The following is a 288358-nucleotide window of genomic DNA, read 5'->3' on the forward strand; positions in this document are numbered from 1 at the left end:
AGCTAGTTCACATAAACACCATGGCACAGGGGCACCTGGTTTTTGTTATTGTTATTTCTACTCCTCTTGCATTCGTCTAATGTTTCTAGCCTTCTGTACACTTTTTTCTTTTTAGTTCTTTCATTTTTTGAAACTTGGATGTTGCCACACTCGTAATCGCAATAAATTATGCACACAGACATTTAGCTTTGAGCTTAGGGCTGATCCATATGGTAGGATATAAGTATCCCTCTCTAAGAGAGTTATCAGTTTCCATCAACCAATAGAATATCTGAACCTTAAATCAGACAATATGTTTCTTGCTTTGTGTCACGAATTCCACTGACAAACACCGATCCTGAAGTAGACAAACTATATTTCTTATCGCACTAACGCCTCAAAATATCGATTGTAGGACAGACTATGTAACATGACGTGCGATACCGTCGAAATTAAAGATCCAATCCTTTAAACTTTCAAGTTTTGTCGCCCAGCTGCATTCTCAAAAGTATTGTTTTCAAACCATTGTGAGAACTACCCTGTACCTGGTACAATCTTACTTCAATTCTACAGCACCGCCACCAATGAAACTAGCACACATTTTTCTTCTGATTTTCATTTGCCTATACAGCCGGTGAAAGTTTCCGATTGAACTATAAAAATGAAAGGAAATAATACGGTTGAAATGAAAAATTATGTGGTTCATATCACAAAATTGCTTACTTACGAATGCCAGTGCTCTTACCGCCCAAAACTGCACCTTTGCACAGTCTTTGCAGTGCGGTGTCTTAGCTCTGACCCGCAAATCGAGCGGCATCTTGTTCGACAATCAGTACATTGAATGTGCTTGGCAAGGTGCTGTAAGGTTGTGCTTAAAATGTAGCAATTTTCCAAACACTTGCACGCTTCTAAGCGACTGATATCTGTCTTTTGTCATCCGTTTTACCGTTCGTTAGCATAAGAAGATTTGTAGAAGTTTTTTCTCGTTTCGATAGAAAACACAATTCTGAGGTGAATGTTAAACATGTGCTCCACGAACGTTATTGGTGCCGTTGTTTGGATTTTATCAAGTTGCATTCAATCGAGGTTAACATTATCTCATAAGCGAACGTCCTGATGTGCTAGGAGTACGGATATTTTATCATGTTCGTTTTGATTTCTGAATTATTTGTTGAGACCAGACAACCGATTGATGGTTAGCTTCGAATGTGGTAAGGGACTTCACCCTGATCCAGCCTTATGTGTATGCAAATTTACTTATGAGTGTGTACAATAACTCTTAAGTTAATCGAGCCTTATATCAATGATCCCGAACTCATTTAGCAAAATTCAGTGAACCTTTGGAACAACGGTTTTAAAAGTATCTAATGTTGAGCAAGCATATGCAAAAGGGTAATCGGTAGTACTTAGGAAAATATAATCCATTGCCAATATTAAATATATTCGACCAGTAGTTATGAAGAAGCTCTTGACTTGTAAAATTATTCGTTGTGCCCAATGAATCTCATCTTTCGAAGATAGTTAAAGACTATATATATTTGGCCTGTTTCTTTGATACTGCAGAGATATGTAAATAACAAGGTTGTTAAAATTTTAATACACTTGGAACTAAAGGTCGTGTGGAAAAGGTTCTCGCTCATAGCTTGATAGTGAGGAATTAAAGTGGCAGCATAATTGATAAGACGCTAACGATACGTGTAGTTAGCATTTCCTCATACAAACAATTCCTCATAGTTACAGATGCAATTCTTCTCACTTTTCACGCTTGACCAGCATTCGTTGCTTAAGTCTACAAAGGAGCTACGTATATCACCACTCTGATCGGCAAATGAGTTATTCCAGCAAGCACAGCAGAGTGCGAAATACCAAAAGAAGCATACATACCTAACTAGTACATATGGTGCCGAGTTTATAAGGAGACATTCTGAAAGCTAAAAGTGGGTAACAATTCTTTGCCAAGTTCGTAACCCTTTTTCCATATGATTCCAAACCACTTAGCATCAGTGGCCAGTACGTGTAGTCGTTAGTTGTGATTGAAACATTCGCGTATTCGTGTGCTGGCCGGTGCTGCTAAACTGCTTGTTTGCCGCTTACCTTTCTGCCTGTCTGAACGACCAACGCACTGTTTGTTTGTCAATACGCTACGAATGACAGCAAATAGCATCAATAGAGTTAACATTTCAGCCGCGCTCGTGGTGGTCTGCGAGTTCGGGATTGATTGTGAGAAGCTCTTGCATGCCCGCCGCATGTGGAACGGCCATCGCCGTCGCTGCCACTGCCATAGAAACTGCAGGCGCCTATTAGGGAATTTATCCACTACGTCGGTGCATGTCCAGGTACTTCGTATGACATGGCATAGAGTGGCTGCGACGGCAAAGTAAAGAAAAGGTATCACTGCTGTAGCATTTTGCACGCTTCGTGCAAACGTTGGCATTGATGGATAGATCACACGTAAGCGCTGTATGCGAACTCTACTTGGTCGTTGCTTGATGGGCAAATAGCAAGCTCACTGACTAGTTGACGGCGGCGACGGCGGCGAGGGCAGTGGTGGCGGTGCAACGCAAGCAAATGACGAACTGACTGATTTTCTGCCTGATTGGTTCTTTCGTGTGTAGCTATTAGATGCGGGTAGTCTTCGACTCGGGTTCGCCAGTGTCTTCTAACGTCTTTGCGCGTTTGACCATTTACGTCAGCGATACATCAAATTAATGAACATGTTTTGACTGTGTGAATGATGATGAACGGTAACGCTGTGAATGATGAGTATGTATGGTAGTTGCAGCGCGTGGTACATTGCATTGTTGACGCATATAAGAGGTGATAGGGAAGTGAAGTTGTGGACATCAACTATTTTTGGAGTGAATGTAGTATTGAGAAAACAATAAATTTTTAATTAACTGCCGTTGTTTTTCCACGCACGCTTTGGGGATATTATGTAGGCGCCAGTACTTTTTTAGTTCTTCAACTATGCCATATGGCATTTGTATCGTAATAATCAATTAGTTTTGGCGTTTACTTTTGCTGAGTATTAATTTTCAGTAAATTTTTATAGTGATTATAGCCAAATTGATCGATGTAAAGAAAAGTTTATAAAATGACGGTCTGAAATGCATATTCTAGATCTTAAGCTTAAGATGAAATTTTTGAAGAAACCATTAAAATTAATTTTTGTTATCCGAATAAAGCTGCATCTGGAATTTAAACTCATAGTTCAGATCTAAAAGAGCGTTCTAATGGAGTAGAACTTAATACAGTGAAAGCATCCGATTTCTTTGGAGTTTAATGAAAACATACCCTTATTGAATAAAGATAGCGAAAGGGTCTATAAAAATCGCAAAAGTTTCGAGTAAGTATTTTACATTTTGATTAACCAAAGAATGAACTCATAACCAATATTTGAGAACAGCTGCATAAGGGTGATAAGAATGGGTTTTGGGTTTAAATTTCGTGATGTAACAGAACAAGAAATTTTTTTTCTAATAATAGTTGAACCAAAATTATCTAAATTTACAGCACAAGTCCTAACTATCTGCCAATTTGGTTCGTTGAATGTAAAATTCAAGTTGAACTGATCCAAATAATCCATTTTCAGATTGGTATTGCCTTAAAATCTTTTGAACAGTACCTCATTGTAAATGTCCTTCCCTTCCTTGCAGTATCTTTGGACTGTATTGGAAGAGATGCGCTATAAGTTCTGTCTCGGAATTATATAATTCATAATATCTCCATAGTTGCGAGACCATCACTTAGCCCTCCTCACAAAAATGTAAGTTAAAACATTTCCTTTCACTCACCTTAGAAACCACCTTATAGTGATAATAGAGGTACAAAATTGGTCAGTGCTCTTCGACGTTTCGTCAACATATAAAATAAACGCATTGTCTTTAAAATCAAATTAACTCCGAGTTTCTTAAACTCCACCAAGTCAACTTTTTTTAATGGTGTCTTGTATGTCCTCATAATCACTATATTACTACTGCAAAAATACTAAGAGTTTGTTCATAATTTTGAAATTCTTAATTTAATCTTCTAAATCTACATAGTCCCCATCAAAGCAATCCCTTTTGACTCGAAACTGTTGTTAAAGACCATTTATGGAATATCCCTCAAAGCGCTTAGCAAAGCAAATTAATGTCTTTAATTGATTCAAATCGGTTGCCCCGGAGTGGTCATTTGAGTTTGCTGAATAGTCAAAAGTCGCACAGAGCTAAATCAAGCGAATACGGTAGTTGCTGCACGATATTGGCTGAAAATTTAGCGTAAAATTTACTATGAATCAATGCAGTATGCTATGGTGCATTACCCATAATTTCGGTCTCTTTTTACGATCTTTGCGAAAATGACACATAACACTCAAATAGTATTACTTGTTGACAGTTTGCCCAGTCGGAAGTAATTCGGAGTGCACCACACCACGGTAGTCGAAGTAATCTGTCAACTTGACGATGTTGACGTGTTTTTTTCGGAATCGACTCACCTTGCCACTATATTCGGCCGCTTGATCGTCTCTTTCCGGATAGTAAGCATAGATCCAAGGGGTCTTGGATTGCCTGGTACGTTTCATGACATCCTAGTAGTCGGAAAGTATTGTTTCACAGACCTTAACGCGACAATATATTTTTGAAAGAATTTTGTGATTTTGAAAGCAATGCTTTTCCAAATGATCTTTCAATATGGTTTTCACTGATCCTTCCGATATTCCAACGATTCCTTTATCAATTCCTCTATATTATTGACGTTTTTAGATGTTTGATTTGGCACAGATGTCACTGACAGTAATATGAAACTAGAAAAAAATGTTAACCAATTAATTTTTTTGCGAAATTTAAATTGAAAAGTCTGACTAGTTTTTGCCCAAAAAATTAATTCCCAGTTTCTTAATCTCCGTAAAGATAGCTTGAGCTTAAGTTTTTTTGTTCGTCTTCACTAATCGTTATTCAAAACCAAATTAATCAGCGGATTTCTTTAACTCGAAAAATAAAACTCCAGTTAAAGATTTTCATAAGTTTGAAACTTTAAATAAATTTAAATTATGTGGTTTCTGCTTACTATGAGGAAGTTTTCGTTATAAGTGTTTCGTGTGCTAGTTCCTGGTTACCTTAGATTTTACTAGATGCTTTAAGCGAAGAACAATTTTACCAAAAAAATAAAATAAATTCCTAACTGCATGCGCCTTTATTTACTCTTTCCCATAGCTCCTTGCGCGTGCTCTGGCGGATGTGACAATGGGTCAGAAGCAGGTCATCAGCGCTTTATCGCGCAGTGCACCCCTTGCCGGAGTTAATTATGCAACCTGCTAAGGGATTATGCCATCCAGCTAACACACTGGCAAAAGGAAATAAAAAGCAATGGAAAGAAGAAAAAGTAAGCAAAAAGCAAGAAGTAAATTGAACGGCACGTCTCATTAAGAACGTGAACGTGCAGTTGCTTAAAATCGCATCGCTAAGTGAGTGAGTGACTAACGACTATCAGCAGGTCGCTGAGTCGCCGCTATCGTCGTCAAAGTGACTTTGACTAGCAGCTGTGCACTATCCGTTACACTCTTGGCATGCATAAATACTGGATTGTGTGTTGTGACTCAGAGGGGTACTAGGTGTGGGTGCACCGTTAGGCCGTAGTCGTTGTGGTGATGTCCACAATAACTCGTTATCCTTGCCACATTATCAGCATCATCTGCGTCTTAGCGCAATATTTCCGCTGTCACTTTGGCGTGCTGATCGCCGTCATGCAATGCACAACAACTAATCCGCGCCACTGTCAACTGCCTCACGTCCTTATATAATATGTATGTATATATTTACTTATTTTCAAGTACTTGATTGTGGCATGCGGCATAATGTCCTATGCCGAACACAAAAGTACTTAACGCTTTGTAGAGCTAGTGGATGCACTTCGGCGGTGTAATGCACGCGCACACGATGTTTAAGTGCGCTTACCGGCTTATACTTCGGTGAACTACAAATATTTTTTAACCCTTTCGCAACATGTTGCACAGAGTATGATAATTTTGTTCAATTGCCCCAAACTACGGTGTGAAAACTAGGGAAATCGGGTGTAATGGCGATGACGTTTAAACTAACGGTATTCTTCAGAGAACATCACTAAAATGTGTCGATTCAAATTGGGTTTACGTGGAATTTGTACCACATTTATCCCATAATTTTTCCCTATAGAAAATAGGGAACAAGAACACCTTTCGTTTCTAAAAATTCTCAGGGTATATGTATATAAACGAAATTGAAAAGAAAATACTTATGTACATATGTATGTAAGAATAAAAATATTTTAATTGCTCAATTCAGTACAAGGATGTGTAGAACATTCGAAAAAACACCTGCCAACTTATATTCAAAATTTTCGGTAGGAGTTTGAACAATGTACAAATGGAGGCCCAGGTGAAAAAAATTCATAGAGCTTATTCGCTTTAACTTAGACACGATTAAAATTTATCTCATAAATTATGTTAAAAACCTGGGGCTATAGACAATCTTCCAGTTTTCCACTTTCCGCCTTAGCCTTATCCTTATGGTAGTGTAATATTAAATAACATCCGTATAGACAGTATGCTATTTACGCTATTTGACTTCCCTTATGTCATAATCACTTGCAAGTTACTATATATTTGTTGAAGAGGCAATTCATTTCATAAATTAAAAACAAAAGTATATACAGAATTTTATGAACATTATTATTTTTTTGTATTTTTGGTTTTCCTCTAATCCAAAACCCGAAAAAAAGTACTGTTATTATAGACAAATACAGATAATGCAAAAATATTAATCTTTAACAATCGCAGATTTCCTAAACAAAAGTCGTCTTTTATGAAAAAGTGTATACTTCAGAGTAAATTGAAATTATTATTAAAATCTTATTCCTTTGATGACTACCAAGCAATTATATTTACATATGTATATATCCAGTTCGTATGAAAATTTTAATCCGTTTTTGTATAATTATACTAACCGATTTTAAGAACATCGTTTGGAAAAAAAGCGTTTATAGTTTGGGAAGCCCACTACACTAACTTAAAAATCATAATAAATACGTACGTTCATATATCCGAAACTATTTCCCAGGTCAACTTAAAATTTTCGAAGAATATTCTCAAGCATATTTAAATTAGATATAGCTTCAACATTTAACAGAATATTTATTATTCGGTTGCAACAGAAATTACCCATATCTTACTTCTTTTATTTATACTTTTTCGTTTTGGAATTTCGTGGTGTGGCAGAAGATAGATTGTAAGAAAACCACTGCTACAGATTAAGCCAGCATAGCTACTACTTATGTATATTCTTCTTCTTCAATGGACATGCTTTGTTTCGTGCAACACACACATAAAAATAGAACATATCATAGAACTTGAAGTACTGTAAACGCCTTGAAAGCTCGTCTGTCCTCCTGCTTGGTTGTAGCCTCAGCAGTGCTTAACAGTCGGCCAGCCAGGCAATCTTTGTGGACTGGTTAAGGTCTTCTCGCGCGCAATTATTTTTTACCACGACTTTGTCATGTAACTAAGCAGTGCAACAGTGCAAGAAGTTGAAACGTTGGACTAGCAGCATGCCGGCTGAACTACGCTGTTCCGCCTCCGCGCCACCGCATCCCCTGCGACAACACAGGCAGCCCATGAGTTACTTTATGGCTGGATATGCACTTTTGTAAAGCCGCGTCGACTGAATGCAGACAATCTAACACCCGGCGTGCTGAAACGCTTTCTCGCAATTATTGTGGTTTTTATTTGCTGTTGTTGTTATTTTTGTTGTAGCGCATATTTTTCCATACGCTGTTGTGCTTGATTTTTGGTTCATTGTGTACGCGATTGTTGAAGTACAAGTATTTGTTATTGTAGTTGTATGCTTGGAAAATTCATGCCCCAAAATTGCTGCCACATCTGCCAGCCAATGTTGATCCAGTTCGCCTAGCCAAAAATGAGGCCAACTACAATGAGAACAGCAACAACAGTAAGAACAACAACAGCAAGCACGTGAAAGCCGCATTATTATGCCTCGCGGTCGCAGCGCCTAGCGGCTGTGGGTGCTAGCTATTGTTGTAGCAGTTGTTGTTGTTGTTGTGGTCGTTTTTGTAGTTGTACGATAAAGACAACACTCGCCGCTTGACTGCACTTGCTCCACTCTACTTGAATGCACCGCGTTCGCCGCCGCTGCCACCCCACTAGTTGTACCTAACAGCACCTTGCAACTATCATTGGGCTCACATGCCTCCAGCAGCGGATGGCAATGCATGGCGGCACAAAATTGCAGGTGTGTTTCTCACGCTTTGCCATTTGCATAGCATCAAGCGCTCCAGCTGCATACGTATGGACGGATGGACATTTCAGCACTTGCATGTTGCTCCAATAAGTGCGACCAGAGTTGCTCTCGTTCATTTAGCATGCGACCGAAGTTTGTAGAAGGTATGTGCGAGTATGTTGCAAAATGTAAATGTATCTGAGCATCTGTAACACTTGACAACTTCGTTGGAATGCGCTAAAAATGTATAATTGAGTTCTGGGAATATTTTATTTCAGCGAATATTTGTCGGCAGTTAAAAATTTCTTTTTCTATGAGCGACGAACAGAGTTGTATTTTAATCGCATTTTAAGAGCTTGTTATTTGTTTCCTAGCCATGGCGGATTATTGGTTTTATATACGTTGGAACCTGTACTAAGTCGCCTCCAAACTCCAAACTCCAAACAGCTACTGAATTAGAAAGGAAGCCTCTTCGGTATAAGAATACACATTGAGTTCAAAAGGAATATCTTCAATATTTACTCCCATTCCTTCGTATCTTCGATCAATGCGCTAACTCATATCCAAATAAGACCGTCATTGTTTACCATGTGTAGCTACTTCTAAGATTAATATAATAAAATTAGTGGTTTCCCATTCCTCAATTGAAGTTAAAATTTGGTCATTCTTAGACATCAACATGCTTCTTTCGCCAAAGCTATTGGAATTAAAATTATTAAAATAACCTTCGTTGCAAAGAACGATACCTCAAGCTAGCCGACAAGTATTTGGATACGATTCACGATTCAGCGATTGTGAGATGGTCAGTATATATTGGAAAACAATTTTGACTGGAAATAGGCAGGGTTCAGTTATTTTGGATTATGTTTCAACTGATCATTTTATAAGAGGGTTTGAGCAACTCAGTTTTGAAACGACTGAGTTTGTTTTGGGATTTGGAATACTTCCAGCGTTTCGAGACCAATGTGCCTTTAAAGATTAATTATTTAAAGTGGAGGCCTCAGTCGTCTTTTAAAGTAGGACATCAAAGGTCCTTATCATCTAAGGCAAATACTGCAGTGGGATTTAGCGGTTCAAGTCCAAATCATACGTGCTATACCTTATTAACGAAAGGCCATGAAAGTCAAGGATGCGGTTCTGATAATCCAGTAAATGCTGCTATATAAATGAAGTTGTGGCCGGTGAAAATATCATAGTAGCTGCAAAACTTTTCATGTGACAGATTAATTTTTTTCTGGTGACCGAATGCTCCGACAAATTTTTAAAACCAAAACTATTTTAAATTTTTAGGGAAGATTTTGGTTCCAAAACTTTACTTAAAAATAAGAAATTAAAACATATTCTTTAACCGTAGACTTTATCTTAAATATGTGCTTAGTCAACGAGAGAAAACGGATATTGACAATCTAACAATTCACTACAATCATATTCGCGACCCAGTTTTCTCTCTACTGACATGCTTGTATTGAACCTAGCAAACCACGATAGCTGAGGAATCTTAAAATAACTTCATTCGGATTTTAGCTGTCACTTAACTAGGATTAGACTTATGTAAGTGAAGAATGAGGGAAAATGAAATTGAACCGATGGTCTGCTCTTGCGGTATAAATAGAAAATCCTTAGAAAAAATTAACCCCAATTTAGCAATTCAATAAACTTATTACAAAGCAGAGAAACATGTGATCAGAGCAATGACAGTTCAATGCCCGAAAGCAAGTAATCTTACAAGAGTGCATGCCATAACAGACTCGTGCTTACAAACACAATGGGGAGTAACAACCTGTGACCTGCCGCGCCAAGTAGCTCTGATATTGGTTATCAACTTGCACCATATCGAATTTCAAAAACATCAGAAAATTACTGAACACTTGCAACGCGTTTAATTGTTTTTGTGAGCCTTTGATAAAGTGAGTTGGGAATGAGACGACGCAGCCGCGTGCGCCAACAATTGTGACGCGCTTTGCTTTCATGCCACGCGCAGGCCAATTGTCACGTACATAACTGCAATTACCCATGTCGGAAAGTATGAAAGCAAAACGAAAGGAAAAAATTAAAATCGAAATGAGAATAAACAATGAAAACAAAGCACCTAATTCAGCGAGCAATAAGCGGGAGTCCAATGCGCTCACATACACACACCTCAACCAGTTTGTTTTAGACTGGGCGCAACGCGCATGGCGCGTGTTGTATGTCAAGTAACTCTCTATGCACTTTTCAATAAACAATTAAGTGCATACCTTGCACGCGGATCCATGTGATTGGCGCACAAACAAACTTTGCTGCATTAGGTAGCATAAGCGCAACGTGCCACATATGCCGCCAGTGCGCTCAGAGTTTTGTCACTGCTGCTGTAACGAAAGTGAATTATTTGTTTGTTGTAATTCCTGGGTTAAAAAACCAGTACGCCTACTGAAGCGACGCGATAAATGTACACTGCTTGCCACTTCGCCTTCTTATACGTATAAACTCCAACATGCCACAACGCCACTTGATGCGACTAGTGACCTACAATGCCAAAGTCGTTGCCTACGCAACAAAGGAACGCGCCACACACTAAACAGTCAGTTGCAGCCTCCACTTTAGTCCAATACGAGTACTTACAACATTTAGCAACCAGCGGCAACTCAGTTTGCTAGAAGTCCACTCAGCCGTACTCTGCCATACACCTCAACTCATTCATTCGAATTTTCCTTCACTCTTTTCCCACTTTGATTTCGTTGAGTTCGCGCCAAATCGTGCATTCAGTGCGAGCGATTAGTGACCGTCGGCAACATATCGACTTTTGGTGGCAAGCTCACAACAATATATGAACGCGTGCTGCATTTTTAATACCACAAAACGTTGGAAGTAAAGAATTGCTTTGACTGCTGTGGCGCGTTGGCGTTGGCAAACACTTGTGAATGTTCGACTACAAATTTGGTTTGTCAACGAAGTGGAAATCAATTGAAGCTTGCGAGAAAGTGAAAAGCTGATACATGATTGACACTCGTCATGTGGCAGTCGCAAGGGATAAGCTCGTGGACACGAGTTGCCAATTAATATCAATTGAATAGCATTCTTTTTTCTAACGTGACTGCAAATTGACGTGGGTGTGTGGATTTCAAGAGTAGCAGTAAATTGTGTTACTGAAACCGCATGGATTTTGAATAGAAATAGAATAACTAATTTGAAGATAATACGAAATACCTCCTGTCATCAAACAAACAGTCGTAGCACTCCTGACTAGGCAATGTTGACAGTCATAACTTCGAAGTTGTAGATAATTTCGCCTGTCTTGGAACCAGCATAAGCAGCAACAACAATGTCACTCTCGAAATTCAACGCAGGATTACTCTTGCCAACAGGTGCTGCTTTGGCCTGAGTAGGCAATTGAGAAGTAAAATCCTCTCTCGACGAACGAAAACATAACTCTATTAGTCACTCATTATTCTCGTTCTGCTATATTTTGCAGAAGCATGGACGATACCAACGTGTGACGAGTCGGCCTTAGGAGTTTTCGAGAGAAAGGTTCTGTGAAAGATTTATGGTCATGTCATCCGAATGGACGAAAACTCCCCAGTTCTGAAAGTATTCGACGCAGTACCCGTCGGGTGAGGCAGAGGAAGAGGAGACCTCCACTCTGTTGGAAAGACAATGTGGAGAAGGACCTAGCTTCGTTTGGAATCTCGAACTGGCGCCACATTGCGAAAAAAAGAAACCACTAGCGCGCTGTTGTTAACTCGGCTGTAATCGCGTAAGCGGTGTCTACTGAGCCTAGATATCAGATGCGGGCTTGAATTCAATAAAATCATAGCTGCATCAACATTTACGATACGATATTGATTCACAAATTTATACAATTGTTTTTAAACATACCTAAAACATCAATTAGTTTTACGTATATAAGTTCCCAAGAGACCTCTTATTAACATTTCATTTAAGGAGCGCAAATTCGGTATGATATCCGTGAGGCTTGGGATTGACCCCGGTGGTTGTACGTCTAACCACAATGCGCATCAAAACGAAGTTCTTCAACATATCGTTGAATTGCGCCCACGCACCGACGGATGAAAAGGACGACGCGTCCAAAGATGCCATCTATAAGCACTTGGAGCACACCAATGAGACCGCGCCAACCACGATTTCAAAATCATACTTGGCGACTTTAACGCAAGGTTGAACAAAAAAGGTATCTTTGACACAACGATCGCTAAATTCAGCCTCCATGATGAAACTTCCCCAAATGGGTTGATGATCGTCTTCGCCGGGACCCGAAATATGATTATCTGTAGTACTAGATTCAATTATAAGAAACATGTATCAGGCTAACTGGCTGTCTCTGCATCGAAAAACCGCCAACCATATCGATCATGTTGTGAGAGGAAGACACGTCTTCAGTCTTTCAGATGTGCGTGCGCTCCGAGGGCCTAACATCGACTCGGACCACTATCTTGTTGCAGTCAAGATACGCAACCGTCTCTGTGCAACAGAAAGGCACATCATCAAACGAAAAGAAGTTTCGACGTCGAGAAGCTGTTTTCGAAAATTCTACGAAGAGATGCGGCGACTAACAGAAGGTGTCAAGACCGGAGCATACTGTTGTTGAATTCGCAGTGGGGAATGAATGGCAGGGAGGGTATAACCACAGGAGATGGTAAACTCTATTCTAGGAAGAAGTTCGAAAAGAAATTACTCGTCTGAATAACAGCAGAGCGGCGTGGGCCGATGGATTGCCGGCCGAGCTATTCAAATACGGAGGCGAAGAAATGATAAGAAGCATGCATCAGCTTCTATGTAGAATATGGTTGGACGAGAGCATGTCTGACGATAAGAATTTAAGTGTGCTCTTTCCAATCTATAAACATTGTGGGGTCTAATCTGCACCAACTACCGTTGGATAAGCCTTCTTAACATTGCGCATAAGGTTTTATCGAGCATATTGTGCGAAAGATTAAAGCTCACCGTAAACAAGCTGATTGTACCTTCCAAATCTTGGAATCTTCATCGGTTTTAAAGCTGCTTTTGACAGCGGCAAAAGGAGCTGCCTTTATGCCGCAGATGCTACTTCGGACTAATCGAGAAGTAAAGTCCTCTCTCGAGGGACAAAAACCAAATTCTATAAGTCACTCAGTAGTCACCGTACTGCTATATAGTTCAGAGATGGACGATGACAATGTCTGATTAGTCGTCGTTACGAGTTTTCGAGAGAAATGTTCTGCGGAAGATTTGTCGTCCTTTCCGCAATGACCACGGCGACTATCGCATTCGATGGAACGGTGAGCTGTATGAGATATATGAGGACATTGACATAATTCAGCGAATTAAAAGACGCAGTACCCGTCGGGAGAAGCAGAGGAAGATCTCCACTCCGTTGGTAAGACCAGGTGGAGAAACACCTGGCTTCGTAATGAATCTCCAATTGGCGTCAAACATCGGATTATCTATAGTTGAAATTTTAATGAAATGCAAATGTGTGAGATATGTAATTGAAAAGTGAAGAGAATCCTACTTTATAATAATATCTCTGTGTATTAAAAATTGTTTTGAATCGAGTTAACACTTAGATTTTCGAGCGTCCGGGTGACTTTATACCGCATATATCGGCCAATATTTGAGTTATCTTAATAACATTAAAAGAGCGTGTTTCTCTGATAACGGTGCATTTTTGTACTAAGGATGAATAAAATCGGGACAGTCCATTGAAATTATAATAATTAGTGGTCAATATTAGAAACGATTTAAATCAGGCATTTTATCGAAGCATCTCAATCCCACATGATCTATTAAAAAAACTATAAAGTATCTAAATACGAGTTGGGATGAGGGGGTTTGACCATTATGGAAAGACAGACTTTAGAGATATGGCATTAAACGTCACAATACTGTTAAAACAACCACTGGGCGCAGGAAAACATCAACCTTGATTGGGGCAATGTAATATTTACAGATTGTAATATTTACAACTTTTGTATTTTTCAAAACTGTGAGATATTTTTGGCTAAGAAGAGGACAAATATTCATTGAAAGGAGTTTTAAGCACCAACAAAAGGTGCAAGTAGAAATGTTTCTCCGCTCACGGGGTTTTGGAACACCAAAACTGATAGTAGATAGTGCTGCCAATAACTTCACACCATCTACGTCGGTATTATTTAGGTTATGTATAGAAATTTGTCGATTTTTTTTCAATCAGCGCTGCAAACGTTGTTGTCTAAGCTAATTTGCTGATGAGTTACCAAATCAATTTTTTTTTTTATTTACACATTTTATTTGAACTTCAGATTGGCCATTCAACCGCACACGTGCTACCAGATTGTGAACCGTGAACCCTCCTGCTATTAACCAAAATCCATTACCGCACTCGCACTGTCGGCTTGTCAGCGTCGATAATATTTGAGAAAAAGTCAAAAACATTGACAAAATCAGCCAGCTCAGATTACAAGCGGCTGCCGGTGCACCAATTGTTATTTTAATGCCAGGCAAATCCAGCAGGAGCTCGACCGCAAACACATACAATAGAAATAGCTGCTGTCGCCCAGTCAAAACGGCAGTCGGTCCGGCTTGTCACTACCGCAGTCGGTGGTAGTCTGAGGTAGCCAAAAAAAAACCTAGTGGAGTCGGCAGTGAGCCTGCACTTGATAGCAATAAAATCCTTGCATGGATCGAGCGACTGATTTACTTTGTGGGCTGATGAGTTGGCTGGCCACTAGCCAGCGTCACCAGCAAAGTCATCAACATTACCATCAGCCTCATCATCATCATCGTCAACAACAGCACAGTCAACTTTTCGTGCGCAAACGCACCACCAATGTGCCAAACGCACCAACGCACACTCACATATACCAGTAAGTCAAAGCTTCGCAGTATCCAACTGTTAGACTCTCTCTTTTTGTTGTTGCTGTTTTTATGCGCTGTCAGTAGCATTTTGATTGTATGAAATTCGATATGTTGCACAGTAAAGTGCCAACGGTCCGTTGAATAGTGGGTGCTGATGGTGGTGGTGATGAGCACAGATGAGTCTGCGACGTGTTGGGTTTGAGGTGGCTTGAAGACAAGTGCGATGTTGTTGTTGTTATACGGTTTACGGATTTTGTTGCATTTACGGTTGCGATAATGACAGCTTTTCAACATAAACTGTATGTCCTACACAGATATAGCAACAAAAGATACTGACGTACTCGTTCATATATACAACAACAACTCTCAAAATTTAAGCCAAAAGCATAGGGCGCGGGTGCGGTCTTAGTGATTATTGCTGGTGTTACTCCTTGTCGTTGTTGTTTGCAGTCTTGTCTGCAAATTCAACTTAGTTGTTTCAGAAAGCAACCAGGAGGACGAGAGGAGAGAGCTTGCTTCCAGGATTATGACAGCAGCTGTTGGTGTTGCCAAAGTGAAGTGTTTCAATTTTAAATCTTCATGTGCCCACATAAGTATTCACTTGCCCACACGTACATTGAAAAATATGCTAAAAACGGCATATGTTTCTTTGTTTGTGGCTGTCAAAGCAAAGCTGACAGTTGGTGATATTGATTGCGGATAACAGATGCGAACGCTTTAGGAGTAGACCAGTAGCTTGCTGTATAGAAAAAACGCTCGCATAGAATGAGCACTTTTATTCTGTTGTAGTTCACAAATTTAAAATTTTAATTTTGCAAGCATGAATTTCACTAGTATATAAATAATACTATAAGGTCTGTATTATTGCATAAATCCGATCAGATTACGCCAACGGAACAATTTTATATTAAAAATTGTCTCAATAGGTTTGTTGTTTGAACACAAGTCAAAGACGGACAACAGAGAAAAGAGTACCATATAGCTATATTTTACTGTGTTCTACGATATGGTCTTGAGCTTTGGTTACGACGATACTCTTCAAGGCAGTTTTGATAGAGATGCACCACGCTCTGGAAATCTAAAATATCGATAAAATATTGGAAGTATTCGAGTAGTCGTATAAGCGTTGCTTCGATTGCACAGACCGTACTGTACCGTCTAAATAGGGCCACATACAAAACTAGAATCGATGTTTGGTTGCCACACAGCTTTGGCTAATATCAGATGAATTGTGTTCCATAAGAATAACGCCACGCCACTTATCGATAATGACATGGTTTTAGTTTATTATTTCTGCGAAAAATAAAATCCTCATCACCTGTTCATGGTAATACGAGGTGTGTTCAAAAAGTATCGCGAATCGTAACTGACAGTTTTCTTCGATTGCAGGGGCGTGGTGCCTCATGAGTTCTTGCCACAGCTGTGCACAGGGAAGAACGGTCAATAAGGAATAATACCTGCAAGTTATGCGCAATTTGCGCGAAGCAATCCGCCAGAAACGCTCGGATTTGTGGAAGAACAAAAATTGGCTTTTGCATCACGATAACGCCCCTGCTCACACATCGTTGCTTGTGCACGACTTTTTGGCCAAAAACAACACACTAATGATGCCGCAGCCACCGTATTCCCCAGATCTGGACCCCTGTGACTTTTTCTTGTTCCCTAAACTGAAGAGGCCCATGAAAGGACGACGTTACGCTTCTCTTGACGAGATAAAGACGGCATCGAAGGAGGAGCTGAAGAAGATAAAAAAAAAATTATTTTTTGAAGTGCTTCGAAGATTGGAAAAACCGTTGGCACAAGTGTATAATATCTCATGGGGATTACTTTGAAGGGGACAAAATAGATATTCATGAATAAATAAATAATTTTTGAAAAAACACAACACAAGAACACACCTCGTATACTATTGCGGAGCACAGTCGCTTTTTCATTCGAGCTTGCTACAAAAGCAGTGAAATTCTCTACTAATTATTAAATTATAAATTCCGTTGGAACTTAGTTTATTTTGTCTAAAATCGCTAAAACTAAAATATTATATGTGAATGGTATATACATACGATACCACAAACTGCATTTTTCATTTTCACTTTCTATATACATACGAGTATATTAAAGCCCTTTCATATTAAAGTAGTTCTCTGTTTTTTTACGCTTTCACTACAATTTGCGAAGTATTTTCAAAACAAACTTTCAACGCCATTTATCACATACAAAAGTTAAATAAGGTCGATAACTAACGACAAGCAACTCCAATACAAACTGCGCTAAATCTCAACGCCAAAGAGACTCTGCTCCAGTTTACCTATATTTTCGCTAACCTACTATCAAGCGCGCAGTAAAATAGAGCTGCCAATACACTTAACGGTGTAAATAGCAAATACCTTCAGATATGCCCGTTCGTAGCCACTCATACGCACAAGCAAACAAACGCAATCAAATGTGGAGGTAGGAGTAGAGACCTGTAATCCAGCTCTGAGCTTCACCGCAACAACAAAGGCTCCACACATATAGTTTTATATTTCTGAGTGTGTATGTGTATTTGTGTGCATAAATAACAACAGACGGAGTTTTAATAGTGATGGAGCGACAAGCCGGTGCACAAAGGACTTTACGACGATGCATAACTGCACGCCCCGGGATATGTATGTGTATGCGAATTTTCAGGAATTTTTGTGCTCTTTAGGTTTTCGGTTGCTTTCTTTCACAACTTTTGCCATGAAATGTGTGTTAGTAGGTATGTATATGAATATGTGCATATGTATAAGTGTGTCTTTGAAGAAAGTAAATCAAGTTGAATGTGAGCGCACAGGCGTTGCAAATAGCTGAGTGCAACACAGGATAGTCGAGACACATAGCTAAATAAGTACGTAAGTACATAAGTGAATTGGTAGTTGTGCAACGGCATAACTGGGCCAAACTTTATAATAGTTTTCGAGTTAAACTGCTGGTCGACTGTATGCAGGTGGTAGCGCACATATTCATATATATTTATTTATGCCTGAATAACTGGCATTCAATGTAAGCTAACGCTTCAGTATACGAGGGTGCATTAAGGGTTTTCCAATTGCGGAAATTAAGCCTTTTATAAAGAGAAAATTTATAAATGAATATTTTTTAAATGTGAACTGATGCGGCGCCCCTCCAGATCTACATAATGATAGCTAGAATTCCAATTCTAACGGGACTGTTTTATTAAGCATCGTAAATACGTATATCCTTTGGTTCTGTTCTTAAGAAATCTTTCGCAATGGAAAAACGCTTACTTCAGTTACACCGAAGCTACAATGCCTTCACAGATGCATTTCTAATAGCATCTAAATGAGCACCTAAATCTGAAAATATAACCGTCCAACGGTTTGCATCCAAAGGAAAGCGTTTTACTGGTTCTGTTTGATATTTTTCGATGCAAATAATCTCCAAGTCAAATAAAGATTTCTTTTATAACGAAAAACATTTTTATAAGGATATTTATCTAGATTTGGATCATTCAATTTGAATTGCAGTTGTATGCTATAATAGTCCGATCTGAACAATGCGAAGATGTGGAGTAATAGAATGTGCCAAATTTCGTGAATATTCAATACATATGTATGTATACCGTCAAAATAAAAAGATTCCATATAAGAAATTCATTTCGAATAGTCAGTTGGTATGAGAGCTATATCCTATAGTGTACAAAATTTCAGATCGAACAGCATCCTTTGAACGGTATTTCGAAAAGAATATAGTCGCTGTAATCCAAAGAAAGTAGATTTATTCTTAAGATCGTCGGATCTACGTAAAATGAAATGCATCCAAATTATTACTACTTTCTACTTATATAAGCAATTATAGTATAAAATTTCTAGAAATGTGATATTGATACATTTCTCTGTTACTTTGCCCTTAAATAATATTTTTCCAGATGTTCATGGTCAGCAGAACATGTTCAAAGTTCAAAAAAAAAAATAGGCTATGTAGCTATTTGTATCCTCATCTATCTTTTTATGACTTACATTTATTATTATGTTTCATGACTTACTTACATTCCTACTATATTTTCACACAGTATTGAAATCAGCGCTGATCGACATTAAAAAATTCTTAAGTGATCGCATTTTAGCTTAATCTTGCTTTTCTGAAACACTTTCTTCGTCAAAAGCTTGCTGAAAACTTGAAAATTAAGCTTTGTTCTGTAATACTTTAGTAGTAGTGAGACCTTCTTCCTTCCGATCATTATTATTGGAATACCGCTTGTAGTCTGATAACCGTCTAATGTACCCTTGTAGTACGTAAGGAGTACAGTGGTTGTCCAGTAAAACGAACCTAAGAGATAACGAATTTTCGTTTTAAGGAACCATCAAATTATCTTATTGTTATATTTTCTTTATATTATAAGCCTTAAGAGTTATTATTATTCGATGTAGCGAACGCTGCCGTATTTTTGCAATAACAGAGGTATCGTTAAACCCACATTAGTTTAACAGTTGTACAACATTTGCATAAAATACAAAACAAAATTTTACAAGTTTCCATTGTCTTAACTAAATGAATTTAGTCAGTTTAAAATACTTTTTCCACATGGTTGGTTCTATTTTGTTAGATTTAAAAAGTGCTATGTCAAATAGAAGCTTTTATCATTGAAAAATAAATTAATGATTTGGATGATTCCGCCAGCGCGGATTTCCAAAGTCGTTGTTTTCTAAATTGAACTTCCTAGAATGGAGTAGGTCCTCTAGAAATGGTTTATAACTCAATGTCAAGACCAAATCCCTATTAGTGGTGCCGGTTTAAAGATATTCTACGTGCTACGAAGGAAATCTTTTTTATTCGAATTTACGAATTGCATAATAAGATTCGTATATTGGACGACCACTGTATTTTGCCAGTGGCTTTTAATAAACCTATACAAGCGCTGAAAATGAGACTACACACTTTTGTTGTTGAACTTTTAAATAGAATAACTCATGGTCTGCACAGGTAGAAAAAGTACAAACTCTAGACTGAGTTGGCATAAGAAACTTTTTTAGTTTACACAACATTCGGACACTTGACGCTGGACACGTTCTGGCCAAACACCAGCCGCTTGTAGGTGTGCGGCGCATGTGTAGACCACAGCTGTGCCTGGAAAGCGCCGTTATATATGCGCGGCTTAACATCTTGCAATACTTTTACCGAACTAAGCTACTTACGCTCTTACTTAGTAACGCTAACTTAAACGAGTTGAGGATTTTACGGTAATGAGGTTTTGAAATCCGCGAAGAAAAGAAAATCAACAAAAAACGAAGAAGATGTGAAAAGATTTAAAGTTTAAGTGGTCATTATGCAATTGAGTTGAATTTATGGCTGTGTGTATGTGAAGGAGTAGAAATAGAAAGGTGAGTAAACGGAATAGTTGCATATCCCAAGTAAGGTAAGTATTGTTGCAAAGTATAGTGTTTGTGAAACTATGTTGGCTATATACAGGAAGTAAAAGTGTTTTAGGCTCTCTTTTGGAAAACAATATAATAATATCATCAGCGGATTATTAACCAAGAAACTAGATTATATACTAAGCAGGCATTTCTATATATAGGGACACCTAAAGCGGAAGACTTACAGTATTTTTTGACGAAATACTCATATGTGGTGTCGGTGCGTCTAAATATGGGAAATCTAACAAAATTATGCGACAAAGGCGAATAACAGAAGTTTTGGACCATAAAAATTCCTAACAATTTCAACAACGGCAGGGCCGTGCCAATCAACTCAATTCGCCTTTAGTAATAGAGAGACTATTCGTTTCCGCTTGCTTGCAGAAATCGGAGTTGCACTTCGGTACTTTTTAAATTTTATGAAGGTCGTCTTAGTTCGGTTATGATGCTATAATAGTCAAAGGTTAGTTTTTAACTTGCACATAAGCCGCATCGGTATTTATTCTGGAAAGATACATTTTGAAACAATTTCTTGATAACTAGATAGGACAACTGAGAATATTCAATTGTGAAGAAAAGAAAAAACAATCAAATCAGCTGAATATTATCCCAACCCAGCATTGCAAGCACTGAAACTTCAGCTCAAAGCAAAATAATCTAATCGTTAGAAAGATTCAACGAATCGCTCTTTCACTTTATATTCTACGCTTAATATATTGATTATATTTCTAGTGTACGCCTTTAATTTCGTTTTCCGGAGCTTCAAGTTGAAACAAATATTGACTGCTTACGAGAAAATGTCAGCTTAATTTAGGGAACAAAGTTTGATTTACAACGCCATTTTAACACTCCAGTAGTCGCGCGTACTACAATAGTAGACCACTTGTGTATATACTTTTACGTTTTACGAATAACTATTCGCAAGAAGTCTGATTTTAAGTTCCTAATATGTTTAAAATGAATATTTTTTGGTTGATTTGGTTTTATAATAAACTGTTACTTATTATTATTAAAACAAATTTTTTATTTACAAATATTTCGTTTCAAACCCTTATGTCTAAAATGTTCTACACATGTAGTACGCGCGACTACTAACGGCACAAAACGGGGCGCGACCACTGGAGTGTTAAATCCTGTAGGCGCATACATGTATGTATATTGAAATTAGTCGAAAATATCAGTCCAAAACCATTCAATTTATTGATAATACGCTCAGGTTTGTGGTCGATGATCAAATTCACATTATATGTATGTTAAAGATTAATTGCGCAGAATAAGCACAATGTACTTTGTGACAAAAAATCACCCGGAAAATGTAAAGGAATATTTATTTATTTTTCATCTGAAGAAAATATTAAAAAAGTAAAGGATATGGGACTTGAAATCGACAGGCAAGAGTGAGAGAGATGGCAAGAGAGCTCGACATCTCCGCGAGTCTGTTCGAGTAATTTTGGTGATCTTTTAGATATGAAACGCGTTCTTGCTCGACATGTCCCGATAAAGCTGAACTTTTTTCAAAAAGAGCACCCTAAACAGGTCTCCTTGGACATGTTTGATAAATACCATCGATCAACCACCATATTCACTAGATTTAGATCCGTGTCATTTTTTCTTGTTCTCCACACTGAAATTGCCGCTACGTGGAACTCGTTTTTAGTCGATCGAAGAGATAAAAATTAGCTGAAGGCTGAAGTTTTCCAGGTTATGGTACTCTTGGGTTTAGGTGCCTCTGCTTCCATAAATTATTAATTTATTGCAGTTAAAAAATTGTCTGATTCCTTTGATAATTACAAAGGCTTAGCGCAATAAAACATTTTTATTATTAAAGATCTTCTCACAATTCAAAATGCCGCAAGAAATACGGTTGGTCCAAAAGTTTTTAAATACATTTATAAATATAAACACTATACATTTAAATTATTTTTATTTTTACGAGACAATTTGTAATAATGCCAACTGATGGTTTTACTAGCAGCAAAGTGTGAGAAATTCCACTTGTCTAACGGTAAAAACCAAAAAAGATGGATATAGCCTTTCAGATTATTATTTATGAGGTATAATTAAATTTTCAACACAAACATTGATCATAGCGCCAATGATAGGCGTGAGTAAGGGTGACAATTATAACGGCAATGCACCGAAGAAGCACATTGCCAAGCCAGGGAGCAAAGGATTATGTTCACAATGATAAATACATACTTGCTGCGGGGGATTACCTAAGAATGCCAATACTAAGGGTGACTGCAAGGAAACAACAAATTGCTTAGAAAATGTTGTGCGGCGAGCGCCGACGACTGAAGGCAACAAGCGGTGAGTTAGCGTTGATAGTGGTGCGCTCGAAACGCGTAAAGGTTATGCAGCTCCCCAAGTTGCAACACTATTGTGTATGCGCCTGGGGACAAGTGTAGGCAATATGCATTTTTTCACTTTCTTTGACTCGCTGTGTGTCACTTCGCTTTCATGGCGACACATCTGTCGTCTATTTAGTCACTTGCGTTAGGCGTATATTACAACAAACAAATTGGTACAAACTAATTTATAATTTATGACCAGCGCTGCGGCAACTTGCTCAGTTGGTGATTAATTTTAAATTATTTTGAGTATTTCTAAGAAAACGGCTTTAGAAAAATTTCGCTCCCCAAAGAGTTGAACAAAGCAATCAACTATGAACCATTAAACTGCAGAAATTGTGAAGATTTTCAAAATTTAGTCAGTAAATATTCCCACACTTGTGTTTTTGAACTTTTCAATATTTTTTAAATCTAAAAAGTTGTTGTTGCCAACAAAAATAATAGGAATTTTACGAAAGCTAAGAAAAATGCTAATTTCTGCAGCAGAAGAAGGTAGCTTGCCACGGCGGCCTCACTTGTAACAACAAAATAATTTTGTTTGTGTTTTTTCTTCTTGCTTTTCATTCTTATCCTGCGCGCATAAATAATTATCCAGCAATTGATTGTTGGCATTTTTGTGCGGATAACACAATGCCACAAATAATTATCAGCTTGCAACGACAATACAATTTATTATGAAACTCCGGCATCGCGTGGTGTGAACCAACCTTTGCAGGCAACTCGTTTGTATTAGTAATTTGGATGTGCGCTGTGCCCAGTCAACCGCGCCACTTGCTGCCAATATTTGCCACACAAAGAATGCACAAAATTGATTAATGATATCAAATTATATATAGTTGGACAATAATCTAGATAAAAGGTCACCAGCGCACGCCGTACAGCGGCGGTCCACTCGCTTAAGCGCAACAATGCAATCAAAGCATTGGCGCGCTGTTGAAGCATTTATGGCGGCGCATTTTTCATAAAACTTTAGGTGGTTATGGAAATTGACATTTTTCGCACTCGTTTGCCGTTGTTTTGTTTATTGTTGTTGCAAATGTTATTGTTTTATTATCATTGACAGAAATACTTTATATGTAAGACCTTTTGGCATTCACACGATTATAATCCATCGAACTCAACTGATTTGAAATATTAAATGCTGAGGTTTTTGCTCTTTAACAAAATTTTAAAAATAAGAGGTTACTAATTCTACTATGCCAGAATCTTATAACCTCAAATAAAAACCCAAGCCTCGAGAAGTTCACCTCAGTTAAATGGCCTGTAGTTTCCAGATAACAGCGAAGTCTGCGCTTTCATGCTTTTTACTTTCACTAAAATGCCAATATATTTACTTCAATGTTCTAGGGGTCACTTTAGGATTCAAAGCGAAGAAGATACGTCTTCAGTATTTCATCTAAAGTTTACTTTTATATATAGGGGTTTTACATAGTTATATATTATAACGATCCGAAAACATTGCGTTCAAAGCTGTATTTGCGTAAACTTATTTTAGTATGCAATACAACAACAAATTTTTTAAATTAGTATTAAAATTTAGGATTTTATGATTTTAAGATTTTTTATGACAAGTTGTGAATACCCCAATAATATAATGATTTTACTTAACATTCAAGCTGACGGCCTTCAGACAATATTAATGAAAGTAATAAAAGAACGGGCGTTCATTTGGTATATGCCGAACCCCAAGCCACTGAAAACTATAAGTAATATTCAATCTCACTAAGTTTGAAAACTTACTATATTGAATGCATAATTTTGAACTAGCTGAAACCAGGAATACTATTTATTATTAAGAACACCTATGCAGTTCGAATCAACAAAGCCCATTGTTTCCTAATATAGGATTGGTTGTGGTAAATGCCTTCTTTATCGCTTAACTTTTAAGAAAGCTTGGTCGCTTGGTCCTTACTTCTCCAGCCTCCTATAAGAACTTTCTGAAAACGAAATTCAACTACTTATATATTTATAATCGCCTATAAACGTTTCTTCAGGAACTATGAACTTCTGAATAAATATCAGTTACAAAATCTAAATTAGCCGCCCACAGTCCGAATTTAAAAAGTCTTGAAAAAAATGAATGAATACCTATCAAAAAAGTTTTTTTGTTGAAAACATTTTCCGGTACCACCATCAGACCGAAGATTCTCTACGCTTATTTTATTCCTTAATATATAAGATGACGTAAGACATTCTTGTTTTTGGAAAGCTAAGTAGACGATTTGCAAAATCAGTTAAAAGGTTACAGTGAAAACGGAAGAAGGTTCCTGAAATCCATGCTATGTTTCTAGAACGTTACAAGTTATAACTTTATGAGACTATGGGAAATACATAAATTTGATTTTTTCATAGTCCCCTACTTAAACAGTTTACCCAAATCAGTTTAGCAACAGAAACTTATACTAGATTCTACTTCTTGTTAATTTTAAAAAAGAGGTCGAAAGATGTTTTGAAACCAAAGAAAATGGTCTAATGGGATCACAGAATTTTCTCTTTTAAAGTAATATACCTTGTTACGACTTGTAAATCTTCTCTAAAATATTTAGGTTTAGGTAAAGTTATGTGTTATTCTCTCTGCTATCTAAGAGATCACATGGAATCTAACTTGCAAAGGCCAAAATGTTCTTTTATTTTGGAGCAGCGTCTTCAATGTAACTAACAGATAGGTTACTATCTATTCAAAGCCACCAGCTATTAACGATTTGTTAGTATGAAGTCCACCTTGACCGCAACCTCTCCACGCTTAAAATAATTTATGCGATTCTTCAATATTTGACTGCGTCCAGAAAAAGTTCTAACGCCGACGATGTGCTAAAAATATTTGTTGTACTAATACGTGTTTCTGATTCTTGGTTAGAAAAAAACTGGTTAACCTCTAAAATTGTATTAAGAATTAATATTTTGCGTCGTTGATTTAATTTATTTCACTTCCACAAATTCTCTCTATGTATATGTTTGTAATTCTGTTTTAATCGACCAATTCATAATTGCCTGTTTGTTTTTTTGTAATTTCAATTGCTGCGGTTTTCCGCAATAATTTTGCTTTTGTTTTTGCCCTCAGTTAAATATTTGTCCATTTACCTTTGTGAGATATCTGCATCCATGCGAACAACTCAATGCTCATAATTTGAACAATTTGTCACAAAAACTTTGTGAAAATGGCATTTGTAACCACTAAAAGCGATCCGGGAGTACTTACGGTATGGAACGTCAAGTGAGGAGGGTGGGTTCGGTTTTTTTGCACAATACGATTAATATCAAATAATTAATTTTAATAATGAATGAGTGTATAATTAATCGTTTGAGATGCGGCGTTTAGCAGGACAACAACAAAATAAACGTGAAATATGAGAGCAACGCAGCAGGGCAAGGATTACCGGCAGAGCAAGCGAAACTCTAATATAACCAGTTAGTCAGAGGACAGTAACACTGACAGCGGCACATTGCAAAATATTCAAGTGCCGTAATCCTTTCAAGCCTGTTACATTGATTCAGAAACCGGAGTACGAAAATAATAAAAAAGACAAAAACCACTGTAAAAATTTGGTTTTGCAAGTTCTTGTTGCTGGCAATGGACTCGAATGAATTCATGTTTTTCCATTAGTGTTTTGTTAATTTTAAATTGTTTGATATAAGAGTGTTATGATTCATGCATGTACCGGTGTCGGTGAGACGGGACTGACCCGGCTGGTAAATTTGTTTCATTATTTAATATAAATATCAGAACATTGTTTAAAACGAAAATGAGATCTTTTGCTGATACCATCTGCTTATTTTTGTGATACTTACTTTCATTGATCTTCCATAAAGCTTACAAATTTCAGACATTAAAGGAAATATTGAAAAAGAGCATTTATTCTTCGTGGTTCTCATGACAAGAATAATGAGTATATCATAAGCCTCTCCATTTCTTCGTTCAAGTACTTACTGTATTCTACCATATTTTTACACCTTGCATAGAATATATTAAATTTGCCACGAAGTTTGTAATACCCAAGGAAACGTCGGAGACCCTTTGAAGCATATACTCGTATATATATGGTATTTACTATACATGTATAAATAATCAGCGGGACGAGCTGGGTTGATTTAGCCATGTGAATTAGTCCGCCAGTTTTTAAGAAATAGCCCTGAAATTTCACACATGTCCTTTTCTACCGCCGATATCGGTCTACTATAGCATGTAGCTGTCATACAGCCTGAATAATCAAAATCTAATTTTTAAATGAAAAACTTTTTAATTTGACAAGATATCTTCCAAAAAACGCACTTGGCTTATTGTTGAAGTAAGCATTATAATATTTAAAGAAATTTTCCATATCGATCCATCATATCATATAGTTGTCATACAAAATTAACATTAACAATAACATTAAGTTTGGATGCAACCGAACATTTAATACTCTTGCAACGTGTAAGAATCAAAGCCAGGGAAATACTTTAAGGTGTAAAACCAATCATATAGAGCAAAGCCAGTCAGATGTTCGAAAATTCTTATTTTAGTTATTTAGGGGCTAGGCCAAATTTTCGCTCAAATTTATCTAATTTAGGCACAAAAATTCAATTTTATGAGTAAAACCCGCTCTCTTATTTGCATTGTGATAACTCTCATGTTGGCCGATATATACGATACAAACTCACCCCGAAGTTCGAAAAACTTTATATTAAGTATATGGGGTGTTAGGGACGTATTCAACACATTTTCGAAGTTTAGACATCATAATAATTGCTTCTTGACTTGTGTACTGGAAACTTAACGAATCAAGTGGGATGTGTGAACACTGTGGGTGGAAGTTCTTATAAGATTGTCTAGCCGAAGGCTCCAGCAGCCAGTGCTTGGCACTCGATACGAAACTAGTAGGAATTTTATGAAATAACTTTCCTGGTGTAGCTCTGAATGACATATTCGAATACATTGAAATACGAAACAAAAAAAAAGTATTTGAATTGATATTGAACGTAAATATTCATATACGTTTATATATAAATTTACTAAATTTAGTTTTTGCAATTAATAAAATGAACACTAACGTGTATTTTTATACAAGTTCATCTGATTCAGATGAAAAACATCACCGAATTGCCATAAGGTTCAGGATTCGTGATAAAAGTAAATACCTGAAGCAACGTAAGAAAAGTTTTAATTGTACCATTTAAGTTAGTATAGATCTTAATCTTATTTTAAATCATTTACAGATTCAGGAAGCGGTTTAGACTGACCTAAGACTATCGGAAATAAAACTTAACGGCCATTTATCAACCGCAGTACCACCAATTCTTCAATCAGCCGGTGGGCCGGTTTATTTCGAAATATGCAATTGAAATTAAGAAGAATAACCATGGGACTCCGCAATGTGAAGTCCTCTTCTCGTCACTATTTAATTACTACATTTCGAAATTCCTATAACTAATAGATGGAGTCTCTATTACCGCATACGCAGATGATTCTACGAAAATTACGGGAAATGGTATTGCTGGTATATGTTCAAAAGTGTATGGCTCTACCTGTGATACATACATACAACCTCTTCACTGTTAGGAACTTAAAACTTTCCCGTGCCAATTTCAAGGCCACCCTATTCACCATCAGGGCGAAGGAGTACATACTGGATATCAACATTTCGATGATGTTAATTTCCGACAGTATACACTTGTCACTTGCGACAGTCTACAGTCTTCTCTTCGCACTCAACCGCTATTGTTGCAAAAGTACAGAACCGAAACTATGATCGCCTGGATGGAAGAAAAAAATTCTGTCAGACCAGCGCACTCACTATAAAGAAGCAAAACACACCTATCTTCAAGAAATTTCTGCTCGGATATTTTCGCCGAAACCTTCTCTGCAGTCACCACAGGAGAACATTCTTTCAACACGTCGCCGAATTAGAACCACATATTAACCTTCTACATAATGCATCTTTGACATCAAAATTACCGTACGGGAATCAACGAAGTCAAAATTGCGAATGATTACAGTAACATGTTCATAAAAACTAGTTACATTTTCACTGCTAGGTTTGCGTTTTATGACGAAATTAATCTCTTTAGGCTCAAACAATGCTGAACCAACCAATCACAAATCTGTCAGATAAGTTCTTTATTTTCTTTTTTTATAGATTTCTAAATCCATATATTGAAAAAAGTATGGATTCGACATTGCGTATATCTTGAGCAGTGGCGTAGCTATAACTTCGGAAGCCCGGGGCCAAGGATGTTCTGCCGCCCCCCTTTACCTTCCTACCTACAAGTTTCATGAGGTGGTTCAAACAAAAGTGAATTTTTACAAAATATCTTCGATATTAAGTATACAAAATTTAGGAACTAGAAGCCACGCAAATTCTGAAGTTTCAAAATTCTCACAATACGGGTTTTGAGGAAATTGATAGTAAATTTACAAGACATCTTATTAAAAGCCATAGAAAAAACCCATTTTCGCCCTATATCTTGTACAATTTTGACACAATTTGCAAAATAAATTTTGTAAAAAAATTTGTTGAAGTTGTAAAAAATTGTTTCTGAATATTAAAAAACAGCGAAGATTGTTTTGCCGCCCCCAAGACGTTGCGCCTGGGGCGACGGCCCCCTATCGGTATCGGTAATCAATCTTAAGGTTTTTTTCCGTACATAAATATGTTTGATTTTCCTTATTAAAACCACAATGAAACGGTTAAATCAGACGCTTCATACAAGTATCCTTATATCTCCTCTCATATTTATCAGTGAAATATTTTCGGGTTATTAATACAAATACAAATAGTGAATAATATAGGAAGAAAAATTGTCGTACGCTAAAAAATTAAACGACCTTCCTTGTTTTTCAGAAAAGATTACCGCTCTCCTCACATAACAGGTTTTAAATGTTTGATATAAGTTAACAGGATGTCAAATATAATTGTAATCAAAGTTTTACCGAATATTGAATTTTGAACTTATTTGGCAATTACTTCAACATATTTCAGAGGTTTTGGAGCCGCAAAATGTGCGAAAATATACAAGTATTGGTTACACCCGAATAGCCCTTCCTCTTTTTGAAGTGCGCATATAGTTGTTGAGTTTAAAATTTCTGTAAGAAAGTATCATTTCCGAAAAACGTATCGCATAAAATTGCGATCCTTTGGTAGATTGGGAGAGGTCAACGAACGGGTTAAAGTTTTTGGGAAAGGTTGTTGATCATCTTAAAAGTAAACAGTATATTAATTTATCTCACCTGGGGTCGTTTAATATGAAACTACCTTCAGAAGTTTGATCCCTCAGTTCGATTTATGGCATAACTTCTTTTGATTTCAATATTTAATAGAGCAATGTAAAAAACATGTTGGTACAGAGTATAATGGTTCTGTTCACCTAACGGTTTTTTGTGTCGTCCAAAACAATCAAGGTATATAGACTTATAAAATGCAATAACGAAGCATTAAATCAAGATATAGAACAGTAATTTTAATAAAAAGATCGGAGTAACAAAGGAAGGGGCCATCCATAAATTACGTCACACTTTGAAGGGGGGGAGGGTATCATTCAGAAGTGACATTGTGTGACAAGGGGCAGGGGGGGTCAAAAGCTTTGTGACATCACATTTCAAAAGACAACGATGCTAAATTGTTCCATTATTACTATAGATATTATTAAATCTCCAAGCATCATCCCATCTGAACCAAGTTCCATATGACAGTTATAGCCCTAGTGTCAAGTCATACTTATTTAAAAGATCGTGTAGCATATGTGGCCTATATTTTTCTTCATATACAACAAAAACAATCACATAAAAAACAAGAGCTGTTGCCTATCGTGAAAATTCGTCCTCAAAGAATTGCGGCTAGACATGCCCCAGAGATTCTCTGTTTAATGAATGATGACGATGCTTTATGGATCGAAGAAGACGAAAATGAAGTGCCTGATTTACCAGTAATAAATGATATAAAGGAGTGGGTCAAAAGTCCATGGACACAAGACGATTAAGTTTTGTATTTTTAATTAGCATGATTAAGTATCTATTATTTCTTGTCTGGTAATTCGTTGTCTCTGTACTATAATAGTTATTTAACTAAATGCTGGTTTTATTAAAGATTATTCAATAAATATAAAAATAAATAGAATAACCTGTTTGTTTTTATTTTTTGATAAATCCATAAAATTGGAAAATATGTGACGTCCCGACATGGGGAGGGGGAATTCAAAATGTGAATTGAGACAAGGACGGGGGGAGGGGTTAAAAAGTCCTTAAATTCGTGTGACGTAATTTATGGATGGCCCCGAACATGTAAGCTAAAAATGAAATATGGGCATTTTCCCGTTCCCTAATGGTAACATACATGTCTCTCAAATCATTAAAGCTAAAATAACAAAATTCGCTTAAGACAAATCCTGTAAGAATCCCAACCGGTATCGTTAAAAACTACCAAAAGTGCGATATGTGCGATCAATAATTAAATGCGACAGAAATTTAAAATTTTATTCGCTTTATAGGAGGTCACGTATACAAGGTCAAAGTTGAACAATGGGCATGGCACCGCCCAATTTTTGCTGAAACATATATCTCGTTACCTACTCGACCGATTTCAAACAATATTAAGCATATGACAATTTTCTTTTCTCGAATACTGCTTCTAAATTATGTCATTTTATGACCAGGAATTATCCAAATTGGACCAAAACTGTTCAAGCTCCTAAGTACCGTATATGTGGACCGCACTACCTAAAGTTGACATTTTACCGCAAATATCATTCAATGTGTGAAATATATTATGTTGCCAAATATCATCGTTCCGCTTTTTTGCTCTTTATTCAATGTTTTACAAAAAGTGTTACAGTGATCGGATTTAGTTCAAATATGCGCCGTATCGATTATCTGTTTCCATCTAGACGGCAACTTCATAATACCTCCCTCGTAGAAGCCCCCTCTTTATTTGCGAAGAACTCGGACAGGAACAAGCCTCTTTTGAGTTCAACTTTACACCAACAAAGGCGTTCGCTATGGACAGGAACAAGTGGTAATCACTTGGTGGATGCGATAAAACCTCCCATCCGAGCTCTCGTAGCTTCTGACGACTCATCAACGATGTGTGTGGTCTGACGTTGTCCTGGTGATACACTTCACCCTTCGCGTTGGCCAATTCTGGACGCTTCTGGTCGATCGCCTGCTTCAAGCGGTCCAGTTGTTCGCAGTAGATGGTAGAATTAAGCGTCTGGCCATATGGGAGCAGCTGATAGTGGATGATTTTCTTCCAATACCACCAAATACGCAGCAAAACCTTCCTGACCGGCAATCCCGGCTTGGCCACTGTTTGGGACGATTCACCGGGCTTCAACCTCAACTGTTTTCGCTTGATATTGTCGTATGTGATGCATTTTTCGTCGCCAGATACCATCCGCTTCAAAAATGGGTCGAGTTCGTTCCGTTTCAGCAGCATATTTCAGGCGTTGATCCGGTCTGGTCAATCTTTTTTGTATATCCAGCCTTCTGTAGATGGTTTAAAATAGTTTGGTGACTAACTCCCATCTTCAGGGCGATGTCATGAGATGCCACATGCCGGTCTAACTCAATGTTTTTCATAATATGATCGGTATTCGTCGTCATAGGTCTTCTGCCGACTGGCTTATCCAGGGTGTTTTTCACCCGCTCTGAATCGTCGAAACCATTCGTCCGCAGTTCGAAGTGATAGAGTACCACATATATCGGCAAATATGTGAGTTATTTTAATGCGAGATAGCGTGTTTTACACATAAGAGTGTATATGTATTTGTGCCTAAAATGGATAATATTGGAAAAACTTGACCTAATCCCATATAACTAATATCAGGATTTTCGAACATTCGTCTGATTTACTCCATATGATTGTTGATTGTATGTGAGGTACCTTGATGAAAATCTGGAAATACTTGATTTGTCTTTTAATAAATCCCTTAAAGTCTTTAAAATAATTAAAAAATATACATTTATGAAATAAACCTTTGCTTGGTTTGAGTTACATACCTGTTAGGTATGAAATCTTTGTTTACTTATCCACAATGAATATAAATATCCACTAAGCAGAACATCCATCAAATCCGCATCACAATTATTTAATTTGCTAATAAATTTCTAGTAACACGAACATAAATGAGTGCAATCAAAATAATCAACAGAAGGATGGAAACATTATAATTTGACAGATGCAACAACAAATGTACAAGTATAACTCGGAAGATGCATTTGAGACACACTCGCCCACAAACATACATTAATTGGACTAAGCACGAGGACGAGAGGCGCGAGGCTTTTGCATTTAAAAAGTTATACATCTGTATATATATGGTATGATGGCCCCTTTACTTGTATTTGTATTATGTGTGTTGCCTGCAGCGTGAAAACAAGAAAAACACATTTTCGGCATTTCATCACCATTCTGCTCATACAATTATGACTTAATTCATGCCTAATGGGCGCCTTATGAGGGAATATTTTCGAAAGATTATCAAGCGACAATAAATGGGTGGGACAAAAGTGTATTATGCTTGCGCTAAAATGTCATAGGTATGGGCAACAGTGCAGTTGAGCTACACACCGTAAGAGAATTGTGGAATTAGGTTTGAAACATCATAAAGGCACATACTTCAGAGGTATACTTATTTTCGTTAGTACGTTGGAATTTCAACCAAAGTCGTAAGCTCACATTCAACCTGATTGATGATTGCAGGAGATGATCATAACCTCTTCATTAGGTTAGGTTAAGTTAATATAGTAGGCCAATAAGTCACGCATAGACCAGTTTTGTAAGTAACTTGTAAGGTCAAACCGAAATATTCAAATATTAACAACTATCTTGAAAAACTTTAGATAAGAACCAAAAACAACGTTGGTCTTGCGTATAGGTGTCGTTCCATTAAACCCTAAACTGTCCACGGAGAAAATTAGTAAGAAATCCAATTTTTACTACTCAGCTCAGGATCTTGCAGACAAAATTCACTGCTTAAAAATTCAAGGCTAGCCTACATAAGCGTATTGTACAAAATTTTCCAGAACTGTTCAATCAAAAGAGTAAGGACAATATTGTCTACGAAATAATTCGTCTCTGTTAAGATGTGAGTATTCAAAAATCTTTATACTATATATGGATAGTTAATACATAGCTATAAGCATAAGCTGATAGTCTTTCCGATATTTCTACTCAGATGATTAGAGGTGGTAATTGTTTTTTCTATAAAATCGCATATGCTGAAATTGTTCTTCGGATCACTCCTAAAACACTATGGCTCCAAAACCAGTTTCGAGCCAGTCACTCCAAGACGAAATTTAAATAAACTGAATAAAAGGATGTATGCGCTGTTTTTGGCTGTCTATAAATCCACGCGCTCTAATTTACAAATAACTCGAAATAATTTAATAGTTCGACTATGTCACCTGCCAGATAGATGATGATGGTCGAGAATCCGTAATTTGTCAAATCACATTGACTATTATAATTTAACTCTATTCTCGGTTTTACCACTTGTTTAATCGAAAAAATCCATTGGAAGTTTGATGGAGGATTATGTACGCTTACAAGGAGAAAATGCACCTTAAAATTAGTAGTAGTAATATTCAGGTTAAATGACTTTGCGAAATGTTTTGCACCTGCGTTTATGATGACGTTACCTACTTGAATACATCTTTGACGTTGACTGCTTAGTAAACGCAGAATTTCTTAAAAATAGAACCTGGGGCTGAAATATATTTCGAAGTGGTTTCCAGGTCCATGTCAGTGCCTGAGGATCAATGAACGATGTCAAATAGCGTTTTTACGTTGGGCGATTGAGACTATTGTCACACTGAGAGATCAATAGCAGTCGGTAATCTGCTGTTTCGGCTTGAAATGGTTCCTGGTGAACATATAGTATATTTCCATCCGAATAATTCTGTATGTCACTAAAATACCTCACTACTTCAGTGTAGCTAAACATTTCGAACTATTCTAGTGGAAAAATTGGGGATGAAAGTGTGCGGCTGCTACCAGCGCTAGAGGAACTGCTAATGGGGAAATTGTAAAGCAATGAAGGGAACACGGAATCACGCATATGTTGACAAAAAGAAATCATGGAAAGTAATGAGGGGATAGAATAAAAAATATGAAATGAATGCAATGCAAGTGGAAATATACTTTTGCATGCAAGCAGCATGCACATGAATTCATATGCGCGATATACATAGATGAATACTTATCTACGAGTATGTATACATATAACGGGTGATTTTTTTGAGGTTAGGATTTTCATGCATTAGTATTTGACAGATCACGTGGGATTTCAGACATGGTGTCAAAGAGAAAGATGCTCAGTATGCTTTGACATTTCATCATGAATAGACTTACTAACGAGCAACGCTTGCAAATCATTGAATTTTATTACCAAAATCAGTGTTCGGTTCGAAATGTGTTATTATCGACAAATTTTGTTCAGCGATGAGGCTCATTTCTGGTTGAATGGCTACGTAAATAAGCAAAATTGCCGCATTTGGGGTGAAGAGCAACCAGAAGCCGTTCAAGAACTGCCCATGCATCCCGAAAAATGCACTGTTTGGTGTGGTTTGTACGCTGGTGGAATCATTGGACCGTATTTTTTCAAAGATGCTGTTGGACGCAACGTTACGGTGAATGGCGATCGCTATCGTTCGATGCTAACAAACTTTTTGTTGCCAAAAATGGAAGAACTGAACTTGGTTGACATGTGGTTTCAACAAGATGGCGCTACATGCCACACAGCTCGCGATTCTATGGCCATTTTGAGGGAAAACTTCGGACAACAATTCATCTCAAGAAATGGACCCGTAAGTTGGCCACCAAGATCATGCGATTTAACGCCTTTAGACTATTTTTTGTGGGGCTACGTCAAGTCTAAAGTCTACAGAAATAGGCCAGCAACTATTCCAGCTTTGGAAGACAACATTTCCGAAGAAATTCGGGCTATTCCGGCCGAAATGCTCGAAAAAGTTGCCCAAAATTGGACTTTCCGAATGGACCACCTAAGACGCAGCCGCGGTCAACATTTAAATGAAATTATCTTCAAAAAGTAAATGTCATGAACCAATCTAACGTTTCAAATAAAGAACCGATGAGATTTTGCAAATTGTATGCGTTTTTTTTTTTAAAAAAAGTTATCAAGCTCTTAAAAAATCACCCTTTATATACTTGTATAAGTGACGCGTTTTCCTATAAAGTGCCGCGTTGCATTCGGAATTATGCGCAGGCAATTACACGCGAAAATCAACGTTCAGCGAGCAAAGAAAGATGTCAAAAGCGAATGTGAATTGAAAGGGAAAACATGCAGAGAAATATGAAAAACGCTTAGAGAATCACGAAAACAAAACGAAAATCTAGTATGTAGCGCCTACCGTAAGTAAAATTCAAAGCAGCAAAGTAAAGCCGACAATGAGGACCTCAAAGACGAAGTAAATATGTAAGTACATATGTATATGCAGTTGTGGGATTGTGGGAACCTGGTGACAATCAGCTGACTGCTTATGGTAACTAGAGGGCTTGTGCTGCCTTTCGAGTGACTACTGCGCTATAAATATTGAAGCAACAACACAATTATTATAAACACCATGCAGCAACACACTGGCAACCCAGCTCATCCAACAGTGGCGAATGAGTGACAAATCAAAGCTGCAGCTGTCCGCAGCAGTGGGTGAACGGCAGCAAGCAAGTTGCATCAGCAACTTAACAAAATTGTTTGAGAGCGCCCATACAGTGTTTGTAAACAAAAATATGCCACACACACACTCTCACGTTTTTTCTAACACAAGCGACATCTAACGGAAAAGCTGTGCAAGTCCAGAGAGCATGTAACGGGAAATGTAAGCAAGACGGTAAAGTTGCGAGAATGTGAGTTTAACGGGAGCAGAAATTGTGGAATTCGCGAAATGGGCGTGAAAAGCGAGCGCATTGGTGAGCAGGAGGGAAAATAGCAAAATAGAAGTTGTTTAGAGTTCTGTATGAGAGAGAAATACTGGCAAAATATAAAAAAATGCAAATGAAAGCAAGTAAACTGTGCTTGAGCCAAATTATTTCACATGCTCTTGAGTAATTAAGCAATTGAAGGTTTTTTTTAAGTTAGGAACCCATTATATATTTTTACTATTTGGATAAATTAATACATACATACATCAGCCTTAAGATATGTGCTTAACCTTAACACACTAACTTTTAAGATCCACAAAAACTTAGAATTCTGATAATTTGAATTGAAAATCAACGCTTCCGATATTGTTTCACTGCAGAATTCTGATAAATGTTGTTTGAACCAAGTTTGCTTTGCGTTACTAAACAAGAATTCTGGCACTATTTTAAAAATATGAGTGATAGTGTGCGTTCATTCTCCAAAGTTGTGAAAATTTTAAATTAATGATATGCCTTTAACTAATTTATATATGTGACCTGGTCTACGGAAAGGGGGCTTAGGTGTCAAAAAATCAATTTTCACTTTTTAGTTGATTCAGATGGAAGATGAGTATGTTTATTTTTAACAGCTGTTTCCCAGAAAACTAGTTTTCGCACGTTAGCTCCCTTTTCGTAGACCAGGTCACATACATATATAAAAAAGTACTCGCAATAGAAAGCTATATTTTTGTACTTATCAAAACTTAGAAATCAAATTAATTTTTTTCTGAATATCAATTTGAGATTTGAGAAATCCTCTGATATTCTTAAAAAATTATCCGAATTTTTATAAGCTGGAGAGCAATATGATATTTTTGATAAATATAAAATATAAATGCGAAAGCACGCAAAAATCGTCAAAATTGCTCGATGAAGGTGAAACGTCTTCAATCGAAAATCGATGCTCAGTAATTTCCACATTTGTACTTAACGGAAATACTCTACACTATGCTATCGATGACTTCATTTTCATTGCTGTCAGATCTTTGTAACAATTTTGCATATTCATCTAAACTATTAAAAAACGATTTATACCGTTACAACAAAGCGAATTTGTTCCATAAAATCAATGCAACATAAGGGACAACTCCGTGTCACGTTTGAGGAAGGTTGTGGTTGAATTGAATTTTTGGCCGAGATTATCACCTGAATAAATCTTTGAGACGCCTTTTTTAAAACCGGCATTAAAAATTTGTATTGAAATATAAACTGTATGAGTTAGGATTACTGAAAACTCTTGATGTCAGGATCTAATGATCAGTGAATTACAATTTTTAAGACAATGATATATTGGGAGCAGAGTTTTTACTTGGCAACAAATTATTTTCAAAAACCTTCACCTCTCTTTCTTTCTATTATTCATGTATTTCAAACCCAAACTTCAGTATGACCAAAACGAACTCTAAACCTATTAAAGTTTTTTAAGATTATCGTTTGCGAAGGATCTTTTTAATTAACGAAGTCCGAAACTCTTTAGGGATGATGGAGTTCCATGTGTCTTACATATTTGTTAAGTCCCGAATTTTATCTTAAGACTGATCTCTAATTAGATGATTCTATACTGGTACTCCGAATAAAAAGCTGAATGTATATACATATGTACAGCAAATTTTATTTCACCGTAACATGTATTGGTAAGAAAACGACCATTAACAACAGCTTTAATTAACCCATACCTAATTGACCAACTTCTAACGTGTCTTAATCGTCAGGCACTTAAATAAGAACCTCAAGCATCGATAACCGCTTGTTAATAGCTTTCGCCGCCCAGTCAATTCGCAATGCATTCTTTATCAATGCAATTGTAGCCAACGCTTACACACAAACATGCGCACCGATAAGCCTAAAACAGTTAGTTGCATCGCTGAGAGAGCGCATTAGCAACCCACTATTTAGCGAAGTTTCACACCAAAGCGCCGCAGCAGACACTCACATGCTCCCGAAGCGCCAAGTTTTCACTTCTCGCAGATGAGATAAAACTTTTCTCGCTCTCTGACGTACGCTCCCGTGTGAGTTGTCTCTCATTGTCAAGTTCAGCTCCCGCTGAGAAACTGCATTTCGTGGCGCAACAGCTCCTCTTGTCACACACACATATGCACGACCTATGTACGAGCCGCCAATTGGCAAAGTCTCGCTGGCAACCTTTGCGCTCGTGAAAATTTAGCTTTCGCTGTTGACTGCCGCCGTTGCTCGTGCTCTTGTTATCATCTCACGATTGTGCTGCTGTCACTATTGCTGCCGCCACGATGATTCTCCGCAATTTGCACCGATAGCGACGAGTATGCTATGCCATAGCCGCGGACGGACAGACACGCATTGGCAGCGCTGACGCTGGCAGTTGAGCGGTGTACGTGAACGTGAGTGGACGTTATTGCCACGCCGAATTGGAATCGTTTATTCGTGCATTCGTGCAGATACAAAACGTATCGGCGACCGTGTTTAGTTTCTCGTGCGTGTGACGACGCCAGCGACGAGTAGGCAGTAAGCGGCCGTCGTAACGTGTATATGAAGTGTATGGTGAATACAAACACACATACAGCGAAGTGAATTTGTGAGTGAGTGTGTGTAAATTGGTCGTTTTCGATCTCATAATTCGAGGGTGAAAAGCGAAAAACTTGTTTGAAATATAATTGCGGACGAACGGAAGAGGTAGTAAGAACGCTGCTACAAACACAGGCATTCATACATACGAACGCAAACATAATTATATGTGTGCGTCAAAACGGTACGCTAGTCAACATCAAAAAAACGCATGTGTTACTATAAAAATCATATAAAACAACAACAGGCAAGCTATCAACTATACGTAACATTACTTGTGTGTGTTTCTTTTTTTGTTTTTGCTCTTCTATTTTTCTATGCCGGGCCGGTTCCTCTGAACGCACGTTTTTATTCTGTTTTGCGGTAGCGCCGCTCGCCATTCGCTGCCGCTTCATAGCCACTTCACAGCTGTGCAGCCGTTGCTGCTGCAGCTTTTTGTTTATTTGTGTGTTTGTTGATCACTCCTTTGCGGGGCGTAGACCGGCAATGCAAAATATTTTGCATAACTATGGTATGAGATGCATGGCATTTCAAATTTTTATTGTTTGTATTTCAGAACTGCGTTTTCATGAAAATTTTCTATATCAAAACAGAAAAAACGAGTTAAAAAAAATATGCAATATATGTAAATAAAACGTTTCTCTCAAAAGAATATATTTTTAGAAATATTTCGAAAAATAACTTCTTTTAAGTTAAAAATATGTATGCATATTTAATTTTTTTTTTCTAGGAAATAATTTTGTTTTGCAAAAATACCAGAATTGCCCCAGCGTTTATTAAAATTTTTAAAAAAAGAGACATAAACCTAGATTCACAGAAAAACACTTTAAAACTAAAACGTGGAAATCATAAAAAATATATTTAAATAAATATTAAAAAAAATATAAATAAATTTTTTCAATGTAAAGACATTTACTTGCAGTTTGAAATTTTGTAAAGAATTAATAATTTGATATTTAGTTTTGAACTAAATACAAATTTTATAAAAATGTCAAAATAATTCAAAATTTATTTTATGTGAATAGTTTATATTATTTTACATAAATGGAATTAATAAAAAATGATTACAGTACCTTTGGAAAAATATTATTTCAAAAAAATATTTTTCTGCAAAATAATAAGAAACTATTCTCTCCCGAAATAGGCGTAAGCCACAAATAAAAAAATTATAAAAATGCTCTTAAAAATATATATGTATGTATGTATGTATGTATATTCTAAAAAGCCCACATTATGAAATTTAATTTTCAATATAAATAAATTATGTTTTATTTCCATTTTTTTGTTAAATTTGGGAACGACAAATTATTTCATTCAATCAAAGACAACATTAACAAAATTTAGAAGCAAAAAAAAATACTTTATGGCAAGAAAAAATATTTCTTTAAAAAATTTGACAATCTAAACTAAAACAAAAATAATTGTATGCTCATATGTAGACTAAAAATAGTTAAAGAAAAATATTTTTGGAACAAATTTAGAATAATTTAATTTTTGTCAAAATAAAAGTTTGAAAAATAAACTTATTTAGCCAAAATTGTTAAAAACAAAGTTCGTAATTTGTTTCCTTAAAAAAACTTAAAAAAATAATAAATTTGCCAGCCAAAGTAATTAAAATTTTTAAACAGAAAATTATCTAAAACGGCAGAAGTCGCACTCAAGAGAATACAAAAAGTATATAAATAAATTATTTATTGAATTAGAAGACTTTCATTATTTCACCGGAAATTTTCTCCAGGAAATTAAAATATTAAGAACAAACTGTAAATAAAATATTTGAAAAAGTAAATACAACTAATAGAAATTTGTTTATAATATTTTATTTTTATAATAAATTAAAGCAAAACAAATATAAGAAATATGTTATTAATTCAAGCCATCAGTCAAGTAATATTTTATATCAATCTATATAATCTTATATAAATATAAATAACTTCATTAGTGCACCAGCGCAGTCAATTAGCGTAGCTAGCGTACCGGTTCACATTGCCAAACAAGCACACACGTCAAGCAATGACGCGTGTTAGCCTATATGCCTTAACAAGCGCGCAATTAATGAAAACAAGTTTTCGCCTTTCATTCACAGAATTTTCTTTAATTTCACTAGTAAAAGCCGTCGTGGCAAACAAATTGCAACAAAAATCGACAAATTTGTTAACAGTTTTATGCCAACCGCGACTGTTGCACGTGGCAAGGCGGCAAGAAATCAAATTGTAAAACAAAGAAATAAAAAAAAAAAACAAAAACAGCACAGAAAAAATACCAACGAAAACAACTTGCATGCAAACTAACTTGCGCGCAAGAAATAGAAGAAATAAAAAAGACAAAAAATTGTGAAGTTTCTTAGCTGTGCCCGTTACACGAGGCAGCTATTTGTTTTAAAATTTTCTCTTCGGTGTGTGCGTTTTCTTCTCAACAACTCAAAGCGCGCTGCAGCAACATCATTAAAAAGTTTGCCATTCAAAAGCAGAAACAACAGCAAAACATTACAACAAAAACAACGGTAACAACAAAAACATGCTGTGCCTGTAGAACAAGCACCCTTCAATAGGCATCAAACAACACGCGCGCAACTTCGGGCATTGCGGCATAGCCAGCCGATAGAAAAAATTGTATGAACACACATGGACATACATATGTATAGAAGGTGCTATATTAATCTTACTTAGGGTTGCAAAAACCTGACCAACTCTGCTGCATTGTGTATTCATTTGGTGCGTCCGCACCCACTCGTGCGAAATCAACGACAAGCTGCTACCGACAGGCGTACTGCAACTCCATCTACACAACATCAGCTGTTGGGGTGTTGTGTTTTTGTACGTGCTATTATCCGACCAGCGCTGCCCTGCTGCATTTTGTGGATAATTAGTGTAAGTTTTAATGAGCTTTTTTCCATACTTTTACCCGTATTTCCAGCAAGTGTATCATTTTGCTTATCGCATGACCCCGTCCACAACGTAAAAGCCAACAACGACAACAACAACAACCTACTGATGTGATATCATGAATTTTTACGAGGCAACAACGTGAATTTAGCACTGTTTTGCTAGTTATCTCCTGACTGCTGACGTTTATTTATTATCAACGTCGCTACACTTTTACTTTGCACGCACACAGTCCCACTCCCGCCCAAACATATACACACTCACACAAGCGCACGTAAACACATTTGCAAGTTTGCATTCGCATCATTGCACTGCGTCGAAAATAATTTTGTATTTTTAATTAGCAAAGTTTCGAGATTTGCAGTTAAATGTTCTTCTTGTTTTCATTTAAATTTTTGTTTTTCATTTTCCACTTTCTGCTGTCATTCGTCTGCCTATTCTATTTGCTTGTATTTTTCTATTTTGCGCTGTTTACTTTTGTTATTTTCGAGCGTGGAGTGTGCGAGTAGCTCAAGGTTGGCGAGCGCTCTTTGCCGGCTGTCTGGCAAATACAACAGCAATTATAATAATAGCAGCAACAACAATAAAAGATACAAAAAGCAATAGAAGATTGCAAAGCAAAGTATTTTTGACGTGCAAAGGTGATGAACTTTTGCTCTTTATTATTGTTTTTGTAAATGCGAAATGAAAAAAGACGAAACAAAATTAATTTCGGATACACAGAAGCTAAAGCTAGTTCCGGCAATGCAGGCGTCCATCGAAAACGTTTTGCTAGTTCTTTCTAGCCTCGTTGTTTTAATTGGGAATATCTAAACTATTTGATCGGAGATTTAAGCATTTCCTTAAACAAAATTCTATACCGAATTTCGTGAAGATACGAGGTACGACAATTAAGTAATGAGACTGATTCCATAAAAACCTTATGTTTGAAAATTATTTTACAACTCTGTCATCCCTTTCAAAGTAGTCCCCTTGATGTCCATAATCGACTCAAAATGGGTTCCTTTGACCACCGATTTTGTTTTAGGGTCACAGGGTGACATGTCGGGCGAATAAGGCGGCTGTTGCAACACGGCCATCCCTTTAGAGACCAAATACTGGGACACGCTGAGGGCGCTGTGGCACGGCACGTTGTCGTGATGAAGGATCCAGTTACGAGCGATGTCTGGGCGCACCCTGTTGACTCGTTTTCGCAATTTTAGCGATTCCACGGCTATCAAAAAAGGCAATAATCATCGTTTTCGCCTTCGACTTGCTCATGCGAGCTTTTTCGTGCGGGGGGCGCGCGGACGCAACCCACGACTAAGAGCACTATCACCATACACTCTTACAATTTTAGCGTACGTTTTCGAAGCTGTTTCGCCCAATCTGGCGCAAAATTTTATCGCGACGCGTTTCTCTTGATTTCGTTCTTCCATTTTTGTGACGACCACTAAAAACACACGTCTACTTAACTTGACGCAGCAGGCGAACTAAACAAGCTAGAGCGATGGTAGATATACATATTAGGGGAGAGGGGAAGGATGCCGGAAAAACAGAAAGGGAATTTCAAGGTCACCGGTTTAGGCAATGAAATCAGTTCATTACTTAATTGTCAAACCTCGTATCTTGTCAAAAAGAAAAAATCATACAAGGATATGATTTTGATCGATAAATTTCTATGACTGCTATATCCTATAGTGGTTCCGACATATAAAGATGCTCTCTGGTGAAAAGAAAGTAGTAAACAGTATTACATGCAAGTAAACTCTATTTCAACTTCAGTTAAACTTTCAAAGGTCACGGTTTTTCACATGGAATTTAAAAGTTTGTTTAAGATTTAAGAGTCATAGTTATATGATGGTATAATATTCGCCACTTCTTTGTTCCTTACAGTGAGAGCAACAAACTAAGTTATCTATCTTTCAGTTTGCCTATACCACTTTATGCAATACCAGTTATACCAGTTGCTTGTTTGTTGAGAAGTAAATCGCTTTTACTCCAGTTATTATAGTTCAGAGAGATTGAATAATACCTTTCAGTAGTGGTTATAATCACAGTACATACGACACTAGCCTCTTACGTTTTATTGAGCTATCAATCTAAAGTCTCCGTTTCTTGTTACCAGAAAGTTCGATATCTATAAATAAATAAAAATTAAATATAAAAGTGCGCTAAGTTTAAAAGAACGTTGACTTAACAATTTCTACAGATATAAAGCTTGCATATGCATACATACACAAATATAAACTCCAAGCAAAACCAAATATGGCCATAAAATTGCAAAATCACCACTCCAACGCGCCGTAAAACCCATTGTAGTACACTCATTAGCCACATTGTTGACTTTGAGTTAATTTCTTTATTTTTACTTTATTTCTTGCACAAATATTTACTTAGTTTTGCAGTTTGAAAATAACCGCTTCAACAAACGTAATAAATCCAATCTATAGCTAACAGTCAGCTGCATTTATGAACTCATTTCACCTCAGAAACGCAATTAAGTGCGCATGGTTCTAAATAAAGCACAAAACACAACAACGAAGAGAGAAAAAAAATTAATTGTAAACAAACATTAATGTTGGGTATTAACAAAAGCCAAAGTGTTGCTCAATGCATTCGATTGTGCGGCCGCGTGTTGTGTGTATGAATGAATGTATAGCATGGTTGTGAGTATACTGAAAAAGAAGTGCGCTATCTTATCAACACTGTGCTCATTTTTCAACGGCTTTTATCAAGAAAATCAATTGAAAGATAAGCATAGTTCGCACACAAACACACGTATGTATATATATACAAATATGCATCAATACATATACTTAAATATTTTCATAAAAAAGTGTGTGGCGCAAAGGTATTGGATGAGTAAAATAATATTTCTTACGAAACCACAGTTGCGTAAAGACAATTTTTTGTTGTTGTAGTTATTGTTGGTTATTTACTCACCTATGATTATTACTAACGGTACTTGCCTGACCGATACACTACACACACATACATACGTGTGTTTCAGAATTATTTCAGTTTTATTTGTTTACTTAAGTGGGTAAATACTATAATTTTTTATTGGAAAAAATAGGGTATAATCTATGGAGCAAGCTTAGAAGAGTATTGAACTTTTACAGCCGATAATTATAGGGGAGAAGTTATAAAAGTGCGTGACAGCACTATATTTTATTAAATATGTTACTTGTATTTTATATACATACATATGTATGTACATATGTGTTTATTATTACTTTTAGGTGTTAAATACATATTAGGGTGGACGTAAAAAAGAATAACATTTCCTAAAGTTCAAATCGATTGTTACTGCAAAAGTTTAATTTATCCGACTGATATTTGAATTCGAACAGAAAATATTTAAAATGTATTGGACAGGAATTCAGGTTAAAACTATTTAAATTCTGATAACTTTTTTCACTTTTAATCCCGCTCAACATTATGTAGACTCCTATTTTTTCAGCATTAACTGAAAATATTAAAAAAACCTATGTCTTCATGGAAAAGTCGCGATTTGTCTGCTAAAAGGCGCACCCTAAACCTTTCCAATCGTGCCCTAAATTTATATAAAATCGTATAGTTTAAGCGTTTAAAAGGGTAAGACTTAAAAAAATAATTCGTTTTATTTTTAAGATTAGCCCTATGAAACAAGTCACAATAATTTCAACAGTAAACTATTCTAATATGAGATTAATTACTAAAATTGTATTTAAATTTTAAATATTCAAAAAAATAATTTCATTAAGTTATTTTTTGAAGCTTGTTCAAACATATTTTCCAGTCTCTATATTTAATAAAAATTATAGAACACACACCTTGAGAAAAATGTCCTTACTAATTTTTTGCCCTGTTGCCTTAATATCGCAAATCGAATCTCTATATTATTTTTGGGATATTATATATTTACAAATTACAAATATACATATGTACATACATATATATAGCATCGTAAAATATTTGCTATATTAGTCATCTCAGTTATAATTCTAGCATGCCTTACTCATTTCAGTAGTTTTATGGGGTTCGAATCATATTTCTAATACAGTATACTCTCGAAAAGTAAATTCTCAGAAAGTAAATAATCGCGGAAAAGTAAATCACTTTTAAGATTACACATGCACCTCGAAAAAGTAAATTTTTTAATTTACTTTTCAGAGAGTGTGATAAAAAATTCGAAACGAAGCAAGCAGCGTTTTTTATGATGTTGCAAAAACACTTACTCTCTTGTTTATCGCGTCTGTTTAGTAAATAAACTTTGAGATATGTACATATGTAAATGGTCAGAAAATATATTGCAAAAGAAAAAAAACAAAAGAATATTCAAAATTTTTTCTCTTCATAATAAATACATATGTTTTTCATATAAATCCATATGTTTTATTGAAGCAAATAAATTAATGAATTTTTTAAGTTTAAAAATGCATTTAATATTATAAAAACAGATAATTTATGTATATATTTGGAAAAGTAAATTATTCGAAAAAGTAAATTACCCAAAATACCAATCGATTTACTTTTCGAGAGTATACTGTAATTAAACAGGTGACATAATAGGCAAACAGATACGTTTCAAATATGAAGAGCAAAACAGAAATGGGTTATATACAACCGCAAAATAAATGGAGAAGTTAGGAGGAAAGTTATTTTTGGCCTACTTTTAATATTCAAAATTTTTGCCACAGAAGTATTTGTAGATCGCACACAACTATCACTGAATCTTTAGAATGTATGCTGTAGAGTTGATCTTCCAGCTTCAGTTTGAGGAGGACTCTACGGCATTAAGTATTGCCATAAAAATAAGCTTAAAACAATATTATGAAAAGAAGTCCTTAATACTGTCTTCGCTTACATAAACCTTGATTTTTGACGCGGTATATTCATAGCGACGCTGAGATAACCTAAAACGAATTTTTCGTAAAGTTCCATTCCTCTTAGGAAAAGTACGAAGTTACGCTTAAAAAATTCACAGATTTGCATGCAACATACATAAGTATGTATGTATGTATTTAGATCCATTACATGGACGAAGGAATGGTCAAAGAAAGTACATTTTCCTCAAAGGACTGAAATCAAGTGAACAGTATGCACTTATAAAGATAAATAGTGATATTATAATTCGCAACAATTTATATAAATTACACTGAGAAAACATTTTTATTTAGGAAATCGGTCGTACAAAATATGAATGAATTTAATTTCAAAAATATAATATCATATACATATATAATTTTAGAGAAAATAAAATGAAAAGACAAGATTAGAGAGAAATCAAAGGAGAATCGAAATGTTTTACTTATTTATTTATTACTTTTTACTTACTTATATATTTCTTTCTAATCTTAAAAAGTCTATTAAAATATCTGTTACCAATCACTGCCCTAATAAAAATCGCTTTTTGCCAAAATTCAATATTATTTTCCAATTAGGTCCATATTATATGATAAGCTTTTCGTTCCGAAATAATGTTTATACGACGACTAACAATTTTAACAATCTCCAAAAACAGATGGAGGGTTTTTTTAAACCTAACCTAAGTCTAAAAAAAAAGTAATGGTCATAGTACATTTTCAACACAACTACTCGGCGTCACCTACATATGTTCAGTTAAACTTTTTGAACGACATCAACAAATGCTTTTTTAAAAGACCTTCTGGCAAGCAGCAAACTGTTAAGTGAATTTTTGTCATGAACAAATATTCGCAAAATATGCATGCGTGTTGTTCGGGGACAAAGATCCTATATTTTTCAGGAAAGTACCAAGATGCAAATCTGATATTAAAAATAGCAGTCAACCAAGCCTGCAACAAGATGATAATCACCAATTATAAGAAGTAAAGTGTAAATATAATCAGAAGAAAAGTCCTTATCGGTTAATATTTGTGGAGTTTTTGCTTGTATACGTATTCTATTATATAATAGCCTTACACAGAGGGTAATAAACTAGATAAATTTTATTAATAATTTTACTCTCTGAAGTGTGTTATGTAACCATTTACATATCATTCGGTAAAAAGCTTTATCCTTTTAAATTTTAACATTTAAATTATAAGTTGTCAAAAAATTAGTTTTCAAGTTTATTTAAACAAACATTGTCGAAATTCGTGCATCACAGTGCATTTATTTCCTCTGATCGGAAAACACCAAAGATAGTTGCTCAACAGAACACTGAGTGAGTGTGAAATAATTTCATTGTGCGTATTATATAAACATAGTGTCTTATAAATATACATACATACGTATGTATGTATACATTTTTCCGGGCCGCTGCTATTTTTTATATTTTACTTTGTGTGTTACAAAACATTAAACATTTACGTCAAGTAACCTTGAAGAAGAAGTCATAAGCCTAAGCGCATGCAAAGTTATGTACTATATACATATTGTATATGTGTGTGTATATATGTTTGTATTTATGCTTATCTTGCTTACTTAGCATAATTATCAGCAGCATCAGTGCTATCATCAACTTTAAAGCATGACCACAAAAATTCCTGTATAAAAAACACCAGCAAAATGCGCACATAAAATAAACAAAAAAACACAACATTAACAAACCAGCACATTAGCAGCATTTTTACACTTCATCTCGAAGCAGCGTCAGCGCCTCCGCCTTCAGCTGGAAGTGCTCCGTGAAGGCTCGCCTTTCCGCGTTTCATATTCTCGTTAACTACTGTAAGTAGCATGAGCGCCGTCTACAACATCTCTTATGAAAAAACAACAACAACAACAACAATAAAGACGAAAAACAAAACAGTAACAACAACACAAAAAATAAAAACAACAACAACATACTATAACAACAAACACAACAATATAATAATAACAATAAGTACAACCAAGAGCAACAAAGTTTAGAGTGTATTTGGCATTTTTAATTGCCGCCACCACTTAGCTAATGTAATTTATGTTACATCTTTAGCTGTGCTCTAAAAGCTTTAAGTAGCTAGCATAACAAAACATTGTTTATATTTGCTTAACATTGTACTTGAAGTTGCACACTGATGTATATGTGTATATGTATGTGTGTTTATTTATGTAAATTTGTTTGTATGTGTGGCACTTGTATGCATAGTATGCGGTAAAAATAATATAGAAATTATATGTATAGCGGAAGAATTTACATAAATTTTTGTTTTATATATATATGTACATACTTAGGCGCTAAAGTGTGCATTTGTTATTGCCACAATATCGCTGCAACCGGCATTCATTCTCAGCTTGCTCATGGTTCTACCGTGCGGTCCTGACTTTTCACTAGCTGCTGCTGCCATTACAGTCTTCAATTTGGTATTTGTTTATTTCTCTAAGCGTTCAAAAATAAAAAAAATGTCGCTGATGATGACTCTAAATATATAAAATACATTTGTTCTGCTATACCTCAAATCAAGCAACAGTTAGAATGAAGGAATAGAACAATTGTTTAAGGCAATTCGCTGCCGTTTAAGTTTAATGTATGCATATGTACTCGTATATGCACATACATACTTATTCATTTATGTATGTAAAATTAGAAATGTGGATGTGTTTGCGTATATATGTATGTATGTATCATTTATTTATCTGTCATTAAACGTCTGTCGCATTTACCCACACCATACGCCCGGATGACTCGACATTGACTGAGCAACTTACATAAATACACACAAACAAACGCTCCCACAAAGAAAACTGTGCAAAGTTTTTCAGTTTAAAGCCATAAATTAATGCGGCCGTTTAAAATTTACACCCGCTACAGTGCAAATGTTTACATGAACGCACACATGCATACATACTTATGTATTTTTATGTAAGTCTGTCTGCTTTTATGATCTATGACAGTTGCGTAAATTTTCATGTAAACATGCTAGATTCGCAATGCTTTTCCGAATGTTAAAATATACAAAAATACATAGAAACACGTACATTTGCTTTATATAATATTTACATACATATGTACATATATAACAAACAACTTTTGGTCATAACCTACAATTGTTCGCATACACAAACTTATTTGTTTTATTGCATGGCGGCATAAAATATGCCCTTGCTGCCAAACTTTTGAGAGAATTTGGTAGGTATAAGTTATATACACATTCACAAATACATATAAATATAAAAGAAAATTTATGCTTCATTTCTGCCTTTGTGGTTTCTATTGTTAGAAGCTCATAAAATTGTCGCCAAAAAGCAATTTCTTTGTCGCTTGCAGTTTTTAAATACTAATTTTCGAAAATCAGTCTAGGAGCGCATATACATACATACATATATATTATCTATATATAAACACAATAAAAATGTTTTTACATGCGTTATACAAGCAACTACATATGTATACAGATACCTCTATAACGAAAAATAATATATTTTGTGCGTAGTTGCAAAAATTTGCCGAAAACAAATCACTAACAAATAATCAAAATGACAAAAATATTTTAGTTCGTTCCAAACGCATAAAAAATCATTATTCTCACTCTTTTTTAGTATTTTTAATCTCTAATTAAATAAGCTATTATACTAACAGCCGTCCACGATTCACTATCTCTTTGGTCGTTTTGTTTCTGCTCAGTTTTCTTGCCAGAAAATTTACATATGTACATATGAAATCAGCAACAAATACGTTATGTATACCTACATAAAATTATACAGTTTTATTGAATATAATAAAATATTTATGTTTATACCTGATGAACACGATAAAATTGCTTGCTATTCTCTCTCTCTGCTTACTTTATGCCAGTTTATACTATTTATACCAGTTGTTTGTTCGATTCATTTGTGTCCAAGACTTGGCAAACACATTATCATATTTACATACATATGTAAACTTTATGAAAAGTTATGGTTCATTATTTTATTTCAAGACTAAATGATAGCAAACGCTCAGTAACTCTAAAACCTGCTGACATTCTACTCACATTTTTGCTTTAATGACTTTTGCTACTCTCCAATTTGAGTCTATTCGTATCTCGCGACTTAAACTTTTTTACTCGTACCATCTGTATATCATCTTGTATACATATGTGTTCAAAGACTTCAGTTAAAATAATGGCCATAATTAATGCCAAAATACTTTCTTCCTCAAAATATTGCCTTAAGAAACGTCTTAAAATTTTTGGTTATTCTGATTCCATTCTCTACCAGATTCAATCCTTATATTTAGGTCTGTCATAACTAAATACAATTGAACTTCCATAACTCGAACTTCTATAACTCAAAGTTCTCCATAACTCAAACTCAAATTGGCAGTTGCAGTCAAATTTCATAAAATTTTCCTTCCCTAACTCGAAGTCTCTGTATCTCGAAGTTTTTTTTGTGGATTATGATGATTCGAGTTAGGGAAGTTCAACATTCAAAGTATTAAATATGAATAAAATATAAAAATTATAAAGCTTCCTTACTTCTTTCTAAGATAAAATTTCTCGAAAAGTACGTAAGCTAGACGAAAGTTATTTAGAAAATAAAACTTATAAAGACCATGTGAGTAGAGTGGAAATGTATGTGTCTGTCTGAACTCTTGCCTATATAAGTATATGGTAATCTCAAATAAATCTTGAGGAAATATTGATTTGGCGTAAAAATCATATATATCAATGTCGAATCTCGAAAAATGACTCGGCTCTCTATAATTGCTAGATAGAAACTACTTTTAACATCCGATGAATTCTTATTTGTTCACATTGACCTGCCATAGAAGGCAATGAAAATTCCACATTAATTTTCGATTATTAAAATTATAGTCGTACACATATCTGTACATACCATATTACATAAATAAGAACAACTAATTGTGATATAATTTATGAAGTTTTTCTACTAGTAATCTGTCGTCTAGTTATTTGCATACAACCTTCGCCTCTTTAAACGAATTTTTTCCCACAGCGTTATTGTTGTTGTTTACAAATCAATATAATTATAATGTAGTGTCTATATGTACAGACATGTGTGCACTTATTATAATCACATACAACTTGACTTCAAACGTGATTTTTTCAAGTTTTTCAAGTAATCTACCGAACACGCCCGTTAAAAACTAAAAAAAAGAACTGAAAAAGAGAATAAAAACAACAACACCTTGCAAGAAATTAAAAAATTATCAATTCGAATGACGCCAAGCCAAAGCTGAGCTAAATATATGCGCACACGTAGAGTACTTGACACTGTCACAAATAACCTACGAAAAGCATTAAGCGATTAGAAGGCGAATAATGTGGAATTTATGATGAGGTACTTAGCAATTTGTTGTATGGGTATCATTCATTTTGTTTCTTTCGTAAGTTGTTTTTTGCTATAAATGAGCATTTAAATAAGACATCGGCGGGAAGAATAAAAAAATACATATAACAATTACAAATAAATTACTTTTATAATAACTCGTTAATTTTAAATTAAAAGTGTGAGAAAAACTATGTATAAAAGTAAAAAAATATATATATGATTACAAAAGAAAATCTTAAGACGCAAAAAAAGTCTTGTAAACAAAAAACTAATGCGAAAATAAACTTTTATTTACTATTTAATTGTAAACTCAACTTTCAACGAAAAATGTTAAAAATTAAAAATATTATAAGAAAAAAGAAAAAATAAATAAGTAACATAGTAAATAAATTCCAAATAGCTATAATATATTTATATTTATAAACTTTACACTTACAAAATCGAAATGTACTTATAAATAAAGCAAAAAACGCATAACTTAGTAACAAAAAATAACTAATTATATTTCCGTTATTTAATGTGATTACATTTATTGTTAATAAAAAATATTCAGTACTCAAAAAACGCCATACTATAGGGTGGGCCATATAAAATTTTAAATTTAAAGATATTTTAATATTTAAAGATTTTAGATTTAAAGAAAGATGATGGTTGCGGCTGTTCCTTCTTCATTTTCGAAGAAAAATGGGCCGCTGATTCCACCAGACCAAAATCTCCACCACAAAGTGATTCGTGCTGGGTGCATTGGCTTCTCGACGATTACGTGCGGGTTTTCTGTTGGTTGTTGGTTTTTGACAACCCAATTTATACACATTGACCAACATTTACGGTCAAAAGTCTACTTTAGGTACCGGAGCCTCGGTACCGAGCGGCTTGAACATTATTCGTGTACAGTTTTATCCTTTTATATTAAACCCTTCTTTATTTGTGTACTGGAAACTGAAGGAACCCACATACAAAGTTTCATCGAGATACATACTTACATATCTCAATTTTTACTCAAATTTTCAAAATCAGCTTGCACGCACAGACGGACCAACAGACAGACGGCCAACCGGATTTAAACTTTTTTCGTCATCCTGATCATGTATGTATGTGGGATTTTATCATGTTTGATCTATAAAAAGGATTTAAATATTATTTAGTTTAATTTATCTTATCATCTATGTGGGATTTTATTATGCGTGATGAGGAGAGTTGATGCGCGTCGTCTTTTATGCCACGTCGTTTCGCGTCCGTCGTTTTATTCAAACTCTTCATGTTGCAAGCTCGTAGAATTCTTCTTCTTTCAAGGCGTCGGTGGATGGTGGATGTCGATGCTTCTTCTTATTTACTGTGTGCGACGGCTGTCGTTTAACCCTTTATCACCCACATTCGGCCATCCTGTTGTACATTCGACCCGAATGTTGCGTCGTTGTCTTTCGCCCATGGCTTCATATATTCAGCTGTAGTTGTTGTGTTGATGGGACCTTCTGCGTTTGTAAGTTTTCGTACGTCGTATGAGTTATTATTTTTGATTTTAGTTATTTGATAGGGTCCTAAAAATTTAGATTTTAGTTTAAGACCGCTACCAAATTGCGTGCGCTTGATTGCCACCAAGTCATTGATTTTATACTGCTGTGCTTGTTTGCGTCTCAGGTTGTACGTCTTCTTGTTCTCGCTCTGAATTTTAAGTATTTGTAATTTTGCTTGCTTACGTTGTTCACAGCGTTCGTTGTTGAATAATTCTGTAATCTCTTGCTGGATGAGATCGTGTATTTGAGGGTCATCTTTCGTTCGCATCTTCGTGCCGATTAATAATTCCAAAGGCGTAGTTTTTATACTCCTTGAATACGTTGAATTAACTGCTTGTTGAACTCTGTCCACGTATCTGTACCATTTCGAGGGGTCGTCTATGCTGAGTTTCGATAAGACTGAAATAATGATAGCGTTCAGCCTTTCGACTTGTCCGTTTACTCGAGGTAGTCCTGTTGTTATCTGGAACATCTTTATGTTTTCATTGTCACAATATTTTTGGAAGTCGTTTGAGGAAAAAGCTGGATTACCGAAAATCATGCTCTGATTTTGTAGTTTCGATATTACTTCGGACGTAGTAGTCGATTTAGAGGGATACAGCCAACAAAACTTAGTAAATGAGTCAACCACTGCCAAAATATGCTTGTAGTTTTTATTTGTTGACTCTAGCGGACCCAGAAAATCTATATGAAAAATATGTAGTGGTGTTTCCTCTTTGTTCAGCGGATGTAGTAAGCCTTCTTGTTTGCCATGTTTACGATTGCTTAGTATACAAGGTATGCAACAACTAATGTATTTCTTAATTTTATCGTCGACGTTTTGTATGAAATATTCTTGAATGATGAGATCTTTTGTCTTCTTAACGGCGAAATGGCCTCTGTCATGAGCACGTGCAATAATTTGATTTTGCATGCATTCCTGGACTACTATTAATTCATTACCATTATAGATTTTGTATAAAATATTCGATCTAAGAAAATAGTCATCATAGGAACTTTTATTACTGTTGAGTAATTCTCGGATTGCGATTAATTTTTCGTCTTGTTGTTGTGCTTGGCTTATTCTAATGGTTAAGTCATCGTAGTGTATCATCATAATTGCGTACCGGCTAAGAGCCTCGACATGTTTCATACGATTGCCACTTCTGTGTTCAACCACATAGTCGAATTCTTGTAACAATAGTATCCATCTTGCTACACGTGTACACAGGTTTTTCTTTTCTAGCGTCTTCGTGAATGCGTTACAGTCCGTAACTAATTTAAATTTTATACCCAATAAGTACACTCTAAACTTTGTTAGCGCTTCTACCACCGCAAGTATTTCAAGTTCATAACTTGTGAATTTTCTCTGATCACCAGTCGTTTTTCTACTCATGTAGTAAATTGGATGAAGTTGTCCGTCGTTTGGAGACTTCTGTAATAGCATAGCCCCGAAACCGTCTATAGAAGCGTCAGTATGAAGCTCCGTTTCGTACTTCTGATTATAAATACCAAGTACGGGATTTTCGACTAGAGCTTTCTTGAGTAAATCGAAAGCTGTTTCTTCTTCATGTCCGATTTTAAATGAACAATTTTGTTTAGTCATGTCTGTTAATGGTTTGGTAATAATAGAATAATTTGGTATGAACTTTCTAAAATGACCTGCCAATCCTAAAAAACTAAGAAGTTGTTTTGTCGTCTGTGGTGTTTTATAGTTTAAAACAGCTTCTATTTTCTCTGGTGATGCCCGTAGCGTCTGGTTTTCTATAACGTATCCGAGAAATGTGACTTTCTTTTTCAAGAACTGACATTTTTTAATGTTTAACTGCAACCCGTAGTCTCTGCATGTGTTGATTACTTTCTCTAGATTACTTACTGCGTGTTCTTCGTTTTTACCTGGGATTATGATGTCGTCGATGTATGGCAATGCAATACCTTGTCGTGTAAAATTTCTGAAGATTGCGTTTATGTGCCTTTGAAAAGCTCCCGGAGAATTCGATAATCCAAACGGTACTTTATTAAATTGGTATTGACCATTTTGTGTTACAAACGATGTGTATTTTTTACTGCATTCTGCTACCGGAACGTGGAAAAATCCATTTTTAAGGTCTATGGTACTAAAAATTGTTGCATCTTGTAATCGATCTAATTGGTCGTCTATAAGTGGAAGTGGGTATCGATCTTTAATAATTACTTTGTTAATTTGTCGATAATCAACGCAAAGTCTATGTGACCCGTCTCTTTTTTTAACTAACACAACTGGACTTGTAAAGTCAGAGTTTGATTCTTCGATTATACCGTCTTTAAGCCATTCATCGATTTGATTATTAACGATAGCTACTTGCGAGAAAGGTACCCGACGTGGTCTACAAAAAATTGGCGATTCATCACCAAGTACAATTCGCATTTCTACATCAGTTGTAGCAATCTTTTTGGGTTCATAATTGTATATTAATTCGCGTACTTTTTGTTTGGTGATTGCACTCGCGTCATTACCAATATCTAGTTCAAAATTGTCAGTCAACGCATCTATCTTCATAAATGGCACTTCTTCATTATTTTCGTTGTCCGCTTGGATCTTTTTAATTGTTAAACCTTCACGGCTAATTGTTATTTCTGCTTTTAAACATAAATCTTCGCCCAGGACCACATCGATATCCATACACTTGGTTGGAACAACGTAGAACGTTAAATGAAATATTTGACCGTCTATTTGTATATCGTGATCGAAGTAACCGTCTGGTTTGATTTTATTTTCTTTCATATTTCCACCAAACCCGATTAATGATATATTACATGCACGTAATTTTGTTTTGTGTAAATTGTTATACACCGCTTTTGTTACTATATTAAATTTGCTACCAGTGTCGAACAATGATATGTAGTATTTATCACCGATTTTGACGTTTTTATTAGTTAAATCACGACTTGATACGATTTGGCGAGTATTTGCATTTGTCTCTTTTCTCTTTTGTTCACAGTTAACCGAAATGTGTCCGAATTGATTACATTTGAAACACTTTCTGCCTCTTTCCTTACTCTTGCAGTTGTTAGACAAATGTCCTTTTTCACCGCAGTTAAAACAGTTGATTTCTTTTTTTACATTACTTTGTATACTCTTTTTTATTGTGGTTATACCTTGTTTATTCGTATTGCGTTTGCACATAATTTCATAGAATTTCAACTTTTCTTTAAAATCTTTTAAATTTTTGCCACCATATAACATCGCTTTGTTTACACTTAAGTCAGTAATGCCATCAATTATATATTGCATTAACGCATCATTTTCGATATTACCTTGCGAGGCAATTTCTTTCATAGTATAGAAATATTCTTGCACACTTTCGTTTTCTCGTATTTTACGTTCCCATAGTCGCTTGTGTAACACTGCACTATTTGTTGTTGATTTAAATTCACTTATCAGAACGTCTTTCAGTTTTTGCCACGAATTTAGGCCTCTTTCACTTAACACAAATTGTTTAGCTATACCGTGTATCGATTTTTTTGCGAATACCAGTTTTTGTAAATTGTCCCATTGCATCACGATTGCTTGTTCTTCGAATTCTTCTACCCATAGTTCTATTGGAATCTTATCAGAACCATCGAAAATTCTAATTGAGTCCTCTACGTCGCGCATTGATATTGCAAATTTTGGTATATGTTTTGAAACACTATTGCTCATGCGTATATCGTTGTTTCTCGCGTTTGTTTGGTTCGTGTCTTGTTCATCATCATCTCTTTCAGTTGCACTCTCTGCATTGTTATTACTCTCGTTGTCGTCAATTTCGGCGTCGTTGTTTTCGTCGTCTTCGTCCTCGTCTTCAATTACATCACCTTCGTCTCTGTTTCGATCGGCCAACAAGTGGTTACGTTTAAGTTTTTGAAAATGTGCAGCTTTATGTCAGCTACATTGTAGTCGATTTCTAACATGTTGCATATTGTTACTAGGTCGCTTTCGTTTAGATTCGTATTTATGTAATCTGCTTTCTGGTTGTATTCAGCGCTGCCTTCGTCGTATGTGAATCCAGAAAATTCTCTGAGGCGTCGGCGGTTACTTCTATCGCCTTCGCTTTCAAAGATGTATTTATGTAACGACGCAATTTTAGGCTTGCTGCTATTGCGCAGGCTGTACTGCATGAAATCATTGAGACATGCCATGCGGCTATGCTTTTTTTTTGTTTTTTTTTTTTTTTTGTACTTCACTTATTTTATGTGCAAGATTATTTGCCAACAAAATAGTTTAATGTTTTATTTTTTTTTTGTCACGTTAATTTACACTTTCAGTTTGCACTTTATTTTTTAGGTTGAGCCCCCATTTATGTGGGATTTTATTATGTTTGATCTATAAAAAGGACTTAAATATTATTTAGTTTAATTTATCTTATCATCTATGTGGGATTTTATTATGCGTGATGAGGAGAGTTGATGCGCGTCGTCTTTTATGCCACGTCGTTTCGCGTCCGTCGTTTTATTCAAACTCTTCATGTTGCAAGCTCGTAGAATTCTTCTTCTTTCAAGGCGTCGCGACGCGTCGGTGGATGGTGGATGTCGATGCTTCTTCTTATTTACTGTGTGCGACGGCTGTCGTTTAACCCTTTATCACCCACATGTATATATATTAGGGTGATTTAAAAAACAAAATGTTTGGTACTCTGAAAAATAGGTTCCTAGACACCTCTAAGAAGCCCCTCCAAATACCTATGAGTTTCATCATTCATAATGATTTTTTTCATTGAGTTATAAAATTCATAAGAAGTAAAAAATGTTCCCAAAAATAATCAAACTTTAACTGCTAATATCTTTTAAACGGTCGGGTTTACGAAAAAATTATGGGAAACCTTTTTTTAGAGCATTCAATTTCCTACAAAATCTAAGGAACGAGATAATTTTTCAAGTAGTTGGAAGCGTATATCTCGCTTTTATTTTTTCTCTCTGATAATAAGAAAAAATAGAAAACTGTAAGTAGGAGGATCTTCCTGTTACAATTAAGAACTGATGCTTGGAGGGGCTTTCTTAGAGGCTTTTTTTTTAATCACCCCATATCTATCCCGCTTAGTGTTAGGTGATACATACAACCGTTAGATGAACAAAACTATAATACTCTGTATCAACTAGTTGCAGAGTATAATTAGAGCAAATAAATATTTAACAAAAAAAAAAATAAAACAGTTAAATTTTAACAATTAAAATATATAAATATTTCTTCTTTTTAATCTCATTTTTATTCTCACCTCGTAATTACGTGTATTATTGCTTTTTGCTTATTTATCTTCCTCCAGCAATAATTGAGTTATTAAAGTAAACCTACATAAAAACTGATTTTAATATTTATTTATGAGCTGATAATTATGCAGTGAAGCAAGTGCGCTAAAGTGCTCATGAAATCGCTGCGTCATTTACAAGCAATATGATTTTTTTATTATTTTATGTTAGTATGTATATCAGTATATGAATATATACCTATATATACATATATGCCTATGTATGTAAGGATATTTGTATGTGTATAAATTGAATATTGTAGAGCATGTCTCAGGAATAAAAGCGATCGCTTACTCTACTAGAGCAGTATACAAACAAAAAAATATGCATACATACATACATATATGGTGCATTTATTCGTACACATATGTATGTACATAAGTATAGTGCATTCATAATAAAATCTTGGCATTGTTACAAAGTGTGAATATGCATAACTTAGCTCCCCCGTCATGAATTAAAAAATTCTTCGACACTTACGTACACACATGAACAACGACAATCATTCAATAAGCACACAGATACATACATATAAACATTACAGGTATTGTACAACCACCTGCGCACACGTATTAAGTGCATATTTCAATTACCACGTACAATTACTGCGGATCAACGCTGCATTTTAAGTAGCCGATATGCAAGGCCCAAAGCAAAGTGAGTAACAACAATAAAAAAACAACAATACAGGCACATAATAAAACCAGTAAGGAAGGGCTAAGTGCGGGTATAATCGAACATTTTATAAACTTGCCATGATCAAAGCCGGCTAAATACCTTAAGCTGTTCTTCTTCTTCTTTGTTGGCAAAGATACTTTACGGGCTTATAGCGGTTATAGTCGAGTTTACAACAGCGCGCCAGTCATTTCTTCTTTTCGCTGTTTGACGTCAATTGGAGACTCCAAGTGTAGCCAGGTCCTCCTCCACCTGGTCTTTCTAACGGAGTGGAAATCTTCATCTTCATCTGCATCTCCCGGCGGGTACTGCGCCGTCAGAGCTGGAGTGTTTTCGTTCATTCGGACGACATGATCTTGCCAGAGTAGCCGACTGAATTGATTAACTTTTGACATTGCTAAGGTACTCGTATACTTGAGAACTTATTTTCAAACAAGAAAAAACGTTAACTTCGGCTGCATATACCCTTCGCATGTGCATTTCTTTTAGTAACAATGTGTTCAGTTTGTATGGAAACTATATGCTACAGTAATCCGATCTGAACAATTTTTTCAGAGATTATATTATTACATTAAACAGTAATCAATGTAAAATTTTGTGAAGATGCAAGCATTTGATTCCGATTATTGTGTTTGTATGAAAGCTATATGCTATAGTAATCCGATCTTAACAATTCCTTCGGAGATTACATTGTTGCCTTGGAAAATAACCTGTGCCAACTTTTGTGAAGATACCACGTCAAATGTGAAAGTTTTATATACAAAAACTTGATTCCGATCGTTCAGTTTGTATGGTAGCTTTATGTTATAGTTGTATGATATTGGCAGTTCCGACAAATGAACAGCTCCTTGAAGAGAAAATGATGTTTGCAAAATTTCAAAACGATATCTTAAAAACTGAAGGACTAGTTTTTGCTCTATAGAAACTTTGGTGATATACCTTGAACGGTTATGGGGATACATACATACATGAGACCCCATAGGGAGGGCGCGTCCACTCATATAACTTAATTTAGTGTGGCATTTTATAGATGATGATGGGGATTTAATAGTGTGAATACGCCCATCTACGAACTTGTCCATACGTTTTTGGCAGGAAACAGGTGTAGAAATCTGTATCCAAGCTACAGCTTGCACCGACAGACGGTTGGACAAATTGACGGACAGACAGACATCCCGATTTCAACTCGTCTCGTGATCCTGATCATTTATACATATACATAGTACATATGTATTAGGGTGTCCGTTATTTACCAAATTGATTATTTTTGACGAGACGCCACCTAAACTTTTAGTTTTCCATCTAAAAAAAAAATATCAGATCATAAAAAGCCCTTAATTTTCATAATAAACCTTGCCCCAAACACGATACATTTCCCATGGAAATTACATGGGATTTTGCCATTTTTTACAAATATTTTTTTTTCTCTGGAACTTTCTCGTTTGTAGGAATAAAAAAGTCATATTCTTATACAGAATTGAATGCTCTACAAAAAACGTCCGGACAATTTTTCGATATACTCACCCCTTTAAAAGTTATTCAAGGTTAAACTTCTGGGTAATTTCTGGAATTTTCGAACTTTTACGGAAAATTGAAATTTTTTTTGTAAAATTCTATGGTGTTGTTCGACGTTTTTTGTAGAGCATTCAACTCTGTATAAGAATATAACTTTTTTATTCCTACAAACGAGAAAGTTCCAGAGAAAAAAAAAAAAAATTTGAAAAAAATGGCAAAATCCCATGTTATTTCCATGGGAAATGTATCGTGTTTGGGGCAAGGTTTATTATAAAAATTAAGGGCTTTTTATGAACTGATATTTTTTTTAGATGGAAAACTGAAAGTTTAGGAGGCGTCTCGTCAAAAATAATCAATTTGGTAAATAACAGACACCCTAATATGTATTATATAATAATTACATATCTCGATGGATTTTAGTGCAACCATAAGGCGAACAAAACCATCATACATCGTAGCAACATGTTGCAAGAGCATAAAAATCTAATATACAAGTACATACTTAATTCAGCAATGTTGTGTTTGCAGTAATTGTTGCTGGTAGTTCATATGCACTTATTTTCATATTTGAACTGACATAAACACACAAAGAAACATACGCGTTTAAGAAGTTTATTTAACATTAGTTTTGTATGGTACTATATGCCCGGGTATGTGCGTTCTTTTCGTTGCCGCTGTTGTTGTTCTTTTCACTTTATTTATTATTTTGTTTGATTCTACTGACACGCTCAGCAAATACATACATACATATCTTTGGTTCAATAGACAATGTGGCGACGCGCTGCTGCTCGACTTGATGTGTATTCGTGGTTGTTGTTGGTTGAATGTTTTGTAGCACTTCAGTTTGTGGGATGTTTTAGAATATACATATGTATGTACTTATACTGTAAATATAGCTTATTATTGTGCTTAAAATACGTCGTGACATAAGTTCGTTAAGAAAGAATGCAAAAAAAATAACGACTACCGTTATATATTAGACGTATTTAGGCATTTGAATCCATTTTTGACATACAGATACTTTCTCCTGCTGTTAATGCAATATGACCAGATTATTGCTGCCTTATAGTTTTTACATGTACATATAGTACTGTGAAACACCATTATAAGACAAAATTAACCATCCAGCGAACAAAACAAACTGTTAATTTCTTTAAATTATTATTTTTATTTTTGGATACAGACAATAATGCATGTTTCTAAGCATTTAATTGAATACTTATGTGTACATATGTTATATAATTACAGTTATTATCAATATATCGCATTGTTGGATTAAATTAGAAAAACTTGCATGCTTATCATTTGTAGGCTTATAATTTTCATAATTTCAATTGTTGAGTTTTGTAACAGTTATAGGGAATTGTAACAACAATCAGTCAGTTTTTATACCCTGAACAGGGTATATTAAGTTGCCACGAAGTTTGTAACACCCAGAAGGAAGCGTCGGAGACCCTATAAAGTATATATGTATATATGTATGTATATGATTAGTATATCGAACTGATTCGATTTAGCGATGTTCGTCTGTCTGTATATATACGAAATAGTCCCTCTGATTTTAAGATATCATTTTGAAATTTAGCAAATGTCATTTTCTCTTCAAGAAGCTGCTCATTTGTCGGAACTGCCGATATCGGACCACTATGACAGATAGCTGCCATACAAACTGAACGATCGAAATCAATGGCTTGTATGGAAAACTTTCACATTTAGCAATGTATCTTCACAAAAGTTGGCACAAGTTATTTTCAAGGGCAACAATGTAATCTCCGAAGAAAATGTTCAGATCGCTTAACTATAGCATATATCTGCCATACAAATCGGACGGTCGGAATCAAGGGCTTGTATGAAAACTTTCGCATTTGACGTGGTATCTTCACAAAATTAGACATAGATTACTGCTTACGGTAATAATATAATCTCCGAAGAAATTGTTCAGATAGGTTATCTATAGCATATAGCTTCCATACAACCTGAACACATATGTAGTTACCAAAAGAAATGCACCTGTCAAGGGTAAAGTTTTTTCTTGTTCTTTGAGTCATTAATCGGGCACAAAATAAATATACAGAGTATGTAGGTAGGCAAATGTCAAATGTTTGAGGTGCATATTTGTAAATCGTACATAATATTTAATATTGCACAATAACTGTAGGTACTTATATTTGATGACGTATTTTTCACTTACATATACATATGTACATATGTATGTGAGTTCAAATCCCCACAAACATATAAATATATGTTCACATGAGCTTCTCTGCAGCTCTCTATTCATTAAATATTCTAATTCCAACTCAAAATGTTTGTTGCTGTTTTTTTTTTATTTTTATTTAAGTTGCCGTCTTACAGGAATAGAAAAGTCAATTTCATCTCTCAATTCCCCGTACGTAAAATTGGGTTATCAGTTGACAAACGACCTTTACAAACAAAACCAAGTGCTGGCTTTATTCCGCTCCGAACTCTCACTCTCGCTTCCGAATCCATTCGACACAGAGTGGCGGCACTAAATAACTGTACTTTCCCCACTGAACGACAGCTCACTCCTTGAATCGTTCAGTTGTTAGTAACTGGTGCTTTGGATATATGTACAACTGCACCTGCTCCACTCTTCATTTTCCCGCTCTTCCACATCTCTCGTTGCAGGCAAAGTGACTAGGCCACTGCTATGACCCATAATAAAATATTTATAATATTTGTGTACTCCAATGTTGATAATAACAAAGACGTAGTCTCGTATCCTTGTATGGCTGTATTTGCTGTCCATTGTTTTCCATTGCCTACTTTCAGGCTTTTAGCATGCCGTTGCAGTGATATTTCTCTTTCCAACCGCCTAAATGTATCCCTCTACATGCCTGCCTTCAGTTTATTTAAATATTTTAAAAGAATTTAATTATAACGTTCTTGGGTGAGTTACCGTTAGAATACTTTGTAAGTAGTTTCTGTTGTTTTTTTTTTGTTTTGTGCTTCAGCTCAGCTCAACATCATACCTTTTACTTACGAATTCACTTCTTGTTTGCTTTGTGGTTTTGGTTGTTGGTTTAGGAAGTTATTCAAATTATCCACTATCAATTTGGCATTTCTCTTCAAACAATTTTTAATTAGTGGTCAGATTTGAGGACAACCCATCGTCGTTGTTCGGTTTGTTGACTAAGGGCGTTTGCATATTTGAAGTATGCTTTTCGGTTAGCAAATAGATAAGTACGATTCTTTGAGGTTTCAATTAGTATATATATAAGTATGTAAGATAACATGTTATGAGAAAAATAATTGGAATAATATGGTATTCAATGGTATTTTGTTCAGCGTAGATTCAACCAAATTTAAATTGTCACTAACTTGAATCAAAAACAATGAAATTTTTGTGGTAGAAGTTAATGAGTATATTAATATATTTAGGTTTCTTATTGAACTTTAATTATAACTTAAGAACATCATTACTTATTAGTTCTCAATTAATGCTTAGTTGTTAGTAAATTAAAAATTAATTAATGAAAGTGAATAAATTCCAGCCACAATAAATTAATTATCAATTAATAAGAAAGTTAATTAATAGATACGAAAACACAATCAAATAATTGATAGTTTATTATCTCTAAATAAGTTTTCAAACAATTAAAAAAAATTGGATATAATTTTGCCTTCAACTCTGTAAAATATGTTTATTGAAAGAATGCGTAAAAAAACATAAATTGTAAACAAAATATATCAAATAGGCAAACATTTAGAAAAAGGTTGCCTATTGGAAAATTAAATTATTTATTTCGAAAATATTGTCTAATGAGCCGGAATTAAGAAACTTTCTTGTTGAGTGAAATTGCTACAGATGCAGTTTCGTTTGTATCTTTCTAAGAATATCCCTTTGAGTATTTAATAATTATCTCCATCATTTGGAAGCAGTCAATAATTTATTATATTAGCCTTTGTATTAGCACTTAATATAAATGGAAAGTATTAATTCTGGCTAAATTGAGCGTGTGTGAACAGAAAGACAGTATACTTGCAAATATATGTTTGAGTAGTATAAACAAGTATGTATGCAAGTTTATTTCACTTGTACCAGTTATTTGTTCGATTCGCCACTCTCCAAACCTTCTCGAATCTGTGACCTTTTGAGAAAGGTGAGTGGTTAAATCGAAATAGTTTATGCCAACTTCAAAACAGTTCGTTTAAACTACATATTTGATTTCGATTTTAGTTCCCGGCATATTTTGTCCTCAATTAAAAATTCTTAGTAAATCACTAAGTTTAGCCGACTTCTTATCACTTGATTATTTGTGTACAGAATTGACACACAATCTAAATTCACATTCACTATTAATATTTTTATTGTTAAAATATTCGGTGCTGTTAGACTTTAGGTTTATTTTTATTGTTTCGTTTTTGTTTGGTATTCAACAAAGTTCGTAAACATTCGTAGAACCTATAGGATCCGCCGTCGTGCTGTCTGTTTAAGTGCTATCTTCCAAATTTGTAATTATGTGTACGTACGTGTGACCATCTGCTCGTAAAACCCCCATCAACTCCATTCTACAATTTGTCGTTCAACGTGTACTGTTTAATCACTTGCTTCGTGCATAATTTATTTTATGTTTATTATTAAGCATATATTTTAAACTGGTTTTCTTTGCGTTTTTCGATTTTATTCTGACAATTGAATTTGAATTTAAATCAGTTTTTTTATTATTATACTTCAGCATTATATTTATATTTATGCGTTTTGATTTATTTTTGGTATGTCTGGTTAAATATAAAAAAAATAAAGCGTATTTTTCATTTATCTGATATAATCTTGAAGTATTTGAAGGCATTAATGGGAGTTTTTAAATCAGAAAAAATATTAAAATATTGTTTTATTCTGAGCAAACAATTTCATTTAATTCTTTAAAACATAAAAGAACTATTTTTGTTGTTATCGCTCCAGAATATACCTTTAATTTTTAAATAAGTTTCATTAAAATTGTTGTGATTTTCAAGTTATATTCAAACTTTCATTAAATGCCCTAAAATGCCTACCATAATTACTAAAATTAACATATTTATGCGTTCAGATATCTCCAGCAAAGTAAAAGATTCCAAAAAATGTAAATTCCTTATCTAAATAGTTAAGACATATCTAATTTATAGGAACTTTTAATTTCAAAATTTTTTTGGTGCAGCTTTTCGAAAGCTTTTACGATTTGCTGATAAGCTACATACCACATATTATTAAAGATTTCTCTTCATTCAATATGAATTTTCTGATATTTCGGCCGAAATTGTGGCATAAATGTGTTATTTTTGTCAATGAATGAATATAATCGAAAGTGGGAAAAAATATGCTGATGAAAATTTATAGTGTAGGTACTTATTTACTTTCAGGAAGCATTCAGATCAAAGCTTTCAAAAAAGTTGTGTTGTTTTTTATATTCTTTTTCAAGTGTTTGAATATAAGTTACTTAGTTTACTTTCTTAAAAGGCTTGCGTATTTATGATCGCCTTAATAGATGGAAATTCCCTTCAGTGTTACATACTACACATTTGCAATTTTTCTTAGATGCACTACTACAACTCTTTTAATTTTTTAAATTTACAATAAATTGCTTAGATTGACTGAAATTACTTGTGCGCGTTACAGTAGGGTCGAATTGGGTACAGCATACTTCCATATTCTATCAATGACGCATGTAGTATCAACCAGAGATTTTTTCTAGTACTCAAAAATGGCTTCTCTAATTAGACCAAATCGACTTTTTTAAAATATAAGCTGAATACGGCACTTTGCATTTACAGTCGAATAAGAGCATTCTACTTGATTATGGATTATATGTACATCAGGGACTGAATTTCTCTAAGGCATACTTCATCTCCTTAATAGTTTATTTGATAAAAATATACAAATATCTTACGATACTATTATCGTCTCAGGAAATTAAAGTACAAACTAAAATCTTCCAACCCCGGAGCTATACCATAACCTAAAAAAGGTCACACTTTTAAGCAACATTACACACTTACCGCCAAGTATGATGTGCAGAATTTCGGATTAAAGCATTAAATTCCAGGCTGACAAGTGGAAAAGTTAGTTAAAGCAAAGTCGTGAGTCGGCTATTCTTCGCACAAATGTACTGCTGAAGTCATTCTATATACCAGAAAGCTTTTAGAACATTGGATGAGTTTGAATGTAAATATGAATATGTGTGTATGCCTTTGTGTGTTGACGCAGCAGAAAATGCCTGCTAATGTTGTAGCACAGACGGCTGCGCCACAAAAGTTCTCCTAAATAAGAAACTATTTTTACTTCTGCAGAAACCAATTAATTTTCCATGTGAAGGAAACATGAGAAAGGACATTGGGGATGTGTCAAGAAGAGATATACGTATGTATGTACATACTCGTATATACATTATATATATTTATAAATAGATATTTGTATGAAGTGTGTATGTGTTGGTCAAGAAATACCTTCACCCATACTTAAATAACTTAATATTACGACTTGAACATATAATATTTAATTACAGCTTTCCCTCATTTATATTTTTGACAAACATTTTCACACCTGCATACGTATATTAGCAAATATTATGCGTGTTCGTTGTAACTAAATATTTGTTATTAGGAAAAAAGCATGTAATAAAGGTACGAAATTATTCATATTGCAAATGAGTAAGGTAAATATTTAATTAACAACGATGTGACAGTCCATTCCACACACCTACATACACGCACACATTTATATACATACATATAAGAATATCATCTCCTTATGGCGTCCTGTGACTCCTCTCAGTATTGCTCTTTAGTGACTTTAAGGCGCTGTACGGCTTCGCAGCAATTTATTTATTTACTACACCAAAGTCTGCTAAGAACATATGTATACAGTGGTATTTACTTACATTCATACAAATCTACGTATTTACGATGTTGTTAATTTGTCTACAAACACATGACTTCACTTAACTTTTCTTCCTCGTACAGACTTTTGCTTGTAACGGAAAAGTCAGTGTGCGTTGAAATGTTTTGCTCTCTTCACACTTTATGTTTGTGTTGAAAGCCATACTCACACATTCATGCGAAAATATTATTTCATGTGTACTCATAACTGTAACAGGCTTTAATGAGCTGACTTCATATGAGGTTGACTAATCGAATTACGGACTAAGCTGCATAAATTCCAAGGTACTGAAGGTGACTAGAAGAAAAAAAGAAAAGCATGCAAAATTTATACAATAAAAAATGCTATATTGCTTAAAAATTAAATTTTCAAAAACCAAGCTCATTAAGGTTCCGTAGCCCATAGTTCTTGCGGCTCCCCACAATAAAGCTTACATGCGTTTAAAATTTGCATAGTGGATTTTCCAGCAACCAGAATCTAACACACACTACATCATTATCTTACCACACGTAAGTAATATTTTTCGAGACAAAGTATTACCACTTGGTCAATTGCATACGGAGAGGGAACTATACTAGTAACTCTTATTTTTCTTAAATTTGCAGATGTAGTTACTATTCTCAACCTCTTCATGTGACCCTAACTAATTTTTGCAGATCCTTCCAAACCCACTCATTGGAAACTTACCCTTGTTACTAAGATATGTGTATATGTATACTCATTTCCTATAAAAACTATTAAAGAAGGTCGATAGCAACACTTAAGTATATCTATGCCTAATTAGGGAGAATCCGCTATAAAAACTACAACCGCATCATCTGAACTTATATTGCAGAAAAAGTATTCGGCAGAGTTTTTAAGTGTCTGATGTAGGTATAACCAAGAAAGCGTTATGGAGTCGAATAGTATTTATATAGCAATATAACACACCTAGGAATTGTATTCGACTTCTTGGATAACGATCTACCAAATCTCTAAATCTTAACCTAGGCCATAAGATCAGAATTGGGAACAGAATTCAAATGATAATCAATTTCTTCTAAGTATATGTTGTTTTACTATGGGGTACATTAGCCAATCGATATCACCTTAATAAACTCCACATTTTTCATCTACATTGTTCACTTATCCTTAGGCAGCACGGATCAAACATGCCAAACCAGATTAATGTAGGAACTTTTCTGAATCAAAGCCTAAATTTACTCATCGGCGTAATCTCTAAATCTTGGTGTAGTCCATGGAATCGGAGTTTAAATGATTATCAATTTCTTCTACCTGTTTACCCCGGCCAATCAATATTGAACACCAGAACAACCCGACATTTTTCGCCTATGATACCTTAAATGAGATAGATATAGCGCTCATTTGCAAGGCGGATCGCATTTTCGGCCTTCTGTTTTCTGTAATAATACCTTCGGTAATAAAGCCTCAATGATCCTTAGAAGTTCAAAAATTTGGTTCTGATTAAACTACTTCAGTCGTATCGCTTACAAGCCTCATAAGTTCTAAATCAACTGCGGAAAAAGCAACTGAATACCATTTCAATGAGCTTTAAATTATGATCTCTTCGGATTAAAGCGCAACTTACTTTCTTATGCACTCTTACTGATATTCATAACACATACTTCTGACTACATTTAATTCAAAAGTAAATTTATTTAACTTGCATGCTTAAGCATTTGTAAGTTTACACTACAAATATTCATAAATATTTACATTCGTTGTCTGCACTTCCTTTCTCTATTACCTTTCCGACTGCAACTACAAGCCGCCCTTTGAAATTGTGTAAGTTTCTTTCTTTTCCCGTTTCGTATTTATTTTAAGAGGTGAAAGAAAAACACTCAAAACATGCTTTATTACCACACTGAAGTGCAAACGGGGTAAATACACACACATATATTTGTTATACAAATATTGTGAGAAAGGTGTGTGCGTAGGGTACACAAAAGGGTGCTCTTGTTAGAAGTTTGCGTAGGTGGCTGCTTAGGGTAGTGTAAAATACCATGTTACTAGCGGTACTAAAAAGTACAAATACAGATATAACCATGGACTATTTTTTTGCTTTAGATTGAATGCGGGATATCTACTGTGATCAAATTGAAAGGTGAATTTTGTCCATTTCATTTCCTTTAAAGTAATCCTCTCCAGCTGCAATACACTTATGCCAACGAATTTTCCAGTCATCATATCACTTAGAAAAATCCTTCGTCGTGATGGCCTTCTTCGATCCTTCTTTAATTGAGTCAAAGCGGTGTCTTCGGAGTGATCATGTGAATTTGCAGAATAGCCAGAAGTTAGACGAAGGTAAATCAGGCGAATGCGGTGGTTGCGACACGATATTAGTTGAAAATGTGGCGAAGTGATCACGAATAACCCATGCACCATCTCCATTATCGCACTTCTTTGTTCAATAAAATCAGACATAGTAAAAATCGAAAAATTTAGAGCCTTATAGAGTATACTTCTAAAGTGAAAAAATACGTGTTTTATTTAGAAACATAACTAATAACCTAGACAAAGGAAAAAAACTGAAAATTTGATTTTTGTGTTTTTGGTAGACGTTTTTACAAAAAAATTAATAATTCAGTGAAAATTTCGCGACATTTTTTTTCAAATAGTTGTAATGAAAAAAAATGCTTGGACCAAGTCCTTAAAAATTGCATTTCCAAGACCTGTGTTAAATTTCATGAAGATCGGTTGAGTAGTTCTCGAGAAATCTTGCCAACCGGTTTCAAAAACATAGTTTGAAGGAAAACGCGTTTAACGACGGCTAGTCTAGCACTTAGCCTAGCTAGCCTTGGCAGCACAAATTCTAGGGCTCTTTTTCGAAACTATTACTCGGATCAACTTGAAAATATAAGACAATATTCCAGAGGTGTTGTAGAATTTAATAAGCCATTAAAAATTTCGATTTTTTGAAACCCGTAAACCCTTATCAAACCCTATTCCTAATGTTTGATGTGAAGAAACGACTCTTTAAACTTTTTAAATGAGAGTATTCGGTTAAAAATAATTTACAAACCTCAGTCGACAACACTTGACAGTTACTCGTAGACAAAAAACATGTAACTCGCGTTTGTGACGCAATTCAACGTAAGTTTGCATGTAAAAAAATGCATATCTTCTGCTTTAAGCAACCCATTAATGTAACTTTTGACAGTTATTGTAAGAATCAAAGCATAATCGACTTAATGGCGTTAATGAATTGGTCAAAAGGTTTTAAAATATGAGTAGAACTGCGTGCAATGAGCTCTCGAAGTTAATTTATAAAATGTAACATGCTTTTAAAATGTGTGCACTTAAATTCGAGGAGTTCGCAAAATTGATATCAACCTTTTTATTTCAATATTTGTGACAACAGTTCATATCCCTTGGAACTATACGAGGGCTGTCCGATAAATAACCGACCTAACCATGATGCACGCGACTTTTTCAAAAATTTTTTTTTTATTTTTCTACATAGTCTCCTTGTAACTCCACACACTTCTCCCAGCGATGCTCCCATCTCTGCAACCCTTCCAAATAGTACTTGGCGTCTTTGTCTGCAAAATACGAGTTCACGAAAGAGATTGCCTCCTCATTTGACGAAAGTCTCTGGCCGCCGAGCGCAGTTTTAAGTTGAGGAAACAAAAAAAAGTCGCTTGGTGCTAGATCCGGTGAATAAGGTGGATGGTCAAGCAGTTCGAACCGCAATTCGTGGATTTTCGCCATGGCGACTGTTGAGGTGTGAGATGGTGCGTTGTCTTGGTGGAACAAGACTTTCTTTTTTTGCAAATGTGGTCGATTTTTCGAAATTTCTTCCTTTAGCTTGTCCAATAATGATGCGTAGTATGCTCCTGTTATAGTTTTTCCTTTTTCAAGATAGTCGATAAAAATAATTCCATGGCTGTCCCAAAAAACACTCGCCATCACTTTCCCAAACGAATACACAGCTTTAGGTTTTTTTGGGGCTGGTTCCCCCTTTTCAATCCACTGTTTAGATTGGATTTTTGTTTCGGGCGTATAATGATGAATCCAAGTTTCGTCTACAGTTATCAATCGGCGCCAAAACTCGGTCTTATTGCCTCTAAACTGAGCCAACAGAGCGCTGGAAATGTTCATGCGCGCACGTTTGTAGTCTAGCGTAAGCAAACGCGGCACCCAACGCGCGGACAGCTTTCTCATGCCCAAATCTTGGTTTAATATGTGACAAACAGTTTCTTTTGACATCTTCATAATCTCAGCTATTTCCCTAACTTTAATCCGGCGGTCGTCTAGTACCAATTGATGAACTTTAGCGATGTTAATCGTTAGTGGTTACAGTTTTTGGACGCCCAGAACGTTCATCATCTTCCAAGCTGAAGTAGAAACTTTCTTTTCAGATGTGCCGCTAGCTTCACGTTGAGGTCGGTTATTTATCGGACAGCCCTCGTAAACTAATCTAATTTAATTTGTCTTAAATATTTTTTAAATAAAATACTTGTTTCTTCCTCTATAACTCAGCTGTTCTCAATGAACGATAAAAGTAGGCGGCGTATAACGGTTATTTACTATGCTGCTAACTCACTTTATCGTTTTTGAAACTAATTATATACTATTTTCTTTTTCTTTTTTTTGTTTTGAATGTATGTAGATTTGTATGTGATTAATAAAGCAATTTCAGTTGGCCTTTTCCACTTACGCAAAACAATTAGTGAGAAAACGACGCGTCACCGCCTTCAGCACAATCACCTGACTTGACTATGCTAATATTGTTGCATTTTTGTGCTGCTTACAATTTATACCTTATTCTTCCCACCATTATTCGCCTTCCTTGCGCTTCGCTTAAAATTTTTAGACAAACATCTGCGAAGGCATTGCGTGTGGTGCTTCAATATGATTCCAAAGGCTAATATGTAACTGCCAAGGCAATTATATTCTTATATACATACATATGTGTGCATATATCGTACATATTTACCAAGTAGGTTACCATTAGGGTGGGTAAAAAAAATATATTTTATTGTAACCTCACCATTCAAAAGTTATTACAGTTTAATTATTTTAAAGCATATTTCTGTTTAATCATTAATTTGGTTGAAAAAATTAGTGTGATATCTCTCATAACTTTTGAACGGTGAGTTCTACGAAAAATGTCCCTTTTTGCAGCAAATTACAATTCCTTCCAATCAAATATACAAGGTTTATTTTTTTTAATACCAATATAAGAAAGAAACAGGAAACTTAAAAGCAGAGGAACTTCCTAATAATATTAAAAGCTCAACAGTTTTTTTGAGATGCTTGCCAATAAATTTTTCGGAATATTTAATGGAAAAATTGGTTTTTTGCTCAGCAGCCCTAGTATACATTTATGTATGTATTTTCGTATACAATCCGCATTAATTTTTCGCCATCGCTACATGTTCTGCTACTTCTGTTGTTGCTGTTGTTGCTGCCAGCTTACTCATAATCCCCCACAAATCCACCTCATTCATAGTTAAGCCTAGCGCTTTTTGAGCCTCAACAGCAACATGATTTCGGTCATTTTTTCACGCACACATTGCAATATTTCCATGCCACAACTTTTTTTGCGCTCTCTTAGCAAGCATGTGCGATTGTAAGCAGTACAAACACATATACAGTACAAACTTATATTCTTGATTTGCGTGCGGATGTATGCATATGTGTGCGTGCTTATGTCAGACGTGCAAACAATTATCGTTGTAGCGTTAATTAATGCTGCGTGTTTATGTGGCCAAATTAATTTCTCGCGTTCAAAGCTCATTGCTTATTTGCTAAGCTACGCTCACGCATATCGCTTAAGTTTACATACAAACCAACATAAATGTGTATATGCATTTGTATTTATATACATATTCATATGTACATATGTATGTATATATATTCATTTAATGCTCACAATATTTCACTGTGTATTTTTCGATTCTTTTTCGGGCTTTCGCACTCAACTGCTTTTTGGCGACTTTAGTAATGAGTTGTAAACCTTTTAACCTGCTTATTAACTAAATTGAGTTTTACTAAAACATATAATAAAGTTCTCAATTCATTTAGTGTGTTAAATTTGTTTTGATTTATGGGTATGGAGTGTTAAATTTTTGAGGTCAATATTTTCATTAAATGGACAACGGGTTAACCAGTGCGAAAGATAAATAAATAGTTGGTAGATACAGTGGTGGACATAGATATGAGACCTAATAATTTTTTTTGGTATAACCCAATGAATACCGTGGTCATTTAAAAATAATTATCTAGGCAAGTAATTCATTTCGATACAAAGTATATTATTGGCCCACATCTTTAAACGAATTCTTAGTGTAAATATAGAGCTCAAAGCCTAGCTTTATTCAACGTGATCTTTATCCAACTACATATGTATATATGTGGGATGAGAACAAAATTTCGAAAATTATATAAAACTTTGTGTTATGAAGTAGTCAAATTTGGAACTTCTTAATCTTGATAGACAAACTTGATAAGCTCCACGGAAGACGACAAGTGCCATTTTTCATTTTTTAAACAGTCTGTCTTAAAGCCGAGCTTTATCCTGAATGATGCTTATCCAAATATTTTGGATGAGAACACAATCTCGCAGAATTAATAAGACTTTATATTGTGAAGGGGTCCATTTCTTAATATGGACAGAAACCTCGATAAGATCTATGGAATAGGAAAAATTCTTTCCGTTTTTTGTGGGTTTTCACACAATCTGTCTCTTTTAGATTTACGAAAGCTTAATTTTGAGAAAAATTTCCGAGGTGTTAGTAGTTGATGGGATAATAAAAATCTGAGTCCAGTAAAGTCCTCTCTCGACGAACAAAAGCCAAACTCTATAAGTCTCTCATAATTCTCATCCTGCTATATGGTGCAGAGGTTTGGACGATGACAACAACTGATGAGTCGACATTGCGAGTGTTTGAGAGAAAGATTCTGCGAAAGATTTATGGTCCTTTGCGCATTGGCCACAGCGAATATCGGATTCGATGGAACGATGAGCTGTACGAGATATACGACGACATTGAAATATTTCAGCGAATTAAAAGACAGCGGCTACGCTGGCTAGGTCATGTTGTCCGAATGGACCAAAACACTCCAGCTCTGAAAGTATTCGACGCTGTACCCGCCGGGGGAAGTAGAGGAAGAGGAAGACCTCCACTCCGTTGGAAGGACCAGGTGGAGAAGGACCTGGCTTCGCTTAGAATATCCAATTGGCGCCACATAGCGAAAAGAAGAAACGACTGGCGCGCGGTTGTTAACTCGGCTATAATCGCGTAAGCGGTTTCTACGCCAGTCAAGAAGAAGAAAGAGTCAACTATGGTTTTGTAACTCCGTCTGTCGAGACAAAAAATTATTGGATACTGTTTACTGCCGCTACAATAGCAACAAGATTTTTAGAGATCAGAGAAGTGGAGTTCCAGCAACAAGTATATCATTTTTGAGAATGAATACCAAATTCCAATATACCGTTTATTACCAGATCTGTTAATTCAGATAAGTTACTTTAACTTAAAGTACTACTAAATCAGAGTATCATAGACACATGAGCCCCCTAGACTAAATTGCATTCGTTAAACATGAAAAACATATCTAAATACCTACAAATATTTGCTCAGATGCTTTTATGCACTTTCGTAAATATGTCCGTGAGTATATTTGCTGTGGCGCATATGTATGTTGACTTAACCCAAATAATTTTTCAGCCAAGCAAACATTAAATAAACAAACTAGCAAACAAATCAGCTCGACAGAAAATCAATATTCACACAAAACCATCGACATCGATACATCAGCTCAGAGCTGATATATATGTATATAGTAAATATGTGTTGCAAGCAGACGAAGCTTTGAGATTGTTGCAGACAGCAGTGTTGTGCTGGCGATGTGGCGTGTTGCAGGCAAATGCAAACACATTTCAGCTATTTTTTTAATGCAAGAGGTTTTTTGGAGTGAAATTTTGAACTTATAGGGGCAAACAATTGAGTTGTAATCGACGCATTACTTAAATCAATGATTAATATTCTGAAGGGAGAATTCAGTCGCTTAAAAAACTATGTATTATTAGTGTAAAAAACAACTTTTGGGCGTGTATATTGATAATTAGAAAACCTCGCTTTTCTATCTTTTATTCTATTACATAGTAGCTGTTATTTCAATAGTACGCTGAGATAAATCTGTGATCCTCTACCGGTATATGTACAGTGGGTAAATAAAGTTTACATACACCTAGTTTTATTAAATTACGACCCTTTGTTTCAAAATTAATAAATTTTGTATTTTTTTCTGTTCATTTTAAGATATGTACATTAAACAATAAATATAGCATATCAAAACATTTTTTTACACACATAAAAAAAATTAATGCTCGATTTCTATTATTTCCGGATATTTTGACCCACTAAGTCGATGATCCAGTTTTATGGCATTATTTAAAAAAAATCAATGTTTTCGAATACGGTTTTTCCAGATATTTTGAATAAGTTTAATGTCTAGTGATTCCGGGACCTATGGAGTTATTTTTATTTCCATAACAACCTTGCACGTACAAGATAGAATGTGTATTTTGGGTTGGTATCCTGTTGGAAATTGACTTTTCTGTTATTAACAACCGATTTAAGCACACTTTAATTTTAAATTATTTTGTTAAAATGCTATACATACATACTTTAAATATTTGTGTGTGCATACATTCATTAATAAGTATGTATGTATTTGTGTATATAGGCACATAAGCTATGCCATAATTTCTTTACCTTCTCTAAACTTTCCCATTGTGTCTAAATTGATAAATTCATATTTGTTATAGCGTATTTGGTACACATCAAAAGTAATACCAGCTGACGTATTTGCTCACCTTGTTTACCACCCCGTATCAGCGCCCGTCATCCAAACCACTGCAATACGCAATGCACGCACCGTAATTACGTCCGAAAAGTGGCTTGAGCAAATATTCACTTTGCTGACTGGCAGCAGACCACTCTGCGCATATGTCTAAATACATATGTGTGTGTGAATTTGTGTCCGCGCATCTGTCTAAATACTAATGCTATATGTGTAAGGCAGCCAGACTAATCAGCACCAGCTGACTAATGGCTATCTCGTTAAACTTTCGTACTGTAGCTAATGCTTAAGCCTCTGTGTGGCTATCACTCCGCAGATCATTACTAATGTGAGCCTCCTCCTTCTAATTTGCTTGTTTCACAATACTCTTTCATCCATTGATTACACGTTTTTCCAATTTCATATAAATTTGTTTGCTGATGTGTATATTTATGTAGGTACATACATACATACATATATGCTTTCATGCTGTTATCCGTCATGTATGCATCACTCTTTGTGTTATTTTCGTGTTGTTGTTGTTTTTGCTGATTGTAAAGGGTGATTTTTTAAGAGCTTGATAACTTTTTAAAAAAAAAAACGCATACAATTTGCAAAATCTCATCGGTTCTTTATTTGAAACGTTAGATTGGTTCATGACATTTACTTTTTGAAGATAATTTCATTTAAATGTTGACCGCGGCTGCGTCTTAGGTGGTCCATTCGGAAAGTCCAATTTTGGGCAACTTTTTCGAGCATTTCGGCCGGAATAGCCCGAATTTCTTCGGAAATGTTGTCTTCCAAAGCGGGAATAGTTGCTGGCTTATTTCTGTAGACTTTAGACTTGACGTAGCCCCACAAAAAATAGTCTAAAGGCGTTAAATCGCATGATCTTGGTGGCCAACTTACGGGTCCATTTCTTGAGATGAATTGTTGTCCGAAGTTTTCCCTCAAAATGGCCATAGAATCGCGAGCTGTGTGGCATGTAGCGCCATCTTGTTGAAACCACATGTCAACCAAGTTCAGTTCTTCCATTTTTGGCAACAAAAAGTTTGTTAGCATCGAACGATAGCGATCGCCATTCACCGTAACGTTGCGTCCAACAGCATCTTTGAAAAAATACGGTACAATGATTCCACCAGCGTACAAACCACACCAAACAGTGCATTTTTCGGGATGCATGGGCAGTTCTTGAACGGCTTCTGGTTGCTCTTCACCCCAAATGCGGCAATTTTGCTTATTTACGTAGCCATTCAACCAGAAATGAGCCTCATCGCTGAACAAAATTTGTCGCGAAACACATTTCGAACCGAACACTGATTTTGGTAATAAAATTCAATGATTTGCAAGCGTTGCTCGTTAGTAAGTCTATTCATGATGAAATGTCAAAGCATACTGAGCATCTTTCTCTTTGACACCATGTCTGAAATCCCACGTGATCTGTCAAATACTAATGCATGAAAATCCTAACCTCAAAAAAATCACCCGTTAATATTGTGTGTTTATGTTGTTCTGATATTTTTTGTTTTTGTTATTGTCGTTGTGATCTGTCGTCATTGTTGTTGCTTTACATGTTGTTGTAGTTGAGTTTGTTGTTGTCGCTACTCTTTGTCGTTGTTTTTGTTGCCTTTCCATGATTTATTTCCCAAACACATTTATCTAATGTGTACTTAACAGCTAACTAATTATACAACAACAATAACTACTCATACATATTTTAGAGCTTGTTAGCTTTTTCGGCGGCGAATTCAATGAGAACCGCTTCGGAAAATATGTTTGTATGCATACATGCATCGTTCACATCCAAAGGCATCACTTTGCACTTTGCTCCAGTAAAATATTTGCGCCGACCCTTTTTAATGAGCGCACATTTCTCACTAAACGCGGTCTAAGCGCCGCGCACACATTTCCACGGAGGCAGCGGGTGCCTCATCTAAACCAAACTCAATCATTTCGTTGACCGCAGACTTATTGGCGTTTGCACTAGGCAGTGTCGTTTTGCTGCTGTTATTGTTGCTGCAAGGAATTCGTGGGGATTTTCATGTATTACTTATGAGCCAATTTCACTTCATATTTAAATAATTAACTAATTCTAATGCGGAATTGCTCGGTATGTGAGTGAACAAGCGCCTCTTGTGCTATCCCTCTTCTCTTCGCTGGCAAAACAAAGCGCCCAGTCGTCCGCCACAGCTCGTCTGACCCCAATTTAAATGAAATTCTGTTTAATTTTGAGCCGGTATTTACAATTAAATGGCGTTTGTTTTCGTCTGTGAAAGCATATTGTAGATGGAAAATGGACCGCAGAAAGTGGCTTTCGCTGCGTTCGGTTCGGATGTCTAGCGGTGTGGTGGGGGAGAAATGCCGGTTTGTTTTAATTACATTGGTAAATATTTGCAATCTTGACTAACACGGCGATAATGCCTAGTTAAAATGCATTATGAGGGATAAATATAGAGAAAAATATGTATATTTGTTATGGTAATAATGGGATAGAACTTGGTTACTGTTTAGTCGGATGTTTAGGAAATTCGTCCATGTTATCGAAATTAATATGAAATTTATTCTTTTATAATAATCACATTTGATAATATAAAAGACCTATAGAAATTAATCGTGAGTATAAACGGGAGTTATTTTTGAAAACTTTAAATTTACAAAAGTAGAAGAATACGTTTGTAACCGATATTATGGTAAGGGTTCACACATCAATCTGTCTCTTATCTCTCAGTTCTAAAAATTCTGGAAATATATACACACTTACGTCAACCCAAGAATATTCTTAAGTTTTGATTTGGAATGTTTGTCTTGAACAAATGAAATACTTGAAAGTTGAATATTTTTATATGAACCAATTTGCGGTTGCAAAAATGTTTAACCTATGGCTATCCAAATAACAATTGTCAAATCTCCTGTCGAAACAGCGTCCTTCATTTTCGTCTCTCCACCCAAATAATAAAAAAATAAATTAATAAATATTTATTTAAGAAATTTAATGTTAAACGTTCGAGAATGGCAATGAATCGAACAAGCAACTGTATACTGGCGTAATTTATTCAAATGAGTATTTTTTATTTTTCATCAAACATACATACTTATGTACGAGCGAGAAGAGAAATGGTCAATCAAAGATGATACATTTTAGACAACTTGCGAAAGCATTGCTGTTTCCGTTGAAACCAAATATGGAAAAAGCAATAATACATATCGTCACCTGAAATGCAAAATAACGTAACAACATTTTCGGAAATTTACAGTGGCATGAATGAAACAAGAAATAAAATGGAAGATGAGTGAAAAAAAATTAACATTGGTTAAAGCTGGTTTATATCTGAGCGCAGAACCTGAAGTTGAACATATGTAATATTATGTATGTAATTTGAAGTAGTGATCAATAAGACACCCAATTTTTTAATTTTTTGATGAGACGTTATTTTGCATTTCATGTACATACATAATAATTCAGCCTATTATAATGTAGTAAGAAATATAAAACCAAAGAAATAATTTTTAAATAAAGATCACGGCAGTTTGTGGGGCTCTACAGGTATTAAATCTTCGTATAACGTTTTTGAATAACCATTTCTTTCATGGCTCAAGGCTTTTGTATTGTTATGAAAGCATGGGATATAGTCATCAACACTAGCCCCATCAAATGTCTTTTAGCACAGAATTTTATAGACTAGATAGTTATTCAAGCAAATAATTTTAAAATGTTTTATTTTATCACTATTTTCTTACACAATGTTCCCATCAAAAATTTTAAGTGATTAACTGACATTAATACCATGTTCAGATCGGAAATTTAAAGGGATTAGATTACATTTAATTACATTCACTAATCAGCCCGTTCTCACTGAAGATCAAAAAAAAGCTGTTATTGTCATTTAAGAATACACATCGCTTAATATTTATCAAAAGAAAAGATTGTCATATAGTGTTTTGAAATAAAGCCGCCTTTTTTTAATATTTTCCATATAATAGTAATAATGGATGAATTTTTTCATTTATTAAGTCGATTTTCAGGTGAAATTAGATTCATTGCTTTAAAAGCGAATTGTTTCTTTACATTTTTTTACCTTTGTAGTGTCTAAATCAGTTGTGATAATGTAACAGATTTCCAATGCTGACAAGTAGATGGTGCTAAATCAGAGTTGCACAAAGAGTTTCCGCGTAGATTAGATTCAAATAACCTTGGAGACGAGATTAAAAACTGTCATTTTTGTGTGGCAAAATCTTGTTAAATTTATAAGATTAGTGGGATAAACTACTCAACAGCCGAAATCTTATGATTAAGTGTCGGTCTGAACATGGTATTAAGTAAAAGTACATAAGGGTTTATTTCGAATGTTATTTTATAATTGTAAGTGAACGGATATTGATAGAAATTGAATGTGTTGTACGATATTAGTTACCTGATATGTAGACAAATAGCTTTCGTTGTTAGAAAATCTTATTTGAACTTGGGCTTTTATAATTGGATTTCGGTGGTAAGAGATCGTACTAAAGCTAACTCTTGTTTACAAGAGAGATTTTCATACCCCGAACAGAAAATACTTATTAATTTTGCTAAGAAGTTTGTAACACCCAGAAGTAACGTCGGAGACCCTGTCAAATATATACATACATATGTATTTATGCATGAATATAAATGATCAGTATGGTCAGTCCAAAATTCAATTAATTGCCAACTGCTTGCCATGACCTTCTTAATTGCAGATACTATACATATTGTAACTTTTACGCTTTTACATTTTTTTGTTGCATTCATTTGCCTTTCGCTAACATTGGTCGAATGTACATATTCCAAATTCGCCTAAAATTTGTCCAGCTAAGTATTATATAATAGTATATTTACGCTCGATGGCTAATTTAAATTGTAATACGCCACAAATTTTGTTTACCCGTGCAACATAAACAGCAGGACATGGGCTATAACAGATCAATCGATGCGTATAGGTATTGCACATACAAAGGTACATATTGTCAATTGAACAAATATTCCGTTAGTGGCATTGTTTACAGATGCAAATGGTCAAATAGGCGAGTAAATAAACAAACAAGCGTGAACTAAAAGCATTTAAAAACAGGTGAAAATGCAGTTAAAAAGCTTCAAAGATCTGCTAATGAAAATACAACAAAAGCAAACTCTCATGCTAACAAACTTAGAAGCGCATATGTTACTACAAAGGGTCTTCAAAAGCATATCGAAATGGATTACTACGCAATTTTAGATGTTATGTGGCGATATATATTTATATACATATGTGAGTTTGCCTAATTGAAACGCCTTTGAAATTGCATTTGTTCGGCACTAGTTTTAATATTATGCAATTTCACTTGAATAATTTAGCTTGAATTAGAGAATTAATGCATCTTTGAAATGCTCTCGTGTTAAATGAAGATTTTCTTCAATGCCCATAAGATTTGCGTTTATATTTCAAAGCGTTCAAATGATTATACATTTATGATGCCAGCTCTGCATTTGAAAATTGCTTGAAATTAAATTTTCTCTATATTTGTAAGTATATATGTATGTACATATATCCAAATATTATTTTTAATTTTACCTCAAAGCAAATCCCTTAATCACTGCGACTGGCATTTCGTTAAGCAGCAAAGCTATAAACCTGTCTTTAGCGCTTTCGCCGCTTCATTACCGCTCACACTTCATTAGCAGAGGACCATAAATTAGTAATGCTTTATTTGCGACTTTGTGGATTTAAATTATACAGAACTGGTTGTTTTAAACGCCTGTCAAAACCTGCAATCTTTGCAATTGTTTTCTATGCAAATTACGCTTAACGAGATCCATAAGCTGCTGGCTTAGATTTTCTTGAAAGCTTTAGTCAGGTATATTTATTTTGTTGCTTTAATTTGCATTGACAGTTAGCTGCTTACTACATATATTTTGCAAAATTAATTTGAGTTTTTAATCTTTGTGTTTTGTTTTCTTAGGTGCAGTGAAGTCATCGCAGTCGTAGCGACTGTTGATGAGCTCATTTCGAAGCGCAGGTGTAATAAAATTATGCCATTTTCGATTTTTGAATTTTAAGGCATATTATTTTTGTTAATAAAAAATTATAATTTTTTACATACTAATAGTATTATTCAAGGGCCTATCCAAAATGGAGTTTTTTACTCAATTGACAAATATACATTTTACGTAACACAATTTATTTCTTAATCATCATTATTAGTAATTTTTCAATGAAAACTTTTTGTAGAGATATTCTAATGGATGAAGCCCTTGTCATTTCTCGTGCAATACAATTTAAGCTTTGTCCAAAAGGGGATCGAAATTACCGATACATATTTTAAGAATTGGTAGAAAATTGTTTATGATTTTTTTCTTATTCCTTATTCTAAAGTTATATAGACGCTCTATTCTATTTACTCGTTCCATTTTTAAACAATTCCTTTTTTCATTACTCTGCGAAACTTAATCTCGTCTTTGGACATATAGCAAAAAATTACTATCATAAACTCGAAAAAATCTCTCCCTTTTGCGAAATTCGTCATGTATAGGTCTAAGCTTAAAGTTATTTCTTTAATTTTCCGATGAAGACGATGTTCAAAAGCTTATAACAAGTAAAGATATTTTGTTGCGTATTTAGCTATAAACGCTAATTGCTCAAAGATCTTTAAAATGAAATAGAGTTTAGATAAATTTGTCTTATTCGCTAAAGGTGTTAATCTGCTTACATTAAAAACCCTTTTTATAATGCCTATATTAGATTCACCTGTATGTTAGTAATAGTCAGTTTATATTAAGAAGTATTTTTCACTTTTTACTTTAAAAGCTTATTTTTATACCCTGAGCAACGTATAATAAGTTTGCCCCAAAGTTTGTAACACCTAAAAAGAAGCGTATGAGTCCTACAAATTTATTTAACCATTTATATCTGTAGTCCCTCCGTTTTTGAGATCTAGATCAAAAATTTTGCACACGTGTTTTTCCCACCAAGACGCTGCTCATTTGTCGGAACAGCCGAAATCGGACCAGGATCGGATCGGAATCACGTGCTTGGAAAGCTTTGTAATTTGACAAAGTATTGTCCAGAAATTGGCATAGATAGTTTGCCTGAGACAATACCAATACAGACCACTAAAGCGTACAGTTGTGATACGAACTTAACGATTGGAGTCAAGTGCTTGCATGGAAAACCTTTTTAATTTCACGAGGTGATATTGCAAGAAATTGTTTGGATAGAAAGATTTGTCATTTGACAAGATATCTTCATAAAATTTAGCATGGATTACTAGCTTAGGCAACTGAAGAATTTTGAAGAACAGATCGGACCATTATAGCATATAGTTGCCATACAAACTAATCCATTGACATGGATTATTACCCAAGGCCGCGCTATAAGCTCCGAAAAAATTGTTTAGACCGAATCACAATAGCAAATACAGGGTAGGCCATTTAAAGTTGACCCATCTGGCAACGCTGTAACTTTTAACAGCGCTGACAAATCGGCTAATGTCATACCGCGTTAGAAGCGTCATTCGAAGACAATTTATACCATGGAACAGTACACTCCAAAAGAACGCGCTGAAATTGTTCAGCTTTATATTCAAAATAACTTTTCAATTGTGTTAACTCAACGTGCGTTTCGCAAAAAAAATAAAGTGAAAAGTGCTCCAGTTAAGAACACAATTAAGTCTTTATACGCAAAATTTGTGAACACCGGTAATCTCAGTAATGCCAGTCATGCATCCAGACAACGCACAAGACGTACTGATGAATTTTCGAATATTTTTCCGAAGACGATGATGGAGCCACGACAACAGTCAATGGTGAGCGTTATCGAGCCATGATAACGGATTTTGTGATACCCATTATTCGCGAAAATGACATGGATAACTTCTGGTTTCAACAGGACGGGGCTACATGCCATACAGCTCGACCAACAATCAATTTATTGCGACCATTTTTCCCCGGGCGATTGATATCGAAAAATGGTGATGTTGACTGGCCACCGAGATCACCAGATTTGACGCCACCAGACTTTTATTTGTGGGGTTATTTGAAATTCAAGGTATACGCTAATAAGCCAAAGACCTTAGCTCAACTGAAAGCCAACATTCGACGTGAAACAGCCGCCATATCATCCGAAACATTGGCCAAAGTCATGGAAAATGTCGAAAAAAGAGTGCATTTAGCTGTCAAAGCTAAAGGTGCCCATTTACGCGATCTAATTTTTAAATATTAGCTGAAACAAATCCCCTTGGACCAAAATAAATTATTTTTGAAATGAACAAAAAACATTGTTTTCTTTTGTTCTTTTTTTTTTAGAAACAAATGGGTCAACTTTAAATGGCCTTCCCTGTAGTTAAAATACAAATTGAACGTTTGAAACCAAGATATATGAATTTTTACACCCATTCATGCTATAGAAAATGCACCTATGGGAGGTGACGTTACTCCTCTTTCTATAATATCATTGTTACATATTTATGTTTAATTTTACATACTTTTCATTCAAAAACTAATTAATTATTATATATTTTTTTTCTCTTACAGTTCTTCCGATATGCAGTAAAGTTCAAGAATTGGTGGTAAGTGTAAACTTATTAATTATTTAAAGTCACTTAACATACACATATGCTTCGTGTAATAATTGTGAAACACGTCCGCGTGGCAAGTTAACCCTCTCATGCCCGATGTTGCATATATGCAACATTCACATATATGCTTCTAAGTCCCGTTATATCAGTTTTTTTGACGCGTGGTTTTTTGCATTATGTAGTCTGGTTTATTGTGTAAGCTTACAGTGAATTGTTCTATCGTAAGCTATGCAAGGGTTCATTCAGTAGGCGTTTTTCGTGGAGTGAAACTGTCAAGATCGCGAATTGTCAAGATCGCGAAAAAAGGGGTTTACGCGAAAAGTGCTTAAAAAGATTAAAATAGCTGTTTTATTGTTAAACCAAGGGAAAAACATGAATAAATAAACATAATATAGTTATTGAAAATAAAAATAAATCATTGGAAAAGTATTAAGTTTGTTTAAAATAATTTTGTAAAAGTGCTGTTGTCTATAGGCAACATCCTGTAATTAACGAACCAGGACATTCAGGACTTTGAAATTTTAATCACTTCATACTTGAGTTAAGACTAACACATATCTGTCCTAAAAAATGTTTTAGCTTCGCCCATTCGGGCATGAAAGGGTTAAGTTAATCGTTGCATAAAAGAGCAATTCGCGACAAAACAAAATATGAAAAAGAATTAAAAACCTTCAGATGTCGAATCATATGTCAAAAAAACCATAGCATTTTACAACAAAACCTGAGTACCTTGTGCAACAATATGTACATACATATATGTATAATTTTGTCTTACGCTCACCTCACTTGCCACATGCCGCTACCAAACTGTCAATGTGACACGTATTTGATATGTGGTCACGCCGGAAATTTTGCTTATTGCTACAACCTACCAAAAGCGGCAGCGCCACATGCATAGTTCCGTTGCTTAGAGGCAAGAAACCCAAAGGCATATGCGAAAATTATGCACAAAGCAGAAACAAAATGAAATTTGCATGAAAAAGCGGTAGCACAATAGAGTTTGTTGTTGTTTTAAGATGTTTGCGGCTTTGTTGCACATGTTGCCCATTCTGGTAACAGGTTGCAAATCATTGCAAATGCATTTTTTCAAAGCAGAAAATTTGTTGCCTAGCAGCAGGTGAACGCTGACTGGAATTGGTCTGCTGTAGTTTCTATATACAAACAAAACTAAGCAAATTTTTTACATGGACAGTAAAAAACATAGGCGTAGCTTATTTCTTCCGAAAAGCCACCAACATGCTGAAACCAGAAAAAGTTTAATCCACTTTTCATTATATTTCCGCTGGACATAATGATCATATATCATCGAATATACCTAAAAAGTTTTGTTTAGATTCTCACACAAATTCAGTAATGTACATTTGACTTAAACGGTCTAGGATGTAGTTCGCGCTGTGTAAAGCTTAAAATCCAATCTGGATAACGAAGAAGCTTTTGTTAATCTTGAACTAAAACAACTTATATACTTTTTCTAACTTTGTAAGACGCTGTATACTACTACTTTCTTCCATAGTGAAGCAAACGATGAATAAACGAATCGTATTAAGGTTGGAATCCAAATAATCCCTCTCAATTCTGACGGAACTCAAGCTTAAGAGGATCTTAAGTTCATATGCTGCTAACACAATTCATTTCGCATATATTCTAGATATAGAGAGGGAAAGAAAAGATCTGTCATATGTATTTACAACAGTTTCTGTGTTGATATTTAAAGGAAAGAAAATAAAGAAGAATTAAACTGTGTAATTCTCCTCGCCCAATCCCAAAATCAAAACCAAGACTTCTGAAAATACTGCGTTCTTATTTTAATTATTCATGTTTACCCCTCTCTACCGCCGCATATGTATTTGTGGGCGACTTTGACTTATGCTTGCATGTGGCATTCAGCGCTGCACTTAGCTACCTTACCGACATGTGCAACGGCGATTTGCATGGCGCACAGGTGCCAAAAGGCCCGACGGAGTTGAAAGCCCAAACAAATACGCATACTCGTACATGTACATACGCTTTTGACGCTTGTACGGATATCGCTTTGAGTTTTACTCATTTCATTCTCTTGACGTTTTACACTGAATGGACATTAAGGCAACAAACTGCTGGCCAACTGACGGCCTGATTGTGCTAGTGCCATGCAATAAGTGGCAGCAACAACTAAATGAAATGAAAATAAAGTAAACACACGCATGCGATCAGCAAGTGGGCATGGCAGCTAATGACATTTGTGGCAGCACACATGACAGACCGATTACAAGTGGCTGAGCGCAGGTTTAACTGCAATTACATACATTTATATCTATATATAAGTATGTCTCTATAGGTATACATATGTGTGTTTCAAACTATGTGGCTTACTTTGCCACATTTATCGCGCAACTCTGGAACACCAATACTATACTTACTTATAAACATATCTAGCTTGGCAGCAAATATTTGCTGGACATTCCAAAGCGAAGCGAAAAATAAGCAGAAAAAATGCGCGCGTCTGACAATAAAATGCCAAAGATATGAGTTTCCGCGTGCGAGATATGTATCTCTCATTCCAAGCCAGCACATAGCTGACTTGTCGTAAAACAAAAACAACCTGAGCTTCCACCTGTAGGCCAAATGCCTCTACAGTGTCTGTCTGTATTGCAGCATGCGGCGGCCATAATGTCTGAGCGAAAAAAGAACACAAAAATGAAAAATGAAAATTAAAACTTGTAGAAATATCGACTTCATGAAATGCTGCCATTCACTTTGGAATTCATGGCTGCTGTAATGGTTTGCTGATTTTTTTATGGCCCACTACTGGCCTATCTGCTTAATCTGGCTTCCCTCGGCAGCCTTTGACTATTCAGTTTTATTATTTCACGTTTATGCACTCGCATCTGTTAGATATCAATTGAGTTTATACTCATGCGCGTGACATTTTAACAAGCAGTAGCAATGCTCAACAACGTCATCGGATTGTGATTGCTACAACACCCAGTGGGCCATGTACTAAGAACGGAGGTAATAGCGAGTTCAGGTGATTGAAATCTGAATTGAGAGAAGATACAATTTTCCGCACTAGAGGTTCGAATGATATTATTACAAAGAGCCTTAAATCTAACTCCAATTCTCCCAGTTCACTAGCAGAGAAACTTTGTTAAATACCTCTTAATAACATTTTCTCAACTTCAGCTTTTCTCAGGTTATCATAAAAAATATTTTTTCTCTAAATACACAGTACAACAGCTAATCTGGGGGGTGATAAATTCCAAGTCAGGGTGATGGTACTAGGTCAGTATAGTAAAACCCTCAAAGGGTTTGGCGTTCGTATGTGTCGGTTTTTTTATGACCTTTTAAATTTTTTCCTTATCTGGATGTTTTTTCGCGAACCACTTGTCCGATTTTGATGAAACAAATTTAGAAAAATTAAAAATTACAATTTCTATTTGTTTTTATTCAAAAAAGTGTCATTTATCGCCTTTTTTATAAAATTTTTTTTAGGCAATATTTATTAAAATAAATAAATAAAATAAAAATAAAAAATTATACAAATGTTTACTTTATTTTTTTAGTAGTTTATGGCCAGAAATCTGGAGTTATTGGGGAAAATTAATATATATTTCCACAGTGTAGTTTGACCCAAGCTCAAATTATAAGGTGAAACAATCTTCACAACAAGCTATTTTCGCGCTTTCCACTCCCTTTAATGTATGCATAATACGTGTATTTCTTCAACTATACCACATGTTCTAACTATTTTATGAACCCAATGCTTAAATTTATTTCATTCGATATTAAGCAAAATTCATACGAAGCTCCTTATGATCAATTCTTAACCAAATGAGACTGTTATATCTATGGATAATTAAAGTTGTGTTCGAGTTCTTTAATATGAAATATACAACCTCAGATTAATTAAGCTTTTTGTTGAATTCAGCACGCTTCAGTTAAAAAAATTTCAAATTTTTTGAGAACGAGACATAGGGAAATAAAGAAAGAGAGAGAAATAAAGATGGATGGTGAGAGCTGAATAGAGGTGTATAAAGAGAAATAATAATGAATAAAGATAAAATATACTAATGATAATATACCAAACCAAGTACAATAATCGGAAAACTGCTAGTATGCTATATATTTTCTATGATCTATGTACCTTTGAGCCTGTTGCAATTTTGCCTAATTTTATCTAGAGTACTTATAAAAGTGCTAAAAGTACCTAGTAAACCACTGCAGAGATTTCTTAAGACACCAAGAAGGAATGAGAGAATAAAACGAGTGAGCCTCCACAGACTTGTTATCTTTAGTCTAAAACCTCATCTTAATAAGTTCTGAGTTTAAAAATTCTGATAAAAACTGAGAGACACATAAACTCATCGGTTTTTGAATTCATATTATGGTAAAATCAGTTGTTTTTCTTAAATTTCATTGCTTTTCGAAATGATTTTTGAAGACGTCACGAGAAATTCTCTGTTTTTGTCCACGGGATCTCCAATTGCGCTAAACTACATACATACGCTGATATTAATCAAACTTGAGTTTCTATTCATAATACTTGGAATTTTGCAAGATGATGAACCAATATAAGTAATTATTGACAAACTCTATGAGTGTTATATTCTAGAATTGTTTACTGTCAATGAAGCTAAGTGCCGGTCAATCACTCTTATGCTTGGAACTTAAAGAGAGAGAGAGCAAATAGGTATAGGTAGAGAAAAAAATATTTATGGCGTGACTCTTCTATACTGCTACGGTTGCTTAGGCCGTCAAAATCGTGTCTCTCGAATATGAAATCAAAGATTTCAAAAGAAAATGCTGATATTCATCTCCTCGCATTTACCACCAAGTTGTATGCAGCGGTGCGCCACTTAAAGCGTTTATTAAATCGAATTTGGCGCTCGGGTGACAGACCGACAGCCATAGTCAACTACATCTGGGACCACTGAGCACATGCGTGTGTAACGATTGTGCATGCGTCGTTTCCGCTACTTCTGAGTGCCTTTTTCTACCGCTTCGGCACTTACGTTACTGTTAAAACGAATTTAAATTGTTACGTGACTGGAATTTCGACAACTTTTAATTGCAACGAGCGAACAAACGGTGTGAACTAATAAATTATTTATTTGTGGGCATAAAAACAAGTATTTCGCGAACGAAGACAAACAAAAAAGCGGAAAGAGTATTACAACAAAAATATGAAATGCTTTTTAACAGCGGCAGCAAGACGTGCGTAACGCAGAAATTGTGTGCAAAAAAAAATAATAAAAATTTTAAGCAAAAAAATTACAATAAATTGGGGAATAAAAAATAAAATGCACAATAAAAGACGATAGGCACCGGAGCGCAAGAGAAGGGGTGCAATGCGATGCCGTAAAAGACGGGCGCGACAGGTAGGCCACCAGCTTGCTTTGCGAGTGTGCGTATGGGCAACAATTTGTGGCGGCCTCCGCAGCGGCGCTACAAAACATTCGCGTGCCGCACCAGTGTGCCAGCGCCGCCGGTGGAGGGGTGCGCGTGCATGTTCATAACTTAATTGGAATTTATTTAATGCGAGACGTGCGCGCCAACAACGGTGTTACCATACAAAGGATGTTGTAGAAAAAAATTTACTGAAAAAGGCGTTTTGCGGCATTCAATGTTGCTGGTGGAAGAGTGCGCGTAGTGGCGCGTTGAAAATTGTTGAGCTATAGCGGTAGTGGCTATGCGTAGCGCCTGTCAAGTACTTGTAATTGCAAATGCCCACAATGAAGGAGAGCAAAATGTTGTTGACTACTTGGCATTTACAAGTTGGTTTGTTGTTTGTCAAGACGGTAATGTACAGTGGTAGGCGTTGTAATGTGGACGCATAAAAATCTATAAAAGTTTTTAAGTTGGATTGTTGTTGTATATTTGCATTTAAAAATGTAAAAAAATTACACAACATTTCGTTGACAACTCGAAAACATTTTTTGAAAAATTTTGTCTTCCATAAAAAAATATATACATAAGGGTGTGCCATTCTGAGGCAACCTTCTTTTTTCAACTGAAAAACAGGCTCAAAACTTTCGAAAATGTGTAAAAAAAAAGTCACTCAAAAGATGAGCTCCTAATATTAATATTAAGAGGCGCCTATATCAAATTTTCTGTTTTCCATATAAATAACACGAAAAAAAAAATAATTTTTTTTTGTGATGGTTATTGTGCGGAGGTTTTATATGTTCCCCGATGGCTGCCAGTAGGGATGGTAAACTCGATCCCGATTCTACTCGAAAATCGAGTTTTCTCGTAAAATAATCGATTTTTCGAATGTCAAGAACCGGTTCTTAATCCACTTCGACTACTGAAAATCGATTTTTAAAAATCGATTATTTAACGAGAAAACTCGATTCTCGAGTAGAAGCGGAATCGAGTTTGCCATCCCGCACAATAACCACCACAAAAAAAAATGATTTTTTTTCCATGTAATTTATATGGAAAACAGAAAATTTGAAATAGCTAAGAGCTCATATTTTTAGTGACTTTTTTTTACACATTTTCTAAAGTTTTGAGCCTGTTTTTCAGTTGAAAAAAAAGGTTGCCTCAGAATGACACACCCTAATATACATTTGTATAAATTTCGTTAGAAACTGAAAAAGGAAGTGAAAATACTATCTGTTTATTCCTCTGACAGTAAAAATGATTTAAGGGCACAGTTGGATCACATCTTCGCACAGTACCAAATTTCTCTGTACTTATGGTAGTTCTCATTAATTTACCAGCAATTTTGAAGCTATTGTGAGCAGTGCTATTCATTTCAGCTTATCTTCCTCTCCCGCTTTAATTTTGTTTACTTTTAATAGCTCTCAGGCCTATGCGCTCTTTCAATGGCCGTTTCAGTATTAATTAAAATTTAGGTTATATTACAAATTTCAGCTAGATAATTATGGGTTCTAGAGCTAAAAATTTCATTTTTAAGCCATCTAAAGTATTTCTGTCCACTTTTTTTTATCTTATTGGGCATTTTTTTAATTATAATATAAACTCTTGAAGCTACAGCCGCCTAGAGTCAACAACCGTTCCTACACTTCCCTAATCGTTTTGAAGAGCGATTGATCGTACGAGCTGCATATACTTGTATACCACATAAATGTTTAAAACTATGTAAAGGGTGATTTTTTAAGAGCTTGATAACTTTTTTAAAAAAAAAAACGCATAAAATTTGCAAAATCTCATCGGTTCTTTATTTGAAACGTTAGATTGGTTCATGACATTTACTTTTTGAAGATAATTTCATTTAAATGTTGACCGCGGCTGCGTCTTAGGTGGTCCATTCGGAAAGTCCAATTTTGGGCAACTTTTTCGAGCATTTCGGCCGGAATAGCCCGAATTTCTTCGGAAATGTTGTCTTCCAAAGCTGGAATAGTTGCTGGCTTATTTCTGTAGACTTTAGACTTGACGTAGCCCCACAAAAAATAGTCTAAAGGCGTTAAATCGCATGATCTTGGTGGCCAACTTACGGGTCCATTTCTTGAGATGAATTGTTGTCCGAAGTTTTCCCTCAAAATGGCCATAGAATCGCGAGCTGTGTGGCATGTAGCGCCATCTTGTTGAAACCACATGTCAACCAAGTTCAGTTCTTCCATTTTTGGCAACAAAAAGTTTGTTAGCATCGAACGATAGCGATCGCCATTCACCGTAACGTTGCGTCCAACAGCATCTTTGAAAAAATACGGTCCAATGATTCCACCAGCGTACAAACCACACCAAACAGTGCATTTTTCGGGATGCATGAGCAGTTCTTGAACGGCTTCTGGTTGCTCTTCACCCCAAATGCGGCAATTTTGCTTATTTACGTAGCCATTCAACCAGAAATGAGCCTCATCGCTGAACAAAATTTGTCGATAAACACATTTCGAACCGAACACTGATTTTGGTAATAAAATTCAATGATTTGCAAGCGTTGCTCGTTAGTAAGTCTATTCATGATGAAATGTCAAAGCATACTGAGCATCTTTCTCTTTGACACCATGTCTGAAATCCCACGTGATCTGTCAAATACTAATGCATGAAAATCCTAACCTCAAAAAAATCACCCGTTATAAGTATTAAGCAATTTAACTGCATATAACAAGCTTTGTTCGAATTTGAAGAACATATCCTCATTACATTGGCCCCAACTGTATATATATTATATATGCATTTTTAAGCAAGCTCCCCATCAAGTCGGGTGTTTCTCATTTTGCCCATTCTCCTTAAGTGTCACAGACACCGTGTATAAGTATTATTTTAAGAACTTTTTGTTGTTGCCGTTAATGTTGCCAATCGACAGCATGAATGGTCCCCGTGATCAGCGTGCGCGCCACACTTGTTTTGAAGCCACATACGCAAACACAAAGTATACTCGATAATTTAGGCGTAAGAATGTTGCATGCCACTTTTGTTCTTGTTGTTGCCGTTTAGATTTATATCTGGCGCTGCGTGCAAGTTTGTTAATGCGGCAATGCAAAATAATTTCGTTGATTTGTTGCCACAATTATGCACACAAACAACCAACAAAAATGTATATGTGGGCCCCAGCAATAAAGCTATTTGCCGCAAAATATGCCCGCGTCAAACGCCAGGCATTTTGGCAATTTTTCATTTATTTCGCTTTGCTGTCAACGTCATTGAGCTAGAGATATTTATTTCGTATACGTGGCAACGCTAATTGCATTTGCTGAGAAAAATTGTTGGAATTAGGAAAACCTCGCTGCAGAATCAGTGATATATAGTCCGAACGCTGATTGGTGTTTCGCACACTTTAGTCTTACTTCACATTATAAATATTACTTTATATTATATATAATTAAGATTTACCGTTAAGTATTCATAAACACTTATTAGGTTTATTATCTAATTATACGCTGTTCAAAGATGTTTCGTTTCCGTGTTGTTACCATATTATTAATGAGTAGTGATGAGCGACATTTCACTGTCGGTGATTTTTTCACTGTGGTTGAAAAATCTCATATCGCAACTGCGATCACGTTATTTAAACACTTCTATGAATTGCTATTGCGATAGCAGTATGATTCTGTGAAATTAAAAAATAAATATAGATTACACATTTTCTTATACATACATATTCACTCTTTTAATTGCAATTGTAATTGCAATATAAAGTCACAATGATTTAAAAACAGAAATCAGTGAAATCACAGATATCGAAAAATCGAAATATCGTTCAGCGCTAGTGATGAGAAGATGAGTGAATCTTTGTTTTGCTCTTGTTCGGTAGCTAGACTCCTTTGTAGATATAGTCCTTGCCAGATATAGTTACGAATATTATAGTTCTCTCTAGAACGGTGAGAAATTTCATCTTAAGTCTTCTTACTACTTTCTGCTCCTTTTATGTTCAATTGCCTTTTTATCAGGAACATTTTTTTGACTTCGTTTTATTATCTAAGGAAAGATTATACATATTTATACTTGCTGGTTGTGGACATTTTAAAGAAATTTTATAAACTTTTTGATTCTTAATAAAAACAAACAAACATATGTAAAGTCTAGATGAGGTTGAACTATATCTACCGACTGTTCAGTCCAAGAGAGGTGTGTTGCTATTTAGACTGTGTATTTCCTCTCAACTTTCTCAAAGGAGCTTTAGCCAACTTCATTTCAGAGAGGTCGATATTCTTAGCTTAGCCTTAGCCTTAGTACTATGTGTATAAACTTCAACTAATCTTATTGGAATAAACTATAATAGCGACACTAATCAAGTGGTTTACCAACGCCCAGTGGCGTAGCTACAACTTTGGGCGCCCTTGGCCAAGGATGTTCTGTCGCCCCCTTTATCTACCTACCTACTAGTTTCATAAGGTGGTTCGAACAAAAGTGAATTTTTACAAAATATCTTCGATATTAAGTATATAAAATTTGGGTACTAGAAGCCACGCAAGTTCTGAAGTTCCAAAATTCTCACAATACGGTTTTTTAAGACGTTAGCGACAGCTTTAAGAATAGTACTCACTGTAGAATACTACCTGTATCAGTTGCATCTTGTGTAAGATCTTTTAACAAACTTGAATTGATCAAATCTTACTTGAGATCGACCATGAGTCGGGCGACGGCCCTTGTTCATGGGTTCACAATTCGATTACAATATAGCTATACCGGACATTTAGTCACTGATCCTTAATTTAGAGCCCAAACCTATGAATTATATTATAAAATATTATACGAGTATATTATAGATTTATAATCTAATTTTAGCTCTTAAAATGTAGCTCTCCCCATATGCCTACTATTTATGTTTACAAATTCTTTAGAAACTTTATGTTTTCTAAATTAAACCATACAGATTTATATTTACGACACACACTTACATATGTATGTATGGGTTATTAGTATAATATACTATTTTCATTAAGCGTCGTCGCTTTATGGCTCTGTTGCTAACTAAAAATTGGGTCATCTCCAAAATGTGAATTGCCATAAAATTGCATTTTGCGGCGCTTTTGTTATAAAATACTAAAAAATTTATGTATATTAGTGCAATATTTCTAAAATATTAATTGCAATAAAAATTTTATGTGCGCGTGTGCAAATTCACTTAAATAATTTAAACACGCTTTTAATTTTCTCCCATAAATTATCAACGGTCAATCAAAATTTTGTGCATGCTCCACTTTTCTTTATTCTCATTCTCCATAGTTTATTTGCATTTGCTTAAAAAAGTGTTAAATAAATTGCTTTCGCACCGAAAGCAATACTTGCAAAATTTGATATGTGGCATATGCACAAAGGGAATGTCATAAATTGAAAATGAAATTCGTTTTCAGCGAGTTTATGGCGTCTATTAGAATTGATAGATGCTAAAATCAGTGGAGCCATCAAAATAAATATTTCAATGATAATTAATTTAACCTTCGTTCAAATAACATATCAAATAATTTGTGACAACTCAAAGGCGAAATGAATTTGAAGAAAAAAGCACAGTAAGTCAACAAAATAGTGGAAAGAGGATAAGTAGGGGATACCTTTGAGTTAGGTGTTACAAAGTGAGTTCGTATATTTCATTTATAAGTATATACAAATACGTTAGGGTGATTCAAAAAAAATATTTTTTTTTTGGTTGTTACTCGGAAAAATAGGTTCCTAGACTCCTCTAAGAAAGCCTCTATCCATATCCATGCGAATTTTTTCACATTAAAAAACCTAAACTGAAATTTAGTAACATTTTTTATACAGATCGGACATCGATAACTAAAATAAGCGTTCTTTCTCCACCGTAGTTTTTAAAAAGGTCCGAATTCGTATTTCTATTTTTCTTGCATTTTTTGGGGCTCGACTTTATTACAAAATTTGGCAAAATGGTTTGAAAACATAAAAGGTGTACGACTGGTGCACCAAAATGGCACAGCTAGTGCTAATTGAGCCCGAAATACAGCAGGCTGCAAAATTATATATGTAATTTTTTTTTCTGATTTCTATAAAATATACATACTTATATTTCTATTGAAAGATTGAATTTTGTATTACGTCGAGAACTGCAAGTTTAGACTACAAGACCGCTATAAATATGTGTGTATGTGTAATTGCATAATATATTTGCACGAATGTAACCCAGATTTAACATTTCTCATTTGTTGCTGTCGGCTGATTGTTTATTTGTTAAATACATATGTACATACGTTTGAATTGTCAAATGAAAAGTGTGTGTGCTGTGATTAGCGCCAAATTGTTGACAATCAAAAGTCAAATACGCTTTGACATAAACAATACCAATTCCACAAGCACACATTCGTATGTAATTGTTCATAAATGCGTTACAACTGTAAATTCACGTACAAAGCCGCAAAGTCCCACCGGCGTACAAGCATTCCTTGTATATTCACACACATGCTATGTATTTATTAAATGAATATTCGTGCCTTATTACAATATTGTACAGCCGTTTGTTGTTGCTTTTGTTGGCGCTGCCTCCGCTGAATGCAAATAAAACAGCAACAAAATGATTAATCAACACATATTTAATAATGATTGACAGGCAGAAGTTGTGTCATTGTGCCTTGTTAATAATGCATGAAATAGCTACAGCAGTAAAGACAAAAACAACACCAACTGTGGAACAAAACAAATAACGATGAAACAAGCGTCAAGCACTGACTGAAAATATGTTTACCCACGATTTATGAAATCATATAACGATAACGCACACATAGGTTTGTATGTATGTATGCATTTAAATGTAACAGTTTATTCACTCGCTTGCAGACAGCGGCTTTGCTTGCTGCTTTGAATATAATATGAATTTTTTTGAACTTGCGTAGTTGTTGTGCAAATTTGTGACATATTCTTATGATTGATAAGGTGAAGTCTATGATGTTGACGGTGAAAATAATACTTGGTTTTTCCAGGAAACTTCAATGGTGTAATAGAGAATATTTCAGAATCAATTAGGGTTCATGGAAAATATGCTTTAGCCCCCTTTATCGTATCTCGGCTCAAAACAACTAATTACTTCTCGCCAATCAGGGAGTACTAAAGCTACAAACAACAAATTCAATTTAAATTACTAAGTTTCTAGAATTCTAGAATAAATTTATCAACTTAGAGTTATGAAGGTAGCTGCCATTTGTTTTTCTTTGAAGTTTTGAAAGTTCTGATACGAAAACAAATAGTATTCGTGAACTTATCCGTTTATTTCTTAAAGCTTTTCTTTTATTTTCTCCATATGTTCGCAGACCCTTACTCTACTACCCATAAGAAAAAAGAATAGCTCTCAAGCGGACATTAAAATATTATGGACTGTATTGAAATTATTATATTAATCGGGGTTCATTTTGGAAAAAATTTTAATTCCTTTGATCCTGCAGTCGATCTTCGATCTTCCTTTGAAAAAAATTATTTGACGGTGAAAATATTTTTTTGCTTAAAATTCGAAGAACTGGTCAACATTGTAATTTGTGATATATGTCTATTGGCTTTCAAAAGCAATTAGCTTTTTGTGGAAAAGCCCCTTTGGAGTGCTTTAAAAAACAAAAGTATTATCAAACATTTTATTCCTTCAATTAATCTTTGACATATACATACATATGTACATATCAAGATCTTTTGAGAAAAATGCGTTTAAGAAGTTAGCAGCCAATTTCATCAGATTAAAAAACACGTACGATTTCGCTCATATAGTCGAAGCTATATACCAGATCAACTTCAAATTAAGCCTTTTATATGCGAAAAAGGTCCTTAATATGTATGTACTTAGACGAGTCAAAAATTAACTATAATACATAGAAGGGGGGACTTTCTAGTTTTGTCTCTATTTCCCTCCCGAAAAAAATCCAATACAAAAGAATATATACATATATGTATCTTAGGGGTTACTATGATCTGTAACTGCCACGAAAACAGCTGTGCTACAGCATTTTAAAAGGCTGTCGCGGAAATAACTTGAAGTGGGTTAAGTAGAAGCTCAAAAGTGTCTTTGAAAAAGCTCAGATTTCGCAATGCTACTTGCAAAACGTGTTTCTCTATTTACGCAACTCTGGGTGACATATGAAAAAACGGCTACAAATTTAACCTTCGAATATTAGTCACCAGCTTTGCAGTCTTCTAGGGTTTCTTCTCTCTGTGTTTTACTTTGTTTTTGCCTTACTACTTAAGTATATCAACATGATTTATCCATTTGTCAAAAGTGATAAGAGAATTCTAGAGAATTTTAAAGCGCTAAACAAACTGGAAATATACACACATACATGCGTACATACATAATAAAACTTACTACAAATTCCAACGAACAACTAAGACGCGACACACAAACCATGACTGGAGCAGACAAGGAGGTTTTGGGTGACAACCACTGTACTAGGGGGGTATAAGACAAACCGAGGTGGGGCCAAGTAAATGCAGCTTGCTACGGAATGCATTAGGACCATCACGTACGTATGAGTAATACTCAACCTTCCTCCCGACGTAATACTTGACGGTGGTACCGGGGGGTTCGGTACAGGACAGTAGGAGGTTTAGTTCGGATTAAAGTTCCACACTGACTTGGGTTCAGGCTTTCGATGCTTCCTCCTCGTAAAAAAAAAAAAAAAAAAAAAAAAAAAAAAAATACATAATAAAACTTGAAAAATTATTTTAGAAAAAATTGTCGTTAGTGACGGTAACCTTACCGCGGTGCATGTTTGGTGTGTCGGTCGAGCTGGTTAATGGGTTGTCAGGCTTGGTTAGTTAACAGAATATTATTGACACACACATACAAACCGACGAGTAAATGCAAATGAATGGGTTGTTTTGTCGATGATGTCAGCCTAAGCAGACTTCGCACTGCACCGCTCCGCAGCTCCACGAACGCATGGTATCCGCAGCTGGACTCTAGCAAACAGGTATGAATAATTTTTATGATTGCACACTTATTAACACACCACCACCAGCACACACATTGGCATAAGCACTTGCAAGTGTGCTTAGAAACGCTTGAATATGCTTATAAGGCGTTGAGAGGCGGTGTTGGTTCCATTTATGCCTCCAAATGTATGATTGTGTGTGTTGCTTGTTGACTGCAAGTTGCATGTTTTTACCACATCTCGACGACTCGCATGCAAATTAAAGTCTCCAGCGCAATAACACAGTCACTCATATACACCTTTAATAAAGAAACGGTGTTAGGTGCTTGAAAATTGCGCGCACAAAAACGTTTGACACGCGAAAAGGCCAACTAACGAGTAATACACTCGTTAAACTTGTTAGTAACGGGCGCAGTCGCATTAACATCGACGCGATGTGCTTGCGACACACAGTAGGCACTTAAATTTAGAAGACCTGTTTGCACTGAGTGTTGCAAATTTTTGCTAGAAAATTAAATAGTATATAGCCTTGTGTATGTTTTATGTAGAGAGCAAAGGTTTTAAGTTAAATCGCAAAATAGGGTGCTTGGAATAACTATCCCGTTTTTGCTGACTTGAATTGAGCTGCTGCAAAAACAAACTTGAAAAAGATTTTAAGTCAGTTAGTTTGGATTTTAAACTCCTATATATTATTGTGTAATATATTATCAGTTATATCTACATACATACATTCAAATACTTCGAATTAGGCTGAAACAAAAGTATGGCCAAAGCCTTAAATAAGTATAAATCCCGTAAATGCCTTGTCGTTAAGTCTCAGATATCTCAACAGTAACTACAAGCCCTGCATATTTATATCCGGTCAAGTATCGTCAAGACACCAGCATCCCTTAATTAAATATAGGGAATAATATAGCTACATATTGCAAGAGCATAAAAATGTTGCGAAAGAGTTCCCATTTATATTCGAGGAAATCATTAATGAATTACAACCAAATGTGGCATATTTTTAATTTATGTTGAAGGGTTTACACTCACTTAGCTTTATTAATATATATTAATGGCTTCAACGATAATTATATGAAAATCAACCTCTAATAAGACATGTCTGATATGAATTCAGCCCAAGGGGCTAAACGGTCAACCAGAACTCGGAATTGATCATAATAGGAATATGATATTAAGCCCAATGTCAAAACCAACTATAGTCATGCTCAGCGCTAAACCATTAATGCAATAAGTTTGGTTAAAATAATGGAAAATATTATATGTAGTAAAGGGTGATTTTTTAAGAGCTTGATAACTTTTTTAAAAAAAAAAACGCATAAAATTTGCAAAATCTCATCGGTTCTTTATTTGAAACGTTAGATTGGTTCATGACATTTACTTTTTGAAGATAATTTCATTTAAATGTTGACCGCGGCTGCGTCTTAGGTGGTCCATTCGGAAAGTCCAATTTTGGGCAACTTTTTCGAACATTTCGGCCGGAATAGCCCGAATTTCTTCGGAAATGTTGTCTTCCAAAGCTGGAATAGTTGCTGGCTTATTTCTGTAGACTTTAGACTTGACGTAGCCCCACAAAAAATAGTCTAAAGGCGTTAAATCGCATGATCTTGGTGGCCAACTTACGGGTCCATTTCTTGAGATGAATTGTTGTCCGAAGTTTTCCCTCAAAATGGCCATAGAATCGCGAGCTGTGTGGCATGTAGCGCCATCTTGTTGAAACCACATGTCAACCAAGTTCAGTTCTTCCATTTTTGGCAACAAAAAGTTTGTTAGCATCGAACGATAGCGATCGCCATTCACCGTAACGTTGCGTCCAACAGCATCTTTGAAAAAATACGGTCCAATGATTCCACCAGCGTACAAACCACACCAAACAGTGCATTTTTCGGGATGCATGGGCAGTTCTTGAACGGCTTCTGGTTGCTCTTCACCCCAAATGCGGCAATTTTGCTTATTTACGTAGCCATTCAACCAGAAATGAGCCTCATCACTGAACAAAATAAAGCGCGAAACACATTTCGAACCGAACACTGATTTTGGTAATAAAATTCAATGATTTGCAAGCGTTGCTCGTTAGTAAGTCTATTCATGATGAAATGTCAAAGCATACTGAGCATCTTTCTCTTTGACACCATGTCTGAAATCCCACGTGATCTGTCAAATACTAATGCATGAAAATCCTAACCTCAAAAAAATCACCCGTTATAAAGTACTATAAAGTCCGACGAAAATGTTCTGAAGCTTGAGAATTATGTATTGTGTATTGAGAGCTATCATTCACAGTAGTATAGCTTTTAAAACGAAGTTCGCAACTTTTCAAGTTCATAATTACTATCGAAGTTCTTTAAGTTGTTCCTAACCATTATTTGATGCATTTAATTATGATAAATGTGGTTAGAAATGTACGCAATAACTGGAATTTCAACTCTTTTTTGGTTGAAAATCGAAAATCTGGATCAACGTAACTCAGCAACAGCACATTTTACACCATATCTTCGACTTCAATTTATTATTTAAATCACAAATTGATTGCAATTAATTAACAGCTTCCTCATTTGTATCTAAAAATAATTCATAAAAATTCAATCAGCGAAGCAACAAACGCAGTCCTCTTACATAATCAATACTTCGCCCACGAAAATGCTTTTAAAAGCTAAGAAATGATAAGAAGAGAAAGTGAAGAGCAAATGTAAATAACTGTTGATTATTATCAAGAGAATAATAGAGTTACAAGTCACACTATCTCAAGTCACCTGTCCGCCCCTCCCCCCTCCTCTCCTTTAAACTTGAAATTGATCTGTTGAAGTATGGCAACAAATGATATGCCCCGAAGGCGTCTGGCTGCCAGAAACAATAAAACTGACACAATTTGCTTGGCATTTACAATGCGGAACCTTGACATGCTGGCCCCATGGCGCAAGCGTCACAATGTGCAGTGTGCCAGATCGCGCGGCGTCGTACAGCAAGGGCATAATATCCTTTGCAGCAGCATTTTTCGATTTATTTCGCTTTTCTATCTTATTTTTTCCCTTGCTTGCTGTGGTTTATTTTTGTTGTTTCTAGACTTTATTGTTGTTGCTTAGCTTTATTGTTGCTGTTGCCGTTGTCTATATAAGGCTATGAGCGCGCTTGTTGTGCGACAACGTCGAGTCTCATAAGCAATAAATGAAATTTGCCATAAGATATGCAAAGGAACGGAACTGGTGCATACAAATACACCCAAAGAAGCAAAGAATGTGAAAAAGTGGGTGTCGGAAGGAAGTGGGAGAAAACTGCTAACAATCACGCAATCGCGCTGCTGTGTTGCTGAAGCGCCAATGCTGTCAATGCTACTAAAAATCACACGCACACACTATGAAAACAACAACAACAACGCACACAATAGTGTAACATTTTGTACATTGTTGTTTTTCGATGCGCTTTAGATAACTCCTACGAGCATGCGCTCAAGTGCTGACTGTGCTGTGGCACTTAACCCTCGTATACGATACGTAAATACAAGTATATGTAAGTATATCTCGTGCAAGCATGTGACAAGTATTTTACTATACGTATCTTCGAGTGATTTTTTCTTCAAATTTTTCCTTTATCTCTTTTATTTGCACTTTCTTTCATTCATTCACGTAAATCATGAAGTGTTCTTGTTGCCGCTCATTGCCGGCAATTCCACCGGCGCTCTTCCGATGTCGGTCGATGGCGCTTTCAAAATCATCAGATTACCAAGTTCGCTCGCTTTATTGCTTCGACACCACTTCTGCTAAGCTCAACCGCCCACTTGGCGTGTTATGTTTTTCATTCTTTTTGTGCCTTTGCTCCCAAGCGATTGCCAAGTTTTCAACGCACTTACACTGTACGTATTTCTTTAGAAATTTAGCGTTTTCGCTTTTGAGATTCACCGTTTTTTTGCTTTATAGCAGATCTTTGATTTTTAGGTTAAGTATTAAATTTTTTTATGCCATTGAGTGCATATGATGTGCCATGCAAGAGAAATAATTTTTTACAACTAATTAGTTATAGACTTAATGAGTCATGATATGAGTTATATATTCTTCCGAAACTATGAAAATGTTCTCTCAAAATTGATGTCAAAATGTTCTCTAAGCCTAAGTTTTGAGCCTTAAACTACTTTCTTTCAAACTAAAACTATTTATGATTAAATACTTCATTATGTTTCAAGATCTTTAGGAGTAATTTAAAAATTAAAATTCTAATAGTCCTTTTACGGGAATTGGTATAAAAGGGATTCGAAATAAGTATAGCCATTTCGATGGTAAAAGAATAGTACACATTCCAGGGACCAAGAAAATTAGTGATACAAGAATTTAGTATAGCTCTAAAATAAAGGACCTATTAGGCTCGGTCAGGCGCTTTGACGATCAAAAAGTAGACTGTCTGTATTTAATTCTTCTCTGCTTGCTTAAGGAAAGATTTTATAGCTACATTTCAGGAGTTATATATGGTTACTAGTGGATCCGGCCACGCGTTGCTTTGGTATACATTTTATACTATTATTCATATAATAAACTACTCAATACAGTGAAAATTTTATTTACGAATAAAGGCGAAAACGTTATTGTCGGTATTAGAATCCAGGGGATTGTACTTGAGGTTCAATTTTGAATATGTTTATACAAATAATCATTGCAAAAAAGGCAAACTTAAGGCTACTTTCTCAATGTCTGATTACCAACTTTTCTGTCCCGTTAATAGAGTCATCCTTCTAACAGATTGTACTTAATAAACATCAAAAAATTTTGGGACCGGCCAATATGCATGGTTAATGGATATGTCCACTTAATAGACCGTCCATGTAATAGAGCTTTCACTGTATTTTTTATTTATGTATTGTTTTTACTATCCTATCTCCTAAGTTGGTTCGAACTGGACACAGTGTGCTAAATTTTATGAAAATCTATTTGGTAGTTTAAGAGTCCATCGCGGACAAACAACTTGACACGTACTGTTTATATATAAAGATATATAACTCGGATAAGAAAATAGAGGTAATCTAAGAAAAATCTCTTTTTTCAGGGTAAACAGATGCTCATAAAAACCATGAAATCTTTTTTATAATAACTGTGTATGTGTTCATGTAGGACAACTTCCTCACACTTAATTGAGTTTAAGTTAAATAAATTATGTAACTTATTTTAAGAAGTTCTCTCGCTTAAAATACCCACAGTGCGCTTCTGAAAATCAGGATCGCTGACAAGCGCTTACCGCATTACTGCCAAAGCAAATACAACCTTGTTGGGAAACGCTGATTTGTTTATCAGTGCCTTGGTGCTTCTTTTTCGACTGACTTGTGTTTAAATGTACACAAACACACACAATTTACAACGGTAGCATGTGGGCGGACGGGGAACGCTTTGTGAGGGTGAGTCTGTGTGCGAATAGTTCAAGTTGACTTGACTTGATCTGATGCTCCCAAAGCGGCTTTCTACAGTCTACTAACATTGTTGCTCTCATTGTTGTTATTGCTGTTGTTCACATTCATTTTGCCTGACCCCAATTTTTATTTGCTACTATTTGCGTTGATTTGAATCTCTTCAAATCGCTAAGTTTTTTGCGAAAATTGACTGTCATCTTGTAGGTATATTTCCATTTCAATTCCTCGTACATAAGTACGTGTGTGTATGTTCCACAGCAGCGCCTCGGTATGTAAGTCAAGTTAAATTGTCATTTGATTGCTTGGAAATGGGCTCAACTTATTGGAGGCATGGAAAAAAGTAGCAAAAACTGCTGGAAATTGCTTAAAAATAAAGCGTATGACAAGACAAAAGCTTTGCTGCGCTGTGAAAGGCAATAAAACGGGGCGCAAATCAAGTCAAATTATATACATATGTATAATATGAAATGAAATGAAAATTTGTTGTACATAAATAGAAACTCGACTAACAAAATGCTGGCATGCAAGGACTAATACATGCTTACCTAAACGAGCAGAAAGTGGAAAAAGCAAATATTTGCAACAAATGCATGCCACAATTGCAAGTTTATAACACACTGACACACGTAAATACCGTTACATTCTAATTTTATATAGTATGTATGCCGTTGGCCAGTTTTTCCTATGACCATTTAAATTGGGTCAATTTAATGCAGTTGTACAAGTATGTACCAGCTTCGCTGGTCTCATGCAACGAACCATTTGTAGCTGCAACACAACTGTTGCAACAAACAACAGAAAAAAGAAATGTGCAACAATGACAAACCTTTCTACTGGCCAAACCTACTCTTGGCGACTTTCTCTATTCGCCGACCACCTATATTGCTGCTGGCGCTGCTCTATTTTCTAAGCATTTTAGTAATTCAATTTCCCTGCACCTTCTACCTCCCTGCAAACTATTTGCAATGCCGTGATCTTTCAACGTTGCTCTCTACACACTGCTGGCTGCTGCGATCGATATCTTCTTTGTCAACATTTTTGAGCTTTTGTTTTCTGCTTTCACGTTTTATTTCGTTTGTTTGGTATATTGTATTGGCATTTGTTAGCATTTCGCTGATGTGACTATTTTGAAATAACAACAAAAACGTACTACATACAATAGTAAGATGTAGTAACCATTGCTTCTTGGTCCGGGCAGTAATGTATCTATTGCGCTCACACAAACAACGGTACAGTCATGTGTAAAAAAAAGATTTAATTGATATGCTTTAGTTAAATTTTCTATTGACAAACCATGATTTTTCTTAGTAAACGGACAATGTTGGTTAGCATGTCTGTATGTATGTATGTATGTAAGTATACAGCACTTTATAGCATTTATTTACATTATTATCTCACAGTGGCTTTACTTTTCATTATTATTGTTTAGTTGTTAGATGTTTTGAGCGTCCTTTCCTTAAAATAATTGCAGCTTTTTAAAATAAAAGACTATTTGTTAAGCCACAATCAAACATTAATGAAGCGTTTATTAGTGCAAATTCCTAAATTTAGAACTATTCATAGTGATTATATTACTTTTTAATAGCAAATAACCAAAATCCTAATACAATTATATCAGTTATTTTGAACTTTTAAAACGTATTAAATTTCATTTGAATATCTCAAAAGTGGAGGAAAGATTTTTAGGCTCCCTAAGAAGCTACGCCTAAAAAATAGATGATTCGAAATCAGTTTTAGACCCATAGTCTCTTAGACAAAGTCATGATTATTCGCTAACTTAATCACATACCATTACTATAAAGGTAGATGGAAGTCGTCGTTACCAAACTTATTAAAACTACTTATTTTCAATATTTTTGAAACGACAGCAAATAAAATCATTCTGTTTGGATTACTTTAGTTCACAATATTATTTTTGAAATAATTCTTCATTAATTTTGTAATTTCAGGATTTTATAGTGAAAAAATATTTTCGTATTTCTAATCAAACTTCAACTTATTTTTTTATATTTGTAATGAACCAAATGTGTGTAATTTTGCTCGATCGCTTGTTGCCATTTTTTTGGCTAGAAAGATTATTCCATCACTGTAAAACTTTTCTGGTTTATCAGCGCAAAACTGCGACAAGTAATTTTCATAGGCTTCTCTTGAGTCCAACTTTACTCCATTAAGAGAGTTCTGTATTGAACGAAACAAATGGTATTCCGATATCCGTTTTATCATCATCAAAACTTTCCAGCCAAGCTCTCTCAGTTTTTGCGAGTCATCAAAGATGTGTGTGGTCTGATGGAAGACCTTCCTGTTGATCACTTGTGGCAATTTTTTATCGATTCCTTGCTTCAATCTCATCAGTTCTTGACAATAAAAAAAGAATCAATCGTTCGACCAGGCTGAAAAAGCTCATAGTAGATGATTCAATTCCAATCTCACCAAACACTCAGCATAACCTTTCAAGGCGGTTTTGCGACCACGTATATTAAGTTCCTTAGCGATGTCATGGGTGCTTATGGGACAGTCTTGGTCAATGTTTTCCATAATTTCATTGATTTTTTTTAACGATAAGTCGACCAAATTGAGGTGCATCATTCACATCGAAATTTCCAAAACGGAAGCGAGCGAACCATTATTGCGCTACATGAACTAATACAGCATCCTCTCCGTAAATTTCACAAATTTCATTGGTAGCTTGCGTGGCAGTCTTTTCTTTTTTATAGAAATTTTTCAAAATATAGCAAATTTTTTCATAATTTTCCTCGGCTGTAACTTTTTTCAACTTCCCCGCTAAAATCTCACCTTTCCAACACTATATGGTATGACACAATGTCATTGGTAGCACTGGAGATATGTTAACGACTGCAACGACATCTATTGACAAAATGCGAAGAGATTTTTTCGACTACGCAATAATTACCACGATTTATCACTGATATGTAATCATAATTAGGAACAATTAGCAATTTTTGGATACTTTCGAGCAATGTGTATATATTTATCATTATTATATATTGCAGATAATTAATACTGAGAGTGATTTGAAACAAAGTATATTTGATGAGTTTTGTCATCTGTATTTGATTACCTGTGCATATAACGGGTGATTTTTTTGAGGTTAGGATTTTCATGCATTAGTATTTGACAGATCACGTGGGATTTCAGACATGGTGTCAAAGAGAAAGATGCTCAGTATGCTTTGACATTTCATCATGAATAGACTTACTAACGAGCAACGCTTGCAAATCATTGAATTTTATTACCAAAATCAGTGTTCGGTTCGAAATGTGTTTTATCGACAAATTTTGTTCAGCGATGAGGCTCATTTCTGGTTAAATGGCTACGTAAATAAGCAAAATTGCCGCATTTGGGGTGAAGAGCAACCAGAAGCCGTTCAAGAACTGCCCATGCATCCCGAAAAATGCACTGTTTGGTGTGGTTTGTACGCTGGTGGAATCATTGGACCGTATTTTTTCAAAGATGCTGTCGGACGCAACGTTACGGTGAATGGCGATCGCTATCGTTCGATGCTAACAAACTTTTTGTTGCCAAAAATGGAAGAACTGAACTTGGTTGACATGTGGTTTCAACAAGATGGCGCTACATGCCACACAGCTCGCGATTCTATGGCCATTTTGAGGGAAAACTTCGGACAACAATTCATCTCAAGAAATGGACCCGTAAGTTGGCCACCAAGATCATGCGATTTAACGCCTTTAGACTATTTTTTGTGGGGCTACGTCAAGTCTAAAGTCTACAGAAATAAGCCAGCAACTATTCCAGCTTTGGAAGACAACATTTCCGAAGAAATTCGGGCTATTCCGGCCGAAATGCTCGAAAAAGTTGCCCAAAATTGGACTTTCCGAATGGACCACCTAAGACGCAGCCGCGGTCAACATTTAAATAAAATTATCTTCAAAAAGTAAATGTCATGAACCAATCTAACGTTTCAAATAAAGAACCGATGAGATTTTGCAAATTTTATGCGTTTTTTTTTAAAAAAAAGTTATCAAGCTCTTAAAAAATCACCCTTTAGTTTCGCAAATTTTGAAGATAACATTACAAAATTTAATAAATTATATATATTATTATTATATTTATTATTACAACTATTTTATACGTATTGTTATACTATAATTTAAGAATATAAAGTATTTAAGTGGCGATCATTATCTAGCAACATCCTTTGATCTAATTTTTTCTTACTCACGAACATTAAAAGGACATTCACTACTTTTCAACAGTTGGTACTTTAAAGCAATTTCAGCTGCTTTCGACTTTGGCGGACGGCAACAAAACAATTTCACTTTCTTGATTCTACACACCGTCTCTCTAATATCTCGCCTTTCTATTCTGTCCATTGCATCGCATTCTTCGCAGTTGAATAGTTTGCACTTGCAAGGATGTGAGCTTTCAAAACTAACGCTTACTGGCGGCACAGCTGTTGCACGTATTCGTAACAGAGGGTTGAAGACGGAAGGAAGCAGAAAAATTATATTTTATTACTGAACATTTTAGCTTATAGTTGAGCAATTTCTTAAGGAAAGCGCACAAATGGCAAGTGATTGTAAAAGTGCAAAGCTAACAGAGCTTGCGGGTGGTTCTTTGTTCGTTAATTTATGTACGTATGTATATAGTTAGTCTCATTTTTAATTCTAGAAAATGTAGTCCTTGTTATATTTGTTTAAAAACAAATTAGATTTAAACTCCAATCTATATGATTATGTATTTTCCTTGTTTCTTGAAGCCATATAATTCCAGAAATGCTAACGATTTTCCAGATATCATCTCAAAAGTTTTGAATACCCCATATATACATATGTATGTTCCCATGCTAACTTCAGCTTTTTATAGTAAATTTTTGTTTTTTAAATGTTTGTCTCTCATACAAAGGACTTCTGTTGGTCGAAATTAAGGTATATCTTGCCGTCGAAAATTAGCATTACTTGTTTTCTTTTTGCCCTGCTTTCCATGATGCCAAATCTATCGAAAATATCTTTATTAGAGATAGTTCGTATTATTTCCTCTAAATTTTATTTATATTTATGTTTTCCTAAAAATCATCATTGAATGGATGAAATCAGTTTAACGTATTTCTTTGTATAATTGGTATTATAACATTGTTTCAAAATACATATGTAGATGGAAACGACATATTTCAAAAATTTTTTGGAATTTTGGAAAATATAGGTTCATTCATGGTAAATTAGGCCGTTGTATTAAGTATTTGTTTAGAGAATCTTAGAAGAAAACATTTGTTAAATTCCTCAAAAATAACAAATTAAATTAAAAATTATCATATATAAATTACATTAAAAATTATTTTCAGGCTATATTCTAACATTGGGTTATCAAAAAAGTCTTGGCGCTGAAAGCGCGTAGTTCTAGTTTTAGTTTCACGTGTTTTATTGATTGTCGTTTCTTTTAAGTCGTTCGTGAGTTATAGCGTCGCAAACTTGGAGCAAAATAAAGAGAAAATACGGCATATTTTACAGTACTACTACGATAAAGGCAAAAATGCATCTCAAGCCGCCAATAAAATTTGTGCAGTTTATTGACCCGATACAGTTTCCATTTCCACCGCACAACGATGGTTTCAACGTTTTCGTTCTGCTGTAGAGGTGGCCGAAGATGCACCACGCTTCGGAAGGCCTGTCGTCGAAAATTGCGATAAAATCGCTGAATTGGTCGAAAGAGACCGGCAGAGTAGTCGTCAAACCGTTATAAACCATTTGAAGAAGCTTGGAGTCGCTAAGAAGCTCGATGTGTGGGTGCCACACGAATTGATTCAATAAAAATACCGCAAGACTTTTTTGACAACCCAATATTTTAATAATATAGAGATTTCAGTGTCTTTTCCCCCAATATGAGCATAATAAATAGCTTTACAAGGCCCACACCCATTTTTATACTCTTGCTATATATAACGCTGCTGTTAAAAACTACTATAATCGCCATAAAATAGTAACTAAATACCCCAAATAAATACAATTTCTTCTTCTCACATTCCCATGTCGCATATTCCATTCGATTATTTTGCTTTCCAATGTACAACTCAAGAAGTAATTAATATAACGGGATAAAAGTGTGCACTAGCAATTTCTTTACAGTATGCCACCGTATGACCAAAAATTTTCCAAATCCAACCAAAACTGTTCAAGCTCCTAGCTGCCGAATATGGGGACCCAAGGAACATTTTTTAGTATGTGTATATCTTGAAAATAGTTAATAGATAAAATCATGTCGATACCACTCCAACTCCCATCCTCCTATATACTACATATTTTTTAAATTTTTCTAATAAACTTTATGCCGAATATGTCGGTCAGTGTATGAGTTATACTCGTATATAGTATTAGTTTATACAAAATTGCTTGGATTCCGATCCTTTGGTTGATGGTTTTACACCTTAAGGTAGTATTCTAAGCCGACCTAACTTCACCTCTACCCATTTTCTTTCAGTTTAAGTGTTAATTTTGAGTGTGTGCCAGCAATGACTTAATCTAAACTAAACCAACTCATTAACCTTCATCAAAGTTGTATACTCAACACATCGATGACACACATACTTATGAATTAGTTGCGATTTGACTTACATTTTACGCCTTTTCAACCCACTTCTTGCAAATATGTAGAATGTGATGTACTTAGAAGCGTATAAAAAAGTATACATTTTGGCTATTTATTTTCATAGCTTTCCATTACATTACATGCTTATTACTACTCATTTGCTATTGTTGTTGCTGCCACCGTATTTTTATTGTTTCACTGATTTGCTGCCAGAATTTGTTGGCTTTTATTGCTTTTATTTTATAACTTTCATTACGAGACTGCCAACTGCGTCGGAGCGCTAAGCGTCAGCTAGCATGTTGGATTGACTATTCAAAATGTATTGTTATGCTGATTATGATTATTGTACTGCCATCAAACCGCGATTTCGGCGGTGTAGCCTTCAGAGCAGACTCATCAGTAGACTCACTGGCAGACTTATCATTATGATCAGTTTTTTTGTATGCGGAAGATTTGAAGCTGTAAAGCAATAAAAATGATGACTAAAATATGTAAAAAATTTTATGAAAATATTAAGTTATAAAAAAGTATTCGAATTAATGTTTTTTGTTTTGTTTTCACCAAGTGGTATTTGCTTTAATGCCGTTATTATTGTTATGACTTTTTATTATTTTTTCAACGAAAAAATCTAAATATTTAAGTTGTTCGACACAGCTGGGTTTGCGAAATGTTCACATTTTTTTTATTAACTTCGTATGCGCGAAATAAAAAAGTGAAAATTCAATCCCAAATAATATGGGGCTTCATTGATGCCACAGCATAGCTACTCGAGGCTACTGCGCAGCTACTAGATTCGCGCTACGGGCAATTTGCCAGCGTGTTGTAATGCTGATTGATTTTAGTGTTGCGAAGATGTGCGCAAATTGCAAATTGATTTCAAAATAATTTTCTACGAATTTCGACATTTATTACTTACTTTTAGGTATATTTGGCGCAGTTGGGCAGCTGAAATAAATTGCAAATTAATGTGCTTCGACATGCACGTTTTTTGTAATACAGTAATAAAATAAATATTTCGTGTTGCTTTCTTCTAATAACCATGAGCTTTTAAGCACAATTTGACCTTAAAATATTTTTTTTTTTTACAAATTTTTAAGCCATCTAGGCCGTCCGTTTCTTTTGCTTTGTATCTATAGGGTTAATGTGTCAGCTTAGTTGTCATAATTAGCCCTTAAGCGCGGATTAAGGTAATTTTTCTTCGATTTGTTACTGCTTTCTAATGCGTTGTACCAACTAATCCATGTGCGTGTTACATGTAGATTGGTAAGAAATTTACATGAAAATTCCATTAGCAGCATTTAGTCAGGCCTTTGTTTACTTCAGGGTTAGTTAATGGATTTACTTCAAAAACAACTAAAAGTAAAGATAGTGGTATTAACTATTTTTTTTTCTATGTTGTATATTAAGAAACCGTTAGAAACATATTAAGTCATGTGAATATGAAAAGCATCAACACAAATTTAAAGTATGAACTTTTGTGTATTTTCAAAAATAAATTTAAATAATTACAAATAACAAGTAAGGAAGGGCTAAGATCGGGTGTAACCGAACATTTTATACTCCTGCAACTTGAAAGAATCAAATCAGGAGAAATACTTTATGGTGTAAAATCAATCATATAGAGTAATATTAGCCGGATCCTGATATTAGTATATAGAGGCTAGGCCAAGATTTCGTTCAAATTTACCAATTTTAGTCACAAAAATACACTGTTATGAATAAAACACGCTCTCTTATTTTCATTGGGATAACTCACATATTGGCCGATAAATGCGATACAAAGTCACCCGAAGTTCGAAAAACTTAATATTAAATATATGGGACCTAAGAGAAGTATTGGTTCGATTCAAACCATTTTTACATACAGACATACAGAGAAATACTTTATGGTGTAAAATTCTTATTATCCCTTAATTTCAATTATATATATCACATGTTGACCTATATTTTCGATCAAAATTCAACTAGAAGTACCGGGGTCTAAATATTCGGTACCTAGGGATCAAGGCGTGGTTGTTCTTCGATTTCGCCCAATTTCACAATGTGACATAAGAATGTTAAAGGAATGCCACGTACAAAATTTTGTTGAAATCGGTTCGTCAGGCCCTGAGATGTAGCATTTCACCAAAAAGTGGGCGGTGCCACGCCCATCGTCCAATTTTCTCACCAGCTTCCATAAAGCTCTCTAATACCATCTCGGTGGTAAAATTTAGTGTCTCGGGCGTATTTAGATATTGATTTATCGCGCTTTTAGTAGTTTTTAACAGTACCGCTGTATGGGCAGTGAGCAGGGCATCCTCCGATTTCATTCATTTTCACACTATCAGTAGAAGTTCTTATAGGCTTTCAACTAAGCAAATTTTTTTGTTGTAGCTTAAGTGGTTTTGGAGATATGTACACTAAACTTGATAGAGGACGGGATCGCGTCCACTTTTTCAAAAAATTTTGCCCACAAGTGCATCTTACTACTGAGGTCGTCTGTATAAAATTACAGCTTTATATCTTAATTTAGTGGTTAGTTTTCTCCATTTAAGTAGATATTTTGTGAAAACAGCCTTCAATTTTTATAAAAAAAATGATTCCACCTTTCTTAAACCGTAAGTATTGAATTCAAGCTATTAAATACGAGGTGAGGCATCACAATAATGTTGACTAAGCTAATTTAAGTTAATTTAGGTTATTATTGGGTAAGGATAAATGTATATTATCATAAACTGAAAATACATGATTTCAAAAGCAGATACAATCCGTTAGCTTCAGAACTTAAAAGTTGGTTTTCAAAAATGTTCACCGCCTCCGTATTTTCAGATGTGCAGGTGCTCCAAATTATTGGGATGACATTTCCATTGTTCATTCAAGAACAAGAACCGTGTATATTACCATCTCAACTGATTACACTTTTGTTGATTCGAACAGCTGATTCAAGTGATATAGATAACAGAAGCTTATGATATCAATAGTTATAATATTTATTAACTTCCCTAACTGATTACGTTTGTAGAAATATCTTATGGGTTATTGAAGAAAGTTTCTTAAGATTTATTTGAGAATGACTGACTTTAGAACATAGCTAAGCCTTGCTTTGCTTTATGTTCTTATATAAATATTGCTAAACATAATCTGCTGTGCTTTCCAAAGCTCAGGACTTTGCATATTTATACTCTTATTTGGGAAACATTGACTTTAGTATCAATTTTTCCAGAGACATGTATAATTGATTTCGTCGAATTGAACAAGCTTGTTAAATTTGAATATAGAGGGAAAACGAGAAAACTTAAGTTTATTATTATTATTATTATTTGCTTTAGTCTGCTTCCTGGTATTTTATGAATACTCGAACATTATTGCAGAAATACGACCTAAGAGCTTGTTTTCCCATGTCAATGGAAAAGAAATTATTAGAAAAACATTATTTGGGTATGATATTCTAAACGAAACCGATGACAGGTGCAACAGTGTAGTAGTGCTAATCTCTAAAGGCTATAATAAGAAGGTCACTCACTAGCAAACTAAAATAACCAACAGAAAAGAAACCCTAAATTATGTAGTTTTCCTAGCTGCCACTTCCCAACACAAAACATCCAAATAGCTTTTGGGACACGCCCAGTAAATGAAAATCCCAACTTATCAATCTGAGCTGTAAAAATGCCAGATTGAAAGGTTTACATTTTGCACACATTCTACAGTTGGGTCATAAATTCCACGCATGCCAAACACGAATTGTACCACGTACCAGACAAGAACAATGGACCGTAAAGCCGACAATGGAGCCACACAAAGGTATTACTACGTGTAGGCAATACAGGAATGCAATGTGAAGGTTTACAGAGCAAGGGGTGGTAACTATATACACCAAACAGTAGGCTAGCTCGAAACGACTTTTCCGCTTTTTGCCACACATTGAAAAAGTTGTTGTTTTATTTTCATTTTTATTTTTATTATTGTAAATTGTTTGCTGTTTTCATTAGAGTTGTTTTGTGTGTATTCTACTAAAGCAATTGTTTGTGAAGCTTGGCGGAAAGTTTCAAATACATACAAGTATATATGCAAGTTCATGGAAGGGCTTGAGAATATACATACTTATTTATTTATATAAGTATGTGTGTTTGTATATATGTATCAGACAGTATATATTTGTATATTTGCTTGCCAAATGCGCACCTTGCGCTTTACACCAGCTCGTTTGCTGACTTGCTTCTGCAAATAAACAAATAGAAACTCCACACTACATACATATTTATATGGATATAAAAAATATTGAAACATATACACACATTCATATACGTAAATTTATTTTTTGTTGCTCACAAAACTGCACTTATATGTATATTCCGTTTTCAAGTGCAACCCTTTTGGGCGTGTACTTTTCGTACACACTGTTGGTCATTGGTTCATTTGGCTGACGCGCTTAGCAGCTTGGGCGTTGCTGCGCCCACTGATAAATTGCCTTCGTTAACCGCAAGGTGCGTTCCAATAACAAAGCAGTCAAATAAACCTTTTTTGTTGTTGTTTTCAGCAGTTTTATTTGTTTTTTGCTGCAACACTTTTTTGTTGTCGGCATGCTTTGTTGTCACTTTTTATTAACTTTTTTATGTTTTCCTTCTTTAAATACATATATATTTATGGGAAATGTCGCTCTTGCTACTGCCGCACGTATCAATCAGTGGCAGTTAACTGTCATGCAAATGTCTTTCATAGTAAAAAAGTAAGCTAAACAAAGGGAAAAAATGGGGCAACTATAAAAATGCTTCAACTAAATATTTGGAGCACGAGTACAATGTTCGGAGCACAGCAGCTGTTCAACTGTGTCATACCTTTGCGGCACTTGCCATCTTGCCACCATCAGTGCGCTTGGTCAACAGATTTATTACAAATATAGATTTATTGTATACATAAAGCTTTATGTACATACGTATGTATGTTTGTATGTATTGGCTTGGCGGATGCCAACTTTCCATAATGAATTCCGCAAAAGTTTAACCTACATTTTTATTACATCGGTCAGCGTTATTTTATTATTGTTGTTTATATTTACGTTCTTTTTATTGCGCTTGACTTCCTCACTCTACTGTCATTACCGTTTGTGTAGCCGTTACTATTTGTGGCTGTTAAAGGTTGACCATAATGGCCAGCTAACAGCCGCATTGGGGGATAGCATTGAAGTATTCTATAACAAAAAGGAGTTCTATAATATATTTCGGTAAATCGTACATGTTTGATTTATGTTTTTTATACGAAGTATCTTAGATACTGTTGAATTAATATGTAAGTAGAGTGAATTCTAACTTGCTTCTCTCAGCATTACATGTGTATTTCTAGAAGCACTAGTAGGCCTTTCTGAAGTTTAGAACACTGTCATAGTAGCAAATAGAAGAAGGCTATTATGAAATCTAACTGCTAACTGTATCTAGCTTCTTGAGCTTTCAATTCCAGCCAATATTTGCATAAATAATCAACTCCTTCATTTAACCCAAACTTCAAGGCATTTTGTTCCTTGTTGGAAAGATTTTTTTATCGATCTCATGATCTTACATGGAGCTTATGCCCTGAAGCTGTTGTTTGCTGGCATAAGAGGAGATATTTTCGAGTGTTCCCAATTTATCTATTCTTGTAAGTCTGTCGTGCTGGCTTCTTCATGTTAATACCTTTCCAAGATGGACTAATAGAGAGATAAATAAATGAACTTGGAGAGGAGGAAAAGAAGGAAGCTAATAAATGATAGAGTTAGAGATAAATATAAGGTTATAGCAAATAAACGTAGCGCAAAAAATATAAAAATTGCCGGAGAGAGAATGACAGAATAAACAAGTGAGGAAGGCTTAAGTTCGGCTATAACATTTCCTATTATTGCAATTTGAAAGGATTAAAGCCAGTGAAATACCTTCAGTTACATAAGGCTTGCAACTTATATGGAGCCTATGGCAAGTTTTTATCCGATTTTAATCATCCCAAGCACAAACAAAATACGCTCTCTCAATTTTAATAAGATAACTCACATATTGGCCGACATATGCGGTATAAAGTCATCCGGAAATTCAAAAATTTTTATATTATATACATATATTAGATTTAAGTGAAGATTAACCCGGTTCAAACAATTTTTAACAAACAGACTGGACGGACAAAGAGACAGATAGTCACCCGCACTTCAACTCGTTTTGGTCATCCTGATCATTTATATATGTATATATATATCTCTCTATAACCTCGCTTACTTTTGGTTGATATATGCAACCGTTAGGTGAACAAAACAATTATACTGTGTAGCAATACATATTCAAGAGTAAGTTTGAAGCTACATATAGCATTAAATTTTTTTCCTGTAATACATCCGTAAATTAAATGACCCATTAGGCTTGTTGTAAATCAGAGATGAAGAAAACAAACTTCAAATAGATTCTAAGTTCATCAAAATCCTTCGTTTATTTTGAGAGAAAGTTTGTTATGATTTTAGATTTCAACAAATTGCTTCTAGATTAAAAACTAATCTATAAGCTTCTAGTAGAAACGGTTTTTTTGTAGACATAGCACGAAGTCTTACAATTTTAAGTTTTACTCGGTTATTGAACCTTGGTTCCCTGAGTAAAAACTTACACAGCACCACCTACCACATACAATAATATTGCATATATTGCAACATCAGGCAGCTGCAGCTGACTTACATGCATTTGAAACATTTTAATAGGCAATTTCGACGAAACTGAAAACTTTCACATTTTTGTTGTTGGTATTATTTGTGGCCAAAAGTGAAACAGTGTTTGGCGTCGGCATGACTGCATACGCCGAAACTCACTCCTGCTGTTAGTCAAACGAAATTGTCACCACATGCAACATATTTCATTGCCGCTACGCTGCGGCGTTACCATATTTTGCAACGATTGCTAGTAATTGTGACAACAACAGCAACAAAAAAATGGCACTAAAGTAGGTAAAAGGAAAACAACCATAAAATAGGAAAATGCATTGACAACACAAAAAATAAATATAGTATAGCGAACAATAGCAACAGCATCAACAACAACAGCAACACTCGTCATGCCAACTGACAATGAGCAGAAAAGTAGCACAAGCGACACTTGTAATAACAATGCTGTGGCAAGCGGAGCAGACACATGCTTAGCAAACTCGGAATACAAATACATACATATACGCATGGGTGTGTGCTTGCCACAAGTGTGTGCTTGACTGCATTTACAGCGCTTTGTATTTCATATGCACTTGTATGCAAATATGTGTGTTGGTTTTTTCGCGCAGAATTTCATGCATATTAAAATGATAATTAAAATTTCGCGATTTTGCACATTTTCTATGCCTTTATATCAACACATTTGCGCGTGTGACGCAGCTTTGCGGCTATTTTTTCACCATGCCTGCCTTTAGCTGCATGTGGCAAGCAATGTGGCAGCATTCGGCGTGTTTTGCTAATTTATTATGCAAATGCATTTAATTACGATGCATTATGTGTGTCGACAAACGCGCTTACATATGTCGTTGCCATAAAAACAACAACTTTTGCGAGCATTTTTGTATGTGTGCGTGTTTCTCTAACGCACACATGCGCCACGCATTACTGCAATGCGCTCTAATGAAATTAGTAATAATTCTGCAATTACTTGCGTACGTGTGCGGCATGCAATCAACATAACCAACGCAGCAGCCACTGGCAATACCGCCCTTTCGCCTTGCAACACTCTACTGCGCCACACCCCACTCAGTATTGCGCTAATTTGCTGTTGCAAATATTATTTATTTGTTTGCTTGCCGGTAAATTTTTGCTTGTTTATGAAATTAAAATCGACTTGTTATTGTTGTTGTTTATTTTGGTTTAGTTTTTGTTGTTGCTTCAATTCTTAAAATTACCTTGTTGTTGTTGTTTTTGCCAGCTTGGCAGCTATTTAATGAATTTATGCTGTTTGCGGTACTTTTGTTTGCACTTAATTGTCGCTCACTGACATGCACACACACGCATGCGCAGAATGCGTAATGTCATTAAGTATGCATGTGTCTGTATGTGCACACACTCATGCATAATGAAATAATTTTAAGTAAAATAACATAACAAAACAGCAATAAAGATAATTTTAAAGCAAATTTGTTACAATAAAAACAACAAAAATATTAATAACAACAACAATTTATTAACGCATAAATAGTGCATTCAAGCTTTTAATGGGAAATTCGCAGAACACACATGCTTACATATAAGCATTTATATATATACGAGTACATATGTAAAATACACATATGTATATCTCATTTATACATACACTTACTCAAATATATGTACATACATACATACATATATAGTATAAAATGCATCTGTTATCAAGTCAGCAGGTCACTAATGGTTGCTCTAGTGTATAAGGTTGCATTTTTTGTGTGCTTTTAATTAAATTTTGCTTGCTTATTATATGCAGCAGCACTCGATCAGCTATTTTGGTAGCTCGTAAATGTGAGTGTTATATTTTAATAAAAAATAATAATAATTAACTACAATATCGGTATAATTTGAATTATTAAAATAACAGTTCAATAAAATGTTAATATTTTCAATACAATTAATTTTTTCAATAAAAATGTACATTCTATATTTATTACAAAGCGTAAATGATATGCGCCAATAATTCGTTTTTCATCGTCTATGTTGTAGCGGGAAACTATTTGTAGAAATATTGCTTTCCTTGTCTGCTGATTAATTTTGTGGAATTTATGAAAATTATATTTAATTAATCAAAAATGACAACTTTTGCGTAACATATCTTTTTATATTTTAATTTAATTTGTGGTTAGTTTCACTGAATAGTTATTTATTTGTAAATTACCTCAACTTGAAAGATGTCAAAAAACCTTAAAAACATGTTATTAATTATAGTATATACATGTATTAATTTCTGTAAATTTACCTATCCAAATTTTGAAAATTTTCTTTAACTTACGATTTTATAATGCCAAAACCAATGATCTTCACTTGGAACGAATTTTAAATGACATCTCAGAGGTTGGTAAAAAATTGTGTTTGAAGAATATATAATAGCTGTTTTCTGCAATGTTACATTAGCTGAACAGGTTGCATAACACTTGTGGTGCACAGGTGCATTTCTTATAGCATCTATGTTATGTCTTCCTTCTTGGGGAAAAAGGGACTGTGTTAAAAAATTCAGATCCATCTCTAAAAAAATCAAATGACTAGTTCGCGTATATACACAACAACCAATTCTAGAAAAAAAAGAAACATATAATTTATTTCTTAATGGCAAAACCTTAGGTAACAAGTAAGGCTTAGTTCGGGTGTAACCAAATACTTCATATTCAGACAAAACAAAAATTGAAAAAATCAGAAAACATAGGATCGTTAAGATAATATTATGTACCGGATTTGGTTCAAATTGTTCGAGTAGGTATGAATTTGTCTGATTTCACTTAAAGATCGCGAAATTTGGACTCAGGCTCCCAAAAAGCACTCTTACATCATCAGGAGTAACATGTAGTGTCACTGATGCATTTAGTTATTGATTATTGAACTTTTAGTAGTTTTAAATAAAACCGTTATACGGGAGAAACCGGATTTATAATCCGATTTCAACCATTTTCACAGGGTGAGTAGGTAATTCAAAAAGGTATGCTTTCAATGATTTCGGTATATTAAACTATTCAGAGATTTCTAGCATTAATGCAATACAGCTTTGTACCTTTTTCTGGAGCTTAGTTAAAATATTCAATTCTATATAATTTTTAGTATAAGACTCCTGAAAATAAAACTTATCCTTAAGCATAACCTATTTTTTAATCATGTTGATACCATTTTCTACCAACGTCGATAATTGGGTTCAGCGTCTAGACTTCTGCAAGTGTGGTCGTGGTGGCCGTGCAAAAGAACGCTCCATACATAATGGCATCAAACGCAAGCACTTTCCCAAGAATGAAAAATTTCATTCATATCCCAAACCTTTTTTGTTTTATTTAAAACTTTTGTAGCGCTCTTATTGAAAACCTTCTAAATTCCAACAACTTTTGAAATGCTAATATATTCCTGACTTTTGTTACTGTTATCAAATACTCTCATAAGAAATTGGTTTGACACTGAAACTCTGTCATATTTTTATTTACTTCTCAATCATTCAATTTCTATAAGTCAGCACCTTTTTATGTATTTATGTATGTATAATTGTATTATATATTGCATGCAATTAAGTTTCCAATAGTCTCATATTATATTAAGTTGCCTCAGGTGAACATTTAAACCTTTCAAAACCTCGAAATCCGATACACTCAGGCATGTCAAAGAGGTATGTTAACTCAGCAGCATATGTGGGGTACACATATACATATATATATATACATACATACACATGTGAGAACAGATGAGCATTTACTTGACATTCCCCCACAAATCAAAACAAATAAACACACTCTGGGGCGCAGTGCCGTCAATATTTTGACATATGTTTTTACTTTAAGCTGACAACTAGAAATTTAACCGCAAACATAAATATGAAGAAGTGAAACTCAAATAATAAGCACTCGGACAATTTCTACAAACAAAGTGGAATGATGCGCAGCTGTGAAGTAAAGCATTCCAAGTAGAAGAAGAAAAAATTATAAATAGAAGAAGAGACACAAATTTTGAAATCTTTTGTGAACATCTTCTTTTAGAAATCAAGGAAAAAATGAGTTTCGAAAGTGAAATGTCGCGGTGTATACCAAATTGTTGCACGCATTAAAAGCTACTCCAGAATAGCTATCACATTTGTCAAAGGATGGCACTTAAACGCAATAAAGATGAAATATAGCTTCGTGGAAGTGCAACGAGAACAGCGGCAATGACAGCAGCAGTTGAGTGCTGCTGCCAAGTAAGGTCAGCGATATGTAGCGTCAGTCAGTGAAGAAAAAGAAACAAATTGCTGTAACGGTATGCAAAAAAAATGGAAAAATAAGATTATTTTAAGATACAATTCCTTTTTAACTATAGAACTTTAGTCGTTTGTATGGGTTTTATGTTTGGAATCCTCATTATTTTATTTTTTTTCTTTTATTACAAAGAAGCGAGACCTTCAGTCATCTCCCCCTTATTTAATACATTAGACTTACTCTAGAAATTCAGTAGCATTTTAGAAAATAGTCCTAACTATGATGAGATGATTATCCGAAAACCAAGGTCCAATATTTTTCAGTCGACCACAGCCGGTGAACTTATTTCACTAATCTTTTGATGGTGTTGACTGACGGCTGCTTGAAAGAAGCAAGAGTATGGATTGGGTTTGGTGTTCAACTGTTATACCGAATGTCTCAGTGGTTAATCAATAGACTTGATCGATCGCATTATTGGTTTTTATTGTAAACTTTGCTTTGTTTTTTTTTTTCAAACCAAAGCTTCGAATTTCGAACTCATAATTCAACGCGTGGGTGCCAATCACTCTACTTCAATACATCCGCAATAAGGAAATATTTAAATAGTAAATCTGGATTAAATTGTGAAATTATTGCTGCCATCCATAGCGCAACGAAAGTACAAATCTTTTCTATTTCTTTTTTCTTTACTACATTATTCTACGCTCTTCTTTTAATATATTTTTATCTCCTAATAACATTTAAAACTACATTCCCTTTCATTTTTGATATGCAAATAAATAACTTTGACTGCATTTTAAGCTGCCAGCGGGATACAATTATATTTCATTAATGAATTAAATTTTGAAGAGGCGTTTCCCGAGAAGAATATCATCTGTAGTGAAAGTGCTTAGTGTGGTATTATGATACTTCACTACTCACCACTGTGCTAGTTGTCGCATTTGATATTTTTTATTTTTTTTTGGATTCGCCGTCATATTTAGTGCTTTACTTGAGTGGAGATGGCACTGCTGCAAGACGCAGCCAACCAGCCGGAGACGCCGAAAAGCTGCTCGCTTACAAGCTTTTGTATGCACAACATGCTTTGGTCTGCCGCTTTCTGGGTATCTCTTCAGCGCTCAGCTGTCGCATGCGTCATGCAATACTTTGAATATTGTTTTTCCGCATTATTTATTTAAACTAATTTTATTTTCAGGTCTTACTTTTGTTTTGACGTTTTCTCCTCTCGCATTTCGTTTTGTTTTTCCTCTTTTTATTCGTTTTTTTTTTTTTTTGAACTTGTCAGCGAGTGAAAAATGCTGCGCGGAAAGTGAAACCGGCAACTGAAAAAATCTAAAGAAAAAAGTCGAATATCGAAATAAATACTGCCAACAGTGTTGCGCGTGCATACAAGAAGGCAGCTTCAAGTCTGGTGAAAGATAATATGAAGATGCAGTAGAGGCGTTGAAGTTGCATCAACGCTGCCGGCGAAATGGAGATTTTCAAATCGAATTTGTGAGCAAAGAAAACAATGTTAATAAAAGGTTTTAGTTACTCTACTTTTTAAAAGTGTGGGCAGTATGAGACCGGATACACTATAGAGTGGATATCAGAGATAAAGAGATGTCCAACTTTTGTCTCACTGGGAGTGGGAGAACAATTGATAAATTCAGTTATAACAGCTGCTATAATCTGCTTTCTCAGTGATGTTGTTGTTTTACTTAAGTGAACTTGTTTCTTAGTTTTTAGCACATTTTTGAAGCAAGATCATTTCCCATTTGTCATCAGCTAATCAAGCTGCTGAAATAAAAGTATCAAATCCGACAAATCCAGGCATGTTGACGGTAATCTATGTGGTTTCGTGATTTTGTAATCTGATCATGAACATGGTTTTTATGGGGTTTTGAAGATCTTCAGGATAAGCAGTTAAGATACTTTATTTTGAAATATCTTTTGCATAAAAACAACTAAATACTTACGTCCAACTGAAGAAACTAGCGAAATTTCTAAATATCCTGAAATTTGAATTGCCGTAGAATGAATTAATATGGAATGAAAATTGAGTAAATACAATAAATTGAGTAAAAGAATGTAGGAAGTTAAGTATATCATACAGTAGGCTGAATGTTTACACTTATTGATTTATTTTTTTCGAAAAGTAATAATCTTTGTAGTCGAAAGGAATTAATCGAAATAACCAAATTTGATTATCAACAAATAAAAACTTGAACTCGTTACGATAGTGGCAAGCATTTTTATGCTAACATCAGGAATCCCACTATTTTTAATGATTTTATATACATATGTTTTTGAAACTAGGGCTTCGTGTTGTTATCAGTGTGGCGGTATTTGCTGGTGCTGTTGTAATGATATATTACTTGTTGGCGGCGCAAAAACATTAATTTTTCAATACAAAACATAATTCTGCTCAGCAAATGCAAATATGTATGTATGTATATTTAATATTGTTGTAGCGTTGAAAGGGTTAGTTGCTTGATTATTTCTTGATTTTAATGTAATTATGCCTTTGTTGTATTATTTTGGTTTTTATTGTAGTTTTTATTTTAAGTTGCACATGGTTTAGCTTATTTTTTTAAATTTTGTTGTTGTTTTTATTTTTATAACACAATTTTGTTTCATTTTTGTATTGTTGTTCATTGTTTGTTGTACAGCACACGCGTTGCATGTAATAAATTTTATTAAGTGCCAACAATAATGTTGTTGTTGTTGATTTTTAGTATCTTCTTTCTATTTTTCTTCCTCAAATGCATTATCATTATGCTTTTCTTTCAATTTTCGTTTCATTTTAAAAGCATTTGCTTTCATTGCCCACACGCATCTCTAATATAATATATGTATGTACATACTTATGTTCAAGCGTTTGTATTAATAGCGTGTAGGCATTTGTTGCAGCAACACCCATCCAATCGGGCAACTTAAGACATTCATCTAATCAAATTGACTAAGCAATCTATTATTTATCATTTCAGAGTGGGCATATAAATAAGTATAACATTTAGTTCGAGTGACGTACATATATGTTTGTGTGTGTGTGTCTGGCTTGTGTACGCCCGAACGACATACCGTTATGCATTTTCGTGTGCAAGTGATTAAAGAAATAAGTTTCCATTTTTCACATTTGAAAGCAAAAGCGATCTTTACTGGCAATATATGCATATATACACATACATGCATACATATGTACTTATATACATATTTAGGTACCTTTATACCTACATACATATGTATGTACATAAATTTGTGTCAAATGCCTAAAGGTGGAAATTCATACTCAACGCCTTGCCTTGTGCAATCGTATTTGAATTAGATTTTATACAGATTTATGCACATACATACTTGCACTATAATTTCAGTTATCTCCACTTTTTGGATGTCTTGAGAATGCACTTCATAATTATGCCATTGGAATGTGTCAAATGCATGTTGGCCTGCCCGCATTCACGCGTCCATTAAGCACGCACATCACACAGACGTATGTATGTATGTACAAACAAAATATTCTTCAAAAAATCAGAGGATCAGTAATTAATCAGTTTACATTCCTACATACACGCATTTATTTATTTATTTTCGTTTTCGTTTCGCTATTATTCGTCTGCCGTTCGGCCCATTGGCTGCGCCGGCGACGTCGGCAGTGGCAATCCAGCGCTTGTGCTTTCAAGTTCAATAGTCGGCGCGCCGCCTTGGTTAGCTACACGTTAATCTTCGCAGCGAATGTGCATTAAATTATAAACGAAATAAATTTTTGTGAAACTCCTCATTGGAAAAATGAAGCAATTAAGTGTGTTAAAATGTCTGCCGGTGCAGTAGCAAAAAGAAAAGTGGCAATTAAACAGCCACAGTGTGAATCATTTAGTGGAAATGCCCAATCGTGTTGGGTTTGACCTAAATTCGTTTGTTATCTTGTGGAGTTATTTCGTTAGAAATTGTATTAAATATTACACGCCATGAAATTTATTGATTTCTTTTTTGTGCTGAAATGTGCTTTAAAAAGATTATAGTACCATGGAGAAAGAAAATATGGAAAGAGTTCAATTCAAAAAGTTTTAATTAGAAAATATTCATAATCAATATAATCAAAATATATATTTAGTAAGAGTTAAGAAAATATATTAAAACAAAAATTAAAAACTTTAACTATAAATTTTTTAAACAATTTATTCATAAAAAGTGTATACAAGTGAATTCAAATAATTGATACTAAAACATATAAACTGTTGCATATGGTGAGTGTAAATATGTATACATATGTACATATATATGAGAAATAAAAAACATTATTGCCTTGTCTAGTGCGAAAAGGCTCTAAAGCAATCTTCTCGCAATCATTTAGTTTGTTGTTTTACTATAAGAAATTGTAATACTGTTTTTGTGGCATGCTTCTGTTCATCTCACAAAAGTTGCCGATACGTGGTCGTAAAAATTGGTTTTTATTCCAGTTAGGAAATTCGAAATGCACAATATCAGTATTACATAATGCCAAAATATTTAAAAGATAACATAAAATTTAATGAAAGGTAAGTCTAAAGATTTTGCTCAGCGTCTTTGTGTTCTAATATAGCAAGTTGGCATAATAGCTGCATTTTTTAATACTAGACAGCCGATATTTAAGGGACCTGTGTGAAATACCTACATAGGTATTTTAAAAAATCTTTTGGTGTATCATGAACATGTCTCTACAATTTTGGTTTCTTATGATATTAATGTTTTAATATTAATTAATTGTTAGAAAAATAACATTGTGCCTCTTCCCGTCTTTGGTTTATAACATAGAATATCGTAATATGAAGAAATCTATAATTTTTGGGGATAAACCGAAGAGCATCGCCAGCAATTTCGAAAATAGGTTTTTGGAGCGCAGTTAAAACGAACTCAGACAAGAGCTAGCATTTAAAACCAATACTAAAATATATGTATATGTTATCATAGGTAACTACGAGTAATAAAAACTCAGAAGCTGTAAAGTCAGAAACCCCCAAGTAATTTTAAATTATGGTCAAGGTTAAGTCATTATTTCACAATACTGGTGGACTCTGGCGAGTCACACATTCACTTGATGCACGCTTCAATTTGGTTTTAAGAAACGACCTGTAATAAAATAAGACCACTATTGCAAATATCTTATTTAGATTTAAAATAAATTAGTTATAAATCTGTTTATATGCTATAAGCAAATTTCAGCAAAAAAAAAAAAAAGAAATTAAATATATAATATTAAAAGAATTTCCTATGTAATAATTCCACAAGATCTTCGTAGACACCGCTTACACAGTTAGAGCCGAGTCGTTCTTCCCTTTCACTTTTTGCCGCCACTTAGATATACCGAGTTTAGCCAGGTCTTTCCAACGGAGTGCAGGTCTTCCTCTTCCTCTGCTTCCCCTGCCGAGTACTGCATCAAATACGCTCAGAGCTGGAGTGTTTTCATCCATTCGGACGACATGACCAAGTCACCGTAGCCGCTTTCTTTTGACTCGCTGCACTATGTCAATGTCGCTCTCGTACTGCTCATTATTCTATATATATTCGGCGCTGCCAATGCTCAAAGGACCATAAATCTTCCGCAAAACCTTTCTCTCGAAAACTCGTAACCGACTTATCGTATGTTATCATCGTCCATGCCTTTTGCACCATATAGCAGCACGGGGATCGCATGGAAACGTAATATGAAGCTTCGTTTACAAAAAACTTTGTTTATGATAAAACAGAGCGCCAGATCACGGTAAAATTCGTCAGTATAACCGTAATAGAGACTATTAACTTATTTCGACTTATGACATTTTTACATACTACAAGTATTACTCAGAATTAAAATATTTCATTGTATATTTCGTTCTTCATAGGTGTATAACTGCTTTAGTCCTAAGGCCTTAAAACTTAATTTTGGTTAGATTTCATATTTTTTACTATATTCACAATTCCAAGGGGTTTTTCTCAAGTTTTTTATGGATTTGCATATTAATATTTCAGAATTTATTTCGACGTTTTTATTTCCACAAAACTTATCAAAATATACATGAACATGAAATTTATTTAATATACAAATTTACATGTATTCCAAAGAACTTATTTTATTTTTTCTTTACAGAGTAATAAACAGCGTTCAATGTCTATAAGCTTTTACAACAACAAGAGCATTTATATAAGAACAATTCTAAAGGTATGTTTCTCTCTATTTTTTTATTCGTTGGAATTTGCGACTCATTTATAATCCTGATTGAATGCGAAATAGAATATTTTTAATTTCAAATTCTTTACATTTTTATGAAGCGAACATAAATAATTTAGATATCGTTAAAGCAATATGCTGGAATTTTCACCGTAAAATGATGAATGCTCACAAAAAAATTTATGGTGCAAAATATGGCATATTTTTTAATAAAAAATTGCTTTTTAAATTCCTGTTCATTTATATCAATTACCATTTGCATACTTTGCCGTGAAATGCCACTTCCGCTTTTAGCTTGCACACACTCAGCAGGTTATATTTGTATGTGGTCATACAACTACTAAAAAGTCATCAAGTCTTGGGTAATTGCTTCTGCCAGATTTCACAGTGCTCACAAACAATTTGCAGCCTAATAGCTTAACTTCAAACGCTTCACGGTGGTGTGACTAAATAAATGATTTCATATTTTTTGCCATAGATTTTAACAACATATATACATAAATATATGTTTATATATTTATATTCAGATTTAGTAGCAAAACCAGAAATACAATTACGAAGAGCAAAAACGATTGTGAATTTGCCATAAAATTTCTTAAAATTCCTTTTCCGTAATATGAAGTTGCCAGCGAAACACATAAATATTTCAGCAGAAAAGAAAAAAACGTTAACTTTGGTGGCCCGAAGCTAAAATAACCTTCATAACTACAAAAGATTCCTAACAAGAACTTGATTTCGATATCGTTAAATGAGAAAGTTTTTCATACTTGATTCCGATCGCTCAGTTTTTTATGCTAGCTACCATAAAGGCTATGGTAATATGATCTAATAATTTCTTCGGAGATAGAACCATTAACACATACAATAACTCGTGTCAAATTTGGTGAAGAAGTTTTCCATACATTCACTTGGTTCCGATTATTCAGTTTGTATGACAGCTATGTGATATAATAGTCCGATCTCGGCCGTGCAGCATTTCAAATCGATATCTCGAAACTGATGGACTAGTTGGCGTATAAGTATACAGATAACGGATACGTCTAAATTGGCTCAGCTCGTCATGCTGATTATTTATATACATATATGTATGTATATTTTATAGGGTCTCCGAAGTTTCCTTTTCGGGTGTTACAAACTTCGTGGCAAACTTAATATACCCTGTTCAGGGTATAAACAAATTTTCAACAGCGAAATATATTACATGAAACATGTAAAAAGAAATGAAAGATCAAAAAATTAAGTTTAACTAAAGTTCCGCTTAATTATAAGCGATTTGCTGCGCTTGCTGCTAGTGGCTGCGCCAACAGCTTTGTTATAATTTAAGCGGGTTTCTATTGAAAAACACTGGATCTGCCTGCAGAGCGAATAATTTGCATTTGCTTTGAACTATGGGAAATGACAAAAAATCTGTTGAATAATTGCGTCAATACTTTTCTGCATTTTAAATATAATTTCTTAATTTTGACAAACGAATCTATTATTTATTATCACCATAACCAAGCTTATTTTTTGTCAGAGATTTTAACTAACCAAATTCCAAATTTGAGTATTAATATTTATTATAAAGTATCCAGGTCTAGAGTTTTTGTAAGAAGGCACCCATAGCACTCCGTTTCCAGGATGCTCGGCGAGTACGCAAGAGTGGGAATTAGGCGACTGTAACAGGTTACCCAGAAACATGACGCATAAGGTCTTACTTTTATTTGCCTATTAAACTGTAATTGAGGAACTTAATATTACAAAATTATTCTATTAGTATTAATTTTCTCGCAATAGTTGAGCACAATCTAGTTTTAACCGGAATTAAGGAGCTTAACTTAGGAACTGAAGTTCAATTAGGCAGCTATCTGTAAATCATAATTGATGCTTAATTCAGAAGTTCATATAATTTTAGTTGTTTAGTAATCAATGAATCTTGGATTCTGTAAACAAATATATATTTTCTTTATGGACTTTTACAGTAACTTCGTATCAGTTAAAAAAATACTGATCGATAGGTGACGCTGCGGTCATTAAGTTTCTTAATTTTGGTATTTAATTTTGGTATTTTTCCAAAGTTTACTACAGAAGCTGGGAACAAAAGTATATTTCTCAACATATCCGATATCTTTAATTTAAGAGACTAGTGCCGCTCACTGTCAAGAAAGGTATAACTTAATAAAGTGGAAAACCGTTTTTATGGCACTAAGTGCAGTCTATTTGGTCCATTCGACGTTAACAGTAGCATTCATTTGCTATCAAATTCGAAACCAATTGTTTTTTGTTTCTTTCCTTCAACATTTACCCTCATTTTTTGCACAAATAATTTGATTTCCATTTTCATGCGAGCGCATAACAATTCGTTTGCTTACACGTTGCCTATTTTTCTTTGTATTTACTTAATTTTAAGCTGCATTATTTGTAATGACTACAAAAATAGTAAACAAAAACTTATCTATATGCAATAACAACATCTTGCAACCGTAACTAAAAGTAACCAAAGACAGCAAGAGCAAGAGTCCACAGCGTACTGGCAAGATGCAATAAACGTAAACTGCGGTTTGCCCAACAATTTTAAGTAAATGCAATGGAAGCCAAGTAAAATAGGAGAGCGGCGGAGCGCATGGCAGACTCGCCTGAAAACCCCAAAACGTGTGCGCATTAAAATGTTGAGGTTTCGCTGGTTTGATGGTTTGCAAGCCGCCAAGTCTGCGCTGTTGTACATAAATATATACTATGTATATATGTATATATGTGTGTTGCAACAACACTTTCATATAACTCACGTTATTTTGTGCATTTTTATATGGATATATGAATGTATGTGCACATTTCGCAATACATATTTATAGGCGCCTGGGCTTTTTGCCGCATCGCTGTGGCAGCATTGTTTGTTGAGCCGCAGTATTATCCGCACAGATACCCATTCTGAGCACGCTGGCAAACAACGCGTAAGCAAACAATGAAAGCACCTCACTTCTGCATGTGTGTGTGTGCAATTGTATACACCCTTGCGCTGTTGCATTGTTTTAAGCGCATTACAAGTGTGCAAGGTATTTAAAATTTTATGACAGCCGCTTTCATACTTTTATTTTTGACTCCGTTTTTGGGTTTACACTGCTGTCCTTGTTGTTGAGTTTTTGTTCTGTTTTGGTCTTTCACTTTGCTCTTGACTTCTTTTATTTTGCGCTATTTAATTTTTGATTTTTTCACTAATTTATCTCATTTAACTTATGAAAAACTTAAAAAAGTTAAATAAAGTGCTCGTGCGTGAATTTACCGAGTGGATATGTGTTCGCTGTTTTCGACTTTTCTCACATATGTTTTAGTAATAATTTCGCACTTTTTGAACTTGCTACACCGTATTGCACAGATACACTCCGTTTGAAAAAAACTTGTTCTAGAGAATGTTTCTGCAACAAACCGTCATAAGTAAGAGATTTGTAAAAATTTGTGAAAACAGCCACACGATCTATCGAGCATTATTTTTTCGTTTCAAGGCTTTTCTTACATTTTATGTGTAAGTTCCTCACGCAGGGATTTATTCTTGACTGTAATGAAAGAAAACCTAACTGTTAAAAGAATATTAAACTCAGATTAGCTCCTTAATTTAGTCAACTAAAATTGTTAACAAATTAGTATTCAATTAAGAGTAAATTAAGGATCAAAATGTTATATTCTGTACTAGGCAAGAATTAGGCTCCTTAATATACTCAACATGAAAATTACTTTAAAACTACAAGTAGATTAAGACTGAATTAAGAAAATTACTTTTAATTTGTTCTTAACACTCTTAAAGAACTTCAAACCTCTTTACTTGGGTTAATTAGAAAATTGTTTTCGAAGAATTCGATGAGTAAATTTCGTTATATAGCTTAATATAAGTAATACTAATTTCGTATTTGTGAAACAAACCAAGACCCGCGTTGTTTAGTTTAGTCAACTAATTTTTTTTAATTATTAATATGCATTAAGACTTAGTCAAAATTAGCATTAATCAAACTCTCTTACTAATTAGAAGATTTTGTTTGATATTAACAATCACAAAAAAAAAACTAATTGTTTAAACTAGTGAGTTGTCTGTGGCGGTATAAGGAATTCATTATTTATTGGACCCCAAGTCAATTTCAACTCAACTTTCAATACTTACTAGTAAAACACTGCTTTTTACCACAAACCAAACCTTCTGCTCTGAGATTTTTAAGTAAAATAAATCCTCGAATTTCGTTTTAACTTAAGTCGACTTATGCTAGCTTTATAGTTGCCAACAAAGATTTTAAAATTTCTGATCCAATTGAGAAATTTTTCGTCGTAATTGGGCTATAATAACAGACGTATGTATATTTCCATTCAAAAACTTTGCTCTAAATTGCACTAATGTTTTACTTATACTAAAGCAAAACAAGGTAAGCTCAGCAAATAAATTCTCACCTGTCAATTCGAAGAACTTTGTACAAGTATGTGTAAAATTCGAAAAATGCTCAAATAAATTTTAATTTTCTGAACGATTTTAAAATTTTCGAAGGTCAGGTGTGGCTCAAAGCGGCTGCTGGCGCTACAGCGGCTAATGTTTCCTCATAAAATAAATACAAATTCGTAAAAATGCTTACATATGTATATTTATACAGCTACGCCTTATATTTATTCTGAAAACAATGAATATGTATTATTTTAGCTCAGAACAGCTGCTTACCTTCGCGCAAGCATAACCACATTCATACATGTTAACAAATGTTGAATTTAACACTTGTCAAAATATTTTACACAGGAGTAAGTGCATGTGGCAACTTAATAATTCAGAAATTTTCTGTTTATTTGTATAAATAATGAGGTAAAAATTACAATTTAATATGTGAATACTTGTATATGCGTATTCATGTTTTATAGCGTGGATCGAAATTATTGTGCAAAGATTTACGATTTATTTTTAAAATAGGTTTCACATTCATAGTTATACGTTAATAAGAACCGAAAATATAGCGTTGAAAGTTGTAATTGCGTAAGCATGAGAGATTTTCTTAAAAAAAAAAACACAAAAATTTAAAATTTAATGGATAAAGTTTATAATCATTCGAAAAAACACTCTTTATCATTTATTCTTTTGAAGATTCTTCTTCTTCTTAATTGGCGTAGACACCGCTTACGCGATTATAGCCGAGCTAAAAACAGCGCGCCAGTCGTTTCTTCTTTTGGCTACGTGGCGCCAATTAGATATTCCAAGCGTAGCCAGGTCCTTCTCCACCTAGTCCTTCCAACGGAGTGGAGGTTTTCCTCTTCCGTTTCTCCCGACGGGTACAGCGTCGAATGCTTTCAGAGCTGGAGTGTTTCTGGACCACATGACCTAGCCAACGTAGCCGCTGTCTTTTAATTCGCTGAACTATGTCAATGTCGTCATATATTTCATACAGCTCAACGTTCTATTGAATGCGATACTCGTATTCGCCGTGGACAACACGAAAATGGCCGTAAATCTTTCGCAGAACTTTTCTCTCGAAAACTCGCAACGTCAACTCATCAGTTGTTGTCATCGTCCAAGCCTCTGCACCATACAGCAGGACAGGCATTATGAGTGACTTATAGAGTTTGGTTTTCTTTCGTCGAGAGAGGACTTTACTTCTCAATTGCCTACTCAGCCCGAAGTAGTACCTGTTGGCAAGAGTTATCCTGCGTTGGATTTCTAGGCTGACATTGTTGGTGGGGCTTATGCTGGTTCCCAAATATACGAAACTATCTACAACTTCAAAGTTATGACTGTCAACAGTGACGTGAGAGCCAAGTCGCGAGTGCGAAGACAGTTTGTTTGATGATAGGAGATATTTTTAGCCCAATTTCCGATTACGCGTTCGAACATTTCGACTGGTAACTGGCGAATTACACGCTTGAAGTTTTGTTCCAGGCCTGAATCGAAGCGAGATTGTCCGCATAGACTTAAGACTTTACATATCTTGACACGACTGTCTCGTGATCTGTCAAAAAAGTACCTCTACTTAGATCACCCGTTATATGGTAAAATGACTAAACTAAAACTGTTCAAGACCCGAGTATGTATGTACCTCAGTACCTATAGTTGACTTTTGTTTGAAAATATCGGCCAACGTGTGAGATGTGCAATCGAAATTCAAACAGAATCCTTTTTCCTTCAGCAGTAATTCTGTGTATCCAAAATTAGGGAATCGGGTCAATACTTCTCAGAGCCTCCATTCACCTAATATAAAGATTTTAGAAGTTCCTGTTGACTTTATGCTGGATGTATGGATTATCTCAATGAAAGTTTCGGCGATTCCGGTTTTTCTAACAAATCTTATGCCGAATATATCTATATGTAGGTCAGGGTATAAGTTATATTTGGTGTATGCATATAAGATATTGCTTACATTCCGATCCTCTGGTTGACGTTTTACATCGTGAGGTATTTCCCTTCATTAATGCAAGTTGTAAGAGCATAAAATGTTCGGTTGTACTCGAATTTAGCCCTTTATTACTTTTTTTTATCTAATCTCTTCAGAATTTAATCCCACAATATTTGTGATTTGCAATTAAGTTTCGTCATTCTAATAATTCAAACGTCCGATCCACCTTAATGTTTGTGTTTTTTTTTACTCATGCATAAAATATTTATTTGCACTCATTTACAATATTTATTTAGCCTACATTCCAGGCGTGCATTTTCAAGTTAATTGCGGAGTGAGAAAATATTTTCCATAAATGTTAACATTTTTACACAAGCACACCGTTTGGCACATACTTACTTGTACATATGTATTGCGTGCGCAATTTCAAGTTAAAATGTCTACATTTTCCCTTTAGAATATTTTCTGAATGCGCGCATGAATAAACTGGGCCATAACAATCATGGAAGGCCGATTTATTATGATGGTAAATGTGTCAGTTATTTTAATATAAATTTTTCGCTTGGCTGTCTATCTAGTGTCTATCTGCAAATCTCTTTGTCTGTCTGTCTGCCTGTCACACTGTCTAGTCCCAAAGCTTTCTGTAGACATAAAATGATATCTCTTTATTCTCGTTATTTAGCACCATGTGTGCATAGTTCATTTGAAAGGCTTCGGCTTGTTTATTTAAAGCATTTAAACGATCACTCAAGAACTTGATATATGTTGATATATATTTATATAGATCTAAATATATAGATATGGGAATATCTAGCAGTTTTCATAGCCAGCTCACTGCGCTGTGAATGCGATTATAATACTTTGCTAAACGGGGCGTATAACAAATTTGAAAAACACGTGTTGTGAAATTGTTTTTGTTTTTCTCTGCGAAGTAAACAACAATCCGCTCCTTTGTATTCGCATGTGCCAACGCGTTCGCATGGTGTTGTACACCTTATAAACATAAAATCAGGCATTACTGCGGCGAAGATTGACATAGGAGGTGAGATATTTCACACCGTTATGCGTAAACGAGTTTTATAAACTTTATGGAGTAATGGTAGTGGTTTTGTTATTTAAAGACTAAAGACAATAAAATGTGGAAGTGATTGGCAGAGCAGAGTGGGTGAAGTGCATTGGAAATATACATACATGTATACATGTATACTCCAAAGAGCTTTTATAAAACTTGCGCGTTGTGTTTATCTACCTGACAATCATTATTGTTTTGTAGTTGATATAAAGCTTTTCCTTAACTGATTAAGAATTGACTCTGCTAAGAAATCTGAAATTTTTTGTACTCTTGCAACATGTTGCTACAGAGTATAATACTTTAGTTCACCAGGCTATTGTAAGTAGGTGAACAAATGTTTTATACCCTGTAGCAACATGTTGCAAGTGTATAAAAACAAACTTTACAGCAGAAAAATTAAAAACATATGGGCTTAACGCTTAGCTTTTTTAGCTCTGGCCATAAAAAAGTAATACTCTAAATTTTTACAATCGTCATTTTTGCACACTTGAATCATTTGTTATTTTTCCTTTAACCTTTTGTGTTTGGCTTTTATTATTTTTCTTTTTTTGTTCTGGGACACCTGTTACTGAGCTCACAAATCAAGTAGTTGTCGAGTTGGCGTTCTAATTTCGATGTTTATTGCAGAGTACCACTTAAGCCTGCCATGAGAAACAAACCTTGCCAAACTAAAAATTTACAATCATTTTTTATGCTCTAAGGTTTAATGCAATAGCTTTTCGGCGATACAAGAAAATTGCTAAGAATAGTGAACGGCATTAAATTCTGTATAAAGTTGTAACATATAACAACTACTATTATATATTACATATTAGCTGTATATATTGGGCTATAAATTTTTAATGTAGGTTACTGCTATATAATTTTAATGCGGAGCAGTTTCAAGTGTGTTTTTAGTTATTTAATAATAATAACAGTAACAAAACTACAAAGTTTTCTGGGAAGCTCTTAAATATAATAGCTTTGTTGTTATTATTTATTGTGCTAAGATTTCTGATTAGACTTATATTTTTTCAACAAAGTGAGCATTATTATTTAGTTCTTAAGGGATCGATCTCCAGAAAGACCTCCCAAAAAAAGAGTTACCCGACGAATATTTTTTATATATTTTTATTTACTCAAAAAAATTTATGGATAATTATTACTACAGATGAATACATACATGAAAATTTAGGTTGCAACTAGTTTTCATAATTTTATGAGGACACAAGTTTTAGTCGATATTACTTGAATTGCTCGTCATTTGGTGACTTTAAGACTCAACAAAAGTCCGTGCAAAGCTTCAATAAATTATGTTGAACTAATTCAGTAGAGATACCGGTTTAATTTTAAACTTTAGGTGCAAAGTCATACATGAATAAAATATTGCAGCTTCCGTATATACAATTTAAGTATTTTAGTAGTCAAAGTTCAATACTTTTAACTAGCCAAAAATGCTTCTGCCCCACATATCATCGAGTCACTTAGTTTTACGGATTTGAATTAAGTTGAAAGCTCTTAAGTGAAAGCTTCTTTCGTCCTTATATTTCAGCTTTCAGCTTATGCATCCAACTTATATGTAATCAAACTGTTGCAACCAAACAGCTTGTAGCCGCATATTAAGGCCAATAAAGCCTACACCTATCAAAACGATCACTAATATCGACAAGAACCAGTGGAAGCTCGCAACATTTTCAGATTAATTATACTGCAGTGAAAGCAAAATTAGGGTTATAACGCAAAAAATTGCTAAAAGAAGCCAAAGCAAGAAGCACATGACCTTAGTGCGCCCGCTTGAAAGCTGCTTTTCTATGCACAACTTCATTAACCAAAAATTAGTCAATTTCAGCTTTTGACTTTACCGCTACTCTAAGCGTAATTTGCGTAAAACTCACTGTGCACCAACATGCCCCATAGATAATTATAGTACATGTATGTGCGTGTGTATTTCCAGCAAAAGAGCATCCTTGGTATGCTGTGACAGCTTTAGGTGTGTAAGCTTTTTGCCACTTATCCCTGTAAACCGTCTAATATGCAAATTCCGTTTTCCTTATACAAATTAGACAACGAGAGTGGCACGTACATAGCTATATATGGTATGTGAGGGATTTGGTGGAGCACATTCGTGCGGATAACGGTATATGTTCTGCATTTAATACACACACACATATTCCGAAACAGGATTGCTCTCTGTGGGTCTTCGGCTAGGCTGCTTAAAACCTACTAAATATTCATGTAAACTTGAGTGGCAGGATCTATCAATAGGGATGTGTTCGGAGAATCAAGTGTGAGTATCTGCATCAGTGTATGCACATGTGTATGTTTAGTTGTGGTTTTGTATTTCATAACGCAGGCAGGCGGAGACCTTGTAAGTGAGTCTAGCTAGGCCACAGATGAAAAGCTAAGAATCACGCTTGCCACACTTGATTTACGGCCGAAATACACTATCATACAGAAACACATATACTATATATAAAAACTCACATACACATATGTACCTACGTAATATATACATACTTGTAGTTCAGTGTAGTTGGCAGTTTGTTTTGCTTTGGTGACCTGTTCGTATTTGTAGGCTAAACTCGCTAGACGTTGTACTTGCCACATACCCCGACATACATATATATAGGTACCGATATATACTTAAAAACACAATTATATACAGTAAACTTGTAAACATTTCTTCATGTATATAAATATGTATTGGTATATTGGTATTTGTGGCAAGGGAGTAGATTTGTTGACTCAGCACAATATTTGGCTGACTTTCTTTGGCAGCTTGCGCACTTAAACCATTTTCTAGTCTAAGCTTTTAGACGCTATTTACAGTTGGTACACATACTATGTGTACAAAATATTTCCAAGACGGACTGTTTGACAAAGATGTACATATCCATATGTATATTTTGATAGACAAAATAACAAACAACAATATAAATAGATATGTACATTGAGCATACGTAGAATCAGTTAGACTTGCATTCGGTATCGAATTGCCTGTTTGACTTGTCATTGGACGCTATTGTGATGGTTCATGTGACACATGAGGCTTGGCACTCAACCTCAGAGGATAACTTCAGAGGACGTGCTTGTTTTTACTATAGTATGTTCATATTAAAAAATATTAATTATATGTAATAAAAATCGTTCTGCTTCAATACAGCTTTTTGCACGGTCCAAAAGCATGTCGAACGAGTGCTTTAGCTCGTTGGACGGTATTGCCGCCAGTATGCCGGTGCAAGCCTTTTGAATGGCCTCTACGTCTGCATAACGCTTACCTTTCATGGGCAAATGCATTTTTTTCGAAAAGGAAGGAGTCGTACGGTGCCATGCCAGGTGAATACGGGGAGTGGTTAATGGTTAAAATGTGATTTTTGGTCAAATAATCAGCCACAAGCGTCGATCGATGAGACGGCACATTATTGTGCAACAAACGCCAACTTGGTTAAAGTGGGATTTTTGGACCTTTTGATCTCTTTAATGATGTCCTTCAACTGTTGGATTCTGAGCTATTTTTGGTCGTCAGTCAATTTGTGCGAGACAAACCAAGCACACACTTTTCGTAAGCCCAAATTATCGGCCAAAATGCGATAAACCGATGTTTTGGAGATGTTCAATTCCATTCCCATGAATTTCAATGATGATTTCGGTTGATTTTTGATGAATTCACACACAGTTTCGATGGAATTTCCGGTGATCACGGATTTTGATTGGCCCACATGTTGATCGTCATTTACATATGTCCTCACGATCACTTTAAAAACGTTGAATTCACTCGTGCGCTCTGCTACGGGATAGGCAATCATCGCTATAAACTTGTTTCATCAATTGAAACGTTTCGGTAAAAGTTTTACCAATTTTGAAACAAAATTTAATATTCGCTCCTTGTTCGAAGCTTATTTTCGCACCGATAACACAAACATACTGAGACTTAAAACGCAATAACTTCACTTCCAATAGATGAAATATCATGAAATTCTCACTGGACAATCAATAAAGATAGCAGATTCTAAAGCACCAGTCGACATATAGATGGCGCCACCAGGGGGCACCAGATTCAAAAAGCGCTGTTCACTTTGGAATACACCTTGCATACTGTTTAACGCATTTATATAATTTCTGCAGGTCCGATCATTCGACCTGCGTCATGTAACAAACTAAAAAAAAACATTTCCTGTAATTGAAATTTTAATTATGCAATACGGTTTTTAGAATGATATTTAATTTGATGCCCAAACCGACTATATTGATACTATACAATATTTTTACACAGAGCTCAAACTGAAATATGTTGCAACTTTATATTGGTTGAACTTCTAGTAATAGTAGTCGCGTGGAAAAGATGAATATATTCTATAGCTTGTACCGAAACAGCAGATCGAATTTATATTCGAATGTAATCGAATACGCTAAAATTTAAATTACTGATGAGTTTAGGACTAACATCTTGCCAACGCTGCGTTCGAAAGAAGTGAAATGAACTTGGAATATTTCCATTTCTCTATCATTTTATACACATTTCACATCCTCTGCTTGGCGTAGATCATATTTAAAGCTCAAGTTTTGTTGTTGTACACTCGCACTGTTGACTTATCGCCGGCTATACCGCAAATAAGCGGCGACTTTGGCAGTGGTTTCACTCTTCTACGCTTCCTTATAACACTTTAGCTTAAGCCAATGCAAAGCCCACTCGAAGTTGTTGTAAATATGTACATATTGTAGTATGTGTCATATTTATTTACGCTTTGTTTGTTAGCTTTTATACTTTGTTTACATGCTATTTTTGTCCAATTTTTTACACACACACAATTTTCGCTGGCGGCTTTCGAAAGCCAGTCTTCCGAACAAGCACCTACGTACATACCATGTGCATATGAGCAGTTGGCTTGTATGTGTTTGTTATTTTTGTTTGCTTATGTATGTGGATGAAGAGGCCTACTGACATTCTAATATTTCTACTTCGATACTTTGACTTAGCGACTCTGCACATCCGCAACTTTCTATGAAGCTTACTGGAGTGCTAAAGAACGCATATATTCAGAATTTCCGCTCTTTGCCCTCTATTGAATCCGTCTATTGCTTATTTCGTGTTCATGCCACATGCACCATTTAACCACTTCAGTGGCAGTAAACATTGGTAGTTCATAGGCAATGCTAACAAATTCGTTCCAGATTATATTCCACTCGTAGACTACATAACCGAACGTCTTATATGATAATACCCACACGCTCATATGTACATATATATTTACTTGTACAAGTACACTGTATAATGGTGTATATCGGAGCATGAGCGAATCGAATACTAACAACGTGACTAATACTTGACTCACTCATTCACTTCCTCTAATCTCTAAACATCGCCATACTTGAGAGAAGAGAGAGTATATATTCATTGACAAAATATTGGTTTTCTGAGCAAACGAGCATCAAATGATGTTGTCGATTTCCATGCCACTTACACGTGCCACATACATAAGTTTGAATGTGAATTGATTTTGTTGAATAGACGTGTGTTGCATGTTCCTTAGTATTCACCACAAAGTGTCCCACACAGTCAAGTTGCTACGTGTCGATTTTGCTTTGATGTTGTAGGCCACTTATGCTATTGTGTGTATAGATGTAGTGGTATAGGCCAGCAAAATAGGTGTAGCATAAATTTCTGGTTGCCGCAATTTCCTTTGCTTTCTTGTTGAACTTATTTGAAGTCTTTTGATTCGTAATTATAAATAATGTTTATTTTTAAATTTAAATCTTACATTAGAATGTTAAAAAGTCGATTTTTTGGGAAATAAAAAAAAACTTTTGTCAGCATTGTTTTCAAATTTAAAGAGTGTGTTTTATTATTGAAAATATTTGAAAGAGAAGCAATTAAATATTAAAATAATAGAGTTAGACGCGAACTACGATGGCGCCAAAATCAAAGTCTTAAACTATTACAGTGATTTCGGCATTCTCCGTGAATGAAACCTAAAAAGTCTTAATTAGAAGCCTTTCGCCCGTCCCACGCCCTAAAAAAACCAATAACTCGATATTTTGAAATCCATTAAAACTATAAAAAAAACTAAGCTCTTAGTAGTTTACATACTCCGAGAATATCGTAAGTCATCCCCCGATATCAGGTAATCTCAGGCATAATATAAAAATAAAAACGAGTTCTTTCAGAAATTGAAATTTGTCTCTCATCATCCCATGTGAACGAGCTATTTTAAAGAATCGAGATTTGTTTGTCATTAACCTTAACCATTTTCAAAAAGGTATTCTTGAAATCTGAAAGTTAGTGTGGCTCATTATACAAGAGATTACTCTTGAAATCTGACACATTGTTTAATCGATACATAATTTATAGTGACATAGGTTAGTGTTGATTAAGAACTTTTAGCAATTTAACTAGCATATTTTTCGGTGCCATTGTGAAATAATTACTCTTCAAAAAAAGAGTGTTGTAATGATTTTTGGAGAAGATTGAATCTACAAATATTTGCCAAGAAATATTAAAATGTTCCAGTATTAATTCCTTTCTCGGCCAAGATATGTTCGTAGAACTATTGGCGTTTATCTTCTGATGCTTCGAAGGAAAGTTGTTAGATGTACCCGAGGTAACAAGGATAGCAGGGATAGAGTTGCTTTCGTGCACGCCAGTCTTATTATGCTGAATGCTAAGCATAAATATCAGTTGCAACGAGCTACTGCATAATAAGATTTGTATGGATGCCTGGTTATAGCTAAATCGTAGATGATACTACAAAGCTAAAGAAGTACAACGAGACGCATTTCCTCAATATTAACGAAATGGGAGCGAGTGGGTGTTCTTGTTTTCTTGTGATTTACTATTGTACGGCTAGCTAGGCTTGTGCTCGGCAGAACTTTTGCGGTGTAATGGTTCTTCTAACGCTGGCTAAATCACAAGAAGTCCTACTTTTAAGAGTTTTAAACAACCTCTGCTTAGCTTTCATTCATGTATCGATGTCAATTGATTCTTGAATTTGGTTTAAGACTTCTCGATTATAAGTTTGAAACATCGTGGGTCTCATAACTTAAGCCCACTTAACAGGTCGTGTTGTCTCAAGGCTGAGGAGGAAGCTCCTTTTTGGTACTAATACGGTCCTGTTTCAATTACGTAAGCCAGACATGACTGACACCTACTAATAATAAAATGTTGATATCACTATAAGGAAAATCGTGTTTAATATTTCGTCTTCTTCGATATAGAAAAAACAGATGGAAGGCAAGTAATGTCATTCGGGTTATTCCTATTTTTTTTCTTCGGAGTTCGATCAGAGCTTTTATTTGTCTCAAACACTGGGATTCACTAGAAATACTATTATTTTCTGGACTACATTTCAAGTCTAGAGATATGCGCATATAGTATATACAAGTATATATGTACATAATAATTTCTTAATGCATCTCCAAATCTCACGGATTTCATCAATGCTGCGCCACCAAATCGAACACAAAGACGAGTCACTCGCATGAAAAACGGTTTGCTTTTGAACTATAGAGCCGAGCACAATCCAATTGAATGCCAACTTCTTGCACCACATAAGTAAGCCACAAATGAACAGGCACACCTACATAAGCTCATACACATCCTATAATACATATAATATATTTACATATATATATATATGTACAATCCATTACCGTTATATGCTTTGCAATTCTATGCCAAAGAGAAGCATGCACATCTGTATTCCTGCTTAACAAATGTGTATGTGTATGTATGAGTATTTATATGTATGTGGTTCATTGCTGCCAACACAATAATGGCGATGCTGCGGCGATTGCTTGTACGAAGCTGCTGCTTCCGCGTCGTTACCACACATCTTGGCCTTCCTCAAATACACATTCATATATACATAGCCATAGTGACTAACATACAAATCGATGCATTTAACTATTTGTATCGCCAATGCTCGGCAGCGTCTTCTTCCTCAATTTTCTTGCACAATTTCGCATGCCTTCGCCGCTTGCCGTTAAGCTGTTTTTAACATTTGCTGCTGCAATGTACTTATTTCGAATGGAGATTCCAAACGTAATATATACTGCCTTACAACCACTTTGACCAAGATATATATGCACCGCCATATGTAAAGATATAACGGGTGATTTTTTGAGGTTAGGATTTTCATGCATTAGTATTTGACAGATCACGTGGGATTTCAGACATGATGTCAAAGAGAAAGATGCTCAGTATGCTTTGACATTTCATCATGAATAGACTTACTAACGAGCAACGCTTGCAAATCATTGAATTTTATTACCAAAATCAGTGTTCGGTTCGAAATGTGTTTATCGACAAATTTTGTTCAGCGATGAGGCTCATTTCTGGTTGAATGGCTACGTAAATAAGCAAAATTGCCGCATTTGGGGTGAAGAGCAACCAGAAGCCGTTCAAGAACTGCCCATGCATCCCGAAAAATGCACTGTTTGGTGTGGTTTGTACGCTGGTGGAATCATTGGACCGTATTTTTTCAAAGATGCTGTTGGACGCAACGTTACGGTGAATGGCGATCGCTATCGTTCGATGCTAACAAACTTTTTGTTGCCAAAAATGGAAGAACTGAACTTGGTTGACATGTGGTTTCAACAAGATGGCGCTACATGCCACACAGCTCGCGATTCTATGGCCATTTTGAGGGAAAACTTCGGACAACAATTCATCTCAAGAAATGGACCCGTAAGTTGGCCACCAAGATCATGCGATTTAACGCCTTTAGACTATTTTTTGTGGGGCTACGTCAAGTCTAAAGTCTACAGAAATAAGCCAGCAACTATTCCAGCTTTGGAAGACAACATTTCCGAAGAAATTCGGGCTATTCCGGCCGAAATGCTCGAAAAAGTTGCCCAAAATTGGACTTTCCGAATGGACCACCTAAGACGCAGCCGCGGTCAACATTTAAATGAAATTATCTTCAAAAAGTAAATGTCATGAACCAATCTAACGTTTCAAATAAAGAACCGATGAGATTTTGCAAATTTTATGCGTTTTTTTTTTTTTAAAAGTTATCAAGCTCTTAAAAAATCACCCTTTATATAGCCAAGCTCGCTAGCATGTCGTCAGCTTGTGCCAGTACTGAATGGAACGTGCAACATGCAGCACATTGAGCCAACCATGTCAGTACTCCTTAACATGTCGATAGCCAGCGGCAACCATGGACGAGGGACGGCTTTACACCGCAGTAAACATAAAAGCACTATGAAAGATATAAGCTGTGTAGGAAAGCTTTTGAGTCGAATTTTCAGTATGAAGTAGTCATCAGCAACCGTTGACTCCTCGGAATCATATATAAAGTTCTGTAATTGTTTTAAACGCTTATCTTTGACGATTTTAGTTCGACTTGATTGTTAGGATTACTAAAGTAAGGAATAGATTTTCAGATTTAATATATGTATATTAGACTACTGCATCCATTGTTTTGAAAATTTCAAGATATATTTATACATGCTTCAAAAATACACAGTGACATTTTTATGAGTTTTCCAATAAATTAATAATAAAAAACTATCATTAAAGTAGAAGATATACTCCTGATTTCTAAAAAACAAAGTGGCAAAATAGCGGTGTTTTAAAAATAAAAAGGCATTTTCCCAAAAATTTTGGTAGTTTTCGGCCAAAGTTCGATTTTGATCAGATCGATTTTTTCTTAAAGGTAAAATTCAATTCTATATGTGCCCTAATTTCAATATTAGCACTGAACCTTATAAGAACATTACGAAGATGTTCCCTTTGAGTTCAAAAATATCTTTAAAACTTCTATTACCGGTTTTTAAAATTGAACATTTAATTAAAGGAATCAGAAAACTTAGTCACTGTTTCACATAATCCAAATATATCCAACCCTAGCCAATATCAGGGTATTTTTATTGGAGAGTTATGTTGTTTAGTTTAAAAACCCACCGTTGTGCTCATAGGTGATTAGTGGATGATATTTAAGAAATGGTAGTTATCTCAGTGTAACATTTCAGTTGCAATTGTGATTTCTGAGAAGGAACCACATATTCTGATTTTTAGAACTCTGGAAAATAACGGCATCATATTTTTACTCAAAGCTTATAGAGGAGAAGGTTGGCAAAATCAATGGTTTAAATAAGACTCAAATTATTAAGGTATTAGTTTTTCCTACAAGGTACGAAACACACTCATATGAAATCATGTACCACTCTTGCCCAGCGCTATCTCCAGCTATTCCGCTAACGCGCCACGTACAAGCAGATATTTAGATAGATGGATAGATATGTGGCAGATATACGATGAGTACAGCCGACAACGAGCATAGCCAGAAGGAAGTGAAACGTGTATCTGATGTATGGTATCTGGTATCTAGTATCTGACGGTAGCGACGCAGCTGTCAACGATGACAATAGCGCTGGAATGTAACAGACGCTTCGGGCTAAAGTTGGGCAAAGTGCAGCTGAACCGAACTGAACTGAGCTGTGATGTTCGTCAGTACTAATGGTGGTGGAGTTGCCGTCATTGCTGCCACAGCCGCTGCCTTGCCATATCTTATGGCGTCGCGCGTGATTTTCTTGCGGTTTTTCATACGTCACTTAGAAGTAGTGCACATTTTTCCTGTTCCACATACAAAAATATTTTTCGTTCTTGTAGTCATATATGTACATACATATATATTTCCTTTGTTCCTTTGCTAAGTCATCTTAAAGATCTCTTTGCTTGCTGCTTTCAATATTTTTTGTCGCTCGCCAAAATTGTATGACAATTGAAATGGGCGAAAGCCTGCAAAACTCGTGCTTTGCCAGCGAGCTATCGCTTTGAGAATTCGAACTCATAAAAAATGCAAGGAAATGGAATGATGCTTTGCGGCGAATCGAGATTTCAGATTTTATTTATTTACTTTCCATGTACTTGCCTGTAGAGATATTTTACAACGAATTTGTAAAACGAGTTGAATTTGTGTTGTGTGCAAAAAAAAAAAACAACAACAAAATTAAAAGAAAATGTAATGTATATAAATAATTTAATATGTGAAAATGTAATTGTGCAACAAGGTATCGGTAATGGAATTTAGTGTTGAATTTGCTAGTAAGCGCATAAATATTTAAGGCAAATATAATTTAAAGCCTACACGGCATTTCTAAGTGATTGAATAAATTTCTTTTGATTCATTAAAAATTTGTGGATAAAAAAGATTTTATGAATCAGAAGTAATTGGGAAATTGGAGATTTTATTTGTTAAAAAATTAAAGAAATAAATATGTTTAAGTAATAAAGAAATTTGAAAATATATAAAATATAATTCTTATATTTTAATTGTTGCTGTTAGAAACTGAAAATTATTGGCTGGTGCACTTTACTCAACTTTACAATAAAGCCTGCCTTATGATAAGGATAAAACATTTCTGAATCTTTATCACTTATTTTAGGATCTTCAAATGTACCGGTAACTTAATTAGACATTGACAGAAACAAAATTTATACGCTTCTCGCACGACTTTTTACTACTATAATCAAATGAAAACTAACCGTTACTTCTGGGATCAGATATTTATTTGGTCTGAGTATTTGATATCTGAAAATTTTAACAAAATAATTTAAATTTTAAGAGTGATTAAATCAGCTGTTAATTTTTTTTAATATTAAAATTTAGCATTATTTTTTTTTTATTTGTGTAAAAAAAATATTTTGCTATGCTATACGAGTATTTAATGATAAATATACATATTTTGAAATGGATAGAAAAAACCACAAAATTTATTCATTTTTAAACAAATAAACGTGTCGTAATTTAATAGGACTTGGTGTATGTAAACTTTATTGGTTCACTGTATATGCCGAGAAGTAAGTGGGTAGTTGCACTTGCCACTGTTGCGCGTAGTCGCCACTTAACGGCCTACCACAAATTACGCAAATGGCAGCACCAGCCAAGCCGCCAGATGGGAAGTGAGCTACAAAACCTCAAATCAGCACACCCGCGTGCTACTTTCTACCAATTTGAGGCAATTTCTTATTGTTTGAGTTTCTAGCCTCAACATACCCACCTCACATCTCTTCCACGCGGAAGTATAGTACACAGCTTTACTGCTGCTTTATGGCTTAAAATTATTAGTTATGATTTTTTATTATTATTTTGACATTATGTTGTTGTTGCTACGTTTTTACTGTTGCGGTTTTATCCAATGAAGTTTCTCTTGTCTTATTCATTCGCATCATTTCACAGCTGTACGGACAATCGGAAACAAGTTCGACAAAAAATATGAAAATAAAACTTGAAAAAAAAAAAACAAAAAAAAAAAAAAACCAAAAATAAATAAGTAAGAAAGCACTAAATTCCGGTGTAACCGAACATATCATACTTTTGCTAGTTGTAAGTATTAAAGCCAGAGAAATAACTTCAGGTACAATAAGCTTGTTAGTTATATGGGGTCTAGGGTGAGTTTTCAACCGAATGTTCGATAAAACTTTTATTAGGTATATGAGGTCTAAGAAAATATTGACCCGATTCAAAACATTTTTAACAAACAGCCATACTGAAAAGGTTTCTCTCCAAATTTTAGTCATATATCCCATACATTGATTAACTACAAACATTGGGTCCACATATTCTGTGCAGAGAGGCTTGAATAGTTTTGGTTAGAATTGGGCAGTTTTTAGTCATAAGGTGGCACACTTCAAAGGCACGTTTCGTGTAAAGATTTATCCCGACATATAAAGTAATTAAGTATTAGAAAGAGGTGTGGTTGTAGCCCGATTTCACTGATTTTCACACTGTAACATATAAAAGTCAAATATGGTCTATATCAGGCGCGTAGGTCTTGAGATATGGGTTTTCACAGAAATATGGGCGGTGCCACGCTCATCGTTCAATTTTGACTCCAGCTCCTTTAAAGCTCTCTCAAACCGTCTTGAGGGGCGAAATTTAATTTTAAGTTATTTATTTGTCGCGCTTTTACTAGTTTTTAACAGTACTTAATGGCGTTTAGTGGGCGTGGCATTGGTCCGATTACGCCCATCTGCGAACTTGTAATTCTTTTTTTGGCAAGGAACGCGAAGTCTCATGCATATCTCGATTTTTACTTAAGTTACAGCTTGCTCGTACGTACGGACGGGCGGACAGACAGTCACCCGGATTTCAACTTGTCTCGTCATACCTCCATTAGTTTTAGGTGATACCTACAACCGTTAGGTGAACAAAACTATTATACTCTGTAGCAACATGTAGCAAGTGCATAAAAATTGTTGGTTGCACGTTATGTGCCTCACCGCCTACTCTGCCGCACAGCGTGCAGTTTATTTTCTCGTTCAACTCTGCTGTGCACTTGTTGGATTTATGAAGCAAACCCGAAAGAAAGCCAAGCCCGAATCATATTAAAACCAAAAAAAAATTAAGATAAACTGCAGTTAAAAACAAAAGCAACAAATAATAACAAATAAGAAAAGAAAAAAATACACGAAATTACACTTTGCACTAGCGCTGAATGTGGCGGCAAAAATATCGAATGAATTACGCTGGAGCATAATTTTCGAGGCGTGAACTTGTTGAAATTCAAGTTCGGCATTCAATCGCCAACTTTGCGGTTTTATGTTACATTTTCTCATTTTCTTCGCATTTCTCATGTTATTAAGCATTTATTTTTTGGCTTTCTTTGTCGACACATTTTGTTCGAGCTGCTTCCACACTTCGTTTTTTTTCTGGTTATTTGCCTTAACTTTTATTTCTTGCCGACAAGCGTTTTTTTATTATTACAGCTTCGATTTTTTTTGTTCTCTTACTTATAATTGTTATTGTTTTGCAGGTACTCATTGAGCGCTTGAGCAGTGAAGCACTTATAATTTCATTGCTTCAGTGTGCCTTTTGTTCGGTAAACAATAACTCATCAATTCACTTTCATATTCAAATTTATTGCTCTAATGTTTCTTTGTTGGTTATGCTTAATTTGATTTTTATTAAAGTTAGAATCGTATTTTCGTTTTTTTTTTCCTTATATTGAAAAGAGTGAAAGCTTTTAGTTCCAATAATTTGGTTACAAATAAAACAACAAAAAAGCTTAGTATGTTTTGAAGAAAAATTAATATTTTCACTTATTATAAATATAATATTTCCTACAGGTATTCGTCGCAAAAGCTTTCACACTAATATGAAATACAGTTTTGAAGCTTTTTGCAATCCTAAGGATTTGAAGACTACAAAGCTGACAATTTTGAAGAAAACCTTATCACAGCTTCGAAATATTCTAAAATAATAAAATAATAGAAATACTGGTCTCGTGGGCTTTAAGATATTTTTAGAATTGGAAAGCTTTACGAAGCTTCCATCTAAAACTAATTTTAAACCAAAAAGTTTCAGAATCTGTTACTTCAGAGCTTTTAGTCAAAAGTAGCTTAATAACTGAAGGCCTCGAAAAATTAGATTAAAAACTAATATGGATTACAACCATATGAAAATTACAAAAAGTATTCTTTCGATAAACTTTAAAGCATACTCGTATTTAACATATGAAAGAATCAATCACAAATTTAGCTCACCAAAATCTGAGTTTTTGAAAATTCTTTTATGTATAGTATCGAGTGAAGGCTTCGAAACTTAAAAAAAAAAACAATAAACCTTTAAGAAGTATTTTGAAATAAATAAAACAAAAATTTTTTGAAGTTTTCACTCAAAGTTAGTTAACACTCAAAAATTAAGGAACGTCTGATATATTGTATATTTTATTCAGGAATTGTCCTAAATCAATTTATCATTTTAAAGTTTTTACTCTTACCAAAACTTTCAAATTTCTCACGGCTTGCTGAATACAAATAAGTATAAGTGCAAAAAAATAGCAAAAATTGTTATTTCAAATTTTTATATGTAATTTTTAAAATATTTTATATGTAAAACTTTAACGTAACGTTGCAAAAAATAAATAATTCAGTTGCAGAACTGTCCTGTCCTGTTGAGAAATTTACAATAATTTATTTCATTTTATTTATAAACTTAAGCTTTCATAAAGAAGGCAATCATAATTATTAATAAAATGCCTTAACAATTATAAATATAAGTTGAGATAAAAGTCCGCTTAATTTTTTTTTTTAATTTTCTTAATTTTGTTTTTTAATAATATTTTCTGAAAAGCGTTCCCTTAATTTATATAGAAGTATATGTTTGTTGGTTTTTGATTTGGTATAAAGTTTTAAATAACAAAGGCCAGTAATTGAGTCTTAAGGTAGTCGTATATGAAAGCTGTAGAAACAATGCATGTTATATAAATGGTAGTTTAGGAGAGGAAGCTTTCGAATTTTAAGTAAAACTTAATTATAGCCAAGTTTTAATACTTTTATAAAAAATTAATTATGAAAGCTTTCAAAGTAAAGTAAGAAGCTTCTAACCAAGTGTTTGTATTTCATCCAAATATGCAGAGATTTTGAATAACTATCTAAAAAAAACTACCAAAATCAGTTACTTGTTTAAGAGAGTCTTACCGGTGGCATTTTTAAGCTGCACAATCCAAGCTTTAAAGAATTCTTGATAACTATTAGCGCTGCTTGAAAAGCTCTAGTTTTATAAAGAGCACCACCACCAATCCCCATCCCCTAAATCCTTTTCGTCTTATATAAATTATATTAAATTTCCACTCTGCTTTAGAGTCGCTTTCATACTCGGAAGTGCATACTTCACTTAACTGGCTGCATCTCTTCAATTAATTGTCGCGTCTCATCAACATTATATTATGAAGTACAAAATTCCTATCAGCATCCGCCACTACAGTTAACCAATTACTTCTACACACATACATACATGTGCACATATTCATTTCAAGAAAGCACCGAGCGCGTTCTACCACAGATCATTGCTACTGTCACTCAGGCAATCAAGCGCGCCGGGAACACGAGCTCAAGTGCTGGTTTCATTGCAACTGTTTGAACTTCCTGCTCTCTGTTTTTTGCTGGCATTGCTCTGCTCATTTCATTGCCATGCAACAAAGAATAACTGTCACTGACCAGTGCAACTTCAAACGAAAAGCACTTAAACCACAATCTTTGTTTTGGCGCACGCACACAAGAATACTCTTTGTTAAGGTTAAACTCGCACACAAAACTGTGACGTTGCATGCCAAATGATGTTGCGCATACTAGTTAAATTTCAATAATTCTTGGCTGGTATTGAGTTGATAAACTCTCTAGAAATATTTATTCTAACCCTTAAAAGTAGAGGTCTGAGAACTGACTTGACGGGGCTTTGTATGATTCGTTAAGGAAACATAAATAAGCAATTTCAACCCGATGCAATTACATATTAGTTGGTATGATCAACCTGTTATTTTTGTGAAATTTGAAATTTTTTGTTCCAGTTAAAGTATTTCTCTCGAAAAGTATTTCTTTGTACGGAACCATTCAGTCAGAGAATCTCTAGAGCAAAGATTTTTGGGTGAAACTTCTAGGCCGCCCTAAATATCATAATGATATAAGAGGGCGCATGTTCTGTTGGTGAGCTTATGAAACGATACCATTTTTAAAAAGTACCAACTTTAGAGAACAATTTAAAATCTTTCATTATTTTTTTTTGTAATTTCATCTTCTGAACAGTTTGATTTCCAATTAGCCTACTGAAACCTGGTACATAAGAATATATGTACATACATACATACATACATATGTATGGTTGCAAGAGCTTAGCAGCCTAGGTTCTAAGTTTGAAGAAAGTTAGCTGTGAATGTTAGGGGCAGGCTTAAAAGATTGTAGCACTTTAAAGGAAAACTATTTTTTTTGGCAAATGTGATATATTTCTCAACTGGTCGCTATTTTTAACTTTTCAGAGATGCCCTGTGGGCCAGAGTTGGAGAAAATAGTCGAAACGAAAGCAAAAGGAGGCTCGTTGAACTGCGCCTAGAGTTGCCATACTTAAAAAATAAAAAATTTAAGTCTACAGTTTCAGCTTTCTGGTTACTATTTTGAATATACAAGCAAAAACGTGAGTGTTTCAGAAACTACAACTTTTCCTTTGAATGTGCTGTCGTCATCATATGTTTGTATGTCGAATTTCATTGTTTGCGCAATAAGTTAAATTATAATTTGTTTAACCAGGATTTTTATAATGTTTAACAGAGGCTTGTCTCTGTATGACTTATTTCTTCTGGTATAGTTTCTCTGCTTATCTCTGTTCTAATTTCATTTGAACTTTCTTATTTGCTTGCTTACCACGTCAGTAGTATACACACCATTACAGCTTGATAATATACATACTTATGTACATAGGATGTTTTCTTTCCTAAAAACACATACATATTAAAGGTGCAAAATAAATATATGTATGTATACTAAAAACTACATCCATACATATGTACATACAGTGGCGGACAAAAGTCTACATACACTCCCTATTTCCATTGATATGAGAGTACAAAAAGTTTTTAGAAAAATGTGTTGATACAGTTTTATTCTAATATCTATTATAATAACAATTAACTAAAAAAATTCATTATTTAACATAAAACAACAAATTTATGGAAGAAAAACTCAAAAATTGCTTTGACAAAAGTCTACATACAGTTCTAATCTCCTACTTTGTACATTGTTATATTAACAGTAAGGTATCGTTAGCCTTTTTCTTTTATTTCAATATGTTTATTGTTTGATATTTATTGAATTTAGTTGTGGTTTAAACATTTCAATAGCTATAATGGCTCCGCGAAATGAAATATCAATTGATGTAAGAAATTTGGTGATAAAAGAAAGAAAAGAAAAAAAATCATATGGTGAAATTTCTAAAATTTTTAACTTGAGTCGAGCAACAGTACAGACAATTCTAAAAAACTTTAAAAATAATGGTTCCAACGAAAATAAAGTGGACGCCCAAAAAAACAATCTCGTAGAGACGTCAGCCTGATTCCCAACGAAGTAGACCAAAATCCAAAAGTAAATGCTCCAAATATAGCCGAACGCGTAGTAAGTACATCACAAATGAGTATCCAACCAAAAACAATAAAAAAAAACTCTAAACGATAACGGATTCCACAGTAGAACACCACGGAAGAAACCTTTTATTTCTGAAAAAACCGGAAACTTCGTTTAAAGTTCGCCAAAAAACACAAAGAAAAGGAAATGGATTTTTGGAAAAAAGTTTCATTTACAGATGATTCTAAATTCACCCTAGTGATGAAAGGGCTAAAATTTGAAGGAAAACTAACGCCACGCTTGAACCGAAGAACGTAGTATAAATTGTGAAGCTCGGTGGCGGCAGCGTAATGGTTTGGGGAGCTGTTGCGGCCTCTGGAGTTAGAAATTCGGACTTTATCGAAGGTGAAATGGACGGTTATAAGAATAAGTCTCTGTTGGAACATAATTTGAAGCCTTTGGTGGATAATTTAGGGCTCGGTTCCAGTTGGATATTTCAACAAGATAACGATCCGATGCATGCGGCGCAAATTGTTAAGGACTGGTTGCTTTATTATACTCCAAGGCAATTAAATACACCACCTCAAAGTCCAAATATGAATATTATTGAACATGTCTGGGAGATTTTGGAGCGAAGAATTAGAAAGCACCAAATTTCTAGCTGTACTATACTCTAAGAGCGCATATTGGAACCTTGGAACAGCATTACATCTGCAGCGTTGACAAATTTAGCAGAATCAATGCCACGGCGTCTTCAAGCAGTTATAGATACCAATGGGGACCCAACTAAATACTAAAACGTCTTAATAACTAGCATTTTGTAAAGTTTTTCGCACTGAACTAAGATATTTTTGTACTGTATGTAGACTTTTGTCAACACAATATTTGAGTTTTTATTCCATAAATTTGTAGTTTTATGTCGGTATTCTGCGTGAGACGATTGTCTCATGTCTCTAATAGTGACTATAGTAATTTAGTGATTCTGTTAGTCAGGAGTCTCATATTGGTATTCTGGCAAATAGAGTATACTACTTTACAGCATACTACTATACTGTAACTGCCAGAATACCAAAATGAGACTCCTGACTAACAGAATCACTAAATTACTATAGTCACTATTAGAGACATGAGACAATCGTCTCACGCAGAATACCGATATTATATTAATTAACTGATTTTTTAAGTTTGTTGTTATTAGAAAGAAGATTAGAATAAAACTGTATCAACACATTTTTCTAAAAAGTTTTTGTACTCTCACATCGAAGAAAACAGGGGGTGTATGTAGACTTTTGTCCGCCACTGTACATACATATATTACTACAGTTGCCGTTGAGGGTATATAACAATTTCAGCGATCTTCTAAATGCTTTTGCATAGTGCCACTAACTTCCAGCATTACTTTTAGTTAAAATTCCGCACATACCAACTCCTCTAGTTTATTTTCTCAATCTAAGCTGTTCCAATGCCTGAATCGAAGCGATATTATCTACATACTATATGAACATACTTTAGACTTTAGATATCCCCAAGGAAAATAGTCTAACGGTGTGATATCACACGATCGTGGTAGCCAATTGACCTGCACGGTGAAATTATCTGCTCATTTAAACAAGTACTATCGGTCAGGCATAGTACTTTTCGCTTAGGATTTTGTGTGCATACATTTTTTCTCCACCGATTCAGTTAGTCGGCCGCTTGCCAAATGCCACCTCCACTATTGCAGGGTATGGTTACAACGCCTGGTTGTAATCTGATCATATGGTATGTTTGTTAACAGCATCCGCCCTTAGTTAAAATTAATTTTTCACAAAAAAATTTTTTCATAGTCTACTTTTAAGCTACATACGTATGTACATACATGTGTACATATGCAAGTATGTCTGTTGTAGAAATAACCCAGTGTATAAAGTCCTATTAAGGCCGTTAAAATGCTTTATTACCCAACTTTAAATTGCATTTTTGTGTCCATTGTGTAATGACTGCTACTAACAGCGTTACAAATATTCCACCACTTTGTTTACATTATCAAGCAAATTGAAATTGAAAAATCAAATGCCGAACACACACAAATTTCAAAACAGTAGCTTTTAATGCAAACAAATGCGTTTACAGGTAAACGACTGAGTCAATACGCACACCAATCCTCATGTAAATTTGATTTACCAACCAATAACGGTACTACTAAGTAGCCCAATAAGCACTGATATGTACTTACACACACACACAAGTAAATAACGGTATTTTTTCCTTTTCATTTCCCTAGAACTGGTATTGGTTTCCGCGCTTGTTGTTGCTTTCTTTTAAATTCCATTACATTTAAGTGTAAATAAACAACGGTACACAGCAGATCAGCGTTGATGGTGGCAGCAAGCTTTATGTTTTTCTTTTTAAGTGTGTGTGCGAGATACATACATATGTATGTGAAAAACCGCGAAATTGCACAAAGCAAAAACATTTCAGTGAAAGGAAGTTCTGTGTACATTAGAAGCTCATGGCAGAACTACAACAACACAGCTGCGTTGCTAGGCAAATAAATCAGCTATTGAAGTGTTCTCCAATACACACCCACACAACCATATATGAATGAAGGCGGACTAAAATTCGAGCTGGCGGTATTAACTATGTATACTTATACATACATATGTGTGTACATATCTACATGTATGCTTGTTTATGAATTTTTTTGCACGCAAATCATTTACTTTTTTGCTTCCATTTCGAACACTCACTTAATTGAAATACTCTCCGATTTCAATTTCAATATTTATTTATCGTATCTGCGCGCATAAACACATACATGCATTTATACATACATATAAACATATTTAATTTTGCTTATTCGTCATCAATCGCTATCGATAACTGCTGCTACGAGCTAGATATGTATATATGTAGGTATGTGGCATCGTCAGCTCCAATAGCTGCTTCTTCGTACAGACCAATGGGGGTTGTGGCCTGACACAGTGGCAGGGGGAGGTTGGGGCATTATTGTGCGCATCGTGTGGCGTTTGGCGGTTCATTGAACAGTAGGATACTTTACACCGCATGGGTTCACTGATGGATTTATTTACTTTTTATGCAATAAAATCACAATAATCGCTTTAAGCGGAACATTGCGACGAATGCCTCGCTGACTGTGTGCGGCAATAATAGGCAAGAAAGCAGAAACAATAATAAAAAAGAAACAAGTAAGGAAGCGCTAAATTCGGGTACAACCGAACATTTAATACTTTTGCAAGTATTAAAGCCATGGAAGTACCTTCAATTACATAATATCTGTTAGTCATATGGGGTCTCGTCGAGCTTACGCGCGATTTAAGCATTCTAAACGCAAATATGCACCGTTATAAGATACACATACTCCCCAAATTTTACTAAGATAACTCACTTATTGACCGATATTTGCGGTATAATGTCAGTCGGAAATCCAAACATATTTATATTAGGGTTATAGGAAGTTTGACCTCATTCCACTCACTTGTAGCATACAGACTTACTACTATCAGGAAATGATTATCTCGGAATTTCAATTATAAATATGACACATTGAACAATATTTTTGGTAAAAAGTCAACTACAGGTACTGGGTGTATTCGGTACCTAGGTACCTTTTTTTACATTTGGACGTTTTTTGGCCATAGGCTGGCATACTCTAAAGAAACTTTTCGAGCAAAGTTTTATCCCGTTATATTAATTGCTTATTGATTTGTAAACATGAAAGGAAAGAATCAGGGGAATACCACATACTAAATTTGGTTGATACCGGTCAAACGGGTCTTGAGATTTATGTTCTCACCTAAAAGTCACGCCTATCATCCAATTTTCACGCCGTTTTCGATTAATAGCGTTTTGTGGGCGTAGCATTGGTCCGATTACGCCCATCTACGAACTTCGCCGTATGTTTTTGCCAAGAAACATACATAAGTAACGGGTGATTTTTTTGAGGTTAGGATTTTCATGCATTAGTATTTGACAGATCACGTGGGATTTCAGACATGGTGTCAAAGAGAAAGATGCTCAGTATGCTTTGACATTTCATCATGAATAGACTTACTAACGAGCAACGCTTGCAAATCATTGAATTTTATTACCAAAATCAGTGTTCGGTTCGAAAATTTTTTATCGACAAATTTTGTTCAGCGATGAGGCTCATTTCTGGTTGAATGGCTACGTAAATAAGCAAAATTGCCGCATTTGGGGTGAAGAGCAACCAGAAGCCGTTCAAGAACTGCCCATGCATCCCGAAAAATGCACTGTTTGGTGTGGTTTGTACGCTGGTGGAATCATTGGACCGTATTTTTTCAAAGATGCTGTTGGACGCAACGTTACGGTGAATGGCGATCGCTATCGTTCGATGCTAACAAACTTTTTGTTGCCAAAAATGGAAGAACTGAACTTGGTTGACATGTGGTTTCAACAAGATGGCGCTACATGCCACACAGCTCGCGATTCTATGGCCATTTTGAGGGAAAACTTCGGACAACAATTCATCTCAAGAAATGGACCCGTAAGTTGGCCACCAAGATCATGCGATTTAACGCCTTTAGACTATTTTTTGTGGGGCTACGTCAAGTCTAAAGTCTACAGAAATAAGCCAGCAACTATTCCAGCTTTGGAAGACAACATTTCCGAAGAAATTCGGGCTATTCCGGCCGAAATGCTCGAAAAAGTTGCCCAAAATTGGACTTTCCGAATGGACCACCTAAGACGCAGCCGCGGTCAACATTTAAATGAAATTATCTTCAAAAAGTAAATGTCATGAACCAATCTAACGTTTCAAATAAAGAACCGATGAGATTTTGCAAATTTTATGCGTTTTTTTTTTAAAAAAAGTTATCAAGCTCTTAAAAAAACACCCTTTATATACAGACAGTCATCAGGACTTCGTCTCGTCATCTTGATCTTTTATATATGTATATTACTCTATATCTATCTCTCTTAGATTTACGTGATACGTATAAACGTTAGGTGAATAAAACTACAATATTACACTCTGCAGTAACGTGTTGCAGTAGTATTAAAATTATGGAAGCAACAAAGTGGCGTGCGGTTTCTTAGCGAAACAACACATGTAATTGAATAAGGAAGACCGAAGGAAAAAAATACGAAAATTTAATTTCGCGCGCAAAAAAAGAAAATATACAAACATATATCAATGTTTGCATGTATGTAAGTATATAGGCAGATATGTTTACATATTTATGTATGACTGTATAATGACAACATGAAAATCGATGAAGCAGTAAAGTCTGTTGTAGAGAAAGCAAAAATTTATTGCCTGCAGTTGATTGACTTTTGCATAAAAGCCATGGAATATACACTATACATAAGTATGTTTGTATGTACATAGTAATATATTTATGCGCACTAAACAAATTTGTAAATATGTATGTATACATATACACTACATACTTAAGTTTGCATAGGTAAGTAGTGTATATCGGCGGCATTTTTTGTTTGCAGCTTAGAGTTTATTTTCTGCGCTGCTTTGTAAAGCGATCATATTTCCACTAAAGCCTGTAAAATAAATATTAATTACTCCCACATGTATACACATATTAAAATACGTTATGTGGAAATTTACGTTCGTACATACATTGTACATATGTTCATATGTAAGTGGGAAAGAAACTGTGAGGAAAATAATGTCTTACTAAGTATGTAAGCATAAGAAAAACAAACATTCGATACAAAAAAAGTAATGAAGCTTTGAATACAAATTGAAATTTAACCTTTTTATTTAAAGTGTAATTTTTTGTGCAAAAAGTAAGTAAATATATCAACAACCGCGTCGTTAGTTCTGCTTTTTCCATAATGGATAAAGAAGCGAAGAAAATGGGTTTGGTGTTGAACGCGGGCAAGACGAAATATAGGAGATGTCATCAAGCAAATAGTCGTCGCACTCGCGACCTGGCTCCCACGTGTATCTTAGAACCAGCATCAACACCAACAACAAAGGCATCCTCGACATCCAACACAGAAAATCTCTTGCCAACAGGTGTTACTTTGAACTACCTTGGCAATTGAGAAGTAAAGTTCTCACTCGACGAACAGAAACCAAACTCTATAAGTCACTCATTACTCCCGCTATATGGGGGAAGCAAAGAAAGAGGAATACTTACACCTTATTTTTAAATTGGGGGCTATTTACGAAAAGAAGAAACGACTAGTGCGCTGTTGTTAACCTGGCTATAACCGCGTACGCGTTGTCTATGCCAGTAAAGAAAAAGAATAAGAAGAAACAAGCATCCCATATTGCGCTATAGCTCCTTGCTTATTTCATGTGTAGCGTTGTTAAGTCATACTAAATGGTTGTTTAAGCTGATTTTTTACGGATTATCTCAGCCACTCGGCGTTCCAACTGCCAAGTAAACAACAAATAAATAAACAGAAAATTTTGCAAACGCACCGACACGCCTCAAATAATGTGTGGGTGTCTAATTTGATACATACCGGAGACAAACAGGCACAGCGAACACTGTGAACTTGAAACCATCATATAACATAATTTATTTATTAAATATTAAATGGCTGTGTTTACGCTGATGTAAGCAAGTCACAGCAATCGATACGCCACGTCGCTATCGTTATCGCCAATGAAAACTCCTACACAGAAAGGAAAATAAAAATGAAAAATTTAAATGAGCTGGCAAAATATTATGAATATTATATGCCATAGCTTGCGAAATCATTTCAGTCTAAACGAGATTAAATTTCTATAGAGATGACAGGGCTAATACGGAGTTTAGATTTTTTAAGTGGCGGAAAACATTTTTTGGGAAATATTAAATTGCAGTATACAAAGAAGAAGTTAACATTGGAGGTGGTACTTGTATATAGTACCCATTATAGCGATTTGTCAATTACGTCGATATTATAGGTAAATTTCTTTCCTTAAGTCTTCTTCTGGAGGCTGAGAGCAAACAAATGTCAAACGAGTACAGAAATTAACCCTGACCGGCAAGAGTATTTTTAACTTATTTATATTAGACTTCAGTAACAACAAAATAAATTGAGGTTACCGCTATCGCCGCTTCGATTAAATTCTTCAATATATAGGCGAAAGCCTTTAACAAAGTTCTTGGGTCTCAGGATATTCTAAGTTTAACTTCCTAATAGATCTTTGGTCGTCCTTATTAAACCGAGCAACGTTTATGTGTTACAAAAAGGCTACTTGGACCCTTGCTCAAGCAAGGAGATCAGCTATTTGTTTTGCAGTTATGACTACAATGCCCGAAAATAACATTATTTTAACACATTTAAAATAGATCGAATTTGCCGACTTCGTGGAGTCTTCAGTATGTACTTAGGTAAACAGTACATAAATATGTACATATATCTTTTGTGAAATAAATCTATTGTGACTTTTCTTTGATGCCATATTTCTTTTCAGTAGCAAGAAAAATTATAAAGTTAAAGCTGTTATTCTGAATAACAATATTTAAATAAATATACTGAACTAAGAAATAATTTTAAAACTTAATTATCAATTCATAGTTATTGTTAATATTAAATTTAGCTTTATTAAGCATACCTTAAAAATCGCTCAATTAATATGCAGCGCTCTAGAACGAACATAAAATAAAAAATAATAATAAAAGTAAAATTTCCAAAACCAAACAAAAATTTACCGATTTTAAATAAATGCAGAAAATTTTTGAGCTTATCTTAATAGTTACAATAATCCGAATTCTTTGCATTTAAACTTTAATAACAATTTCAATATTATTTGGTTTTAAATTTTTCATATGTACATATGTACATACATATGTATTTTTCAAAATATTTTTGTTTGCACATTTTTGCCATGGGCTTTGTTGTGCCAATAACACTTTGTGCAACTGAAATAATAACTGCATAAATAAATATAGCTAGAAAAATAGAAATTAATAGATAAAAGTGAAAATTGAGGAAAATATAAAATTCATAAATTTCATTTTCACAGAAAAAAATCGAAAAAAGCGTATGCTTATGCAGTCGAAATGTAGTTTAAATTTATTTATATGCATATTTAAAACTGAAAATGCAATAAATAAATACATATGGATGTCTATACATATAAAATGATCGCATGCCTTAGATGTTTATCTGCTGCATGTGTACATACATATGTATATGCATTTGATATACATATATTTATGTATAGCATGAAAAACACATTTATATTTGTAGGTACATATGCTTGTATGTGTATGTATGCTTGCGTTTGTGTATGTGTTAGCCTTCAGCTGATTGCTGATACAAATTTTATTTATAGCGCAGCGGATTGGCATAAATAGAAATATCGACGACAGTGGCCGTGAGTTAGTGAGGGCATAATGAAACGCAGCCACAAGCAATAAAGTAAAACAACAACAATAATAAGAACAACTTTTGCGAATAATAGCAAAAATGATTGCAAATTGAATGTGGCACCACCGAACGTGCAACAGCAGCCAATAAAAACAACAACTATTACGCGTATTGCAGGTGGTTGAGGGCGCCAAAGCGATTGCGCGCGCAAATAATGAAAGTAAATAAATAGTAAATTCGAAATGTGGATGCAAATACAGGCACACACTCATACATACAAACATAAAAATCCACTGTCTGTTTGTTAGTCGCGAGCAGTGCTGCTGCGCTCTGATGCGGCGCTGATATTTTATTGAGCGGAAGGCAATTTCAATAAAAAATATTGCTTTTGAATTGAAAACGTTAATACAGATACACGCATACAAAGGCATACATACAAACATATATATAAACACATACATACATAAGTTCTAGAACTGAACTGGGTCAAATGTACATACAGTGTGAGAGCGGAAAAGCTATGGATGCTATGGCGCTTACAACAACAACCATTAGTATGACAGCAATAATGACAAGCGATGGAGTGACAGCACGCAATCTAAAAGTCAATGTAGTGCGAGTAAGCCACACGGGAGCGCACAGGCACACACTTTTGACAAACACACAAAGTTATATACATATGTATATGCATGCATAGGCAGCAACTATTCAAACTGAATGAACCATTAACTGGTAGCTAAGTGTTTGCAGTATGCAATTCAATGAGCTTGCTTCAACAGTATATGTAAGTATATAGTACATATGTATATGTATCTATACATACATATTTGTAAATATACTTGTTTGCGTGTGTGTGTTCGAATCTGCACATGCTGTTCTTGCTCCCTTACGCCGCCTCTGATTATTGCCATTGACATTGCAAATGCAGTGCACGCTTATCAATGCACGTGTTATTGTTGTGGTTGTTGGTATGGCGACCTCCTCTGCGGGCGTGTCTCTCTAATGGTTCTCGCTGCCCTTCGGTTCTATCATAAATTGCCAACGTCAATGACAGCTTCTGATAGGAGTCTACTTGCTTGCAAGCGCTTATATGCTCAATAAATATTATAAATTGAAGGCATAATTGGAGTGTGTGTGTTTGCAATCGCAGAGCCTTGAACTAGTCAATTGAGCATACACAAATGTTTGCGTTCAAATCAATAAATGTCTAATAGGGAAAGGAGAATTATGAACATACTTCGAATAAGTTTGTTGACAGTGACAAATTTTAGAACAGTGAAGAGTTTTTTCTGCCCCGGGGAATTCAAAACTTGAGAACTGTTCAGAATAATTTTTTTCTGTAACAAAATTTTACTATAACTTGTTATTTTTCGCCATTTAAAACGTTCGAAATATTCCAAAAAAATGTGAAATTGTGCAAAAATTTTGAATCAAACAAGTAAAGGAGACCCGAATTCGTTCGAAACTGAGTTTTGAGTACTCTTTCGACTTCATTACTTTAGGGCACGTTTGGAGGAAGCAATATTTCGAGTTACCTGTATACATATGTTATTGTAAAAAAGAACGAAAGTCAATTTTCGAGATTAGCAGTAGGGCAGAAAAAACATCGGCTGTACAGATCATTCAGTTAGTGTGAAAGCTTTGCGATATAGTGAAATCTGAACAATTTCTTCAGATATTAAAGCGCTGCATTAGATAACACTCCAAGCCATATTTCGTGCAGAAGTCTTGTCAAGTTGAAACGTTTTTCATTTTGTATGGCAGCCGTATGTATTAAAGGTCCAACATCGGCAGTTTCGGTGGAGCAGCTTCTTAGTGCGGACGTGTAAAAAATTTTACTTCAATATCTCAAAAGCTGGGGGAAAAGTTCGCATATACTTACATATGTATGTATGACAGTAACCAATATCAAAATTTTTTCTATACAAGCACTTGATACCGATTGTTCAGTTTGTATGACAGACATATGCTTAGTGGTCCGATATCGACCGAACTGACAAATGAGCTGCTGCTTGGCGAGAAAAGGACCTGAATGTAGAGTGGGCTTATTAATTGTATTTTCTTATACCTATTTAAGCAGTAATAGATTATCTGATATTTCAGTAACTTTTCACTCACAGGATCCAAAACAGCTAGAAAAAGATATGGTAAATGGAAACAATTTGAAGATTAGAAAACGCTTGGCTATACCAATAACTTCCTCAAACTCATATTATTACGCCATGCAACGCGCCGCACTTAAGGTGACAACATTGTCATTACCAGCTGACATTAAACTCTAAACATTGCTGCAAAAAGGTGTGGAATACTCTGTAGCTTCGTATCTATGAAGAATATTTATTCGTGTGGCCACGTAACGGAAGTGGTTTCGTAATAAAGGTGTGCTAGTAAAACTTAGGCTAGCCAATTCCGAAAGAACTGACCCATGCTAACCCGCACTAGCAAAAAAACATTAAGACAGGAAAGGTAGGAATGAGACAAAAAGGAAGCGTAAGGCCGCGTTAGTGCACTTATAATTCAAAGTGTGAGCAATAAACATTGTATGCACTTTTCAGAAGAAACAAAAGTGGAAGTGCGTGTGCTGCGCCTATTAACTACACGCATGCGTTATTTAGTACCTTCTTGCAACATGCGACTCGAGTAGTATACATACATATGTACATACATACATAGATGTTTTACTTCTTACTTTACATGCATGTGGCGTCATAGAAATTCTGGGGCAGCTTAGAACAACAACAAAGCCATAATAGCTTTTCTCCTATAGTAATTATGTAATCGGTTAATGTTCTGCCCGAATTTGGATGCGTGTGTTGAATAAAACTTACATATAGTCAGTATACAATGAAATGGAGTAGAATTTTAGGGACTACCTGAATTTAACAAAACCAGTGGTACGCATATGTATACAAATATATATGTATATGCGTCTAGCTCCACAGTTAATGAGCCAAGTGGTCATTAGTTTTTGCTGTAGAAAATGACGTACTAACTTACATGTTACTTTTTAACTGATTTTCGTTGTTGTTGTTATTATTATGTTGCAAGTTGCTGATACAAAGTATGCGAGCGCTATTGTCGCATGCCGCTTGAAGCACGTGTCGTTGTTACTTTGTAGATTTTACGATATGGAGTCGCTTATACACAATCGCCAGGGCGTATATATGCATATAATACATACACATATGTACATACATAAGTATATTAAATGCTCACTGGAATTACTTCCTTGTAAATTTGACACATAATTGTGGGTTTATAAAGGGTGATTTTTTAAGAGCTTGATAACTTTTTTTAAAAAAAAAACGCATAAAATTTGCAAAATCTCATCGGTTCTTTATTTGAAACGTTAGATTGGTTCATGACATTTACTTTTTGAAGATAATTTCATTTAAATGTTTACCGCGGCTGCGTCTTAGGTGGTCCATTCGGAAAGTCCAATTTTGGGCAACTTTTTCGAGCATTTCGGCCGGAATAGCCCGAATTTCTTCGGAAATGTTGTCTTCCAAAGCTGGAATAGTTGCTGGCTTATTTCTGTAGACTTTAGACTTGACGTAGCCCCACAAAAAATAGTCTAAAGGCGTTAAATCGCATGATCTTGGTGGCCAACTTACGGGTCCATTTCTTGAGATGAATTGTTGTCCGAAGTTTTCCCTCAAAATGGCCATAGAATCGCGAGCTGTGTGGCATGTAGCGCCATCTTGTTGAAACCACATGTCAACCAAGTTCAGTTCTTCCATTTTTGGCAACAAAAAGTTTGTTAGCATCGAACGATAGCGATCGCCATTCACCGTAACGTTGCGTCCAACAGCATCTTTGAAAAAATACGGTCCAATGATTCCACCAGCGTACAAACCACACCAAACAGTGCATTTTTCGGGATGCATGGGCAGTTCTTGAACGGCTTCTGGTTGCTCTTCACCCCAAATGCGGCAATTTTGCTTATTTACGTAGCCATTCAACCAGAAATGAGCCTCATCGCTGAACAAAACACGCCCGCGAAACACATTTCGAACCGAACACTGATTTTGGTAATAAAATTCAATGATTTGCAAGCGTTGCTCGTTAGTAAGTCTATTCATGATGAAATGTCAAAGCATACTGAGCATCTTTCTCTTTGACACCATGTCTGAAATCCCACGTGATCTGTCAAATACTAATGCATGAAAATCCTAACCTCAAAAAAATCACCCGTTATCATGGTTATGATCTCAAAATCTATAAAATTATATAATTACTTTTAAGTATTGTTAAACAGCAATTGAAGTCTGCAGTGAAAATAGAAAAAACACAAGTAAGGAAGCACTAAGTTCGGGTGCAACCGAACGTTTCTTACTCCTTCAACTTGCACGAATCAAAGCCAGAGAAATACTTTAAGATCTATAAGACATTAACCAGAGGATCGAAATCCAAGCTGTTTTATATATACATATTGTATATACTCTGACAGACATACAAGATTTGTTTGAAGAACGAAAATCATGATAATAAGTAAATGGGAGTTGGGGTAGTATCGACCCGATTTTATCTATTTTTCCTAATACCCCATGCTATTAACTTGTCACATGTTACGAGTATAACCATATAGAGTAAAGTCAGCTGGAAGTTCAAAATTTGATAAGAGATATATAGGTAAATTTTTCGCTCAAATTTATCAATTTTAGGCACAAAGATACACCGCTTTGAGTAAAACGGGCTCTTTCATTTTCATTGACATACGCATATTTGTCGATATACATATGTATGTATGCGGTACAAAGTCACGAAGTTCGAAAATCTTTATATTAGATATATGGAAATAAGGGCTGTATTAGACCGATTTTATCTATTTTTGACATACAGACATACCATTGTCAGAGAAGGATTATCCCTGAACTTCAATTATAAACCTCACACATAGACCCATATTTTCGATCAAAAGTCCAAATATTTGGTAGCTATGGGCTTGAACAGTTTTGTTTGGAGTTAAACAATTTTTGCTCATAGGGTGGTATACTTTAAGGGAATATGCAAAGTTGTAGCCCTTTATATCTATTGCTTCCTGATTTGCGTAAGTGTAAATGAGTAAGTGAAAGAATCAAATGGAATTTAAAATTGTGCTATATGGAACGTATGCGTGGTTGTAGCCCGATTTCGCACAATTTCTCACTGTGACATAAGAATAAGAGAGGAATGTCACGTTTGTCGAAATCGATCGGCCGGGTCCGAGATATGAGATTTCACCAAAAAGTGGGTGGGTCACGCCCATCGTCCAATTTTCACACCGGCTTTCATAAAGCCCCATCTCACCATATCGGACCTTTTAGTAGTTTTTAACAGTACCGTTATATAGAGAGTAAGCATGCTTATCTTCCGATTTCACCCTGTTCATAGAAATTCTTATAATATGTGTGCTGGGAGAATTTGGTTCTTATAATATCATTGGGTTAGGAGATATATACATTAAACTTATTAGAGGGCGGGGCCAATTTGGCGCCCCCGGTGGCGCCATCTATATGTCGACTGACGCGTTAGAATCTGCTATCTTTATCATTGTCCCGTGAGAATTTCATTGATTGGAAGTGAAGTTATTGCGCACAAATTGACTGACGACCAAAGTAAAGTTTCCTAAGTTCTTCTCTTGGTTTTAAGTTACCTCCTCACCAATTTTCAGCCAAATCTGTACAACCGTTCTTGAGTTATAAATAGTGTAACTAGCACGATTTTCTTTTATATATGTATATAGATTTAATGGTTAGTAACTTTTTTGTACTAAGGAACCTGCACACCAAGTTTCATCAAGGTATCTCAATGTTTACTCAATGTACAGCTAACAGCTACAGCTACAACTAATCTAATCTACAGCTAACACGGACGGAGGCACTGACAGGATTTCAACTTTTCTCGTCATCATTTAGTTTTAGACTATACATAGAACCGTTATGTAAACAATACTATTTTACTCAGTAGCAACATGCTGCGAGAGTATAAAAATATAATAATTTGAACTTTTTTTCTCTAAAATTTTTGGATGAATATAGTTTTGAGTTACCCTTTTTGTTATACGAGTAGTTAAAATATTTTTCAAATTTTCTCAATAGCAACTAAACTGCATTATCAAAATTAGTATATTTCAAGTTAAACTTTTTTATCTGTTCATAGTTATTTCTCAAATTTCGTTAGATAAGTTGTTAATTTGTAAAGAACGATCGGAAATACATACATATGTTAAATAAGAAACTGTTGAAAAAGTATAATTGATTAAGGTGTAAATCAAATTTTGGGGTCACTTGTGTTTTTAAAAATCGAAGAATGATTTGAAGAAATGGGATCATTGGATATCAACTTAAAAACAAAAAATGTTGCAATAGTTGAAAACGGCAATTTCGAAGTTTATCAACACGCTAGGTCTAGATTCTGCTCGCATATTTTATGGGTTAATCATAATAGAGTAGAAGGCTCAGTTTCATAGACTAGACAACTGTAGGGGCGAGCTGTCTATTAAAATGCCAGTTTTGTTTTCGTTACATATCGTGGGGAATAATATTGGTATTGCCTGTTTGGATTCTGGTAACTATTACAGCACTCTCTCGCCTTAAATATCAGCTGTTGGGTAGGCTTTTCAATCATCATAACTCCTCCTTAGTGCGAATTGCTTTACATTGTATCTGAGTCACTTTTTGTTAAATAGATAAATGAGAGAATTGTATTTATAAATTTCCAACTAATGAGGTAGTTTTTTTCAAAACAAAATCAATTTTTATTCGTCCATGGCAATGAAATTTAATTTTTTATTTACTAATTCACCGCCTGACAATTCTATTAAATATTTAATTAAGCGCGCATAAAAAAATAAACCGTAACTACATTTTGTTGTTGACAGAATAACATTATGTCATTTAAATTTTTATTGTTAAAAAAAAAAAATATTTAATTTAAATTCAAGTTCAATAAAACAAGTTCGCGGCCATGTCGCCCAAATCCAAATCGTGTATGTTTGTAGTATACTTGTTTTCCAATTAAGCGCATAATAAATACACACCTGGGACAGTATGGAGGTCAAAACGTCAAATGCCTGACCTGCGCACCTCTTTTGGTGCCCCTTTGAAGCCATTGTATGAAAATGCTTATTTGTGATGCAGTGGGGTTAAGCTAAGCAAAACAACTCATTAAGGTACATAAAGTTAATTAGTGAAACTGTCACAGCCATAAGTTTCACTATCAAGCATAAACATAAATATATTTATTACATAAAATACATACACATACATGTATAGTATACATTGTATACAAATATGTATATTTATGCTAACATGACGAAGATATTGAATGAAATTCCATTGAATAAGCGGCAAATTCTCAGAAGCAAGCATGTTTTGGAGTTTTAAACGAGATGCTGGAAAATATTCATAAACTCGAAATTAATTATTTTTGCTGTATATGTTTATAAATAACATTGCTTGTCATATTTGTATTTAATATATGCAAGTAGTTTACAGTTTAATGAATCGACTAATGGGTGAGGCTCTTTTGTCATAAAATAATGAAATATTTCTTAATTATTAAAGAAACTTTATTCATGAGTACTGTATGATGACTAATGAAAAATGGTAAAAAATTAAGGAAGCCCTTGGTAAAGAAGCTTGTGCAGTAAAAAGCCTTACTATAATATATAAACTCGACGAAAAGGGGAAAATATTAAATCTAATATAATGCACTCACGAACGAGGCTATAATTTGCGAGACTAAAGATGTGTATTATAACCACTTCTGCACTAAATTTCATTTGGACATCTTAAATAGTAATATGAAAAAGTTTCATTAATTCCTTAAAGCTAAACTTCACCTACAAAAGCGTTGGCTCGAAACAGGAGTCTATAAACTGTGTTGCCCTTCTAAACAGTTTTGCAATTATGTTGATTATATACATACATATGTATGTACATATGTATGCGAAAATAAACCTTTTAAGCTTTTATTATGACTAAAGGTTTCTTCTAATTACTATTAAATTTTTTTCAAAATGAGTATTTGATATTGGTTGCCAAACGCTGTTAGATTCTTTCCTCTTAGGTATTAAATGGTAACGTTCTTAAACAAAATTCAATTTTCTAAGCTCTAAACAATCAAAAATACATACATACATACATACTATGTAACTTTTGCTGAAACATCTCTTATTTCCTTGCTATTATTTATTCATAATCGTTTAATATGTATGATTTCATTCAAGTGTTGTGCGAATATCCCTTATCATATTAACCGACAATCTTCAGCACATCAAAGAATCACGACCCAACAGTCCCTATTTTGAGGTGAAGTAAGAAGGAAAGAAAAAGTAATTGACAGGCTAAATGCTCTCAATTGACTATGCTGGTGTCCTTACTATATGGCTATTATAGTGATTGTAGCCTAATGGGCAATCCACAACAAGTAAATAAATAAATAAATGCTAATATTTCAGATGGAATAAAATAAGATATGTGTCACAAACATATTTCCGAATTTTGTGCAATACCAAAAGCCATGGATAATATTGTTATTAATATTATTTATGTACTATTTTGTGAATAACACTTATGAGAATGCATTATTATCATATATTAGTACTATTTACAAATATATGTGTTCACATACATATGTAAATGAATTTGTGTCAATCGAAACAGGCGTTTGGATTAATTTTCATGTGTATATTAGGATATATACGATTGTGTGTATGCATATATGTATGTACATACTTGTAGATAATAATAACGTTTTAACATGCAAAAGTTCTGCCGACTTCTAAAACTACTAATGCAATTGAAGTTCTTTTCCTTAGTGGAGCCTATGATCCGACGAGAAGTATTGAGTATGGTTCGGAGCGGCAGAAACTGTGCAGGAGGCAAATATAGAGGCGAAGTTTAAGGAACTCACTAGCAGAACTGATCGCTTAACCACAAAAAAACCTTTGAAAAGCTTTACTAATAATTGAGAGCATAACCTCCTCCTGAGCTACCAATTAACCTTAATTCCCCGCTTACCTGAATATATGACTTCGATTATCCGCCTTATAAGAGATTTGTCCGTCTTACAAAATTTAGCGTGTTCGCTTAAAAATCTTAAACCAACTTAATACACTTGCGAAACGTAAAAAACACAGAATAAAACTACTTTAAGTAGAGAACATAAACAAAAACAGCAATAAGGAGCAACAAACGATCTTACCCACTTGTTTCAGCAGTGAAGCTTTCGCACGCGTGAAAGCTCTTCATACGCGACTAAATACCACTCACCTTACAATTGTGTTGAGCAACTGTGCTAAGTGCGAAAAATCCATTAACATTTCTAACAACAATTGCATGTACATATGTGTGTGCGTGTGTGAATTTACTGCCGCACATTTGTCGCAATGGAATGGAGCGGTCAATGCTTTTCTCGCTTTTCGTCACATGTACACGCTCGCATGCATGGGCATACTCACACGCGCGAGTGCTACGAAACCGCATACACGTAAGTAAACGTCAGTTGATGTGACGTGACAATGCAAACAGCGGTGTGTGTGTGCGTGCTTGAGCATCGTTAAACACCCGTCACTTGCCACAGCCGCAACCGCATGAGGCGTTGCGGTTTGCTACACTGCCGTTAGCTGTTACCCCTTGCGTCGGGCATAGCGACACGTCAACGGCGCGCTTGCCACGCCGTTGCGCCTAACGTTGCATGTTCATTTTCGACTAATGTTGCCACAAGGAGCGTTGGCATGCTGCCGCACTGTTTTTTCCATGCAAAAACGTTTCAAATTGCATAAGTATACGTGTGTATATATATATGTGCCTATGTTTGCTTGTATTTGTTGGTGCTTTTTATGGTTCCGCTATTTGCTCGCCATTTAAACGGCGACGGCTGCGCGCATGCATAAATGCGTATTTAAGCGCGACACTTGCAACATTAACTGTCTATTTGTATGTGTCTGTGTATATGCATTCAGACACTTGCGTCAAAGTGTTGCTTGTTTGCTTGGTTAAGCTTTCTGCCGCAACGTTATTGTTATTGTTGAACTTTGTTGCCTTTAAAGTGACTGCCGTTGTTGTTAGTTGTTGTTATTTTTGTTCTCGTTGTTGGTACATTTGGGTGACACTGCGTCCTGCACTACTGTTAGTGACACATTTGTTGTCTTGTCTTGTTATTTGATGCCGCTGTTACTGCTGTTCATGTAGCCTGCGCCACAACCGCAACGCAACAACGTCGTTTACAATGTTGCACATTCCCAAGCCACAGATATGCTTCCTCATCATACAAATGTACATACATTATATATACATACATATTTACATAACGCTTGTTGTTATTGCAAATGCGGTTACTTATTAATTGCACTCACACATACATACATACATACAACACTCAGCCTGTGTTGTGGATAAAAAATTAAGTTCAACACAGTTCACTACAGTGCCATCCAAGTGGAACGTTGGGTTGGGCCACGACGACCCGTCAAGCTTTCAATTGCTCCATTTGCATGTTTGTGCGTCGGGCTCCATCCACACCCAGTTGACTCGGTATATGGGTCAACGCAAAAATGTCAAATTCACTCGCTCAATCATTCACTTGCCTCTCCGCAGTATGCAACTCACTGACTTACTCTTTTTAACTTGCTGAGGCACTCACTTAGTCAGTCATTCACTCAAATTGTTGCTGTGTCAAAGGTCAAATGCGACTTTGCTCGATTATTTTCACCTCTTAGCATATTGGCGGCGGTCTGATAGCGCATATTGCAATTCCCAAGCCAACCGCAAGCCAGAACAAAGAGCAACAACAACACTGTATAAAAAAGTGCCAGTTAACCACCACCGCCACCACCCATCGCTGACCCAAATAATTATTGACTTTTTCTGTGTCAACACAACAATATGGTTGTGGTCGCTATGGGCCTTTAAATATGCTACAAAAGTAAACCGCAAAAGTTGGAATTGCTGCTGACGAGGGCGCAGTGTACTTTTCTTTGTCGATGCTGCCACAGCGTACGAAACAAAATGGAAAAACAAAAAGCCGTTAACCGGCAAAAATATGTCACCGATACAACAACAGCGCTATTACGACCTACAAATGCTTTTCATTTGACGTTTACTTTTAGGTACTTTAGCTAACTTTAATAACTTTTCAAAGGTTTACTAAAAGGCAACTAAATAATCGAAAGAGTAAGCTTAAAGCATTCAAAAGTTAAATTGCGCGGAATGGAATGCTATTCGGTATTGGCCAAACATACAAATGTATGTATGTATCCAACATTATACACTTGAAATGAAAGGTGAAAATTAAGTTAGGCTTGCGTCGTAGAGCAAGTAAAAATTCTTTACAAATTTTAGTGGGTTCCATTTAGTGCATGTTATATACATACATATACATAACAGCAAGGAATTGTGAGTCCGAGGATTTTTCATGAACTGCGAAATTGTAGACGAAATATAATACATATTTATGGAAAATTATTATAATTTTAAATAGATATGAAAAAGCCTTAGAAGCCACTTTACAAAGAATTTTGATTTTGATATATGAGGTAAACTAGACGAAATATCTCCTGTCATCAAACAAACAGTCGTCGCAATCGCGGCTACGCACACAACGTCACTGTTGCCAGTCATAACTTCAAAGTTGTAGATAATTTCGTCTATCTTGAAACCAGCATCAACACCAACAACAATCTCTTGCCAACAGGTGCTACTTTGGACAGAGAAGGCAATTGAGAAGTAAAGTTCTTCCTCTACGAACAAAAACAAAACTCTATAAATCACTATATGGTACCGAGGCATGGACGACGACAACATCTGATGAGTCCACGTTATGAGTTTTCGAGTTAAAAGTTCTGCGAAAGACTTATGATACTTTGCGCGTTGGCCACGGCGAATACCACATTCGATGGAACGATGAGCTTTATGAGAAATACGGCGACAATAACGACGTACATACATACAGCGGCTACGTTGGATAGGTCTTGTCGTCCGAATTGACGAAAACACTCCAGCTCTGAAAGTATTCGACGCAGTACCCGACGGAAGAAGCAGAGAAAGAGAAGACCCTCTACTCCGTTAGAAAAACCAGGTGGAGAAGGACCTGGCCGCGTAAGCGATTTTTACGCCAGTAAAGAAGATGAAGAAAATGGCTACCATAGTTAGAAATTTTTATTACAGCCTCAGGGACTAATCAAATAACATACATATTTTAAAAACTAGATTTCCTTTGCATTGTTATACATATGTACCGTAGGGTCGCTGGGGAGTTCAAGGGAAACTAATAAAACATATACTAGCGGTTGTCATTTTAGAATTTTTTAAAAATAAGATGTTGAAACCCATTGATGCGTTTAAATTCAGAGCTGTAGACTCTCTCAGTGTGCAAAGTGTTTAAGTTAAGAGAGTCAAATTACTGAAAATCGCCATGCTTTAATTAAGAACTTTTGAGACTTGAGTTTTGGACGGACTTTCTAATAGAAAATTTTAATAAAAGTAATTTCTATGTTTCGGTCGGTTACAACAGTTTAAATAAGAATTTTTCTAAAAATTTATGCTCTTGACGTATTTTGGCTGTTGCTCTCTTTTTAAGACGCTATAGAGGACTATTAAACTTCTGGTAATTTATTCGGAACTCCGTGTGAACTGGAAGCTAACACAGAACTTCGAATTCAGGCTGTTGGATCCCTTTTCTTGTCTTCATATTTTTCGATTTCTTTCTCTTTAACACGATAAAAACTTCATTAGTTTTAATTTCATTGGCATTTATAGCATTTAAACAAATTAAATTAAGATAGAATAAATTCAGTTTTTTATACATTCTTCAATTACTTCCTCTTTCTTTGCAGTTTAAATTCACACCAAGCTTTTCCAACAAAATAAAGCAGATTGCAAAAAAGATAATATGCGTGTTGAAAATTGTGGTCGCATATGTAAAACAAATAAGTGCAACGACAACAACAACAAAACCAATAATAATACAATAACAACAGTGAAATGCTGTAATAAGTTTTATAACAAAAGCAATAATAATAGTATCCATAACGGTCAAAATAGTAACAAAAACCCGTAACCACATCATAAGTGCAGCTGTGGCACGCCACTTGGTAGCAAACGACCGGCGACCATTAAACAAAGTGCCAATAAAAAGTTTAAACCTATCAAATTAACAATCGTTAAAACATACTTATGCACGCACGCATACAATTAATTGCGTAATTGGAGAGACCACAAATAAAAATACAGACAAATTAAGGCTTATGTAAAAAAGGTAAGTGGGAAATATAAAAACAAAAAAAGGAAAAAAATATGGGAAACAAAAATAAAAGGAAAATCATAAAGCTTTTACTGTTTATAATATTTTTATAACAATTGTTAAGTATAAAAATTTTATAAATCTGGTGTTGTGGTGCGTTTGTTGCGCATTGCATTATTAATTGGCTTTCAAAATTATTAATTATAGAATACGGTTATCTACATTTAGGGCAAATTATTGAAATTAAGCCATATACATACATATAAAATCGTATATTTTATGTGGTGGAAGGGGTTAAAGGTACTTTACATAAATATGTAATATTTTATCTCTAAATAAATATTTTATACATTAAAATGTTTGGAAAGTTGTTAAAACTCTTTTGCTCTGCATTGAAACTCCATTTAATGATGTTGTAATTTAGACAGTAATTTTATCAAAAGTGATGGACGAATAGAATTTATTTGATCACGTAAGACGAACTTAAAATTTTCCTCCACTTTTGGTTGAACAGGTTGAGGTTTCTATCTGTGGTGTCCAGCAATTATTTGAAATACATAGTTATAAGCTCTATTACAACTAAAATGTATCGTAAGCCGAACTAGTTATGCAATTGATTACTTTTCTTGAAAGCAACTGTTTGTTTTGCTCAATGAAAGATGTCAATCGCATGGTCAGAAAAAACTCTATAAAAAGGATAACTACTTATCACTTACAAAAACTGTCTTTAACTCAAATTATCTACTTATACATAGATTCCGAGAAATTAAGTTAGTAGCAGGATGGTTTTAAATCACACATTTTCTAACTGCAACTTCGATGCTCGGCATAAATATTTGTTTACATTTGAAGTTTAAGACATTATTTTATAACGTGGAATAAAAAAATATATTGCTCTTTAACCCAGAAAAGAAGTAGCTTAGTCTATAATAGTTTAGAAGAGGATTTAAATATGTTCTCTTTATCGTTTTGTTTTTGTTGCTTTTCTAGATCCTTAAAATTTCTGTCATAGCTGTGGTTTCCAAAATCCACGTGGAGAATACAAAGACTTAGGATGCAATCAGTGAGTTCCGTAGTGCCAACGTAACGTGTTGTTGTTCTCATTTGAGCATTTTTGCTGTTTCAATGTAAATTAAAACTCACCAGCGCTTCTACCGTTCCTATCGTGCATGTTTGCCCAAATTGAATTTTTTAAGTTGAAACGAGTTTGTTCTCTTAACGAGTTTGCTCTCTTAAACGTAGAGTTGCCAGTCTCGATATTTTGTAGTATTAAAAAAATAACTTTGAATATACATTTGTATTTGAAATATTCTTAAAGTAGTTCAAAATTACAGTGAATAAAATTATTTATAATTAGGCCGACCGTTTTTAATAATTGGATTCTAGTTTTGATGTTAAACAATATGAAAAATTATAACTGAAAAGCTGGATGTGATGTATACAAAGTGATTATTAGTAACACTGCTCACATGAGATCAAGGGAGAACAACAACAACTACGTAGTCAGTACGGAAGGGCGGAACGGAATTCACTAGTTGCAGCTCTATAATCACTTAAAGGATATCGAAGATAAAGTTGTACAATAATTGCAGTAAGAAAGTTCTGAATTGGAATTCACTTTTAGATTACTTAGTTTATTATAATAAAATTGACACTTTAGCCGTTTTTGTAAATTAAAATTTTTTTTAGGTATAAATTGAAAGAATTTTCATAAGATTTCATTAAAAAAAAAATTATTGAAAATATCTAATTAATGTTTCCCCTTTCCTCTAATTAGTAAATTATTATTTTTCTTTGAAAATTTTAATAACTCGCCCAAAGTTCCCTTGGCGCACTGTTCTTAATTTGTTATTCACTAAAAAATCCCGAAAGAATCAGAGAAAATATGCTTTTGCATAAGTATATCGAAAGTCGACGCAAAGGAAACTATAAAATAAAATTGTATCCACTTTAATGACTGCGCTCATTGAATTTATGAGCGCGTGAATATCCACTCAAAGCATAAAATTTTAATTTTAATTTATTGTTGCCGCGCAAATGCCGACCAATTATGAGATGCAGGCAACTTTAGACGTTGCTTATTGTCTTAACTAGTTGCAGGGCATGGAAAGGCACGATTTCGAACTGCTCCGCAGCTAACAATGTGACATGCAGCAACTGCGCACTCACATGCCCAACCAAAGAATTGTCTGCATACGCATTCATTGAGTAGCCGCACATAAAGTAGACGAATTAATATAGCAGGAGGCAAACGAGTAAGCTGCGCGCATCTGTTGCATCCACATGATTGCACATACTTACACACACTGGTATGTATGTATGTATGTGTAGTCGTTCCTCTTTTCATATTCAAGCGTAATTTGCGCTTGCAACAACAGCCAATATGTAGCAACAGCAGCTATAGCAGCAGCAGCTGCTTTGTGTGGCAAGCAACTGACGGCGTGTAAACGAGCTAAGCTTGACTGCCTGCCCGTCCGGCCGCCGGCGCATTCGCTTGACAATTGCGTGACAATTATAATTGCTCATCGTTGAGTCGCCGTTGCAAGCATGTACATTCCAACGTTATGTTGCCACTTGCTGCAACATATAAATGTATGTATATTTCGCGCGTGGGTTTGTGTATGCGTGCTGCGACGCTCTGTTGCGTCCGCTATAATTCACTTGCTTTTCATTCCGTCACGCGTTCGAAATGCTTACTGTTGCATGCACTTAACTATTAAATGAGCAAATCGTACGCGCTGAGTGGAAGCTTTGCTGCTGCCTCGCTAGTTTGTCCATAGTGCCTAACAGTATATGTATGTATGTATATAATTCTACAAGGTGCTTTCCGAAGTAAACAGGACATTCTGAATCTAGTGCCCCTTCTGGCGCCTTCGACATATGTCGACTGGTGCGGTATCTATATGACTCCGCTATTGATTGTCCAGTGAGAATTTCATGACATTTCATTGATTGCAAGTAAAGTTATGGGTGCGAAAATGAGCTTCGAACAAAGAGCCAGCATTAAATGTTGTTTAAAAATTGGTAAAACTTTTACCGAAACTTTTCAATTGATGAGACAAGTTTATGGCGATGACTGCCTATCCCGTAAGAGAGTGCACGAGTGGTTTTAACGTTTTCAAAGTGATGTGAGGACATAAATGACGATAAACATGTGGGCAAATCAAAATCCGTGATCACCGGAAATTCCATCGAAACTGTGCGTGAATTCACCTAAAATCAGCCGAAATCATCATTGAAATTCGTGAAAATGGAATTGAACATCTCCAAAACATCCATTTATCGTATTTTGACCGAACATTTGGTCTTACGAAAGGTATGTGCACGGTTTATTCCACACAAATTGACTGACGACCAAAAATTGCTCGGAATCCAACATTCGAAGGACATCATTAAAGAGGTCAAAAAGGACAAAAACTTCCTTAAAATTATTGTGACCAGTGACGAAACCAATATGATCCCGAAACGAAACGCCAGAGTGTTGAACGGTTGGACGGTTTGTTCCGCACAAATTGATTGATAGCCAATAATTGCTCAGAATCCAACATTCCAAGGACGCTTGTGACCGATTATTTGACCAACAAGTAAGGAAGGGCTAAGTTCGGGTGTCACCGAACATTTTATACTCTCGCATGATAAGGTGATAATCGAGATTTCATTATCCGTCATTTACATATTTTTTTTATTTTGGTTCCTAATGTATATACATACTCGTATTATACAGAGAAGGCATCAGATGGATTTCAAAATAACGTTATATTGGAAGAAGGCGTGGTTGTGAACCGATTTCGCCCATATTTCGTACATGTCATCAGGGTGTTAAAAAAATATTATAAACCGAGTTTCACTGAAATCGGTCGAGTAGTTCCTGAGATATGGTTTTTGGTCCATAAGTGGGCGACGCCACGCCCATTTTCAATTTTTAAAAAAAGCCTGGGTACAGCTTCCTTCTGCCATTTCTTCCGTAAAATTTAGTGTTTCTGACGTTTTTTGTTAGTCGGTTAACGCACTTTTAGTGATTTTCAACATAACCTTTGTTTGGGTGGTGGGCGTGGTTATTATCCTATTTCTACAATTTTTGAACTTTATTTGGAAATGCCTGAATAAAACGACTCTATAGAGTTTGGTTGACATAGCTATAGTAGTTTCCGAGATATGTACAAAAAACTTAATAGGGGGCGGGGCCACGCCCACTTTTCCAAAAAAATTACTTCCAAATATGCTCCTCCCTAATGTGATCCTTTGTGCCAAATTTCACTTTAATATCTTTATTTATGGCTTAGTTATGACACTTTATAGGTTTTCGGTTTCCGCCATTTTGTGGGCGTGGTAGTGGGCCGATTTTGCCCATCTTCGAACTTAACCTTCTTATGGAGCCAAGAAATACGTGTACCAAGTTTCATCATGATACCTCAATTTTTACTCAAGTTACAGCTTGCACGGACGGACGGACAGACAGACATCCGGATTTCAACTCTACTCGTCACCCTGATCACTTTGGTATATATAACCCTATATCTGACTCTTTTAGTTTTAGGACTTACAAACAACCGTTATGTGAACAAAACTATAATACTCTCTTTAGCAACTTTGTTGCGAGAGTATAAAAATCACGTTATAACCATTAACCACTCCCCATATTCACCTGTTATGGCACCGTGCGACTTCTTACTTTTCGGAAAAATGCATTTGCTCATGAAAGGAAAGCGTTATGCAGACATAGAGGCCATTCAAAAGGCTTGCACCGGCATACTGGCGGCCATACCGGCCAACGAGCTAAAACACTCGTTCGACATGCTTTTGGACCGTCCAGAAAGCTGTATTGAAGAAGGAGAATATTTTGAATTAAATAAATTGATTTTACCGAACAAAACATTTGTTCTGTTTTTTTAAGTCCTGTTTACTTTGGAACGCACCTTGTATATTCGGCCGCAATGAGGCTGTCAAGTGAGCGCCACCATTGCACTTAAATGCGGCATTTCCAGTTTTGAATTTTTGCAGTGCGGTACAATCAATTGAATGGCCAGCAGGCGAGGGCAAAGTGAAGCTGCTCTGAAGCCTGGAGGCTGTCTAGTCGCGATGAAAATTAAAATTTTAGGAAAGGCTATTTCATATCTCCTTAATTTTTTTGATAAATATGTCGAGACAGACAATCATTAGAAAGTAATTATAAATACTGAAAATAGTGCGAAGTTTATGAGAAACAGGTAGATAACTTAGGATATTATATAATACTTGGGCCTAGTTTATTTTTTAGTTCTTGAAAGTAAAAACACTTGTAGTTTTTTTTTATAGTTTTACTATAAAATCTTGCATTTGAACTAAAGGGTGATTTTTTAAGAGCTTGATAACTTTTATAAAAAAAAAAACGCATAAATGTTGACCGCGGCTGCGTCTTAGGTGGTCCATTCGGAAAGTCCAATTTTGGGCAACTTTTTCGAGCATTTCGGCCGGAATAGCCCGAATTTCTTCGGAAATGTTGTCTTCCAAAGCTGGAATAGTTGCTGGCTTATTTCTGTAGACTTTAGACTTGACGTAGCCCCACAAAAAATAGTCTAAAGGCGTTAAATCGCATGATCTTGGTGGCCAACTTACGGGTCCATTTCTTGAGATGAATTGTTGTCCGAAGTTTTCCCTCAAAATGGCCATAGAATCGCGAGCTGTGTGGCATGTAGCGCCATCTTGTTGAAACCACATGTCAACCAAGTTCAGTTCTTCCATTTTTGGCAACAAAAAGTTTGTTAGCATCGAACGATAGCGATCGCCATTCACCGTAACGTTGCGTCCAACAGCATCTTTGAAAAAATACGGTCCAATGATTCCACCAGCGTACAAACCACACCAAACAGTGCATTTTTCGGGATGCATGGGCAGTTCTTGAACGGCTTCTGGTTGCTCTTCACCCCAAATGCGGCAATTTTGCTTATTTACGTAGCCATTCAACCAGAAATGAGCCTCATCGCTGAACAAAACACGCGCGCGAAACACATTTCGAACCGAACACTGATTTTGGTAATAAAATTCAATGATTTGCAAGCGTTGCTCGTTAGTAAGTCTATTCATGATGAAATGTCAAAGCATACTGAGCATCTTTCTCTTTGACACCATGTCTGAAATCCCACGTGATCTGTCAAATACTAATGCATGAAAATCCTAACCTCAAAAAAATCACCCGTTATATAATTAATGCAAGATGACGCTAAAAGACGGTACTTGAAGAACCCACAAACTAAGAGTTCAAACAATGAAATATTTCGAAAACAATTTCTATGTTTTGAATTGAAATTGAATTCTTAATTCTTTACACTATTATCAAAAATTTTCACTGCTTTTATACCGTCTTTACACTATAAACGAGCTACACAGTCCTTGGAAGTGTTTTCGATTCAAAGCTTTTGACAAATTTCATTGGTAAATTAACAAATTCGGAATTAGAATTTAATACGAATGTACTGAGATTGGATGTGAAACATGATTTATATAATTTGCGTAATTTAGATTGGTAATAACTTCAAAATGTAATTTTAACTTGAATTAAAACATTCTCAATTCTGAATAGTTGCAAAAAAAATTACACACAGCTATTTTTTTCAAAATGATTAAGTCAGTCGCCGAAATATAATGTATTTTAATATTCTTAAAATATTTTAGGTGTTCGACATAATTATGCTAAGTTAGGTACTCATAGTCAATATTGTCATTATTTGTTCTAGTTGATTAACCACTCAAAAGTAGGCGTTTAAAAACACACCGTTGTATATTGTAATGAAAGTAGCAGAAAGGATTCGTTTATTCCCCGTTATAAAAATATATTCAAAAAATATATTTTATTACCACTATATTTTGAAGATGATTTCCTCGTTTTCCTTAAGATTTATTTTTTATATCTATTTTTAAACAAGAATTTGGATGCCAGTTAAGAAACCAACAGTAATGGAATAGTTAGAATGTCGAACTTGAACTTTTATATTTCTGCAAAAGATGGTAACTTGTCGAAGACACTAACCTCATTTATGGAAAACGATTAATCAGCCACCTACCACCACTTTTTCGCTCATCGGAACCATTTTTCGATTGGTCGATCTATCAAAAAAGTGTAGAATACAACAGAACATAAGCCATACTGCATAACTAACTTTCAATTCAATTTTACCATATGCTTTCATTCTTAAAATAGTGGGTAGTCGAAAAAGTCTTTTCGTATTTCTAATCAAAGTTTAATAAACCTTATATTTACCATTCTGATCGACCACTTTTTGTCATTTTTCTGCAAAAAACTGCGACTAGTAATTTTGACAGTCTTCTCTTGCAGTCAACTTTACTAAATTAAGAGAGTTTTGCATTGATCGAAACAAATGCTAGTCCGATGGTGCAAGGTCTGGGCTAAATGGTGGATGCATGAAAACTCACTAGTTTTTGCCGAGTCATCAAATGATGGATGACGAAACCTTTTCTGTTGATCAGTTCTGGCCGTTTTTTTCGATTTCTCGCTTCAATCTCATTAGTTGTCGACCAGGCTAGAGCAGATCATAGTGGATGATTGCTTTCCAATCCCACCAAACACTCAGCATAATTTTTCGAGCCGCCAATCCTGGCTTTGCGACCATTTGTTGAGCTCCAGCACGCTTGGACCATGATCTTTTTCGCACATTATTATCGTATTTGATCCCCTTTCGTCGGCTGTTACCACTCGCTTCAGAAATGATTCGATTTCATTTTGTTTCAGCAAAGAATCACAGATGTTACTTCAGTTCAATAAATTTATCACAGACAATTCATGATTAACCCATACATCGAGCTTCTTTTTTGGAGCTAGCCTTTTTTAAATGGTTCGAACCCGTTTAATGATGAATATTAAGTTCCTTGGCGATGTCATGGCTGCCTGCCATGACGGTCCTGGTCAATCTTTTCCATAATTTCATCGACTTTTTCAACGATAGGTCGACCAAAGCGAGGTGCATTATTCAAATCGAAATTTCCAGAACGGAAGGAGCGAACCATGGTTGTGCGACACGAACTGATACAGCATCATTTCCGTATATTGCCCGAATTTAATTGATGGCTTGCGCGGCATTTTTCCCTTTTTTATACAAAATTTTCAAAACATAGCAATTTCTTCATTATTTTAACTAATTTTTGAACAGCCGTAACTTGTTTTCAACTTCCCGGAATTTATTTCTTTTTTTTGTTAAATGAAGCTTAAACACGATGTAATTGGTAGCACTGGAGATATACGATTGCAACGACATCTATTGACAAAATACGAAAAGACTTCTTAGACTTCGCAATATATGGAGTATTTGTTCATATATCTCCAAATCAAGGGATCAGCATAATATACCCAGCGAATTATTACATAATTCACTACGGCATACATCCGTACAAGCTGCATGTAATTGCCTATACATACATATGTACATATATGGTTTACTACGCTGCATTAGTAGTTCACTTGCCAGTTGTCAGAAACAATTTAATGTGTCACAATTTGTTACGCGCTGATAGAATATAAACACTTGCATGCACACTTAATTGTCATTAAGGCAAACGAATTGGCAGCGTGGATGCAACGCAATGATTAGTTCTGCCACAAAGGCATTAGTGCACGCTTGCAACAGCACAATCCCTACAATATTTACCACATACTAACTACCATACAAGGCATTCGAAACTATACCAAATGCGCAGGAAGTGAATTGTGTATGTTTTTATAATTAGAGCAGTTTTCGTTGAGCCATAATGGCAATCGCAAAATTTCGGGACACATTCAATATTTTCGAGACTCCTGTCGGGATTAAATACTTGTTCGCAAAATATAATAATAATGTTGATAGAAAATCCATTCAGAATTTTGATACAATCCCGAAATTTCGTGTCTGCTCCCGAAATAGTATATTTTTCGTTTAAACTTTACAAAAACACCATTAATTTGTCAAGTAACTACCACACTCTTATCAAAGCTACAAGCCATTGGTACTGTCAGTTACATACATACATATTCATAAATACAGCAAATAGTACATCCATCCATTAAGTCATGCTCATAGAGTGGCATGCGAACGTGCAACAAGCAAATATGTTGCTACATGTTGCACATATGTATGTATATACTTATGAGCACGTTCTTCTAACAGTATAAACATTCAATGCATGCTGCAATGTTGCACTTGCACTCGCTTACGTGCTTATGCTTGCACATAAGCATGGGTTTGTGTGCGCCCCGCTTTGCTGCTGGCTCACGAACAATTGAATTAATGGCAATTTCAATTAAATACGAATTGAAATAATGAAGTAATGCATTTTTCGAGTATTTCCCAAAATTATACAATAACACCGAAATTGAAATAACGTTAATGAAAATTAAATGTGTTGAACGCTGTGCCTGCGTTGTTCGTATACCAAATATGTTCCAACGTTGGCATATTGGAAAACATAAATTTATCGCTAAGTGCTACATACGTGGGCAGACAGCATGCGCCATAAAATGTGGTCGCTGGTTAAATTTCTGCTTTTTTTTTGTGTGTTTCTAAAATATGAAAAGCTTTAAACAGCTGCAATTCATGTGCGCTCCTTTTGTTGTTGATTTCACTATTAATTAAATAGCAAATTCTCATATTTAACGATAAGCCGTGACCGCCTATTTGGTTTAGCCAAAGCGGATATTAATGTGAACGGTTTAGTTTAGCAGCTGCTCATTAATATTAAAGTGAAAATGCGAAATTTTGCTGGAGTTAAATTACGTAAGCCGATTTTTATTAAATCTTAAATTGTATTTATTTATTTTTTGTATATTTTTTGGCTTCTAAAATGGAAATAGCTTTGCATTATTAATTAGCTTTAATTGGAAATTAATTATTTTAATTTCACTAATAATTGTAAGCAATTATTTTAGAGAAAAAAGTAGAAAAGAAAAAAATGTACTAATGAGTCTAAAAATAAATTAAATAATTGCAAAATGAAAAATATATTTTGTATTGAATGAGGAATCGTACGAAATGAATAAGATTACCAATACTTGAGTTATATATGTTAGCAAAGTTTTCAGAATTTTTGGTTTCGGTTTTCGAACTTTGACTGGCACAGCGGTCAGTTGTCCTTTGCACACCAATAACGCGTCTAATAAGTTGTACCTTAGACCATTGACGCGCCTTCACAAAAGTATTCTAACGGTCTCAAATAACACCTCCTAAATATCTTAATGAAATATATGTTTCTGGATTTGATTCAGTCATAAAAACCTGGTGCCGAATGGTGTCAAGTGCTTATGAGTTATTTCCTCATGCTGTTGGAACCACTTTACGCTTTAACAGTTGGGATCGACATGGAAAACCGAAAAGTCTTTCAACACTCTTCGGTGAAGGTAACTTTGACTTCACCGCCAATTTGAAAAAAATATAGTTTTATCCATGTATTTTTCTATATTCATGAAAGGCAGTTATTGTAGGGTTCATTTAGTGCGTATTTATATTTATTATGCTAGCCACCCTTGGAGAAAATGGTTCACTAAAAGAAGTTTTAAGACAATATTAGAATTTTTTCACAATGAACTGTGTGTTTTGTGTCAGCTACAAAAAGTACTAATAAACTCGGCTTTGTGGCACATTATACTTACATTGTTATCATTGGTATTTTTATGGGAATAAAAATAGTTGCTGAAAAGACATTTTGGAAAGAAACATGAAATCTGGAGAACTTCGAAAACAATAGAAGTTACGCCTGGTAGCTTATTTTAATTAAAACAATTATAGTCATAACTCTTCGTTATTGATTTGAGTTAATATAAATATGCTGGTTGCATAATCGTATAGTTAATTTTGTATAACGATCCCTTTCCTTTTAGCTTCCATGACGCGAACATGTGATAAGAATGTAGATATTGCTTATAAATAATTGAAAATAATATATAATCATTTTTGATAAATAATTGAAAATATGTACGTAAAATTTCACGCTCAATTTAGAACTTACTTTTACAAAGGAACAATTCATTCACACAACTAGCAGAAAGGATTCCCATTTTCATGTTGCCACTTTATTTCATTAACAAAAAATTTCGCTCACAGCAATTTTTTAGCTCTCATTTTAAATATTTTTTTATGAAGTAGATAATTTTTCAACTGCTCAATGTTGGCATAAGGACACATATGCATATAAGTATGTATACTTACGTATATACATATACATAAATTCCTCTTTATGTAAGTATGTATATGTAAATATTACACATATATTCATAGTGTATGAATCACTGGCTAAGAAATGTAGCTCGGAATTCCAGCAAATGTACACACACAATGTAAAGTAATTAAATTCTTGCGCTTCAATTAAAATTTTATTATTAAAAAATTGTTTTATAAATTTTTAAATTCCATAAAATCTTAAACATGCCAACACGCTAAAGCAAAAGCGAGAGCAAACGAACCGTACTGAGTGCAAATGTAATGAAAGGGTAACTGTAATGGGTGTATATGCATAATATATGCAAAGCCTGTGTAAGTGTATGCTTGCCGGTGCACCACGTCAATGCTTCGAGCACCAAAACTAAATGTGCGCATACTTATCTATGTACGTATGTATATGAAAGAATGCTTGCCTGTAATTGTATGCGCTTATATGACGGCGTTTTCCTTTTCATTTTCTTCTTATTCCACACTTTGCAAAACTTTTCATTTGTGGCATAAAATCTTGCTGCCAGCAAAAAGGAGCAAATGGCAGTAAATATCAAATGAAATCAGCACGAAGGCGAAAAGTGCTCCAAAAAAAGGTAGCAAATTTAAAACATAAGCGACACAACCACAACGGCTGTCCACAGCCTGCCGCAAGCCAGCACCAACCAACAGCCACCAAGAAGCGAAGCTGCACAGCTGGCACCAACAGTAGTGTATGCTGCCACACGTTGCAAGTACGCGTAGACATATGTACATACTTATGTAGATGTTTGAGAGTAGCTTTTTGTGCCGCTGAGGTAATGCTCACTGCTCCACCATTGCTTTTTACCAGGCATCACCGATCGTACCAATACCATATACCAAGCTATAGCGTTGGTTGTTGTTTAAACGAATTGTTGTTGTTTTTATACAAATGCTTGTGGTTGTTGTTGTTGTCGTTCGCCACCAATGTTGTTGTTTCAATGTTGCATTCCGCGCATAAATTTCAGTTGCACTTAACTGATGTCTTGCAAAAATGGCCTCTTCTGTGTTGTAAGTTTGCTCTGTGAATGTGGAACCAACACTTGCGTATGTATATTTCTAGGCAGCCGAGTAGCAACTAAATGCTAGGTACGTATATACAGAAAAATGTATATACATACATAGTCATATAAGTATATATGTATGTCTAAGTCGCTTGCTTACATAAACTGCTTGTGCTCTGCCGCTTGACGTGCATTGGATCTGTTTATTTGCTTGTATGCTGATATGCAGTTTTTCTTGCATAAATAAACAGTCACTGCAATGTGCCAGTGTGTACACGTTTTTTTTGCACATTTCGCCCAGCAGCAGAGCAACAACACGGTGTCGGTGTTTAAAAGAGCATTTCTTTTCCTCTTAAATCCAACGCCAACTTCAGAAAAAACTCCTTTGTCTATCCTATAGACTGGGTGGCGTGTATGTAGTGCAAGTAGGTGCCGCAACGGTATGCATAAATTGTGCCAAAGCAGAATATAGTGTGACCAAATAGTATATGAAACGGGCAAAATACATTTCATGAAATCTTCAAAGTTCTTTACATATTCGAAGGTGACGACAATACATTAGGTTGTTAAGTATTTCGCTACTCATTATATCTGCTCTTATCACAACACATTTACATGAAAAACAACGACAAAATTATCCAATTTATTTATATGAATGAGAAATTGGTTATATGTATGTGTTTTGTATCAGTTTTTAATTGATTATCATTTCTTGTGTTTTCATACCAGTAAATTATTGTATTTATATCTTAATTTGACAATTTCTTAATTTTCTGGACTCCCAGCAATCTACAGGGCATTTAAAGTTGACCCATCTGGCAACGCTGTAACTTTTAACAGCGCTGACAAATCGGCTAATGTCATACCGCGTTAGAAGCGTCATTCGAAGACAATTTATACCATGGAACAGTACACTCCAAAAGAACGCGCTGAAATTGTTCAGCTTTATATTCAAAATAACTTTTCAATTGTGTTAACTCAACGTGCGTTTCGCAAAAAAAATAAAGTGAAAAGTGCTCCAGTTAAGAACACAATTAAGTCTTTATACGCAAAATTTGTGAACACCGGTAATCTCAGTAATGCCAGTCATGCATCCAGACAACGCATAAGACGTTCTGATGAAAATATCGAAGCTGTACGAGCCAGTATTGAGGAGACTCCATCGACATCGAGTTATCGCCGCTCTCAGGAATTAGACATCTCTCGCACCACTCTCCGACGCATAATTCATAAAGATTTGAAGATGTTTCCATATAAAATTCAAATGGCACAAAAACTAAACCCAACTGATTATCCGCGACGCCTTAATTTTGGCAAATGGGCAAATATCGAAAAATGGTGATGTTGACTGGCCACCGAGATCACCAGATTTGACGCCACCAGACTTTTATTTGTGGGGTTATTTGAAATCCAAGGTATACGCTAATAAGCCAAAGACCTTAGCTCAACTGAAAGCCAACATTCGACGTGAAACAGCCGCCATATCATCCGAAACATTGGCCAAAGTCATGGAAAATGTCGAAAAAAGAGTGCATTTAGCTGTCAAAGCTAAAGGTGCCCATTTACGCGATCTAATTTTTAAGTATTAGCTGAAACAAATCCCCTTGGACCAAAATAAATTATTTTTGAAATGAACAAAAAACATTGTTTTCTTTTGTTCTTTTTTTTTAATAACAAATGGGTCAACTTTAAATGGCCTACCCTGTATTTATTATATGTCCGAAAATATATGATACTATGTACTATATATGATTACTTGAAGTATGTTTCACCTTTTAAAGGTTTCTTTAAAACTCCACTATTTGAATAAATTCAATAATGCGATCTCAGCATTAGTCATGCTCGTGCTCCCCGCCAGAATAGATCTTGGCATCTTTCACTTACAGCTATTTCTACTCACTAGACCATAACTCTCGTGATTCAATATTAGTTATACTAACTCCGAGATGGACGTCACATTTTTTCTCCTCACAAATAAGCAGTATTAGAATTAAATAATACCCCAGAATTACTAATTCTTACATTTTCGATTTTCTATCATTTCTTTAAATAACTTGCGAAAAAACTATTACAGTTCTTCTCTCTAAATTATTCCTCAAGAAGTTAAAAAAATAAACTAGATTTCCGAGTTGAGTTGAGTTAAATCTTATTAGTAGCCGTCGTGGTAAAAATTTCAAAAGTGACAATTTTTAATCAAAATATTCAAAGTGATAGAGCAGACAGTTGTGAAGACGCAGATGTTTTAAACGCAGAACAACAGCGTCTTGTCAAACTGCCCGAACATACCGTTTTACGAGACTTTGAGACCCTTAACATCATCTTAAACCAAATTAAATATTTATTCTGTAAGCTGATTCATATTCACCCACTGTGCCACTTAGTGAGGAACTAAATTTTCTAGTGCACTAAATATAATGCACAATACAGCTTTGAAATCGCGATATTTCGCCGCAATCATGATGGAAAATCTTTTTTTTTCTTTTTTTGTTTTTGGAAACAATTCGCATTTTCACCTCCACACTTTCTGGTTTATATGCTTTCTACTACCTATGCTTGCAGTCTCTTGTTTTTTGATAGGATCACATTTTTTACTATTTTCCTTTTTATTCGGAAAATTTCGGCGCTGAAAGCATTCGCGAATGCATTTGCCTTGCTGCCTTCTTTATGAATGTTCATGGGTGTAGTTAGGCAGCAAGGCAGCATTGGGTTTTTACAAGAAAAAGTGTGCAGCTGCATTTAATAGAAATCAGCGTGTGAATGTGTTTGTGTGTGTGTTTGAAGGTGTAAAAACATTGAAGTGAGCTGAATATGCGATTTCGCTGTGGGCTTCATTGTCAAACAGGCTCTTTTTGGTAGCGCCAATGTGTCTGGTTTGAAATGAAATTTACACACACAGCATCTGATGTTTATTTGCAGTATATTATTAATTTTCTTGGCAGTTCTTTGACGTAAGTACTTCATAATGTGCGATTTTGTGCAGGTTGTTTAAGTAAGGTGTCACCACATATAATAAAATAACTAATAAAATGAACTAAATTTCCTATAGCCTAGGCCTTAGAACCTTCTGATGAGAACTATATCTTGGGTATGATTTTTATACTTTATTTTTACATTGTATAATTTCCTGCTATCCGAACTCATGACCAAATTTTAAGTCTTTTTATTTTCAGCTTAACAAACGCCCTTTACAAGTTGACAGTAGTCTTTCTCAGAAAAGTTGGATCTCATCAGAGGGGTTTCGATATTTTTCATTTTACTTTTTGAATTACAAGTTTCCGTAGCCATACACTTGCCCCAAAAAAGGCACCAAGGACTCTACATAATTGGACTTTAGACTGAGTAGGCTCTTGAACTAGATAAAGAATGATAGGAATACAACGTCAATAACGAAAGAAAATGTAAAATTTGCATAGTAATTGCAAGCAAATCGTGGACTATTCTTCCTTTATGACGTAACCGCAGTAAATTTTTACCAAAAGCATTTCAAAAAAGTAACGGTTTAAGGTTCTTAAAATCAGATGTATCGGAGGAGCTCTAGTGGAGGCCTTCTTTTCAAATTGCAGCCTAAGGTCCCAAAAACTATATATTTTCATTGCATCAGTCTTCTTGCTCAGATGGAGAGTAATAAAAAAATATTTTTTGAGAAGAATAGTTTCTCTTCGACCCCAAGTAGTAGTTTGCATTGGAGTTCTGTCAAGTTTTCTGTGGCAGGGCTACAACTTCTTATACCACTTTGCTTGAAAATATAGAACTTTTCGTTTATAAATACTTATATTCTTTTTCTTGAATTTCTTGTTAATTTCTCACAAATTCGCCCTCTTCCGAGGTGTCTTATTATGGTATTATGCATAGCCCCCGCGCCCATTTTCAAGGACTGCCAATTTTTGTCTTTTTTTGCCTTGCAAGCGCAATAACTTTTGTTGTCGGCGGTTTTCCCAGCACAGACCACAAATATGCGCGTGGCGTATGCAAACTTGTTGACAGTTGGAAACAAACACTTGTACTTGGGGTAACTAATACATTTGTATATGTATGTAATTGTGTGTGTATATGCAGCGCTTATTAGTGTGCACACAAAAATTTCTAAAGCTACCATAAATTTAAGTTGTCATCGGCGCAGACACTTTTCGCCAAGCTAAGCACATGCATACATTTGGCTTTGCCTCCGCTCTTGTTTACAGTTGTGGCATGCAACGAAAATCAGCTATTTTGAAAGCCGCCAGAGAATGGCGCGCATGTGCTCGCAAGGCAGACAAGGTCACTAGCATTTTTACACAGCACAGTCTAGTGAAATGAAATTTTAAGACAAAGTTCTCGAGAGGAGGAAAAATTCTAAGGAATTCGGCCGCTAGACAATCGACTACACACGCTCTTGTGTTGAAAATGTGTGTGAGTATTTGTGGCTTTGGTGACATTTTTTCGATTCAAGTGCGCGGTCTTAAGTTGAAAACACACACATGCTTACATATATACAAAATTAAAGATATATACATATATACATGCATTACATAAACATTTATATATGTTAGTGAGTGTGTGCCTTTATTATCACTTCAATAGCTCTTTTGGCCCCCACCTTTTTCATCCAGTTTTGGGTATTATGTACGCTCCCACTCTTTGGTTTTGCGGCAAGGCAGTTAACTTTATTGAGCACAAATTTTATGCTTCACATGTCGGACATTCCGAGCGCCTTGGGACAACATGGCGACGTCTAAGGCAAGCACTCAAGTAGCCAATGTTTACTCAAACTCGTAAATCTTTTGTGTTTTTGTTTTTTTTTTTGGAGGAAAATCGTTGGCTTCCATTGACTCCACTGAAGATTTTAACTGCTTAATTTGAGAAAAAGATGTAGTATATACCGTTATACAATTTACTTTCTCACCTCCGGTCTCCACTCAGTTGTTGAAAAAATTTCGGTGGAAAATTCATTCGTGGGCCGAAGTTCAAAAGCAGTTCAAGACTGCTAGATACAACGCCAACAATGCACATCAATTCTGTGTATTTTTTAACAATTTTTGATATTTTTCAAAACTTCAGATTTTGAACCTTAGATAGATTTCAGATAGACTTTTATTTCGTATATTGGTTAATTTTTCAAGTATTTGGAATTTGTTTATATAAAATCAACATTCCAGGTCTAGGAAGTTCCACTTTTCGATCGGAATAAATATGCATATCAACAGAAATTGAAAACAAGTTTGCTCGAAAATCACTGGAAACAATATTATGTTAGTATTCAAACCAATTTTGTTTTTATCTATCCTTCTTTTTCTCTCTGATTCTCTAATCTAATCGTTCTCTACTCTTTCAACATGAACTTTCTCCACAATTGAAACCTTTCGTTGCCTATGGATTCAAATTTATGTATCTATCCCAAATTTCTTCTTGAGTTTCCCTAAATTTCCACCATCCTCAAACTAACTCAAATAAACAAAATTGGTTCACCGCCTCTCTTCGAAAGCATACTTCACGGCGCTACTGCCCAAAATCGATAAATAAGATTTATGGTCTGTATGTAACCACTTCCCTTTTGCTCTCTCACTTTATACACAAAACTGAAATGTACAATAACAATACAAGTTACCACTTAAACTCAAGCATAAAACTATAAAATATTTGTGGTGTTATTGTTGTTGTTTTATTGCCCATGACTGGAATTTCTTAGCGCAAAATTCACTTTTCGCCAGCACCAACTGATGACCTTGAGCATGAAAGCAACTTATGAAGTGGTGTCATAACAACAAAAATAATAGCAATAACATTAAATAAAAATGGTATTTTGTAGAATATCAAAATGCTTGCTTCCTCTTAGTTACATTGTTCTCCTACACTTCAGTTGCCGTTAAGTTGCCACTACTTGCAGTGATGTTAGAATGCAAAAACAATAAAAAAGCACTTAGTATTCTAAGAAAAGTAATATTCAAGGTGCTGCGGTGGCCTTCGAAAGTTTTTGCCTGATAAGTTGTTACAATTTAGTGAGAATGCCAAGATCTGTTTACACAGTGTCGGCAGAGAAATAGTTTTTCCAGCATAATAATCTATTTTTAACAGCTTCCGAACTTTTGTTTTTCGACGGAAGATGGGGAATCACTTTGTATTTGTGGGATTATGATTATGCAATGAATAATTCAGGACTTTTTAAGTCAATGGAAAAAACAAAATTGGCCAGAGCTTAAGTAAAAAAAAGATGTAAGATGTAAAATAGGTCGAAGCTCGAATATTCGTGGAACTTCTGAATGAACAAAATCGAGTTCGCCGCTTGAGAAAGTTATTACAGATTTTCTAAATGTAGTGCAAAATATTTCGCTCAAACAAAATTGCTGATATCATATTATACAGTTGATTTTCCTACGAAGAAATTCTGCTTTTCTGTCTTTCTTTCACATCAAATTGTATTGTTATTGAGGGTTTAGCGTTCTAGTGGCGATAGTTCTCACAGAACTTGATTTAATTTTGATTATTCAATATAATATAAATATAGATGAACATCGAATAGAACCAAAATCAACTGAAATTGAATTGACCGTCACATGAAGAACATTTCTAGAAAACCTGTGTAATTTTTTGTTGCATCGTGATGGGCGGTTTATGATCCTAAAGAGTGTACTTGGACTTGAAACTTTCCTGGGTGAGTAAAAACGAGATGCTCTCTTTCACGATGAATTTCAGTTCCGAAAGCTACTCATGAAACAACCTATTATCCTAAATGGTTCATAAGCTTCATTAGAAAATATTTTTAAAAACATGTTGTCTTTGTTGCCTTTTTGGATTTATGTGCTTACTGGGGCTTAGAGGGTGATGAGAAACTTGTACAACAGTCTACAATGAACGTACCATTAGATGACTCGGTGACGACAGACTTACCTTTTCTCCAAGTAGAATTTGGGAGAATGGACCAAACAACAACAACAACTAAGCTCATCATTACAGAGTCTCTTTTTATACCCTGAACAGGGTATATTAAGTTTGTCACGAAGTTTGTAACACCCAGAAGGAAGCGTCGGAGACCCTAGTTGATTTAGCCATGTCCGTCTGTCTGTCCGTCCGTCCGTCTGTATATATACGTCTGTAATTTTACAAACGTCATTTTCTCTTCAAGAAGCTGCTCATTTGTTGGAATTGCCGATATCGGACCACTATAACATACAGCTGCCATACAAACTGAACGATCGGAATAAGTTCTTGTATGTAAAACTTTTGCATTTGACAATATATCTTCACATAAGTTGGCACAGATTATTTCCTAAGGCAATAATGTAATCTCCGAAGAAATTGTTCAGATCGGTTAACTATATCATATAGCTGCCATACAAACTGAACGATCGGAAAACAGTTCTTGTAAGGAAAACTTTTGCATTTGCTAAGATATATTCACGAAATTTGGTATAGATTATTTCCTATGAGAAAAATGTAACATCCGAAGAAATTGTTCAGATCGGCTTACTATAGCATATATCTGCATACAAACTGAACGATCGGAAAAAAGTTCTTGTATGGAAAACTTTTGCTTTTTGAAAAAGTTGTCAAGATATATTCACAAAATTCGGTATAGAATATTTTCTAAGGCAACAATGTAATCTCCGAAAAAAATTTTCAGATCGGATTACTATAGCATATAGCTTCCATATAAACTGAACACATAGTTACTAAAAGATATGCACCTGTGAAGGGTAAATTAGCTTCGGTGCAGCCGAAGTTAACGTTTTTTCTTGTTCTTTTCTAACTAAGTTATTAGTAGTTAAATTATTTATTATTATGTTATTTCATTTTAATGCTAATATACATATTTAGTTTTTATTATTCTTTCTCATTAAATATTAATATTTTATACGAACGATAATATCTAAGTAGCATTGCTATAAACTTTACGTCTCGCACATCACTATAATCTAGACTTTTCAAATGATCTATGCGACCAGCAGGTTTGCTCCAGCTACATTACTCTCGCGCTTACTAAGCGCAAATACCACCCTGTGTTGAAATTATAGCAAAACTGGCGGCAGACAGCTATTGCTATATTGCTAATACTAAAACCAAGAAGCACTGAAGACATTTAAATTTTCAGCAATTCCATAGCGGCATTAAACTGATTGCTCTGTGTCACTTTTATGACGCACAGGGACCAACGAGTTAGTTGAAAGAGAAACAAATATGGGTATTCAAGCGCATATATTGGCAAGTGAAGTAATATAAAGTAAAGTTCGTTGACTAGACCTTAACTTGACTTATGCTCATCCTTTGGGCAATACTTGAAACTTTTTTATGTTTTTCTTCATTCTTCCATTTTTTTACGATATTAAATAAAAACATTGCAATAAAGCAATAAAAGTAAAACGTAGTATAAACCACAGTAAATATTTGAGCAGCTCTAAATGGTTAGCGCTCACTTGGTAGGGTTTCCAGGCGAGCGCAGGTCGTAAAGTTGCTGGATTGTGAGTGGAAAGGATAGGAAAAGAAGAAGTTGGCTCTGCCACCAAGCATTTGAGGTACAATGAAGAGTGCAGCAGACTGTGAGGTTGCTTAGCTTTTCTCACATGATACCAAAAAAACAACCTGCAAAGTGGCTGAAGGAAGCGTGTGGAGAGTAACTAAAAGTTATTTGCGGCTGCCTGATGATTCAAATGGTCAGAATTGTCGGAATGTTGTTTTTTTATTTCCATGCTATTCTATTTTTTGATATATGGAAATGTTTGCCGTTAAGTGCGCGCATACCGTTAGTACGCATATAAAAGCACTCACAAGCGCACACATATGAAAACATTTGTGTTTAGCTACATTAAACGCGCATTTTTGGGAGCGTTTGTGTTAATATGCCTCTCGGCGCTTTACTGCCAACTAACTTTGGCCATATTGCCTGGCCATGCCAGTTGAGTGGTTTATGGACAACGTCATTGCCACTGAACTGCAGTTGGAGTTGGCTAACAAGCCGCTACTAGTCCCCAGCAGTGGCAGCTGTATTTGATATTATTGTTGCTGTTGTTTTTTGTGGCTGTTCTGTTAGTGGCACTCATTTGCCGGTTTTTGTGTCTACTGACTGCATATTGCGCATAAGTGTGAATGTGTGTCTGCATTTTATTAGTCATGTAGCCAGACAGTTTTTGGTATCATCAACTGAGCTTGGTGGCTGCAGTTCATTATTTTTTATTTGCTCTGCAGAGAAAATAAAAATATTCGCGGACTTCTCCATACAATTAACACTTCACTGAAATTTAGAATTATTGTGAAATAAAAAATATTTTCAAATATTTTATCTAAGTGCTATCAAAAAATAAGAAGGAATAGTCTAATTGCCTTGCAGCAATATCCAAAGTATTAATTTCCCTCCATTGTCCTCTTTGAGAGAGTTCTCTCAATATACTCGTATTGTATGAATGCAATGCAGAAATTGTATGATATATTACCGTTTTAAATTCTAGGGCTAGAGTATTAGCTATTTTTTCAACTTTACCTAATCCTTATTCCAGAAGCTTTAAATTGCCACACCGTTCTAACTCTGACTCCCATTTCGCTTGCTCATTTACTGCTTGAACTATTTTAGTTTGAAAAACTGCCAAAAACTTTTTTTGTATATTCGACGGAATACAGGAGCGTCCGTCAACTGCTTCCCACCTCTTCGTCGTTATTTTGTTTTCAGGAGTGTTCACTTCTTCTTTTTGTTCCCATTGGGTTTTTTGGCTTAGCGTTTTTGTTTGCTGCCTTTTGGCATCCAAATGAAATTGCAAAATAAATGATTGTTTCTGATTTTATGCATTTTCCAAACTTTTGCAGTTTATTCAAACAGCTAAAAATTGCTTTATCTACTACAAGTGCAGGCTTAAATATCAGTAGCCGCTTCAATATATAATTCTCTGCAAAGGGTATTCATGCGATAAACAAGAGTTTGGTGCAAAGTTCACTTTTGCGCATCTCTCTCTCTCCGCGTCACCATATTTAAACACATTTGGGCGCGGCACAAACTGCTGAAGTTACGAAAATTAAATGGAACTTGTAATGAGAAAAATTTGGGGTTGAACTGAATTGTGAGTAATGAAATGAATTCAAATTTATTTTGCAATTGCATTTGCCGGTGGCTGAGAGCTATCGGAGAAGGCCTTAGGGATTCATATATGACGGGTTTTTGAATAAAAAAATTTAATAGTGAGTTGTGTGAATTTCGAAGTGTATTGGGGAATTTTGCTGAATCTACGGAATGTAACATATTCTCTGCAGAAACAGCCGTCCTTCACATTCCACTCGGATACGGTTACAGAACACCTCGTATCTAATATCTAATATCGAACGATGCCAAGCTTCGATAATCTGATACTATGTACTTGACATAGTCTCCTATATTTCTCATACTTAACCTTTTGCTCCCTTTCTCTTCCCTCCCAATAATCACGTCGATGTTTGTCCTCAAAATATATAAAGACTCGGAACACAGGAGATAGCATTTATTGAAAAAATTTGCATTTAAATTGTTTTGTAATGGTGCTCGATTTAATACCCTAAGGGGCTTCGAGCCAATGGAAATTATCTTGACAAATAAACAAATAATACGAGTATAATAAGTAATAAAAAGGAAATATTTGCCCAAAGCAAACACACATTTTAAAATGTTATTTGAAGGTTTGATTTTGCTGTTTTATTTACCAAAGCGATAAAATAACTTTATATGCGCCTAGATGTAGGCAACGAAATTGTTGTTATGTTTTCGTGTGAGAAAAAGGCAATTTCGGCTTTTTTGTGGCAATTTGAGCTTGATAAATAATGAGTTATGCACCAAAAAATATTATATACGTTCATAGGTTTGGAAATTGGGCAGAAATTGATATTAAGGAGGGTGGTAAGGAGCTTGCTTTTAAGTGATAGAATTGTAAGTGAATTTGGGAAAGAATTGAAAAAAGTTAAAAAATATGAAGAAAACACAAAGAAATTCGCAATTTGTTTAAATTTCTAGCTGTAAAAAATTGTTGATGAATTGAAGCAGGCAACAACTTGCGGCTAAGCTTGCAGCAACAATTTTGAGAAATTGCAATGTGGCAGCAAGCAACATGTGCAGCAAACACATGGCATGCATTTCATCACACAGATGTTGAAAAACCCATATACTACAGTATGCTAACTTATACATATATTTTCGTACGTTTTTGTAATATAGACACACACCCACATACCTACAATACCAGCATTTGCCCAACTTTGCAATGCACCAACAATTCCAGGCCAAACTTTGCCAAAGCGTTATTTGAAATGAGTAAAGAAAATCGTAAAAAGGAACATGCGTACATATATAAATTCACGAAAATGCACGAGTTGTTGTTGCATCAACAGCCAGCTAGACAAATGTTGAACTTGAATAGCAAATCGTTTTTGCTGTAGCATTTGCTGGTATTCTCAACGCCTTCTCTTACAGAACAAAAACAAAACATATATGTGCATACATGCATGTATTCACAGCAACAATATCTATGTATTTACAACAACAAGCAGAGCTACTACAACTCTAATGCAACTCTAAAGTCTTGAAAATGGATTGCTTCGCTGCAAAAAGACAGATAAATTTCCTCAGTTGGAGCATTACACTTCTTGCTGTTGTTGCATAGCGCATTACAACTATTATTTTTAGTGTTTCGTTAGCAACTGTTGATGTTTTTTCGCAACGAAAGCGCAAAAATTATTGCTGGCAATCTATTATTGCGCTTAGATGGAATTGGCAGATAAATAAAATGCTCAGCAATGAAATTTCGTCAGTCGGGGAGGTGAGGGGAGTTTCAAAACGGGTTGTAATCAGTTGCAATTGTCGCAGAATTTTAAATGCTATAGGGAGCAAAGTGCATTAGGTTTGGGTACAGAAGGATATAAAATATTCAACAAGAAGTTTGAGCAACGATATTAAGAAGAGTTATTTAGACAGGTGTCTATATTTAAACTCAATTATAATGCGTTGGGGGATTTAAGTTATGGAGTTACGTCCTGAGAGCATATAAAAAATGTTTTCTCACAGATTTTCCAAGGCCATCATCCCCAGGCCATCTATAATATTCTGAAATACCAAACGAAAATTAGAATCAGGAGAGCAATTAAGTTCTCGCCGTTTTTTTTTTATGAAAAAGCAATTGTATTTGGAAAGAAAATTTGAAAAATTTATTATTCCAAATATTGCCCGAAAAACTGTCTTTCAAAACCACCCAAGAATCAAGTCACTTTTCTATGTCATCTTGTGAGTGGAACTGTAGATAATATAAATGATAAAACTAAAACAAAAATTAGAATATGAGCGTAGCGCCAATTTTCCTGCAGTTGTATGATGTTATGTCACACAAATCACTAGGTAGTTCTCAACCAATCATAATATATATTAGGAACAGCCACCGAGATCTGTTTTTAAAATAAAAAGAAGAGAAAGGAAAATGAAAAGTCATTTTTAAAGAGATTAGAATTTTTGAACTTGTAACAAATTTTGAGATAAAGAAAACCGAATTCAATATCCACAAAATTATTAAAAAATAATATATTTATAACAAGAAACCTTGAAATGGCATATACTCTTGGCCTGAAGAGGACTTTTAGGTTTTGGGATAAGTGCAGCGCCTAAGATCATGGATTTAAATGAAAAATTAAAACGACTAATGGAATAAAGCATGTTCAAAATGATTTATGAAATAAAGTTACATACTTTTACAATTATGTTTTTATATTATAGTACATCAATTTAAGATTAATAGTTAATCAATTTCTCAATCTAAATTTTCTGAAGACCTAATACGAAAAATATTAGATATTATTTTAGCATATCTTGTTTTATCACTTTATTTACTTTATACTCTATCACTTGTTTACGTGAGACATATACTCTTTTGTATGAATATACGCCTAATGGTTGTAGAGTTCACTGATTGGTAGAAAAATGTGACCTATGTTTGTTTTCTACAGGTCATATAGATGTATGTATTGTAAACACCAGAGTTTTTTACGCCTAGGGTAGATAGAGACAACATTTACGTATACATATGATAATATATAATATGAAATAAATTTAAACAGAAATTTAAATATTCACAAATAAAATAAAATAAGTCCAAAATGTCTGAAACACTGTATGAGAAGTTTATAGAAATCACCTTGTTATAATTTCAAAGTTAACATCTTTGAGTTCCTATGTAGTTCTAACTTTGTATTTATAGTTAATTACGTAAAAAATATGTAACCCCTCTCCAAAAAAGTACCACGACTTCTTAATTTAAATCTCCCGCTTTCCTAGTTTGGTACAACTCTCCTTAATTATGATGCCAAAAATTAGCGCGATCAGTCTACTTGTGTGGTTGCAGCACCTCAGCTCACGCGTCGAATTTGTTTTTTGTCTTCAAGAGGAGGAAATGAAGAATTCCCGACACTTTCTTGACAGGGTGTATATGTAAGAATATTACAAAAACATTTTAAATTACCAGGAATTACGCTTGCATTAATATATTTACTTATTGTACTTTACATTTCGAAGCAAAAACTACAGAAATTTTCAGAACTATTCAAAATAAATATATTTCTTTGTACGAAATATTGCGCTATAACAAATATGCAAGGAGGTATGGGGCGTATGAGTAACCTGCCGACATGCAATGGAAATTATTTTCACGCATTGTTGTTTACTTATATTGTATAATTGTGTGTGTATACCCTTATCAGCATTTGCCTGCGTGTATTTTTCATTATTTACGAATTGGACTGAAATTTTCACTTTGGTTTTTTGTTATTACTAGGGAGAGGTGAATCATATATGTATATCTTTCCATACTATTTGGGGCTATTAGTACGCATTTACTGGAAAGGTAACCATAAATTTACTAATTTTTTCACATTTTTTGTGGTGATTAGTTTCATTTCGTGTGCTGCTATGACTTGAACTTAGCATAAGACATTCTATAGATAAGAATATGTACATATATGTATATATAGGTATATATAGTTTTATCTATTTTCATATATCAGTAAAAACGCTATTTTGAGCTCAAACATGTTTGTGTTTCAATATCTTAAATGTTATCAACGGTCACATACACAGTTTTTCGAAAGCATAACTGACTATGTCATTCATTGATCATGCCCTACGTTATGTTGACTCCACTAAGTGGCATACTAACTTGATTTGCAATGCCTGTATATAAAAAATGCTTATCATGCGCCTGCTTAGGTGTATTCACGCTGCCATTTTCTTGACTATATTTTGTTTATGTACATATATACATGTGCCAACAAAACGACGAATCACTGTATTCACTTGCCGCTAACACGTTTGTAACGGCATTTGCTTGTACTCCGTCTATATTTGCTTTTGTGTCGTCTCATCGTCAACATGCTACACCAGGCAATAGCTCTTTCAGCAGGCGTTTGCTTATCCTTTACTTACTGCTTCTTTGCCATTTTTATGCCACACTCACACACACATGCATACACAAACACATACATTCGTACAATTACAAGCTCGGCAAATTCCCTTCCGTCACTTTAACCCGTGTATAACGTTTTGTTTGAACATTTGCTCCCACAGCAGCTTTTTAGAAATTTAAATTTGTTGTTGTTTGTTATCTAGACACATCTTCATTCATACAAATTTTACATAATAAATAACATCACAACAACGCACAAACATATACACATAGAGTAAAAAAACAGAGGTTGGAATATTGTCCGGAAAAGTTGCTTTCATATTTGCCTTTTTTACAGCAATTTCTTTTTTACACACTTCCTCCACTCACAGCCAAATACACGCAGAAGCAAGCATTTACAACAACAAGGCATGCATCTGAGGCGTTCGAAAATAAAATGCTGCCTGCGGAGGAGGGCCAAAAGTGCAAACGAACGTAGACGGGGCTAGCCGAGCAAAGTGTTGTGACAACACTATCAGCAACAACAATGCAAGGCTTTTTGTACATAAAAAGTGGACGGTTTCTTGCATATTAAGACAAAGCGACGATCGGTTGTGCGGGGGAACGCCGAAAGTGAAAAGGAATTTACTATATTTGCTGAAAATTGTAGTTCAAAATTTTTTAAATAAACTGGATGTTTGCGAATAATAGAAATGAAAGGAAAAATTACTACAAATGTTAAATTATAACAAATGGGTTTTTGAGAAAGCTCGTTCAATATCGAAAAAGTTCAATTTTTTTAAATTATATTTACATGGAATCGAACGATTAAAAAAGTGAAATCATCTGTTCACCGAAGTGTTCTCCTAATAAATCCATTGATTGATGCGATGTTTGAGAAGTGACCGTGAAAGTTGCCGAGATTACGAGCTTCAATTTCAGGCATCAAATACTCCTAGTTGTTTATCAAGGCGCGCTAATTCGCCATGTACGGTTACGTTCTCATCGGTATCATTTTTTAAGAAATATGGACCAATAATTCTACCGGCCCACAAAACACACCAAAGCATAGTTTTTTCTGAACGAAATGGCAGCTGTCGTTGCTCTTCATCCCAAAGGCGACAATTTTGCTTTACATACCCATTGAGCCAGAAATGGGCCTCATTGCTGAACAAAATTTAGCTTGAAAACGTTGAATCTTTTTGAAACTTTTCAAAGGCTCATAGAGCGAAGCGAACGGCATCGAATCAACTTTCCACGGTCATCGTTTACACTCGCAGCTAAGGCTGTGTGTAATGGTCTACTCGGTCGAATATTACCCAATAATAAATGTGGGTCTCAGGATGGATGATGGCGTTTGAATTGTTTAAATTTTCTTAAAAAAAGACTAAAAGACTTTGAGATTATATGATAAATTCCTGTATCTCATGGGTAAATTTATTTTTCTGCTAAATCAACCCACACTTAACGGTATTCTCACTCTTTTGTGAAATTTACAACATTCTAATCACCGGCTACCTCATTTTGATGAAGAAATTATGTCATATCATGTATGAATATATATATACCATCGTTTATATAAACCCTTTAAAGCCTTGAGGTCGAGTAAAATTATATTTGCCGCCACTCATCTCTTAACACAAAACTTTTCTCTGTTATCTATTGTCGGTTTGTCTGTCATTATTTGTTTACTTTTTTAAAATACTGTGCTCTTATTTTATCGTTCACTTGTTGTGACAGACGCCCATCCGCGAAACCCCCAAGCGGTGTAAGTGTGAGTAAAAGTGGTAAAAGCGGTTGTAAAGTTATTTTGCAAAGTAATTTTCAAGCAAAACACCGCAATTGCTCATATCTACGCCTACACTTATATTTGTATGCATGTGTCTGCATTTAACACACCCTTTGATATGCGTCACAAAATGCCGCAGTAAAAAGCCACACATCATTCGGCTTGTTGGTTATGGAGTGCCATAAAAACTGTTTGCTGCTATCACGGCAATTGGCTCAGTTGAGGAGAAATAGGGAAAGAGAGCATAAACAATGGAATTGAACGCATGAACGAATGCACGAAGGCGGCGAACTGACATGAAGAAGTAGTAAGTAAGCGCTGAGAAGATAGGCAGTTGACTGACTGCTTGGCAACCTAAAGGAAAACCAGCAGAAAGAGACTGAATTGGGTAGGTGAAAGAAAGGAGGAAAGGTTGTCGTCATTTTAAAATGTAAACTGATATGAGGAAAATTTCTTCCTTCCGGTAAACGGTCTCATAAATTTACTCGATAGGCGTATGTGCGTGCGTGTAAATATATTTGTGTGTGTGTGTTCGTATCCTTTATACCACTCTTTATGCGGCGAAATTTTAACCTACAAATGGCTGCCAAATGCTCGATGTATGCACGTCCAACAAGTTGGTTATGGCAAAAGTATGATAATGACGGTTTTATTTTTTGTGGTCAGACCGCAGAGACTTATCGCACACACCTACAAACATATAAGCAGAAAAGTGAATATGCCTTTTCTTTTGTTAAGAAAACTCTCTCTCAGACTTTTTTTGTCCATATCCTCCATTATGCAGGCGAACAACGCTCCTGGGTGTTTCTCCCGCATTTACATAATAAAAAGAAAAGTTAAAAGATATCCGCATAAAAGCATGCAAAAATGATTGAGCTGGGACAGCAGCATAGCATCTATGTACATACATCAACGTATATGTATATAGGAACGCCTTAAGGCGAGGCGTACGTTGCCACACAAGCCACCTACGCGACCGCAGGCATACAGTGCGGAAGGTGCCATCAGTTTAAAACATCCATTTACGCACATGCTTACGCATAAAAAATTAATATTTGCTCAAGGCTTAAGGGTCGTGAGTATGGTAGCCACTAAAGGCCTTTTGTAAAATTTTAACATGACCTTTGACCTTTTTCTGAATTTCTTTACAATCTTCTTTAAGAAACTGTTTGACATAAGGTAGGCTTTTAACGTGGGAACCGTTTAGGAGCTGAACGGAAGCAAAACAGAAGAAACTGCCAGAGACTCCAATTACATATCCGACTTGGTGGTTTCAATTAGTTGAAATTAGTTATAGTCAGGTGTGGGGTTGCCATACTTATTCCAATTTTAAGTTTAAACAACTTTAAAAATACAATACGGATACAAAGTCAATTAATCAAAATACATACGAGGTGTGTTCAAAAAGTATCGCGAATTTTGTATTTTTTCAAAAATTATTTATTTATTCATGAATATCTATTTTATCTCCTTCAAAGTAATCCCCATGAGATATTATACACTTGTGCCAACGGTTTTTCCAATCTTCGAAGAACTTCAAAAAATCATTTTTTTTTTTATCTTCTTCAGCTCCTCCTTCGATGCCGTCTTTATCTCGTCAAGAGAAGCGTAACGTCGTCCTTTCATGGGCCTCTTCAGTTTAGGGAACAAGAAAAAGTCACAGGGGGCCAGATCTGAGGAATACAGTGGCTGCGGCATCATTAGTGTGTTGTTTTTGGCCAAAGAGTCGCGCACAAGCAAGCCAATTTTTGTTCTTCCACAAATCCGGGCGTTTCTGGCGGATTGCTTCGCGCATAACTTGCCTTATTGACCGTTCTTCCCTGTGGCAAGAACTCATGATGCACCACGCCCCTGCAATCGAAGAAAACTGTCAGTTACGATTCACGTTTTTGAACACACCTCGTATGTAACATACTTCTATGGACTTGCCACTAAACTTTGGTAATGTTTATAAAACGAAAAAATTATTTAGAAAAACATTTAAAGGGATGATATTGCAAAATTTAAGTGGTTTTAAGGTTGCCAATATTACGAGAAAGGTTTCCTCACTAATATTTTTGTAATTTAAAAACTTATGACATACAACACGGAGATATTATATAAAGTTGCCACCTCTTTTTATTAACAAAAAAATAAGGAAGGGCTAAGTTCGAGTGCAACTAAACATATTATGCTCTTGCAACTTGTAAGAATCAAAGCCAGAGATATACTTTAAGGTGTAAAATCAATCATATAGAGTAAAGTCAGCCGGACGTTCGAAAAACCTGATATTAGTTATATAGGGGCTAGACTTAATTTTAATTTCAGTTATCAAACGTCAGCTATAAGTACCGTGGTCTAAATATTGGGTACCTAGAGGTTTGAGCAGTTTTTATTGGATTTAAAAAAATTTTGGCGCAAAGTTTTATCCCGTTATATTATTAGCTTCTTGATTTGTGTACTGCAAACTGAACGATTCGAATGGAATTTAAAATTGTGCTATATGGAAAATAGGCGTGGTTGTTGTCCGATTTCGTCCATTTTCAAAATGTGACATAAGAATGAAAGAAAAATCCTATTTACCAAATTTCGTCGAAATCGGTTTGGTAAAGTCCCGAGATATGGGATATGGTGCCACGTTCAATTTTCACAACGGCACCCATAAAGCTCTCTCACATACCATCTCGGTGGCAAAGTTTAACATCTCTGTCGTATTTAGTTATTGATTTATCGCGCTTTTATTAGTTTTTATCCTCCGATTTAATCCATTTTCACCATGTCGGTAGAAGGCTTTATAGCAGTTGCACTCAGAAAGTTTCATTGAGATATCTCTATTTTTTACTCAAGTTACAGATTGCATCGATGAATGGACGGATCTTAACTTTTCTCGTCATCTTCATCCTTTATATATATAAAATCCTACATCTATCTCGCTTAGTTTTAGGTGATACGTACAACCGTTAGGTAAACAAAACTATAATACTTTGTAGGAACTGTAGGTTGCAAGAGTTTAAAAAGGAAATCGCCAGAAATTAACTTAGGCAAAATTGAAAGCAATGGTCTAAGAAAATTTTCATTATTCGCAAAGCGTTTGGTGTAGTTATAACTACAAAAGATATTGCCACACTTTTTAGTTTTAATTTTATTATGATATAATTTTTTAAAATACTATATGAATATAAAAATTAACGCAATGAAACAAACTTAATTTTTTAAATGTTTGTTTTTGCTTCACAAATTGATTGAAAGAAAATGAAGTTAAATATTTCTTTAAGTATTTGAACGCTTACCCAGTTATAAATAACGGGTGATTTTTTTGAGGTTAGGATTTTCATGCATTAGTATTTGACAGATCACGTGGGATTTCAGACATGGTGTCAAAGAGAAAGATGCTCAGTATGCTTTGACATTTCATCATGAATAGACTTACTAACGAGCAACGCTTGCAAATCATTGAATTTTATTACCAAAATCAGTGTTCGGTTCGAAATGTGTTTATCGACAAATTTTGTTCAGCGATGAGGCTCATTTCTGGTTGAATGGCTACGTAAATAAGCAAAATTGCCGCATTTGGGGTGAAGAGCAACCAGAAGCCGTTCAAGAACTGCCCATGCATCCCGAAAAATGCACTGTTTGGTGTGGTTTGTACGCTGGTGGAATCATTGGACCGTATTTTTTCAAAGATGCTGTTGGACGCAACGTTACGGTGAATGGCGATCGCTATCGTTCGATGCTAACAAACTTTTTGTTGCCAAAAATGGAAGAACTGAACTTGGTTGACATGTGGTTTCAACAAGATGGCGCTACATGCCACACAGCTCGCGATTCTATGGCCATTTTGAGGGAAAACTTCGGACAACAATTCATCTCAAGAAATGGACCCGTAAGTTGGCCACCAAGATCATGCGATTTAACGCCTTTAGACTATTTTTTGTGGGGCTACGTCAAGTCTAAAGTCTACAGAAATAAGCCAGCAACTATTCCAGCTTTGGAAGACAACATTTCCGAAGAAATTCGGGCTATTCCGGCCGAAATGCTCGAAAAAGTTGCCCAAAATTGGACTTTCCGAATGGACCACCTAAGACGCAGCCGCGGTCAACATTTAAATGAAATTATCTTCAAAAAGTAAATGTCATGAACCAATCTAACGTTTCAAATAAAGAACCGATGAGATTTTGCAAATTTTATGCGTTTTTTTTTTTTTAAAGTTATCAAGCTCTTAAAAAATCACCCTATATAACTAAAAGGTGAAGAGTGGTTGCCATTTGTTGATATTCATTCATTACAAGTTACAATAGAATACTGACATAAGTAAAAGCTGTTTCAAAAATGTTTATCTGTTGAGCAGAGTTAAGTAGACGCAGCTTCAATATACGATGGCGACTGACTTTATTGAATTTGAATATACATAAGAACAGTGTAAAAAGAAAATCAAATTTAGTGTCAGTTTTATATTATCTCATTTCATTCCCATTATAGTTTATATATAAAACTTTATATATAAAATATTCTTGAAAATAACATCTTACACACATTAGAAAATAAAAATATATACATATATGAAACATGGAAAAAAAAGTATTCCACTAACCACTGCTCATCTTCTTCTCATTGTAGTTGTAAACCGGGCCAACTCTTCGAATGAAGTTTCATAAAAAACGAAATACGAGTCGAAGCGCTTGACGTAAGCCAACTATAACGCACAACAATAGAACGTATGTTAGCTAATAACCGATACAAACTAAATAAATCTCAAAGAACGAATTCGAAAATGTCGATGACAAAATCACAAATCCGGTTTAGTGCTGCAACAGCTTCTTACCAACAGCGAGTGCATATACTCAGTACACTTCTGAGTTGCCTGTGCGCACTCACCATATTAGTGTCGCCCACAAATGCGTTGGCGAATTGCCCCAGCAGCTGTCAGTGTGACGATGACACTTTGGTCGTGAAGTGCGGTGAAGGCGCACTCGATGTGCTGCCAATAACACTGAATCCCTTCATACAACGCTTGGTGATACAAAGCAATAAAATCAAGACCATAGACTCATCGCTGCAATTCTATGCGGAGCTTTTGTTCCTGGACCTCTCCTACAATGACTTGGTCACTCTGCCGATGCGCACATTCCAATTTCAACGCAAGCTTCAAGAGCTGCATTTGAATCACAATAAAATCGGTCAGATCAGCAATATGACATTTGTGGGCTTGGCCACATTAACGGTGCTCAATTTGCGTGGTAATCTGCTGGCCGAGCTCGAACAGGGAACCTTTGCGAAAATGTCCAAACTGGCGGAATTAAATTTGGGACAAAATCGTATTAATCGCATCGATCCGCACGCATTTGATGGTTTGGTGAATCTACGTACACTCTATCTCGATGATAATACGTTGACAACAGTACCGGCGCCTAGCATATTCCAAGCAATGCCCAATTTAGCTGAGCTTTATTTGGGCACCAACTCATTTACGTCTATACAATCGAAAGCTTTTATAGATCTCAAGGGGTTAACACGCTTGGACTTACGGGGTGCTGGTCTGCATAACATCTCCGCCGAAGCATTGAAAGGTCTGGAGGGCTTGCGGTACTTAGATCTGGCTGACAATCGCCTACACGTGGTACCGACAAATGCACTGAGCCACTTGGAGAGACTAGAGGAACTTTTGTTGGGACAGAATGATTTTGAAGTGATTGGCAGCGGCGCGTTCGGTGGACTGACACAGTTACGTAAACTGGAAATCACAGGCGCCCAGCGGTTGCGTAGCGTGCAAAATGGTGCTTTTAGCGCCAACACCAATCTGGAACATTTGAATCTGTCATCCAACAAGATGTTGCAGGAAGTGCAAGAGAACGCTCTGGGAGGCCTGCCACACCTGCGTCACGTCATACTCAAAGAAAATGACTTGCACACGATTGCCGAGGGACTCGTACCATGGACCGATCTACAAACACTCGATCTCTCCGACAATCCGATCGTCTGCGATTGTCAAGTGTTGTGGCTGCGTAATTTGCTCGTATCGAAGAACTCTACCACCGACAGGCTCATCGACGTGATGTGCGTTTATCCGGAACCCATGCGTAAAGAACCACTAGCGCAACTATCGCCGGCCATGCTAGGCTGCTCACATAGTGACACAAAGCAACAGGCCATGATCATAGGGGTTGTTGTTGTTACAACAGCCATCATAACCGGTTTGTCGTTGCTGATTTATGGCTGTCGGCGACGCATACGCGAAACATTGAAAGGCGGTTGGGGCAATTCGGCATTGGGACGTAAGGAGCGCGAGTACCAGAAGACTTGCTCAGATGAAGAGTACATGACGCGGCAGCAACACCCTTGCAGCCTCAGCATACAGCCAACAATGCAGTTCACCAACAGCGTCGGCTACAATATGCAACAGACGCAGCCGTATATGGGCTCCCGGCCAATACCAGTTACCGAACTATAGCTAGAAGCACCACCCCCACCTCCACATCGAGGTTGGGGTACCTCGACAGCGACGGTGAATACCAATAATGCAACAACAACAACAGCGACTGCCACAAATACCCTACAACAATTGCAAGTACCGAATGGTGTGCATGCTAATGGCACACTGCCCGCCGAACTGCAGTCGCCCTTTGTACAACTCAGTCAGATACACATGATGACAAACAACAACACTACCAGCAATAGCAATACCGTTAATAAAATACCTAACGGTAAGCCGCCGCCACCACCACCACACGCACATACTCTGTCTTCGTTACCACGCTACGGCAGCGCACGCCGTGAGCCGAAAATTAACGAACGCGCTGAAAGTTCGCTCTCACACGAGCCACCCTACAGCCAGCATCTTGCCAATCAGAATGGACAACGCACAACCACAGCCGATCGTTATTTACGCCTCACGCAGGACCATTTCAATCACAATCACGGTCCCTACGGCAGTATTGGTAGCAACAAACATCCTAATACGCTGAGTGGCGAGCGTTCACCGCGTGAGAGCGAGTGTAATTACATACACAATAACTCTCATTATTCGCTGCCCTTGGATCATGCATTGAATGTCGTTACCCCTACACCGACGCCTCCAGCGTTGCCTTTACGCAACGGACAGCTGATGCCCCTTAACAGCAATAATACGGGCATGCAGCGTATGCCAGCTTATAATAATAACAATTGTAGTAATGGTTATGCTACGATAGGCGGCGGAGGCAATCATTTTAGTGGTGGCGTTGCCATTGGCGTCGGTGGCAACAACAATAATGGTAGTTTAAGACGTTATCACTGATATACGCTTAAGGGCGGTTGGTGCGGCACAAGCCGCAGCGCCTACTATGAGAAATACGAATGCGCCTATGAACATCCAACAACGGCAAATCGAAATAGCTTCGAGATGTGTACATTTGTGAGGCCGTAAGATGATTAAATAGAACTAGCTTAGGGCTAAGGACAAGAAGGGAAAGTAATAGAAAATGTAAGGAACCTAATAGAGCAAAGATCTACAAGAAATAGAACATAGTCACTATAAGGATCAATCATATATTTTTAACATAAATTTCGCGAAGTTTACAGAAATATGCTGCGGAAAACAGTTCTGAAGGAACAAACACTGCCGTAGAACAAATAAATTTGAAAGTCCACAAAATTTTGTATTGAAGCTACGCAAATTACTAGATTTGATACATTACTTTATAGATGCCATAAATCAGATGTAGTAGCGTTACAAAAATAAAAACCCAGAAACCAAATAAAGTCCGTGAGGAGTTGTAAAAAAATATGAGTTAATGATTATGCCAATGTGAAGTTCTAACTCATCGAAAGTATCTCGAGAGCTCAAAAAAATATCTTTCGGCTGATCGCAATTTTAGTGCATCTGGTTCAAATCAGGACTGTCCGAAAAATTGATCTTAACAATGTTCTAGGAGAAGGTATTGCTGGAAGGTACAATATTCAGTTGCTTTAAAGCGTGTTTTTTTAAAGGAAGGCCTCCTGGAGATCTGTACGAAATCAGGCACATATTGATCCATACTTTATAAAAATTTTTGAATTTAGGTTTCCCCATTTAGTCCAGTTTATTTACGTTGCTTATAAGAGCAGAATCCGAAATTACATACTTATTATGGTGCTAAATCTAGATAAGTACGAGTACTTACATACTTTTTGATCAGCTACCAATAAGTTATACTTTTCTTTCGTCTTTTCCTGCTAAAAAGTTAAGGTTATTCAATCTTTTAAAATCTTGACGTTAATCAATAAAAGGAGAGCCGTTTCACAATTTTCAAGTCCTTTTCCTTACAATGATCTATTAGTCAGTGTTGGCATAATAATAACTTTTATAATAATATTTCCATGAGTTCCCATATGTCTTTACAAATCCACGCTGTACACAAAAAACTAAAGCCGTTGTTCATAGCGCGTTATTGATCGTTGCCATCATCGATATCGCATTATTGTATTCACTAGTGATTTCTTCAATCATACAAAGTAGGCAGCAATTTTCGTGATTTGGTTTTCGTATTAAAAACCGTTAACTTGTAGGTTTTCCACAAGCAGCTTTAGTTTATTATTGATTGTAAATTTATCGGATATTTTTATGTATAAGTAAATTAGCTTTAAAGCACAATTAAATCGACTTGTCAACATAATTAGTTAACGCAATGATTGGCAAGGCAATGTGTCTCCAATAGATATTGGTTAGCATATTTATGCATACATACTATAAATGTGCAGTTATGTATGATAACGCTGTAAATTTACTTGCAAACTCGGAAAAATACGTGTATTCAGGCAAAAGCATTTTTTTGTAATATAACGACTAGCATACATAAATTGTAAACTTTTTTCTTGCAACATGTATTAAATAATTATAATTTAATTGGTTTTTATTTGTAAATAAATATAATTATGATTTTAGTCAAAGCGGTTAATTGAAAAGCACAAACACCAAAATATGCATACAAGTATGGTAGTGTGTGTATGTACTAAAAAAATTTTGATGAATCCGAAAAAAATAGAAAACGGTAAAAAATTAAAAAAATAAATAAAATTAATTGCCATAAAAAAATAATTATCGCATAATATGCTACTAAGCTACGGTAGGAGACGATAAAGTAATTAAAAAAATAAAAAATGTTAAATAAATAAAATATTTCTCATTTATTGCGCGCAACTGTGGCGTAAATTATATAATTCGTGCATAAACGCATGCACACACATGCGTATATTTATTGGCGCGTGAAAAAAGACAGAAAAATGTATGAATTGCGACAATTGATTTTCAGTGATCTAAATATTAAGTTTAAAATTAATTATTTGTAAATATTAAAAAATAAATTTTACATATGAATATTGATAATTATATATACATCTATATGTACAGATAAGTTAAAAACTATATAAAAAATCAAATTATATTGAGAGTACTATAAAAAATAAATGCAAGCAATCATATATGAAATAAAATGATAATTATTTAAAAAAACACAAATAAAACAAATATATATATATAAAATATTAATTAAATGAAAAAAAAAATTATGCAGCTAGCAAAGATATTGAACACCTATATTTGTAAATATTCAAAAACAAGCAATAATTGTACGAAATATTACACAAATCAAACTAGAGTACGAGAGAAAAATTAAAGCAAAAAAAACTTTATATTTGCAATTAATTACGAAACTTAATAAGCAAATATATAATTGTATTATATTGTACACTTCTCAATAATATTGTCTTACACAAAAAAAAAAAAAATAAAAAACGACTTAAAACTATTACGAATTAAATTATTATTGGCAACAACTTATGTGTTAGTCACTACAGTCAGCAATAAAAATCTGCAAACACAAAACCATATATTGAAATTATAAATTTTATTTATTTTTAGTTTAGTATTCTACTTAATCCTAATTATGATTTGCCCCATTTGATGATATGCTGTATGTATTTATTACAACTTTTACTCTGAAATAAAACACACAAACACGTATACTTATTACAAGAACCAATATAATTTTTGGTAGTTATTATATTTTTCGATTGATTTTGATTTGCGTTTACGGAATGGTAAGTTAAGTTAATTAATGAAAAAAGTGCTTTCTAATAGGTTAACATTTTTTTTTTGCATTTTGCACATATAGAGGACATAACCTCAGCAGAAAAGAACACACGCAATTAATATGAATTTTTTATACTCTTGCAGCCAGTTGCTATAGAGTATTATAGTTTTGTTCACCTAACGGTTGTACGTATCACCTAAAACTAATCGAGATAGATATAGGGTTATATATACATATGTATAAATGATCAGGATTACGAGAAAATTTGAAATCCGATTGACTGTCTGTCTGTCCGTCCGTCCGTCCTTCCGTGCAAGCTGTAACTTGAGTAAAATTTTAGATATCTGGATGAAACTTGGTACGTGGTTGCCTTAGTACAAAAAAAGTTCGTAGATGGGCGTAATCGGACTGCCACTCCCACAAACCGCCATTAACCGAAAATACATAAAGTTCCACAACTAAGTATTAATTAAGATATAAAGTTGTAATTTGGTACAGAGGATAGCAATGGCAAGGGGCACACGCGGACATTTTTTTTTAAGTGGGCGTGGCCCCGCCCTCTAACAAGTTTAATGTACATGTCTCCTAAACCACTTGAGCTACAATAAGCAAATTTGGTGAGCACAAATCATGTAAGAACTTCTACCGACATTGTGAAAATTGATGAAATCGGAGGATGAGACCGCTCACTCAACATATACAGCAGTAACTGTTAAAAACTACAAAAAGCCGATAAATTAATAACTATATCTATATCTAACTAATCACTTCATTTATTCAGTTTCCAGTACACAAATCAAGAAGCAATTAATATAACAGGATAAAACTTTGCGCGACTAATTCTTTAATGTGTGCCACCTTATGACCAAAAATTGTTTAAATCCAATAAAAACTGCTCAAGCCCCTAGACACTGCATGTGTGGACCAAATGCTTATAGTTGACCTTAGATCGAAAATGCCGGTCAATATGTGATATAGATAGCAGAAATTAAGGGATAATCCTTCTTTATAATGGTATGTCTGTATGTCAAAAATAGTAAGAAAAAGTAAAACCCAACAGATGAAATATACAAGATACTTGCTCATTTTTCTCATATTATCATATATGTATGTATGTACGCATATGAACCTTTTTAACAAGAATAACTACAAAATTAATTTTCGCAGATTTTTATAATGTTCATTGTGGCTCATTTACAAATTTCAACGTTGCATTTATTTTTAGTCAATTAATGCAATTCAGTAATTAAACTCTGTTAGACCCGCTTTATTCCATAATCAGAGCCGCCGCTAGAAAAACTAGGCCCAGTGGTAAAAGAAGTGACCCCCTCCCCCCCTTATTGGAATATTTCTAATACTTTAATTATTTTCCCACTTACTGCGTCAATGATTTTGAAGAAATCAGACTTCTTGGCTAGATCTGCCTCTAGGCTCAGTGTAGCTTGACATCCAGCCCTGTGACGAGCAAGATCGCTGAAAATTGTTGATCTTTGCTAAAGCACAAAACGAACGTTTACCAGTTCAAACAGAAACGGGTAAAGTAAAGTCCTTCACGGCATTCAATAAGTTGAATGGAGTAGGACAGGTTTCAACCTTTGCATTGTAAACGTGTCTGAGGTGAATAGCTTCATTGAAAACTGTTTAAAGGATCGCGTTCATATTTGGCATATTAATTAAGGACAGTCCTACCAACTTAGCAAAATACAGTTTTTTGTATGGTAATTTACCCGGGGAATTTATTTACAATTTTCTGGTGCTCTTTTGTCACAATATACATAATACATGATTTAAAAGGAATGATTAAAAAGCGATTAAAAAGCGGTTTGGAAGTTACGCATATTAAGCCATTAAGGGGGACGTGTACGAATACTTTTTTTTAATTTTCTTTACAAGATGCTCGTCACTTCTGCGATGACCTGTACCACGTTTTACATTTTAGTATGGAACTTAGTTATAGCACTTTATAGTTTTTAGATATATGTAAATATTTAACCCTTCATCTATTTATACTAGTTTTAATTGACACAAACAGCCAACTGAACAAAACTACTATACACTGCTGCAACGTTTGGGGAGAATGTAAAGATCAAATCCACCTTAGATCAGACTAGAATCTGACATCACCGTCTTCAAGGCAAGAAATATTTACAAAAATTAAAATTTTTAGTGAAATTTGTTAGTAGAAAAAATATTCACTATAATTTGTCTAAAATGTTACATCCAAATAATATAAAGATATCTTTGGAAAAGGTGGATTCACAATAGTTGAAAGATAAATTGTTTCAAATTCTTTCATCAGCTTCCAGGAATGTTTCTTTAATTTGTATGAATAGTAAATTTAGATACCCATTTTACAACGTAGTTGACTCAACTAAATGACTGCTGTGAATTTAAAAGAGAGAAAATTTAGAGAGCTTTCTCATTTCCGTGAAATGATCGCCTCTGCAAGAAATATGTATGAGTGCAAGCGATCTCAAAAAGTTCTGCTCCAACGTCTGCTACCAAAAGTAAATTGATTAATTTTGAACTGCTTACTGAAGACCTCATATGGGATAAAAATAAATTGGAAGGCTTTTATGCCATGTTTATCTCCAGCAGATCCAAGTATTTATATACATATTTATTTTTTTATTTATGAACTTAATGTCTAGTATTAATATAATAAAATTCTTAGAGATTGTTTAGCTTTTCACCCCATAATCTGACTTTATCGCACAAGTTGCGAACATATATGCATATAACTGTCTTTATATATTATTATTATATTTTTAGTATAATCAAGTGTTGATGCTGCGCTTTCTGAGAATCACTAAAACGTTTTAAATATCATAAATCATCTAAATGGTAGCCCATGCATACATAAATATAATATTTTCCAGCGTTTACATTTTTGGATAATGAAAAAGGCTTCGGGGAAAACAAAGATATTCGCAAAATTTTCCAGCAAGTTAATTAAAACAATTTCTCGACGCAGATAATCATGTTTAATGCATGAAATGGAAATTTTTATTCGAGAGCAAATAAATTACTAATATGAAAATTAGTGCTCGCACATACATACATATATAGAAACACATGCGACTAGTGGAAGTTTGACAAAATGTTGTGTGATCTAATATTATGCTTTTGAAATCACAATAAAAGTGCGAATATTATTTTCGATAAAACCTCAAAATTTTACTAAAAATCATTATTCGCATACCATTATTTATAAGCTTGCATATATGTACTTATGTATTTTTATGCATTTCTAATTCATCAGCGCATTAAAATGCAAATTAAAATTAAAATATTTTTGCATTTTGGGCACAAATATTAGCAAAAAATCATAACATATAATTTAAATTATTTTTTGCTTTGTTTTGAGCCAGCTTTCGTTTTCAGATTGTCATACTTTTATAATCTAAATATGTGTATGAATAGGCAGTGCTGTTAGTGGTTATTATAAATATTTGCAAAATTATCTAAAATGCTGCATAAATTTATGTTTATTATATGCGTGCGTTATACGAAATCCATTAAAAGAAAGTATAGAATTTCGCTCTAAATTATGGCGGCAAAATGCACAAATATAATTCATCAGCGAATAATTTGGATTTAGATTTATTCATTCATATATCGGAAAATGTTGATTACCATGAAATAATAACTCAATGGTCGTTCAAAAAATATATACAGCTATTAAGTAATCAATTTACTGGAAAACAATTTTATTTACTATTTGGTTTTATTTATATATTTGATATTTGTACTAAAATTGAAATTCTATTTTATAATATTTATTGCAATAAATTGTATATGTGTGAAAATTGTAGTTTCCTAAAAAAATTTAGATTAAACGTTTTCTTAGGACTACATTCTCTATTTACTAAAATTTATAACTTTCTAAAAATTTATTTATTTTACATATGATTTTCTACAATTTCCAAATATTGCTGTTTGTAAAAATTATAGTTTTATACGAAATTTTAGTTAATTTTTTTTTAACCAAATTTTCTAAAAGTTTCATACTCTTTTTGAAATTTAGAATTTTCTAAAAATTTCGAGTTAAAAATTTAATTCAATTTGTTTTTTGTATAATTTTCTACAATTTAAAACTATTGCTATTAATAATAAACAATTTCAATTGTTAGACACAATAAGCTAGAGTTGTTGGAAATCTTAAGCTAGATTGCTAGACTTAACCAGTTTTCCAAGTCATAGCGTAAGCTTTAATTTTAATTTATTTCTTTAAATTTTTCATGAACCATAGTTTTAATATATATTTAATTAATATTGAGCCTGTTCATATGCATTTTGAACAAGTTACTAATACTTCAAACTTTATTCTTTAAAATTATACTTTTATGATTTTCAAAACCACTTATATTAAACAAAAAAATGTATGCCTTTCTTCATTCGAAACTCTTCAACACAAACTTAGAATACACATATGCTCGAAAATAATTCCAAAATATTTCTTCATATGACTAAGAAATTGTAAATGTTTACTCAATTAACTTAAAAATACTTAAAATTTTCAAATAATTATTTGAAATATAAGAAGAGACAACAAAAACAACAAATGATAACAAATAAAAACCAATACAAGGGAGTTTATATACTAAATAAAAGTAAATATTACAAATTATTGAAGAACTAAACCGAAATTAAGTAATTATGCATTTAAGCTATTAAGCGATTAAGCATTTAAGGATACATAACATACATTAATAAGTAGTTAAGCGTAAATCTTTAAAAATTATACAATAACTGTAAGCAAATTACAACAGACAAGGGAGTTATCAAACAAAAATACATAGGCATAAACATTAAAATAAAAATTATAACGTCAAAGCAGCACAAGGGAATATTGAGAACAAAAACATGTAAGAAATATTGTAGTTATAATAGTAAGCAAGAGAATATTAAATAAGAAAGTTATTTCAATATGAATTAAAACAACAATAGAAATACAAATAAAGGAAGAGACAGAAACCAAATGTCATACAGCACAGTTATCGAAAAAAAGAATCAATAACTTAACACATAAATAAATAATTGAACAAAGGACAGTTGAGCAAATTGCTAAACATATTACGTGCAATGAAATACACAATACCATTAGATGACAAATAAACGAGTAAGTGTATAATTGCCGAGTAAAGACAAAACTTTTCGAATTTGAAATAATACTTATGCTGAAGAAAAACCTATAAAATAACAATAAGACGCCCAGAAAACTCTTTGATTTTAGTTTTGAAAGTAACGCCCAAAAGTAGGCTAAGCTAATACCAAGAGAGATGCATATAACGGACACTAACCTTGCGCTTAGCCTACATTTGTGCGCAGAGCATACTATTGCTGGATTGCCGGATAATACCAAAAAAAAAGATAAAAATAATTAATTTTTTTGTTGTAGTGGTGTGAAAAACTGAAGCGAAAAGTGAAATACGCGCAATAAACTATTTTACAACAGAATAGTAAAGAGAACATCATCAAACCAACCAGTACTAACCGAAACTTATTTACACAAAAAAATAAATACTAAAAACACAATTATCGCTCAACCGATTTGCAACTTACTACAACTACAAGCAAACCACATTTCCAAAAAATTCCGAACGTGAAGAGTAAGCGAGAACAACTTTTGTTTGTCAAATATCTTATTTTTCTAAACGCTAAAAAAATTTGAATTTTTCGTGTTTTATTCCCGAAGAGTTATGGCACTTCTTTGGCCACCTTTTGCAATTATTATCATATATGTATGCAACTTTCAAGTCCTCACTTCGACAGATTGAGCACTTTTATACATGACACACACCTTAATGTAGTCGTTTAGGTAATAATTTGCAAGTTTATATAAATTAAGTATAAAATAAAATACAAATGGAGTACAGTTAACCAAAACTTACGATAAACAAGGAAATAGTGTAGTAATTTAGTAAAATATTTTAAATAAAGAACATTTAAATGATCCGAAATATTAATATAAAATGTGTTTTTATTCTACCAACAAATACATTACATAAATGATATGGTAAATTCGAACTTACAAGTAGGATGAGACCATAGTGTAGTTATTAGCAACTTAACAGATGAAGGCCCTTCTGGGCAGCATAATATGCCTAAGTGTTTGTAAAAATAAGCATTATATAATTATTATGTATAGAATATATCCACAAAAAACGTATCTCTTTATGAAGTGTGATTTTGAGGTTTCCAAATTTTTTAAAGAAATAACTTATAAACTCCAAACTCATCGAGGAATGTTCATTATCATTCGAAGGAACATTCTCTGGCATTTATTCTTTAAGATTATCTCTTTCAAATGTTGGCCGCATCTACGTCTCGGCTGTCAATTTTCGATGACTCGTTCGAGCATTTCGTCATATCCCCACAGGAAAAGGTCTATAAAGTAAATACGATATGTGGGAAGTGGCGCATTCTAGTTGAAATCAAATATCCCCGAGTTCACGAGCTTCAATTTTAGGTATCAAATAGTCAGTTATCATGGCGCAATAACGGTTAATCTTGACGGTTACGTTCTCAGCGCCAACATTTTTGAAGAAATATCGACCGATGATTCCACCGGCCCACAAACCACCAAATCGTCGTTTATTGGAGATAAAATGGCAGCGCTTGAAACTCTTCAGGTTGTTCTTCGTCCCAAAATCCGGCAATTTGGCTTGTGTACATAGTCATTGAGCCTAAAATGAGCCTCATCGTTGAACAAAATTTGGCTCAAAAGCGTCAGATAAGAGACTAAATCCGATCACTGTAACACTTTTCATAAAGCATTGAATAAAGAGCAAAAAAGCGATAGGGAGATATTTGCCAAACTAATATATAACCGATCAGGATGACAATAAAAGTTGAAATCCGGGTGACTGTTTGTCTGTCCGTCCATCTGTCCTTCAATGCAAGCTGTAAATTGAGTAAAAATTAAAATATATTGATAAAACTTGGTACACATATTCTTTGGCAAAAGAAAATTACGAGTTCTTAGATGGACGTAATCGGACGACTACCACACCCACAAAACGCTATCAAAGGAAAAAATATAAAGTGCCATAACTGAGCACTAAAACAAGATATAGAACTGCAATTTGGCAAAAGGTATCGAAGTAGCAGGGACACCTGTGGGCTGAAAATTTTCAAAAGTGGGTGTGGCCCTGTCAACTGATAGGTTTAATATACACATTTTGCAGTCGAGTACAGCTGCAATAGTCAAATTCGCTAGGACAATTCTCATAAAAGGTGTTAGCAACAGTGTTAAAATGGATGAAATTGGATAATACTCCTCCTCATACAACGGTAGTTGTAAAACTACCTGAAGCACAATAAATAAATACAGAAGATACATTAAAATTCGACGAGGGGCGTGACACCACTCACTTTTAGGTGAAAACGCATATCTCGAGACCAGCCAAAGCGTTTTCAACTAACTTTAGTGTGTGGCATTTCTTTGAAATTTTTATGTTACGGTGTGAAAATGGGCGAAATCGGACTACAGCCACGCCTACTTCCATGTAACACAATTTTAAATACCTCTGTTTTTTCCTTTCGAATGTACAAATCAAGAATCAATAAATATAACGGGATAAAACTTTGCACGAATAATACGTATAGAGTACCGCCCTATGACCAAAAATTGTCCAAATTCAACAAAAGCTGTTCAAGCCCTTAGATACCGTATATTTGGACCACAGACCTAAACCTTTTTACAAAAAATACAGTTAAATGTGTCAGATGTATAATTGAATCCTTTCCTGATAGTACTATGTATGTGTGCTACATATGGATTCAATGGAGTCAAGGCTTCCCTTAACATCCGTCTACCTAATGCAAATATTTTCAAACTTGGGGTAGCTTTGTTCTTCATCTATCGGCCAATATTTGAGTTAACTTAATAAAATTGAGACAGCGTGTTTTTCTTATAACGGTGTATATTTGTGCTTAGAGTTAATATAACCGGATGAAAACTCGCCCTACACCCCATATTACTGACAGGCCTATACCCGAACTTAGCACTTACTTTCCTTGTTCAAATTTTTTGCTGCAATTTATCGAGACACTAAATATACTTTTTTGCCGACCAGCGTCAGTTTTAATCATAAATTAATTGCATTGGGTGAAACAATGAAGAGCGCTATAAAGTTGTTGTAATCATAATAATTTTTAAGCGTCATTATTTAAGCTATATTTTTCGTGTTAAAACTCTAAACATGTTGAGTCAATTAGTACCTAATAGCTACAGCCAATTAACCTTTTAAAACTTGGGTAAAGATCAAGGCGAGTTGTTGTGAAATAATTATTTATTATGAACGGACATCGTAGCAAGGTACTTAATAATCTTAAGTAAACACCAATAAATAGATCATCCTATGCATCAAAATAGTCGGCATATTTATTACACTTTCTTTTCAATTCCCAACAACCGTTCCAAGCATATTAAATGCAAGTTTTTCGCTATACTAAACAATTTTACACACTTCATAGTACCTCAATATTTTTCCATCTACACAACGTAAATTTCTAAATAGCTGATTTGATTGTTTTTACTGTCATTGTTGTTGTCACCAGGCAAAATAAAGCTGACGCTGTTAATGAAAATTGTCTTCTTTTGCATTATTGAAAAATTAAAATTTAACGCAACCGCATCAGAAAATTAACATATAAATTAATTGAAATGATGAATGGATAACGAGTTACGAATACTAGTAAACAACAGCGAATGTAATAACAAACAAGCAGCTAGTAAGGACAAAAATTAATAAAGAGAACAAGCGTTGCAACAAATTCCAAACAACAAACACATAGAGCACATACATATAGAAGAAATAGGGACAAGGACTAGAAACGTCACAATTGACTTTGAAACAAAATTTTGTATAAATTTCTACCCCTAAAGTTAATGACATAAAAGGGACAATGTTAATAAGGGTCTGTTTCGCGTTTTGTTGTTATATTGCTGGCAGTTGCTTGAGTAGGTGCTATGTAAGCGATATTTTCAGCGCCGCACAGTAGGACGGATTAATAGGTAAATATTTAAGGAGATTCGAGAATCCAGCTCAATTATAGAAAAAAAAATAAAGAAGAAAAGACTTTTACGACTGAAAGCAACTTCTCACACAAATCTTATCTCAAAAACCTTTTAAAAATGTTATACAGAGGATTTGTATACTATAATGGCAACTATCTATTAATGTATCTCGTACATTTTAAGCTATCGTAATCTGAAAACTGCTTGACAAAATTATATTTTTTTTTACGCAAGAAAACTCATATCAAATTTGCTCATATCAGATTTTCTTGTGACATCAAAATATATATATTTTTAAAAAGTACAATTATCAGCTAATTTTAGAGAAATTATTACTTAATGAAGGAAACAAACTTATGTTTTTCATGGATATTGGCCTCTGAAAGGTTTTTTTCCCTCGCTCCGTTTCCCTTGATAACGCTTATTTTTTTAAAGAATGTCTTGATGGAATCCCCCGCCTTGTTCGTCACCAACGCACCCAGATTTGTCAGGAATAAATGCAGATGAGATCCAGAATAAGTATTACTATTATTTTACACCCCAAAGCTTTTAATGACCTTATAAATTAATTTAATAAATCTTTTTAGTATTCCTAATTATGGTAACTAACGGGCAACGCCAACAAAGTATTCCCTGGGGAGTTTTTCCTGAATATTCAGTATTTCTTTACCAATTTCCGTATTTATGAATCTAGAAATATTCCCTTTTTAATTTTTTCTTGACTGAGTTTATGGAATTTTGCTTTCAGATTTGGGTCAAACCACGTCAAGTGGTCCATGAAAATTTCGCAAAATCACCGATTTTGAAAATGAGCACTTCATTAGGAAGGGGACCACATGCATACGCCGTAATATAAATATTTTGTAAAAATTCTTTTTTTTGTTAAAGTTGTTGAAGGTTGAAATTTAAAGCACGATAAAAATGTAAAACTATTTTCCCATAAACTACTGGAGCAAATTGCTATGCCTTTAAAATCGCTTATATTTTCGTAACTTTCTTCCATGAGCAACCGACACTGAAGGAAGTTTATTTCCATTATGCACTCTGCTTTAAAACCAGTTTTTGAGAAGTCAATCGTATTAAAGATGTACAAATACAACACGAACGTTATTACAATAGATTAAAACACCAGCTTTAGAAAAGTAAAATATTATTTCATTGTCACGATGTAGAAAATAAAAAAAAAAATAATATAAGGAGAAAGTAAATTCCAGTCGTTCAATCTAGACCTCAAACCTCAAAACTAACTTTGTTGTTTAGAAAGATTCAAATGACGTACTAAATCACTTAAATAAACTATCCACTACCACTATCTTCAAATACTTCACATAGAAGAAGTTTCAAAGCAAAATAATTATTTTCTGATCGATTTGGAGGCTTTGACAAAAGGAGTTCGGCCCTATAAAAGATGGGTATATTGGCCGAAGATCCACGGTAGTGTGTGGGGATTCGTTGTAATGCATTTTGTTTGAGTTAAATACTTACTTACATGATCCTATGGTATGTAAATGATATATGTATGTTTGGGTTCTTGCTCAACTCAATTGTAAAACATCCTCACAAGCGTCCCGCAACATTTATATGGAACACAGCATTTTTCCTCACAGGAAATCAAAAATAGTAAAGATGGCAGTGTTCAATTAATGATGTGAAATTACGACGCTGATACTTAAAAGTCAATTACCCACATGGATAACAAAAGGTATGAAGTTCATTAGTACACTTTCGTGGCATGTTCACGATATAGCAAACGTGTGTATGATATGTGTTGGTCGAATAAAATATTTGTACAATCGTATAAATAAAGTTATTTAAAAAGAAGTAAGGGAGGGATAAGTGCGGGTGCTACCGAGCATTTTATGCTCTTGAACTTACAAGAATCAAAGCCATCAAAGCTTTTTATTAAGTATATGGGGGCTAAGGGAAGTATTGGTCCGACTCAACCCATTTTTGACATACAGACACACCATTATAAGAGAGGGATTAACCCTTAATTTCAGTAATATCAATGTGTGATAACCGAAATTTAAAAAAGTTTTAATGGGATTTAAAATTCTTTGTCATAAGGTGGCACACACTAAAGTCATTATTCGTGCAAAGTTGTATCCCGTTATATTAATTGCTTCTTGCTTTGTGTACTGCAAACTGAACGATTCGAATGGAATTTAAAATTGTGTTATCTGGAAAGTAGACGTGATTGCTGTCCGATTGCGTTCATTTCCATAATGTGACATAAGAATATAAAAAGAATGCCACGTACTAAATTTTGTCCACATTGGTTGGACGTATCCCGAGATATGGAATTTTACCAATTATTTATTATACTTTTACAGATATTTATTCAAAAAATAAGGTCTATCGCTATATTTTAGCTGGGAGGTACCCATATAACCTCAAAAATATCGTAAAAGTTGCAAAAAGAAAAAGTTCTTTTGAAGAATGTACACTATTCAAATTAAAATTATTTCATATTTTAGGTCGAGATTAATTTACAGTTAGAAAAACAAATAACTTTTATTTTTAGAAATCAATTAAGTTATGGCAATCGACTTTATATCTTTCAAATAAAGATATATAACTTTCATTAAAATGTTTTAGCATAGCAATCCAAAAAACCCATAGTGCAGCGTTTGTCTTTGTCAATGGTATTTTTTTCATCGCATCCCCTCTTCTCAGTATAAATTAAGCAATTAGCTGTGTTGTATAGCGTTCGTCAACTTTCTAATCCTTTTAAATTCTGCGCGAGTTTGTCAATTTATTAAGGACGAACAAGTGAATTTCTTAAAATACATATGAATTACAAAGTGTTATATCATGGCCAGTGTACCCAAGAAGATTTAATTATTAAAGCCCCGAATAAAATATGCCATAAAAGAGTTAAATAATTAATATTTAATTGTTTGCTTCTAAAACCGTTGCTGGGACAATGTTTACTCATCGCCGTAAAATATTTTAAATTACACTACTCAACAAATCTTAAGGAAAGGTTTTAGACTGATGCACCAAGAGGTTTTTGTATTTGAGGTGTCTTGATTACGAATTTGAGTTCAAAATTGTTCCATCAGGAATAGCTATTTTTGTCATTTTAATAAATCGTGGCGGACAACCATTGACTACAATACAAAAAAACATACATATGTATGTGTTAAGAAATTTTTAGCAAGAAACAGTCTCTAATATCACAATCTTAAAATGGTTGTAGACTAGTGTTATTAATAGCAATTAATTAGCTTTGATTAGTTGTCTTCATTTGACTTTTGAAATAATTTGTTTCCTTAACTGAGGTGACAATTTTCATTTTAATTAATTTGATTTATATGGCCACTTTTTATCATTTGGTCGCTGAAAGCCTTAGAAAATTATAAATTGAAGGGGCGTTCTAAAATAAACAGGACTGTTTGAATTTAGCGCCCCCTGGTGGCGCCATCTACGTTAGAATCTGCTATCTTTATCGATTGTCCAGTGAGAATTTCATGACATTTCATTGATTGGAAGTGAAGTTATTGCGTTTTAAGTGTCAGTATGTTTGTGTTATCTTTGCGAAAAAGAGCTTCGAACAAAGAGCCAACATTAAATTTTGTTTTAAAATTGGTAAAACTTTTATCGAAACGTTTCAATTGATGAAACAAGTTTATAGCGATGATTGCCTATCCCGTAGCAGAGTGCACGAGTGGTTTCAACGTTTTCAAACTGGTCGAAAGGACATAATTGACGATCAATATGTGGGCCAATTAAAATCCGTGTGAATTCATCAAAAATCAGCCGAAATCATCATTGAAATTCATGGAAATGGAATTGAACATTTCCAAAACATCGATTTATCGCATTTTGGCCGAACACGCATTTGGGCTTACGAAAGGTGTGTGCAGGGTTTCTTCCGCATAAATTGACTGACGACCAAAAATTTCTCAGAATCCAACATTCGAAGGACATCATTAAATAGGGCAAAAAGGTGTTTCCAATGTGATCCCGAAACAAAACGTCAGAGTGCTGAATGGAAGGCACCGGAGGAGATGAAACCCAAAAATTGCGCATGGAGAAGTGAAGTGAAGACAATGTTGATTTGTTTTTATGATTCCAAGAGTATTGTCCACAAAGAATTTTTTCCACCCGGCCAAAACGTTAAAGCGGTATTCTACCTTGGAGTTTTGAAGCGGCCCGAATATCACGGAGAGGAAAGTTGGCGTTTTTTGAACGATAATGCGACGTCTCATCGATCAACGTTTGTGAGCGATTATTTGACCAAAAATCACATTTTAACCATTAATCACTCGCCATATTCATCTGATATGGCACCGCGCGACTTCTTCCTTTTCGGAAAAGTGCATTGGCCCATGAAATGCAGACGTAGAGGCTATTCAAAAGGCTTGCACCGGTATACTGGCGGCCATACGGACCAACGAGCTAAAACACTAGTTCAACTTTTGGTCAGTGAAAAAATCTGTTTTGAAGCAGAAGGAGACTATTTGGAATAAAATAAATTGATTTTGCCGAAAAAACCATTTGTTCCGTTTTTTTTTTTAAGTCCAGTTTACCTTGTAAAACTCTTGTATATACATTTTCGCAGGAAGAAGGGAAGAAATATAAATTTCGTGAAAATGTCTTATAAAGCTACAGCTACAATTTGCTAGAGGCTTTGAATGCATAAACTTTAATTTAGGAATCTAGTCAGTGTAGTTACTTCATTTTGCTTACAACATTCTTAAGACTTACTAAATAAAGGGTGTTTTTTAAGCACATGGTTTTCAAAAAAATCCAAATAATTTGATTAAGCTTCGTTAAAAACTTTATGTTTTAAAAATGATTTCGGGCAAGTGACCACCACGGCTGACTCGCATTAATTCCAGCCGAGAGGCCCAATTTTCGATCACTTCCTGCAGTAATTCTCTTCCAAGGTGTAATAGCCTCAGCTTTATCTGCGTAGACAAGCGACTTCACATAGCTCCACAAAAAATAATCCAGTGGCGTTAAATCGCAAGATCTTGAAGGCCCCACTTCGGCCTATGAAGCGCCATAATTCGCTCATAAAAAGTTTCCACCAACAAATTGGAATTGTTGGAAAAAAAAACTACGAAAAACTCGTTAATCATGGCTGTGTATCGTTTCCCATTGAATATGACATTATGGCCGGATTAATTTTTAAAGAAATATGAATCAATGATTCCCTCAGGCTATAGAGCACACCAAACTGTGACATTTTGAGGATTTAAAGACGACTCAACAATGGATTGAGGATAATCATTGCTCCAAATGCAAAAACTTTGATTAATATTTTGCCGGTTCAGCGAAAAGTGAGCTTCATCGTTGAATTAGTTCTGGTTAAAGTCGTGATCGGTCGCCATCTCGTTTTAGGATCATTCACGAACATGCGACGCGCTTGTTGTCCGTTCGGCTTCAATTCTCGCACCAGTTGGTTTTTGTAAGCTCGCACACCAAGATCATTCCGCAAAATGTTCGGCAAAGTCGTTGCGCGCGATGACGGATGGACTGATTTGAGTATTCTGCGATACTCTCCGGCTTAACAGCCATAGCGTATTATAAATTAATGCTTAAGCTTGGATATAAAGAAAATAATACAAAACATTTAAGGAAGGGCTAAGTTCGGGTACAACCCAATATTTCATACTCTTTAAACTTACCATAACCAAAGCCAGGGAAATATCTTAAGGCACAAAGCCAGAAGAACGGAATCCAAACAATTATATATCATAGATTGACCGCCATTTTTGGCATAAGTTTTGCTAGAGTAACGAAAATAATTATTATATATTATATGTAATACTATGTGGAAATTTGGGTATTTCGTAGGCCCATTTCACGTATTTTTAGCATTAAACTATAGTAAGTATATCCAAGATTTTACGTCTAGTTAATTTTGAGTTTGAAAATTTTATATTAGGCACATAGGATTAGTATTGACTCGATTTTCTATATATTTTGCAAACAATTAAAATGATAGAGGTTCCTGACACTCAATCACCAATCGTAGTAACGCAGCCGGGTGTTCGAAAATCCTAATTTTAGTTATATCATCCATTATCCAAGGGATTTATCTTGAACGAATTTGATTATTTTGACTTCAACGATTTGCGAAATATATACATTAAATATATTAGAAAACAGGGCCACGCCCACTTCATTTTTAATTTTTAGCCCACGGGTGCTTCTTGCTGCTACGATCTTCTGTGCCAAATTACAGTTATACTCGTAATTCTTAATTTAGTGCTTATTATGACACTCTATACATTTCCTTTTAACGATGTAAATAACAACTACTATCAACTTGCTGTCATCACAGGTACGCTAGCAAGTGTTACATTCCCATGTAATTTTAGCTAAATCGGATTTATATATACATATCTATTTTAACCGCTTGCTAACTTTCAAACAGAGCATTAAGTAGATTGGAGTATGATGTTAGAGTGAGATATTTGAGTTGCAGGGTAACACAAGTCAAATTCATCCAAGTTGAACACCTTGAGTGCAGTGCTGATGACTCAACGATAGATTTTTTTTTTTCAGTTCAGAATCGATTTTGAAGATTTCAAACTATCTACAGAGGTAACTGGTGTAAACGTTTTACTGGTTTAAGATTATTTAAGATTATCCTCGGACACGAGGAGAACCGTCGACTTACTGAACTTTCAATTTTTTCGGTTAACTCTTTCTACAAAAAATTACAAAATTATCAAGACGTTGTAGTGAGAGTAGCATTGAGGATTCAAATCCTTAATTTAATGTACAATTTTGTTACGACAGATATTCTCAAACTCTTGATCTTAAAATTTCAGCCAAATAGTTACCAAAAATTTTCTTCAATGTTTCTATTAATCTCCTATTTTATTTCTATAGAAAACATACTCACATTTTATATAACATTTTTGACTCAGACAAACCCACATAGACTCGTATATAAGAGAGTATTTTTCATATCCTTGTTACACTCGGGTGCACACATTCAAAATATTCAAGTTATTCTTTAATTTTCTCTATGTTTATTACCGAAATGAGAGTATGAGCTGCTACGCTTTATACGCGGCAACATTTCAAGCATAAAAAAGAATTTGCATAATTTCCCAAAGCGTGAAACCGAAAGAATGTCGCATATAATTATTTCGTTGGTTTTGTAGTACGCAGGACTTTTCGCTTTCGCATGCTTTTTTTTTGGAGTTATGGAGAAATAATGCAAAACAAAAAACCAGAAACAAAATGCAATAATAACAACAACAATAGACCGCAAAATGGATATGTTAACGCGTATGACCGAAAAATGTCCAAGAAAAGGCGAGACAAACATGAATTTTTGGGAACATACATACTTAAGCCATAATTTTGTTGTTGCTTATTTTTATATCTCACACTTTATGTCATAATCTTGCTGAATTTGGTTTTCTTGATTGTTATTGTTGTTGTTGTAGTGCTTTAGAATACTTTATTCGGTGTCTTTATGAGCATTACGCGCGCCGTTGTCCCTTTATTATCGCACCATGGCACCCATACAAATACGCACCGATCCAAAGTACCCCACAGTCGCTTTTGATGGATGACAACATCGCTTTTATGGTCACTGATATTAACATATTACGGCATGTGGCAGCGTGTGGCAGTTAGTGGACAAATGGCGGTCGCTCGGCTGGCTCTTCGTGCTCTAGGCTGTTTTAGCCGCTAAATAAATATAAAAAGTTTTTTAATTGTAGGTACAAATTATGCAGACATAATAGACGGTGTGGTTACAGCAAATACCGTTATGGTCATACAAAAGGGATTTGCGACATAACTGAAGGGTTTACGTAATATACTCTCGGACAATGAACAATGACTAAAGTATGAAAAAGCGGAAATAATTACAAAGCCATAAAATATGAGTGAAAGATATAGGAATTTATATGTTTGTATATTAGGGCGGCACTTGAAAAAACAAAATATTTGTTTTTGAATCTAATCTCATACTTTGGTACAAAGTTGAAAACAAAGTGCCAGAGATGTCTCTATGGAGTTTGGTGCACATTTTATAGAACATCTTTTTATGGATGTGTCAATAACTCTGTCTATCGTAGTGCCACAACCATTGTGTTGAGATTAGAAATCTTTACGACAACTCTGTGAGTTCACGGTTTTCGGTCAATCTAAAGCACAAGAGGTTATCTGCATTTATCAGAACCACTTCAGGGTTTGGCAAAACTTTATATCAAACTCAGGAAAGTTTCGCCATGATTCATTCATTAAATTTCTACATTACATTAAGATTTCTTACTTATTGAACCATAGATGCGTTATTAAGACAACTGGAGGTTCGAAAATATTTTTATTATGCACATACATAGGTATATTGTGCAAAGTTTTACTCCGATAACTTTATATATACTTGGTTTGTATTGCGTAAAATTAAAGATTCAGACGGAAATGGAGTAGATAAAATAATTTCCTCTCAGTCAGTTTGATTGCTGTAACTTTAAGCGGTTTGGAAGATATGTGCATTAAATGATTAACCCAATGAAATCTTCAAAGGTTTCATTCTCTAAACCTTCCTAAACAGTACAATCTCTATCCATGGAGAGTAGACAAGAAACGAGTGACTGTACAGAATCTCCTAAGAAACTTATTACACTCGACGACTGCGACCAAGGCAATATTTTGATATAAAAGTTTCATTTTTGTTGACACCCTAATCTATACAATGAAGTTATATAAGCAATAATTAAAGAGCATGAAATGGTAACTTTTCATGTGCAAGGACACATACTAGACTTAAAGAGTTGCAATTACGCGCTGAAACTATATTAAAGCTTTGAACAAAATAGAATAAACGTTGAAAAATCAAGTGCTCATCTTAAATTGGGCTTAAAGTAGATATAACAGAATATTTAGTAACGAAGAATTGGAGTTTTGCTACGAATAAAACTCTGAAACGATAGAGTAGATGACTTTAAAAATCGATGACACCGAAATTATAGACAAAAGTAGACGTGGATACTTCACTATTGTGATCCATTCCATTGAATTTGTCCAAGTAAAGTGAAGCCAATCCTTAGAAAGGTAAAGCATAATACATACAGCTATTTTAAGCCTAAGAAAACAAATGTATCTCATGTTTAATATATGTTACGATTTATGCACACCGCCTAGGTTCGTAATATGAGATGACACATAGCCTGTTAAATTGTTATTTATAAAGTATATTTGAGATAACCAATAAAAACCTCCGCCAACCTTCATTTAATTTAAACACCATCTTCCTCAATGCTTGTCCGCAATAGTGTATAAAATTGGTATGATGTGGTACAGAGCTGTAAAAATATAATATAAAGTATCTGTGAAATCTTATCGTAATCTATGACATATGTCCTACCGACTTAAAACTATCCATTGATATCTCGAAAAATTTAAAAGCCGTCAAGCGCGCATAACGCTGAGCACGTGCTATGGGTAGAACTAGCATGCGCATGTACTTGTAATTTGCATCGTACCAGGGATGATTGTAGAACGCATCACTTATACCAGTACTCTTTGTTTCAAAAGAAATACGATAAGTTTTGAATATAAATTTCCAAACTAAATTTTTTTTGGATTATTTTTTTTTTCAAATTACCAAATCTTTAAGATTATTGCCGAAATAGGAGACGAAAAAGACCTGCACTATGGTTGAGACAAGAAAACCGATAAACTTAATGACGATCACAGCCTCCGAGCCCATCGCTATTTGAAGACCAATAAGGCAAAGTACCAAACATGAGCCGACATAGTTGAGAAGTGTGGCCAAGCCGAAAGTGTTATCGATTCGCTCAGCATAACTGAAAGAATATGCAAGAAAATAACTATAACTAGTGGAAAAAAGCAGAGCTTTCAAAATACTAGATATCAAATGGAGGAACCGTATCCTAAAACTTGTTCGTAAAATTTTAATTTTTTCGATGGACACTAGTTCACTGATTAATTGACAGTCCCGTTTATTCTAATATTATTATTACTCTAATATTTATAATCGCTTGTTAAATAGTAATTTTTATTTAAATATAGCTAAAATTGTTCGGGCTAAAGCTGCGAATTGACCAAGTCGCATATATATGTATATGTAAACTATAGTGTCCTTAGATCATCTGTCCGTGTGACTTTTGTAAATTTTTGAATATTTTCAAAGAAAAATCTTATTCACAGCTCTTAGTTAGATCTTGTGGCAATTTTGTCGTGTAAATACTGTTATCTAAAATCGTTAATATTTCAAGAAACGGCCTCTTGAGCATCAGCCAATTTAATAAAATTTCGTTTATGAATGTACTTACTTCAACATCTCATTGTGATATACCATCAAAGGTCCGAGCACTTTCATGTCAGCATCCGTACCGGTAGGTTGAAAACTCTCTATTTTATAAATCAAATATCCGAAATGCATGTTAACCAAATGCACCATGGAGATGAGCAATAAATCACCACTCAAAAATAATAGTGACACATGGAATGCCCCACAGCATTGTAGGAAATATGAAACCGCATAAGCTAACGGTTGATTTATATCATAGAAATAGGTCATCATGAAGGGTAACGTGAAGTCAAAACTTTCATTTTTATCCTCACGGCTTATATAACCATGTATCGATGCTATCAATGGATGAACAACAAATATTGATGTTATACTTAAATGCCATATTGACAAATATTTATTGGATATATTAATTGTTCTGAAGTATGGCACTAATTGGTAAGCCGCACGCTCTTCCGCCGTTTTTGGATGTTTGGCAATTAAACCCTTAAGTATAGATTCGATTTCGCGTCGAAAACAGACCATCGAAATGCCCTTCATCAGAGCATTCAGCGTGAATCCCCAAAATAAAACAAACTCAGTTATATCCAGTAAGGTCTCCAAATCTTCGTAGACGACGTAGAGCAGCATGCTTGTAAAATTGAAAATCGAAAAAACCGTGAATAATCCCAGTATTGTTATTTGTTGTTTCGTTATTGGCTCATCCGGTGTCCATTTGAAAAGTTTTACACCCAAAAATTTTATTAGAAAAAATGGTATATGGACAAAATCCGGTACAGTTGGTACGAATTCACTGCTTTTGAATATCGGTGTCATTGTGATTAAAACTATGAGACACTTGAGAATTGTTGTAAGTAAACGGTAGAAAAGGCTTTTATACAATGTAGATAGAAAGTACGCAACAAAAGGCGCCGTTTGAAGGAATTTTAGTTCTTTCAGCTACACTTTTCAGCATATAATGTTGTATATAATTATATATGTATATATTATTCGAATGCTCTTTTAAGACAAAATAAGACATTATAAAGAATTATTTTGTAATGGCGATATTAATATTAAATATCCGTTATCTATAGAGTTTTTGATATCCATTTGCAGCTGTTCAAAAATTAGTGAAAAGATTGAAGAAATTCGCTATATTTTGAAATGTTTTTATAAAAAAGGGAAGAATGCAAAAAGTGGTCGACTAAAGTGGTACATATTTATTTATTAGTATAAATATAAAAAAAGTTGAAGTTTTATAAGAAATACGAAAATGCTTTTTCGACCACCCAATCTTATAAAAAAAAGTTTTTTATTAAGAGTTTGAAGCTGTTCACGTAGGAAAACTTCTGTTAAAGGGTTAGAATAGCTTAAATCAATCAACTAATAATGAATGCATAGGTTCTACCTTATCCACTCCGCTTTGATGTCAAAGAGTTTGGGTCAGTCGGCTTTAGCATGTTTTTCTCGAAACTGCATTCTTTAAATCTGTTGACTACGGTAGTTGTACTTCACCATAATGGGTTTTCTAGCCCCCTATCTCTTTTTGTCTACGCATCTGCAAAGTAATTATGAAGCGAAATAATTTGAGCGTTTTTATAAAATATAATGTGTTTAATCGAAGTTCATTTCCAGAGACATGGAAATCACATCAGCTGTTTGTTTTTAAATAATTATCTCAAAATTGTGAAACAAATTAAATCATTATATAATTATTGAGGGACGGTAAAATGATAGTATTTACGTAATGTAATTTGTAATGAGATAATTTTAATATAATTTGCAATACTGTTATTAAAAAAATTAGAAAGAGGTATCAAATGGTAAGTAAAGAAAGTAAGAAAATATTGTTATCGAAGTAGGAAGTGTTCTTCGGTTTCTTAATTGAACCATGTGATTCAAAATCGCCTCATTGCGAATTAGGTGTAATTCAAGTTATTAATACGTAGCTCAATTTTGGAAGCTGAAAATATGAGAATATCATAAGAATTTTGTGTTCCAAAGCGTAACTGGAACTTATACGTATGAAAGATTAATCACTACTCCTACTAGTCCAGTTGCTACAGAGTATTACAGTTTTCTTCACCTAATGGTTGTACGTATCACATTAAACTAAACGAGATAGATATAGGATTATACTCGTATATATATACATAAATGATCATGGTGACGAGTAGTTGAAATCCGGTTGACTGTCTGTCTGTCCGTTCGTCCGTCGCTGTAAGCTGTAACTTGAGCAAAAATTGAGTTATCTTAACGAAACTTGGTATGCAGGTTTCATAGTACAAAAAAAATCAAATTAGTAGATGGACTTAATCGGACGACTGCCATGCCCACAAATCGCAATTAATCGAAAACCTATAAAGTGCCACAACTGAGCACTAAATTAAGATATGAAACTGTAAATTGGCACAAGAGATCGCAGTAGCAAGGGGCATCAATGGGTAAAAAATTTTGAAAAAGTGGGCGTGGCAGCGCCCTCTAATATGTTTAATGTGCCTATTCTCCAAAACTACTAAATCTAATTCGATTTCGATAAAATTTGGAATGTGGCATTTTTTCATATTCTTAAGCCACAGTGTGAAAATGAGCGAAATAACAATAACCACGCCTACTTCTCATATAGCACAATTTTAAATTCCACTAAATTCGTTCAGTTTCCAGTACACAAATCAAGAAGTATAAATATAACGGGATAAAACGAATTATGTATTTAGTGTGTACCACTTTATAACAGAAAACTGTTCAAGACCCTAGGTGCCGAGTATGTGGACCCCAGTATCTATAGTTGACTTTTGATCGAAAATATCGGTCAATGTGTGGGATTTGCAACAAAAATTCAAACAGAATCCTTTCCCTGCAGTAGTAATTCTGTGTATTCAAATTGAGGAGAATCGGGTCAATACTTCCCAGAGCCCGCAAATACCTAATATAAAGGCTTTAGAACTTCCTGTTGACTTTATGCTGGATATATCGGTCAATATTTGAGTTATCTCAATGAGAATTTCAGAACGTATTTGACTCATAACCATATATCATTTTGCCTAAAATGGATATAATTGGGCGAAAACTTGACCTAGCCCCCATTTAATCATTACCCGGATTTTCAAACATCCATTTTGTATAGTGACTATGTATAATGATTTTAGTTTTTCTAACAAATCCTATGCCGAATATAAGTGTATAAGTTATATATGGTGTATGCATATATAAAATTTATTAGATTCCGATCCTCGTGACGTTGTACATCGTGAGGTATTTCCCTTGATTAATGCAAGTTGCAAGAGAATAAAATGTTCGGTTGTACCCGAACTCAGTCCTTTCTTACTTGCAAATTATTATTTATTTTATTTTAGGACTAATAACACTGGTCTACAATGATTCTGTTGTCTTAGATATAAAAACGGTTTTGGATATGCTCTCCTCTCGTTTACTTTAATGTCTTTATTTTCATTTTATATAACAAAAATCAGAAAACATGAAACAAAATAGCATGGAGCAACAAAGTAAATAGAGAAATATGTCATATCGTAATTAAACTTATTTTATGAGTTCTTCCTTTACAATTTTCTAGTTAACAATATCTTTTTAAGGATCAGCAGTAACGTGCCATAATGGAACGATCCTATCAACCTTGATCCAATTCTTCTATCATTTTTTATTCAAGAGGTGCAGCACCCTCTGTTTCTAACTATAATTGTCTAAATTAACCGTAAATATATCCAAATGATTGCGAATATAAACTAACTTGATACAACAATATATTTTGGACAAATTTTTCACCATTTGGTACTTTATGTTTACCTAGAAAATTTTCGACTCTCAACACAAAACTTTTCCGAGCTGCAATTAACGGAACATACATAACTTTGTTAAAATCTGTATCTTTCATGTATTGGCGTAATTTAGGACCAAAAAGAATTCCCCATTCAGTTTGAAATTACATGGAATTGGACTACAACAAGGTCAACATTGCATGTAACACATTACTAAATTGCGTCAATCTCCAGTGAAAATATCCGAATAAAACTATAAGACAAGGTATGGCGGTTCTCATGTAAAGAAATTATCGAAAACGGACCATAACTTTTAAAAGCTCTGAGCTATCGAATATAAGAAGCTGCCGGTTCAACGACTTAATACTGAAATTTCCGTGAGTCGGTAAGATACCCTAATTGAATTAAGGACGAACATTTTTCTCATATAAATGAAACAAATCGAATCAATATTTCCTCTAAAGTAGACCCCATATACCTTATTGTAATTTTAGGACACCCAGTATCTACACTTGTCAATATGAAAGATAGCTTAACAAACTTAAGTGAAAATACTTTCCTAGATATACAGATGTATTTATGACTAATGAGTAATACCTCTGTATACTTCTATGCCAAATATATCAGTCAATGTGTGAAATTGTGTTGAAACATATTCTCAAAAGTATATTATATCAGACCAGTCCAATATATTTCAAAAATGAATTTTATACTTTCCGGTTGGCTCTTATTGCCTATACCAAAAATATAACCTTCCGAACGAATTGCTATAATTGCTTTTTATTCTGTCTGGTCTGCAATTTAAACAGAATATTTTAAAAATATAAATAAATCCTGTATTAATCTAATAAAAGACAGCTATACATCAACTTATCATAATAAATATTAAGGAATAATTCCGGTTTCTATAATTTTCCAGGCTCTCTTATAAAAGGAATGCAGCAAAACTTTTTCAACATTAAAGATATTAATTATTTTCTTTCCTAACATTCATTTCAGTATTTGCCCGAGACCTTACAACTTTCAGAACTAATAGATACATATATTTTTTGAAATTACTATTTTAAAAATATCTCTGCCATTACCCAGAATAAACTCCGCTTAACTTCTACGAGTATGCATCTAACTATCCTCTTCTTCCATGCTTGTCCGCAAAAGTGTAAAAAATTGATAAGAAGTGGTACAGAGCTATGGAAATAGGGAATATATAAGTAAAGTAGCTTATTTCAGTGTATAATATATTTATGTCTTACCGACTTAAAACTATCCATTGAGATTTCGAAGAATTTAAAAGCCGTCAAGTGAGCATAACGCTGAGAACGTGCTATGGGCAGAACTAGCATGCGCATGTACTTGTAATTTGCATCGTACCAGGGATGATTGTAGAACGCATCACTTATACCAGTGCTCTTTAGTTTAGATGAAATGTGATATGTTTTAAATATGTGTTTCAAAGATAAAGGTATTTTAATTTTTTTTAATTACCAAATCTTTCAGGTTATTGCCGAAATAGGAGACGAAAAAGACCTGCACTATGGTTGAAACAAGAAAACCGATGAATTTAATAACGCTCAGAGCCTCTGAACCCAAAACTATTTGAAGACCAATGAGACATAGTACCAAACATGAGCCGACATAGTTGAGAAATGTGGCCAAGCTGAAAGTGCTATCGATTCGCTCGGCATAACTGAAAGAATATAGAAGAATTTAGTACTAACTCATCCAGTAGAGAGGTCTTTCGGCATTTTGTAAGAACATAGTTGCGCCTTAAAGTACTTTGGATCAGAGTTTTCCAATTTTTCGGCGGAGTCCGAACTTTCATAAGAGACGAAAACATCGATTTGAGTATTGCAAGACATTTCCCTAATGTCGAATGTTAAAAGGGTATCTTGAAGATTATTTTTGCGTTTGCCTTTCGAAACTTACTCCAATATCTCATTGTGATATTCCAGCAACGGACCCAGCGTTCTCATATCAGCATCTGTACCGGTTGGTTGAAAACTCTCTATTTTATAGATCAAATATCCGAAATGCATATTGACTAGTTGTACCATGGAGATGAGCAATAAATCGCCACTCAAAAACAGCAGTGACATATAAAATGCGCCACAGCATTGTATGAAATATGAAACGGCATAAGTTAACGGTTGATTTGTGTCATAGTAATACGCCATCATGAAGGGAAACGTGAAGTCGTAACTTTCATTTGTATCGTCACGCCATATATATCGAAGTAACGATGACACCATTGGATGAAGAGCAAATATTGATGTTATACTTAAATGCCATATTGACAAATATTTATTGGATGCATTTATTGTTCGAAAGTATGGCACCAATTGAAAAGCCTCGCGTTCTTCCTCCGTTTTTGGATGTCTGGCAACTAAACCTTTTAGTACAAATTCGATGTCACGTCGAAAACAGACCATTGTACCGCCCTTCATCATTGCATTGAGCGCAAAACCCCAAAACAGTATAAACTCAGTTATATCTAGAGATGTCGCTAACTCGTCGTTGATGACGAAGAGCAACATGCTTGTGAAATTGAAGGTGGCAAAAACGCAAAATGTTCCTAGTAAGGTTATTTGCAGTTTGCTTCTCGGTTCATCCGGTGTCCATTTGAAAAGTTTTGCGCCCATAAATTTTATTTGAAATAATGGTATATCTACAAAATCCGGTACAGTCGGTGCGGGTTCACTGCTCTTAAATGACGGCATCATCGTGAGTAAAACTAAGTGAAACGGTTTACGGATAACTGTTGAAAGGAATTGCTGTTATTGGCCTTTATACCATAGTTGAAGCAAGTATTAAACAAAGGGCGTCAGTTGAAATGGGTGCGCACTATAAAACTATGGTTGCAGAAATGACAAGACTTTGAAGCCAATGAAACATTCAAGTAATAAAAGGCGTATCTTTAATACAAATGTTAAACTTCCATCTTTTGCAGAGATCTAAAAGTCATATTTTGCATTTAAATTTGAAAGGGAACTATAACATATAGTGTTGTGAAATAACTTGTATACAAAGCCTTATTTCCCTCCTGTCTCCTTGCCCTGCAATGGTTTCTAAAACTTCGATATCTCTTCACCACTTCATCTTTACAAGTGAAAACTTGCAACATGTTGCTATAGAGTATGATAGTTTTGTGCACCCAATGATTGCACCTAAACCTAATCGGGGTGACTGTCGGAAATGAGATATCTTTATGAAACTGTGTATCAACATTCCTTAGTACGAAAGAAATTACGACTTCGTAGATGAGCGCAATCGGACCAGTGCCACGTTCATAAAACACCATTAACAAAAAACGTATAAAGTGCCAAAAGTAAGCATAGACTATCGCAGTAGCAAGGAAACGTAGCAAGTAGACGTGTCCCGCCCCCTGAATAAGTTTAACCCTGATTCGTCCGTGCAAAAATTAGACGATCGTGGCACCGCTCATTTTTTTGGTGAAATCACATAGCTCGGGACCGGACCGACTGATTTTGACCAACTTTTGTACATGGCATTCTTCTCATATTCCTATGTCACTTTCCCGGACTAAAATCACGCCCACCTACCATACAGTACAATTTTAAACGCCATTATTTCATTCACTTTCCATTACACAAATCGAGAAGTAGTTATTGTAACGAGATTGAAGTTTGCACTAAGAATTTCTTTAAAGTATGCCACCTTACTTGCTTAGATTCCGATCCTCTGGTTGAGGTTTTACATCTTAAGATATTTTCCTGGCTTTGATTCTTGTAAGTTGCAAGAGTATAAAATGTTCGGTTGCACCCGAACTCCTTGCTTGTGTTTGTTTAAAAACTAAAACTGCAGAGCATTGCCGTTTGGATGTTTCCTAGCCCACGCCAAATTCCGATGTCTACACCTCTGCAAAATAATCATGGAGCTAATTGAATTTACTGCTTTTATAAAAAAGAATAACAATAATCGAAGTGAAGTTCGAGATACATGGAAACCACATCAGCTGTCTGTTTACAGATAATTATGTGAAAACAACGAGACAAATTAAATCATTATATTATAATTGCGGAAGGGTAGTGCAATTCATATACCATCAGCAACGCAGGATTTAAATTATATATCATATGCTATATACTCGTAGTACTACTTATATGTAGTTACAGAGAGAAAATATACTGCATATCTCTTTCTGTGTGTTTACCGCGGAGCGAGAAGAATTGTCCGCAGGGCCTCAGTAAACAAATGATAGTTCAGTTAATCTAATGCTATGAACTTGATTTCTCTTGATTTAATTTGCCTTAATTAATACAGAAGGTTTTACGCTAAGTCAAAAGAACCAATCGTTCCCAACCCAATGGTTTCATATGATAAATTTGATTTAGTTCAACTGTTTTCTCACCATGATGTGAAAGTATCATAAGCCTATTGGTCTATTTTTGGAACTGAAAGAGCGCCAGTCGTTTCCTCTTCCTCTGTTTCCCCCGGCGGGTACTGCGTCGAATACTTTCAGAGCTGCAGTGTTTCCGTCCATTCGGAAGACATGACCTAGCTAGCGTAACCGCTGTCTTTTAATTCTCTGAACTATGTCAATGTCGTCGTATTTCTCATACAGCTAATCGTTCCATCGAGAGTGATATTCGCCTTAGCCAAGGCGCCAATATTCATAAATATTTCGCAGAAATTTTCTCTCAAAAACTCGTAACGTCGACTCATGAGTCTTTGTTATCGTTCATGCCTCTGCACCATATAGCAGGACGGGAAAAATGAGTGACTTATAGAGTTTTGTTTTTGTTCGTCTCGAGAGAACTTTACTTCTCAATTGCCTCTTCAGTCCGATGTAACATCCGTTGGCAAGAGTTAGTCAGCGTTGGATTTGGAGGCTGACATTGTTGTTGCTGTTATTGCTGATTCCAAGATATACGAAATTATCTACAACTTCGAAGTTATGACTATCAGCAGTGACGTGGGTACCTAGTCGCGCGTGCGATAACTGTTTGTTTGATGGCAGGAGATATTTCGTCTTGCTCTCGTTCACCACCAGGCCCATCTGCTTTACTTCTTGGTCCAGTCTGGAAAAAGCAGAACTAACGGTGCGGCTGTTAAGGCCAATGATATAAATTTTATCACCATACGCCAGCTGTTGTACAATCTTGTAGAAGATGGTACCTTCTCTGCTTAGTTCTACAGCCGGATTATTTTCTCCAGAAGTAGGTTGAAGAAGTCTCTCGAAAGAGAGTCGTCTTGTCTGAAAGCTTGTTTGGTATCGAACGGTGTGGAGAGTTCCTTCCTGATTCTGACGGAGCTTTTGGTGTTGCTCAATGTCTGCTTACAAAGCCTTTTTATTTTTGCGGGGATACCAAATTCAGGCATTTTCAAAGGCGGATTTAAAATCGACGAGGAGGTGGTTTGTGTTGATATTCCTTTCACGGGTCTTTTCCAAAATTTGACGTATGGTGAATATCTGGTCAGTTGTTGATTTTCCAACAACGATAAGGTCGAATCAGTTTGTTGATGGAGATGTGATCTTTCACACAATACGCTCAATAGAACCTAATAATTATACGTGATGTTGAGGAGGCTTATCCCACGGTATTTAGCGCAAATTTTGGGTCTCCCTTTTTGTGGATTGGGCACACTTAAACTAATCGTTGGGCATGCTTTGGTCCGACCATATTTTATCCAAAAGCTGATGCATGCTCCTTTACAGTTCTTCCCCGCCGTCTTTGAATAGCTCGGCCGGCAATCCATCGGCTTCCACCGCTTTGCTGTTCTTCAGGTATGTAATTGCTATTCGAACTTCTTTATGTCGGGCAATGGAACGTTTACTCCATCGTCATCTATTGGAGAGTCGAGTTAGACATTTCCTGATGTTCAGCCTCCATAATTCAAGTATGCTCTGCCCATCGGTTACTAGATAACCTCTGAGGGTTTTGCAAGAGTATGTTTCGGTCTTGAATCTTTTTGTTCGTCGCCGAATTTTTTCGTAGAATTTTCGAGCATTACTCCTGTCGGCCAGCTTGTCAAGCTCTTCATACTCACGCATTTCGGCCTCTCTCCTTTTCTGTCTACAAATGCGTCTCTCTTCCTTCTTTAACTCTCAGTATCTATCCCATCCGGCACTCGTTGTGATCGATCGAAACGTTGAGAGGTAGGCCGTCTGTTTTCTCTCCACTGACACGACACGGCTCTTCCCGTCGTACCAACGGTTACTTTGCATTTTAAGAAAACCAATGGTTTCGGTTGCAGTTGTACGTAAGGAGCTTGAAATGCCGTCCCATAGTTCCCTTATACCGAGTTGTTGACGAGTGCTCTCAGTGAGCAGGAGTGCAAACCGAGTAGAAAATCGTTCAGCTCTCTGTTCTGGTTGCAACTTCTCGATGTCGAAAATTCCGTGCGTTTGTGGACGTCCTTTTTTGCTGCACAGAGACGGGTGCGAATCTTGGCTGCAACGAGATAGTGGTCTGAGTCTATGTTAGGACCTCGGAGCGTACACAGGTCTAAAAAACTGGAAACGTATCTACCGTCTTGGTGGCTTTTCGATCCGGAGACAGCCAGGTAGCTTGATATATTTTTTTATGCTGGAATCTAGTACTACAGACAACCATATTTCGGGCCCCGGCGAATTAAGGAAGCGAACATTCCAGGTGCATGCTTTCAAATCCTTATTTCCTTTGCCATGGTCGTCATCAAAAGGAGGGTCTCTCATCCGAGGCAGTTGGTAATCTTTCATTGAAGGTGTTTTTTTATACGGCGGGTTCCAAACCCAACGCACAACCCCATGTAGGGGGTGTTTCGCCTTCTCACTTTAGCTCGCCTTTAAACGGATGTTCTTTGGCTACCCAGAGGATACTTGGTCAAAGACCGGAAGTCGTAAGCTGCTTGAGCTACATATATGTAAAAGAATCATTTCTGGCCACTCCACTTTCCTCACTTGCGTGTACTTCTAAACATGACTCCATTCTCCGAAACCGAATTCACCTTTAGCAATAATGACAAGAGATATCGCACAAAACAGAATACTGCTATATTGAAAGCAAAATTATCACCAATGAAGGATCAGCTGAAAACATTTCCACCGCATGGATAAAGCGCATTGCTCAGTTAAACATCGTCTGATGCTCTAAATCTATCTGAGTCAGCACTAAACTTATTATTAATTTAAAAAAATCGATATTGCAACCGCAGTCGTTTACAAATTTGTGTTTGCGAAAAATCTTACGGAAATACCTATATAGCTTTTTTTACACTGATGGAATAATGTCTCTAGCGAAAAAATGGCAAAATGTGGTCGACCAAAATGCTACTTATTTCTTTATTTATTTATTAGTAAAAAAAATGTTGAAGTTTGATTAGAAATGCGAAAAGACTTTTTCGATTACCAAATATAACTGAATGACAGTTGAGGTTTCATTGTTGCTAATAAACGTTTTAGAGATTTGTGAAGTACTCATACTTGTGGCACTGCATTCTCCTATGCAAAAGATCTACCTATAACTGGGGTTGTTTATTTAAGTATTACACTAACAACTCTGTCGGTTATTACTTACTAAATTTATCACTATTTTTAACAGTCGCAGACTACTTTAAAATTTATTGTCTATTTTTATTTTTAGTATATTATAGGCAAAATAACAAACTGCAATCATCACTGGATTTCCGATATTCTATAAATGTCTTTCTTTCTTTCTAGTTTTAATTGTAACCCTATACAAAGTATAGTTTACTTTTAACTACTAAAATTCATTCGTGGGCGTCAACGATATTTTCAAGTAAGACATTAAGCAATTTAAGATCGAAATAACTTACAAGTAAATACTGGTTTTCTAGATTCCTCATCATCTTTGATCACAATAACTTCTAGTCTCAAAATAGCCAACAACCGCGTGAAGTTAGTAAAAGGCGAAAGTAAATTTATTCACACTATCTATCTTTATGTGTTGGCATTATGCGATTATTGTTGATTACTGCAATACTCGTAAATAATTGATTGTTTCGACCAAGCACACGCACACATATCAAAGCACACAATATTTCTGCTCTGCAGAAGCTAGAGAGAAGAGCGGCACATTGATATGCTGACAGGCAAGCGTTCAAGTTGTAAAATAAAATTATTGACCATTTGCCAAACAATAACTCAAAACATTAACAGTTAAACGGCAAGCGAGCAAATAAACACTTGTACACGCATATGTAATATGTAAGTACCATACTTGTATATGTATATTATGTTCATGACACACCTACATAAGAAAGTGGTGGCCGCAGTCATTGAAGCGGGCGAGGTCAAATGGATGCAGGCAACCACCAGCTCGACAGCATTCAACTTTTACAGAATTCGCAAAATGCAGCGAAGCGTGTACGTGTGTGTGTGTGCAGCTCCCCATAACACTGCGGCGGAGCCATAAACTCAATTTCATGCAAAACGCGAAGTGAAAATCAACAATTTGCGCTTGCCGCCCACGCTGAGCATATGCTAACATACACACAAATATATTTATACATACAAAAATACGCACGCAAGTGTGAAGTGCTGGAAAAATCGCTAAATTTACGAGCGCATTCATGTTGTGACTGCAATTGCAACAACAACAGTGTTGCATTTCCAAAATATTCACTCAATGATTGCAACAATGTTCCTGTATTATTGGTGGAAAAGTTGTTATTTGTTGTTGTTACTTTAATTGTTGTTGTTGTTGCTATGATTTTCTTCCTACTGTTGTTTTTTTTTGGTTTCCGTGGTTGTTGTTTCTTTTTATTGTGGTTGTTGTCATCATATTTTCTTGTTGTCATGTTTTTATTGCTGTTTTTGTTGTATCTTCTTATGACAGTGCGTTTCTTCCTACTACTGCTTTTTGTTGCTGTTTTTTATTGTTGTTGTTGTTAATTTTTTCATGTTGTTCTTATCTTTTTGTTTCTGTTATTATTGTTGGTGGTGTTGTTGTTATTTTTTATTTTGTGGTTGTTATTGTTGGTGCTGTTAGCACGCATTGCCGGTGTAACTCATCGAATCGGGCAATATTGTTAAATCGACTCGAATGCAAAGCACATACATCAACACGCCCGCGCACACTTATGTAAATATCGTCGTTATGTAATAATTTGCTAAATATATAAGTATATATGAGTTAAAACATTAAAAACAGTAAATAAATGAAAATGTTTTTCAACAAATTTGCAATTAATTTTATTACAAAAACAACTGTGCTTACTGTTGGTCCCTCATAGAGGTTAAAGCCGGTCAAGTTTCATTGAAACGAACAAAGTTTTATTCGATTTCCCTTTTTCGTGCCTCCTTTCGCCTTTAGCTTTACTGTATTTATCAAGTTTTCAAATAGTTTTATTTGGATATGAGCGCTTCATATTCGATTGGGTTGCCGTTATATTTTATTGGTAAATTTATGTTGTAGTGGTGGTGAAAAAACCGTTAATAACTATGCTAAATTTTGCGGCCATTGAAGTGGAAAGCACTTGTAAAATTCATCGAAATAAATATTTTTAAATTGGCAGTAATTTACTTTTGGTTTCCCCAAAGTGGAAATACTCGCAGTTTATTATAAAGGCGAGTGCAGGCATGACGAGTCGGGAAATATTTCAACTTTTTCAGGTAATTTTTTGTCGATCAGGAATGTTTAAAAACTACAAATATTATTGATTGTATATACACAAATTATGCAAAAAACACATTTTTTAAGTTCCAGCGTGTAGAATTGACAATAGTTGAACTTTGGATTTTAACATAACCGCAAAACAAAGCTACAACTCAGTTAAATCTCGTTATTAGTTATTTCAGCACTCTTTCTATAGCTAACAGCAGTAGCAGAATGTAAATTAGAACTTTAAGTCAACAAGTATTTAGAAATCGTTAATCAATATACGAGTTAATTTTATACGAGTATATGAACTCAGCATTCACTTCTAATGGAAATTTTGAATCAATTACACAATCTGTGCCCGTTGTTTTAGTCAAGCTAACTAACAGAAATCACTATACGTGTATTAATCATAATAGTAATGGGGAAAGGTAGAAACCACATTTAATTACTTTTTAATACCCTATCTGTGTCAACCATAATGACGGAAGTCAATATATTAGGCAAGATCGGGTTCAAGTTCATTCATACTATCACCAATGGATTTCGCGGAGACTTACGGGTTTGTACAATTTAGGATGTTCTAAAAGTTAATTACTTATAGCTTATATTATACTTAAGGATCCTGATAACATTATTCGTCCGGTAAAATATGTTATGGATTTGATTGTACTCGGATTGCAACTATTCAGGCAAAATTGTCCAAGTTAGGATTTCTTAGGGCCCGGACAGTCCTAACCCTTAAAATAGGATTTACAATATGTTTGAAGTCATTTGGGACAGAACAAAAGCTAATTAAGGTACTTTTCATAACCAAATCTGTAAAATGTTTTGGAGAAGATCCAGGAGGTCATGGTTTTATTCCTATTGTGATTTACGATGTGTATACATTAAACATATCAGAGAGCGGGTCTAAGCTAATTTTTTCAAAATTTGTAACCCACAGTTGCGCATTGCTACTTCAGTCACCTGTACCAAGTGACAGTTTTATATTTGAATTAAGTGCTTTGTTATGACATTTCAGTGATATAAAGATTTTGGAACGTCCGGGTGATATTAAACCGCATCAGCCAATGTGGGAATTATTTCAATAAAAATCAGAAAGCGTGATTTACTCATAACAAAGTACTTTAACGAACCTTAGGGAACATTTTTTAATATGGGGCCTACAAAAATTGATAAATTCGGGTCGATACTACTCCAACCCATATACAATATGTCGGTCAGTTTATGAATTATATATACACTATTATTATACATGTATGTAAATATAAAATTGCTTGGATTCCGATCCTCTGGTTAACTTTTTACATCTTAAGATACTTCCCTGGTTTTGATTCCTGCAAGTTGCAAGAGCATGAAATGTTCGGTTGCACCGATCTTAGCCCTTTCTTAATTCTTCCCTTAATGTTTGTTAATTTATCTTTCGTTTCCGACGAGTTTCATTCTACTATGAATTTCCTCCTTTTTTATCGCATTCTAGTCTTATGGCTACAAAAGCGAGTGCGAGACAATGTCAAAAAATATTGAATGAATGACAGTTATCCCGTTAGTTTCGAGCGATCTACCACAACCCATAGTACAACCTAAACGACACTAGCGCAAGACAACTTTCTAAATGAGATCATTTTGCGTATTTTTAGAAACACTGTTTTTCTCGGTGTTATTGGTTTGAAATCTAGTCTAAAAACTAAATTTATAAGCGAAGATGGAATCACCTAACTATCTTTAAATTGTTTACGAATAAGGTTTGGTTTTTCGGTATTCACTCTAAAAGACTTTCTAATCTTCTAACGTAGAAATGTTCCGTGGAACGAGCATGTCTGTCTTTGCTTTAGTGCATAGTTAGCCGAAAAATTTATTTATGTTACCTATGTATATTGAATATTGACTAATATACATTAAACACCTCTTAACTTCTTGAACTTATAGCATAAATCATATTTATCAGCTACTATAGAGCAGGCAAGCTATGAGTAAAAAAACAATAACAACAACTGTTAATTTCATTTAAAGTGCATTGCAGTAAAGACCATTGAGTTGACGTGAAAGCTCTGAAAACTCTCGCAACGCCAATGAAAGCAGTGAATTTTACAACAGTCCAGTATCTCCACCGTAGTCGCTCCGTTATATTGCACAATCATTGAGTTGGCTGCTCTAAATTTTGTGGCCACATGGCGATAGACTCTTTAACGTCGATGCTGATGTCGTACTACGGCTGTTGATAGTGACCGTGTTGGTGATGCCACTGAAAGGCGATTACTGTAAACGTCAAAGTGCAGTAATTGGAATTGAACAATGAAAGCGCCGTTGGAATGTTGGCAAAATTGTCAAGAAGTGGCAGTGTGGTCATGTGCAACGGGTGTACGTGCAACATTAGGCGTCATAATTTCAACTTACTAGTATGTTTAACTTAGTGATGAAAAATTAATTCTTAATTTAATTGCATGGTATGGGTTGATATATAGAGTGGGCCATATAAAATTTTAAATTTCGAAGATAGGGCGTAAAAGATTGAGTGTAGCGTTTGCTGTTGGAACCAAATGTTGTCCAAGTCTTCCTCTTAAATTTGCTTGAAGAAAAATGCTGTTAAAATTGCGCGATATCGCTCACCATTGATGGTTACGGCGGTCCTTCTTCATTTTCGAAGAAAAATGGGCCGATGATTCCACCAGACCAAAATCCGCACCATACAGTGATTCGTGCTGGATGCATTGGCTTCTCGACGATTACGTGCGGGTTTTCTGTGCCCCAAATGCGACAATTCTGCTTGTTAACGTAACCATCGAGGTGGAAATGACCCTCGTCCGAACTGTAGAATAGTGAATAGCGACCCATTTCGTAAATTTTAGACTTTTTACTGAATATCTATCACTTTCCGAATGGTATTTGACGTTTTCAATGTCGAAATATAAATAATTCAAATTTAAAACGTTAGATGGTCCACCCGTTATATAGAACCAGTGAAAACTGTCCGCCCTCCGCAACTTATTAGAATATTAGATGATTTTGTAAAAATATTCTGCATTTTGCTAAATCTTCCCCAAAATAAGGAACTAAGGATGCGAAATGTATTCCGGGAAAACTTGGGTCAGCACCTACCCTCTGCTACTTTTATCTTTTCGTACCGTAGACCTATAAATGATCAGGATTTCGAGAAAAGTTGAAAGTGAGTGCCTGTCCGTCTATGCAACATATAATTTGAGGAAAAATTTAGATATATTAATGAATTTTGGTATAGTCTTTTCTAGAAAAAACAGGATGGGTGCTCACCTGGGCGCGATCGGACCACTGACACGCCCACAGAACGTTTGCTGAAAATTTTTAAAATATAGACGTGGTCCAGGCAGCTAGCCGTTAACGCCATAATATCCAAATTCGCTCAAAACAAATCACTTATGTAATCCAACCGACGCTGTAAAATTTGATGAAATCGGATGATAACCTCGCCCACTCCTCATATAACGATTACGTAAAAACTATTACAAGTGCGATGAATCAATAAGTAAATATTCCAGAGACATTAAATTTTACACTTGATTGTTTCGAGCACTAAAACAAGAGGTATTTAAAACCTTGCAAATTTTGTTGTCTAACGTTGAACCGAAAGGGTACAAAGAGTGACGTGTGATAGCTAATTTTGATCCATTTAATGAAATTTTTAGTTTATACTTCCGAAGAAAATTTCTAGACCTGTAAATATTTAATCGAAGTAAGAATTCTACAATCCAGGAATATCAATATACCAATTCCTTAATAATATAGAGATAATCTAAGTACGTGCAGAATCTAGTAAACTTTTCTTCAAACTAACTCTTACAATCAATTTATTTACCGTCTCATTATTTAAAATGACTTAGCACATCCGAATTGTTAGCTGTCTCTATAAAAAATAGTCACGGTTACCACAGTCATAGACACAATTCAAGCAACCATTCTACATGTTTCTTCTCATTTTATCTTTTCACGCATTCATTACCTATTAATGCAAATATATGTATGTTGAAATCATTAATCAAAATTAAATAGCAATTATTGTATTCCAATATTCAAAGTAAAAGGGAAAGAATACTGAACGGAGATAAAAATCAGCGAAGAACAAGGTTAGAAAAAAGAATCGCTTAACACGCACGCTCATTGTGGGAGTTAAAATAGCAATTAAAAGTGACTGTGTGGCTAACTGTTCAGCGGGCCACTGACTGGTCTTGACTGCGGGGGTCGAATGGACGTGAATACAACGTTCTAAGCCGCTGTGTACAGAAGAAGCTGTGACGGCATAATTAAGATTTTATGATCTATAAATAAGTCTCTCGGTAAGTATTAGACACTACAGGCAGCCAGGCTGGTGTGAATAATTATTGTACATATGTATAATACATTTAATCTTCAATTGATTCAAAATGGTTTCCACGAAGCGGTCGTTTGAGTTTGCGGAATAGCCAGAAGTCACACGGTGCTAAACCAGACGAATACAATATGGTAGTTGTGACATAATATTGGTTGAAAATTTGGCGAAAAACTGACGACTGTCAATTCAGTATGCGATGGCCCACTATCGAGGTGCAAAAGAACAAGAGTTGTATTTCGGGCTCTTTTTCCGTATAGCTTCGTGCAAATAAGCCATAATATTCAAATAGTATACCTTGTTGACAGTTTTGCCACTCGGAAGGAATTCGTGGAGCACCACACTTCGAGAATTGAAGAAAACTGTCAATACACCCTTGATTTTTGACCTGTTTAGCGTGTTTTTTGGCTTCTGCTCACCTTTGCCAAGATATTCAGCCGTTTGATCGTTTGTTTTCGGATCTCACGCATAGATCGAAAAAATTCACTGATTTGGGAACCAATAGTGCTTCACTTTTCTTATGTCCAAATGATCTTTTAAAATGGTTTTACTGATTTTTCCGAAATTTCAACGATAACAGTAAGCTCTCAAGCAGCTATTCCTTTTTTTATTGATGTGTTAATCATCAGTTGAAATTGAGGGCCGTCCTAGAGGTGTCGTCAACGCGTTCTTGATCCTATTTGAATAATTTGTACTAATTAAAAACACCTGCTTGCGACAAAAAATTATCACCAACATTCTGAACGTTTCGGTACTTGACATTTTTTCCGCATATAAAATTTAAGAAACTTTTTCCTTGACAAATTTCACTCATCACTAAAATCACCGAATACCCTTTATGTATTTCAGAAACAAATTTCAACGGGACATTTAGCACAGATGTCACTCATAGTCATATCAACATAGAAAAAAAATTTCCACGAACGGATTTTCGCGCGAAGTTTAAATTAAAAAGCTTTAAGGGGGTATTCTAGTCTAGAAATGCTATTTAACGACATTTTTTAAAGTCCAATAAAAAAAAACTAAGAACATTTTTACTATCCAATTTTTTATCAGATATTTATTGATATTTTAAGAATATAAAAAAAAAATGAAAATAAAAATGTTGTGATAATTTGATTAATTGCGGCGTGGTGGCGTGGCGGGGGTTCAAAATTAGGGGTGCGCCCTTCCTGACACGATTCCAACACATTGGGTGATCAGAGAAAAAAGAAAAAAAAAATTTTAATCAGTACAAATGCCGCTATCGTCTGAACTAGGATAAATAAAAAAAAATTTCAGTAATGGCGACTGTTTAAATTTTTTGCCAATTTTTTGGCAAAGATCAAAATTTTTTAATAATCCTAGTTCCAACCATAGAGAGATATATAAAGAAGGTCCACACCAAATTTCAAGTTAATCGGTTCGTTAGAACTAGAGAAATCATGTCAGAAGTGTTGAAAATAGTAGTTTCGAGAAAAACGCGATTAAAGTTTTACGTTATACGATATTCGCTCAACCGTTGTACGATATTCGCTCACTAAAATGGCTATAACTAAGAAAATAATTTGAATTTTGAAAAATCCTTTTAGGGAGATATTTTTGAATATCAAAACTATCGAAATATAAAAAAAAAATTTCGATTTTATCAAATTTCTAGACTAGAATACCCCCTTAAAATATTAATCCGTATACCTTAATCTAGATTCGTTTTCGATGCTATTACTAATTTGTTATTTGTTTGTATTTATATTGTGAAACTTCATTTTTATCGGCTAAAATTTTACTATTCACAGAAATATTGATTTAATCTTTCGTCAACGCGTTGCATACGAGTATTACATTAAAATTAAAACTCTTTATGTGGGAGAGGAAGACTTTGCCAAACTTCGAACTTGGGATAACTGGGACATGGTCAAACATTCATCAGAAGCTATAAATTAAAGTCAGATTTCTGCACTAAATGGTTGTTCGAGATAGATAGATATAAGATATTGGGTAAGAAAATGTTTTCGATTGGATTTTAAGTAACAAAATTAATGAGAGTCAAGGTTTCACTATTGAAAGCAGAGAAAAAAATCGAAGCTGTACTGCGGTAACTTCGAAAAACATTCTTCGGCTAATAATGAAGCATACAAGTATGTGAAATTAAAATAAGTCAAATGCGCACACTTCTGCTAATAAAACAGCAAATAAGACAAATGTATTCTCTCAACCCGCGCTATAAAATTTTATAGGAAGGAAAAAAGGAGTATTGTAAGTAAACCATTCAAAGGCCCATTTAAATTATTTTAGTGACAAGGGTGTCAACTGTCAGAAGTGAAGGCACTAAAATAAAGTTATGTGCTTAGTGTTTGTACATATGTATGCGCTTGCAAATGTCTGTATGTATGTAGACGAGAGAGCGAAGGCACACATGAATTTTCAATACGTATAATTGAATAGAATCTATATACTATATGTATTATAGATTGACTTGGTTCATGAAAATACATTCAAAAACATGCTTAAACATATGTATATATAGTATATACTAAGTATATACATTTGCATACATATTTCTTTAAAGGAACACCCGCTACTTCAAATCTCGCGGTTCATAGTTCGTGCGACACATTGGCGTAGTCCCTTGACATTGAAATGTACAACACTTGGGGATTACTAGTGAGCTACTAGAAAGAAATAATTTACATATATGTGTACGTGTATATGTTTGCTTGTTACAGAAATGTCATTTAAAAACAGTTCGTTGACGTTCGCGTTGCCATCAAATGCACTAACATCAATGACAACATAATTAATTACACATGAAAACCTAAACTGCAGACTCTAATGTACTTACAACATACATATTCACACAGATGTAAAGGGTGATTTTTTAAGAGCTTGCTAACTTTTTTTTAAAAAAAAACGCATAAAATTTGCAAAATCTCATCGGTTCTTTATTTGAAACGTTAGATTGGTTCATGACATTTACTTTTTGAAGATAATTTCATTTAAATGTTGACCGCGGCTGCGTCTTAGGTGGTCCATTCGGAAAGTCCAATTTTGGGCAACTTTTTCGAGCATTTCGGCCGGAATAGCCCGAATTTCTTCGGAAATGTTGTCTTCCAAAGCTGGAATAGTTGCTGGCTTATTTCTGTAGACTTTAGACTTGACGTAGCCCCACAAAAAATAGTCTAAAGGCGTTAAATCGCATGATCTTGGTGGCCAACTTACGGGTCCATTTCTTGAGATGAATTGTTGTCCGAAGTTTTCCCTCAAAATGGCCATAGAATCGCGAGCTGTGTGGCATGTAGCGCCATCTTGTTGAAACCACATGTCAACCAAGTTCAGTTCTTCCATTTTTGGCAACAAAAAGTTTGTTAGCATCGAACGATAGCGATCGCCATTCACCGTAACGTTGCGTCCAACAGCATCTTTGAAAAAATACGGTCCAATGATTCCACCAGCGTACAAACCACACCAAACAGTGCATTTTTCGGGATGCATGGGCAGTTCTTGAACGGCTTCTGGTTGCTCTTCACCCCAAATGCGGCAATTTTGCTTATTTACGTAGCCATTCAACCAGAAATGAGCCTCATCGCTGAACAAAATTTGTCGATAAAAAAGAAAAGAACCGAACACTGATTTTGGTAATAAAATTCAATGATTTGCAAGCGTTGCTCGTTAGTAAGTCTATTCATGATGAAATGTCAAAGCATACTGAGCATCTTTCTCTTTGACACCATGTCTGAAATCCCACGTGATCTGTCAAATACTAATGCATGAAAATCCTAACCTCAAAAAAATCACCCGTTAGTAGTAGTTAATGAATAACATGCAACATGCAACTAATCCATGTATTTATTAAAAGATCAGAAATAGACGTAGCGACAAGAACATGCCGCACTGATACATATTTATGTGTGTATCGCTACGGATTGCCTCGTTTATGTAATTTATAGCCATACAAATCTCCACGAAATCGTAGGAAAATCTATTTTTAGTCTCATTTAGTCTTAATAGTGAAGTCTGCGGCACTTTACATCCGTATTTATAAACAATTAAGATTCAACAACAATTCTTCTTTGAGGCACATACATTATTCCGTTAATCCTTTGGATTGAAATTTTTGATTTTTTCAGGCATTCGTAATGCTTCGTGATCTGTGGCATGTTGCTCTGCGGAACTTGTGCTCAATACACATCTCCCAAAATAAATTGAATTTTGAATTCATAAATACATACATATTTACATACGTATTCAACCTTTAAGTATACAATGGCTTAATCATACCTTGAACGTGGCTCTAAAAACTTGGTCTTAACAGACAATAACATAATACATGTTTTTCCAATCCACCTGTATAGTTTTGCTTTTAAGGATACTGAAAAGTGGACGGTGATAATAAGTCATCTCAATCCAAGCAAAGTAGGAACTCTATTTTTAGTTTAAACACTACAGCTTTCAGGTTTTGAATGATATGGACAATATTAAACCCTTGAATAACTTTTGCCTGGTGGTCTTACAGCATATGTTGTAGCTCTTGGGCAGTCGATGTCGAATCCCCAAATATGGCTATCAGTAGAAAACCCCGTTTTGGTGCTGATTGCAAAAGTTGAGTGATTCTTGGCCATTCTCTGTTACAGAAAGCCGGTCATGTTACCGAGAGTATATATAGATCTCAAATCTTCTAATTGTAGATTTCAAAACTTCCACTGAACACATTTATCTCTCAATACAACTTTGTTGAAGAATAATACAATATACTAGAGGACCCACTTACGTTTTACTGTGACTCATACATAGATAGTACTACTAATACCATATATATGATTTCAATTAATTAGATTATAAGTATTAGTTAAGGAATAATCGCATTTTTGATGAAGCAAAAAAAATGAATCAAAAAGCATTTCGTGCGTTAAGAAGAAATTGGTTTTTGGGGTAAAAATACTATTGAATTTGGGCTGTGCATCAGTGAAATCAATCGAGTCCAATCGATTGTCAGCCTGGTGGACTGCATATTAAGAAATGGTTCTCAAGTGTGGAAAGACAAAAAAATCGGCTGGCAAGGTTATGGCATCAGTCTTTTGGGATGCCCGTGGTATATTATTCATCGAATGATAAATGAGCCAGTTTTAATTCATTGCATTGTGTATTTGATTGCAGTTCTATTCTACCATTCCCAATATTTAGCAATTTTATTATTTTTCAGGAAGGATCAGTTTGAAATTGTACGCATATATGTACATATGTATTCATCGTTCCCATTTAAATATTGCATTGCTCTGTGCAATGCTTTGAAAAGATTTCTGTATGTCTCAAATTGTTTATCAACACTTCAGTTATGCCGCTATTTTTTTATGGCAGACCTTTTGCAATTTTAAATTGCCTGTCAATATATCCCCTCCAATAGTTAGCAGGTATGAAAAACATGTTATAGCTACCCATAGATGTATTGAATCACCCAATTTATTACTTAAGAACGAACAACTCTGTCCACAATATAAAAACTTGATCCACAGATGTCGCCTTTTACTTTGGCATCGTTTTCTTTAATGCACGTTTACGCCAATTTAAGGTTTGAATATTGAATACTGCGATGGTAGCGCCATCTATCGGTCAAACATTTAAAATTAGCAATTAATTAAAAATTAAAAAATAATTAAAAAAAAATTTTCCAGTGGACCAAATTATAAATCTAAACCATTCTCGAATCTCCTTGAAGATACACACAAAATTTCATCAAAATCGGTCCATCCGTTTAGGAGCAGTTCAAATGCAAACACACGGTCAGAAGATTTATATATATAAAGATATGCATTACGGCTAAATCTCAAAATTATATTTAAGGGTTCTAAAAAGTTGGGTAGGATACTGACCAAAGTTCACTGGTACTGTGCGAGTCCAATCGAAAGCCGGATTTACATTATTTTCTTCAATGAAATTTCTATGATATATGTATGCGCTGCAATATCACTCAAGTTCTCAGAAGACACGGGCAGCTATGGAGAACCATATGGTATTTAGGAATTCTGAATTACAGCTCTCCGTGGGATCGGGATTACAGAGCCTACTTATTTTCACAGGTATTTAAATATACTGCGCGAATTGTTTGTTGTAGGCTAGATTAGATTAGATTAGATCTACTCTGGAGACTGCTGAAACTACAAACATTTATTAAAACCGAAAATTCTTTAATGTAATAAGCAATGTGATCTTACCTTCTATTTTGAAAAGTAAAGAGCTGAACTAAATTTTAGGCACGTTTAATAAGTTATGCTGCTTTCTAGTGTAATTTGATGCTGAAAAGGCGAGAATTGTTTCAGCAACCAAAATTAGCGATCTGACTGTACTAAGATAGGTGACTGATGATTAAAAGTGAGAGGGAAGACGAGAACGTATAGTAATTAGCCTTTCTGAATTTCCGATAACTAGCAGCGCAGAAAAACGAATTTCGGATAACTAGAGAATCAACATAAAATGCTTAGGCTACAACTCAGTACCAGGTCTTGAAGCACTTTGATATTTGGTGTTTTATTCAGCTATCATTCTTCTCTTGATTCTTCCAACAGCCTACATATAAAAATTCTATCTTAAAAGCTATAACTCTAAGAAGTTATTTTTAATTTTTCACCATTAAATCTATAAAAATTACACCAGCTCAACCCCTTTCAGCTTCGGTTTCACCGAATCCTTCCAGTATCCAGTATAACCTGTCAAATCGCGTGCATTGTTTACATTTCACCCGCTGACATAATAAATTTCATTAATTTATTTGTTTTTGATAAAACTGTGAAAAAAGTGGCTGCGAATTGCAGATGTATTGAAGGGCACGCCGATTGCCACAAATAGCTTTTAGAGGTAAGCAACGTTATTGCATAACAATATCGATGATGTCTGCACTAGAATTCTAAGTTTAAGTGGCGGCAATAAATTATAATAGTTGTGCCATTTATTATAAGGAGAAATATCATTGAACACATTTTTTTCGTTGAATTATTAGACGCCGCCAGTGGTGCTTATGTAAGTGAGCGAGCAACTGGCTGCCGCTTTGCGAAATAGACGCTTGGAAAAATAATAAAAGAAGTGCAATGGCAAATATTTTTGGGAAATAGAAAATGCTACGGCTAAACAATAGCACTCTCTTCTATTGAAGCGCCCGCTGCAGCCACCAACCAAATACGCCAGTGATTTCTGTCTCCTTATTGCCCGGCTGAGGTTGCATTAGCAAAGAAAGCTGAGAAGCGAAAAAGAAGAGGATGGCATAGTGCTCATCGCACTTACGATGCCGTCAAAGCATTGTGCTGTCCGTCTGTCAGCTTGCTGCGCGAGCAATAACTTTTTGGGGCCAAATTATGAAATTCGTGAAACTCGTTGCTATTTTGTTCCTCTACTCTTTAGTTTGGATTGTCTATGCGAATTGCGCGTTCTGCTGCAGTGGAGAGTCATAATGGCACATTTTACGTAACATTTGCATTTAATAAATTATAATTTGCAATTTGTCGATTTCGGTCCGTTCCCGCCTGCGATTCGTGCTACAAATTATAGAATCGCAAGCGATCCGAATCTGATTGTGGCACCAAACAAAGAATCTAGCTAAACGTAGAGCCTGCGCGAATCCATTTACAGTGAGACCATAGACACCAAACAAAAAGTGAACAGGGATAGTAACATCTGAATATCTCCCACTAAAGGCTAATATGAAATTTAGGATAAGAACTTGAATATATACTACTTTAAAGTCGATCATAATTAGCCCATCCCTGAAACTCTAGGATGATGACCTAAGAAAAGGTTAACAACTACTATAATATAAAAATTAGCGCTCAATTGATCATTTGAAGTATACATTGAAAAGCGTAACGCGATGTCCAGATAAAACCAAGTTTTTTCAAATAATAGAGGAATCCAATAGGGCACCTTTCTCTATGGAAGACGATTAAATTTTAGACAATTGGAAATCAAAAATCCACAAATATTTGAAATGTAAATGGATTCATTTTCTTCTCTGAATGTATTGCTAAAGCAACTCCCTGAAGATAGCCACCATTAAACCAACAAATGATCAACAATTTCTTATACGGACCACCCTATACAGTCAGCATTATCAGTGCAATGCTTACCGCGGCAGATGCACTGCAAGCGTTTGTGGCATCGTGAGCTCCAGTTTTTCAGTTTAATCATTCCTCTTCGTCAGCCTCCTAAGAAAACCCGTTCTTCCTAAAGCTTTTATACATTTTCACAGAAACGTGCAACACGCTCTATGCTGCAACAAAGCGTAAACTTGCAACACACACAAAGCGATTGCTGGCATCTCAAGCGGCAGTTCATGACCCCCACGCTGCATTGTAAGCGAGCATTGAAAATGGTACATCAACAAGTAGATATAGTAAAAAGCGAAGCAGACGAAGACATGCCTTGCAGTGATTTCTTACATCACCGCAACAAATCTGGCTGATTGCAATCGGACTTTTTGTTGTCTTCGATTTTCTGCTTAATTTATACCATTCGTTGACGGAAATGACAATAAATATAATTGCGCCGTAAAATGCTGTGCAACAACAAATTTCGCTAACCGTTAAGTTCTCGAGAGGTGGTATATGTGCACATAGACACATTTTCCTACGAACACATCTGCTTACGAGCCTGGGAAAAAATTGTTATACTAAGGTATTCTTTTAAGTAGATTAAACAAAAAAATAAATGTGGTTGATTTTTATCTAAATGACAATACAAACCGTTATCGGATGTCATGCAAATCGCAATGTGATGTTTCCGTGCTGAAAGCGATAAGCTGTTGAACTAAAGGCAATAAAATTAAAGCCGAAGTTCATTTTGATGAATAGAAGATCGGACATTCATTTATGATCCAGTAAGTTCTTTATGAAATTGTTTACCTCTAAAAAAAACTAATAGGAACTCAAGGTTTAAAAGAACTGCGGTTGAGGAGGGGAAAATGTACCAAACTATTCTCTACTTTTTCTTTTCCTGTTTGAAAATTGAGGTCACAGCTGAAGTAGGAGAAAACTATGGTGAGAACTATTTAAAATAGGAACTATCAATGTGATATTGCTCAAATAAAAACAAAGAAACTGCTGAATAAATCCAGGATAAGGAAATTGCTAGAAAAGTATGTGTATTGCTTACTCTGATATAAATTTATAATAAAGTAGAGACTGCACTATAAGCTGGAAGGGACATTTAACAAAAGTGTCAAAAGAACTCGAAGAATTTTATGAGTTTTGAAAGTTAGACTATATTACGATTTCATTTAACAGCCGGAAATTTGTTTCTTTATCCTCGTCTCTATGATAAGGCTATGTCGGTTCTGACTACCCTTACTCGGTTTTTACGAAACTGACCGTGTTATCACGCGCAATGAATTAAGAAATATTCAGTAACTGAATACAACACTTTTAAAAAATTGTTCTATGATGAAAATGGTATGTCTAACCCATATCTATGAAGATAAAGATATAATTAAATTCCCTCTATAAGGTTATAAAGAACTCCACAAATCATTTTTCTTACGATTTTTTTTTATTTTGCGGAAGTCTGGGTAAGGCTACCAGCCAAAGAAGATTTTTCTACTACCGTAACTTCTGGAAAGTTCTTAAATTATTGCACATTCAATGCAGATTTTTAAAAGATACCGAAAATCTAAAGTAATTCCTAATATCTTTTGTATAGTTTTCAACCGATTTTTTGTCTTCTTAAAACAGTTTGCAAGCTTAAAGCATAAGTTTTCAAAGTGAAACATAATATACCGTGGGTAAATATAATTGTAGAAATTATATTTTTTAAAACAAAATAATTTTTATACTTTGAACAGAGTCTACTAAGTTTGACACGAAGTCTTAAAGAAGGGAATTCGGACTAATTAGCCGCTGACTTTTGGGGATGGCGTTCTCTTTCAAAGTATTAAATAAACTGCATCAATAACACACAATATTGATGAGACAGATGAGCATCTAGAAACCATTAAGTCCTTTCCACCGAATTAACTATTTTATGACAATTATTTTTGGGTGAGCGCTAAACATAAATCGTTCAATGGGTTTATCGAAATCTAATCATCAACTCATCAGTTTCATGGAAATATCTATACTAGGTTGTCAGAAAGATGTTATTACTGTCGATGAGTCTTGGATCTATGCTTACGACACGGAAACTGAGGATTAATCAAAGTAGCAAAGGTGACGTGAAACCGATAAAAACACGTCAAAGCAGTTCAAAAATCAAGGCGTTTTTCTGACCGGCCAAACTATCATGAAGGAATACTATTTGAGTCTTATGTGAAGCTATTCGTAAAAAGAGGATGACATTATGGGCTTGGTTTTTGCACCATTATAATGTACCGTAGCATACTTTGCGACAAATTTTCAAACAGTATCGTGCTGCAAACCATCGTATTCGTCTGATTTAGCTCCATGTCGTTTCTGGCTATTACAAACTCAAACGACCGCTCCGGGAAAAACATGGAATTTTAGTTCAATTTTCATCAAACTTGAATAGCTACGCTCATTCAAATCTACTCGGGAAATTGACTTTAACAACTGTTTCGAGTATTGGATAAAATGTAGCCACAATTGTATTGGGATTACTTTGAGGGGGATGACATATATTTTAAAAAATAAATTAAGACTTTTAAAATTATGAATAAAGCCTTACTATTTTTGCTCATACTAGTATATATAAGTATGTACATTTGTTTTAATAACTAGTGTACTGATGCTTTTAAGACATAATGGATCTAAAATGAAAAGTTGGCGCTATCAAAAAGAATTTGAACTGAACTATGTTGAAGTTGAAATTTCCCGATTAATAAATATCCAAATCTTAGAAGTTTTAAGCAAAGCAAGATTAAAAGCATTAGGCAATATTGATTTCATTGTTGACATTATTCGGTGACTACATACATTTTTACAGATTTTAGATCTCGCTGCGAAGCTAAATTTAACAAACGCGTTTGTGAATTCTGCCGAAATTTTGTCGGCATGAACTTCACCAAATTTCGTGATATCCAACATGCCGTACACATACCTATATAATTACGTATACTGCTCTCTTCTAGTGTGTTCCAATTTTGTTTCCTCCAAACTGGCTTAAGTAGTAGCCGCGTCTGTTGGCATACTTTAGTTTTCGCTTTGGCATAACAAATTGAACTAGTTTCTGCAGTTTCCAACTGTTGAGGCTGCGCTTTTGCGCCATTTTTGTGGCATGTTCTTGTGTATATTCCGCTTTTGTTCTTATTTGATTTCTTTGACGTTTGCAATTTGCAATAGTTCGAAATACAGGGTGGTTGAAAGACTGAATTTTAATTCACATAATATGTTATAGTGATGTTACATCCTCCTGGACAACTTGTAGAAAGGTTATGCTTGGACCACATAGTAAGCTAATAAACTGAAGTTGTTTAGCTGAAAGGGAGAATTGTGATCGAATGAAGAGTTCGTGAGGCCCGTAAGGTTGGTTCGCACTGGAGAGAGCATCTGCTATTGGTAAGAGCATGTGACTTAGTCTGAGAACAACCACGCTTTTTATTGTCTATCGGTATCCTTGGTTTGCGATATCTTGATGCAAACTATAAGTAATTTAAGTCATCGCTCTTGATTTTAACGGATTAGTGCGCCATGAAAGGCAAGTTCGGTAATCGTTTCGTCCATCGGTCTGAGAGAAGATCACTACAGACCTCTGACTTAATGCTAATAGACTTTTGGTGGCTTGTCGGAGAAATCCCGTGTTGTTACGTGAGCAAATCATTGACGTATTCAAGCTGTTCGATAATAAATGCCATTTGTTCAACTCTAGCTATGAAAGGCATATTGTAGGTGTCTGTTTGGCAACAATGTTTAGCACGACAACAAGATTTAGTAAAACGAATGCTTGCAAAGTATTTTTTACCAAGGCCACCCTATATCTATACCAAGAACTTGCTTTTGTTATTGCTGATTTTAGTTTTTAGCTGTTTTGTGGTCGCTATTTATTTTTATCGACCTTAAATTGCATGCATTCGACTTTCTATTCGTGCATTTGCAAATGCTTTTCTTTTAACGCGCCGTCAACAAATTGAAAATTTGTTCAGCTACAACAAGAGTCCACCCAATAACAACAAAAACAAGCAAAGAACAGCAAATAAAATAATCCAAAAAAGTGCATTGAAGTTTTAATTTTTAGCCGTCAACTAAGTGCACCCGCTGAATCACAGCAAGAGTGAAAGGCGCGGTTTAACAGCAACGTCAAAAACAATAACACCAAAATTACAAGGAAATGAAATGAAAGTCAGCTGACCAACTTCATGTTAACACTTATCCACTTACCTTGCCACATCAGCTCCTAATCTTAAATCGTTAGTCTTTGGTTTGGTGTTGCAGTAAAAGGCAATTGAAATTGTACTGGTTGTGTCTTTTGTTGTATTGCTTTTCTGGTATTTTCCGCTAATTGCTGCATTTCGTTATGCTGAAAGTGCATTAAAAGCATAGAATATGGTACTTAGAAGTGAGTTTTTGTTAATTGCATATTTACTACTTAGAAAAATTAGTTGCACAACTTAATAATTGCCGAAAAAGAGAATGAATTATTAAAATTTACTAATAAAAATAACGGGACTTCCACAAAAATGTCGAAATTTGTTACATACAATATTTGCACTAAGTACCTTTCTTCGCGATATATGTTTTTAAAGAATAACTGATTGAAAGTTATCCAAAATTATACAGTTTAATGCTTTATTGATCACAATACAATCGTGGTATTGCTGGGCAATAGCTCAAAATACACGATCCCTTTGAAATCCACCAAACAACCATCCAAACCCCTTTTTAGTGATTATCGGCTATCGACGTGCTTTGAGTTGGTTTATCCTATTTAGACTGTGATCTCTTGCACTTTATATTCTTGCAAACAGGCCACTTTTCATCGCCAGTAGCAATGAGCTTCAAAAATGTATCACTTTTTCAATAAGCAAATCTAGTTGTCAAGAGTCTTTTCAGAATGTGATGCATCCTCAAGATCGAAATTGCCGGAACGAAATTTCGCAATTTCGGCATTGGCGTTCGCTCAGCAAATTTTTTCTGTACACATCACTTAATTTTCCCCTTGCTTGAAATTAATCTAGACCCTTTTACGTAAGTTGCCTTTTGTATTTCAGAATTGCCAAATCACAGTAGCAATCTCACAACTTTATTGTTCAGTTATATATTTTTGATCTTATACATACTCAGAACGTTTTGACATTCGAACGCTATTTGTGTTGTTTGCAGTAACTTAATATATTTATCTCGGCCAACAAATGGAATCGAATCTTGACGTGGATTAATTCATCAAGAGCGCATAGATGGACTTAAGTCCATTTTTGACGACGAAGCTCCATGAAAGGCCAGTGTTTACCGATGGTACGGTGGTCCGTAAGGGGTTGTAAATGTTGTTTAAAATCATTTGTTGTTCCGCAAACTATTGATGCTGTAAAAGTGATATCGCCAGATCGTGATGTCACCGATTTTGAGATAGAGACAACTATAAGCATAAATGGGATTAGCATACATTCAATATTGCATAAATATTTTTTTCACGGATGATCCCACACAATTTGTTGACCGCTCAAAGGAGGCTCGTGTCAATTGGTCGAGAGAAATGTTAACAAAATACGATAGCATTAAACGAAATATTTTGGAATCATACCACGAGGACAATGCAGATCATTAAGTGCCGAATGGTACACAATCATTCGTCAGTTGTCTTTCAAGAAATTAGGAAACTCTTCACCTCGATAATTCGAACTCTCAAACATCGAGTGAAACAATTGCATTTATGAGCAACGTTTGTGACACCTGAAGAAGCGGTTGATGTGTTCAAAACGAATGTTTGTTGTCAGAAAAAGATTATCTATGAATTTCAATTATATACATAACTCACACATTGATCGATATTCGTCGTAAAAAGTCAATCATAGATACTATTCGTTACCTAGGGCAGTTTTTGTTGGGTTTGGAAAATTTTTGGTCATGTGGTGGAATACTCTAAAAGAATTATTCGCGCAAAGTTATATCCCGTTATACTAATTTCCTCTTGATTTCTGTACTCGAAGGTGAAAGAAAAATGAAAGTTTGAACTATGTTATATTGAATGTCGGCGTAAATGCAGTACGATTTCGCCAATTTTCACAACATAATACAAAAATGTGTGAGAAATGTTACGTACGAAATTTGGTTGAAATCAGACCAGATCATGAGATATCAGATTGTACCTAAAAGTGGTCGATGTCACGCCCATCGTTCAATTTTGACCAGTGTGACCCTCCGAAAAATCACTGATTTTCCCGATTTTTTTTTAATGTTGGAATTAACTAATCGTTCCGGCTTTTATACTCTGAACAGGGTACATTAAGTTTCCATGAAGTTAGTAACACCCAGAAGGAAACCTCGGAGACCCTATAAAGTATATAGTATATATATAAATGATCAGTGTGTTGAGCTGAGTCGATTTAGCCATGTCCGTCTGTCTGTCCGTCTGTCTGTATATATGTATAAGAACTAGTACCTCAGTTTTTAAGATATCGTTTTGAAAATTTGCAAATGTCATTTTCTCTTCAATAAGTTGCTCATTTGTCGGAACTGCCGATATCGGATTACTATAACATATAACTGCCATACAAACTGAACGATCGGAATCAAGTTCTTTTATGGAAAATTTTCGCATTTGACGTGATATCTTCACGAAATTTGACATGCATTACTGCTTAGTGTAATAAAAAAAAAAAAAAATTTTCAGATCGGATTACTATAGCATTACCTACCAATAGAAATGCACCTGTTAAGGGTAGATTAGCTTCGGTGCAGCCGAAGTTAACGTTTTTTCTTGTTTTTATAAACAAACACATTCACGATGAATACAAAATCTTTTTTTTTGTTTATTTATTGGGTATATAATAGTTAAATAAGTTGTTGAAATTACACGTAAAATGTTTCTTACGATGTCCACGAAAGCGGCCTCAATTTTGATCTGAACCAAAAATTTTATGTCAGCGTAATCACTAACTCAGTTTAGCAATGCCGGTTTCTCCGTCGATCACCGTAGGATATTGTTGTCATGCAAATTGGTCGATGAAAACCAAGTCTTTGCATGGACAATATTTTATGAGACGAGATATCTAAACGAAATTTGGAAACTGTTCTATCAAAATAAAGATGGAAGTTTTCATATTTATGGTTAAGAATTGTACTTGGGAAAGTGTGGAGATTTTTTTCTGAGAATGTTATATTTTTTACATTGAGACAATCTTCAAAAAATCCCACATTTTGCTTTAAATTAGATTTCACTTAGAAATATAGTTCAGAGGCAGTTAGTGTTAGAACCATATCGTCCACAATCAAAATCATCAAATTACCATTTTTCTCCACGATGTTACAATTTTATAATTATGGTATCAATAGTAAGAGCCAAGAGTTTCGCTAATATCTAACCATAATTCAGCGTATAATCTGTTGGGAGATTCCATATATTGTACTACATATATACATATATTTTTATTTTTATTTTGTCGACAGCAGTTGAAACAAACAAGTTCAAACAATTTCAATTTGTAACTTATAAGCTAAATATGAGACATAACTCCATCTATTACCCGTAAAGTGGTCAATCTCGTACATTATTAGATTTGGAACTTTTAGATGACACCTGTGTCAAAGTGGAAGAAACCAACTCCTTCTTCGCTATAGTTTCACATAATCACTGGCCCATGGCTTATGAAAGAATCTCTGTAATACTCATAACGGTAAACGTTGCACCTATCTGCGCTTTTGCGAAACAACAGTAAGCTGCACTAAAGCTATGCAAAGCAATGCGTGCGTTAATTGCTGACAGCAATTCTTACAAAGCAAAGATATGGTACTGCACTGCAAAGAATACACACAGTTAAATTCAGTAGCGAAATGATAAAGAAAAAGTCCATGCATTCGAGTAATGAAATGCAAGCAATTTACCTCCGCGGCAGTTCATTTGGCGTCTAACGGTGTGTGTGGGAGCATAAGTAGGAAAAGCTTGTGAAAATGCGCAGCTGTATTTACATTTAAAATGTCAATATGCGGACGCGACCAGCATATTAATAGGTACAACAACAAAAAATGCATTTTTAAATGAAAAACTTCAACTTTTTGTTGTTGATTTCAATGCATTTTCCAGCAATTTCAATGTGGACGCATTGCAGTTGTTTATAAATATGTGTGAAAGCTACGTACTGCATGTTTGTATGTATGTTTCATATCTGAATAATTTAAAGGCTCAAAAAGTTTCTACAAATTCATATATTGAACTTTTTATGCATAAATATGTATGGACTGATAATATATAAGTAAATATATAACAGCAATAATACGTTATTGGCAATTACTTTGCATTCGTTTAAAATAAGTAAGAAGCAGTCATCCGTTCACTGCCCTTTGGCATTATTTAAATTTTCAAATAAAAATTAGGAAAAAAATTTCAAATATGAATATGCTGCAGAGCTAAAATAATAAATTTGGTAAATTTAGTGATGGGCAAAAGTGCATTTTAGGACTGTAAACAGTGTGTTGCATTTAAGCCAATATTGAAGCAACAATAAATGTGAATCGAAAACAAATGTCCCGTCAAGCTGATCACTATATAAGGTCTCCGTCGTTTTTTTTTCTGTGGACTACAAATGTTTTCTGAAAAAATAAATATACCCTCTTCAGGATATTAAAAGACAGGGTATGCTAGCTTTTTGTTGGCGTATTAAAATTGAATAAGTTTAGTAGAAAATGCAATCGGATCTTACATTTGATATATTTGTGTTCAATACCCGTACTAGAGTACCCAGTCAGGCGTTTTTATGGCTAAATCATACCATACATTAAATTATGTTGTATTAAATTTGTCAATACAGTGAGAATATCCTTAAACATGAAGACGAAAATGCTATAGTCGGCAAATTTTAAAACATATTTGTAGGTCTGCATTAAGCGGAAATCAACATAAAATGTTTAATGTTGTATTTTATTAAACTTGTTTGTAACCAATGCCTAAATCACAAAGTTGTCACTTGATGAGAGTAGCTGCTTATAGTACAATTAATTTATTTAACTTGCACATACACTATCCCTTTTTTCATTTTTTGCGATGCGAAAATATAAACATATTTATTGATAATCATTGCAATCGCACAGGAAATTGGAAACGCTTAAAATCTAATAGTAAATCCGTTGGAACCATCGGTATATTTTCACTGATCTAGTGTTCGATAGCTTCTTCACTTCCAGTTACGTTCCATCGTAAAGTCGAGGTTGATTTATGCTAAGCAGCATGGTGACAATTGATCCTATTTTATTATATTTTATATGGAGGTTGTCCAGTCAATCGGAGGATGGAGCCATGTGTAGTAGTTTCTGCAAGTGAGGAGAGTTCTCTGATTGCCATTCACTTGGGAGTGGCCAGAAACGAATCATTTACAAATGGTTCAAGCAGCTCACAACTTCCGGTCGTAGACCAAGGTAGCCAAGAAGGCGAAACATACTTTCACAGGGTTGTGCGCTAGGTTTTGGACCAATGAAAAGAAAAAACAGCCTCGAATGAGAAACCCAGAGATCCTTTTAATGACGACCATGACAAACGAAATAAGGATTACGTTTTGAGGGCATGCACCTGGAATATCCGGTCCCGTCATTGGGAAGGTTGCCGCTTCCTAGCTGGTTGACGTCCTCGTTAGAGTGCAGGCTGACATCACCGCGGTCCAAGAAATGCGATGGACGAAACAAGGACTGAGGCGAGTAAGTATGTAGTGAAAGTATAATGTTAGGAGAAGGCGAACTCGATTCCTCAATTGATGACTATAGAGCAGACGTTCTATTGAAGCTCGAATGACAGCAAAGAACAACAAAGCGACGGAGCCGATGAATTGCCGGGCGAGCTATTCAAACACGGCAGCGAAAAACTGATAAGGAGCATGCATCAGCTTCTTTGTAAAATATAGCCACACGAAAGCATGCCCAACGATTGGAATTTAAGTGTGCTCTGCCATATTACAAAATGAGATACCCCACAATCTGTGCCAACTACCGTGGGAAAAGCCACCTCAACATCCCATATAAATATAAGGTTCTATCGAGTGGATTCTGTGAAAGATTAAAGCCCACCGTCAACAAACTGATCGGACCTTATCAGTGTGGCTTTACACCTGGAAAATCAATAACTGACCAGACATTCACTATGAGCGAAATCTTAAAAAGACCGTGCAAAGAGTGTAAACCATCTTCGTCGGGTTCAAAGCTGATTTTGCCAGCTCGAAAAGGAGCTGTCTTTATGCCGCGATGTTTGAATTCGGTGTCTCCGCAACACTAATACGGCTGTTTAAACTGACGTTGGGCAATACAAAAAACTCTGTGAGGATCAGGAAGTGTACAGCTGCTGGCGTACGGCGATAAGCTCTGAAAGTATTTGACGCAATACCCGCCGGAGGAAACAGAAGAAGAAAAAGGTCTCCACTCCGTTGGAATGACCAGGTGGAGAAGGAATTGGCTTCGTTTGAAATCTCCAATTGGCGCCAACTAGCAAAAAGGAGAAAGGACTGGCGCGCTGTTGTTAACTCGGCTATAACCGCGTAAACGGTGTCTACGCCAGTAAAGAAGAAGAAGAAGTCCAGTCAGTTCCAATGAATTTAAATTTTGTGTTGAATAGTTGACTATATCCAGGTTTTCAGCTATGATAATTGTTTTGCAGGTTAACATTAAGATAATCGACTACTTTGTAATTTTGCCGCCAATATTGCTCGTTCACTCAGCCAATTATTATTATTATATTATGGGTTTAAGTCACAAAAACCATGTTAAATAAGCTCCTCTTTCAATTGAGTTTTTATTTGAGACCAACACATTTCCAATATCTGCCAACTGTTTCGGAAAACAATTGCAAGTTGCAAAACTATTGTTATATTGATTGTTAGTTAGAGTTCTTTACGTGCCACCACAATTTAGATGATTTTAGGCATGCGATCGTCAGCAATACTTTATCGAGGAGTAACTAAGGAATCTGGCGAAAACCTACTTTCAACAGAATCATGGCTCCACCAAAGATATTTTGATTGTATCTCATTGCAAATCATTTAAAGTCCTTTCCAGTGCCTCTAGCAGCCTCTTGTGGGCCACTGTGCATACGTCCCAAATTATGAATTTGCTTATCTGGGGAACCATCCTGTTTTCGCTATTTTTGGTGATGTTGAAAATTGTTTCATCGTTTTGCCACATAATTTTTTCCCCTTTCCTTTCTACAAGTTATTCTAAGAAGATCAAACGAGCTCAGAAACATATAGAAGTCTGTGGCTGCGACATCTTTGAAACTTTGCTTATATTTAGCTTGTTGCGATCCGTTACAACCCCACTTACAAAATATTTTTAAGGAATTCCTTTCATTATCTTTAACGGAACAGAGGATTCCTGCATTCGCTATAGATAAGCGTGTAATTGTGTTATCAATTAGGCTTTGTAAACTGCTTTCCGCACAGGTGCTTGTGATCTTTATACAATCTTTGGGTGAGTAAGACTCTGTTTTTGCCTTGATTAACATATCATAGCACGGGAAAAGTGATTTATTTGTGTTTCTAATGATTTCATATTGTCGCTTTGTTAAATCGGCTTCAACAAACGGTGATAGTTGGTGTAAAACAAGAAACTTCTGTTCGATCTGATTTTTCTATTTTAATAGCTCTTCTGTATTTCCCTGCACGTGTTGGAGAGTTTTGAATGTCTCGAAGTATTTTCGAAGCGCTTCGTTTTCCTTGACCCTGTAGGGTGGCGTATGCTGCGTGAAATATAAATAGATCTAATTTTTTCCGTTCTTCTGCGTTTAGTTCTTTCACTATAATCGCTAAATGATTTTCATGCCCGGCCCGGTCGATTTCCTACATTTGTCGGAAGGTTCAACGATCCGTTTAAGCAACACTCATTTGTTTTAAGGAACACAGCTTATTTTCTGTTGTAGACCATTTTCCTTTGATGGATATTGTAAAATACCAAAATGTTTGTTTCGAATTGTTTATATTATTTGGTGTGTCACCATGACAGGCCTAAAGGTAATTTTCAAAATAATTTCATCGAAATCAGGCAAAAAACCTCTAAGTCGCACATCCGCAGTTATCCGCAGCTAAAATATGTGTCTTCAGCAAATCTAATATGTCTATTATTAAAAACTGTAAGAATTGAGAGGAGGCGAAAGTATAACTAATTTAAATTTGAACAAGAAAGAGTTGGCGTCTGATATAATTCCCAACCTTACAGCTTGGACGCCAATACAGCAATGGTCTATTAAAAGCCCTATAACTATGGAGAGGCTAGCCTTGTTGAGGGCAAAGAAATCACTAGATATCCTGTGATCAATCTTGGGCCAAAAGGCTTTTACGACAGTGCATGTACCGATGGTGGCCCAGCGCTGGCCAAACTTCCGCGCGCCCTACTTATCTAGTAGTAGAATACAAGAGGATACGGGATCACCGACCCGCTCTCATTCTACTGATCGCAGTCCTAGTGTGCATTTCTTCTTCCTGCGATTTCGCTGTGCTTTGGCACCCATACCAATCTTATCACAATGACACTCGATGCTATTGATAGCGAGGTTAGGCGCTCTTTGACCAACCCTGAACGCCCTGTTAATGAGTTCAAGGGTATTATCGCCGCCCGGAGTGGATGATCACTTATCTGAAGGAGACTCCGGAGCAGTAAATCTACTGCTGCCTTAATGTCCGCATCGCCGACTGGGAAAATACTACAATGTCAGGAATTCTGAAGCTGGTGTTGATAGAGATATCCTGACGGTAGAACCAACCTTCCCCCCGACTTTAACCCATCCGCGAAGCAGCTCACTACCCCTCTCTTTCAATGGCTTCTCTCCACCCACAACTCCCTCACCGGTATATAGGTAGGAAAGAAGCCATCAGAGTTCGGTTTAGCGATTCCATGATATAATAATCCGGTATGGAGTCAAGGTGAGTGAGGATTTCCGAGTGTTAAGACCCGTGTTCTTTTAGGAATTCAGCAGACTAATGTTTTGCATCCACAAAGTTTAACGATAACCGAGAAGAAGTGGCAATACCTATAGGACCTGAAAGGATTGATTCCAGCAGACTGTCATTACTTTTATGATAATAAGTACATCTTTTGAATAATTAATTTTTTAATTAATAATAATTAAACATTATCCTCTTTTTTTGCTTGAAATAATTTAATTTTACACACTAATAATAAAAATAACACGAAATATGAAAAGCTCGTAAAAGTTTTTATTTAAAATTAAAGAAACAAAATATTAGTATTCAAATTTTTTATTCTCATACAAATTTATATATATAATACGTTATTTTGTTTCAGAAATGAAAATTAAAAATAAGGTAAGACACCGATTATAAAATTTGCTTCATGTTTTCTTTTTTTTACCTGAATTATACTTATAGTTTCATCGTAATTCAAGTTCTCGTCAAACAAGTGTGAAACTTGTTCGGTCAAAATTTCATTGCTCAAAAGCTAAGTTTAAAGAAATTTAGCCGTTAAATCAAACCTTAACATTTTTCTAGGCATAAACTTTACATAGCAAATCCAAATAATACATATAAAACTATGAAATCGAGTTGAACCGTAAAGAGCTCTCCCTTAATTGTCTACACCTAATGAACTCACCATTTTAACAATTATCTTTTGATTGCAATGTCCTACCAACAATTATGCACAATTTTGCTTCATTCAGGTTTCAATTAGTGACCCAAACTAAAATGAGCTCTTGCGCAATTTTACAAAAATTTTCCGCTTCACAGAAATCTCATAACTTATAATAAGCCGTGGCCTATTATTTACCAACAGTTCGCACCGCTTCAGAGCTTTGAGACCCTCCAAAGCTTCGTGCTCACCACCAATTTTCTGTTAACAAACATATAGAATTAATGAATTGAAATTACTTAATTGTTCATTGACGTTTAGAATTAATGGAATATAGCGCAACAAACAGCCAACAACAACCATTCACTAAAGCACACTAAAGTCTTCAGCAAAGGGAGAGGTGTCATGTGATCCAATCATCAACATTAAAACTATTATCACTAGCTATTTGGCGCGCTGACTGCCGCGCTGCACTCGTCGGCCAACTTCGCTTGCCACAGCTATTCATCATTTCAGGGAATTACCCGCATAGCTCCACACGGCTGCGCTGTTGGGCCGACTGTTTTGTTGGCATCTATTAAAGGCATTAAGTGACAATGGGACAGCAACCGCGTTGAGCGACAAAAGTAATAACAACAACGGCAAACGGTGTAGCTATGTGAACAGAGTTTGCAAATCCATCAAGAGCTAGGAAATGAGTGAAAATTGTGTGAACACAACACGATTTGATTGCTTGTGTTATTGTTTTTGTTGCTGTTTTTTGTTTCAACTACTAGCTATTTATATTATTTGTCATTTGTTGTTGTTGTTATGCTTCTTCATGCCGCCTTTGTTAAACAATCCGTTACTGTTGTTGATAGTTGGTCGTTAGCGCGGGATTTTGTTGCCGACGCGTCGCGGCGTAACACGTTGAGTTGTTAAGTTGCAGGCAGTAACGGGCGCAATTATATCAAGTTCATTGTTTTGCCAACAACAATGCATTATTTGTATACCAACAAACATATACACTTCTCTATATATAAATACAACGAAAACCATTACGCGCCGTGCAACATGTTGCAAGAGCATGGATAGATAGCGTAGCGCATGCTCTTCACAGCTACAGTAATTGTTACGAATGCCCACAGTAACAAAAACTACAACAACGATAATTGCAGCAACAATAACAGCGATACCGGAAGCAACAACAATCGCGGTTGCGCCGACAATGTGTGCAGCAACAATTTGCCAACGTTATGCATATACACACACTAATGCATACCAAAGCGTTCGCCTGGGCCTGCCTGTGACGTCGAAATTTCGCAAGTTGAATGCGCCTCAAAGTAGATTGTAAATAATGCCCTCCGATTGCGTGGTGCCTTATTTTCTATTTCGAGGCGCTAATGATCAGCAATGGGCTCGCGCATGCCGATGGCAATAGCACACTGTGAAAAATTTAATGCAGGCTGTATTGCTAAGGCTTAAACAGAATATCTGATAACATTAGGGCAATAAAGAATCATAAGGATCTAACACATTCCGATCAGCACTCTAAACTTACTACAAAGTACTTTTTGGTTTTGTTTTGGTTGGTTACAGTTCTAGATATATCTAGCGAGTCCTGCTTAGTATGTGTGTAATTACTCAACCTAAGAATGAAAAAGACAAAGATATGTGAAAGAAGAAACGAACTGCCGGTCTTTCTTAGTTATTGTAAACAAAGCTCCTCCTTTAATTTAAGACGTCACGAACTAGTATATTTTTGTAAAAAGTGGAACGTGATGAAATCGTCGTAGTCTCTAGTTATTGTTCTGTTAACTGCAATTCATAGTAAAAAATGTCTAAACATTGTGGTTTTTGTGGTAATGATATTAATTGAGTTAATTGAGCAGCCTATATAGCCTGAATAGAAAGCACAAACCCAAATTTTCTTACTGGGTTTCCTTCTTACCACTATTTTTATTATGACACGAAGATTTAGTACACAATTTTTAAATATCCTAAGCGCCTGGATTTCTGTATTTCATAAAGGTTTGTAGAATAGGGGGTGGTTATAATTGCGATCAGGAACTATTTAGCTGCTTCAGAATCATTACTATTTTTGTCCCTTCTTAGCTGACATAAGCTGGCTTTACAAGTTTGCGATTTTGTTTCACATTCTTTCTAATATTCGACTTTTCTTGAGCCTTTCAAGCGAGGACATAGCTGATTTTTATTTAAAGCTTAATACATTCTCGCTTCAGTAGCTTATACTGCTTTCACCCATATTCGCCATGTTTAATTTGTTGGCTTGTTCAATAAGAAGTTGTGTTTTGAGAAATATGGCTTGAACCCGAGAATTGAATAATATATGTACTAGAAGAAGCTTTCCGCATGCAATTCTTAAGTCCAAGTCATACCGATTAATACGAATATGAAGAAAGTGTTTTGAGCCAGTGAGAAAATGTGCTTAAACAAGATTTTTAAGGCGATGAAGAAGTTCTCATATATAGAGTAGATATATAGAGTTGATGAAGTCTAACACAATCATCTCAAGCCCATAAAAATTTTAAGTTAATCAAACGAGTTCTAAATATTCACTTACTTATATTCAAATGTGTTCTTCAATATATGGAAAATTGGCAATTTTAATGGCATTCTAAAATGCCAAATTAGTAAAAATGAGTTTGTCATTGGATATTCATGACATGATGCGTATAAATAGACAAATTTCAACAAATTGAACCTTTACTTAACTTAGTATTCATTATAAAATTGTCTAAGAATTAATATTGCAACGTCAGTCATTTTTTTTTTTTTTTTGCTACACTTTTATAGCTTCATCGGTATTTTAATATTAATTCTGCAATTGTTTTTTTCATATTGGAATACTTTTAGTGCTTTTAACGAAGATAATCCAGCAAATAATTTTCTGGGTTATTCTATATTAATATTTAGCCTCATTATCAGATCTGTCCATTACGATGTATTCCAGCAGGTCGAAAGTTGCTTCATCTGCATTCTCCTGGCACCAGACAAAAATATTTACCAGCAGTGTTGCGTAAAGATATCTCTCACTTCCTGAATAAACCGATATTTTAATTAAGAACTTATTTTTAAAATTAAACGGAACATAGACGTACTGCAACTCGCTTCCATAGCATCCATAGCTTTCTTTAATAACGAATTCCATTCCTCCATATGACTTTCGACAGCTAGTCTTCAAAGAGGTATATATTTCGAAAATAAATTTGCTATAAAAACTTTATTTAAAGTCTAATTTAACTTTATTAAATGGTTTTTTATTTCAAATATAATACATCGATCTTCGTATGAATTTTGGTCGAAGTGTATGCAAATGCAAGTAAGAGTTCGTTTCTGGCCACACCAAAGTAGCAACAATATCAGTTTATATTCGCATTTAATCTATGTGAAATACATTGGGCTGTAAAAGTTTGAAATTGCACTGTGTTTAGCGTTTAATTAATTGTTGCCTAGTTGCATCCAAAGCGATTACTAAGCTCTGTTAGCAGACAGTATTCTCTCTCTATAACTATTAACGTTTATTATTGTGACAATATATAGAATAACGGTACTTCAAATGCTTTTGCAAACGCCAACTAGCACTTAATGCTGATAACTTTGAGCTGAAAACGGTGCTAGCGCTGACTTACTATACTTCAACAGCAGTGAATATTGTATGTGACAAGAAAGATAAAGCAGATTAAGAGAATGTGTTGTATGAAAGTTGTTGTGGCATCCATCACATGCAGGAGGATAATAGCAAAACAGATAAGTGTAAAAGAGTGCAACTATGTACATAAAAATATGTTGCATTGTGGAAACAGTAGTATGAACATGAAAAATACACGTGTAGGCAAATTGATTTTAAAATGAATTTGTTGTTACGTATACGCACCGGCGAACAAGCAGGCGAGCCACCAGCCGCACTAAAGTACGCCGCATATACATGTGGCAGTTTTTGGGTGTATGTGTGGGTGTAAAGTGCAGCACAACATTGATTTGTTATGCCCTATGAAGCATGGCAGGAAATATAAAAGCAAGCCATGCTATTAAATATATTCATATAGCCGACAAGAAAATGCAAAAAAGCACACACACATACTGATATGCACGCATATTAGTGTAAATGTATGCATATAAGACCACAGTCTTCCCAGGACGCAGTGTCAATGGTAGAGAATTTGCTCGTACGGCCATCGAAGCATGGCAAGTCAGCCAAAGTGCACAATTTCTTGGTTCTTTACATACATTTGTATGTATGTGCGTGTTTGGTTGAGTGCTCGATAATTTTCTACAGAAAATTGCACTGAAACCAGCAATTTTAATAGCTGACAGCAAAAGGTTATGCATAGACGTAAGTGTGCATGTGTGTGATTTTCACACAAAGATCACACACACACATACTCGTGGCTTGTATGACTCTTAACCAAGCATAATAAGCGTAAAGTTTGTAGACGAGCTTGAAGTTTGTTAAGCTTTTTGCTTGAGCACTTTCGAAAACGGCAAACATGTAGTGTCTTTTGGCATTGTAAGATGTAGACATATGGATGCATATAATTACACACATTTGTAAACTTAGTGAATATAGTTAGAAGATTTATTAAAGTATACTTCTATAATATTGATAGATGTTTAATTGAATATTCATGGGTAATTTCATAGCGGAGCGTTTTATGGCTAAGTATATTCAGTACTCGCTCTAAAACTTGCCGAAAGATTCAAACCGATCTGTTATTGACTAGTTCTACTTCTCGAAGATATAAAAAATGTATAAGGGTGTTTCGCACAATAATGGAGTTTTAGTACGCCTTCCCAGTTTCTTAGTTAACTTTCTAATAAAAATTTATTAACTTTATAGTTCCACGGAGAAATTATGGAATGTATCAAAATTTAAGCTTTATTAGTTCACAAATTGCATTCTATTTAGGAGTTGAACTGAATCAATGAGACGTGTGCACCGCAGATTTATCTCGCGCATATGGCACAGAATATTGAATTAAAATCGGACGATTGTAGCTGCCTTATCAGCTCAACGTTCCCCAACAAAAGTACTCTGAGAAGATCAAATCATCAATTGATGGTGCTGAATGCTCATACCGATTTCTCGATATGATTCCGTAACCAAAAGTTCATGCTAATAAAGGCCATGACTTTTTGAAAATTAAAAAAACAGAAAACAAGTTAACTGGACAGCAGCTGAAGGGTTCACAAAAGTATTGCTTTTAGCCATATATGTATAGCTAAATCCGATATCATAATCGGAAAACGGTTTATATCTAACGTAAAAAGTATTATTAATTCAATGCTGATCATTTATATATACACTTTATAGGATCTCTATCGTTTCCTTCTGGACACTGCAAACTACGTGGTAATCATAATATACAGTGTAGTGTATGTAAGGGTATAAATAAGGTCAAACCGGTAAACAAAACTAAGTTTTATGGTATATAAACAGAGTTAATTTACTATATTGCTGTATGAACTTTTATCGCTATTTTACATACATCCTCCAAAGCATTAATTCTTGTCCAAATAAATGCAGTTAAAAAGCCGCCAATTTAGTTTGGAATGCACCTCATCTTTAAATACCTGGTTTTCCAATAGGGATGATATTATTTCTAAGTGTCGTTTTGGACGTTTTTATTATGTAATGATCTGCAATTTTTTTCATTGTATTCAGTAATGTTTACAATTTCATTATGGAAAGATAGATTTTTGAATAGTTCTTCAATTGATTAAAGCGAAAAAAGATTTCATTTTTTGGGGTATCTCCTCCCCTTAAAGCTTTATAAGCCAATATTGAAGATGCTATTTATGACATACCACTTGATTTAGTGGAAAAGTACTTGAGAATTGGATTCATTAAATTCGTTCCTGGAAAAGAAGTCGTAGCTGTCGTTTGAATGATGTTATATTTAGAATTTTATTGTATCGATTGCATTTTACAGTAAATAAAAATACTTTTTAAATTCCTTAACAATTAGTGTGTTTTTGTCTTTGAATAGAAATCATATCACTCCTATTGGAAAACCCTTTATATGTATGTATGTAGATATATAAATACAAAATAGGAAACAAGACCTTCAAGTATTACCTCTCACCAAAAACACACTCACGACAGATGCACTTAGTCCACTTCACCAATACACTCACAAATGCATTATTTCAGCCAAGCAATTGTGTTGATTCTACAAATGTTATCAACGGCATTTTCGACAGCCTTGTCAAGCTTAATCCAAAAATATATTATATAAAGCACTTGAAATTTGCAACATTTTATTAAATTTTCGCCACACACTAAACAAAATTATTAAACCAAGTATGAGGGAATATATTCTTTGAGACATTAATGTGACTATGGCGTTCAATTATTTTAGTTTATTGTTGCATAGTTGTGTATATGTACGTGAATGTTTAGTATATATCTGGTAAGTATATATGTACATAAATGCATTGACTTTCAGCACTCAGCTGTCATCGAAGGCGATAGAAGAGTTGAAGGACTTTCACTTGAAATTGTCAAGTGGTTTACATTTAATGCTATGAACTCAATTATATGTAGGTGTGTACATGAAATTCATTTAAGCACTCAAATTTCACCAGCAGCAGGTTGCGGTTTTTGAAATGAACGCAATGAATCTCTACGTAAAAGCAGCAATTATTGCCTTTCGCACTTCATTGCATAGATGTTATTTTTAAAAGCGTTACATTCAACAATATTTAAATTCAGTAAGTAAGCACGTATGTATATTAGGGTGTCCGTTATTTACCAAATTGATTATTTTTGACGAGACGCCCCTTAAACTTTTAGTTTTCCATCTAAAAAAAATATCAGACCATAAAAGCCCTTAATTTTCATAATAAACCTTGCCCCAAACACGATACATTTCCCATTGAAATTACATGGGATTTTGCCACTTTTTACAAATATTTTTTTTCTCTGGAACTTTCTCGTTTGTAGGAATAAAAGAGTCATATTCTTATACAGAATTGAATGCTCTACAAAAAACGTCGAACAAAACAATTGAATTTTACAAAAAAAAATTTCAATTTTCCATAAAAGTTCGAAAATTCCAGAAATTACCCAGAAGTTTAACCTTGAATAACTTTTAAAGGGGTGAGTATATCGAAAAATTGTCCAGACGTTTTGGTAGAGCATTCAATTATGTATAAGAATATGACTTCTTTTTTCCTACAAACGAGAAAGTTCCAGAGAAAAAAAATATTTGTAAAAAGTGGCAAAATCTTATGTAATTTCAATGGGAAATGTATCGTGTTTGGGGCAAGGTTTATTATGAAAATTAAGGGCTTTTTATGGTCTGATATTTTTTTTTTAGATGGAAAACTAAGAGTTTAAGGGGCGTCTCGTCAAAAATAATCAATTTGGTAAATAACGGACACCCTAATGTATATATACCCTGTCTCAAGTAGTTTTAGGACAAAAACAAATTAATTTACGAAAGGAATTCTGCATCTTTATAGCTCATAGCTTCACATAGAAACATCTGGGTTTAGACGCTCAATGACATTCACTTTATACCTATATATTTACTTTTTTATTCTTCCTACTTTTCTCTTTCTTTAAAACTGATTTCAAAAGTTTATTGCCTTTAACTTATGCTGAGTTTCTAACAGTCTTTCATTTCCGGATCTCTTTAGATCTCTAAGCAGCAAAAAAACAGGAACTAATTGTGGAGAAAGTATAGCTGCCCGCCCGAGTGCTGTCTGAGAAAGCAACTTTTTATATGACAAGCAAAAATTAATATATATTTCCCTTGCGCTTAAAGGATGAGGTTTTGAATATAGCTATCGTTGTTCAATCGCTAAGTTGTTGCCATTTTGAAAGTAATTTCATAATACCACCTCCAAAGAAACCCCCAACGTTATTTCTAAAAACTGATCCGATTTTTAAGTGCTTCCCCTCCAAGTCCTCGAAGAATGTAGTCATGTGCAGAAGTTCACGCAATTGAGGAAAGTTCTCCGATTGCCATTTACTTAGAAGTGGCCAGAAACGATTATTTTACATATGGTTCAAGCAGCTTACGAATTCCGGTATTTGACCAAGTATCCTCTGGGTAGCCTAAGGATATCCGTTTGAAGGCGATAAAGTGAGAAGGCGAACTATCCCTGCTTAGGCTTGTGCGCTGCGTTTAGGCCCCGCCACATAAAAAACGCCCCAATGAAAAGAAGAAAACAGCCTCGGCAAAGAAACCCGGTGGTACCGCTGGTTGATGTCCCCGTTAGAGTAAACGCTGATAACACCACCGTCCAAGAAATGCGATGGACGGGACAAAGACTCAGGCGAGAGGGTACTCCTGGCATTTACTACAGTGGCCATATAAAGGAGAGAATCGAAAATTTGAAGTGGGATTCGTGGTGGGATAGAGACTACGTCGCCGAATACAGGAATTCACTCCAGTCTTTGAATGTCTAGCCACAATCTGCAATCAAAGCGATGCTCTTCAACATATCGCTGATTTTCGCCCACGCCTAGATGGAAAAGAAGTATGATATGATCAAAGATGCCTTCTATGAGGGCTTGGAGCGCACCAACTAAAGCTACCCCCGACACGATATCAAAATCGTGCTTGGCGACTTTAACACCAAAAGGGCAAAAAAGTCTCTTTGGACTACGGTCGGCAAATTCAGCTTCCGCGATGAATCATCCCCAAATAGGTTGAGGCCGATCGACTTCGCCGGGACCAGAAATACGGTTATCTCTACCACTAGATTCGGGAACAAGAAAATTCATCTAGCTAACCGGCTGTCTCCACATCCAAAATCCACCAACCACATAAATTATATTATGATAAACAGAAGACACATTTTCAGTGTTCTAGACGGGCATACGCTCCGAGGTCTGAACATCAACTCTGACCACCATTTTATTGCAGCCAAGATTCGCACCCGCCTCTGTCCAGCAAAAGACACACGTCAACAAACACAAGGAAGATTCGACGTCAATAAGCTGCATTCACAGCAGATAGCTGAACGATTTTCATCTCGACTTGCACTCCACTCCTGCTCCGTGAGAGCACTCGTCAACAACTCGGTATAAGGGAACTGTGGGATGGCATTTCAAGCTCTTTACGTACATCTGCAAACGAAACCATTGGTATTCGGAAAAGGTAAAAGAACGGCTGATACGATGATAAATGAAAGCAGACTGCCTATCTCGCAATTTTAGAGTCGATCACAACACATGTGGGATTGGATAGATACCGAGAGATGAAGAAGGGGAAGCGAGACGCATTTGCAGACAAAAAAAAAGAGTGACCGTAATGCGTGAGTACGAAGAGCTTGACCAGCTGGCCGCCAGGGGCCGAAGTTTCAGCCAAAGCGACTCTCTTTCGTGTGATTTATCAATCTGCTTTTGGAGAAAATAATTCGAGCTGCAGAACTACCCAGATATCATTGGTCTTAACAACCGCGCCGTTAGTACTGTTTTCTTCAGAGTGGATACGGCAGCGAAGCAAATGGGTCTAGAAGTGAAAGAGGGAAAGACGAAATATCTCCTGTCATCAAAAACACAGTCATCGAATTCCCGAGTAGGCGACCACGTCATAGTTGACAGTCATAACTTCGAAGTTGTAGATAATTTCGTTTATCTTGGAACCACTATCAACACCAACAATATTGTCAGCCTCGAAATCTAGTGCAGAATATCTTTTGCCAACAGGTGCTACTTCGGACTATGTAGGCAATTGAAAAGAAAAGTCCTCTCTCGACGAAAAAAAACCAAACTCTATATGTCACTCATTGTTCCTGTTCTGCATAGGGTGCAGATTCATGGACGATGACAACTTCTGAAAGAGTTGAGGTTTCGATTTTTCGAGGGAAATGTTCTGCGAAAGATTTATGGTCTTTTACGCGTTGGTGACGGCGAATATCGCATTCGATAGAACGATGAAATATACGAGGACATTGACGCAGTTCCGCGAATTAAAAAACAGTGCTTCACTAGCTATGTCATTCGTATTCGATGTAGTACCCGCCGGGGGAAGCTGAGGAAGAGGAAGACCTCCACTCCGCTAGAAGAACTAGGTGCGTGGAGAAGGATCTGGCTTCGCTTGGAATCTCCAATTGGTGCCAAATTGGTAAAAGAAGAAACAACGGGCGCACTATGGTTAATTCGGCTATAATCGCGAAGGCGGTGTCTATGTCAGTAAAGAAGAAGAAGGCTAAGCCCCCGGAGATTCTGGCGAGACACTATGCATTTGCAATGTCTGGTGTTTTTCTGATAGAAAGTAATTCCACTCCAATTGGCCAAAGGGGGCCGCTTCTAAGCGATTGCTTCTCACTAAACAAATACCGAAATTTTCACGACTGTCAACACAAGCTTCTTCACTGTTTGCGGCGGCTGGAATACGACCATTTTGGCTTGGCGGTGTGGTAAGTGGACTGTATTAATTACCAAGAACCATTTGCTTCAGAAATGGCTCGATTTAGTTGCGATTATTTTATCAACATTTTCGACTATTTGCCTTCCAATGCCGTTTTGCAAATCAACACCATAAACAATAGACACATTTTTGTCCACCTGGCTAGCGTTTTTAATATGGTCTATAGGCCAATACTTATAAGCTGTTCTACATTTGATTCCATTTGATTTGATTTTTTTGTAAAGTTGTTTTTTGTAATTTTTGCTGTTTTTTATTTATTAGAACTTGGAAGGAATTAATTTAACTGATTTTTCAGATGCGGCTAGTTGCTATACTAATTTTTCGAACCTCATCCGAATGACATGCTAAAAAATATGCTCGTCTTTACTCTATTGCTTGTAGAGTGCTATTTGAAAATGTTTGGGTGACCTCTGAAAGAAAAATATTATGTTCCGCAAGAAATCTCTTGTTAAAATATATGGTCAGGAAAGTTTCCACTTATAATCTGATATATGAATAAACCTCCTAAAATTCCACTGCTTATGAATTTAGACCATCACACAGCCCCAGAAGAAATAAATTAAGTTGTTTTATGTATTTACTGTTAAGCATCTTTAACTTTTAATGTATTTAATTTTCAAATTATATTTTAAAACTACTGGCATCGAAATATGTCAGTCGTGTACTTACATTTGGCTACGATAATACTATATAACGTGTTTGCTGCCTGCAACATTTCACGACGCAGAGCCTCAAGGCACATTGGCGCGCGTATAAAATTTGTTATGGCAAAGTTTTAACATCATTATCGCTAAAGACATTTTTGCATTAAAACTTGTCACTTTTTCATTTAACAGCGCGTAGATAAGTGCGCAAATATGTCTTGAAAGGAGTGGGAGTTCAAGCGTTGGTGGTTATATGTATAGTGATATGAGAGAAGAGGAAAGGATGCAGGTGATTAAATACTTATAACACAAAGAGTGTATATGAACATACACAGATATCATATAAAAATATATGTACGCACAAAAAATTGTGTGTGCCACTAAAATGGCTCGACTCACAGGGCTCCCCCTTGCAATATATACATACATATGCAAATACATATGAGTAAACACACATATGTAGAAAAGCAAACACTTGCATATAATCACATAGAAAATCCTTTAAAGTTTTTGTCGTCTTTCATCCATGCACTGCTTTGTTGCCACACCGGCGGCCACGCCCACTTTGTGTGCATTGCTGGCATATGAGCGCGCGTTAATTATTTGACAGCAGTGGCTTTCTCACGCAACTACAATGCGTTCTTTACTCTGCGTTTGCCACTTGCCGCTTGCTCGTTGTCAATTTCCCTCTAGTGCTTTTTCCCCTGGCTCGCGAGCTTTTCTACGTGCTCAGAAAAGAGGAGGGTACTTTGCGTGCTGAAAGTGGCCTAAATATGTGCCTGCGTGCGTCTGCTATTACTCAAATCTATGTATGTGTGTGTGTGCGTGGATTCAGAAAATTCACAGCTGCTAGCGCGAAACTTTTATTTGCAGCAATGAAGCAAAAGCAATTAGCGGCACCGTTGTGTATGCGCAAAGAAAAATTAAGGTGAAAAGGGTAATGAAACACACAGATGTACACACATACTTATATATATAGAACAACAGTGTGTCCTGGAAGCATTTCTCTTCTGAATTTTGCATGTCGTTAATTTCGTAAAAAAAAGCTCATATGTAGAGAGTCACTGGTAATTGTTAATAAAACCTGCAACAATTAACCGTAAGAGCTTTTGAATCTATAATGAGAGCATATTACATAAAGGGTGATTTTTTAAGAGCTTGATAACTTTTTAAAAAAAAAAAACGCATAAAATTTGCAAAATCTCATCGGTTCTTTATTTGAAACGTTAGATTGGTTCATGACATTTACTTTTTGAAGATAATTTCATTTAAATGTTGACCGCGGCTGCGTCTTAGGTGGTCCATTCGGAAAGTCCAATTTTGGGCAACTTTTTCGAGCATTTCGGCCGGAATAGCCCGAATTTCTTCGGAACTGTTGTCTTCCAAAGCTGGAATAGTTGCTGGCTTATTTCTGTAGACTTTAGACTTGACGTAGCCCCACAAAAAATAGTCTAAAGGCGTTAAATCGCATGATCTTGATGGCCAACTTACGGGTCCATTTCTTGAGATGAATTGTTGTCCGAAGTTTTCCCTCAAAATGGCCATAGAATCGCGAGCTGTGTGGCATGTAGCGCCATCTTGTTGAAACCACATGTCAACCAAGTTCAGTTCTTCCATTTTTGGCAACAAAAAGTTTGTTAGCATCGAACGATAGCGATCGCCATTCACCGTAACGTTGCGTCCAACAGCATCTTTGAAAAAATATGGTCCAATGATTCCACCAGCGTACTAACCACACCAAACAGTGCATTTTTCGGGATGCATGGGCAGTTCTTGAACGGCTTCTGGTTGCTCTTCACCCCAAATGCGGCAATTTTGCTTATTTACGTAGCCATTCAACCAGAAATGAGCCTCATCGCTGAACAAAATTTGTCGGACGTAAAGCGCGAAACACATTTCGAACCGAACACTGATTTTGGTAATAAAATTCAATGATTTGCAAGCGTTGCTCGTTAGTAAGTCTATTCATGATGAAATGTCAAAGCATACTGAGCATCTTTCTCTTTGACACCATGTCTGAAATCCCACGTGATCTGTCAAATACTAATGCATGAAAATCCTAACCTCAAAAAAATCACCCGTTATATGTTCGTATGTATGTATACATCCAAATTTCAGATTTTTTACTTAAACCGCTTCATACACGTATTTTGCTGATTAAGGTGTTACGTGAGCTTTTGCTCATTAAATTATTTATGTCAGGGCATCCTGATACCATGGTTATGGCGGTATCGTCCACCATATGGCAGTTGCGCAACTACTCGCATCATCTCCTACTCTCTCCTTCTCTCGTTGCACTGCATGTTGTGTTGTAGATTTTGGATGCTCAATATAAAAGCTAAAAAGGAAAAAAGCTATAGAAAGTGGTCATGGCGCAACAAAGTATGCAACGATTTATAAAAGTTCATACTTATAGCTTTCGTTGGACCCTCAGTAGTTTACCGTAAAAAACTACATATATGCATATATGTATAGAAGCATGTAAGATGCAAAATGTTTAGATGTGTTGCAATGTCATGTTCACCGTTTTATAATTTTTACATATGTTTTCTTGTGGAAGAGACAAGTGCATACAGGTGAAAGGTTATTAAATAAAATTATGCTTTTTCGGTTTCTTTGAAATAATTAAATCTCTAATTACAAGAAGGAGAAATTTTTAATTTGAACCCAATAAAGAAACCAGAAAAAGTTATTTTCTTTAATCCTTGTTTAGAGATGATGGTTTTTACGACTCGATAAAATTTGGAACCATATCGGACGCCATATCATTTTTGACTTCATCAAAGAGCTTGTGCTCGACAGATCATATAAATGGAAAAACGAGCTTTTCTTTGAAATAGAATACTCGAACATAGATTATATTGCTTTGCATAAACTATACTATAGGGTCAAGCAACCGGACTTTTGAGATCTTCTTAGTCCAACAGGTCAGATATGTAGTAGGCAGCTAAGCAGTAATAAGACTTACTTTCAAATTTCTTCGAATTTCGATTAATGTGTAAAGAAGTACTGAACTTCTTCATTAGATGATATACCAGGAAATTTCTAACCTCTTCAAATTTGCAAGGCATTGAAAGAAATAGTCCGTAAACAATTAACTCGGGGAAGTATTTTCTCAGGCAATACTGAAAATGTTTACCTCAACAAACTCAAGAAGTAAGCCAATTTTTTTTAAATTTTAACTAAGCCAAAATATAAATCGGACACAATAATGTAAATATCACACAGAAGAAATTTAAGAAATATTTGTTAACATAAATATTATATGAAGCCTGCCACCATTTTAAAAGTCGTAAAAAATTATACGGCAAAAAACACATGATTATGAGTGCTTGATATGATTCAATCAATTAAAAATATTTAATACGGAAAGTTGCCACCCGTTCAAAAATGTTTAATAAAAATATTTATTGTATAAACTAGCTATTGCTATAGGGACGTTAACTTTACTTTCAACCCAAAATCACAGAATACACATTTATGTATATAAGCACAACACTTTATCGATACATTAATGTAAATCGTACATTGCTACTGAATCACAACAAAATCGATGTTTTCTGGCTCTTAATTCGGATCTGTATTTGTAACAATTGAACCATCTGAAGGGACCAAATCCCCCAGAACAGGACGTCTTCAGCCAATAGAAGAGGGATTGTCGATAATGATTCGCCAAAAGCTCTCCGGGTGCTTACTTGGAAGATTCTCATGCATTCACCTTATAGTTCGGACTTGGCACCAAGTGATTAGTGGCAAGAGATTTTGTTCATAAAAAAACCTCATTAGGTAAGCATTAGAAAATTATCTTTATAATGGTAACAGATTAAAAAACAGTTTTGCTTAAATTCAAATTGAAAATAATGAATTTCTTTCAACATGACTATTAAAACTAAACAAATATTGTAATATAGTAAGATGGACGTTAAAGTTAATAAGTTTGATAAATATTTTTGAAGGAACGATTTTCTTAGAGGGTTGCCGACTTATTTGATTTTAAAATCAAACAACGAATGTTGAAAACTTATTTAAATTAGCAATTATTAAACTCTCCTTCCTTGAATATAACAACAAAAACGATGATTTTTTCAATATCTGAAATGTTTGACTGATTTCTGAGTTAAAACTTTTTCGAATCATTGAATTATAAGAATTTTGTATATACAGTGAAAATCCCCAATACGGACAGTCCTTATAACCGTACACCTCCCATAACCGGACAAATTTCATGAACAAATTAATAATTCATACAAACCCTATAACCAAATATAAAAATGTTCCAATGACCGGACTCGGACACTGTTTAGGTAAATTTGCGTTCAAATTATCTCTGATAAACGGTTTCAGTCAGGCCCCATAGCTGGACAAACACACCGAGACGGCCGGTGTCCAGTTATGAGGACTTTCACTGTATTTGCCTCTCTACGTAGTCGTAAAATTTCATCAGCCACTGAAGGTATTACAGAACCTAATTTCGCATACTCCCCTTTGAACATATGCACGTATGTACTATACTAAATATATGTGTATTTTCCTAAACAACCGCGTTAATGTTACTATAATCGATAGTCATGCATTAAACTACCTCACCAATGTATATTTTAGCAATTTCTAGGAACATAGTATGTACATAACAAACATAATACAAGTTATGTGCTGCGCATTTACTCGCTAACCTGTGCATTGACTTAAGCGCTCGCTAATGCTTGTAATCAAATCATATCCGCTCATAATTAAGGCATTATTATTGCATCGCTGCAATTTTAGTCGTTGAAGCAGAACAAATGGACTATGGTATGAGTGCACAAAAACAAAATCACGTGCAAGCAAATACATATGTATATAGCTATACAGATATACGTTTCCACAATCATCGATGAATAAGCTCGACTAAACTTTGTTTGCTTGTAACGTTGCCGATGGCAGGAGTGAGTATACTCGTATTATGAATATATGTATACACATACAGGCATGTGTGTA

At 35.0% G+C, this 288358-nt stretch overlaps 4 protein-coding genes across 21 annotated transcripts; 2 read left to right on the plus strand and 2 right to left on the minus strand.

Moving 5' to 3' along the window:
• The first annotated feature begins 38977 nt into the window (after positions 1-38977).
• Positions 38978-210194, plus strand: LOC105224097 (chondroadherin-like protein). 16 transcript variants are annotated; one of them, XM_049458835.1, is made up of 7 exons: positions 38978-39329; positions 41329-42091; positions 85428-85462; positions 128616-128687; positions 149835-149900; positions 175025-175446; positions 208355-210194. In XM_049458835.1, exon 7 carries the CDS (start codon positions 208455-208457, stop codon positions 210183-210185), a length of 1731 nt encoding a protein of 576 aa, XP_049314792.1. In that variant the 5' UTR covers positions 38978-39329; positions 41329-42091; positions 85428-85462; positions 128616-128687; positions 149835-149900; positions 175025-175446; positions 208355-208454; the 3' UTR covers positions 210186-210194. The 16 variants fall into 16 exon arrangements, with proteins under 16 accessions (XP_049314792.1, XP_049314788.1, XP_049314787.1 ...); XM_049458831.1 differs by lacking the exon at positions 128616-128687 and having other exon boundaries at positions 38978-39332; positions 85428-85459; XM_049458830.1 differs by lacking the exon at positions 128616-128687 and having other exon boundaries at positions 41308-42091; positions 85428-85459.
• Positions 210195-210380: 186 nt separating this feature from the next.
• LOC105224098 (AP-1 complex subunit gamma-like) lies at positions 210381-219264 on the plus strand. The gene has a single exon (XM_049458870.1). It carries the CDS (start codon positions 210381-210383, stop codon positions 211008-211010), a length of 630 nt encoding a protein of 209 aa, XP_049314827.1. The 3' UTR covers positions 211011-219264.
• A 10386-nt stretch (positions 219265-229650) lies between these two features.
• On the minus strand, positions 229651-233919 carry LOC105224108 (odorant receptor 67c-like). 3 transcript variants are annotated; one of them, XM_029549367.2, is made up of 5 exons: positions 233089-233919; positions 232398-232599; positions 232158-232313; positions 232019-232095; positions 229651-230473 (listed from the first exon to the last, which is right to left on the minus strand). In XM_029549367.2, the coding sequence occupies exons 1-4, from the start codon at positions 233880-233882 to the stop codon at positions 232030-232032; spliced, it is 1218 nt and encodes a 405-aa protein (XP_029405227.1). In that variant the 5' UTR covers positions 233883-233919; the 3' UTR covers positions 229651-230473; positions 232019-232029. The 3 variants fall into 3 exon arrangements, with proteins under 3 accessions (XP_029405227.1, XP_029405226.1, XP_011200401.1); XM_029549366.2 differs by lacking the exon at positions 229651-230473 and adding an exon at positions 231895-231960; XM_011202099.3 differs by lacking the exon at positions 229651-230473 and having other exon boundaries at positions 231895-232095.
• Positions 233920-237392: 3473 nt separating this feature from the next.
• On the minus strand, positions 237393-239591 carry LOC105224107 (odorant receptor 67c). The gene is made up of 4 exons (XM_011202098.3): positions 238751-239591; positions 238310-238511; positions 238078-238233; positions 237393-238012 (listed from the first exon to the last, which is right to left on the minus strand). Exons 1-4 carry the CDS (start codon positions 239542-239544, stop codon positions 237947-237949), a joined length of 1218 nt encoding a protein of 405 aa, XP_011200400.2. The 5' UTR covers positions 239545-239591; the 3' UTR covers positions 237393-237946.
• Between the last annotated feature and the right edge of the window lie 48767 nt (positions 239592-288358).

This window comes from Bactrocera dorsalis, chromosome 5 (genome assembly GCF_023373825.1).
Source record: "Bactrocera dorsalis isolate Fly_Bdor chromosome 5, ASM2337382v1, whole genome shotgun sequence".
Classification (NCBI taxonomy): domain Eukaryota; kingdom Metazoa; phylum Arthropoda; class Insecta; order Diptera; family Tephritidae; genus Bactrocera; species Bactrocera dorsalis.

Excerpts from the sequence above, each read along its gene's own strand:
- LOC105224098 (XM_049458870.1), top strand. The coding sequence starts at position 210,381 with ATGATGACAAACAACAACACTACCAGCAATAGCAATACCGTTAATAAA.
- LOC105224097 (XM_049458831.1), top strand. The coding sequence starts at position 208,455 with ATGTTAGCTAATAACCGATACAAACTAAATAAATCTCAAAGAACGAAT.
- LOC105224107 (XM_011202098.3), bottom strand. The coding sequence starts at position 239,544 with ATGATGCCGTCATTTAAGAGCAGTGAACCCGCACCGACTGTACCGGAT. Across the intron at positions 238,512-238,750 it reads TATCACAATGAGATATTGGA|TTATGCCGAGCGAATCGATA; the intron begins GTAAGTTTCGAA and ends ATATTCTTTCAG. Across the intron at positions 238,234-238,309 it reads GCAATAACCTGAAAGATTTG|AGCACTGGTATAAGTGATGC; the intron begins GTAATTAAAAAA and ends TCTAAACTAAAG.
- LOC105224108 (XM_029549367.2), bottom strand. The coding sequence starts at position 233,882 with ATGACACCGATATTCAAAAGCAGTGAATTCGTACCAACTGTACCGGAT. Across the intron at positions 232,600-233,088 it reads TATCACAATGAGATGTTGAA|TTATGCTGAGCGAATCGATA; the intron begins GTAAGTACATTC and ends ATATTCTTTCAG. Across the intron at positions 232,096-232,157 it reads CAATGGATAGTTTTAAGTCG|CTCTGTACCACATCATACCA; the intron begins GTAGGACATATG and ends ATATTTTTACAG.